At 47.1% G+C, this 288,358-nt stretch overlaps 1 long non-coding RNA gene across 2 annotated transcripts; it reads left to right on the top strand.

Moving 5' to 3' along the window:
- The first annotated feature begins 155,384 nt into the window (after window positions 1-155,384).
- On the top strand, window positions 155,385-269,046 carry LOC142293783 (uncharacterized). Of its 2 annotated transcripts, XR_012751293.1 has the most exons (4): window positions 155,385-155,471; window positions 198,351-198,440; window positions 217,762-217,925; window positions 268,726-269,046. It is a non-coding gene; the product is annotated as an uncharacterized LOC142293783 (long non-coding RNA). The 2 variants fall into 2 exon arrangements; XR_012751294.1 differs by lacking the exon at window positions 217,762-217,925.
- The last annotated feature ends 19,312 nt before the right edge of the window (window positions 269,047-288,358 follow it).

Below are 288,358 nucleotides of genomic sequence, written 5' to 3'. Positions count from 1 at the left end.
TCAAATGGTGCTCCTTCCTTCCAGACAAAAAGTACTGTACAGTCACATGGGGTATTGCCACGTTCTGTAAAAATTGTGTAAGACATTATGGGGCCTTTTTTATCTATTCCCCTTGTGAAAATTATAAATCTGGGGATAAAACAACTTTTTAGTAGTAAAAATAATTCTTTTTTTCTTCAGCGCCCAATAGTATTACATTTTGTGACTCACCTGTAGTGTCAATATGCTCACTGCACCCCTTAATTAATTCATTGAGGGGTGTAGTTTGTAAAATGTGGTCACTTGTGAGGGATTACTACTGTTTTGGCACCTCTGGGGCTCTGCCAATGTGACATAGCACCCACAAACAATTCCAACTAAATCTGCACTCAAATATGGCATTCCTTACCTTCATCACTTTTACTGTGCCTCAAAAGTAGGTTTTGACCACATGGAGTATTGGCAAACTCAGGAGAAATTGCATAGCAAATTGTATGGTGCATTATCTCCTCTTACCCTCTTACCCTTTGGTAAAAATGTATGTTTTCATTTTCACGGCTTAATGTTATAAAATTGTGAGGCACCCGGGGGTTTAAGGTGCTTACGAAACATCTAGATAAATTCATTGAGGGGTCTAGTTTAGAAAATGTGGTCATTTGTGGGGTTTTTCCTTTGTTTAGGCACCTCAGGGCCTCTCCAAATGCGACATGGTGCCCGCTAATGATTCCAGCCAATTTTGTGTTCAAAAAGTCAAATGGCACTCCTTCCAAGCCCTGCCCTGCGCCCAAACAGTAGTTTTCCACCACATATCTGATATTGATATACTCAGGAGAAATTGCACAACAAATGTTATGGTGCATGTTCCTCTGTCACCCTTGTGAAAATGCACATTTTGGGCTAAAGTAAAATGTTTGTGGGGAAAAAGTAATATTTTCCACATTGTTTTAGTACCTGTGTATGACCTAAAGGGTTAATAAACTTCTTGGATATGGTTTTAAGCAGTTTTTGGGATGTAGCTTTTAGAATGGTGTCACTTGACCCTCGAAGTCACTAAAATTGTGAAGTGGTCCCTAAAAAAATGTTTTTTTGTTTTTCTTTTTTTACTGAAAAATTGCTGATAAAGTTTGAACCCTTCTAACTTCCTAACAAAACAAAAAGATGTGATGTTCCAGAAACTGTGCTGATGTAAAGTAGACATGTGGGAAATGTTATTTAGTAACTATTTTGTGTGACAGAACTCTGTTTTAAGGGCATAAAAATTCAAAGATTGAAACTTTTCCGATATTTTTACAAATCAAAGCAAATAATATCCTAAATTTACCACTATCATGAAGTTGAACATTTATGAGCTGCTTATTAGGGCTGTCACTAGTCGCAGGGGCATTAGTTCTCTGACTAGGCAGCCCACTTAGCATGTTATCACACTTCTGTGAGCGTGATAACCTGCTTTACATTGCTCAGTGTCTTTGACACCAGGTATATATAAATCTGAGCTTCAGAGAGGTTCACTGCCCATGATCAGAATTTGCCACATTTCTGCTCAGGCGCACTACATCTCAATGAAACTGTGATGCGTACAGCCGGCTTCAGAGTAGTATGTATGATCGGAAGTGCGAACGATTCTGATCATTTGCAGTAAGCTGAAGCCTGGGTGCATATACCCGACGTCAGAGATGCTCAACACTGAGAGGTACAAAGCCATGCGCATGCACGGCTTTGTATAGAGATAAGTGGGCTGACTAGTTAGGAACTTACGCCCATTGTGCCTAGTCACAGATCTAATTAGAATATCATAAATAGTCTTTAGAAATACGTTGTCTAAAGATCTTTTTATGTATGCCACTATATGCTCTAGATATGCACCAAGAACTGCTCGTGGCTCTGGGTACATAGGGGATCTGATATTCTTATTGTGCCGTTTCTCCTGAGTATGCTGATACCTCATAAGTAGTGGAAATCAATTGTTTGGGCGCACTGCAGGGCTCAGAAGGGAAGAAGCGTTATTTGACTGCAACATTAGCTGGATTCATTAGGAGACGTCATGTTGTATTTGGAGAGCCCCTTGTGTGCCTAAACAGTGGTGCTTTCCCATAAGTGACCCCATTTTGGAGGCTAAACCCATCAAGAATTTTATCTGGATTGTTAATGAGCACCTTGAAACCCTAGGTGCTTCATGGAATTTTATAACGTTGAGGCTTGAAAATGAAAGAGTAAATTTTTAATCTAAAAAATGTTGCTTTTACCACAAACTTTCCAAATTCACTAGGGTAACAAGAAATAATGGACCATACAATTTGATTTTAAATTTTCCTGAGTTCGCGAATACCCCATATGTGGTCAATAAGTAGTTTTGAGGCACAGTACAAAGTGAAGAAGAGAAGGAGCGCCATATTGCAGTACTGATTTAGTTGGAATGATTTGCAAGTGCCATGTCACATTCGCAAAGCCCTTGAGATTCCAGGACAGCCGAAACCCCCCCACAGGTGACCCCATTTTACAAGCTGCACCCCTCAATGAATTAATCTATCGATGCAGTCAACATATTGACACTACAGGTGTCACAAAATTTTATACTTTTGGGCAGTGAACAAAATATAATTACATTTTTACCACTAAAATGTTGTTTTAACCCCAGATTTCCAATTTTCGCAAGGGAAATAGGTAAAAGAAAAAAGGCCGCATAATATGTTTCTCCTGAACGTGGCAATCCCCCATGTGTACAGTACTGTTTGGCTGTACCACGGGGCCTGGGAAGGAAAGAGCGCCATTTCGTTTTTGGATCACAGATTTGACTAGAATAGTAAGTGGACTCCATTTGCAGATCACCTAAGTGTCAGAACAAAAGAAATCCCCTCAAGTGACCAAATATTGGAAATTAGACCCCTCTGGGAATTCATCTATGAGTGTAGTGACGATTTAGTCTCTGGGAAATACCCATGGTGTCAAACACAGTGAATGTTATAGAATCAAAAATTGTAAATAAGTCCTTGTCGTGCCCTCAAATTGTGCCCAGCTGTGCTCCAGGGAACCTGCACCCCGTAAAGTAAGCAGGCTCTCCTTACTACAATAATGCCAAACATGTGGATGCTAACTGTGGTTTGGACACATTGTTGGGCCCAGAAGAGAGTGGGAGGGGGGCATTTTGGATTTGGGAGCACAGATTTTGCTGGATTTCTTTTTTTTAGGGGGAAGCAGCACCATTTTTTTCAGAGCCTTTGTGCTACCAGTAAAGTGCAGCCCCTATATTTCCATTAACTGATGACAGACCTGAGTGGGACTTGTGTTTTTGCGAGTTCAGGTGAATGCTATTTGGTGAAAATTTTGGTAGAGAACATTTTAGATCAGTTCACATTTATCTTCTGCTCTATGCTGAGCACTTACATTTGGGTTTCCATCTACATTTCTGAAATACGTGATTCAGGTGAAAACCTTGACAGATCCATTCACTAATGAGGCATCAAGGTTACTTCGGACTCTGTTTGGCCTCTGTTCAATGATATCTTTTCAAAGGTGAACAAAACTGTTAATGACCGCACTTTTTTTGCATGCCTAAAAAGAGGGACATCACAGGCCAGACATAAGATCAAAGTGACTTCCCCTGCCTCATTAAAGAGAATTTTCCATTGGGAATTTTGTCTGAATCACATTTTTCAAAGATTTAAGGTATGTGCTCACAATCCGCACACACTGTCTCCTGAACGCAGCATGTCATCTCCTGCAGAGGCGTAAGTATTCTCCTCGGAAGACCGCAGCTGCCTGTGTCCACAATCGGGGTTTGGGTCGCTGTGGACTTTCACTCTGTTTTCCCAGCTGAGTACAGTCATGTCTCTGCAAGCATAAATTGACCTGTGGCAAGGGAAGTTGCGCCGCATGTTAGTTTACGCTGCGGAGAAAAGAATCAGAGGGCATGGGATTTCAATAAATGCGTCTAAAATGCTGCTAACACTGATCGTGGGCACATACACTTACATGTAATCATGATGTAAGTGCTCAGCGTAGAGCGCACAATAAGTATAGGCTGTGCTGCACTGCAATCTTTTAGAGGTAGAATGAACACAACAAAAGCTGTTAAAGAATTGGATTTATATTATTTTTTTTTACGCCATTCACAGTGAGGTTTAAGTGATTAGGTGGCTTTAATCGTCTGGTCAGAAGGATTACAGCGATACCAGATTTATATTTTTTTAGGTTTGGCTACTATCACACAAAAAAAAATGCTTTTTTCAAAATATAGGGTTTTTTGCATCACCGGGTTTTAAAGGCTATTGTTTTTTTGCTTTTCTACCAACAGAGTCCTTTGAGGGCTTGTTTTTTGTGGGATGCATTACAGTTTTTATTGGTATCATTTTGCGCTACATTTTTTTTATTGCAATACAGGAATAGTTTTGTTTTTTTGTTCTCTTTTTTTGGTATGACAGTTTTATTCTTCGGGTCAGTACGATTACAGGGATATCACTTTTATATAGTTTTTTTTACGTTTTGCTGCTTTTCCACTATAAAAAGTATTTTACAAGAAAAAAAAATGTTTTTGCATTGATGTATTCTGAGAGCTATCGTTTTTTAAATTTTCACTGATGGAGCTGTATGGCGGCTTGTTTTTTGTGGCATAAGATGCCGTTTCTAGCGGTACAATTTTTATCTATGACTTTTTGATCACGTTTATGCCACTTTTTGTAAGACGTAGTTTTTGCTACCTGTTTTATTTATTTTTTTCCTGTGTTCACTGAAGGGCTTAACTAGTAGAACAATTCTATAAATGGGGTTGTTACGGAGCAAAGCCAAATGTATAGGTTTTTTTGTTTTGTTTTTTTACATAAGTTTACATATTTATTGGAATATTATTTCTTTTTTGTTCTTTAATTACAGATTTTTTATATATTTTTACAACTTTTTTAATTAGGTACACTAATTTTCAGTGATCTGATCACTGTTAAAATCACTGATACTTTCAGTGATGAAGCAGTGGATTGGATCTGTGAGTGCTGCACTTGCAGCTCTGACACTTCGCCTCACACACCATGCATCGGCGACCCGTGGCTCAGTAAACAGGGGTCGTCATGACGATCACCGCAGGTTAATATGGCAGCGATTGGATCCCTGTAATTGCATTACAAGGACCCGATTGCCAGGGAGAGGAAAGCAATCCCCCTTACTGCCTTCTGAATGCTTTGATCGCAGCATTTAGGGGGTTAATCTGCTAGGAGAGGCACAGGCACCGTTCTTGGCAGTGTGAACCGGGTCCCAGCTGTAACATAAGCGCAGGAACCCCCGCAATCGCCATGACGTACCTACAGTGAGGGAAATAATTATTTGATCCCTTGCTGATTTTGTAAGTTTGCCCACTGACAAAGACATGAACAGTCTAGAATTTTAAGGGTAGGTAATTTTAACAGTGAGAGATTGAATATCAAAAATAAAATTCAGAAAATCACATTGTATAAATTTAATTGTATTTTGCAGAGAGAAATAAGTATTTGATCCCTCTGGCAAACAATACAGTACTTGGTGGCAAAACCCTTATTGGCAAGCACATCAGTTAGGTGTTTTTTGTAGTTGATGATGAGGTTTGCGCACATTTCAGGAGGAATTTTGGTCCACTCCCCTTTGCAGATCATTTCTAAAACATTAAGATTTTGAGGCTGTCATTTGGCAACTCGGAGCTTCAGCTCCCTCCATAAGTTTTCAATGTCAGTCTGAAGACTGTCTAGGTCATTGCATGATCTTAATATGCTTCATTTTGAGACACTCCTTTGTTACCTTGGCTGTATGTTTTGGGTCACTGTTCTGCCTGAAGACCCATTTTTAATGTCTTGGCGGAGTGAAGGGGGCTGTCACTCAGGATTTTGCGATACATAGCTCCATCAATTGTCCTATTGTTGCAGTGAAGTGGTCCTGTGCCCTTAGGAGAGAAACACCCCCAAGACATAATGTTTCTGTCATGATCCAGGCCAGCTTTTCCCTGATGATGGTTACACCCAGCTCTGGCCTGGTTATGTCAGGGGTTAACTTCCCTTGCCTTTTTCCGGATCCCAGGACGCTATATATTGCCTCTCTACCTATGGTTCAGTGCCAGTGATATTTCTGCCTCGCTCTGATGAGTGTTCCCGATCTGTATTGCTTCCCTGCTACTGTGTCCTGCCTTGTACCCTCCCCTGTTCGTCTGCCTGTTCCGGTCCCTGATTTCCCGCTTCTGTCTGTTGTTTGTGCTTCCCTCTGCATACCTGATCTCCCGGCTTCCGACTCGGTTCTGTTTTCTGACTTGATATTGATCCTCCCTTTGCAGTGACTCGACTTTCCTGGCTAGACCCTGACTGTTTGACTACTCTATTGCCCCCTGGTGGCTTGCCTGTTAATTGCCTGCTGAAGTTACTCTGCTGTATTTCAGCTGTCTTTCCGTTAGTGTTCATTTGTCTCTTCTTCACTACTCTGCTGACACCTAGTGGGGAATACGCTGTACTGCGTCTTACTAGCCTTTGTACAGCGTGACAGTTTCCACCTCTATGCTTGAAAGTGGAGATGCTGTTCTTTGGGTCATAGGCAGCATTTCTCTTCCTCCAAACATGGTGAGTTGAGTTAAGGCCAAAGAGCTCAATTTTTATTTCATCTGACCACAGCACCTTCTCCCAATCACTCACAGAATCATCCAGGAGTTCATTGGCAAACTTCAGACGGGCCTGCACATGTGCCTTCTTGAGCAGTGGGACTTTGCGGCCACTGCAGGATTTTAAGCCATTACAGCGTAATGTGTTACCAATGGTTTTCTTGGTGACAGTGGTCCCAGCTGCCTTGAAATCATTAATAAGTTCCCTCGTGTAGTTTTAGGCTAATCTCTCACATTCCACATGATCCTGGATACTCCACAATGTTAGATTTTACATAGAGCCTCAGATCGATGTTGATCAAAAGTAATTTTGTATTTCTTCGATTTTTTTTTAACTAATGCACCAACAGATGTCTTCTCACCCAGCGTCTTATGGTTTTGTAGCCCATTCTAGCCCTGTGCAGGTCTATGATCTTGTCCCTGACAGCCTTAGAAAGCTCTTTATTCTTGCCCATGTTGTAGAGGTTAGAGTCTGAATGGTTAATTGAGTCTCTAGACAGGAGTATTTTATACAGGTGGCAATTTAAGATGCTGTCTTTAATGTAGGTAACAAGTTCATTAGGAGTGTCTAACTGGTCTAAAGGAGCCAGAACTTTTAATGGTTTGTAGGGGATCAAATACTTTTGTCTCTGCAAAATGGAAACAAATTTATATAATTTACACAATGTGATTTTCTGGATTTTATTTTTGATATTCTATCTCTCACTGTTAAAACTAACCTATCCTTAAAATTATAGACTGTTTATGTCTTTGTCAGTGGCCAAACTTACAAAATCAGCAGGGGATCAAATAATTATTTCACTCACTGTATACTGTATTTTTCGAACTATAAGACACACCGGACCATAAGACGCACCCTGGTTTTAGAGGAGGAAAATAGGAAAATAAAATTTTAAACAAAAAATGTGGTCATGACACACTGTTATGGGGCGAGGATCTGCTGCTGACACTGTTATGGGGGTAATGTCCCCAAATTCTCTACTAAGGTACCCCATTCTGGTAATGATCCTCCTGCCTTGTATATACAGTATATGGCCCTCAGACTGGCATAGCCCCCATCCTGCTATATACCGTCATCCTGGCATATGGCCGCATCCTGCTATATACCCCATCCTGGCATATGGACCCATCCTGCTATATAACCCATCCTGGCATATGGACCCATCCTGCTATATACTTCCATCCTGCTATATACTTCCATCCTGCTATATACTCCCATCCTGCTCATATACCCCCATCCTGCTCATATACCCCCATCCTGCTATATACCCCCATCCTGCTCATATAAACTCACCCTGCTCATAATATACCCCCATCCTGCTCATAATATACCCCATCCTGCTCATAATATACCCTCATCCTGCTCATAATATACCCCCATCCTGCTCATATACCCCCATCCTGCTCATAATATACCCTCATCCTGCTCATATACCCTCATCCTGCTCATAATATACCCCCATCCTGCTCATAATATACCCCCATCCTGCTCATAATATACCCTCATCCTGCTCATAATATACCCCCATCCTGCTCATAATATACCCCCATCCTGCTCATAATATACCCCCATCCTGCTCATATACCCCCATCCTCATAATATACCCCCATCCTGCTCATATACCCCCATCCTGCTCAAATAGTCCCATCCTGCTATATACCCCCCTACTGCTCATATACCACCATCCTGCTATATACCCCCATACTGCTATATACCCCATCCTGCTCATAATATACCCTCATCCTGCTCATAATATACCTTCATCCTGCTCATATACCCCCATCCTGCTCATATACCCCCATCCTGCTCATAATATACCCTCATCCTGCTCATAGTATGCCCCCATCCTGCTCATAATATGCCCCCATCCTGCTCATAATATGCCCCCATCCTGCTCATAATATACCCCCATCCTGCTCTTAATATACCCGCATCCTGCTCATATACCCCCATCCTGCTCAAATACTCCCATCCTGCTATATACCCCCATACTGCTCATATACCACCATCCTGCTATATACCCCCATACTGCTCATATACCACCATCCTGCTATATACCCCCATCCTGCTCATATACCCCCATCCTGCTCATAATAAACCCACATCCTGCTCATAATATACCCCCATCCTGCTCATAATATACCCTTATCCTGCTCATATACCCCCATCCTGCTCATAATATACCCTCATCCTGCTCATATACCCCCATCCTGCTCATAATATACCCCCATCCTGCTCATATACCCCCATTCTGCTCAAATACTCCCATCCTGCTATATACCCTCATACTGCTCATATACCACCATCCTGCTATATACCCCCATACTGCTATAAGCCCCCATCCTGCTCATATACCCCCATCCTGCTATATACCCCCATCCTGCTCATATACCCTCATCCTGCTCATAATATACTCTCATCCTGCTCATAATATACCCCCATCCTGCTCATATACCCCCATCCTGCTCATAATATACCCACATCCTGCTCATAATATACCCACATCCTGCTCATAATATACCCTCATCCTGCTCATAATATACCCCCATCCTGCTCATATACCCCCATCCTGCTCATATACCCCCATCCTGCTCATAATATACCCCCATCCTGCTCATAATATACCCCCATCCTGCTCATAATATACCCTCATCCTGCTCATAATATACCCCCATCCTGCTCATAATATACCCCCATCCTGCTCATAATATACCCCCATCTTGCTCATATACCCCCATCCTCATAATATACCCCCATCCTGCTCATATACCCCCATCCTGCTCAAATAGTCCCATCCTGCTATATACCCCCCTACTGCTCATATACCACCATCCTGCTATATACCCCCATACTGCTATATACCCCATCCTGCTCATAATATACCCTCATCCTGCTCATAATATACCTTCATCCTGCTCATATACCCCCATCCTGCTCATATACCCCCATCCTGCTCATAATATACCCTCATCCTGCTCATAGTATGCCCCCATCCTGCTCATAATATGCCCCCATCCTGCTCATAATATGCCCCCATCCTGCTCATAATATACCCCCATCCTGCTCATATACCCCCATCCTGCTCATAATATACCCGCATCCTGCTCATATACCCCCATCCTGCTCAAATACTCCCATCCTGCTATATACCCCCATACTGCTCATATACCACCATCCTGCTATATACCCCCATACTGCTCATATACCACCATCCTGCTATATACCCACATCCTGCTCATATACCCCCATCCTGCTCAAATACTCCCATCCTGCTATATACCCCCATACTGCTCATATACCACCATCCTGCTATATACCCCCATCCTGCTCATATACCCCCATCCTGCTCAAATACTCCCATCCTGCTATATACCCCCATACTGCTCATATACCACCATCCTGCTATATACCCCCATACTGCTCATATACCACCATCCTGCTATATACCCCCATCCTGCTCATATACCCCCATCCTGCTCATAATATACCCACATCCTGCTCATAATATACCCCCATCCTGCTCATAATATACCCTTATCCTGCTCATATACCCCCATCCTGCTCATAATATACCCCATCCTGCTCATAATATACCCTCATCCTGCTCATATACCCCCATCCTGCTCATAATATACCCCCATCCTGCTCATATACCCCCATACTGCTATAAGCCCCCATCCTGCTCATATACCCCCATCCTGCTATATACCCCCATCCTGCTCATATACCCCCATCCTGCCCATAATATACCCACATCCTGCTCATAATATACCCCCATCCTACTATATGCCCTCATCCTGGTATACGGCCCGCATCCTGTGGCACATAAAAAAAAATAAACGTTCATACTCACCTTACCTCACTCCCTGCAGCATCGCTCCTCCTCCCGTCTGTGTCAGCAGCAGGCCGCAGTGTGGATCCCTGCAGCACCGCGATGTCCTCCTGTATGTGCCGGCTGCGTGTGCGCACCGCTAGTCTCCACACAGCCGCCACCGACACAGACAGGAGGACATCGCAGTGCTGCAGGGATCATGGCCGGTGAGTGTACTTATTCACTGCCCCCCGCACTGATGATGATGCGCGGGGGGCAATGAATACAGCCGCACATGATCACTCCAGGCTGTAGTTGCTAGGGGTGATCAGGCAGGCTGTTTAACCCCTTCACGACCATGGACGGAAAGATCCGTCATGGTGCCCTGGGCCTTAACGACCAAGGACAGATCTTTCCGTCATGACGTAATCGCGGCACCGGAGCCCCAGGGGACTGCGTTCGGTTAACATTTAATAAATATTTTGTCAATACTTGAAATAATAATTACTACACTTAGTATAGTGCCTTGTATTTCTAAAGTGTATTACCAAATTAACATTAACATACTTCCTTTGCACGGGTAACCACCACCAGAACATATATATACAAATATTTATACATACATATCCCACTAGATGGTGTTTTTCCCTAATTTATAACAAATCAAATGAGATATCTTCCAGTGCCGGTGTAGAGGGAATTATGAATCCACAGAGAATGTCACCTCTTCAGCATCTCAAAACCCTCTTTTGCTTTTAGAGTTTTGCTGTTAACATTACATGCTGCCAGCACATAAAATAGTTGGCTGCATTTTCTCTGACACTGAAGGAATGACATTCCCCAACTCACAACTCACCAATTGTTCCAATCCTGTTCTTTTAGATAATTCTCTACCTGTTTTGTGATGGCTTCCATTCTGCTTTCTACTCAGGGGATATTATTTTATACACAAATATACAGGTACCTTAATTTTGATGATGGTTCTCATTCAGCTTGCTTTCATCTATTTAAATCAAAGACATCATTACAACAAGCATAGATTCCGGCATTGGTCCTGTAACAGTGATTCTATTTTTTATAATGAACTATTCTAGCATTTTTGTTTATTAATTAGTATAAGGCTTATTCTCATATCTATTATACAATTTATGTCTTGGCCAGTGGGAAGGGTTAACTGTGCAGTGGCTGAAGGGCCGTCTACAGATTTAACCATAATTATTTGCTTTCCTTGGGGGCTGCCTATTTCCCAGTCCCAGTATGTTGTTTTTATGATTGCAACCTATATCTGTTCTAACAAATGCTCCCTTTCTCTATACCTCCCGTTGTTGCCCTTTTCTTCTTATCCTGTAACAGTCTCGTTTATAGTGTCCCCTTTTTCCACATCCAAAACACAATCCCTTTTCTTTATACTCATCAAAATATGGCATCTTATCCATTCTACGCTCAGTCTGTAATCCTTCCACTGATCTTTTTACCGCATTATCAAATGCTCTTGAGTGTATGTTTACCATTACTCGACTTTGCACTGGACTTCTTTTTTCCATCCCACCTAGTCCCCCCCCTTTTTTGCAGAACATTCGTGCGTGCACCCTGTTTTTCTTTCTATGCCATGGGGGGTCTAGTTTCCAAAATGGGGTCACATGTGGGGGAGCTCCACTGTTTCGGCACCTCAGTGGGTCTCCAAACACAACATGGAATACGCTAATTATCCCAGACAATTTTGCGTTTGAAACGTCAAATGACGCTCCTTGCATTCTGAGCCCTGCTGTGCGCCAAAACATTTGATTTCCACCACATATGAGGTGTCTGTGTACTCAGGAGAAATTTGACAATACATTTTATGTTGCAATTTTTTCTGAGACCCTTGGGAAAAGAAAAGCTACCTTGTTGAAGTAACAATTTTGTGGTAAAAAAATTTTTTTTTATTTTCACGGCTCAACTCTATTAACTTTTGTGAAGCCCCCAGAGGTTCAAAGTGCTGAATAAACATCTAGATAAATTCCATGAGGGGTCTAGTTTCCAAAATGGGGTCACATGTGGGGGAGCTCCACTGTTTCAGCACCTCAGGGGCTCTCCAAACGCAACATGGTGCGGTTAACGATTCCAGCTAATTTTCTGTTCAAAAAGTCAAATGACATTCCTTCCCTTCCGAGTCCTGCCGTGCGCCCAAACAGTGTTTTTTCGCCACATATGAGGTATCTGCGTGCTCAGAAGAAATTGCTCAACAAATTTTGGGGGTTCATTTAATCCTGCTACCCTTGTGAATATGCAATATTAGAGGCTAAATTAACATTTTTGTTGCAAAAAGTAAAATGTTCATTTTTTCCTTCCACATTGCTTTAGTTACTGTGAAGCACCTGAAGGGTTAATAACCTTTTTGAATGTGGTTTTGAGTAGCCTGAAGGGTGCCGTTTTTGGTATGGTGTCACTTTTGGGTGTTTTGTGTCATGTAGACCTTTCAAAATCGCTTCAAATGTGATGTGGTCCCTAAAAAAAGTGGCTTTGTAAATTTTGTTGTAAAAATGAGAAATTGCTCATAAACTTTGAACCCCTATAACTTCCTTAATTTTTTTTTTTTTTTTCCCAAAATTGTTCTGATGTAAAGTAGATATGTGGGAAATGTCATTTATTAATTATTTTGTGTCATATGTCTCGTTGGTTTTAGAGCATAAAAATTAAAAATTTGAAAATTACAAAATTTTCAAAATTTTCGCGAAATTTCCGTTTTTTTCACAAAGAAATGCAAAAGATATCGGCCTAAATTTACCACTAACATGAAGCCCAATATGTCACAAAAAAACAATCTCAGAATCCGTTGAAGCCTTCCAGAGTTATAACCTCATAAAGTGACACTGGTCAAAATTGCAAAAAATGTCCTGGTCTTTAGGGTCAAAATAGGCTTGGGGCTGAAGGGGTTAATATGCACGCATTCCCCGCCCATCACCCCGCCCACCTGTCAGCGCCGGCTTCAGCGCTGAGAGATGATGGGCGGGATGATGGGCGTGTATATTAAATGAGCGGGTCCACATGGTCACGGTATGCGCTGCTACAGCCTGCTCATGCCACCGATGACCCGCAGCACCCTCATTCCCCGCAGCTCTACATTTAGATTATAAGACGCACCCCCCACTTTCCCCCAACATTTGGGGGGGGGAGTGCGTCTTATCGTCCAAAAAATACGGTACTTCTATGATGTATAAGTAGATCAAGGGGTTAAAGGCTTATTTTATCAAAACGAGGGGGAGATTTGTTTGGTACTATTTTGGTGTTAATAATATTTTTAGATTGCGTTCTATTCAGATTTTTCAGATGCAGAATGAACAAAACCCAGCAAAATTCAGTTATTATTTTTAGTTATTTATTTGCGCAGCTCATTGTGTGGTAAAAGTGATAAGACCAATTTATTCTTTCGGTCAATACGATTATATGCCCTATATGATTTTTATGCTTTACTACTTTTTCACGCTAAAAATATTTTTCAAAAATGTATTTGTTTTTTCATCGCCATATTCCGACAGCTGTAACTTTTTTTCCCAAATGAGTCATATTAGGGCTTGCTTTTTTGCAGAATGATTTGGCTGTTCGTTCATACCATTTTTTTAGATTTTTTTATATCACTTTTTGATTGCTTTTTGTTACATTTTTTGTGTGTCAGTATGCGCAAAAAGTGACATTTTTGGCATGGTTTTTACGGCATTCTCTGTAAGAAATAAATAATGTGACAGTTTGGGTTGTTCTGGATTCAGCGATATCAATTATGTGTACGTATTTTTGTTTTAACGCAAACGCTGCGTGTTTAGTGACGATATTGATGGATTTTTGCGGTTTGTGTGTTTTCTTTTTACACGCTTTATGAAACTTTTTTCTCTTTATTGACAGTCTAAATGTGGGACATAAATATTTTTTACTTTGATTGCTGGTCTTATGTATTGTAGTACTCATGTACTGCAGTGCATGAGACCTGTCAATTGTTCAATGATAGCCTCTTAAGCGGGCTTTACACGCTACGATCTCGCTAGCGAGATCGCAAGCGATGGTACCCGCCCCCGTCGGTTGAGCAACACGGGCATATCGCTGCCCGTGTCGCACAACCTCGCTTACCCCCGTCACACGGACTTACCTGCCCTGCGACGTCGCTCTGGCCGGCGACCCGCCTCCTTCCTAAGGCAGGCGGCCAATAGAAGCAGAGGGGCGGAGATGAGCGGGGCGTAAACATCCCGCCCACCCCTCCTTCCTTCCGCATAGCCGGTGGAGGCAGGTAAGGAGATGTTCCTCGCTCCTGGGTTGTCACAGACAGCGATGTGTTCTGCCGCAGGAACGAGGAACAACATCCCTAATGAGAGGTAAACGATTTTTTTGTTTTAGGACAACCTCTCCATGGCAAACGATTTTTGGCGCTTTTGCGATCATTTTAGGTCACACATAATTGTTACACGCTACGATATCGTTAATGACGCCGGATGTGCGTCACAAACAACGTGACCCCGACGATAAAACATTAACGATATCATAGCGTGTAAAGCCCGCTTTAGACTCTGCTTATAGCAGGTTCTAACAAGCCACTGTACCCTGGGGTACCATAGTAACCATAGTACCATTGGCACCCACGATTAAGATTGCTGGAGGCCGTTGGGATCAAAATGGGCTTTTTACCCCCTTTTTAACTGCTTGGATCCCACTGTCGTATTTGAAGGGTTAATCAGCGCCGATCAGTCAGGACCAATGCTGCAGGTTGTCAGTTGTCATATACAGCTGTCATCCACAGGATTTTTGGCTGCTGGGGGCACTATTTACTTACTATTTACCGCCATTTTGAAACTGCACTGAGGATTAAGGCTACTTAAAGTGAACCTGTCAGGTCAAAAAAAAACGTTCTGACCTACAAGCAGGAGCCTGTGTGAGCTAGTAACCCCTTCCTACCCATCCCTGTGTTGTTATATTGTGTAATATGAAAGTAATAAAATACGTTTTATTACTTTCATATATCCTATGTAAATGAGCAGGGGCTCTAGCCCCATGGGCGTCTCATCGTCCTGTGGGAGTCTACATGCTTTCCATGGTATGACGCCTCTCTGGGCGTGATACCATGGATTTATATGAGCGACGTCATTTCTGCAGCTTCAGAATCTCACGTGCGCGCGCTTCCATTCTCGCTGCCTTGTCATCCTGGCGCTTGCTTCTCGGCTTCTGATATGCACTGCACATGACCGGAACCGCAGGTGTCTTCTGAGCATGTGCAGTGTGTGTCAGAAGCCGACACCAAACACCAGGATGAGGCAGCGAGAATGATAAGCGCGCGCATGCTGGAGATTCTGAAGTAGCGACGGTTACGTCGCTGATGTAAATCCATGGTATCATGCCCACAGGGGCGGGATACCATGGAAAGCATGTAGACGCCCACAGGGCGATGAGACGCCCATGGGGCTAGAGCCCCTGCTCATTTACACAGGACATAAGAAAGTAATAAAACATTATTTTATTACTTTCATATTACACAATATTACAACACTGGGATGGGAAAGAAGGGGTTAGCAGCTCACACATGCTCCTGCTTGTAGGTCAGAACACTTTTTTGACCTGACAGGTTCCCTTTAACGGCTGTTGTTTTAATGTATATCGCAGTTCTTGAAGGGGTGGTTCACACATATTTTTTATTGTCTATATCGATATTATATTGAGAAACAATGTTTCTTTCAAATACCTTATGTTGGCAATAGTGCCTGTGAGAGGCGCTATTGCAGACCGCTGTTCCCCGCTCCGTGACCTCGGGGATCCAGTGACGTCACGTCAAGTTCCTGACATCGCGGCCGGCCGCAGTGTTCGTGAGTGATGGGCTGTGGGAGGTGTTTCACCGCTCGTCACAGCCCATCAGCTGCCTCCTCCTTCACAGCAAAGTGCTGCAAGCAGGAGACACACTGGGCTGTGACAAGCGGTGAAACACCGCCCACAGCTCAGTGAGTCAGGAAGACTGCGGCCGGCCGCAAGGATGTGACGTGTCCGGAACTTGACGTGACGTCACCGGATTCCCAAGGTCACGGAACCCGGGGTCAGGCGAGGGGAACAGCGATCCGCAATAGCGCCTCTCACAGGTACTATTGCCAACATAAGGTATTTGAGAGAAACATTGTTTCTCAATATAATATCTTTTTAGACAATAAAAAAATATGGGTGAACCACCCTTTTAAGGTGTTAAGAAAAGAAGAGGTTGGCACAATGTGCTGGATCCTTTTATTACTATGTTATATTGAGTTTACCTGTGGCTTTTCCCCTCCCAGTGTCATTAGCATTTTAAGGAACGTGGCAAGAAAAGCCTTTTGAACTAGCCTAATTATTTTGTATGTGTAAAATTACCAGACTTGTAAAGATCTGTTTGTACGAGTCAGTAGTATATCATTTATTGCAACCTCTTTCTTTTTCAGGTCACAGCGGAACTCTATGCTAAAGAATAACTTCCATCGTCTTCACAGTTCTCATTTTAATTGTTAATCATCAGGCTGCCTTGCTGTGACAGGGAATATATAGTAAATATATTACGTATGTATGTAGATATATGCACATATTTATATTTACAGATAGTATATCTGCTGTATATCAGACCTAAATTTTTGATTTCCTCATTATTGCTTGATGGGCTCATTCATTAATGGCTGCCCACTAGTTCATTTATAAAGAGAATACTGAATGCATTTGCCCTATATCCTGCAACCGTCTTAATTGACAGTCGGTTTCTTTGTGTAAGGCCAGAATCACACTTGCTAGTGCCTCGCGTGTAACTCGCGCGAGTCTCTCATGGTAGAACCCGGCATGGCAGCACACTCCCCTGACAGGATCGGGTCGGTTGCATGTATCTCTATGCAGCTCAGACGCTCCTGTATACATAGTGTGCGGCCATGCCGGGTTCTACCATGAGAGACTCGCGCGAGTTACACGCGAGGCACTAGCAAGTGTGATTCTGGCCTAAATAGGAGTGTCGCTGGGAAAGCCCAGCCTAGGGAGTGACTGGCGTTTCAATTGTGCAGCCAGGCTGTGATTGCTGCTGCCCGTGGCTTATGCAGCATAAATGAGGTAACAGGTTCCCTTTATGAGGCCCGTGCAGTCTGCATCCACCACTATATACAGCAACTACTGGAGCCAGGTTCTCCCACCATTACTCAGATTAGGACAAGCTTTAAGCAATTATATAATAGGATACTATATAATGTGAAACCCCCAGACCATTTAGCGTCATTTTTTCCACCACACTAGCCCTTTTTGTCTCTGCATTACATTTTCTTTAAACTCCATTCACATTCTGAACTTTTGTGTCCATAGACTCTTAACATGTATCCGTAAAAAACGGATGAAATAGGATGTCTTACTAGTTTCACCTGACCTATCAGCAGACGCATATGTGCCCTAATTACACCTCTCTACCCATCCCTGTGTTATAAAATTGTATAATATGAAAGTAATAAAAAAACGTTTTATTACCTTCATATTTCGTATGTAAATAGCAGGGAATGTGGACACAGGGTTGGCGGCTCGCCCTATGGACGTCTACATATTTCCGTGGTATCACGCCCCTATGGGCGTGATACCATGGAGCGACGTCAGAATATCCTGCGCGCATTGCAGCATGCTTCTCTTCCGGATTCTCCTTGTCATTTTCAGATGCGCACTTCGCATGCGCAGTGCGCGTCTGAAGCCAGCAATTGGAACACCCAGAAGAGAAGCCTGCTGCAATGCGCGCAGGATATTCTGATGTCGCTCCATGGTATCACGTGTAACAGCGTGTCCCTCCCCCACCTGTGCTCATGGTGTACTAGTCTGTCTCTCCTTGACTGTCCTGTATGTACTACTGGTGGGGGATTGTTTGTTCTTCTCAGCATGGGACTTCTCCAACCACAAATTGGTAAACAGAACAGAGCCAGGACATTCAAAGTCCATTCATGTATCAAATGTCCATTAGGAGGTGTGCCCACCTTAGGGGTTGATCCCAGGAGAGAAGAACAATGAGACCCATGTTAGTTCAGTTAGTTGGATCTCGGCTGGAGAAGGATTAGGATATATAGCCGAGGCTGAATCCTAGAGCCTGTGTATGGACTATGGGACATTGAGGATCAGCTGCCACGCTGCTGGATTTAGGGAACGCATCTGAGGACTGTTGCATTCTCCTTGGCGTCGGATTACCCCAGATCTGTTTTCTTTGTGTGGTCTCTAAAGAACCATTTGGATATTGGATGTTTTATGCTCCCTGCATCGTTAAATCTTGGATTGTTCATCGGTCTGGTGTCCCTTACTGCTCTGTCGCATACCCCGTCACAAACTGGTGGCAGCGGCGGGATCAGAGCAGAAAGAATGGAGGACAACGGCCCATCAACGTCTGAAACCAGAACCTCAGGATACAGGAACTGGATTATGTCGAACCTCAAAACAAAGGTCCGTGAATTAGTAGTTGGCTACAAAGGACTCTCCAAGGAGCAACTAATTGAGGCTTTGGAAAACGCTTTCTTGCAAAATGGCACCGAGGAACAATTTCCACAGCAAGGACAGGAAATACGGGAGCTGGAGTTAAATACCCAATGAAGTCAATGGGTTGTGTGGTATGAGGAGGAGATGGCACTGCTCGGAGATGAGGTCACCATTGAATAAAAGATGGATGCTATTCGCAGAGCTCAAGAGAGGGCATTGCTGGAGAGGAGGTTTGCTGTGGAAGTAGCTAGAGGCTCCAGACAAACTGTACCCACAGCACCCACTATGAGGGAATTCTCCAGAGTGTCCTGCAAGGACTTTAAGCCACTTAATGAAGCTGCAGTTGACATTGAGGGCTTCTTCCAGGACTTTGAGCATCAGTGCCCATTAATGGAAGTTCCAGAAAGAGAGCGAGTCAGACACCTGGTAGGCCTCTTGGAGGGTGGAGCTGCCGATGCCTATAGAGCTATGGAACCTCAGTGGAATTCTGAGTATGAAGAGATCAAACAGACCATTCTAGAACATTATGCCGTGACCCCAATTACTTATAGGACTCAGTTCCGTATGTTAGCCTGTGATGGGGAAGTGTCTTTCAAAATGTATGCCCACAGACTGAAACAAGTATGCCATCGCTGGCTGGAGGGAGAGGGGGCCTTAACTTGGGAGACCTTCCTCAAGGTCATCCTAAAAGAACAGTTTTATGCTAAGTGCCCTACTGAGATCCGGTAATGGGTGTGTGAGAGGAGACCAGAGACAGTGGAACAAGCTGCCGCTCTAGCTGATGAGGTACTCACTATCAAGCCTCAGTAGAAGAAGCTGCTACCAGAGGGAGCAAAAATGACCAGCTCCCCAACACCAGAGGTTCCTTGTCCTTCAGTGCCCAATGTTCCTCAACCTCCTAGATCACCACCTCATATGGATACCCGTGTGTATGTGCCTCCAGTTGTTTCTACCACATTTTCTGGAATGCGACAAGGAGAGACCGTAGAAGAGCGAAGATGTTATAGCTGTGGGCATCTGAAAGCCACATGCCCATCTATCCCGTGGAGTCATCCTCAAAATCGACAACCACCTCCAGCACTTGCACCTCCCTATCAGTCACCAAGGTCTCCTACCTACTTCTCCAGAAAGCAAACTGGAAGAAGTCAGACGCAGCGCAGATGTTATCAATGTGGGCAGCCTGGTCATCTGCAAGCTCACTGTCCAGGTGTTCAGAGGCAGAACAGCTGCAGACCACCTTTGCCTGTCCATTATCTACAGACAACCTCAGCAGGAGAAGAGCTGGATTCAGGCCCTGATGATTTCACAAGTGACTCTGATATGTTGACTTCCCTACCAGGAGTCTATGGAGTGCGAGCTACAGCCACCCGTTCTTATAATCTTCAGCATAAACATCTACAGGAGATCGTGCTGGATGGCCAAAAAGTTGTTGGCTTTTGTGACACTGGGGCTTTTCTCACCATAGCAGATCCCCAAGTACTTGAACCAGAAGCAATTCAAAAGGGACCAGGAATTGCCACTGAATTGGCTGGAGGTACTCAGAGATATATTGCAAGAGCCAGTGTAACCCTGGATTATGGCTTTGGGGAAAAACAATGCATAATCGGTGTGATAAGCGGCCTTCCTTGGAGATATACAATGCCAATTTGAGGGTGCAGGAAGCAGAGTTGAAGTGAAGGAGGATACAAACTAGGGCCGAACATTCAACCCTACATCTTCATCATACACTAAAGAACCTGGAGCCAACACCCAAAATGCAGACGGATTGTCCAGGCAAGAAGAGCCCTGAGTCAGGTCCGCCATGTTTACGTGCACTTTACAAGCGACCTGTTGAGGTCACTAGTCCATACACAAATTGAGATGGGAAGGGATTGTAACAGTGTGTCCCTCCCCCGCCTTTGCTCATGGTGTAATAGTCTGTCTCTCCTTGACTGTCCTATATGTACTACTGGTGGGGGATTGTTTGTTCTTCTCAGCATGAGACTTCTCCAACCACAACTTGGTAAACAGAACAGAGCCAGGACCTTCAAAGTCCATTCATGTATCAAATGTCCAGGGGAAGGTGTGCCCACCTTAGGGGCTGATCCTAGGAGAGAAGAACAATGAGACCCATGTTAGTTCAGTTAGTTGGCTCTCGACTGGAGAAGGATTAGGATCCATAGCTGAGGCTTAATCCTAGAGCCAGTTTATGGACTATGGGACATTGAGGATCAGCTGCCACGCTGCTGGATTTAGGGAACGCATCTGAGGACTGTTGCATTCTCCTTGGCGTTGGATTGCCCCAGATCTGTTTCCTTTGTGTGGACTCTAAAGAACCATTTGGATATTGGATGTTTTATGCTCCCTGCCTCATTAAATCTTCTTGGATTGTTCATCGGTCTGGTGTCCATTACTGCTCTGTCGCATACCCCGTCACATCACGCCCACAGGGGCGTGATACCACGGAAATATGCAGACGTCCATAGGGCAAGGCGCCGCCCGTGTGTCCACGTTCCCTGCTATTTACATACGAAATATAAAGGTAATAAGACGTTTTTTATCACTTTCATATTATACAATTTTATAACACAGGGATGGGTAGAGAGGTGTAATTAGGGCACATATGCGTCTGCTGATAGGTCAGAACGCATTTTCTAGGTGACGGGTTCCCTTTAATGGTCACGACTGATGACAATAGGACATGCTCCAAGTCTTCTGGACCAAAAACAAGGACCTGTTTATAAGACTGATGCGTATATGACTAAATTAAATCCTATGGGTTAGTGTCGCGGGTGGAGGGGCCGCGCTCGCTACGCTCGGGTCCGGGGCTGCTGCTGCTCGGTGGCTCGAGCGGTAGGCCGAGTGAAAAGGGGTATTTGGGTGGTTTTTGGGGAGATAGTTCGTGACGCCACCCACGGGTCGTTGTGATAGTGGGCACCACCGCTGCTGGTGACGGGTCTCCCAGGAGCGATGGCGGGGAGCAGCTAGGTGTTAACCCCTCCGTGGGTAGGGGTCGGTGATCCCAGGACCCGGTAGTGGTACGGGGAGGCAGTAGGGCCGGGATGCAGGGTTGCAGGGCAGTGCGGCGCGGTGCCGGATGGCACTGTTGCACTCACTCAGACACAGATTCACAGAGTCTCTGGTAAACCAAACGGCTGGATGGACGGGTCCCGCAGCCGGCTGCAGTGTCTTTGATCTTCCCGGACAGCTTGATGGTGGCTGTCTTTCCCTGCACCGCTGTGTATGTATCGACTCCGATGGTTTCCCACTGGTAGTCCGCTCCCCAACGTGTATATACCGAAGGAGCCCGTTTTGCCCGCAGGTGGTGGCCCTTGGATCTTTAGCCTATGGCGGTGGCTTTTTATCCTCACTGTGTGGACGGTTGCCTTCTGACAGGTCTTGGGTATGAAGGAACCCATGGGGTCCCGGTCACTATCGGATTTGACCTTTTCGGCGGCTCCTAGCCTGGTCGGGGTCTGATGGCCCTGCCTTTGTACTTGGTGCAGATCTGCTCCCCGGCTCGGTACCGGCAGGCCACCGCCCGTCCCCGGTCCTACGGTTCCGCTGACCTGCGCCAACTCCTGCAGAGAACCATCACCGTCTGCCGACCTTGCTGTACGTGCCTTGGCTCCAACCCAGACACCAACAGTTGTCCTCTCACTTTCACTGTCTACTACAATCTACTGTCTTTTTCCCGCCTCCAGGCCTGTGAACTCCTTGGTGGTTGGGGCCAACCACCTGGCTCCGCCCCACCTGGTGTGGACATCAAGCCTGGAGGACGGCAACAAGGATTTTGTTTGACTGTTGTTGCCTAACCAGGGGAGGGGGTGTGTGTGATGTTGTTTGTGACTACCTGGCTAGTCCAGGGCGCCACATTAGCATGCTGCTGGAGAAAACAACGAACAGCAATAGGAAGTTCCACACGGGTGTGTTAATATAGGAACAGTAATTAATTTTTTTTAACCATTTTCACTTATTTTGTGGGTAACAAATCTCAGCAAATGGGTGGGGAATAAAACTGGTGTGACAGAGGCAAGTGAAAAGCTTCCCCATGCCAAAAGCACTGCAGCCCTTATATTGATTCAGATGGCAGACTTGTCTTTGCAAGAGCAACATGCAGATATTCACAATTTGGGGGTGACATCTTGCTGACACATCCACTTTGCTGACACATCCACTTTAACAAGAGGTCTCTGTGATGAATTATCCTATAAATTGATATACTCTTCAGGAGAATTATGTCTTTGCAGCGAGAAAGATTCTGAGTAGTTTATTGGACACTTCTTACTATCTGACCTGTTTTGCGGGTACTTTTCCTAAGGGAAGAACCGGTGTCATCATATTGAAATAATGTTTCACTGCCTAGATTACTTATCGCTTCTCATATTTTCTGTCTAAAGTGTCTAGAGTACTCTATCCTAAATTTTGGCAATGATGTGATAAAACATATGGTACTATATACTGAATGGTTGTTATTTTTACCATGATCACGGTAAAATCATACATCTAAAGTCACACACAGAGATAAATCTTTGGCAGATCTGTGGTTGCAGTGAAATCTTGGACATATTGTTCCATTTGTGCACAGCCACAAACCTGGCACTGATTGTCCACAATTTCACTGCAACCACAGATCTGCCGCAGATTTATCTCTGTGTGTGACAGGGCCTTTATTGTATAGCAGTAAAAATGTCCATGTTCACACAACACAATTGTGCTATATTCCTTTGCCCCACATTTTTAATGTGGTACCCTTCATGTGCCAGTATGTAGAAGCATATATGTGGGAAAATATATCTTGGGATAACTATAATTCTGATGGAGTATGGAATGTATAGTATCTGGGATTTAGTGGGATACCTTTCTTGGATATGATGATCCTCTAGGGTGTTCCAAAATCATCGGTGATGCTAGGCATGTATATTACCAAATTGCTCACCTTGAATATAAATGATGATGTATTATGAGGGGGTACCCACTATAAGTACCGTGGGGAAAGGGGAAGTGTATGATAACTATTCTCTACATTATAATCTGACATTTGGTGTAGCTGATTAATTGACATAAGGCTGAGTGCTATTGATTTCAATTGTATTATAAACATTACCATCCAATGGAAACTGTGGGGCTAGTAGACATTAGGGCTATATGTCTCACAGAACTGCTGTGGCAGTATGACATGCCATAATGATTTTTACTCACATAGCTGGCCGCAACTATGAAGCTGTGCACACTCGGTGCTAGTATGAGTGTGATTCCTGCTGTGACCGCGCTGATCTGGTATGCTGGGAGCTGGCAAGGCGCCTGCCGCTGCTGCGCATGCACTGGTTGGCACGGTGGGTGGAATTGCACACACATGCGGGCATCGACTGCATAGGGGCCGGGTACGGCAATCTTGGCGGCCAGCTGGAAGGGAGATGGGTTACAGAGTGGGCCTGACAGGACTGCACATATACCAATTTGAGTCATGCAATTGGCCTTAAAACGTGACTCATCAGGCACCATTTTTAAATGCATCACCACGAACCAATAGCCACACTCCTTGAAAAGCAGTTGTTTCTGAAACGCGTATTGGGGAGGTAGATGTGTGACTTAGTCGCATAATGGGTAAATAGTCTTATTTAGTTTACCTTGTTCTTTGTCTGTCTTGTATATCTCTAGCTATTAGCATCAATTTACTGTGAAATGTAATTCAGTGGTACAAAGTGCAATATGTATTGACACCTTGTGAGAGGTTTAGTATACATACACTGGGGATGGGATGCCCTCCTGTGGGTGCAAATGTTCCATATTATGTTGTGCACTGACACATTGTTAATTGTGATAAACTATTGTACACACTTCTAACCATTGTCATTCATATGGACATATGACCATCAGACTGAATACTTATCTAATCAACTTACAATGTAAGATAATATGCCTTCGTGGCCTTATATGACTATGGTAAACTAAGTAAAATATATCTTTGTACCGTGTTAGCCAGTAGAGATAAAAAAATTTTGTTTAAAAGAACAGAGAGTCCTCAGTGGTTGATACCTTTTAAAGACCTGAGTAGTCTCGAAAGCTTGCAATTGTTACCATCTTTTCAGTTAGCCATTAAAAGGTATCCACTGAGGACTCTCTGTTCTTTTAAACAAAATTATTTTTTTATGGTAAACTATGCATTGACATGCTATTTGTGAAAAAATTATATGCACTTTCTTGATCATGGTCAACCATGTAGACAGTGTCACAGTCATCTCTTGTTGAGTTTTGTGACAGGCTCTGGTTTGGGCTCCCTTTCATACCATCTTAGACCATTCACATTAAAGGGAATGTGCCACCCCCCAAAATTTTTTTCAATAACTGAAACAATGTAAAGTATTCATTTTTTAAAGTTTTGTTTAAATATTATTATTTGTTTATAATTAAGCAAATACAAAAAAAAATTCAAAAAAGTTTGATATTTTCCACTCTTAAACACAGCTGCTGAAAACCTAGTGTACAACAGACTGCATTACAACTGCAGTAAAAGTGGTCTGAATCTGCTCTCCTGTGTGTGGTGTCACCTCCCCTCCCCTTCTGTGTGTTTGCACAAGGATAAGGGAGGGTGACGTTTAGGATCAGCTGTGTTGGTGACTGAAAAGTAATCCTGAACTGTGCAGTGTCAATGATGACAGCTGGCATAGTGCTCCACTGTATAATGTGCACTATATTACTGTGCTCCATATTTCTGTGCCCTCATATACTGTTCACCATATTACTGTGCCTCCATATACTGTGCACCTGCACCATATTACTGTACCTCATATACTCACTCTGCCCCCATATACTGTGCTCTATATTACAGTGCACCATATTACTGTGCACCCATATACTATTCACCAAATTACTGTTGCCCCATATACAGTGCACTACTGTGCCTCATACACTGTGCACCACATTACTGTGCCCCTATATTATTGTGCCCTCTTATACTGTGCACCATTTTACTATGCCCATATACTGCCCCCAATATAATCTGCAACATATTACTGTGCACCATATTACTTTGCCACATGTACTGTACACCATCATTTCTGTGTCCTCATATACTGTTCACCATATTACTGCACCTCCATATACTGTGCACCTGCCACATATTACTGTAAATCATATACTTACTCTACCCCCATGTACTGTGCACCATATTACTATGCCCCACATACTGTGCACGATATTACTGTGCTCGCATATACTGTGCACCATATTACTATGCACCCATATACTGTGAACCATATTACTGTGCCCCATGAACTTTGCACCATATTACTGTGCCTCCATATTCTGTGCACCCATATTACTGTGCCCCGATATAACTGCTACATATACTGTGTACCATATTACTGTGACCCCCTAAACTGTGCACCATACTACTGTGCCACTATATACTATGCACAATATTACTGTGCACCCATATACTATGCACCATATTATTGTGCCCCCATATACAGTGCACCATATTACTTTGCCCCATATACTGTGTGTGACGAGGTATGCGACAAAGCACCAGACACCAGACCGATGAACAATCCAGCAAGATTTAATGAGGCAGGGAACATAAAACATCCAATATCCAAATAGTTCTTTAGAGTCCACACAAAGGAAACAGATCCGGACAATCCAACGCCAAGGAAAATGCAACAACAGTCCTTACATGTGTAACTTAAATCCGATAGCGTGGCTGAGACAACACAATCCCACGTAGCAGCTGATCTTCAATGTCCCATAGTCCATACACAGGCTCTAGGATTCAGCCTTATTTATATATCCTAATCCTTCTCCAGCTGAGATCCAACTAACTGAACTAACATGGGTCTCATTGTTCTTCTCTCCTGGGATCAGCCCCTAAGGTGGGCACACCTCCCCCTGGACATTTGATCCATGAATGGACTTTGAATGTCCTGGCTCTATTCTGTTTACCAATTTGTGGTTGGAGAAGTCCCATGCTGAGAAGAACAAACAATCCCCCACCAGTAGTACATACAGGACAGTCAAGGAGAGACAGACTATTACACCATGAGCACAGGCGGAGGAGGGACACGTTGTTACGATCCCTTCCCCTCTCAATTAGTGTACGGACTAGTGACCTCAACAGGTTGCTTGTCAAGTACACCTAAACATGATGGGCTCCTCCTGTCTAGACAATCCGTCTGCATTTTGGGTGTTGGCTCCAGATTCTTTAGTGTATGATGAAGATGTAGGGTTGAATGTTTGGCCCTAGTTTGTATCCTCCTTCACTTCAACTCTGCTTCCTGCACCCACAAATTGGCATTGTATATCTCCCACATCATTGCCTAGGAGAATGTCTGCAGGAAGGCCGCTCATCACACAGATTATGCATTGTTTTGCCCCAAAGCCATAATCCAGGGTTACACTTGCTCTTGGAATATATCTCTTGAGTACCTCTAGCCAATTCAATGGCAATTCCTGGTCCTGGCCCCATATTACAATTCACGCGTATACTGTGCCCTCATATACTGTGCACAATATTACTGTGCACCATACTACTGTGCCCTCATATACTGTGCATAAAATTACTGTGCACCATATTACTGTGCCCCATATACTGTGCACCATATTACTGTGCCCCCATATACTGTGCCCCATATTACTGTGCCCCATATACTGTGCACCATATTACTGTGCCCCCATATACTGTGCACCATATTACTGTGCCCCATATACTGTTCCTACATATATTGTGCCCCCACAATATTACTGTGTCCCATCTACTGTGTACCATATTGCTGTGCCCCATATTACTATGTACCCATATACTGTGCACCATATTACTGTGCCCCCATATATGGTGCCACCATTTACTGTGCCCCATATACTTTGCACCATATTTCTGTGCCCTCATATACTGTTCATCATATTACTGTGCACATGCACCATATAACTATTTCATATACTCACTGTACCCCTATCTACTGTACACCATATTACTGTGCTCCATATTACAGTGCCTCATGTACTGTGCACCACATTACTGTGCCCATTTATCGTGCACCATATTACTGTGCCCCATATTACTGTGCCCCATATACTGTGCACCATATTACTGTGTCCCATATTTTGTGCACCATATTACTGTGCCCCATATACTGTGCTACATATTACAGTGTCCCATATACTTTGCTCCATGTTACTGTGCCGCATATGGTGTGCACCATATTACTGTGCCCTCATATACTGTACCCCCATAAGTGCCCCTATACACTGTGCACCATATTACTGTGCCCTCATATACTGTGCAACATATTAATGTGCCCCTATACTGTGCACCTGCAATATATTACTGTACATTTTATACTCACTGTGCACCATATTACTGTGCCCCATATACTGTCCCATATACTGTGCACCATATACTATGCACACATATACTGTGCACCATATTACTGTGCCCCCATATACGGTGACACCATTTACTGTGCCCCATATGCTTTGCACCATATTACTTTGCCCCCATATACGGTGCCATAATTTACTATACCCCATATGCTTTGCACCATATTACTGTGCCCCCATATACGGTGCCACCATTTACTGTACCCCATATACTGTGTACCATATTACTGTGCATTATATTACTAAGCACCCTATTACTGTGCCCCATATTACTGTGCACCCATCTTCTGTACACCATATTATTGTGCACCCATCTTCTGTACACCATATTACTGTGCCCTCATATACTGTGCACCATATTACTGTGCGTTTATACTGTGCACCACATTACTGTCCCCCTATATTATTGTGCCCTTATATACTGTGAACCATATTACTGTGCACCATTTTACTATTCCCCAATATAATCTGCAACATATTACTGTGCCCCCATATACAGTGCACCATTATACTGTGCTTCATGTACTCTGCACCACATTACTGCCCCCCTATATTATTGTGCCCTCATATACTGTGAACCATATTACTGTGCACCATTTTACTATTCCCCAATATAATCTGCAACATATTACTGTGCACATATTACTTTGCCCCATATACTGTGCACCATATCACTTTACACCCATATGTGCCCTGTGACAGGGTATGCGACAGAGCAGTAATGGACACCAGACCGATGAACAATCCAACAAGATTTAATTAGGCAGGGAACATAACACATCCAATATCCAAATGGTTCTTTAGAGTCCACACAAAGGAAACAGATCCGGGGCAATCCAACGCCAAGGAAAATGCAACAACAGTCCTTAGATGTGTTCCTTAAATCCGATAGCATGGCTGAGACAACACAATCCCACGTAGCAGCTGATCTTCAATGTCTCATAGTCCATACACAGGCTCTAGGATTCAGCCTCAGCTATATATCCTAATCCTCCAGCTGAGATCCAACTAACTGAACTAACATGGGTCTCATTGTTCTTCTCTCCTGGGATCAGCCCCTAAGGTGGGCACACCCCCCCTGGACATTTGATACATGAATGGACTTTGAATGTCCTGACTCTATTCTGTTTACCAAGTTGTGGTTGGAGAAGTCCCATGCTGAGAAGAACAAACAATCCCCCACCAGTAGTACATACAGGACAGTCAAGGAGAGACAGACTATTACACCATGAGACACAGGCGGGGGAGGGACACGCTGTTACACTGTGCACCATAATACTTTACACCCATATGTGCCCCTATATACTGCGCACCCATATACTGTGCACCACATTACTATGCCCTAAGATACTGCACCATATTACTGTTTCCCAATATACTGTTATTAGATATATTGTGCCCCGACGATGACTGTGCACCATATAACTGTGCCCCATATACTGTGCACCAGTACTGTGCCTCATATTACTGTACCCCATATACTGTGTACCATATTACTGTGCATCATATTACTAAGCTCCCTATTACTGTGCTTCATATTACTATGCACCCATATACTGTGCACCATATTACTGTGCCTCATATACTGTGCACCACATTATTGTCCCCCCCTATATTATTGTGCCCTCATTTACGTTGCACCATTTTACTATTCCCCAATATAATCTGCAACATATTACTGTGCCACTATATACTGTTACTACATATATTGTGCCCCCACGATATGACTGTGCACAATATCACTGTGTGCAATGTACTGTGCACCATTTCTGTGGTGCCTCCATATTACTGTACCCCATATACTGTGTACCATATTACTGTGCATCATATTACTAAGCCCCATATTACTGTGCCCCATATTACAATTCACGCGTATACTGTGCCCTCATATACTGTGCACAATATTACTGTGCACCATACTACTGTGCCCTCATATACTGTGCATAAAATTACTGTGCACCATATTACTGTGCCCCATATACTGTGGACCATATTACTGTGCCCCCATATACTGTGCACCATATTACTGTGCCCCATATACTGTTCCTACATATATTGTACCCCCACAATATTACTGTGTCCCATCTACTGTGTACCATATTGCTGTGCCCCATATTACTATGTACCCATATACTGTGCACCATTTACTGTGCCCCATATACTTTGCACCATATTTCTGTGCCCTCATATACTGTTCATCATATTACTGTGCACCTGCACCATATAACTACTTCATATACTCACTGTACCACTATCTACTATACACCATATTACTGTGCTCCATATTACATTGCCTCGTACTGTGCACCACATTACTGTGCCCATTAACCGTGCCCCATATTACTGTGCACCATATTACTGTGCCCCCATATACTGTGCACCATATTACTGTGCTGTGCCCCATATTTTGTGCACCATATTACTGTGCCCCATATACTGTGCTACATATTACAGTACCCCATATACTTTGCTCCATGTTAATGTTCCGCATATGGTGTGCACCATATTACTGTGCCCCCATATACTGTGCACCATATTACTGTGCCCCCATATACTGTGCACCATATTACTGTGCCCCATATACTGTTCCTACATATATTGTGCCCCCACAATATTACTGTGTCCCATCTACTGTGTACCATATTGCTGTGCCCCATATTACTATGCACCCATATACTGTGCACCATATTACTGTGCCCCCATATATGGTGCCACCATTTACTGTGCCCCATATACTTTGCACCATATTTCTGTGCCCTTATATACTGTTCATCATATTACTGTGCACCTGCACCATATAACTACTTCATATACTCACTGTACCCCTATATACTGTACACCATATTACTGTGCTCCATATTACAGTGCCTCATGTACTGTGCACCACATTACTGTGCCCATTTACCGTGCACCATATTACTGTGCCCCATATTACTGTGCCCCCATATACTGTGTACCATATTACTGTGCATCATATTACTAAGCCCCATATTATTGTGCCCCATATTACAATTCACGCGTATACTGTGCCCTCATATACTGTGCACAATATTACTGTGCACCATACTACTGTGCCCTCATATACTGTGCATAAAATTACTGTGCACCATATTACTGTGCCCCATATACTGTGGACCATATTACTGTGCCCCCATATACTGTGCACCATATTACTGTGCCCCATATACTGTTCCTACATATATTGTGCCCCCACAATATTACTGTGTCCCATCTACTGTGTACCATATTGCTGTGCCCCATATTACTATGCACCCATATACTGTGCACCATATTACTGTGCCCCCATATATGGTGCCACCATTTACTGTGCCCCATATACTTTGCACCATATTTCTGTGCCCTCATATACTGTTCATCATATTACTGTGCTCATGCACCATATAACTATTTCATATACTCACTGTACCCCTATATACTGTACACCATATTACTGTGCTCCATATTACAGTGCCTCATGTACTGTGCACCACATTACTGTGCCCATTTATCGTGCACCATATTACTGTGCCCCATATTACTGTGCCCCATATACTGTGCACCATATTACTGTGCCCCATATTTTGTGCACCATATTACTGTGCCCCATATACTGTGCTACATATTACAGTGTCCCATATACTTTGCTCCTTGTTAATGTGCCGCATATGGTGTGCACCATATTACTGTGCCCTCATATACTGTACCCCCATAAGTGCCCCTATACACTGTGCACCATATTACTGTGCCCTCATATACTGTGCAACATATTAATGTGCCCCTATACTGTGCACCTGCAATATATTACTGTACATTTTATACTCACTGTGCACCATATTACTGCACCCCATATACTGTGCACCTGCAATATATTACTGTACATTTTATACTGTGCAATATATTACTGTGCCCCATATACTGTCCCATATACTGTGCACCATATACTATGCACACATATACTGTGCACCATATTACTGTGCCCCCATATACGGTGACACCATTTACTGTGCCCCATATGCTTTGCACCATATTACTTTGCCCCCATATACGGTGCCATAATTTACTATACCCCATATGCTTTGCACCATATTACTGTGCCCCCATATACGGTGCCACCATTTACTGTACCCCATATACTGTGTACCATATTACTGTGCATTATATTACTAAGCACCCTATTACTGTGCCCCATATTACTGTGCACCCATCTTCTGTACACCATATTACTGTGCCCTCATATACTGTGCACCATATTACTGTGCGTTTATACTGTGCACCACATTACTGTCCCCCTATATTATTGTGCCCTCATATACTGTGAACCATATTACTGTGCACCATTTTACTATTCCCCAATATAATCTGCAACATATTACTGTGCCCCTATATACTGTTACTACATATATTGTGCCCCCACGATATGACTGTGCACCATATCACTGTGCCCCATATACTGTGCACCATTACTGTGCCTCCATATTACTGTAACCCATATACTGTGTACCATATTACTGTGCATCATATTACTAAGCACCTTATTACAGTGCCTGATATTATTGTGCACCCATATACTATGCACCATATTATTATGCCCCCATATACAGTGCACCATTTTACTGTGCTTCATATACTTTGCACCACAATACTGTCCCCCTATATTATTGTGCCCTCATATACTGTGCACCATATTACTGTGCACCATTTTACTATTCCCCAATATAATCTGCAACATATTACTGTGCACATATTACTTTGCCCCATATACTGTGCACCATATTACTTTACACCCATATGTGCCCTGTGACAGGGTATGCGACAGAGCAGTAATGGACACCAGACCGATGAACAATCCAACAAGATTTAATGAGGCAGGGAACATAAAACATCCAATATCCAAATGGTTCTTTAGAGTCCACACAAAGGAAACAGATCCGGGGCAATTCAACGCCAAGGAAAATGCAACAACAGTCCTTAGATGTGTTCCTTAAATCCGATAGCATGGCTGAGACAACACAATCCCACGTAGCAGCTGATCTTCAATGTCTCATAGTCCATACACAGGCTCTAGGATTCAGCCTCAGCTATATATCCTAATCCTCCAGCTGAGATCCAACTAACTGAACTAACATGGGTCTCATTGTTTTTCTCTCCTGGGATCAGCCCCTAAGGTGGGCACCCCCCCCCCCTGGACATTTGATACATGAATGGACTTTGAATGTCCTGGCTCTATTCTGTTTACCAAGTTGTGGTTGGAGAAGTCCCATGCTGAGAAGAACAAACAAATCCCCCACCAGTAGTACATATAGGACAGTCAAGGAGAGACAGACTATTACACCATGAGCACAGGCGGGGGAGGGACACGCTGTTACACTGTGCACCATAATACTTTACACCCATATGTGCCCCTATATACTGCGCACCCATATACTGTGCACCACATTACTATGCCCTAAGATACTGCACCATATTACTGTGTCCCAATATACTGTTACTACATATATTGTGCCCCGACGATGACTGTGCACCATATAACTTTGCCCCATATACTGTGCACCAGTACTGTGCCTCATATTACTGTACCCCATATACTGTGTACCATATTACTGTGCATCATATTACTAAGCTCCCTATTACTGTGCTTCATATTACTATGCACCCATATACTGTGCACCATATTACTGTGCCCTCATATACTGTGCACCATATTACTGTGCCTCATATACTGTGCACCACATTATTGTCCCCCCCTATATTATTGTGCCCTCATTTACGTTGCACCATTTTACTATTCCCCAATATAATCTGCAACATATTACTGTGCCACTATATACTGTTACTACATATATTGTGCCCCCACGATATGACTGTGCACAATATCACTGTGTCCAATGTACTGTGCACCATTTCTGTGGTGCCTCCATATTACTGTACCCCATATACTGTGTACCATATTACTGTGCATCATATTACTAAGCCCCATATTACTGTGCCCCATATTACAATTCACGCGTATACTGTGCCCTCACATACTGTGCACAATATTACTGTGCACCATACTACTGTGCCCCCATATACTGTGCACAAAATTACTGTGCACCATATTGCTTTGCCCCATATACTGTGCACCATATTACTTTACACCCATATTTGCCCTGTGACAGGGTATGCGACAGAGCAGTAATGGACACCAGACCGATGAACAATCCAACAAGATTTAATTAGGCAGGGAACATAAAACATCCAATATCCAAATGGTTCTTTAGAGTCCACACAAAGGAAACAGATCCGGGGCAATCCAACGCCAAGGAAAATGCAACAACAGTCCTTAGATGTGTTCCTTAAATCCGATAGCATGGCTGAGACAACACAATCCCACGTAGCAGCTGATCTTCAATGTCCCATAGTCCATACACAGGCTCTAGGATTCAGCCTCAGCTATATATCCTAATCCTCCAGCTGAGATCCAACTAACTGAACTAACATGGGTCTCATTGTTCTTCTCTCCTGGGATCAGCCCCTAAGGTGGGCACACCCCCCCCTGGACATTTGATACATGAATGGACTTTGAATGTCCTGGCTCTATTCTGTTTACCAAGTTGTGGTTGGAGAAGTCCCATGCTGAGAAGAACAAACAATCCCCCACCAGTAGTACATATAGGACAGTCAAGGAGAGACAGACTATTACACCATGAGCACAGGCGGGGGAGGGACACGCTGTTACACTGTGCACCATAATACTTTACACCCATATGTGCCCCTATATACTGCGCACCCATATACTGTGCACCACATTACTATGCCCTAAGATACTGCACCATATTACTGTGTCCCAATATACTGTTACTACATATATTGTGCCCCGACGATGACTGTGCACCGTATAACTGTGCCCCATATACTGTGCACCAGTACTGTGCCTCATATTACTGTACCCCATATACTGTGTACCATATTACTGTGCATCATATTACTAAGCTCCCTATTACTGTGCTTCATATTACTATGCCTCATATACTATGCACCATATTACTGTGCCCTCATATACTGTGCACCACATTATTGTCCCCCCTATATTATTGTGCCCTCATTTATGTTGCACCATTTTACTATTCCCCAATATAATCTGCAACATATTACTGTGACACTATATACTGTTACTACATATATTGTGCCCCCACGATATGACTGTGCACAATATCACTGTGTCCAATGTACTGTGCACCATCTCTGTGGTGCCTCCATATTACTGTACCCCATATACTGTGTACCATATTACTGTGCATCATATTACTAAGCACCATATTACTGTGCCCCATATTACAATTCACGCGTATACTGTGCCCTCATATACTGTGCACAATATTACTGTGCACCATACTACTGTGCCCCCATATACTGTGCACAAAATTACTGTGCACCATATTGCTTTGCCCCATATACTGTGCACCATATTACTGTGCCCCCATATACTGTGCACCATATTACTGTGCCCCATATACTGTTCCTACATATATTGTGCCCCCACAATATTACTGTGTCCCATCTACTGTGTACCATATTGCTGTGCCCCATATTACTATGCACCCATATACTGTGCTCCATATTACTGTGCCCCCATATATGGTGCCACCATTTACTGTGCCCCATATACTTTGCACCATATTTCTGTGCCCTCATATACTGTTCATCATATTACTGTGCACCTGCACCATATAACTACTTCATATACTCACTGTACCACTATCTACTATACACCATATTACTGTGCTCCATATTACATTGCCTCGTACTGTGCACCACATTACTGTGCCCATTAACCGTGCCCCATATTACTGTGCCCCATATACTGTGCACCATATTACTGTGCTGTGCCCCATATTTTGTGCACCATATTACTGTGCCCCATATAGTGTGCTACATATTACAGTACCCCATATAATTTGCTCCATGTTAATGTTCCGCATATGGTGTGCACCATATTACTGTGCCCCCATATACTGTGCACCATATTACTGTGCCCCATATACTGTTCCTACATATATTGTGCCCCCACAATATTACTGTGTCCCATCTACTGTGTACCATATTGCTGTGCCCCATATTACTATGCACCCATATACTGTGCACCATATTACTGTGCCCCCATATATGGTGCCACCATTTACTGTGCCCCATATACTTTGCACCATATTTCTGTGCCCTTATATACTGTTCATCATATTACTGTGCACCTGCACCATATAACTACTTCATATACTCACTGTACCCCTATATACTGTACACCATATTACTGTGCTCCATATTACAGTGCCTCATGTACTGTGCACCACATTACTGTGCCCATTTACCGTGCACCATATTACTGTGCCCCATATTACTGTGCCCCATATACTGTTCACCATATTACTGTGCTGTGCCCCATATTTTGTGCACCATATTACTGTGCCCCATATACTGTGCTACATATTACAGTGCCCCATATACTTTGCTCCATGTTAATGTTCCGCATATGGTGTGCACCATATTACTGTGCCCTCATATACTGTACCCCCATAAGTGCCCCTATACACTGTGCATCATATTACTGTGCCCTCATATGCTGTGCAACATATTAATGTGCACCTATACTGTGCACCTGCAATATATTACTGTACATTTTATACTCACTGTGCACCATATTACTGTGCCCCATATACTGTCCCATATACTGTGCACCATATACTATGCACACATATACTGTGCACCATATTACTGTGCCCGCATATACGGTGACACCATTTACTGTGCCCCATATGCTTTGCACCATATTACTTTGCCCCCATATATGGTGCCATCATTTACTATACCCCATATGCTTTGCACCATATTACTGTGCCCCCATATACGGTGCCACCATTTACTGTACCCCATATACTGTGTACCATATTACTGTGCATTATATTACTAAGCACCCTATTACTGTGCCCCATATTACTGTTCACCCATCTTCTGTACACCATATTACTGTGCCCTCATATACTGTGCACCATATTACTGTGCAATTATACTGTGCACCACATTACTGTCCCCCTATATTATTGTGCTCTCATATACTGTGAACCATATTACTGTGCACCATTTTACTATTCCCCAATATAATCTGCAACATATTACTGTGCCCTTATCTACTGTTACTACATATATTGTGTCCCCACGATATGACTGTGCACCATATCACTGTGCACCATTACTGTGCCTCCATATTACTGTACCCCATATACTGTGTACCATATTACTGTGCATCATATTACTAAACACCTTATTACTGTGCCCGATATTATTGTGCACCCATATACTATGCACCATATTATTGTGCCCCCATATACAGTGCACCATTTTACTGTGCTTCATATACTCTGCACCACAATACTGTCCCCCTATATTATTGTGCCCTCATATACTGTGCACCATATTACTGTGCACCATTTTACTATTCCCCAATATAATCTGCAACATATTACTGTGCACATATTACTTTGCCCCATATACTGTGCACCATATTACTTTACACCCATATTTGCCCTGTGACAGGGTATGCGACAGAGCAGTAATGGACACCAGACCGATGAACAATCCAACAAGATTTAATGAGGCAGGGAACATAAAACATCCAATATCCAAATGGTTCTTTAGAGTCCACACAAAGGAAACAGATCCGGGGCAATCCAACGCCAAGGAAAATGCAACAACAGTCCTTAGATGTATTCCTTAAATCCGATAGGGTGGCTGAGACAACACAATCCCACGTAGCAGCTGATCTTAAATGTCCCATAGTCCATACACAGGCTCTAGGATTCAGCCTCAGCTATATATCCTAATCCTCCAGCTGAGATCCAACTAACTGAACTAACATGGGTCTCATTGTTCTTCTCTCCTGGGATCAGCCCCTAAGGTGGGCACACCTCCCCCTGGACATTTGATACATGAATGGACTTTGAATGTCCTGGCTCTATTCTGTTTACCAAGTTGTGGTTGGAGAAGTCCCATGCTGAGAAGAACAAACAATCCCCCACCAGTATAGGACAGTCAAGGAGAGACAGACTATTACACCATGAGCACAGGCGGAGGAGGGACACGCTGTTACAATCCCTTCCCCTCTCAATTTGTATACGTTCTAGTGACCTCAACAGGTCGCTTGTCAAGTACACGTAAACATGGTGTACCTGACTCAGGGCTCCTCCTGTCTGGACAATCCGTCTGCATTTTGGGTGTTGGCTCCAGATTCTTTAGTGTATGATGAAGATGTAGGGTTGAATGTTCGGCCCCAGTTTGTATCCTCCTTCACTTCAACTCTGCTTCCTGCACCCACAAATTGGCATTGTATATCTCCCACATCATTGCCTAGGAGAATGTCTGCAGGAAGGCCGCTCATCACACCGATTATGCATTGTTTTGCCCCAAAGCCATAATCCAGGGTTACACTTGCTCTTGGAATAATATCTCTGAGTACCTCCAGCAATTCAATGGCAATTCCTGGTCCCTTTTGAATTGCTTCTGGTTGAATTTCTCTGGGATCTGCTATGGTGAGAAAAGCCCCAGTGTCACAAAAGCCAACAACTTTTTGGCCATCCAGCGCGACATCCTGTAGATGTTTATGCTGATAATCATAAGAACGGGTGGCTGTGGCTCACACTCCATAGGCTCCTGGTAGGGAAGTCAACATATCAGAGTCATTTGGCAAATCATCAGGGCCTGAATCCAGCTCTTCTGCTGAGGGTGTCTGTAGATAATGGACAGGCAAAGGTGGTCTACAGCTGTTCTGCCTCTGAACATCTGGACAGTGAGCTTGCAGATGACCAGGCTGCCGACATTGATTACATCTGCGCTGCGTCTCAATCCTTCCAGTTTGCCTTCTGGAAAATTAGGTAGGAGACCTTGGTGACTGATAGGGAGGTGCAGGTGCTGGAGGTGGTTGTCGATTTGGAGGGTGACTCCACGGGATAGATGGGCATGTGGCCCGCAGATGCCCACAGCTATAACATCTTCGCTCTTCTACGGTCTCTCCTCGTCGCATTCCAGAAAATGTGGTAGAAACAACTGGAGGCACATATACACGGGTATCCACATGAGGTGGTGATCTAGGAGGTTGAGGAACATTGGGCACTGAAGGACAAGGAACCTCTGGTGTTGGGGTGCTGGTCATTTTTTTCTCCCTCTGCTAGCAGCTTCTTCTACTGAGGCTTGATAGTGAGTACCTCATCAGCTAGAGCGGCAGCTTGTTCCACTGTCTCTGGTCTCCTCTCACGCACCCATTCACGGATCTCAGTAGGGCACTTGGCATAAAACTGTGCTTTTAGGATGACCTGGAGGAATGTCTCCCAAGTTAAGGCCCCCTCTCCCTCCAGCTAGCGATGGCATATTTGTTTCAGTCTATGGGCATACATTTTGAAAGACACTTCCCCTTCACAGGCTAACATACGGAACTGAGTCCTATAAGTATCTGGGGTCACGGCATAATGTTCTAGAATGGTCTGTTTGATCTCCCCATACTCACAATTCCACTGAGGGTCCATAGCTCTATAGGCATCGGCAGCTCCACCCTCCAAGAGGCCCACCAGGTGTCTGATTCGCTCTCTTTCTGGGACTTTCATTAATCGGCACTGATGCTCAAAGTCCTGGAAGAAGCCCTCAATGTCGCCTGCAGCTTCATTAAGTGGCTTAAAGTCCTTGCGGGACACTCTGGAGAATTTCCTCATAGTTGGTACTGTAGGTACAGTTTGTCTGGAGCCTCTAGCTGCTTCCACAGCAAACCTCCTCTCCAGCAATGCCCTCTCTTGAGCTCTGCGAATACCATCCATCTTATATTCAATGGTGACCTCATCTCCAAGCAGTGCCATCTCCTCCTCATACCACACAACCCATTGACTTTTTTGGGTATTTACCTCCAGCTCCCGTCTTTCCTGTCCTTGCTGTGGAAATTGTTCCTCGGTGCCATCTTGCAAGCAAGAGTTTTCCAAAGCCTCAATTAGTTGCTCCTTGGAGAGTGCTTTGTAGCCAACTCCTAATTCACGGGCCTTTGTTTTGAGGTTCGACATAGTCCAGTTCCTGTATCCTGAGGTTCTGGTTTCAGACGTTGATGGGCCGTTGTCCTCCATTCTTTCTGCTCTGATCCCGCCGCTGCCACCAGTTTGTGACGGGGTATGCGACAGAGCACTAATGGACACCAGACTGATGAACAATCCAACAAGATTTAAAGAGGCAGGGAACATAAAACATCCAATATCCAAATGGTTCTTTAGAGTCCACAGAAAGGAAACAGATCCGGACAATCCGACGCCAAGGAGAATGCAACAACAGTCCTTAGATGTGTTCCTTAAATCCGATAGCGTGGCTGAGACAACACAATCCCACGTAGCAGCTGATCTTCAATGTCCCATAGTCCATACACAGGCTCTAGGATTTAGCCTCCGCTATATATCCTAATCCTTCTCCAGCCGAGATCCAACTAACTGAACTAACATGGGTCTCATTGTTCTTCTCTCCTGGGATCAGCCCCTAAGGTGGGCATACCTGCCCCTGGACATTTGATACATGAATAGACTTTGAATGTCCTGGCTTTGTTCCGTTTACCAAGTTGTGGTTGGAGAAGTCCCATGCTGAGAAGAACAAACATTCCCCCACCAGTAGTACATACAGTACAGTCAAGGAGAGACAGACTATTACACCATGAGCACAGGCGGGGGAGGGACACGCTGTTACATTGTGCACCATAATACTTTACACCCATATGTGCCCCTATATACTGCGCACCCATATACTGTGCACCACCTTACTATGCCCTAAGATACTGCACCATATTACTGTGTCCCAATATACTGTTACTACATATATTGTGCCCCGACGATGACTGTGCACCATATAACTGTGCCCCATATACTGTGCACCATTACTGTGCCTCATATTACTGTACCCCATATACTGTGTACCATATTACTGTGCATCATATTACTAAGCTCCCTATTACTGTGCTTCATATTACTATGCACCCATATACTGTGCACCATATTACTGTGCCCTCATATACTGTGCACCGTATTACTGTGCCTCATATACTGTGCACCACATTATTGTCCCCCCCTATATTATTGTGCCCTCATTTACGTTGCACCATTTTACTATTCCCCAATATAATCTGCAACATATTACTGTGCCACTATATACTGTTACTACATATATTGTGCCCCCACGATATGACTGTGCACAATATCACTGTGTCCCATGTACTGTGTACCATTACTGTGGTGCCTCCATATTACTGTACCCTATATACTGTGTACCATATTACTGTGCATCATATTACTAAGCCCCATATTACTGTGCCCCATATTACAATTCACGCGTATACTGTGCCCTCATATACTGTGCACAATATTACTGTGCACCATACTATGCCCCCATATACTGTGCACAAAATTACTGTGCACCATATTACTTTGCCCCATATACTGTGCACCATATTACTGTGCCCCCATATACTGTGCACCATATTACTGTGCCCCATATACTGTTCCTACATATATTATGCCCCCACAATATTACTGTGTCCCATCTACTGTGTACCATATTGCTGTGCCCCATATTACTATGCACCCATATACTGTGCACCATATTACTGTGCCCCCATATACTGTGCACCATATTACTGTATCCCATATACTGTGCACAAAATTATTGTGCACCATATTACTTTGCCCCATATACTGTGCACCATATTACTGTGCCCCCATATACTGTGCACCATATTACTGTGCCCCATATACTGTTCCTACATATATTATGCCCCCACAATATTACTGTGTCCCATCTCCTGTGTACCATATTGCTGTGCCCCATATTACTATGCACCCATATACTGTGCACCATATTACTGTGCCACCATATATGGTGCCGCCATTTACTATGCCCCGTATACTTTGCACCATATTTCTGTGCCCTCATATACTGTTCATCATATTACTGTGCACCTGCACCATATAACGACTTCATATACTCACTGTACCCCTATATACTGTACACCATATTACTGTGCTCCATATTACAGTGCCTCATGTACTGTGCACCACATTACTGTGCCCATTTACCGTGCACCATATTACTGTGCCCCATATACTTTGCACCATATTACTGTGCCCCATATTTTGTGCACCATATTACTGTGCCCCATATACTGTGCTACATATTACAGTGCCCCATATACTTTGCTCCATGTTAATGTGCCGCATATGGTGTGCACCATATTACTATGCCCTCATATACTGTACCCCCATAAGTGCCCCTATACACTGTGCACCATATTACTGTGCCCTCATATACTGTGCAACATATTAATGTGCCCCTATACTGTGCACCTGCAATATATTACTGTACATTTTATACTCACTGTGCACCATATTACTGCACCCCATATACTGTGCACCTGCAATATATTACTGTACATTTTATACTCACTGTGCACCATATTACTGTGCCCCATATACTGTCCCATATACTCTGCACCATATACTATGCACACATATACTGTGCACCATATTACTGTGCCCCCATATACGGTGACACCATTTACTGTGCCCCATATGCTTTGCACCATATTACTTTGCCCCCATATACGGTGCCATCATTTACTATACCCCATATGCTTTGCACCATATTACTGTGCCCCCATATACGGTGCCACCATTTGCTGTACCCCATATACTGTGAACCATATTACTGTGCATTATATTACTAAACACCCTATTACTGTGCCCCATATTACTGTGCACCCATCCTCTGTACACCATATTACTGTGCCCTCATATACTGTGCACCATATTACTGTGCGTTTATACTGTGCACCACATTACTGTCCCCTTATATTATTGTGCCCTCATATACCGTGAACCATATTACTGTGCACCATTTTACTATTCCCCAATATAATCTGCAACATATTTCTGTGCCCCTATATATTGTTACTACATATATTGTGCCCCCACGATATGACTGTGCACCATATCACTGTGCCCCATATACTGTGCACCATTACTGTGCCTCCATATTACTGTACCCCATATACTGTGTACCATATTACTAAGCACCTTATTACTGTGCCCGATATTATTGTGCACCCATATACTATGCACCATATTATTGTGCCCCCATATACAGTTCACCATTTTACTGTGCTTCATATACTCTACACCACAATACTGTCCCCCTATATTATTGTGCCCTCATATACATTGCACCATATTACTGTGCACCATTTTACTATTCCCCAATATGATCTGCACCATATTAATGTGCACATATTACTTTGCCCCATATACTGTGCACCATATTACTTTACACCCATATGTGCCCTGTGACAGGGTATGCGACAGAGCAGTAATGGACACCAGACCGATGAACAATCCAACAAGATTTAATGAGGCAGGGAACATAAAACATCCAATATCCAAATGGTTCTTTAGATTCCACACAAAGGAAACAGATCCGGGGCAATCCGACACCAAGGAAAATGCAACAACAGTCCTTAGATGTGTTCCTTAAATCCGATAGCGTGGCTGCTACAACACAATCCCACGTAGCAGCTGATCTTCAATGTCCCATAGTCCATACACAGGCTCTTGGATTCAGCCTCAGCTATACATCCTAATCCTCCAGCTGAGATCCAACTAACTGAACTAACATGGGTCTCATTGTTCTTCTCTCCTGGGTTCAGCCCCTAAGGTGGGCACACCTCCCCCTGGACATTTGATACATGAATGGACTTTGAATGTCCTGGCTCTATTCTGTTTACCAAGTTGTGGTTGGAGAAGTCCCATGCTGAGAAGAACAAACAATCCCCCACCAGTAGTACATACAGGACAGTCAAGGACAGACAGACTATTACACCATGAGCACAGGCGGAGGAGGGACACGCTGTTACAATCCCTTCCCCTCTCAATTTGTATACGGAGTAGTGACCTCAACAGGTCGCTTGTCAAGTACACGTAAACATGGTGTACCTGACTCAGGGCTCCTCCTGTCTGGACAATCCTTCTGCATTTTGGGTGTTGGCTCCAGATTCTTTAGTGTATGATGAAGATGTAGGGTTGAATGTTCGGCCCCAGTTTGTATCCTCCTTCACTTCAACTCTGCTTCCTGCACCCACAAATTGGCATTGTATATCTCCCACATCATTGCCTAGGAGAATGTCTGCAGGAAGGCCGCTCATCACACCGATTATGTATTGTTTTGCCCCAAAGCCATAATCCAGGGTTACACTTGCTCTTGGAATATATCTCTGAGTACCTCCAGCCAATTCAATGGCAATTCCTGGTCCCTTTTGAATTGCTTCTGGTTGAATTTCTCTGGGATCTGCTATGGTGAGAAAAGCCCCAGTGTCACAAAAGCCAACAACTTTTTGGCCATCCAGCACGACCTCCTGTAGATGTTTATGCTGATAATCATAAGAACGGGTGGCTGTGGCTCACACTCCATAGACTCCTGGTAGGGAAGTCAACATATCAGAGTCACTTGGCAAATCATCAGGGCCTGAATCCAGCTCTTCTGCTGAGGGTGTCTGTAGATAATGGACAGGCAAAGGTGGTCTACAGCTGTTCTGCCTCTGAACACCTGGACAGTGAGTTGCAGATGACCAGGCTGCCCACATTGATTACATCTGCGCTGCGTCTCACTCCTTCCAGTTTGCCTTCTGGAGAAGTAGGTAGGAGACCTTGGTGACTGATAGGGAGGTGCAGGTGCTGGAGGTGGTTGTCGATTTGGAGGGTGACTCCATGGGATAGATGGGCATGTGGCCAGCAGATGCCCATAGCTATAACATCTTCGCTCTTCTACTTTGTCTCCTCGTCGCCTTCCAGAAAATGTGGTAGTAACAACTGGAGGCACATACACACGGGTATCCACATGAGGTGGTGATCTAGGAGGTTGAGGAACATTGGGCACTGAAGGACAAGGAACCTCTGGTGTTGGGGTGCTGGTCATTTTTTGCTCCCTCTGCTAGCAGCTTCTTCTACTGAGGCTTGATAGTGAGTACCTCATCAGCTAGAGCGGCAGCTTGTTCCACTGTCTCTGGTCTCCTCTCACGCACCCATTCACGGATCTCAGTAGGGCACTTGGCATAAAACTGTTCTTTTAGGATGACCTGGAGGAAGGTCTCCCAAGTTAATGCCCCTTCTCCCTCCAGCCAGCGATGGCATACTTGTTTCAGTCTATGGGCATACATTTTGAAAGACACTTCCCCTTCACAGGCTAACATACGGAACTGAGTCCTATAAGTATCTGGGGTCACGGCATAATGTTCTAGAATGATCTCTTTGATCTCCCCATACTCACAATTCCACTGAGGGTCCATAGCTCTATAGGCATCGGCAGCTCCACCCTCCAAGAGGCCCACCAGGTGTCTGACTCGCTCTCTTTCTGGGACTTCCATTAATCGGCACTGATGCTCAAAGTCCTGGAAGAAGCCCTCAATGTCGCCTGCAGCTTCATTAAGTGGCTTAAAGTCCTTGCGGGACACTGGAGAAATCCCTCATAGTGGGTGCTGTAGGTACAGTTTGTCTGGAGCCTCTAGCTGCTTCCACAGCAAACCTCCTCTCCAGCAATGCCCTCTCTTGAGCTCTGCGAATAGCATCCATCTTATATTCAATGGTGACCTCATCTCCAAGCAGTGCCATCTCCTCCTCATACCACACAACCCATTGACTTTTTTGGGTATTTACCTCCAGCTCCCGTCTTTCCTGTCCTTGCTATGGAAATTGTTCCTCGGTGCCATCTTGCAAGCAAGGGTTTTCCAAAGCCTCCATTAGTTGCTCCTTGGAGAGTCCTTTGTAGCCAACTCCTAATTCACGGGCCTTTGTTTTGAGATTCGACATAGTCCAGTTCCTGTATCCTGAGGTTCTGGTTTCAGACGTTGATGGGCCGTTGTCCTCCATTCTTTCTGCTCTGATCCCGCCGCTGCCACCAGTTTGTGACGGGGTATGCGACAGAGCACTAATGGACACCAGACTGATGAACAATCCAACAAGATTTAATGAGGCAGGGAACATAAAACATTCAATATCCAAATGGTTCTTTAGAGTCCACACAAAGGAAACAGATCCGGACAATCCGACGCCAAGGAAAATGCAACAACAGTCCTTAGATGTGTTCATTAAATCCGATAGCGTGGCTGAGACAACACAATCCCACGTAGCAGCTGATCTTCAATGTCCCATAGTCCATACACAGGCTCTAGGATTTAGCCTCCGCTATATATCCTAATCCTTCTCCAGCCGAGATCCAACTAACATGGGTCTCATTGTTCTTCTCTCCTGGGATCAGCCCCTAAGGTGGGCATACCTGCCCCTGGACATTTGATACATGAATGGACTTTCAATGTCCTGGCTTTGTTCTGTTTACCAAGTTGTGGTTGGAGAAGTCCCATGCTGAGAAGAACAAACATTCCCCCACCAGTAGTACATATAGGACAGTCAAGGAGAGACAGACTATTACACCATGAGCACAGGCGGGGGAGGGACACGCTGTTACACTGTGCACCATAATACTTTACACCCATTTGTGCCCCTATATACTGCCCACCCATATACTGTGCACCACATTACTATGCCCTAAGATACTGCACCATATTACTGTGTCCCAATATACTGTTACTACATATATTGTGCCCCGACGATGACTGTGCACCATATAACTGTGCCCCATATACTGTGCACCATTACTGTGCCTCATATTACTGTACCCCATATACTGTGTACCATATTACTGTGCATCATATTACTAAGCTCCCTATTACTGTGCTTCATATTACTATGCACCCATATACTGTGCACCATATTACTTTGCCCTCATATACTGTGCACCACATTATTGTCCTCCTATATTATTGTGCCCTCATTTACTTTGCACCATTTTACTATTCCCCAATATAATCTGCAACATATTACTGTGACACTATATACTGTTACTACATATATTGTGCCCCCACGATATGACTGTGCACAATATCACTGTGTCCCATGTACTGTGCACCATTACTGTGGTGCCTCCATATTACTGTACCCCATATACTGTGTACCATATTACTGTGCATCATATTACTAAGCACCATATTACTGTGCCCCATATTACAATACATCCGTATACTGTGCCCTCATATACTGTGCACAATATTACTGTGCACCATGGTACTGTGCCCCCATATACTGTGCACAATATTAATGTGCACCATATTACTTTGCTTCATATACTGTGCACCATATTACTGTGCACCATATTACTGTGCCCCATATACTGTTCCTACATATATTGTGCCCCCACAATATTACTGTGTCCCATCTACTGTGGACCATATTGCTGTGCCCCATATTACTATGCACCCATATACTGTGCACCATATTACTGTTCCCCCATATATGGTGCCACCATTTACTGTGCCCCATATACTTTGCACCATATTTCTGTGCCCTCATATACTGTTCATCATATTACTGTGCACCTGCACCATATAACTACTTCATATACTCACTGTACCCCTATATACTGTACACCATATTACTGTGCTCCATATTACATTGCCTCATGTACTGTGCACCACATTACTGTGCCCATTTACCGTGCACTATATTACTGTGCCCCATATACTGTGCACCATATTACTGTGCCCCATATTTTGTGCACCATATTACTGTGCCCCATATACTGTGCTGCATATTACAGTGCCCCATATACTTTGCTCCATGTTAATGTGCCGCATATCGTGTGCATCATATTACTGTGCCCTCATATACTGTACCCCCATAAGTGCCCCTATACACTGTGCACCATATTACTGTGCCCTTATATACTGTGAAACATATTAATGTGCCCCTATACTGTGCACCTGCAATATTACTGTACATTTTATACTCACTGTGCACCATATTACTGTGTCCCATATACTGTGCACCATATACTATGCACACATATACTTTGCTTCATATACTGTGCACCATATTACTGTGCCCCCATATACTGTGCACCATATTACTGTGCCCCATATACTGTTCCTACATATATTGTGCCCCCACAATATTACTGTGTCCCATCTACTGTGGACCATATTGCTGTGCCCCATATTACTATGCACCCATATACTGTGCACCATATTACTGTTCCCCCATATATGGTGCCACCATTTACTGTGCCCCATATACTTTGCACCATGTTTCTGTGCCCTCATATACTGTTCATCATATTACTGTGCACCTGCACCATATAACTACTTCATATACCCACTGTACCCCTATATACTGTACACCATATTACTGTGCTCCATATTACATTGCCTCATGTACTGTGCACCACATTACTGTGCCCATTTACCGTGCATTATATTACTGTGCCCCATATACTGTGCACCATATTACTGTGCCCCATATTTTGTGCACCATATTACTGTGTCCCATATACTGTGCACCATATACTATGCACACATATACTGTGCACCATATTACTGTGCCCCCATATACGGTGACACCATTTACTGTGCCCCATATACTTTGCACCATATTACTGTGCCCCCATATACGGTGCCACCATTTACTGTACCCCATATACTGTGTATCATATTACTGTGCATTATATGACTAAGCACCCTATTACTGTGCCCCATATTACTATGCACCCATCTTCTGTACACCATATTACTGTGCCCTCATATACTGTGCACCATATTACTGTGCGTTTATACTGTGCACCACATTACTGTCCCCCTATATTATTGTGCCCTTATATACTGTGAACCGTATTACTGTGCACCATTTTATTATTCCCCAATATAATCTGCAACATATTACTGTGCCCCTATATACTGTTACTACATATATTGTGCCCCCACGATATGACTGTGCCCCATATACTGTGCACCATAACTGTGCCTTCATATTACTGTACCCCATATACTGTGTATCATATTACTGTGCATCATATTACTAAGCACCTTATTACTATGCACCATATTATTGTGCCCCCATATACAGTGCACCATTTTACTGTGCTTCATATACTCTGCACCACAATGCTGTCCCCCTATATTATTGTGCCCTCATATACTGTGCACCATATTACTGTGCACCATTTTACTATTCCCCAATATAATCTGCAACATATTTCTGTGCACATATTACTTTGCCCCATATACTGTGCACCATATTACTTTACACCCATATGTGCCCTGTGACAGGGTATGCGAGAGAGCAGTAATGGACACCAGACCGATGAACAATCCAACAAGATTTAATGAGGCAGGGAACATAACACATCCAATATCCAAATGGTTCTTTAGAGTCCACAGAAAGGAAACAGATCCGGGGCAATCCGACGCCAAGGAAAATGCAACAACAGTCCTTAGATGTGTTCCTTAAATCCGATAGCGTGGCTGCGACAACACAATCCCACGTAGCAGCTGATTTTCAATGTCCCATAGTCCATACACAGGCTCTAGGATTCAGCCTCAGCTATATATCCTAATCCTTCTCTAGCCGAGATCCAACTAACTGAACTAACATGAGTCTCATTGTTCTTCTCTCCTGGGATCAGTCCATAAGGTGGGCACACCTCCCCCTGGACATTTGATACATGAATGGACTTTGAATGTCCTGGCTCTGTTCTGTTTACCAAGTTGTGGTTGGAGAAGTCCCATGCTGAGAAAAACAAACAGTCCCCCACCAGTAGTACATACAGGACAGTCAAGGAGAGACAGACTATTACACCATGAGCACAGGCGGAGGAGGGACACGCTGTTACAATCCCTTCCCCTCTCAATTTGTGTACGGACTAGTGACCTCAACAGGTCGCTTGTCAAGTACACGTAAACATGGTGGACCTGACTCAGGGCTCCTCCTGTCTGGACAATCCGTCTGCATTTTGGGTGTTGACTCCAGGTTCTTTAGTGTATGATGAAGATGTAGGGTTGAATGTTCGGCCCCAGTTTGTATCCTCCTTCACTTCAACTCTGCTTCCTGCACCCACAAATTGACATTGTATATCTCCCACATCATTGCCTAGGAGAATGTCTGCAGGAAGGCCGCTCATCACACAGATTATGCATTGTTTTGCCCCAAAGCCATAATCCAGGGTTACACTTGCTCTTGGAATATATCTCTGAGTACCTCCAGCCAATTCAATGGCAATTCCTAGTCCCTTTTGAATTGCTTCTGGTTGAATTACTCGGGGATCTGCTATGGTGAGAAAAGCCCCAGTGTCACAAAAGCCAACAACTTTTTGGCCATCCAGCACGACCTCCTGTAGATGTTAATGCTGATAATCATAAGAACGGGTGACTGTGGCTCGCACTCCATAGACTCCTGGTAGGGAAGTCAACATATCAGAGTCACTTGGCAAATCATCAGGGCCTGAATCCAGCTCTTCTGCTGAGAGTGTCTGTAGATAATGGACAGGCAAAGGTGGTCTGCAGCTGTTCTGCCTCCGAACACCTGGACAGTGAGCTTGCAGATGACCAGGCTGCCCACATTGATTACATCTTCGCTGCGTCTCACTCCTTCCAGTTTGCCTTCTGGAGATGTAGGTAGGAGACCTTGGTGACTGATAGGGAGGTGCAGGTGCTGGAGGTGGTTGTCGATTTGGAGGGTGACTCCACGGGATAGATGGGCATGTGGCCCGCAGATGCCCGGGATGCCCACAGCTATAACATCTTCGCTCTTCTTCTTTCTCTCCTCGTCGCATTCCAGAAAATGTGGTAGAAACAACTGGAGGCACATACACACGGGTATCCACATGAGGTGGTGATCTAGGAGGTTGAGGAACATTGGGCACTGAAGGACATGGAACCTCTGGTGTTGGGGTGCTGGTCATTTTTGCTCGCTCTGCTAGCAGCTTCTTCTACTGAGGCTTGATAGTGAGTACCTCATCAGCTAGAGTGGCAGCTTGTTCCACTGTCTCTGGTCTCCTCTCACGCACCCATTCACGGATCTCAGTAGGCATAAAACTGTTCTTTTAGGATGACCTGGAGGAAGGTCTCCCAAGTTAAGGCCCCCTCTCCCTCCAGCTAGCGATGGCATACTTGTTTCAGTCTATGGGCATACATTTTGAAAGACACTTCCCCTTCACAGGCTAACATACGGAACTGAGTCCTATAAGTATCTGGGGTCACGGCATAATGTTCTAGAATGGTCTGTTTGATCTCCCCATACTCACAATTTCACTGAGAGTCCATAGCTCTATAGGCATCGGCAGCTCCACCCTCCAAGAGGCCCACCAGGTGTCTGACTCGCTCTCTTTCTGGGACTTCCATTAATCGGCACTGATGCTCAAAGTCCTGGAAGAAGCCCTCAATGTCGCCTGCAGCTTCATTAAGTGGCTTAAAGTCCTTGCGGGACACTCTGGAGAATTCCCTCATAGGTTGCTGTGGGTACAGTTTGTCTGGAGCCTATAGCTGCTTCCACAGCAAACCTCCTCTCCAGCAATGCCCTCTCTTGATTTCTGGGAATAGCATCCATCATATATTCAATGGTGACCTCATCTCCAAGCAGTGCCATCTCCTCCTCATACCACACAACCCATTAACTTTTTTGGGTATTTACCTCCAGCTCCCGTCTTTCCTGTCCTTGCTGTGGAAATTTTTCCTTGGTGCCATCTTGCAAGCAAGCGTTTTCCAAAGCCTCAATTAATTGCTCCTTGGAGAGTCCTTTGTAGCCAACTCCTAATTTACGTGCCTTTGTTTTGAGGTTTGACATAGTCCAGTTCCTGTATCCTGAGGTTCTGGTTTCAGACGTTGATGGGCCGTTGTCCTCCATTCTTTCTGCTCTGAACTCACCGCTGCCACCAGTTTGTGACAGGTTATGCGACAGAGCATTAAGGGACACCAGACCGATGAACAATCCGAGAAGATTTAATGAGGCAGGGTACATAAAACATCCAATATCCAAATGGTTCTGTAGAGTCCACACAAAGGAAACAGATCTGGGGCAATTCGACGCCAAAAAGAATGCAACAGTCCTCAGATGCGTTCCCTAAATCCAGCAGCGTGGCAGCTGATCCTCAATGTCCCATAGTCCATACACAGGCTCTAGGATTCAGCCTCAGCTATATATCCTAATCCTTCTCCAGCCGAGATCCAACTAACTGAACTAACACGGGTCTCATTGTTCTTCTCTCCTGGGATCAGCCCCTAAGGTGGGCACACCTCCCCCTGGACATTTGATACATGAATGGACTTTGAATGTCCTGGCTCTATTCTGTTTACCAAGTTGTGGTTGGAGAAGTCCCATGCTGAGAAAAACAAACAATCCCCCACCAGTAGTACATACAGGACAGCCAAGGAGAGACAGACTATTACACCATGAGCACAGGCGGGGAAGGGACACGCTGTTACACCTAGCTCCAGTAGTTACTGTATATAGTCGTGGCTTTAGATGGCATGTGGATTCTTAATTTAGCAAGGAACAGCATCAACTTAACTTGCACTGTTGATTGTTGATGAATAAGCAATTGAGTCATGCTTTTTTTTTTGCAGTATATATTTGAAATTCTTGATTTTAACAAAAACTTTGCAGTTTACGTCTCAAATCAGAGACATGTATCTCTACTTTTATGAATGAACTAGCGGGCAAGCATTCGTGATTGAGCCAATGGGTGATTCTTGGGGAAATCAATATTTCAGGTCTGATATCTGTAGGTAACATTTATATAAATATATATATATATATATATATATATATATATACATATATATATATATATATATATATATATACATATATACGTGTGTGTGTGTGTGTGTGTGTGTGTGTGTGTGTGTGTGTATAAATACATATAATATATATATAATTTCCTGATTACAGTAAGGCATTCTGATGACCACCTATTTAATGTAAATAAAAATAATTTGTAAGATTAAAAGGAACTTGATCCGCTGTCAATTGAGAACTGAAGAACATTTTACCCATCATACTATCGTTCTGTGATAGTTTAAAAAAATGAAAATTGTACCATTAAAAACTTGTAAATACCTGTCCATTGTAAATACCTCTGTAAATACCTACCCTATTGTAAATTTCTACCCTTTGCTCCATCCCTTCCTCTGTTTACCAAATGACCCCTTCCCCTCTCCACTCCATTGTTTCTCTCCCCCTATTGTTAATGTTTACTTATTAAGTATTAGAAATAAAAGTTATTACTTCGTATATCCATTGTAAATACCTACCCTTTGTAAATACCTTTGTAAATACCTTTGTAAATACCTACTCTGTAAATACATTTGTAAATACCTACCCTTTGTATATACCTACTCTTTGTAAATACCTTTGTAAATACCTACTCTGTAAATACATTTGTAAATACCTACCCTTTGGATATACCTACTCTTTGTAAATATCTACCATTTGTAAATACCTAAACACCAATAGTTAGAGAAAGATACCCATATCACATCACAAAATAATTAATATTTCAATAAGTCTTGTATAGAGATCATAATATATGTGAGGGTATATTGGACCAATAGGACCATTCGCATTCAAAATAAATCACCAAAAAAGATTAGCCGAACAAAAGGTCATAAAAACAGTTTATATTAATGTCTATTAAAATATTGAACATAACATATATGTTTAAAAGGCACACTGTGACTGAAAAAAAGGGGGCGTCACAAAATTACATAATGTCACATAATATCATATAGTATCATACAGTGGTGTAGGTGAACTAACAGGAGGAGATAATGCAATCATATAGTGTATATAAAGTAAATACAAATATGCACATATAAGTCATATTCACACATACACATATGCATAAGAATAGAGGCAAAGAGCACTAAATTGAAGCTAAGGCAAGCCACAGGAGCACAAATACCTATCTCCGTAGTAGCCAGTGCAGTTCACCCAGACCACCGCAAAAGATTACATTTAATGCAGGAGGCAGTAATGAATGGAGGAAAATCCATCAACTGTCAAAGTACAAATCAGGGTACACATAATAGTGAAATATTTACCAAACTGATGATATAATGCTGCCTCCTGGTAAGAAAAAGGACGCCCACACCCCGACGCGCGCACGTTTCGTTGCCGTCTTCTTCAGAGGGTGGAGTCATCTATTTACACAGGAGTTTAAGTATACGTAAGTGACCAATAGATGAAGAGATGGTGAGCCTACGTAGTGGCCAGACATAGTGAGGTATCACGTGAGAAAGAGTGTCAGGACATGTCATAAGGAGGTCATCCAATCATATCAGTGTGGCGCTAAGGTGGGGATGGTTAATATGAGTAAATAAGTAACATATGCAAGCATCGTAGGCTTTATGATTAACGTACATAACAGTCCCAGCACGATATAATCATAATGGCCTACATAGCTGATTTTAGCCGCAATCTAACACGCCCACAAAGTGTCACATGACATGTAATAGTGTGTCATGCATGGGGCGGGAACGTACCTCGTAGCTATATAGCAATATAGTTTTAAGATTGGAATTGTGTATGGAGGAAAATTGTACATACGTTCAAAGTTTTATCAAGAGGTTTTAACCATATACCTTACACATTATAAATAAGAGCCATATAAAGCCGGTGTTATGGGCGGAGGGGTACGATCACACCTCCAAGCAATCACATCACTACTACACGCCCACAAAAATCACGCATTTGTAAATACCTACCCTATTGCAAATTTCTACTCTTTGCTCCATCCCTTTCCCTGTTTATTAAATGACCCCTTCCCCTCTCCCCTCCATTGTTCCTCTCCCCCTATTGTTAATGTTTACTTAAGTATTAGAAATAAAAGTTATTACATTGTATATCCATTTTAAATACCTTTGTAAATACCTACCCATTGTAAATACTTCTGTAAATACCTACTGCACGCTTTGTCATTACCTACCCTGTTGTAAATTTCCATCCTTGGCTCCATCCCTTCCTCTGTTTTTTCAAGGACCCCTTCCCCTCTCCCCTTCATTGTTTCTCTCCCCCCATTGTTAATCTATGTTAATCTAAGTATTAGAAATAAAAGTTATTACAAAATAAAGAGTTAAAAAAATAAATAAAAATCTTGACTTGCTGTTGATTTGTTTACTCTGCCTCCCAAAGTTTGAAGTAACAGATTTATCCTGAGCCGGCAGATTTCCGCAGCGCTCAGGCCAGCAGCCGCACTATGCTGGCTGTCAGCCCTTTAAACCCGCAGAGCACAGACCCGCAGAGTTCATTGCAGGCCAGGGTTCGTCTGTGGGCTTCATTAGCATGGGATGCGCTCCTGTCCAGCAGATGAAGATGAGCGGCTACTGATCCCCAGCGTACCTCAGTGCTGCATGTGCTCTGAGTGACCCATTATGTGTGTGCCCCGCAGGGTCTCCCAGTATGTCTATTTCCCTCCAATGGCCCCAGTAATATGTATGCTCACAGCATCCCCAGTAGGAGTAATGCCCAGCACTGGCCCCTGTAATGTGTATGCCCCCCACTGGCGCCAGTAATGTTTATGCCCCTCACTGGCCACAGTAACTTGTAAGTCCCCAGTAATGTATTTACTATGGCCACTATGTCTCCTGTGATGTATACACAGCAGTCTCAGTGTGCACTATGCAGCCTTGTCTGCTAGCAGTGACACTGCCAGGCCATCACAAGAACAGAATTAAACGCCCAGCGCCGATCCGGCAGCATCACTGCTAGCACACGGACTCAATGCACTCTGTGTGGCCATGTCTGTTAAAGTGATGGCCATCAAGTAGCGTGCCCTGCACAGCCAGATGCCTGCCGTAGAGGAGCTGGAAAGAAGACAAGGGGGGAAGGTGAGTGAGGTTTGTTGCCAGTTTCTCCATATTAAAAATAGCTCTAATGTGCCTGTGTGTGCATGTATGATCTGTATCTGTTTGTCAGTGTATGTGACTGTTTATATATTTGTTTACATGTATTTTTGTGAACTTGTCTTCAAATATGTACAGATACAGACATATGTACATATATCTGTGCTTGTCTGTGTGTGCATGAAGCCCACTGAGTCTTTCGCCCAGGGCCCACAAAAACCTGGAGCTGGCCTTGTCTAGAAGTACAAGCTGGGCACAATGTATGGGCACTACAATCTACTGGGCACTGCAATGGCAGATTTGCAATTTTCACTCAGCAACATCCATTGCTTCTTGTTTCTGGAAAAGACCCATGGATTAGTCACTACACATGTGGATAACATGGGGACACTTGAAGGGGGATTCTGCTCTTCTGGCATTTAGGTGCTCTGTATTTGGAGTCTGCAAACTTTTCTAGGAAAATCTGTGCTCCAAGGGTCAAATAGTGCTTCTTCCCCCCCATCACAAGTCATATGGCTAAGCAGTACTTTACAGCCACATATGGAGTATTGCCTTTCTCAGAAGAAATTGTTTGACTCATTTTGGTGGCATTGTTGTCCATTTTCCCATGTAAAATCTGGGGCTAAAATAATTTTTTTCTGGTAAAAGTGTAATTACATTTTCTTCATGACCCAATGGTATAAAATTCTGTGACACCCCTCTAGTGTCAATATGATCACTGCACCCCTGGATGAATTCATTGAGAGGTGTATTTTTTTAAAATAAGGTCACTTATGGGGGATTTCTGCTATTCTGACAGCTCAGAAGCTCTGCCCATGTGAAATATCACCTGCAAACCATAACCGCAAAATTGCGCTATAATAATCTGCTCCTTCCCTTCTGAGTTTTCCACTGAATCTTAGGCCCCCTTCACACGTCCGTGAAACACGTGCGTGTTTGGTCCGTTTCCGTATGTACCGGAGACACGGCCAAACGTGCACCAATGTTAATCTATGTTTGAGGGCACACGTGCGTTATTTCATAATGTCCGTGTCCGTGATCCATATGTTTCCGTTTTGCACGGAAGCATGTCCGTTTTCTGCACGGAACACGCACACTCGGGGACACCATGAAAGTCAATGGTTATGTGCGCACAATACGTGACACGGATGCATCTCTGTATGCTCCGTGTACGTTTTGTGCTTTTTTTTCTAGCGATGTCGGCCATTCTTTCTTTTCCTGTCTATGTCAGTCAATCTCCCTCAGTCCGTCGGTCGGTCTCTCTGTCTGTCTGTCGGTCTCTCTCTGTCTTGTCTGTCCCTCTCTCGCTGTCTGTCGGTCAGTCTCCCCCCTCTCTCATACTCACCGTTCCCTGATCACCGGCGCGGCGCTGCACGGCTGTTCTCTAAACTCCGGCGGCTTTCCCTCCTTTGAAAAAGCCGGCCGCTCATTAAACAATCTCGTATTCCCTGCTTTCCACGCCCACAGGTTCCTATGATTGGTTGCAGTTAGACACGCCCCCACGCTGATTGACAGCTGTCTCACTGCAACCAATCACAGCCGCCGGGGGGCGGGACTATACTGTGCAGTTAAAAAAATAATTAAAAAAAACCAACGTGCGGTCCCCCGTCATTTTAATACCAGCCAGATAAAGCCATACGGCTGAAGGCTGGTATTCTCAGGATGGGGAGCCCCTGTTATGGGGAGCCCCCCAGCCTAACAATATCAGTCAGCAGCCGCCCAGAATTGCCACATACATTATATGCGACAGTTCTGGGACTGTACCCAGCTCTTCCCGATTTGCCCTGGTGCGTTGGCAATCGGGGTAATAAGGAGTTAATGGCAGCCCATAGCTGCCACTAAATCCTAGATTAATCATGTCAGGCGTCTCCCCGAGATACCTTCCATGATTAATCTGTAGGTTACAGTTAAAAAACAGACACACCCGAAAAATCCTTTATTAGAAATAAAAAACACTAACAAATTCCCTCGTCACCAATTTATTAAACCCAACAAAGCCCTCCATGTCCGGCTTAATCCACGGACCTCCAGCGACGCATCCAGGTCTGCTGCATGAAGGTGACAGGAGCAGCAGAATACACCGCCGCACCTGTCAGCTCCACACAGCAAATGAGGTGAGTAGCGCGATCAGCTGAGCTGTCACTGAGGTTACCCGCGGCCACCAATGGATCCAGCGGTGGCCGCGGGTAACCTCAGTGACATGTCAGTTATTTCTCTCAGGCATAAATGGACAACCAACACGCACACACGGCTAGCATACGGCATTCACACAGATGGCACACGGACACAAAAAAAGGACACAAAAACGGAAAACGGACCCGAAAAATGGACGTAACACACGTGCGTGTTTTTTCATGGACGTGTGAAGGGGGCCTAAAATGTACAGCGATGCCTCGGTTTTCGTTGACTTCGGTTATCGTTGGTTTCGGTTTTTGTTGATTTTTTCCTTCAAATTTACTCAGTTTTTGTTGGTTGCTCGGATTACGTTTTTTTTTATCTGCATGATCACGTGATTACCCTCCTAATTTTGTAACAACAAAAGGTGACCCATGCATTGTCCTGCTCTATGTGGCATTGTGCGAGTATCACCCCGCTCGTCAGTTTCAATATGTATGTTAAAAATGTGAGATAAAATATATTTATTGTTTACATTAGTATTTTATATTCATTTCTTATTGTTTGTAGTATTAAACTCTGTTTATTCTCTCTAAAATGTTTTTTTGGTATGTATTTTGGAGTGTCTAAAGCAAATTAGTTGGATTCACATTGATTCCTATGAAAATAATTGCCTCGGTTTTCACTGATTTTGGATTTCACCAATTGTATTCGGACGGATTATCATTGAAAATTGAGGTATCACTGTAGTTCCCAATTACATGTATGGTATTGGCGCACTCAGGAGAAATTGCACAATGAACTGTGTAGTCCCATTTTTTCCAATTAGCCAGAAGAAAACTTAAAAACTTGGGACTAAAAAGATTTTAGTGGTAAAATATAATTATCTTTTTCACCACTCAATGGTATAAAATTATGTGAGGCACATGTGGTGCATTACATGAATTAATTGAGGGGTGTAGACAGTAAAATGTGGTCACTTATGGGGGAGTCTGTTTCTATAGAAGCTCAGGGACAATGTGACATGCCACCCTCCAACAATTACACCAAAATCTGCACTGCAATATGTCGCTCCTTCCTTCTGAGTAGTGATGAGTGAGCACTAAACTGCTTGAGTGCTCGTTACTTAAATCGAGCAGGGCCGATGCTCTGACGTGCTTGATTCAAGTTCTAAGTATAATGGAAGTCAATGTGGAACTCCAGCAAGTTTCCAGCAGGTCCCCCCCAAAGAGTGCTGGATGACAGGAAAATTGATTAAATGGATGGAAATAGCACTCAAATGGAATGGAAACAGCATGGAGAAGACGCCTGGACACATCTCTGACTCCCAGATCACTGTTGGTAAGTAAATGAATACATTTAATAAACGTCAGGACCCCCCTATTTTTTGATAACCAGCCAAGGTAAATCAGACAGATGCAGGCTGGTATTGTGAGGTTGGGAAGGTCCATGGTTATTTCGCCCTTCGCAGCCTAAATATACCAGCCTGCAGCCACCCAATCTAATGGATGAGCCAATTCTGGTGCTTCACCTCGATTTTTTCTGATTGCCCTGCTGCAGCAGCAATCGGGGTTATACTGTTTGAGATTGTCAGCTGTGAATTGTCAACTGCCATCAAGCCCAGGGGTTAGTAATGGAGAGATATCTTATCAGACACCCTCATTTCTTACCTAGTAAGTATAAAGTGAAAAAAACACAGTAAAAAAATGTTTATTTGAATATTGACTTCCCCACACTATCCATCATTCACCAATTTATAATTTAAAATAAAAAAAAACATGAAGCTCCAATGTAGTCTCTGATCTATTGGTTTCACGGCGTTCCTCAAATCGGTACTCCAACCTACAGATCCTCTGTCAGAGAATGAGGCTCAATAGATCAGTCCCGGTCAGCACCACACCTGGAATTTCTCATGTACGATGATGTCACTGATTTACTGATTTCAATGCGCATGAAAAATTCCAGGTCTGGCGCTAACCAGAAGGGACCTAGGGAGCCTTGTTCTCTGAACGAGGCTCTATCAGTTGGAGTACCAATTCGGGGGATGTTGTGGGACCAGTATATCATTGTCATGGTTGCCAGACAACCCTGTGGTATCCGGCTGCAGAAGTTCGACGCATTTGCTGCACTAAATGCTCCTTGATAGCCCATGCTTTCTTCTGTGGTGTTAATGGAGTTCTATGTATCTTCTCTGTTATTGTTAAATCTCTCCTTTTTAGGACCCTGCGCATATCTTTTCCTTTCAGCTGCTAATCATTATCCTCTCACTGTGTCTTTATATACCTGCATTTCCGCTTGGTTTGTTGCCGGTGATGGAGTTTTTCTACAGTCGGCTTGTAATCTTCGGGAAACACATTGTTAGTCGCTGTCACTCTCCAAAAGTCATCTTGGAGAAAAGTTGTCCGTCTGTATTCCCTTGTTTGTTTCCCCTGTGTGTTCTTTAGGCCTTCATGAGGTTGACTAGTGCTAATCCAGTCTGATCATTACCTAGGTCCCAGTTCAGTCAGCCAAGGTCCTGCTCGGCGCATAGGTGCGGAACCGATCTAGACCAGTCCTGCCGTCCTTCTATCTGCTGCAGCTTCAGCGCTGTCTCCAATCCTTCTATTCACATTGGCTGGAGATGGGACAGCCTGGATACCCTGTGTGTTTTACAGCTTGTCAGTGGTATACGGCTCAAGAGTCTGAAACCAGTGATTGTCTGCAGCGGTCACATGGGGCACCTGGGCTGTAATTTCTACAGCCACTGTAAATAGAAGCATTAGGGAATGGCACACTAGAACTGTCAGGTGGAAGAAAGATGAGGATTTATAGTTTATTAAAGCATTCTCCAGCAGATTCTGTAATAAAAAGAAAATTGTATTCACCTGCTGGATTCAGCGCAGGCCGTCCTGTGCTCTGTGCCAGCATTAATCATGTCACCGTTCTATGGAACACAGGACCGCTGCAGCTTGTGATGCCTGCAGTTCAGGTCACCTGAGCTCTGCAGCCGATCACAAACTGCAGCGGTCCTGTATCTGGTAGGACAGTGACATAATTAATGCTGCACAGACCATAGGACGGCCGCCGCAGAATCCAGGAAGTGACAGCAGGGGTGAATAATTATAGTTTTACAAAATGTAACCCCCATTAGATCCTTTTGCCAGGCTATTTTTTTTTTTTTTTGAATGACAATAGTAAGTAATACAGACATGTTTGTTTAAGCAGAAAGAAAAATGTTTGCTTGACAGAAATGCAACACATAGCCTAATAAATAATAAAAACAGGATCAGGTTTCGCTCATATCATTTTTAACTGCTATTTGTGAAGGACAAACGTATCCTGTCTATATATACTGTGAGGCAGTGACAGGGGTAATATTTAAAGACCGCTATGTGTCCCCCAGAATGTGTCTGGAAACCCTCTGAGTTTGCTATAGCTATTACTGGGAGTATAGCACAAAGGGTAACAGGGAGACAGATCCCTCCTCCCAGTCCAGGTTTTGTAGCAATCCTCATGTCTGGCATTTTCATTTAAAATCATGCAGAGCACAGCAGGGTGTGTCTCAGTTGAGAGCCAGGCTTGGTGAAGCTAACACATGCCGTGTGAGCTGGGCTGGCTCTGTGTGGAGTGAACACAGGCCAAGAGTGTGAGCCTAGGAGAACCTTACACAGATCCCTGCGGTTAACGGGGTCCTAAGGTAACAAGACATTTTGATGCAAAGAATTTGTCTATATGCGCCGGCTGTGATCCGGAAGAGACTTTGACAGTGGGAAATTGGATCTATTTATACTGCAACAATAAATACTGTTGGTGTGAACACGCTGCTGCCTCACTGCCTCACGTTTTTGCCCAAGCAACGCTGCTACCTCACAATATATATATATATATATATATATATATATATATATATATATATATATATATATATATATATATATATATACTACAGACCAAAAGCCCGGACACACCCTCCCACCCAAAGAGCCCTCCCCACCTTCACGACTCCGAAAACTGCAGACCCACACCGGAGGCACCAAAACCATGAAACACACGTGGAATGAAGCACCCAACAAAAAAATGTGAAATTCAAAATGTTTCGCACCCCCCTGAGCCTCAAGAGGCAGTCACCGGAAATGGCCCTCACTTCACAGGTGTGCCCTGTCAGGTTTAATAAGTGGGATTTCTTGCCTTATAAATGGGGTTGGGACCATCAGTTGTGTTGTGCAGAAGTCTGGTGGATAGACAGCTGATAGTCCTAATGAATAGACTGTTAGAATTTGTATTATGGCAAGAAAAAAGCAGCTAAATAAAGAAAAACGAGTGGCCATCATTACTTTAAGAAATGAAGGTCAGTGAGTCTGAAAAATTGGGAAAACTTTGAAAGTGTCCCCAAGTGCAGTGGCAAAACCCATCAAATGCTACAAAGAAACTGGCTCAAATGAGGACCGCCCGAGGAAAGGAAGACCAAGAGTCACCTCTGCTGCGGAGGATAGGTTTATCCGAGTCACCAGTCTCAGAAATCACAGGTTAACAGCAGCTCAGATTAGAGACTAGGTGAATGCCACTCAGAGTTCTAGCAGCAGACACATCTCTAGAACAACTGTTAAGAGGAGGCAACAAGCAGAAGAGAATTGTTTGGGCTAAAGAACACAAGGAATGGACATTAGACCAGTGGAAATCTGTGCTTTGGTCTGATGAGTCCAAATTTGAGATTTGTGCGACGCAGAAAAGGTGAACGGATGACCAGGCTATTTTTTAACAGTCAAACTAATCAAAAATTGTTGTAATAAGGGAGTTTATCAAAATTATAAAGCCTACAAAGATTAAACTCCACACATAATTATAATAAAATATGAAATCTTTATTAATCTTCAAGGGTTAAAAACAATTAAAAAAGAAGAAAATGACACAGAAAAACACCTAGGTCCTTGCGGTAGCAAAATCCAAAAATACAATAAAAAATCCAAGTATGACACAGAAGGATGCAGTACTTCGTTAAATCCACTAGATGGCAGTATAACAGGGGTTTAGAGTTCAAATAAGTTTACAGATAAATGAAGTCCGTACTGGGTATATCTCACTCCACATAGGAGTATGAGCAGCGGGACATCAATTCAAATGAGCAAAGTAAGAAGACAACCACAAACATAATAGGGATATTAGCAAAGGAGGCCATACAAGGATGTAGAAATATATAATTACCGCAGGGACGTCCCTTTGACGCGCGTTTCGCCGTCGCTTCCTCAGAAAGGGGTGTAGATGTTGAAGTAGCCAGTGTCTCTATTTAAATAAATGACAGCCAATCAGCTGTCAACTAATGGGGGCTGTGCCGTCGGAAATACATGTAACTAAGGCAACACATCCTGACGCGGTCAGAACCCATGTGCCCGCTGGAACTCCCCCCCCCCCCCCCCGATGACGCACCCAGAATACGGCACACAGATGGGAACCCCCGCCGGGTCACGGATATGAGAATTAAATAGATTTACATAAAATCATATTTTCGGACAAATAAGATGTATGCAGTATTATGCAAATAAATAAATAATACAATTTCAAGTGATAATAAACTCAAATTCTTTGAAAAATTAAATATAAAAAAGGAATGAAAAATATCAAAAAACTTTTATTAAATGAAGTGAAGAAAATGTCACAAGGACAAAAAGTGACATGTGCATATACAATTTTCAAAATTTGCAAAAACATATCTGCAAAACATTATAGTGAAATCCTCATTAAAAAACCCCACAAAATAACAATTACTAATAAAAATGTATGTGACATGAGAGAATTGAATATATTTTTGAGAAAAAGTGATAAGAAATATAAAAACCATATATATATAGAAAATTTATTTTTTTTATATATATAGAAAAAATTAATTAAAAAGAATATAATCATATATATAAACAATTTGGACAGTGATTCTTTTCTCTACAAAAAATTCTCTATAGAAAAATTCCATGAAAGTGCAAAATATGTTATAAACCAAAAAATTGGTTAAAAAACGTGAACCACACAAAAAACTGAAAAATGTGTATATCTCAGTGATACATTCTGTATAAGTGACAATAACTGCAGGTAAAAGTTTAACTTTTACCTGCAGTTATTGTCACTTATACAGAATGATTTTTTATTGTATTTTTGTACTTTGCTACCGCAAGGACCTAGGTGTTTTTCTGTGTCTTTTTCAATTGTTTTTAACCCTTGAAGATTAATAAAGATTTAATATTTTATTATAATTATGTGTGGAGTTTAATCTTTGTAGGCTTTATATATTTTTTAACAGTAGATGTATTATTTCAGACAACTACTTTAAAAGGAACCTGACAGCTGATACCCATGAGCCGTGGGCAGCCTGTACCTGACGACTGATAACCATGAGCTGTGGGCAGCCTGTACCAGGCAGTGGCTGTATGATCACAGCCAGGCATGTGTGACCCTAAAACACTGAGGAAATTCAGAGAAAAACATTATTAGATGTTGGGGACTGAGCCACATGAAATACTAGTCGGACAGATGTGATGTCTGATACACGCTGCTTGATCCACGGGTGACATGTATCCGCTGTCAGGATCCTTATCAGCAGTGCTCTATACCACAGGAGGGTGCAGAAGAGAAACAGAGGAAATACAACAAAATCAGCTGCACCATAGACATCATTAAAGATGGTCTCACTAATTTGCTTACTTATGAAATATGTGTTTATGAATGTAGTGTCATAATATACTTACCTACCTCCGCTCTCGCCAGTGTCCTGCGCTGTTCTGCTCTTCTTCTCAGGGAAGTCAACGCTCTCCAGTGTCCAGCACTGTACTGCTCCTCTTCTCACTGATGTCACGCCACTCTCCCTGGTGTCCAGCGCTGTTCTGCTCCACGTCCCCGCTCTCCAGTATTTCTTGGTCACACTGCTCTACAATGTAAGTCTATGGAGCGTCAGAAAGATGCTCTATAGGCTTTAATTGTAAAGGACTTCTGACTCAGAGTGTAGTGTGACACAAGATACTGGAGAGCGGTGACTGCACTCAGGAAAGTAGAAGAGCGGCATTAGGTGAGTATATAAATACACACACTACATTACATGCACAGACACACTCCATCAATAAAAGTGAGTAGGAGGCTTCTGTATATGACTGTATTCACCTAACTCTTCACATGCAACTTCACCTCATCCGGCCTTTCTCACACTTGTAATGGAGCTGAAATAATATTAATATTTATTATTATAGCGCCATCAATTCCATGGCGCACTACATGTGAAAGGCGTATACATAATAGGGACAAGTACAATAATCATAAAAAATACAAGACACAGACAGGTAGGTACAGAAGGAGAGAGGACCCTGCCCACGAGGGCTCACAGTCTACAAGGGATGGGTGAGGATACAGTAGGTTAGGGTAGAGTTGATTGTGCGGCGCTGTATCAGACTGAGGGTTACGGCAGGTTATAGGCTTATCGGAAGAGGTGGGTCTTCAGCTTCCTTTTGAAGCTTGTCAAGGTAGGCGAGAGTCTGATGTGTTGAGGCAGAGCATTCCAGAATATGGGGGAGGCACGGAAGAAATCTTGGATGCTATGGTGGGAAAAGGAGATGAGAGGGTAGTAGAGAAGGAGATCTTGTGAGGATCAAAGGTTACATGCAGGTAAGTACTGGGAGACTAGGTCAGATATGTAGGGAGGAAACAGATTGTGGATGGCTTTGTTGGTCATAGTTAGGGCATAATCTAACATATAAAGCTCAGTGTGTGTGTGTGTGTGTGTGTGTGTGTGTGTGTGTGTGTGTGTGTGTATGTATGTCCGCTAAAGGAATCCGCACCGTCACATGTACAATCACGAAATTTTGCACATACACTCCATGTGACTCAGGGAACGTCATAGACCAGTCATGGCGAACATTTTGCAGGCCGAGTGTCCAAACTGTAGCCCTAAACCCATTTTTTTTTCTGAAGTGCCAACCAATCCTATTATGTAAATAAATGATTGTAACCTTACCATTGCAGTTTTCTCTTCAGCAGGGGCATCACGCTCATTCGTGCTTACCACACATTGAAGCTGAGCCCCTGCCCTTTCCAGACACAGCAGCTGGATTGATCTTTCTGGAAAAAATTGCAGTATATTAGACAGAGATTTTAGCATGGAATGCAATCAGATTTCACCCTGTAATACACATCTACATTTCAAAGTCTGAACATCCTGAAATCCCATAAAGACGTACGAGTTGCTCCCCTCCCCTTCATTGTGTAGTTCTGTCCCCCTTCCTGGCCACTTCCTGGTAAACATATCCCCCATCCTTACTTATATTTCCTACATTCTGGTACATTTGTCCCCATCATGGCCCCATCCTGGTAAATGTACCCCATCCCAGCATATTCCCCATCCTGGTAAATGTACCCCATTCCTGGTAAATGTCCTCCATCCTGGTAAATGTACCCCATCATTGTAAATTTATCCCATCCTGGCATGTTCCCCCATGCTGTTAAATGATCCCATCCTGGTAAATGTACCCCATTCAGGCATGTTCCCTTATCCTGGTAAATGTCCTCTTTCCTGGTAAACGTACCCCATCCTGGTAAATGTACCCCATCCTGATAAATGTCACCCTTCCTGCTAAATGTTCCCCATCCTGGCATTTTTCCTCATCCTGGCATGTTCATGTACCCCCATCCTGGCATGTTTCCCCCCCATCCTGGTAAATGTATCCCCCATCCTGGTAAATGTATCCCCCCCATCCTGGTAAATGTACCCCTTCCTGGCATGTTCCCCTTCCTGCTAAATGTTCCCCATCCTGGCATGTTTCCCCCCATCCTTGCAGCCATGTTTCCCCCCATCCTTGCATGTTTCCCCCATCCTTGCAGTCATGTTTCCCCCATCCTTGCAGTCATGTTTCCCCCATCCTTGCAGTCATGTTTCCCCCATCCTTGCAGTAATGTTTCCCCATCTTTGCAGCCATGTTTCCCCCATCCTTGCAGCCATGTTTCCCCCATCCTTGCAGTCATGTTTCCCCCATACTTGCAGCCATGTTTCTCTCCATCTTTGCACGTTTCCCTCATCTTTGCACGTTTCCCCATCCTTGCAGCCATGTTTGCCTCGTGCTCTGTATGCCCCGTGCTCTGTTTGCCCCGTGCTCTGTTTGCCCCATGCACTGTTTGCTCCGTGCTCTGTTTGCCCCGTGCTCTGTTTGCCTTGTGCTCTGTTTGCCTTGTGCTCTGTTTGCCCCATGCTCTTTTTGTTTGCCCCTTGCTCTGTTTGCCCCATGCTCTGTTTGTTTGCCCCATGCTCTGTTTGTTTGCCCCGTGCTCTGTTTGTTTGCCCCGTGCTCTGTTTGTTTGCCCCGTGCTCTTGTTGTTTGCCTCGTGCTCTGTTTGCCTCGTGCTCTGTTTGCCCCGTGCTCTGTTTGCCCCGTGCTGTTTGCCCCGTGCTCTGTTTGCCTGCCCCGTGCTCTGTTTGTTTGCCCCGTGCTCAGTTTGTTTGCCTCGTGCTCTGTTTGTTTGCCCCGTGCTCTGGTTGCCCCATGCTCTGTTTGTTTGCCCCGTGCTCTGTTTGTTTGCCCCGTGCTCTGTTTGTTTGCCCCGTGCTCTGTTTGTTTGCCACGTGCTCTGTTTGATTGCCCCGTGCTCTGTTTGTTTGCCCCGTGCTCTGTTTGTTTGCCCCGTGCTGGCACTGTCCCCCCACATCTTGGCACAGCCGCACACAGCTTAAAAATAAAAATTAAAAAACTCACCTTCCAAACCCCGCTCCTCCGCTGCGCGCCGCTGGTTCATCAGTCAGTTTCTGCACCGCCACAAGACGCCGGCGTCGCCTACTGACGCTCCTCCGTCTCCTAGGCAACAGGCCTGCGGCCCAGGAGAGGAGGCGTGTCAGAAGGAGGAGAAAGGTCTCCTCTGCTAAACACAACTTTGAACTGCCGGTGCGACCACACCGATAGTTCAAAGTAGCATGAATTATTTATTTTCATTATATATTGAAAACTAAAAAAAGTTTCATTTTTTCCTTTTTTTTGTTTTCAATATATAAATAATGAAAATAAATTATTCATCCTTATATTAAAAAATTATTCTCGCTTCCAGAAACCTCCTTTTTCTTTATAACCCAATATTTTTAGTACTAGTTGGTTTAATACCCCTTGGGATATATCACATCCTTGGCTTCACAATATTTTTTAGTGATGCTTTTAATGTCTCAACCACAGTTTTTCACCTTCAAAATAATATTTGCTTTATACGTGTTTATTATCATTCATCATTGCTTATATTGATAGATGAAAAAAAAATAGCAATTCTTTCACATTTTTGTATATTTTTATTTTTTATTTTCATTACAGTAACATTAACTCTTCACACTCCAGCTCTTCACCAAACCCCCCCCTTTTTTTCTTTCTTTCGCTTCTCCTTTTTACTTCTCTCCCCTTTTTTTCTGCATGTTCCTGCTCTCTCCACGTGTCTCTTAATCATCGCATCGGAAATCTGACGTCATCTTTGTAAACGTGGCTACTTCAGTTGTATATATGTATCCCTTGTATGCAGCATGTGTTATGCTGTTCCTTTCTGGTTTTTGCCCTGAAGAAGAAGGCGGAGATGCCTTTGAAACGCGTTGACCTGTGAAAATAAAGAAAAGGAATTCACGATATACCTTAGATTTGTGGTTTTTAGCGCAGCATTTAACCCGATTTCTTTAAAACCATTTTATTTCTGTTGCACCATTAGGGCTGCGGCTGACCGCCTCTGCATTCATTTATTTTGTGCCTATAAGGAGTTGTGCCTGTCACAACTGTAGTAGGTGAGTACCTGACCTATTCCCTGCACTCAATTTATATCTGATAAACCCTATGTGTGCTTCCTTTCCACAGTTATTTCTGAGCCCTGGAAAGAGAGCCCTTTAAAGAGACAGCCCTTTAAAGAGACAGCCCTGGAAAGAGACAGCCCTGGAAAGAGACATAACAGGAAAGAGACATAGCGGGAAAGAGACAGAGCAGGAAAGAGACAGCCCTAGAAAGACAGCCCTACAAAGAGACAGACCTAGAAAGAGACAGACCTAGAAAGAGACAGACCTAGAAAGAGACAGACCTAGAAAGAGACAGCCCGGCAAAGAGACAGCCCGGCAAAGAGACAGACTTGGAAAGAGACAGACTTGGAAAGAGACAGACCTGGAAAGAGACAGACCGGGAAAGAGACAGACCAGGAAAGAGACAGACCTAGAAACAAACAGCCGGACAAAGAGACAGCGGGGCCAAAAGACAGCCGGACAAAGAAACAGATGGGCAAAGAGACAGACGGGCAATGAGAGAGAGACAGATACAGAGATTGAGACAGACTGATGCAAATACAGACAGAGAGATAGAAACAGGCAGACAAGGAAAGAGACAGACAGACAGCGACACAGAGACTGGGAGAGAGACAGGGAGACAATTACTATCCCGGGCAACACCCGGGTACTACAGCTAGTATGAGCAAATAGGTGAATACAAGGATGTGTACAGATAAATACACGTACAACATATACACATATGTGCATATGCAAATCAAAACATCCTGTTTGGAACTAGGGCACAAGTGCTGCCACTGAAGTGGTGTCTGTGGGGCCCAATTTTTGGAAAAAAGGGAGACTCCGCTTGGCGTAACCCTTGCTGTGTTTTTAAAAATGAGCCAAGATGAACAGATCTTTGATCAGCAAAGACTTTGCTAGACCTTCCCCGGTGTCATCCGGGCGACAGCTAAGGCTGGTGTATTTTGGAATGTGCTTGATGCAAATCAAAACATCCTGTTTGGAACTAGGGCACAACTGCTGCCACTGAAGTGGTGTCTGTGGGGCCCAATTTTTGGAAAAAAGGGAGACTCCGCATGGAGTAACCCTTGCTGTGTTTTGCATGATTTTAAAGGGGCATGCATGCCTATATCTGTGTCTCCTCCTCTTTTTCCTCGTCCAGCTGTTTAGTTTTCGCATGGGTATTTGTCATTGTCACTTTCCCATGTGTTTGTGTTGTCTTGTGAGTTTGGCACCTTTTGGACAACTTTGAGGGTGTTTTCAAGGTGTTTTTAGGTGTTTGTGATTGCCTCCCATTGTTTTCAATGGGGTTCGAGAGGTTCGTTGAACGGGGCACCGTTCGACGAACCAAACCGAACTCGAACTCTAGGGGGGTGGCTCATCTCTACTCAGAACAGATTTCCCCAAAGAAAATAGGCAGCCTCCCACATGTGCTGACTGTAAGCGAAGATGAAAAGATATACACAGTAAGAGCAAGATGGAGCAAAGAGAGGCCACTCTACTAAATACAAAAGACAGGATAGGGAACTCTTGCGGTCGGTATGAAAAAACGCTATCAAAACTTCCTACACGAAATGTGCAAAAAAGGAGGAGTAATCTAATAGTCGCACATCCACAATCCGTAAAAGACTCTGGCTAAATTGTAGGAAAAAACTAGCAATTACCCTACTGACTAAGGGCTGGTTCACACTAAGCGACAGCGACAATGAGGTCGCTGTTACGTCACCATTTTCTGTGACGTAACAGCGACCTTGTAAGTCGCTGTTATGATCGCTGCTTAGCTGTCAAACACAGCAGCCGAAGCAGCGATCATAACCGCGAGAGCAGGGAGCCGCGCACACTGCTTAGCGCTGGCTCCTTGCTCTCCTAGCTACAGTACACATCGGGTTAATTAACCCGATGTGTACTGCAGCTACATGTGCAGAGAGCAGGGAGCCGCGCACACTGCTTAGCGCTGGCTCCTTGCTCTCCTAGCTACAGTACACATCGGGTTAATTAACCCGATATGTACTGCAGCTACATGTGCAGAGAGCCGGAGCCAGCACTGGCAGCGTGAGAGCTGCGGAGGCTGGTAACTAAGGTAAATATCGGGTAACCACCTTGGTTACCCGATGTTTACCCTGGTTACAGCTTACCACAGCTGCCAGATGCTGGCTCCTGCTCCCTGCTCGCTTCATTTCGTCGCTCTCTCGCTGTCACACACAGCGATCTGTGTGTCACAGCGGGAGAGCGCCTTTGAAGAAAACGAACCAGGGCTGTGTGTCACGAGCAGCGATCTCACAGCAGGGGCCAGATCGCTGCTCAGTGTCACACACAGCGAGATCGCTAATGAGGTCACTGTTGCGTCACCAAAACCGTGCCGTAGCAGCGATTTCGGTAGCGATCTCGCTATGTGTGAAGCACCCCTTACCCTTGCTAAAATAAATAGCAAAGACTGACTAGGAAGATAAATCTTCCTTATCTAAAGGCACAAACAAAACAGAATACGATACAAAAAAACCTTCAGAGATAATTCACAGAAGCATAAGCAAATAACACACGAAAAGTATGAAGCAAAACCATGAACTTAGCTTAGCTTGGTTGCGGGGAAGCCAGAGGGACAAGAGACAGACTCCTATAGTTTCTGGAATTTCAGACAACTGGCAGAGATAAACAGCCAGCACACACCTATATCCAAAATCAAGGTTTGAGCTGCAAACCAGGTGTGTAGAACTGGGGAACAGAACCTAACCACTAACCTCAGTGACGACAAGAGGGAGTCCAAGAGTGGAACTCCACCAGACAGTATTCACAACAGGTTGGCTATCCTCCGTGCACACTTGTTGTGGTTGGATTCCCGTGGCCTAGAGCTACTTGGGAGTCCTTTCTCTTCAGTCTTGGTCCTACTGAAGGCAGCCTGGACTATTTAAGGGGTTCACTTCCAGATCCCCTCTTTGCTGCTGATGCTTCAGACTTTTTGGTTGGCGATAGACCCTGGAGATCTCGCCTGGCAGAGTTAACGGTTGACCATAAAGTGTCATGCTTTGCTAGGTTCTGCACCCCGCCTTGTGCTGAGTCCTGTGAGCCTTGGTTCCAGACTTCCAAAAGCATCCCTCGGTTCCTGGAGTCTTGCACTTCCACAGGTAACCTACGGTGCATGGAAGCCTGGTTCCATACTCTACAGTCACTCACTCTTTTTCAGCACTCCAATGTTGCTTCAGGTTTTTCTGTACTTTTCACTCTCTGCTCCTTCTCTCTCCTTACACTTTCCTCTACACCTCCACTCTCTGACTTCTTCTCCTCCTCTCCTCCTTCTTGCTTCTCTTCACTCTTCTCACCAACTCCAACTGACCACTGGCCCTTCCGCCTTGCTGGGTCTCTCCCTACAGATTAGGTGGCGACTATCCAATCAGTGCCCATCCCTTTTAACTGTTGCTAGGCAGTCTCCCAGTCTGGTGTTGGAGTTGTGTATGTGGCCTGAGGGTGCTGGTGTACTGGCTGGCACGGATATTCCGGGGTTTGGGTTTCCACTAATTTCCCTTTGTGGCACCTGGTACCTCAGGGGTGCCACACATCCATTCATCCTTGTAGCTGAAAAACCTGCTTCTGGTCTCTTTACTGTAATACAGAGGTCAAGATTATCAAATGTTCCTTTGTTTTTCAGTGGTAGAGCTGCTGCCTATGGACAACGAGTTCACGAGTTTGAGTCTCGGCCATCCCGATAAACCAGAGCAGATGCAAATTTCATTTAATTTATTCACTGCACTGAGGGGAGGAGGCAGGACAACAGATGTGAGCCGCAGGGCTGTGGGAGAGAGCCCTCAAATCGGGACAGTCCCGCATAATCCGTGTCGGTTGGGAGGTATGGCAATGGCTATCCCCGAAGTTTTGGACGGAGCATTAGCAAGTACAATTATGGGGAAACTCCTATGAGAGAGCCTGTGATTATCTCTAGCTAACAAATGTGTTTCCTGAATACACGTCTGGAGGCTAGCACTTCTTCCAAAACTTCGGGGATAGCCATTGCCATACCTCCCAACCAAGAGATCATGTATTTGGAGAGGAGCATTAGCAAGTACAATTATGGGGAAACTCCTATGAGAGAGCCTGTGATTATCTCTAGCTAACAAATGTGTTTTCTGAATACACGTCTGGAGGCTAGCACTTCTCTCCAAATACATAATAAATAGATTGGAATTTAATCCCTATAATCAAGATATGAAAATGAGTACATTCCCTCTATAGGTCCTAGGTACAGGTGGGACAGAGCTGGTACAATCTGTGGAATCAATAGTGGCATTACAAACAAACCAACAATTTTTAAACAACATATAAAACATATCAAATAACAAGAAGCAAGGGGTGCTACTGCACCTGGGTTGACAAATCCACAAAGAAATCACATAAAACAAGGGCCTAGGGTAAGCCCGGCTACTGGGGAGAAAAACAAAAATAAAACTTAAGCTAGAAATAAAAAAAAAAATTGAAAAGGGTACAAAAAATGAGAGTCACAGTAAGTTCCTCATCGGGTCCAGGTGACAATCAAGATCAAACCTGAGTCCAGTCAGCAGCAATTTTCTTCTGTGTGCTGCCAGATGGAAGGGAGGGACGCATGGTTACAAGATCTGGTGTGAGGTTCCATGTTTTAAACAGGGTGTCTGCCTCAGCGGGTGAGATACAGGTATAGGACTTATTATCTTTCTGAATTATCAACTTCACAGGAAAGCCCCATCTGTAAGATATATTAGAAGAGCTCAGAGCTTTAGTGTGGGGCAAACTCCCTCCTTGCTAAAGTGGCAGGAGAGAGGTCCAGATAGATTACAATACTACTAAAAGGTTATGGGAACGCCTGGTTCTGTCTTAGGACATGCAGGAAAGTCTCTTTAGTTTTAAAGAAGTGGAATCTGGCCAGAGTATCCCTCGGAGATCGAGTGTTAGCCCTTTCATTCTAGGCACCATATGTATGCGGTCCACCCTGAGATCCAACTCAGTAGCCTCAGGCAGCAGATGATGCAACAGGTTGTAAAAAAAAGGGTCCCAGACCGGGGTCGGCTATAGACTCAGGGATGCCTCTGATCCGGACATTATTCCTCTGCGACCTATCCTCTACGTCCCAGACTTTATTCCTCAGGAACTGCACCTCCTTTACCACATCATAGTGTGCTTCCATCAGATCATTGTGGGAAACCTTGTATTCCACCATCTTTGATTCTATATGATCAGTGCGCTCTCCCAGGGAGATTAACTCTGCTCTCAACTCTGCTATGGCAGCTTTAAAGTCCATATTAATGGGGGCACGGAAGGAGCTGAGGAGATCATACCTTACCAAAGGTAACAGAGAGGGGGGGGAGCCAGCACCGCCTGAGAATGGCATGCAAAAAAAAAATTTTTTTTAGTGTAAATTAGTGTAAATTCACAATTATTCCAACTGTACGATAATGCAAATTGAGATTTTTAGCAAATGATTGATCAATAATTTGAGCCACCACTGCCAACGTCAAGGCAAATCTCTATAGGGGTGTCCTACTCTATGTTTATATTTTCAATGTGCCATATGGCTAGCTAATTCAATTAAAAGCAGAACCATATTAAAGCAAACATATACCTGATTCATGTCAGAACCGCTCCAACGCTGCAAAGACAGACTAAACTGCGAATAAAGGCAGTCCACGTCCCAGCTTGTGCAGCTGTGTGCCGCACACACTGGGACAATGTCAGAACTAGCCTTCACAGTGCCCACCCAGCAGCCATGAATGAAGGCAGAACAGGCCCAAGCATATGGTGCTTAAATAACAATGCCTGTGGAAAAGGGCGTGGTAGCTGTGTGTGAACAGACACCAAATTATATATATCTATATAGAAACAGAAGGACTATGCAAACCAAAGTCAGGCATGCACAGCATGGTGGGGGTCAGCCACCAAACCAAAGTACAACAGAGAGAGAGGAGAAGCCAGCACTGCCTGAGAATACCATGCAAAAAAAAAATATTTTTTTTAGTGTAAATTCTGCTGGTGTGTGTGGCCTTACTGCATATGCTGGCACCTGGACACTGCCTTTATTCGCAGTTGTCTGTCTTTTCAACATGGGAGTGGATCTGAGATGTATATGTGTTGCTTTTATATGGCTCTGCTTATTAAAATATTTAGGAGGCCGTATGGCACACTGGTACATTATTTTATATAAAGTAGAACCCCCCTATTGAGATTTGCCGTGACGTGGCAGGGGTGGTTCAATTATTGATCAATTGTTTGCTAAAAATCTCATTTTGCCTTATAGTACAGTAGGAATGAATTTGTGAATTTTACACTTTTTATTTGTTGCATGCCATTCATAGGCAGTGCTGGCTCCCCCCTCTCTATACTGATTTACTGGTCTGGTGGCTGACACCCACCATGCCGTGCACGCCCAGTGTGGTTTGCAAATTCCTTTTGCTACTATCAAAATTAATGTTGGAGCCTGTTCACATTACCCTATTCCACAGGCATCATTAATTAAGCACCATTTACTTGGGCCTGCTCCGCCTTTATCCATGGCTGCTGGTCAGACACTGTGAGGGCTAGTTCTGACATTGTGCTGGTGTGTGTGGCCTTGCTGCATATGCTGGCACCTGGACTGCCTTTATTCGCAGTTGTCTGTCTTTTCAACATGGGAGCGGATCTGAGATGTCACAGGTATATGTGTTGCTTTTATATGGTTCTGCTTATTAAAATATTTAGGAGGCCGTATGGCACAATGATAAATTATTATATATAGAGTAGGACCCCCCTATTGAGACTTGCCGTGACGAGGCAGGGGTGGCTCAAATGATTGATCAATTGTTTGCTAAAAATCTCATTTTGCATTATAGTACAGTAGGAATGAATTTGTGAATTTTACACTTTTTATTTGTTGCATGCCATTCATAGGCAGTGCTGGCTCCCCCCCCCCCCTCTCTATACTGACTTACTAAAGGTAAGTGTTTGCTTTTCAACCATGCTTCCACAGAATTTAAAAAAAAAATAAAACTCATGAAATAGGCCTGGACAGAAATGATGGTACCCTTAACTTAATATTTTGTCGCACAACCTTTTGAGGCAATCACTGCAATCAAATGATTCCCGTAACTGTTAATGAGACTTCTGCACCTCTCGACAGGTATTTTGGCCCACTCCTCAAGAGCAAACTGCTCCAGTAGTCTCGTATTTGAAGGTTGCCTTTTGCAGATGGCATGTTTCAGCTCTTTCCAAAGATGGTCAATAGGATTTAGGTCAGGGCTCAAAAAAGGCCACTTCAGAATAGTCCAATGTTTTCCTCCTAGCTATCCTTGAGTGTTTTTAGCTATGTGTTTTGGGCGATTATCCTGTTGTAAGTGTAGCACCCATGGGGCAGGGGGTTAACTATTACTCGTCGCCGGGCCGGTGATGTCCGGGATGACATGGGTGGCTCTGCCCGGCTTCATGGCCCCTAGGTGTACAATAAAAGGAATGAATGAGGATGGGTGGTGGAGGATGTTGGGAGTAGTAGTTGTCTCATGACGCCACCTGTGGTATACAGCCATGGATTAGCCAACGCTGCGGTCACTGTCCGCTGGGGCAGGTGATGTCGGAGCTGGGATGGTTCAGCTTCCCACAGGTGAAGCTAGGCCCCAGGGAGGATGATGGAGGCAGTAGTGTCCATTAGCACCGAAGCGCAGGGCGCTGGCAATGAAGGGGACGGACACAGTAGTTTCTGTTCCAGGTCTTTACTCACTGTCCGTGGGTTGCCCACGAGGTGCCGGTCTCCGCCGTATTGGCCTCCAGCCAATCCTGGGTAAGTTAGAGGTAGCCACCAGTGTTTGAAAGTGTCCTTTCCTAAGGGATGCTCCGTCAAAAGTGAGGAACCTGGGCTGAGCTTCCCGCTCCAAGCCTCGGGCCCCGTGAAGAAAAGAGAGAAGAAAGTGGTGTCGTGTTGCCAGAACTGAAGTACCCGACTTGACTGAAGATTGTGTAAAGGTTGCTCCTATTTCTATCCCAAGTGGTGCCCGCCCCCCAGGTGGTTTTCCTAGTGACCGGGAAAGTCCCGTGCTTCGTGATGGCCACTCCCTATCTACACTAATACAGTTCCCAGTGAAAAGACACCTAAACTGTATGTAATGTGGAATTTGGAACACCAGTGATTAAACCCCTCCTTACCCGAGATGAATAATGTGCCTTAAGTGAAGTGCAGTACCCTGTAGCGACTGAAGCCGAACGGGCACCACACAAGACCTGCGACTGAGACCAAGCTATCTGACACTGGGCAGCAGATTTCTCTCTAGAATCCCTTGATATTCTTGAGATTTGATAGTATCTTGCATTCAAGAGATGCTGTGCCAGATGCAGAAAAGCAGCCCCAGAACACAACAGAGCTTCCACAATGTTTCACAGTAGGGACAGTGTTCTTGTTGACATGTAGTTTGGCAAATTCCATTATGGCTTTTTTATGATTTTTTTTCAACAATGATGTCCTCCTTCATCGTTTCCCATGAAGTCCACTTTGGCTCCAACAACAACAGATGGTGCGATCTGACACTGATGTTCCTTGAGCTTGGAGTTTACTTTTATTCTCTTTAGAAGTTTTTCTGGGCTCTGTGGTTACCATTCATATTATCCGTTTCTTAGATTTGTCATCAATTTTCCTCCTGCGACCACATCCAGAAAGGTTGGCTTCAGTCCCATGGATCTTAAATTTCTGAATAATATGTGCCACTGTAGTCACAGGAACATCAAGATGCTTGGCGATGGAAAATAACCTTTACCTTTAACATGCTTGTCTATAATTTTATTTCTAATCTCCTGAGACAACTCTTTCCTTTGCTTCCTCTGGTACAAGTTGAGTGTGATACACACCATGTCACCAAACAGCATAGTGAGTATCTGCAGCCCAATATACAGACCCACTGACTGATCACAAGATTGTAGACACCTCTAATGCTATTTAGTGGACATAACTTGATTTAACATGTCACATTATTTTCAGGAGTGCCATCATTTCTGTCCAGTAGAGAATAAATTGTGCTCACTGCTATAATCCTGGTGCTCGGGAAAAAAATAAGTCAATCAAGAGGGGTAATCCCGGCACACAGTGTATGAAAAAATGGTAAGTCCAGGTATGATATGCTTGAACAAAATTTCTTTATTTTTCACCAATTATTGTACTGCCCGCCCAACGTTTCGGCTCACGCAGGAGCCTTCATCAGGGGTCAAGAGCACTAAGAAAAAGAAATATGGTATACAAAGATAAACAAACAGAAACAGTATTTACAAAATGCATCATAACATTACATCAAAGAGATTATAAGGAAAATAACCTATTGGGGACTATGGAAAAAATATGAAACTATTGTCGTAGTGTAAGGGGTAACCTAAAAGGATCTAACCGCTAGAGAGGAAGAAAGAAAATCCTGTGAATATGAAGGGTGAAAAAAAGGGGAAGAGAACAAGGAAAAGAAGAAAAGGATAAAAAAGGTAAAAGAGAAGGAAGGGACATAAAGAGATATACTGAGAAGGAGAAGGAAACAGGGAAAGGAGAGAAACTGAAAAGTATGAAGTAGTCAAGAAGCAAAAGAATTACTGGAGAACATACCCGAGAAAATGGTTATGGTGAGGAATCATGTAGGTACAGCAGGACCTGTGAGCAAGAGGGAATTGTAGGGAAAAGAAGGGGAAAGAGGAGATGCATAAGATATCACATAGTGTAACTAGGGAGGTAAAAGTAGTAGGACCATGTTTGACTTACTTAGTGAAGTCAGCTAATGGGTTAATCCAACAGGAGGAAATGGTTGCTACCGATAAAGTAGACAAGGGAAACCCTAATGTGAGAACATATAATTAATACAGGTGAAAAAAGAGTTAAAAGGACAACAAGGAAAGGGCGGGCAAAAAGGGGGTTGTATATAGCGGTACATACCGAAAGGGGGGGTGACATATAATGTGAAGGTGCTCACACGGTAGTTTAGGATATAAGGTGAAAGCTGCCAAATGAGAACAGTGTCAGTAAAAGGTAGTATGTTATAAATAAAACAGAATGTAAGGATGAGGATACATACCAATGGGACATTGTCATATGTGTACTACGATTATCAATCATATGTAGTATGACAAATAGATTGTCAATATGACGTCAGTGATGCTAGGGAAAAAAAAGGAAATCATGACTATAATGGTATGTAAAGGGCAAAGAGAGAGAGGCAAGGAAAGGGTAAGAGCATACCTAGGAGCCTCTGGATAGGGGTGAGAGCACCAGGAAAAAGCCTGTAATGTATCAGGAAATAAAGTGAGTCACATGAAAAAAGAGATCAAAGTGGAGCAAAGTAAAGCATCATAGCGGAAATGTCTTACCTAGAGTGGCATGGTAGTATGATAACTACGTGGAGGGAGCCCAGGGACTGTGTAAGGAGTGAGCCTCTATATACAGGCACTTGAGTATCCATTGGTGGAGTGTGAGTCACCGCCATCAGGTGTGGGGGGGTGGTCACTGGGTGTGTGCATGACGCGCAGCCGACGCCCACCAATGGGCGGGGTGTAGGCGGTCGGTGCGTGCCAGGTGCCCCCCACACAGGAGTAGCAGTGTAAGTGTGCAGGCGTGTGCGTGACGCGCGGCACCCGCCACGCCCACCGTGGGCGGGACATCGGCGGGCGGCGCGCGCCAGGCACACACGGAGAGATATGTGTAAGAAGAGGTGACAGGTGGGCGTACGCGTGACGCGCGGCGGCCGCCACGCCCCCGTGGGCGGGGTATAGGCGGGGGACGCGCGCCAGGCAAACGCCCATACTGTGTGATTGTTCAAGGGTGATGACGCGATGATGACGTGCATGCGCATGCGCGTTGCACAGTACCCATTCCACGCTCCAGTGTATGGAGCGTAGATGGGCGGTATGGAACGGGCGCATGCGCCGTGCGAAGAGATAAGTGATGAACAGCGTTATCCGAAGTAACTCTTTGTGGTTGAGAGATCCTAGGTGAGACAGATAGGCAGCTGTGGAGCATGCTGGAGCGAAGACGGCCAGAGTGCATACTATAAGGCTTGTGGAGGGTGTTCTAGGATATCTAAAAAAGAGGGATAGAACATGTCATTAAAAACATAAGTAAAGTCACATACATGGGATTACATGAGTGATAAGATAAATAAGTACTAACATCTTTATCTCAAATAACATTATGAACTTGTGAGATATAGACTAGTGAGATATAAAGGATATGATAATAGTACCAAAGCATGATACAATATGTCATAAAGGAGACAATCAATACGAATTACAGGATAATGTGATCATATAGAATGTAAAAATACAGAGCTGTAGAGGATACAAGGACAAATGAATACCGTAACATCAAGGATAGGTATCATGGATACGTAAAGGACTCCTATAGAACCTCATAAAACATATAAAAAGCATAATGAGAAATAGTAATATCAGCAGACAATTTCATATTCCCTGTTGAGCCCCATGGGCTCCAGGGTTTTGAGTGTGTGGATCCAGAAGGCTTCTCGCAGTTTAAGTCTCTGGATCCGACTGCCACCTCTGCGAATGGGGGGGACATGTTCGATCACCTGGTACCGTAACTGGGCTATGGAATGGTTATGTGAGATAAAATGAAAAGGGATTGGTAGTAAGGTTTGTTTGCAGCGGATTGTGGATTTATGCTTGCTTATTCGGTCTCGGATATGTTGGGTCGTCTCCCCAACATACCCGAGACCGCAGGGGCACTTGATAAGATAAACGACATACGAAGAGTCGCATGTAAAAAGACCCTTAATGGGAAATTGCTGACCGGTATGAGGATGGGTAAAAGTATGCCCCTTAGTCACATTAGAGCATTGTGTACAGCCTAGACAGGGAAAAGTTCCATTCTTCTGTGTGGTCAGAGTGGGCTGAAGGTGAAGGGGTTTAGAGGAGCCGATGTCGACTCTTACCAGATGGTCTCTTAGATTTTTAGATTTCTTATGACAGAAGAGTGGAGGATGGCTGAATTCAGAAATAGATGGGTATGACCGGGAGAGTAAAGGCCAATGTTGGCGAATAATATTGCGAATGGGTGTCTTGAAAGGATGATATGTTGACACAAAAGGAATCCTCGTAGGCATAGGGGTTCTAGGAATGTTAGCAGTAGGTAACACCTTATGGTGGGATATATGTGGTGGATAACCACGTTCCTGAAATTTCAAGCTCATGTCAACATGGCGAGTGTTTCTGGTCTCCGGGTCGGATACAATGCGAGCGATCCTATGGTGTTGAGAAAGGGGTAGAGAATTCTTCATGTGTTTGGGATGGCTGCTAGTGTAGTGTAAGAGGCTATTACGGTCAGTGGGCTTGGTATATAAGTCAGTGATTATGTGACCATCTCTGTCCAGTGTTACAGTGGTGTCCAGGAAATTGATAGATCTAGGATCATGATGTAATGTAAAGGTGAGGGTAGGGATACATCCATTCAGAGAGTCAAAAAATGAGAGAAGTTCAGGGAGCTCACCGTGCCAGATGACAAATACGTCATCTATGTAACGTTTCCAAGTCAGTACGTGAGACTGAAATAGTGGAGAGTTGTAGACATGACGATCCTCGAACCAGGCCATAAAAATGTTGGCATAAGGGGGTGCCACATTCGACCCCATCGCAGTACCTTTCCGCTGGATGTAGTATTGGTCACCAAATAGGAAAAAGTTGTGTTCCAATACAATGCGTAAGAGGTCTTGGCAAAAAGTATGTTGCTGCTCAGAAAAAGGGCTGTATCGTTCGAGGAACCAGTTAACAGCCTCTATACCTAGGTGGTGGTCAATACTGGTATAGAGGCTGTTAACGTCCATAGTCACTAGTAGGCAGTCGGTGGGTAATGTCCCGAAGGTATGCACATGGGATAGAAATTCTGTGGTGTCCCTAAGATATGAGATAATGGAAGGAACCAGAGGGGACAGAATTTTATCAAGGGTGATGGCCAGAGGGGAAAGGATAGAATCGGTGGATGCAACAATGGGTCGTCCAGGGGGGCGGGTCAAATTTTTGTGGATCTTGGGTAAGATATAGAAGACTGGTGTGATGGGATTAGTCTTATGGAGATACTCAGCTAGCTTTTTGTCTATAGTGCCGATCTGTAGATGATAGTCAACTATGTTAGTGATGATACTACATATGTTAGAAGTAGGATCTCGTGAAATCGGGGCGTAAGTATTGGTATCACTAAGCTGGCGAGTAATCTCAGAGAGATAGTAGGCTTTATCCAAGACCACTATGGCCCCGCCCTTATCCGCAGGTTTGACAATAATATATGGATTGTTCTTGAGACTAGAGATTGCACGTGTCTCGTCAGGTGTGCAATTGTGTTTAAGGCGAAATGTGCCTCTGTGTATACTGTCCACAAGATGATTGATATCGTTAGAAACCAAGGAAATATATGTCTCCACTGGGTGATGATTTTTAGGTGGAGAAAAAGTACTGGGAATACGTAGACCCAAACCCTTCAGATGAAATGTGTCTGAGGACACGGGACTGCTAGTGTCCATGGGACTAGGTTGTAGATTGTCGAAGTGCACCTTAAGACGGAGGTTCCTAAAGAATCTCCTTGTCTCTTGGTCTAAGGTAAAGGAATCGAAGGGTGGAGTGGGACAGAACGATAAGCCCTTCTGGAGGACTGATGACTCGGTGGGGGACAGGGTGTATGAAGAAATGTTGAAGACCAGATTGGTCTTACCTGTGAGCGTGTCGTCACTGTTCTTGGGACGAATTCCCTTGCTCCGCCGCGTTTTCCTTTTTGCGGTCGTCGCTGACCTAAAAAAAGAGAAGAGTGAGCCTGATTTTGCTCGCTGTCCGAGCTGTTGGACGAGGTGTAATGTCCAGGGTAGGGTGAACACCCTGTCCCCCCCCATCACTTATCTCTTCGCACGGCGCATGCGCCCGTTCCATACCGCCCATCTACGCTCCATACACTGGAGCGTGGAATGGGTACTGTGCAACGCGCATGCGCATGCACGTCATCATCGCGTCATCACCCTTGAACAATCACACAGTATGGGCATTTGCCTGGCGCGCGTCCCCCGCCTATACCCCGCCCACGGGGGCGTGGCGGCCGCCGCGCGTCACGCGTACGCCCACCTGTCACCTCTTCTTACACATATCTCTCCGTGTGTGCCTGGCGCGCGCCGCCCGCCGATGTCCCGCCCACGGTGCGCGTGGCGGGTGCCGCGCGTCACGCACACGCCTGCACACTTACACTGCTACTCCTGTGTGGGGGCACCTGGCACGCACCGACCGCCTACACCCCGCCCATTGGTGGGCGTCGGCTGCGCGTCATGCACACACCCAGTGACCACCCCCCCACACCTGATGGCGGTGACTCACACTCCACCAATGGATACTCAAGTGCCTGTATATAGAGGCTCACTCCTTACACAGTCCCTGGGCTCCCTCCACGTAGTTATCATACTACCATGCCACTCTAGGTAAGACATTTCCGCTATGATGCTTTACTTTGCTCCACTTTGATCTCTTTTTTCATGTGACTCACTTTATTTCCTGATACATTACAGGCTTTTTCCTGGTGCTCTCACCCCTATCCAGAGGCTCCTAGGTATGCTCTTACCCTTTCCTTGCCTCTCTCTCTTTGCCCTTTACATACCATTATAGTCATGATTTCCTTTTTTTTCCCTAGCATCACTGACGTCATATTGACAATCTATTTGTCATACTACATATGATTGATAATCGTAGTACACATATGACAATGTCCCATTGGTATGTATCCTCATCCTTACATTCTGTTTTATTTATAACATACTACCTTTTACTGACACTGTTCTCATTTGGCAGCTTTCACCTTATATCCTAAACTACCGTGTGAGCCCCTTCACATTATATGTCACCCCCCCTTTCGGTATGTACCGCTATATACAACCCCCTTTTTGCCCCCCCTTTCCTTGTTGTCCTTTTAACTCTTTTTTCACCTGTATTAATTATATGTTCTCACATTAGGGTTTCCCTTGTCTACTTTATCGGTAGCAACCATTTCCTCCTGTTGGATTAACCCATTAGCTGACTTCACTAAGTAAGTCAAACATGGTCCTACTACTTTTACCTCCCTAGTTACACTATGTGATATCTTATGCATCTCCTCTTTCCCCTTCTTTTCCCTACAATTCCCTCTTGCTCACAGGTCCTGCTGTACCTACATGATTCCTCACCATAACCATTTTCTCGGGTATGTTCTCCAGTAATTCTTTTGCTTCTTGACTACTTCATACTTTTCAGTTTCTCTCCTTTCCCTGTTTCCTTCTCCTTCTCAGTATATCTCTTTATGTCCCTTCCTTCTCTTTTACCTTTTTTATCCTTTTCTTCTTTTCCTTGTTCTCTTCCCCTTTTTTTCACCCTTCATATTCACAGGATTTTCTTTCTTCCTCTCTAGCGGTTAGATCCTTTTAGGTTACCCCTTACACTACGACAATAGTTTCATATTTTTTCCATAGTCCCCAATAGGTTATTTTCCTTATAATCTCTTTGATGTAATGTTATGATGCATTTTGTAAATACTGTTTCTGTTTGTTTTTCTTTGTATACCATATTTCTTTTTCTTAGTGCTCTTGACCCCTGATGAAGGCTCCTGCGTGAGCCGAAACGTTGGGCGGGCAGTACAATAATTGGTGAAAAATAAAGAAATTTTGTTCAAGCATATCATACCTGGACTTACCATTTTTTCATACACTGTGTGCCGGGATTACCCCTCTTGATCATTTCTGTCCAGGCCTATTTCATGAGTTTTATCTTTTTAAAAATTCTGTGGAAGCATGGTTGACTTTGTCTGACTTTCATTTGTTCATTTTCATAGATGTAATATTACTTTTGTCAGAGTCAAGTTATTTCTGTGACCATTGGGGTTTTTTAATTCATTAAACGAGGGGTACCAACAATTTTGACTACGTGTGCATATATCTGAATCCCCTCAGTATACAGCACATTACATATATAAATCCTCTATGTACAGTATTCAGCACAGCACGTTATATATTAATCCCCTCAGTATACTGCGTATTATATATATATATATCAGTCCACTCAGTATACAACACATTGTATATCAATCCCATCAGTATACAGCACATTATATATATCAGCCCCCTCAGTATACAGCACGTTATATATTAACCCCCTCAGTAATAAAGCTACATATATATAATATGTATATATATGCGTGCGGGGTGCTGCATGCGTGACATCTATTGCAAAGTGCTAGTGTTGCTAAGTGCTGGGCAGTTATTTCAATGGCAGTTGACTAACATCCATCTCATCTCTCTTCACACAGGTACATCTATAACCCTGCATGCTGTATTTCCATGTGTCCTGCAGTATATCTCATCTGAACCCTCTATCCTGGTACATCTATAACCCTGCGTGCTGTAACTTTTGTTATGTCACCTTTACATTAAGTTTGATACTCACTGATGTATGACAAGTTTCCTCTTTGAAAATGTTATCTGTTGGTGGAAGGTGTGATTTGTGCAGGTTGGAGTCAGGCTGGATGTAAAATGTTCTATTCCCTTTGATTCACTAATTACTCCCTGGTGTGATTACCTTTTGTTAATTTCCCTTAACAAGCAGGCCTCCCACAATCTCCCTTACCTATTCCTCTTGCTTTCCCTATATATTTGGGGCTTTCATAAGGGGTGCACACGTGCGGGGTGCTGCATGAGTTCCATCTATTGCAAAGTGCCAGTGTTGCTAAGTGCTGGGCAGTTATTTCAATGGCAGTTAGTCAGGGCAGGAGGCAGCAGGTAAACTACTCTTTGACACCGTCTGTTTCAACCATGACTATTATTCCTATATCCATCATTCTATGTGCCTTTACTGTCCACTTTCACCGCCCTGTCCCCCCTCCATCACCACTGATCCAGATCAGTCCTTCTCTCCTCCCCTCTCCGATGTACAGCTCCCAGGCTCTTTTCACCTATTTAATAAATCTCAATTCCTCATGCTCCAGGGTACACAAAAAGCCATGCCACAAGTTCAAAAACCATCTGATCTTTCTCCTTCTACTCCTACTTCTTTCAGGTGATATCTCTCCTAATCCCGGGCCATTCCATGCTAACTTTACCCCCTCCCCCACCTCCCATAGAAACCCAGATAATCTTATTAACATTACTTCGAGATGTGAGCAAGTTGCACATTTGGAAGCCCAGATACTGGATCTAAATGAGCAGCTGGCAACTCTGAGATGCATTAGCAATATGGAAAGGAGTGTGCTGCTCACTGAGCAGCAGCTTGCTGGGTCAGATGTGGGGGAGGGTCGTAGTAGGGAGCGGCAGGACGGTGAGGTAGGTAGCTGGGTGACAGTTAGAAAGGGGGGTAAAGGGAAAAGTGCTAGGAAGGCTAGTCCTGAACTGACACACCCCAATAGGTTTGCAAACTTGGCAGATGAGGGGGATGTCATTACAGGGGTAGCATTGCTGCAGCAAGGCATGACCTCTGAACGCCAGAGGAGTGTCTGCTCCAGTAAGGGGGGGAATAGGAGTGCAGGGCAGGCAAGACAGGTACTGGTAGTGGGGGACTCAATTATTAGGGGGACAGATAGGGCAATCTGTCACAAGGACAGGGATCGCCGAACAGTGTGTTGTCTTCCTGGCGCTCGAGTTCGGCACATCGCTGATCGGGTTGACAGATTACTGGGAGGGGCTGGGGAGGACCCAGCAGTCATTGTACACATTGGCACAAATGACAAAGTTAGAGGTAGGTGGAAGGTCCTTAAAGATGATTTCAGGGAATTAGGTTGTAAGCTTAAAGCATGGACCTCAAAGGTGGTATTTTCGGAAATACTACCTGTGCCACAAGCCACACCAGAGAGGCAAAGAGAGATCAGGGAGGTTAACAGGTGGCTCAGGAATTGGTGTAGGAAAGAGGGTTTTGGGTTCCTGGAGAATTGGGCCGACTTTTCAGTTGGCTACAGATTCTATGCTAGAGATGGGCTGCATCTTAATGGGGAAGGTGCAGCTCTGCTGGGGCAGAAAATGGCTAGAAGGTTGGAGGAGTGTTTAAACTAGGAATGGGGGGCGAGGGTATTCATTTTATAGAAGGGGAATGTAGTGCAGATAGTGACCAGGGCACAAGTAATGAAATTGGGGGTGGTACGGGGGGAAGGGTTAGGACAGTTAATACAGTAAGCAGGAATACAGGTACAGAGTCATACGTAACGTGCATGTACACTAATGCTCGAAGCTTCACAAATAAGGTGGAGGAATTAGAATTAATATTGTTGGAAGAAAATTATGATATAGTGGGGATATCAGAGACATGGCTGGATGAGAGCTATGACTGGGCTGTTAATTTACAGGGTTATAGCCTATTCAGGAATGACCGTACAAATAAGCGAGGGGGAGGTGTGTGTCTATATGTAAAATCATCCTTAAAACCCATCCTGCATGACAACATATGTGAGGGTACTGAGAATGTAGAGTCCCTATGGGTGGAGATAAGGGGGAGGAGAATGAATAATAAAATACTGATAGGGGTGTGTTATAAGACGCCGAATATTATGGAAGAGATAGAGAATCTCCTCATAAAGCAAATTGATAAAGCAGCGAGTCTCGGAGAGGTAATTATTATGGGGGACTTTAACTATCCTGATATAAATTGGGGAACAGAAACTTGCAGTTCCAGCAAAGGAAATAGATTTTTGATAACAATGAAAGATAATTACCTTTCACAAATGGTACAGGACCCCACAAGAGGGGGAGCACTACTAGACCTTGTACTAACCAATAGGCCAGACCGCATATCAAATATACAAGTTGGGGGTTACTTGGGGAATAGTGATCACAAAATAATAAGTTTTCATGTATTCTTTAGTAAGATGTCTAGTAGAGGGGCTACAAGGACACTAAATTTCAGGAAAGCAAATTTTAAACGGTTGAGAGATGATCTTAGTGCAATAAGCTGGGATGATGTACTAAGTAATAAAAGTACACAAAGCAAATGGGAGACTTTTATGAGCATCCTGAATAGGGCTTGTGCAGAAAATATACCCTATGGGAACAAACATGCTAGAAATAGGAGGAAACCCCTATGGCTAAATAGAGCTGTAAGGGAAGCAATAAAAGAAAAACAGAAAGCCTTAAAAGAATTAAAGAGGGTAGGTAGTGATGAGGCATTATATAATTATAGAAAATTAAATAAAATATGTAAAAAGCAAATTAAGTTAGCTAAGTTTGAGACAGAGAGACTCATTGCAAGAGAAAGTAAAAATAATCCTAAAATATTCTTTAACTACATAAACAGTAAAAAACTGAAAAGCGATAGTGTTGGCCCCCTTAAAAATAGTCTTGGTGAAATGGTGGAAGGGGATGAGGGTAAAGCCAACCTGCTGAATGACTTTTGTTCTACGGTTTTTATACAAGAAAATGCCATGGCAGATGACATGACCAGTGATACCATAAATTCACCCTTGAATATTACCTGCTTAACCCAGCAGGAAGTACGCCGCCGCCTCGAAATCACTAAGGTTGACAAATCTCCGGGCCCGGATGGCATACACCCCAGAGTACTACAGGAATTGAGTTCTGTGATAGATAGACCATTATTTTTAATCTTCTCAGATTCCTTAATAACAGGGTCGGTACCGCAGGACTGGCGCATAGCAAATGTGGTGCCAATATTCAAAAAGGGGACAAAAACTGAGCCGGGAAATTATAGGCCGGTAAGTTTAACCTCTACGGTTGGTAAAATCCTTGAGGGTTTCTTGAGAGATGCTATACTGGAGTATCTCAAGAAAAATAACCTTATGACAGAGTATCAACATGGGTTTATGAGGGATCGATCCTGTCAAACAAATTTGATCAGCTTCTATGAAGAGGTAAGTTCAAGTCTGGACCAGGGAAATGCAGTGGATGTTGTGTATATGGACTTTTCAAAAGCTTTTGATACGGTGCCACACAAAAGGTTGGTACATAAAATGAGAATAATGGGGATAGGGGAAAATATGTGTAACTGGGTTAAAAACTGGCTCAGTGATAGGAAACAAAGGGTGGTTATTAATGGTACGTACTCGGACTGGGTCTCAGTTCATAGTGGGGTACCACAGGGGTCAGTATTGGGCCCGCTTCTTTTCAACATATTTATAAATGACCTTGTTGGGGGCATGCAGAGTAGAATTTCAATATTTGCAGATGATACTAAACTCTGCAGGGTAATCAATACAGAGGAGGATAATTTTATATTACAGGGAGATTTATGTAAATTGGAGGATTGGGCTGAGAAGTGGCAATTGAAGTTTAATGTAGATAAATGTAAGGTCATGCACTTGGGTAGAGGAAATAACATTTATGATTATGTACTTAATTGTAGAACACTGGGTAAAACAGACACAGAAAAAGACTTGGGTGTATGGGTGGATGGTAAACTTCACTTTAGTGGACAGTGTCAGGCAGCTGCTGCCAGGGCTAATAAAATAATGGGATGTATTAAAAGAGGTATAAGTGTTCATGAAAAAAATATAGTTCTACCTCTGTACAAGTCACTAGTGCGACCGCACTTAGAATACTGTGTACAATTCTGGTCACCGATATATAAGAAGGACATAGCTGAACTGGAGAGGGTGCAGAGAAGAGCGACCAAGATTATTAGAGGAATGGGTGGGCTGCAATACCAAGACAGGTTATTAAACTTGGGGTTATTTAGTTTGGAAAAACGAAGGCTTAGGGGGGATCTAATCACAATGTATAAATATATGAGGGGACAGTACAGAGACCTTTCCAAAGATCTTTTTACACCTAGGCCTGCGACTGGAACACGGGGGCATCCGCTACGTCTTGAGGAAAGAAGGTTTAATCATAATCACAGACGAGGATTCTTTACTGTACGAGCAGTGAGACTATGGAACTCTCTGCCGCATGATATTGTAATGAGTGATTCACTATTAACATTTAAGCAGAGCCTGGATGCCTTTCTTGAAAAATTTAATATTACCAGTTATGTATATTAGATTTTATGACAGGGTATTGATCCAGGGAACTAGTCTGATTCCCGGATGTGGAGTCAGGAAGGAAATTTTTCCCCATTGGAACTTGTTTGCCACATTGGGGTTTTTTTTGCTTTCCTCTGGATCAACATGTTAGGCTACGGGTTGAACTAGATGGACTTAGAGTCTCCCTTCAACCTTAAAAACTATGATACTATGATTACTTGTACACCCTCACTTCCCTCTTTTAACTGTGCTCTCTGGAATCCACGGTCCATATGTAACAAGCTTCCTTACATCCACAATCTCTTTCTCAATAACTCTCTTAACCTTCTAGCCCTCACTGAAACCTGGATTCAGGATTCTGACACTACTTCCCCTGCCGCCATTTCTCACGGTGGTCTATACTTTTCCCATTCACCAAGACCTGAAAACAGACATGGTGGTGGAGTCGGTTTACTCCTGTCCCCACAATGCACTTTCCAGGTCATCCCCCCAGCTCCATCACTCTCATTCCCATCCTTTGAGGTCCACACCATCAGGCTCTTCCATCCCCTCTCTCTGAGTGGCGGTCATATACCGTCCACCTGGCTCACCCACCCAGTTTCTTGACCACTTTTCAGCCTGGCTGCCGCACTTCATGTCCTCAGAATTACCAACCCTTATCCTAGGAGACTTTAACATCCCCATAAACAGCCCCTCCTCCCCATCTGCATCCCAGCTTCTATCTCTCACCACCTCCCTTGACCTCTCACAGCTCTCATCCACTGAGACACAAGAAGATGGTAACACCCTTGACCTGGTCTTTATTCGCCTCTGCTCAATCTCTGACTTTGACAACTCACCTCTTCCCCTCTCTGACCACAACATCCTCTCCTTCAAGCTTACAAACCCTCGCCCACCCCAGCACACTCCCACCTATAACACATTGAGAAACCTACAGGCCATTGACTCTCAAACACTTACAGACTCTCTACACTCAACACTGTCCCCTATCTCCTCACTTTCCTGTCCTGATCTGGCTGTAAAGCACTACAATGACACACTCAGGAGTACACTAGACCAAGTAGCTCTCCTCACCTTCAGAAAGCCAAAATACAGAGTAAAACAGCCCTGGTTCACATCCCAAACTCTATTTCTTCAGTGATGCTCCAGGAGTGGTGAACGCCTATGGAGGAAAACCTGCACACCAGAAAACTTCATCCACTACAAGTTCATGTTAAGGACCTACAACTCTTCCCTTCACCTCGCCAAACAGACCTACTTCACCACCCTTATCTCCTCACTAGCCAACAATCCAAAAAGTTCTTCGACACCTTTCACTCCCTCCTCAGTCCCAAAGTACAGACCCCAATCACAGACCTTCATGCTGATGATCTGGCCTTGTATTTCACAGAGAAAATAGAAAACATCCACAGAGAGATCAGCACCCAGCCACCAAGCGTTGTGAATCCCATCCAGCTCACTTTCCACATTTGACCCAGTCACAGAGGAGGAAGTCTCCAGGCTCCTATCCTCTTCTCGTCCTACCACTTGCCCTACTGATCCCTTCCCCTCACCTCTACTCCAGTCCCTCTCTCCGGTTGTCACCACTCACCTAACTAAAATCTTCTATCTCTCTCTCTCTTCTGGTATCTTCCCTTCCTCCCTCAAACACTCTATAATTACTCCATTATTAAAAAAAACCTTCTCGTGATCCGTCCTGCACAAGCAACTATAGACCAGTCTCCAATCACCCCTTCATCTTCAAACTCTTGGAGCGCCTGGTCTACTCTCGTCTCACCCGCTACCTCTCCACTCACTCTCTTCTAGATCCTTTACAGTCTGGCTTCCGCCCTTTACACTCAACAGAAACTGCCCTTGTCAAAGTGACCAATGACTTTTTGACAGCAAAACGTAATGGTGACCACTTTCTGCTTATCCTTCTTGACCTCTCTGCCGCCTTCGACACTGTCGACCACCATCTCCTTCTCTCTATGCTCCATTCTATCGGCCTAAAGGACACTGTTCTTTCCTGGTTCTCTTCCTATCTTTCTGGCCGTTCAGCTCTCTATCTGAAACTTAACCTTTCAAAAACTGAACTTCTTCTCTTTCCTCCGTCCTTCAACCTTCCTAAACCTGACATCTCCCTCTCTGTGTGTGACACTACAATAACTCCTAGGCAGCAAGCCCGCTGTCTGGGTGTTATACTTGACACTGATCTCTCCTTCACCCCCCCACATGCAATTTCTGGCCCGCACCTGCCGCTTGCACCTCAAGAACATCTCTAGAATCCACCCCTTTCTCACAATGGAAACGATAAAAACCCTCACTGTGGCCCTGATCCACTCTTGCCTTGACTACTGTAACTCTCTATTAATTGGGCTCCCCCTAACTATACTTTCCCCTCTACAGTCCATCCTTAATGCAGCAGCAAGGGTCACCTATCTGGCTAACCACTACTCGGATGCCTCTGGTCTGTGCCAGTCATTGCACTGGCTGCCCATATATCATAGGATCCAATTCAAACTGCTTGTTCTCACCCCAAAGCTCTCTACAGTGTGGCACCCCCCTACATCTCCACCCTCCTCTCTGTCTATCACCCCACCCGTTCTCTACGCTCTGCAAACGACTTTCGACTAACATCCACACTAATTCGAACCTCCCACTCCCGGATCCAAGACTTCTTTCGAGCTGCACCAATCCTCTGGAACGCTCTACCCCAAGAAGTTAGTACAAATCATAACTTACTCGGCTTCAGATACACCCTAAAGACGCATCTTTTTAGGGCAGCCTATCACACTCCCTAATCAGATTCGTTTCACATAGTCCCTCTACAACTTCTCACAACATAACCCTACGTCAAACTCCATGCCACCCAAATGCATCTCAAGGCTCTGGCCAACTGGTCCAGGAAACCATTATCCATCCCCCATCTCCGTGAGATGGCTGGATTATCATTGTAAATAAGCACTTGTACCTTGTCCCCCCTCATATCTCATTGTAGATTGTAAGCTCTCACGAGCAGGGTTGTTTCTCTTTTCTTTTCTTTTTTTTCCCTTCTAAACATTGTATTTTCCTTAACTGTTACTTGTTTGTATATTATCCTCCTGAATTGTAAAGCGCTGCGGGATATGTTGGCGCTATAGAAATAAAGATTATTATTATATATATACATATATATATATATATATATATATATATATATATATACTGTATATCAATCCTCTCCGTATACAGCACGTTATACATATCAGTCCACTCAGCATACAGCACATTATATATATCAATCCCGTCAGTAGACAGACAATTATATATATCAGTCACCTTAGTATACAGCACATTTTACATAGAAATATCTCAATCCTCTCAGTATACAGCACGTTATATACCAGTCCACTCAGCACTCAGTGTATATCACATTATATCAGTCCCCTCAGTATAATACAGCTCATTATACATAAGTCCCTAAGTATACAGCTCATTTTATATATATATATATATATATATATATATATATATATTGTTAGGGCCAGATGGACGGGCAGACCCAGGAGGTGGATCCACTGGGCCGAACACCTTACTGAAGGCAAGGAGTCCGGTAGCCGAAGCACTACAGGTAGCAGGACAGTCCGTGCAACAGAGTAGAATGGAGAAGTCCCTGGGACCACGGAGTCACTGATGGTAGTCCGGGTGACGGAGCTCAGGTTCGGAGGCCGAGGTTTTGTCAGGCAACCGATGGAGCGAGAGGACGGGTCACCACAGGGATCAGAGATGGAACGGACTGACGGGATGGCAGATAGTCAGCGTTCGGGGTTCGGGAGTCGGCAGGACCGGATGGCGAGGCAGGAGCAGCTCTAGAAGAGAGATAGGTGAGTATATCACAGAGACACACGGAGACCTGACTCCTAGCTTAGGAAACACGAAGAACAGGCCCCGCCCACTTGGACACTAAACCCCTTTATACCCTGTACCTGTGTGTTCAATTTCCTGTCAGTGGACGCTGGCCCTTTAAGAGAGGGTCAATGACCGCGCGCGCGCCCTAATGCGCATGCGCGAGGCCCGGGTGCCAGAAGCCAGGGCAGGGAGCGGTGAGCAGGACGCGGGAGAGCCGGGCTGGGGCTGAGTAGCCGACGGGCGCCGGGAGCGGGGACCAGGACGCCTGGGGACCGCAGGCAATGGAGGCTGGAGACCGGGGAGCGGCGGACGCCGGACAGAGGAGCCGGGGAGCGACGCAGGGAAGCCGGGGAGCGTGGCAGGTGAGCCGGGGAGCAGAGCAGGCGAGCCGGGGAGCAGAGCAGGGGACCCGGGGAGCGTGACAGTACCCCCCCCCCACGCACCCCTCCCCACAACCGGGACAGGAAGGCATGGATCAGAGGAGTACCCACATTCTCCCGGGGTTCCCAGGACCTATCCTCAGAACCATACCCCGCCCAGTCCACCAGGAAGAACTGTCGGCCCCGTACGGTTTTCATGGCCACGATATCCCTTACCGCATAGATGTCATCATCGGCAATAGGAGGAGGAGCCGGACTGGCAGCAGCGGAGAAGGGACCAAGGACAACCGGCTTGAGCAGGGAGACGTGGAAGGAGTTGGGTATCCTCATCGTGGCCGGGAGCTGCAGCTTGTAGGAGACCTCATTGATCTTGCTAAGGACTTTAAACGGCCCGATGTAGCGAGGACCCAGCTTGTAGGATGGTAGTTTCAATCGGACGTACTTGGAAGCAAGCCAGACGAGATCTCCTGGAGAGAAACACGGAGGATCCAGACGCCTCTTGTCTGCGTGTCTCTTCATCTGCAGGGAAGCACGTCCAAGAGACGCCTTGACAGAGTCCCAAATTGTTGCAAAGTCACGGGCTACAGCATCAGCAGCAGGAACATCCGAGGAAGAGGATACAGGTAATGGGACGGAAGGCTGAAGTCCGTAAACGACATGGAAGGGAGAGCTGGAGGAGGACTCACTGACATGGTGGTTATGGGAGAATTCAGCCCAAGGAAGAAGCGTGGACCAGTCGTCATGATGGGCGTTGACGTAGTGACGTAAGAAGGAGGTCAAGATCTGATTGACCCGTTCCACTTGGCCATTCGACTGAGGATGGTAGGCTGAAGAAAAGTCCAGAGTCACTCCCAGATGTTTGCAGAGAGCCCTCCAGAAGCGGGAGGTGAACTGAGTTCCTCTGTCAGACACAATGTGTGATGGAAAGCCATGCAAGCGGAAGATGTGTTGTATATAGGCGTCAGCGAGTTCCTGGGCAGAGGGCAGTCCAGCCATAGGGACGAAATGAGCCATTTTGGAGAACCGATCCACCACGACCCATATGACTGTGTGTCCGGAGGACAGTGGCAAGTCCGTAATAAAGTCCATCGCAATGTGTTGCCACGGAACTGAGGGTATAGGCAGAGGCAGAAGACGGCCATATGGCAGATGTTTAGGCGTCTTGTTCCTGGCACAAGAGGAGCAGGCTGAGACAAAAGAAGCGACATCCGTGCGAAGGGATGGCCACCAGTAATGACGTACGATCGTACTCCATGTTCTCTTCTGACCAGCATGACCGGCTGCTTTCGAGGCATGGCCCCAGTGCAACACTTTTTGCCTGTCAGTCTCAGAGACATAGGTCTTCCCGGGCGGTATCTGGGCCAGGGTGACAGGAGCCACCGGAATGATTTTACTAGGGCAGATGATGGGCTGGGAAGTCTCCTCCTCCTGCTCCATGGGCATGAATGACCTGGACAAGGCATCTGCGCGTACATTCTTGTCCGCGGGTCGGAAATGGAGCTAGAAATCGAACCTGGCAAAGAACAAGGACCACCTGGCTTGCCGTGGGTTCAGTCGCTGAGCAGACCGCAGGTATTCCAGGTTCTTGTGGTCCGTGTAAATGATAACGGGGTACACTGCTCCCTCCAGAAGGTAGCGCCATTCTTCCAGAGCCAGTTTGACTGCCAATAGCTCGCGGTCACCGATGGTGTAGTTGCGTTCAGGCACTGAGAAGCTCTTGGAGAAGAAACCGCAAGTAACCATCTTCCCGGAGGAGGACTTCTGCATGAGCACTGCTCCGGCTCCCGAGGAGGAGGCATCCACCTCCAAGGTGAACTGTCGGTTTAACTCCGGACGGTGGAGCACAGGGGAGGAAGCAAACGCCCGCTTCAGGGAGCCAAACGCGGCGTCGGCCGCAGGTGACCAGTCCTTTGGACTAGCCCCCTTCTTGGTCAAGGCGGAGAGAGGTGCAGTCAGAGCAGAGAAGTGAGGGATGAACTGACGGTAATAGTTTGCGAATCGCAGAAAGCGTTGGATTGCCTTCAGTCCAGAAGGAGGGGGCCAGTGGAGAATGGCAGAGACCTTCTCCGGATCCATCTGCAGGCCGGTATCGGAGATTACGTAACCCAGGAAGGGAAGAGAAGACTGCTCGAAGACACACTTCTCGTACTTGGCGTACAGACGATTCTCCTTCAGTCGTTGTAGTACCAGCTGCACGTTCTCTCTGTGGGTCTGGGGGTCCGGAGAAAAGACCAGGATGTCATCAAGATACACCACCACACAGACGTAGAGAAGGTCTCGGAACACGTCGTTCACCAATTCTTGAAAGACTGCTGGTGCGTTACACAGGCCGAATAGCATCACACAGTATTCATAGTGCCCATCGCGAGTATTGAACGCGGTCTTCCATTCGTCCCCTGAGCGGATGCGGACCAGGTTGTAGGCACCCCGAAGATCCAACTTGGTGAACACACGAGCTCCTCTAAGCCGATCAAACAATTCGGGGATGAGCGGCAGGGGGTACTTATTTTTCACGGTGATTTGGTTCAATCCCCGGTAGTCTATGCATGGGCGTAGGTCGCCCTCTTTCTTCTTGACGAAGAAGAAGCCTGCTCCAGCAGGAGAGGAGGATCTCCGAATGAATCCCCTTGCCAGGTTCTCTGTGATGTAGGTAGACATGGCCCTTGTTTCGGCAGAAGACAGCGGATATATCCGTCCTCGAGGTGGTGTAGTTCCCGGGAGCAGGTCGATGGCACAATCGTAAGGACGATGTGGCGGAAGTACCTCTGATTCCTTTTTGTCAAAGACGTCCGCGAAGGACCAATAGGCCGAGGGCAGTCCCGGTAGGGATTCTGGAACCGGAGGTCGTCGGATGGGTTGTATGGTCTTCAGACAGTTCTCGTGGCAGGAGGAGCCCCATCGGGTGATTTCACCAGTGCCCCAGCTGACTGACGGTTCGTGTGTCCGTAGCCAGGGGAGTCCCAGCAGGATTTGATGGGACATGTGTGGGAGGACGTAGAGAGCGATGTTCTCGGTGTGCAGGGCACCGATACGCAGTTCTACCGGCTTGGTGATCCACGAGATGGTGTCAGAGAGGGGTCTCCCATCCAGAGAGGCAATCACGAGGGGTTTGTCGAGTGGAGTAACAGGCACCTGGTACTTGTCCACCGTGGCCTGCTGGATGAAATTGCCTGCTGCCCCGGAATCGAGGTACGCCTCAGCCGTGAACCGCGTCTCTCCCGTTGTTACTTAAACAGTCCACGTAACCGGGTCTGAGAGAGTCCCAGCACCTAGGGTGGCCTCTCCTACCAACCCTAGGCTTTGGAGTTTCCCGGCCTCTCTGGACAGGAGCGTAGAAGGTGTGTGCCCTCTCCGCAGTAGAAGCAGAGGCCCTTGGCGAGCCGTTCTGCTCGGCGTTGTTCAGACTGCCGCAAACGGTCGATCTGCATGGGCTCGTGGACGGAGACACCAGATGCCGTTGACTGAAGAACGGCGGGCTTCTGCGGAGGAGAGGAATGCCGTATCGGACGTCTCTCACGGGGCACTTCCTTGGATCGTTCCTGAAAGCGAATGTCCACTCGAGTTGCTAGGGCAATCAGGGCATCCAGGGTGGACGGCACGTCACGACCAGCCAGCTCATCTTTGATACGACCCGAGAGGCCTTCCCAGAAGGCGGCGGTTAGAGCCTCATTGTTCCACCTGAGTTCCGAAGCCAAGGTGCGAAAACGGATGGCATATTGACCCACCGTCAGAGTCCCCTGACGTAACCGGAGGAGAGATGAGGCAGACGCGGCGGCGCGTCCGGGCTTGTCAAAGGTGCCACGAAATGTCTGCAGGAACTCCTGGATGTTAATGGTCACAGGGTCCTCCTTCTCCCACAAGGGGTTCATCCACGCCAGTGCCTCACCCTCCAGATGGGACATCATGAACGCGACCTTGGCTTGGTCGGAGGCAAACAAATGCGGCAGCTGCTTGAAATGGAGGGAGCATTGGTTTATGAATCCCCTGCAGGTCTTGGGATCTCCGGCGTACCGGGGTGGTGAGGCCAAACGAAGCCTGGAAGCATCCGAGGACGCAGCCACGGGAGCTGGGGCCGTGGATTGTCCAGTGGAAGCTCGAGATGCCGAAGATGTAACCGACGCTTGTAGCGTGTTCAGGTGGGCGTCCACAGAAGACATAAAGTTCAGCATGCGGGTCTGGGTCTCATGCTGGCGTTGGAGTTCCTCCTGCAAGGCCGCTAGTGCTTCGGCGGGATCCATGGCCTGTTCTTACTGTTAGGGCCAGATGGACGGGCAGACCCAGGAGGTGGATCCACTGGGCCGAACACCTTACTGAAGGCAAGGAGTCCGGTAGCCGGAGCACTACAGGTAGCAGGACAGTCCGTGCAACAGAGTAGAATGGAGAAGTCCCTGGGACCACGGAGTCACTGATGGTAGTCCGGGTGACGGAGCTCAGGTTCGGAGGCCGAGGTGTTGTCAGGCAGGGTCCGGAACCGATGGAGCGAGAGGACGGGTCACCACAGGGATCAGAGATGGAACGGACTGACGGGATGGCAGATAGTCAGCGTTCGGGGTTCGGGAGTCGGCAGGACCGGATGGCGAGGCAGAAGCAGCTCTAGAAGAGAGATAGGTGAGTATATCACAGAGACACAAGGAGACCTGACTCCTAGCTTAGGAAACACGAAGAACAGGCCCCGCCCACTTGGACACTAAACCCCTTTATACCCTGTACCTGTGTGTTCAATTTCCTGTCAGTGGACGCTGGCCCTTTAAGAGAGGGTCAATGACCGCGCGCGCGCCCTAATGCGCATGCGCAAGGCCCGGGTGCCAGAAGCCAGGGCAGGGAGCGGTGAGCAGGACGCGGGAGAGCCGGGCTGGGGCTGAGTAGCCGACGGGCGCCGGGAGCGGGGACCAGGACGCCTGGGGACCGCAGGCAATGGAGGCTGGAGACCGGGGAGCGGCGGACGCCGGACAGAGGAGCCGGGGAGCGACGCAGGGAAGCCGGGGAGCGTGGCAGGTGAGCCGGGGAGCAGAGCAGGTGAGCCGGGGAGCAGAGCAGGGGACCCGGGGAGCGTGACATATATATATATATATATATATATATATATATATATATATATATATATATATATATATATATATATATATATATATATATTGTGAGACTCATGTGGGATTAGTGGATGAAGGCAGGTATATCTCACCCCGGTATCGGTGCTATGTGACTTAAGGTCCAGTCACACTAAGCAACTTACCAGTGATCCCAACAACGATAGGGATCGCTGGTAAGTTGCTAGGAGGTTGCTGGTGAGATGTCACACTGCGACACTCCAGCGATCCCACCAGCAACCTGACCTGGCAGGGATCGCTGGAGCGTCGCTACACGAGTTGCTGGTGAGCTCACCAGCAACCAGTGACCAGCCCCCAGCGCCGCGTGGAAGATGCTGCGCTTGGTAACTAAGGTAAATATCGGGTAACCAACCCGATATTTACCTTGGTTACCAGTGCACGGAGCTACACGTGCAGAGAACAGGGAGCAGCGCACACTGAGCGCTGGCTCCCTGCTCTCCTAGTTACAGCACACATCGGGTTAATTACCCGATGTGTGCTGCAGCTAAATGTGCAGAGAGCAGGGAGCAGCGCACACTGCTTAGCGCTGGCTCCCTGCTCTCCTAGCTACAGCACACATCGGGTTAATTAACCCGATGTGTCCTGCAGCTACATGTGCACAGAGCAGGAGCCGGCACTGACAGTGAGAGCGGCGGAGGCTGGTAACAAAGGTAAATATCGGGTAACCAAGGACAGGGCTTCTTGGTTACCCGATGTTTACATTGGTTACCAGCCTCCGCAGAAGCCGGCTCCTGCTGCCTGCACATTTAGTTGTTGCTCTGTCGCTGTCACACACAGCGATCTGTGCTTCACAGCGGGACAGCAACAACTAAAAAATGGCCCAGGACATTCAGCAACAACCAACGACCTCACAGCAGGGGCCAGGCTGTTGCTGGATGTCACACACAGCAACATCGCTAGCAACGTCACAAAAGTTGTTCGTTAGCAGCGATGTTGCTAGCGATGTTGCTTAGTGTGACGGGGCCTTTAGCCTGGTCAGGATCACCTGGCTGCTAATGGATTAATGGGAGGTGAAGGACTGATGTAAAAGGAGTCTGAGAAGTTGGGGGAGGGTCTCCATCTGGGCAACACAGTAAGCCTGTCTGTGTAGGAGACACTTGTGAGTTGGTGCAGTGCTTGATGTCTGTATGGCTTAGCTGGAAGGGAGAAGCCCGAGCGCATTAACATTATATATATATATATATATATATATATATATATATGTATATATATATACATATATACAGTGCCTATAAGTAGTATTCAACCCCCTGCAGATTTAGCAGGTTTACACATTCGGAATTAACTTGGCATTGTGACATTTGGACTGTAGATCAGCCTGGAAGTGTGAAATGCACTGCAGCAAAAAAGAATGTTATTTCTTTTTTTATTTTTTTTTTAAATTGTGAAAAGTTTATTCAGAGGGTCATTTATTATTCAACCCCTCAAACCACAAGAATTCTGTTTGGTTCCCCTAAAGTATTAAGAAGTATTTCAGGCACAAAGAACAATGAGCTTCACATGTTTGTATTAATTATCTCTTTTTCCATCCTTTTCTGACTAATTAAGACCCTCCCCAAACTTGTGAACAGCACTCATACTTGGTCAACATGGGAAAGACAAAGGAGCCTTCCAAGGCCATCAGAGACAAGATCGTGGAGGGTCACAAGGCTAGCAAGGGGTACAAAACCCTTTCCAAGGAGTTGAGCCTACCTGTCTCCACTGTTGGGAGCATCATCCGGAAGTGGAAGGCTTATGGAACTACTGTTAGCCTTCCACGGCCTGGACAGCCTTTGAAAGTTTCCACTCGTGCCGAGGCCAGGCTTGTCCGAAGAGTCAAGGCTAACCCAAGGACAACAAGGAAGGAGCTCCAGGAAGATCTCATGGCAGTGGGGACATTGGTTTCAGTCAATACCATAAGTAACGTACTCCACCGCAATGGTCTCCGTTCCAGACGAGCCCGTAAGGTATCTTTACTTTCAAAGCGTCATGTCAAGGCTCGTCTACAGTTTGCTCATGATCACTTGGAGGACTCTGAGACAGACTGATTCAAGGTTCTCTGGTCTGATGAGACCAAGATCAAGATCTTTGATGCCAACCACACACGTGACGTTTGGAGACTGGATGGCACTGCATACGACCCCAAGAATACCATCCCTACAGTCAAGCATGGTGGTGGCAGCATCATGCTGTGGGGCTGTTTCTCAGCCAAGGGGCCTGGCCATCTGGTCCGCATCCATGGGAAGATGGATAGCACGGCCTACCTGGAGATTTTGGCCAAGAACCTCCGCTCCTCCATCAAGGATCTTAAGATGGGTCGTCATTTTATCTTCCAACAAGACAACGACCCAAAGCACACAGCCAAGAAAACCAAGGCCTGGTTCAAGAGGGAAAAAATCAAGGTGTTGCAGTGGCCTAGTCAGTCTCCTGACCTTAACCCAATTGAAAACTTGTGGAAGGAGCTCAAGATTAAAGTCCACATGAGACACCCAAAGAACCTAGATAACTTGGAGAAGATTTGCATGGAGGAGTGGGCCAAGATAACTCCAGAGACCTGTGCCGGCCTGATCAGGTCTTATAAAAGACGATTATTAGCTGTAATTGCAAACAAGGGTTATTCCACAAAATATTAAACCTAGGGCTTGAATAATAATTGACCCACACTTTTATGTTGAAAATTATTAAAATTTAACTGAGCAACATAACTTGTTGGTTTGTAAGATTTATGCATCTGTTAATAAATCCTGCTCTTGTTTGAAGTTTGCAGGCTCTAACTTATTTGCATCTTATCAAACCTGCTAAATCTGCAGGGGGTTGAATACTACTTGTAGGCACTGTATATAGCTCTGGCAAAAATTAAGAGACCTATGTAAAATTTTCAGTTTTTCTGATTTTTCTCTTTATAAGTATATTTTTGAGTAAAATGTAAGTTGTTCTTTTATTCTATAAACTACTGACAACATGTCTCTGAATTTCCAAGCAATACATTTTGTATTTCTTTTCTGAAAATGAGAAATGGTCAAAATAACAAAAAAGTCCAATACTTTCAGACCTCAAGTAATGCAAAGAAAAAAGTTCATAATCATTTAGACAGGCCATGATAGGGTTTTGATGTGGTGGTCCTTCATCCACACATTGGTTGACCTAGCTGTGTGGCATGGCTGGTGCATTGTCCTGCTGGAGAAACCAGTCCTCAATTGGGGGACATTGCCTGAGCAGAAGGAAGCAACTGTGTTTCCAGTATAACCTTGTATGTGGCTTGATTCATATGTCCTTCGCAAAGTTTAATCTGCCCAATTCCAGCCTTTCAGAAGCATCCCCAGATCATCACCGATCCTCCACCAAATTTCACAGTGGTTGCAAGACATTGTGGCTTGTATGACACGCCCAGCCCCAGGGCCTTAGGCGATACTCGGTACCGAGCCAGACTAGTCCAGGGATGTCAGCAGTGGTGAGGCCAGACTCCGTGACCCTGGCGGTGTCTTTTCCAATAAAGGGGAGGATGATGGCAGTTATATTTACAATAGAGTAAAGTTCGTGACGCCACCTGTGGTTTTGCGGCTATGTGGGCCACCCATGCACTGCAGTACGTCAGACAGCTAGGTCAATCAATATGTGGATGAAGGACCACCACATCAAAACCCTGTCATGGCCAGCCCAATCTCCAGACCTGAACCTCACTGAAAACCTCTGGAATGTAATCAAGAGGAAGATGGATAGTCACAAGCCATCAAACAAAGAAGAACTGCTTACATTTTTGCACCAGGAGTGGCACAAGGTCACCCAAAAGTAATGTGAAAGACTGGTGGAAAGCATGCCAAGACGCATGAAAGCTGTGATTAAAAATCATGGTTATTCCACAAAATATTGATTTCTGAACTCTTCCTGAGTTAAAATATTATTAGTATTGTTGTTTTGAAATGATTATGAACTTGTGGCGCCCCAGCGGTCTGGTTGCCACAGTAGTGTTATCCCACAAGGGTCAATACTGGCGGTTGCCTGGACTTGCTGTGAAGTGGTTAGTAACTTTTAGTACTATAACTGTGGAAAAACTGTGGGCTGTGGGTACGTTGGTTATAACTAATACTGTCTCTAACTATGTGAGCAAGGCCTTGGTTGTACCACAATAACGTGATGGACTTGACACATAGATAAGTGATCACATTTGGCAATGTTTTGAAGTTGGGTACATTACCATCAAACAGTATCAATAGGAAATTTCAGTGTGTGGTTACTTATAATCCACTGTATTACATCCTTGTTGTTATGATCAAAATACTGTGATCCTCTTGTATGTATGTCATGTTGTAAACTGTCCACTATTACTGTTATTGACCTAATCCAGCAGTTCAGGTAAACCCCTTGAGGACTTACTTGCTGTATTAATTTTAATGCAATTATAATAAAGATTATTTTTATTTAAAAGGATTTATACCACATTTTCTTTGTGTATAAAATTGTATCGGGGTGTTCTGGCACTTTCAATGAGGTTGAGGAGTGACCTAAATTAAAAGGGTCAATACTAAGCCTGGAAGCAAGAGGGGGGAGTCCCTTGGCCACTAATTACCTACAAACAATGCAGTTCCTACTCAGGTCAGCAGGGGGAGTTCTGACCTGGGGGAGGAGTAGTGAGGTAGTGAGTGGAACTGGTTAGAATCAGCCAGGTCTGGTCAGAGTGAGTTTTCCAGTCAGAGAGAAAAGTGACAGTTGAAAGTTGACAGGAGTCCAGTCCAGTCAGGAGTTGAAAGCAGACGGCTGAGGAGAGAGGAGCTTGAGTGAGGAACTGGAGTAGTGCGGACATGCGAGCTGGGATCTGGGGCTAAGATAGCTCAGCCCAGAAAAGCAAGGTCTGCAGAGGGGCACAGGAGGAAGATTCTGGGGAGAGCAGAGCTGAACCGGCTCGCCTCAGAAGAAAACGCTAAAAATCGAACATAGGAGTCCGTGGTTGCCAGGGTGCTTGAGTCCCGGTAACCGAATCCGAAGGGCAGGAGGACTGCAGGTCATCTGGCCCCAAAACAACCCGAAGGTAGAACCGCACTTTAGCCCGGTGTTGTCTCCAGCAGAGTGGCATCAGTGAAGGCCCGCGCAGCCTACCATACGGGAATGGGAAGTACCAAAGTCCCAGCAGAGAGGGCCTCCATCGAGCTAACGCAGCGGGGTCTTGTAGAAGAGAAGAAAGCATAGGGAGAAGGCCTCAATACTCACCTGGCCAGTGAGATACCCCCCAACTGCTTCCAGGCTAACCGGATCGCTACCGCCATCTGTACCGGTCTCCCAGGACTTCACTGCACTGCACTGCAGAGTAAAAGGAAGGAGGTAAAGAAACTACTGTGTTGGTCTGTTATTATCATCCGTATCCTGACCCCTGACCCTGAAGTCCACCAGGCTTCCAAAATAGACTTTGATACTGTGCCCCGGGGTCCCGCTCCACCTGTGGGGAGCAAGAGATCACCTCAGCTGCGCCATCACCAACTGCCCCAGGGAACTTGAAGCGCAGCCGCGGCCTCATAGCCGCATAATACCATAGGTGGCGTCACGAATCTTATATAAACTTTATTACCGTCTTCCCCAATACCGCCACATTAATTGACTCTGCCAGGGTCACGGAGTCGGGCCCCGCCACTGCTGACTACCGTGGACTAGTCCGGCCCAACACGGAGTCACCTAAGGCCCTGGGACGGGCGAGTCACTGGCGTCACGAACAGGATCATCGTGCCCGGTACCACCCGGTACTGTATGCCTCAGAACTGTATTTAATAGACTGTGTTTTACTGTTGGTGGAAACTGACGCCGCAATTAAAACTGCCGGACACAGGAAGAAAGGGGGTGTGCCAGAAAAAGAGCGCAAAGAAAGCCCACCATCAGAGCGACGGTTAGTTAACCCTGCGCTACCCGGAAGAGAGACCTAGAAGAGAAACGCAGAGCCTGGTAAGATCCACTAAGGGGTGAAGAAGATGTCCAGCCCAGGTGGAGATGAGGCTGCCGCTACAGCCCCAGCCGTAGCGCCCGTAATGCCGCTCACAATGCCATACCTCCCGGGAGCGGCCTGGTTACCACAATACTCAGGGGAGCGCATACTCTGAGCGACTTTAGAGAAAGGCTGCAAAGGCTATTTGAAGTAAAAGCAAAAGCCAGAAAGTGGGCATAATAATAGGACTGGCGCAGCCCAGCGTGAAGTAAAGTCCTGGTCTGACACTGATAAAGGGACAGTAACACATATACTGGCCAGGTTAAAGGACATTTTTGACACCCGCACGGCGGCAGAAATTAAAATGAAATTCTTTGGGTGCAAACAAAGGGCACAAAACCATATAAGGGACTATACCTAAAGGCCGCTTTACACGCTACAATATTGCTAGTAATTGCTTAAAGGCATCTGCTGTATTTGAAGTTGATTTAAAACTGATTTGTATATTGTCCATGGGTATAGTTCCCAACTTAGTTAGTCCAGTTTTATTTCTTGGCACCCAAGATCCTCCTTTAAATGCCAAATACTGCAGATTTTTACTTGTTCCACTCATATTCCCTTGCCACCAATGGAGATTTACCCATCCTACTATTGGTATGAGTACAGTCATATTCCATAACCGAGAATTCCAGTGTCATTGTTTGCTAAGGTATTAGAACAACTGTTCCATGTTAAAATATCCTCCATGTAACAGGGACACCTAGAAAAGGAATGCTTGTAGCTATTATAGGATAATGGGTGCAAATCCAGAAACCCGCATGTTGACTATTGTTCAATGCTTCAGAGATCACTTGATGATGTATTAAAAATCGATTGGCCATTGGTTCCTCTTGATATAGGCTTGTCCATCCCGTTGTCATGGGAAATAGCATGACCCATATTCACCACATTTCACACTTCATTTTCTAGATTGACCAAAAATTCTGCACCAAGGATTCCATAAACTGTTTTTTACTTCTGTAATCAAGAGGCACAAGCATTATTCCCGCAAAAAGCATTTTTTTCTTGGGGAACATACTCCCACTTCTCAACCCCAGGTCTCATTACTAATAGAAAAATAAATCAGGATCACAGTAAAAACACCAAATGAAAAATAGCAGCAGAGAAATAGATATTACAATCCATCAAATAGTAGTGATGGGCAGTAGTAATCACATCGTTATTAAGACAAGTGTCCCAAATAGGAGTATAAGGAAACTAAGCACATAAGTACAAAAAGAGTAGAATATCCCTTAGATCCGCTGACATAGCGTGTAACTTACCCATACGTACGTTTCACATTTAAATCTGTGGCTATGCCGCCGTGGTGTTCGCTTCATCAGGGGGAGGTATATAATCCATGCACTGTGCATGGGTCTAAATAATCCCCCGTGAAGTGGTATAACGAATCACAGGTTCTGCCTGTCAATATGGTCGGCGCATGCGTACGTCGCCGTAACTCGCTGGGCGGGCAACCAGACCGTCAATCTAAACCCGCGCATGTGCGGGAGCAAAGATGCTTGACCCTAGCTCCCGAGCATGCGCAGCTCATTACTAATAAAGTACAATCCTTCCTTACTGCAATGACCTCAGCCTCAGAAGGCGGTCCTTGAACATTTTGGATTCAGATTTTGGCACCTACATTTGTGATATTTGAGCACCCAAAATCCTTGTTTCCTCTAAGGGTTAATTTAGCAGGAGCGCTTCCTTCCTCAACCTGGTCTAAAGATACAGATATCAGCAGCATCTGTGCCATTAGCTGATCCTTTTCAATGATCAAAGGCTCTTCTCCCATATTGATCATTATTACCTTAATTTCACCCTGATAATCTGCCTCAATTACTCCACCCATCACCATTGCTCCTTTTAAGGCAAAACTAGATCTTGTAGCTATCTATATATATATAATTGCCTTATTCTGTCTGTCTGTCTGTCTGTCTGTCTTGCTCCAAAATTATGTTGTTACAGTGACAACCGTCGCATTGGCCGCTTGCCTCGCCTCGGCTCCGCCCCCCTCACGGATTGGCCGCTCGCTCCGGCCCCCTGCACGCATTGGACGCTCGCCCTGGCCTCGCCACCCACACGCATTCCCCAAACCCACACGGAGCCCCGACTCCCAAGTGACTGCTGCACCCCCGTAAGCCCACACCGGCAAGACAAAGTGGAGAAAAGCCGGATGTGTGAAACCACTAGCTTACCCCGGCTCCCCGCACACGTGTGCCGGAGCCGACGTAGGCTAGTAACCATGGTACATATCGGGTAATTATAGAAACCGCTTTCCTTAGTTACCCGATGTGTAACATGGTTACTTGCTTACCCCGGCTCCCGACAAACGTCAGCACTGTCGCTTTGAATAGTTACTTACCTTTTCTCCACTTTGTCAGATCCGGCGTGCTCCCACGCACTGTGTACACTACAGTGGCCGCGCGACAAGCTCCGACCACGTGTTGTCATGTGACCGGAGCATGTGACCAGGAAGTTGCGGCGCGGCCACTGTACTGTACACAGTGTATGGCTGCTTTCAGACGTCCGTATTTAATCAGGTACCAGTCACACGCATGGTTTTGATCATACGTGTGACATCCGTGTTTGTATGCGTGTGACAGGTACCAGAGAAAACACGTGTCTGTGAAATAAAAATATTTTTCATATTTACCTGCTTTCTTTGGCTTTGCTGCCTCCCGCTCCTGACCGCCTATCACACACACACACACACACACACAATGAGCACATATACACACATAGCAGACACACATGGATACACCGGCACATACACACATAGCGCACATGCATGTATACACACATAGCGCACATGCATGTACACACACACACATTGAGCACACACACACTGAGCACACACACACACACTGAGCACACACACATAGCAGACAGACACACACAGACACACATGGATACACCGAGCGCATGCACACATAGCGCACATGCATGTATACACACACACACACTGAGCACATATACACACATAGCAGACACAGATGGATACGAGTGCATACACAGAGCGCACATGCATGTACACACACACACACACTGAGCGCACACACACATAGCAGACAGACACACACACATAGCAGACACACATGGATACACCGAGCGCATACACACATAGCGCACATGCATGTATGCACACACACTCACACTCAGAACATATACACACATAGCAGACACACATGGATACACCGGCGCATACACACATAGCGCACATGCATGTACACACACACTCTGCTGTATACTGACCCAGCGATGCGGTCCCCGGCACTGAAGTCCCCGTGATCCTCCGGCTTCCAGCTCCACAGGGCACTGAATATTCAGTGAGTATAATGAGCGGCGATAAGGAGCGGGAGGCAGCAGAGCCGGAGACAGCATCGCTGGAGAGAAGTAAATATAGAAAATATTTTTATTAAAAAGACCCATATTTTCTCCGGTATGTTTTACACTGATGTCACACGGATCACATCAGTGTGTGATGCGTGTGACATCCGTGCTGTGTAAACACGGACGTGTGAGGCACATCATAGAATAACATGGGTACGTGTGACATCCGTGTTAAAAACGGATGTCACACGTACCTAAAACACGGACGTCTGAAACCAGCCTACGGCAGCGCGCTGGATCCGAGAAAGTGGAGAAAAGCCGGATGTGTGAAACCACTAGCTTACCCTGGCTCTTGGCACACATGTGCCGGAGCCGTCGTAGGCTGGTAACCATGATACACATCGGGTAACTATAGAAACCGCTTTGCTTAGTTACCCAATGTGTAACATGGTTACTAGCTTACCCCGGCTCTCGGCACACGTGTGCCAGAGCCGGCATACGCTGTTAACCAGCGTATACTTCAGGTAACTATGAAAACCGCTTTGCATAGTTACCCGATGTGTACAATAGTTACTAGCTTACCCCGACTCCCTGCCCATTCAGATCGTTGGTCTCCAACTGTCAAACACGCCGATGTGTGCTGCACAGCAGGAGACCAACCAGCAGACATTGAACCATCATTATTCAAGACTTACTGATTATATTATTATTCAATCTGCTAACCTACATACACATTCTAGACTACCCGATACGTTAGAATCGGGCCACCTTCTAGTTTGCCCATAATGGCCTTTTGGAATCTAACATCATAAACCTGTGGGAATGACCCCCACCTTACCTGGTGTTATTAACACAACCTTAGTAGAATGAAGATCCAACCCAGCAGACAAAGGGGTAGATATTTCTGGTACTACGGCTTTTTCATCAAATTTCCAATATATAATGTAATCTACCATGTTTGATTCATAATTGAAGGAAAAACAGAACGAGTTTTTAAGGTGCAAAAATCAAATACATTTATTGGAAAACAAGTGATGAGAATCCATAAAACCATCAATAATTAAAAGATGTTACAAATTCCCTGGACGGCAGGTGACATGGTAAAGGGTTAATGATGATCCTTGCAGAGTGCCACCATTGCATATTAGTACAAATTTTATAGACATAGTGTACACTTACATATGTTGCAGCACACAATCTAGGATACAGCATAAAACACCCATGCTAGGGCTGATAACATAGAAGAATAGTTTTTTACATTGTTAATAAACATGCATGAACCAGCCCGTAATTCCCATATACACACCACCAACCAGGAAAAGATACCTCAGAAACGCCCTACGTACGTTTCAATTATTGGGGTCACCAATCTTCATCAGGGGATATGTACATGGGAATTACGATGCTCAAATACGACAGCCCCTGTGCATGAGGCCTGATAGTCTGATTAGGCCTGATAGTCGCTGTCCGACCCTATCTTTTACATTGTGTCTGCTCCCTGCTGTGATCTCACACTGCAGCACTGGGAGAAGACCGCCGCTTTATGCTGCACTTTCCCCCTGTCACCCAATGCTTGCTCAGTGCTAGTCTAGCTGTGACAGAAGGAGTTGACAAGACACCAGGCTCACAGGAGTGGAGATCGGAGATGGAGTGACTACTGGTGACGAGCAGCAGTGATCCCCCCCTACCTGCAGCTCGTGTGCTGTGGAAGTCGCCCTCCCTCTTGCTTGTCGCCTAATTGATCATGGTTTGTTGTGGAAGTCGATCACCCCTCTTGCTTGTGCTCACCTCGGGCCTCCGCTTCGGGCAGCTTCTCACTGCTCTGTGCTGTGAACGCTGACAGGAGATACAGCCAAGACATTAGGCTGACAGGAGAGGCTGCACTTGGCTGCTCATGGTGATTGCGGCACGACATCTGTAGTGCAGTGCCAGGCTCACGCTGCAGATCACCCCTCCTCACCACATCTCACCTCGGACCTCCAATTCCGGCCGGCAGCTTCTCTTGTCAGCCTGGTGTCTCAGCAGTTTCTCCTCTCAGCACTCAGAGCACAGTGTATCGGGAGAAAGAAATATGGGAGCACAGGAATATCAGGGCACAGTATATTGGGCACAAGAATATGGGGCTCAGAAATATGGGGGCACAGGAATATCGAGCCAGAGGAATATGGGGGCACAGTATATGGAGGTTAAAGTAATATGCGGGCACAGAAATATGGGGCACAGGAATATTGTTGTACATGAATATCGGGGCACAGAAATATTGGGATACAGTATATTGGGACACAGGAATATGGAAGTACAGAAATATGGGGTCACAGGAATATGCGGTCACAGGAATATCGGGGCACAGTATATGGGAGCACAGTATTTGGGGCAAAGTACATGATGTACAAAAATATGAGGCACAGGAATATTGAGGCACAGGAATATCGGGGCTCAGGAATATTGAGGCACAGGAATATGGAGGCACAGGAATATGGGGGCATAGAAAAATTGAGGTACAGAAATATGAGGGCACAGAAATATGGGGGCACAGATATATGGGGCACAGAAATATGGGGGCACAGACATGGGGGCACAGACATATGGGGCATAGAAATATGGGGTCACAGGAATGCCGAGGCACAGGAATATTGGGGCAGAGTATATTGGGCACAGGAATATTGGGGCACAGCATTATTGCGAGAAGAAATATGGGCTCACAGGAACATAGAGGCACAAGAATATGGGCGCACAGAAATATCGAGGCATAGGAATATAGGGGCACAGGAATATCAGGACAAAGGAACATCAGGGCACAGTAATATAATGGCAGAGCATATGAGGCATAGTATAGAGTGGGGCACAGTATACAGTAGGACACTATGCCAGCTGTCCTTGGTAACACTTTAGAAACATTAGGATCACTTTGCTGTCACCAACAAAATGGCTGTGCACTGTGTCACTAATAGAGATGAGCGAACCGGTCGTGGTTCGGCTCGAGCTTGGTTCGCCGAACGGAGGTTGCGTTCGAGTTCAGTTCGGCGAACTGGTTCGGCGAACCACTCGAACCCCATAGGAAACAATGGGAGGCAATCACAAACACATAAAAACACCTAGAAAACACCCTCAAAGGTGTCCAAAAGGTGACAAACAACTCACAACACAACACAAACACATGGGAAAGTGACAAGAACAAATTCTCATGCGAAAACAAAACAGCGTTACGAGGAAAAAGAGGACGAGACACAGATATAGGCATGGCATGCCCTTCTAAAATCATGTAAATACCACAATGTGACTCCAAGCGGAGTCTCCCTTTTTTCCAAAAATTGGGCCACACAGACACCCCTTCAGTGGCAGCACTTGTGCCCCAGTTATACACTTCACAGGTAGATTTGCATCAAGCACCTTTAAAAATACGCCATCCTTAACCGTCCCCAGGATGACACCGGGGTAGGTAGTAAAGTCTTTGCTGATCCCAGATCTGTTCATCTTGGATCATTTTTAGAAATACTGCAAGCAAGGGTTACTCCAAGCGGAGTCTCCCTTTTTTCCAAAAATTGGGCCACACAGACACCCCTTCAGTGGCAGCACTTGTGCCCCAGTTGTACACTTCACAGGTAGATTTGCATCAAGCACATTCCAAATACACAAGCATTTACTCTCCCCAGGATGACACAGGAGTAGTAAAGTCCTTGCGGATCCATGACTTGTTCATTTTGATGAACGTTAGTCTGTCCACATTGTCACTGGACAGACGTGTGCGCTTATCTGTCAGCACACACCCAGCAGCACTGAAGACACGTTCTGAGACAACGCTGACAGCTGGACATGACAATATCTCCAAGGCGTAAGTGGAGAGCTCAGGCCATTTTTCAAGATTTGAAGCCCAAAATGAGAAAAGCTCCATTTGCAAAGTCATGGCATCGATGTTCATTTGGAGATACTCCTGTATCATCCTCTTCAGCCATTGACTATGTGTCAGACTTCTTGTCTCTGCTTGCCTTGCAAAGGATGGTCTAAAAAAATTATGAAACAATTCAATAAAATTGCTGTTACCAGCACCAGATACGGTGCTGCTGGTACGGTTAGACTGTTGATGACGAGACCATCCAATGTTTGTCAAGTTACAACTGGGAGATTCACTCCGTGCACCACGGTTGTTTGGTGGAAAAGCCGAGCTAAGATCGAGTAACAGCTTCTGCTGATACTCCTGCATACGTGCGTCCCTTTCTATGGCTGGAATTATGTCACAAAATTTGGACTTGTACCGGGGATCTAATTGTGTAGCAAGCCAGTAGTCATCATCACTTCTAATTTTGACAATACGAGGGTCATGTTGGAGGTAGTGCAGCAAGAAGGCGCTCATGTGTCTTGCACAGCCATGCGGACCAAGTCCACGCTGTGTTTGTGGTATAGAGGTGCTAACTGTTCTTTCTTCCTCTGACATCTCCCCCCAACCTCTTTCAACTGAAATTTGACCAAGGTCTCCCTCATCCGCTGAGTCTTCCATGTCCATGGACAGTTCATCCTCCATTTCTTCATGTTCTCCTGCACCTTCCTCAACATTTTGCCTGCTACCATGTGCCCTTGTTGATCCCTGTCCCCCATGGTCCCATGCCTGCCGCATTGGTGATGATGAACGTCTGGACCTTGGTGATGTTGTTGTCCCTTGCGCATATGAATCCTTTTGTACTTCCTCCCCTTCCTGTTGTCCCACCCACTGACTCCGAATAGTGTTTAGCGTGTGCTCCAGCATGTAAATGACTGGAATTGTCATGCTGATAATGGCATTGTCAGCGCTAAACATATTCGTCGCCATGACGAAACTGTGCAGAAGGGTGCATAGGTCCTTGATCTGAGACCACTCCATGAGGGTGATCTTCCCCACCTCTGCATCTCGTTGGCCCAGGCTATACGTCATGACGTATTGCACCAGTGCTTGGCGGTGCTGCCACAGTCGCTGCAACATGTGAAGAGTAGAATTCCAGCGTGTCGGCACATCGCATTTCAGGCGATGAACCGGCAGGCCAAAAGACTTCTGGAGTGATGCAAGTCGCTCAGCTGCGGCGGTGGAATGGCGGAAGTGAGCAGACAGTTTTCTTGCCCTGTTCAGAAGGCCATCTAGGCCGGTATAGGGTGTTAAAAATTACTGGACAACAAGGTTCAACACGTGAGCCATACAAGGTACGTGTGTCACCTTGCCCAGGCGAAGGGCCGCACCCAGGTTTGCAGCATTGTCGCACATGGCCTTACCAGGCTGCAGGTTGAGTGGAGACAACCATTTACCAAACTCAGTCTCCAGAGCTGCCCACAACTCAGCCGCTGTGTGACTCTTATTTCCAAGACATTTCAAGATAAAGACCGCCTGATGCCCTTGCGCTCTGGTGCCAGCATAGTAATGAGTTGTGCGTGATTCCTTGTGCGCAGTTACAACGCTGGTGGCCTGACCAGGCAGGCTTGGGGCGGAGATGGAGGACCCAGACGAGGTTGAGGAGGCAGAAGCAGTGGAGGAACTTGGACAGACAGAGGATTGACGCACAAGTCGTGGGGACGGCAAGACTTGTGCAGCAGACCCTTCACCATCTATCACCATAGTTACCCAGTGCCCAGTCAGCGACATGTAACGTCCCTGTCCATGCTTACTGGTCCAAGTATCGGTGGTGAAATGCACCCGTTCACACACAGAGTTTCTCAAGGAAGCGGTGATGTTGTGTGCGACATGCTGGTGTAGCGCAGGCACACCTTTCTTAGAGAAGTAGTTGCGACTGGGCATCTGGTACTGGGGCACAGCGACGGACATAAGGTCTCAAAAATCCTGTGTCCACCAGGCGGAAAGGCAGCGTTTCGGTAGCCAAGAACTTACAGAGGGATAAAGTCAACCTCTTAGCTTTGTCATGGGTCGCAGGAAATGGCCTTTTATTCGTCCACATCTGAGGGACAGAGATCTGGCTGCTGTGTGGAGACGGTGGTGAGTAGGGTGTCCCTGGAAAAATGCAGGTTTGTGAGGAAAGTGCAGGCGTAGACATGATGTTGCCTTCATCCAACGTTGGTGCTATCGATGTCTGAGAGAGCTGTACACACGCACTTGTTTCCCCTTCCAAACCAACTGACGACCTACCAAGCAAACTGCCTGTTGCGGTTACAGTTGTGGAAGGTGTGCGTGGAAAACTAGGTGTGACAGCTGTCCCCACAGTCCTAGAAGATGCAGAGCGCGCGGATGCACTGGAAGGGGCAGGGGGTGGATGGTCCACTCCGCTAGGCCGCATTGCAGCATGGTGAGCTTCCCACTGGGACATATGATATTTATTCATGTGACGATTCATGGAAGTTGTCAAACTGCTGAGGTTTTTGCCTCTACTTACAGATTCCCGACAAATTTTACAGATCACATGATTTAGGCGATCCTTTGCAAGGTCAAAAAAGGACCAGGCTAGGCAAGGCTTAGAGGACATGCGACCTGCTGAGCCACCCGGACTAGTGCTCAGAGGCAGAGTGGTGGCTGAGGATGCAGTTGTAGACGTGCTACCAGTACTCCTCCTCTGTCCAGGAAGGCGCAAGGTAACTTCGTCGTCAGTTGCATCCTCCTCCACCGCCTCTGTTGACCTCCTCGAGTGCCTGACTGTGGGTTGACAGTAGGTGGAATCTAGAACTTCCTCATCAAGCGTTGTGTTTGCACTCCCCTCAGCCTCAGACCTAGCCTCCTCCTGCCCTGACCGAATATTTAAGTTGTCATCCCAATCTGGTATCTGCGTCTCATCGTCATCAGTATGTTCCTCATTGTCTCTACCAACAGGTGTTACAGTTTGTGAATAAGGGTCAACATTATCCTCAGAAACTTGGTCATCACGGCCTGAATCTGAGTCACAAAGGTTCTGGGCATCACTGCAGACCATTTCCTGGTCTGTACTCACTGTAGCTTGGGAGCAGACCTCTGACCACGGACAAAGACTTTTTTTCCTTTTCCAACACGCCTGTTCCCCTTTCCACCATCATCTGTCATTTTGCCACTCATTTTGATAGCGACAAGATTGGCAACTTAAAATGTGGTAGTAAAAATTGAGAGGTGGTGTAGATTGCAGAAGTGGTCTAGCTTTATTGACAGCTGAAGAAACAACACTGACTATCCCTGACAATGCAACTATGGCCCTTAAAGTTTCAGCAGTGTTTGCTATTATAATAGCTTAGTAAAAATGAGCAGGAGGGTGGAATGCAGAGGTGCTGGAAATTGCTTGGCACCAGTGGGACACTAATGGAGTACAGCAGCCACTTTTTGGATGCCACTAAGTTTCAGCAGTGTTTGCTATTATAATAGCTTAGTAAAAATGAGCAGGAGGGTGGAATGCAGAGGTGCTGGAAATTGCTTGGCACAAGTGGGACACTAATGGAGTCCAACAGCCACTTTTTGGATGCCACTAAGTTTCAGCACTGTTTGCTATTATAATAGCTTAGTAAAAATGAGCAGGAGGGTGGAATGCAGAGGTGGTGGGATTTGCTGGGCACAAGTGGCACAATAATGGAGTACAGCAGCCACTCTTTGGATGGCACTAACTGGCAGCACTCTTTTCAATTAAAATGGTTTTGCAAAAATGTGCAGGAGGGTAGAATGCAGAGGTGGTGGGACTTGCTTGGCACAAGTGGCACAATAATGGAGTACAGCAGCCACTCTTTGGATGGCACTGACTGGCAGCACTCTTTTCAATTAAAATGGCTTTGCAAAAATGTGCAGGAGGGTACAGTGGCCGGGTTGTGGGTCAGTGTAGAGGAAAGGAAGACTCACTTTCTATCCCTCCTAATGGTGAAATGCAGCAAGGAATTCCCTGAGCTTAGGTACACAGACGCTGTTATCTGAAGCTGTATGCAGCGTTTCCACGGAGCTGACTGTCACCTATGGCTCTGAGCCTGAGGAAATTACCCTGAAAAGGGCTGAAATAAACTTCTGTCCCTAATCTGTAGAGCGCTGTGTGTATAGCGTACACAGCAGGACCGGCAACAGGAGCTGCGTGAGCGGTGACTGTCACCCAGACGCAGAAGGCAGATAATGGCGTCCTGAGGGAAAATGGCCGTATTTATAATGCAAGGACATGGACATGGACAGCCTGTTACACATGCCCTTGCTTGTCTGGCAAAAAGTCCACTGACATGTGGCCCGCCCCACTACACGCGCGCTTAGAAAAAAAAAAAAAAAATGGCGATTGCCATTATCCCAGCAGCACTGATCTAAATGCACAGCCCCCGCACATTATACGCTGAAATTTGATAATAGTGTGAATCACAGAGTGACTCACACTATTACAGTGAAAAGCCAGCTAGTAATTAGGTTGGCTTTTTGCTGATAGAACCGTTCTCGAATGTAACTCGAGCTGCCGAACTTTTTGCAAAAAGCTCGAGTTCTAGTTCTATCTAGAACACCCCCCAAAATCACTCGAACCGCGAACTGGCGCACCACGAACCGCGCTCAACTCTAGTCACTAAGCTTCATCTTCCCTTATCCTTTTGGAAACATCTAGAATGGGAGGGGGAGCTGTGACTAGAGTTGAGCGATGTTCGAGGTTCGCCAATTTCTTGTTCGAGTGATTTCGGGGGTGCTCGAGATCGAACTCGAACGCGAGCTTTTTGCTAAAATCTCGACAGCTCAAGTTACGTTCGAGAACGGTTCGATCAGCAAAAAGCCTAGCTAGTTACTAGCTGGCTTTTCACTGTAATAGTGTGAGTCACTCTGATTCACACTGTTATCAAATTTCAGCGTATAGTATGCGGGGGGGCGCGTTTAGATCAGTGCTGCTGGGATAATGGCGATCACCATTTTTATTTTTTTATTTTTTTCCCTAAGTGCGCGTGCAGTGGGGCGGGCCAGCATGTCAGCCAATCACAGACACACACACACACAGCTAAGTGGTCTTTTTTGCCAGGCAAGCAAGGGCATATGTCATAGTCTGTGAATGTCACATGTCCTTGCATTATAAATACGGCCATTTTCTCTCACGGCGCCATTATCTGCTTTCTGCGTGTAGGTGACAGTCACCGCTCACGCAGCTCCTGTCGCCGCTCCGGCTGTGTACGCTATACACACAGCTCTCTACAGATTATGGACAATAGTTTATTTCAGCCCTTTTCAGGGCTGATTTCCTCGGGCTCAGAGCCATAGGTGACAGGCAGGTCCGTGGAAACGCTGTATACAGCTTCAGATAACAGTGTCTGTGTACCTAAGCTCAGGGAATTCCTTGCTGCATTTCACTATTAGGAAGGATAGAAAGTGAGGCTTCCTTTCCTGTCCACTGACCCAGAGAACCCGGCCACTGTACCCACCTGCCCACTTTTGCCACACTATTTTTATAGCAAACAGTGCTGAAACTTAGTGGCATCCAAAAAGTGGCTGCTATACTCCATTGTTGTCCCACTGGTGCCAAGCAATTTCCAGCACCTCTGCATTCTACCCTCATGCACATGTTGCTACTCTATTTTTATAGCAAACAGTGCTGAAAATTAGTGGCATCCACAAAGTGTCTGCTATACTAATTTTGTGTCCCACTTGTGCCAAGCAAGTTCCAGCACCTCTGCATTCTACCCTCATGCACATTTTGATATGCTATTTTTATAGCAAACAGTGCTGAAAATTAGTGCCATCCAAAAAGTGTCTGTTATACTAATTTTGTGTCCCACCTGTGCCAAGCAAGTCCCATCACCTCTGCATTCAACCCTCATGCACATTTTGCAACGCTATTTTTATAGCAAACAGTGCTGATAATTAGTGGCAACCAAAAAGTGTCTGCTATACTAATTTAGTGTCCCACTGGTGCCAAGCAAGTTCCAGCACCTCTGCATTCTACCCTCATGCACATTTTGCTACGCTATTTTTATAGCAAACAGTGCTGAACATAAGTGGCATCCAAAAAGTGTCTGCTATACTAATTTTGTGTGCCACTTGTGCCAAGCAAGTCCCATCACCTCTGCATTCAACCCTCATGCACATTTTGATACGCTATTTTTATAGCAAACAGTGCTGAAAATTAGTAGCATCCACAAAGTGTCTGCTATACTAATTGTGTGTGCCACTTGTGCCAAGCAAGTCCCATCACCTCTGCATTCAACCCTCATGCACATTTTGATACGCTATTTTTATAGCAAACAGTGCTGAAAATTAGTGGCATCCACAAAGTGTCTGCTATACTAATTTAGTGTCCCACTGGTGCCAAGCAAGTCCCACCACCTCTGCATTCTACCCTCATGCACATTTTGCTACGCTATTTTTATAGCAAACTCAGGGAATTCCTTGCTGCATTTCATCATTAGGAGGGATAGAAAGTGAGGCTTCCTTTACTGTCCTGGTACACACAGAACACGGCCACTGTACCCACCTGCCCACTTTTGCCACGCTATTTAATTTTCCAAAAGAGCTGACAATTTTTCTGCCATCTTAAAATTGTCTGGAATACTAAGTTAGTGTTTCTTTGCTGCCAAGCAAGGTACAACACATGTGCATTCTACACTCCTTTCCATTTCTGGAGCGCAATTATTAACTGCAGGTAGTCCAGCCAATCTGTGACGAAGGTGCAGGCGTGGATATAATGTTGCCTTCATCCAATGGTGGTTCTCTCGATATCTGACAGCTCAACAATACCATCTGTTTCCACTTCCAAAACAAGTGACAACCTGCCAATCACACTCCCGCTTACGGGTAAAGGGGTGGAAGTTCAGCGTGAAAAAGCATGTGTGACTGCTGTCCCCACAGTCACAAAGGATGAAGAGCACGCAGATGCACTTGATGGGGCAGGCGGTGGTTGCACAGCCCCGCTAGGATGCATTGTAGCACAGTGAAATTCCCATTGCGACTTATGCTTTATTTTAAGTCTTTTACTTGGTGGGCTCCCCAGTATGCAGCCATACCACGCAACAGGAAAAGGACTCTAGGCAGTTGGGTTGATAAATGATTGTTTAACTTTCACAAAACAAACAATAAGAACCATGCATAAAATTGAAATAATAGAACAATCTATTCAGTTGCCTACTACCTGCTAATCCCTCTTCGTAGCAGCAGTAATTGTGTTTGTGCGTGTGTGTGTGTGTGTGCGAACACGACTTACCAGTGACGCATCACAAGAGCTTCAAAGTTATCTACCTAAACATAGACAAAACACATTACCCCCCCCTGAATACCCTTGTTAGCTGAAGCCTCACAGAAAAGGCAGATGATAACAGTGTGAATGCAAACCACACAGCTCTGCAACACAGTCATGGAAATCTTGAAAAGCAACAGTCAATGCAAACATGTCCCTCTATGATTTAAACTGTACGTGACAATTTGACAGTGCAGAGGCAGCAAGTCTTATTGTCTATATGGTCGGCCTACCCAGAACAGATATGTGTTTTGCTAATAAAACAAAGTGTTGCGTGCACGCGTTACTATCTGGGCACAGCCTACCATACCCGGGTACTGTGATGTCCAGTTGCCATAAATACAGACTTTACGCTCCTCTCACGGTAAACAGTATAGACATCACCGGAAGAATGTTGGTCTGTGGCACAGGATGCTGCTCACTGGCGTTACGGTCCTCCTCACCAAACTCCAATACGACTCCCCTCCTGTTACGGGGGGCTGTCTGATAATAAAACCCAAAGGAATATCAGACAGTCAGGGTCCACTGTGCAAAGACTCTGCTGCAGACTATGGCAGAGGATAAGGGGTATATAAGTGTGCCACTGTAAATAGTAATAGCACAAGTGCAGAGTGCAATACCTCTGTTAAACTCACAGAGGAATATAATTAGGAAATAAAGCAATTCCTCCCTTACTTGGAGGGTGTGTGGTATGGTCTCTGTTAATGGTCACAGAGACAAAAGCAGTGAGTGTGAAATGGCACCTACCTAGGTCCGTTCCTCTAGCGGTGCCAGGAGACGGACAGCAGCGTAAGACGCACAAAGCTCCTACCTGCGTTCGCTCCACTGGTGTGCGAGGACACAACCCACTAGATATGGCACCTGCCTGGGTCCGCTCCACTAGTGGTGCAAAAGAGACGGACAGCAGCATAAGCCGCACAAAGCTCCTACCTATGTTTGCTCCCCTAGCGTGCGAGGATACAAACAACTGCCAGACGCAGTATAAGGAACGTTACCCTAGCGGCAATGTCCACCTACGAGTAGAATCACAAGGCCCAGCCGGACCATGTGCCTCAGGCACCTGCCTATGTCCGCTCCACTAAGATGTAAGGATACGGACCGCAGCCGAAGCTGTAAGGTATAAGAACGCTACCCTGCCGGTAGCGCTCACCTAGCATAGACAGAGAGATGCCTAGAGGGACGTGCACAGAGCGTCCACTCTCATGCATGAACCAAGAGGACTGAGCGCAGTGCGGCGTGCATCAGGGTCTTTTATAGACTCTGTGCCTCATCCAAGATGGAGGACACCAGAGCCAATCTGCTGCCAATCGACAGGAATGACGTCACGCTGGCCTATCACCGAGCAAAGCGTCACAAGCACATGACCAGCGACCAATCGGCATAGAAGGTGTCAGAGACATGTGACCACATGTCACAAGCACATGACCAGCGGCCAATCAGCTTAGAAGGTGTCAGAGACATGTGACCTCGTGTCAGCGATGATGTCACCCGCACATGTGCAATGGCTCCAAGATAGGACTTAGTCTCCAGCACTTGCACATGTGCAGTAGCACGAAATCCGAACATTGTCTCCAATGCTCGCACATGTGCAGTAGCAAGAAATCTGGACATAGTCTCCAGTGCCACAGCAACCGTAACAGTACCTTCCCCTCAAGGGCCCCCCTCCCGGCGACGCAGGTAATCGGCAACTAAGTCAGGAGCATGGACAGCCTCCTCAGGCTCCCAATCTATCAAGAAAAACCTGCGCCCTCTATCCATCTTAGAACCAACTATGGCTCGTACCTCATAGCTAGAGCGAGAGGAATCAGAGGCAGGAGAGTGCACTTCACGAGCGTGAGGTAAAATAGCCGGCTTTAGCAGTGAGACATGGAATTTGTCATGGATCCTAAGATGGACGGGTAACTTCAATTGGTAGACTACAGGATTTACCTGTCGAAGAACCTCATAAGGACCCAGGAAGCGAGGAGCAAATTTGACAGAGCTCACTCTAAGTTTCACGTGTTTTGCAGAGAGCCACACAAAGTCCCCCGGAGAAAAGACAGGAGCCGGGATGACGAAACCGATCGGACACCGTCTTCATACAGTCCTTAGCTGCTTGGATCGACTCTTGAGTCCGATTCCAAACCTCTCTGGCATTAGTTGCCCAGTCGGCCACAAGAGGAGGAGGTGCAGCAGCGGGAAACGGTACCGGTACCCTAGGGTGTTGCCCATTATTGAGTACGAACGGTGTCTGCCCAGTGGCCTCAGCCAGCGAATTGTTAAGGGCAAATTCTGCCCAGGGTAGGAGGGAGGACCAGTTATCGTGGTTCTCAGCAACAAAGTGTCGAAGGTATATAATAATGGATTGATTGGTACGCTCAACCAAACCATTGGTCTCCGGATGGTATGCCGAAGAGACATTCAACTCAATTTGCAGAAGGCTACAAAGATCTCGCCAGAAACGGGAAGCAAATTGCGGGCCTCTATCACAAATGATACGATCTGGCATCCCGTGAAGCCTAAAGACATGCTTGAGGAATAGTTTGGCTAGTACCCTAGAAGATGGGATTCTCGATAACGGTACGAGATGAACCATCCGGGAGAAATGGTCCGTAATGAACCACACAAATCTATGTCCCTGTGAACACGGAAGATCACCCACAAAGTCCATGCCTACCACCTCCCATGGTCTATCTGGCACTGGTAAAGGATGCAAGAGCCCAGCCGGTCTCTGCTGTAATGGGCGGTTGCGAGCACACGAGTAGCAGGAACCGACATATCTCTTGACGTGGCTGGCTAAGTGTGGCCACCAATACCACCTCTCGAGTAACTCTCGTGTCCGTCTAATACCAAAATGCCCACCTACCTTTGAGGTGTGGGCCCACGACAGTATATCATTCTGTCGATCCAGCGGAACAAAGGTCTTGCCCGGTGGGATTTGGTCTAACGTCACAGGGGAGAGCGTATGAAAAACCCTGGAGGGAAGGATAAGACGAGGTTCGTCAATCTCTTCCTGGGTAGAAACCACAGAGCGAGACAGGGCGTCTGCCTTGTTATTCTTACTCCCCGACAGATAGTTGATGGAGAAGTGAAAGCGGGAGAAAAACAAGGACCAGCGGGCTTGGCGAGGATTCAGACGCTGAGCGGTTTGTAAGTACGTCAGATTCTTATGGTCTGTATAGACCTGGAAAGGATGTTTCGCTCCTTCTAGCAAGTGACGCCACTCCTCCAAGGCTAATCTCAGGGCGAGCAGTTCCCTATCCACAATGGTATAGTTTCTCACTGCCGGTGAAAAGGCTTTAGCAAAGAAGAAACACGGCCTTTTTCTACCTACACCGTTCTTTTGATACAAGACCACACCAGCACCCACTAAAGAGGCATCAACCTCCAAGAGGAAGGGCTTATTCTCATCGGGTCTTTGAAGAACAGGAGCAGTTGAAAAGTGTCTTTTTACTGCCTCAAAAGCCTGGGATGTCTCAGTAGACCAGACTTTTGGATTAGCACCTTTCTTAGTCAAGGCCACCAAAGGGGCCACTAAAGTGGAGAAATGGGGTATTAACTGCCGGTAATAATTTATGAATCCTAAGAAGCGTTGCACCGTCTTCAAGGAATGAGGTTCGGACCATTCCAGGACAGCAGAGAGCTTCGCAGGATCCATAGCCAGACCCTCTTGTGAGATAATGTAACCCAAAAAAATCAAGGATGACTGCTCGAATACACACTTTTCAAGTTTAGCAAACAATGAGTGCTCCCTTAAACGGGAAAGGACACGAACAACATCCTGACGATAAGTCTCCAGATCAGAAGAAAAAAATCAGGATGTCGTCCAGATACACCACGACGGAGGATAACAGTAAATCCCTGAACACATCGTTTACGAAGTCCTGAAATACTGCGGGTGCATTACATAAACCAAAAGGCATGACGAGGTATTCATAGTGACCGTCTCGGGTGTTAAAAGCGGTCTTCCATTCGTCACCCTCTCGAATTCGTACCAAGTTATACGCACCCCGCAGATCCAACTTCGTAAAAACCTGAGCTCCCCTCAGTCTGTCAAAGAGCTCTGAAATTAAAGGTAACGGGTATTTGTTCTTTATTGTGATTGCGTTGAGACCCCTGTAATCTATGCAGGGACGCAAATCACCCTCTTTCTTCCGAACAAAGAAAAACCCAGCTCCCGCGGGAGAGACAAACTTACGAATGAACCCCATCTCTAAACTCTCTCTTATATAGGTCGACATGGCCTCCGACTCAGGTATTGACAGGGGGTAAACCCTGCCCTTAGGTGGAACCGAACCTGGGATAAGGTCTATGGCGCAGTCATACGGCCTATGGGGTGGAAGAACCTCAGCACCCTGTTTGGAGAACACGTCAGCGAAATCCAAATAGGGTGTAGGTATGGGAGAGAGATCAGTTGATGCAACTGCAACGACCTTAGGTGGTAAGGGAAGACATCGGGACTGACATTTCGAACCCCAACTAATAATGCTGTCGGACTCCTAGTCAATTAGAGGAGCATGGGTCCGAAGCCATGGGAGACCCAGAAGAACGTCGTCTATACCCTCAGGCAAAACAAGAAAAGAAATCTCCTCTATGTGATCCTGAGACAGGGAAAGGCGCAAGGGAACTGTCCTCAATGTAATGGAGTCAGACAACATAGTCCCATTAACAACACGGACAGGAATGGGCGCCTCTAACATGATAGAGGGAATATTGTGTCTCTTCACAAATTCTGAGGACACAAAAGTCCCATCAGCTCCGGAATCCACAAAAGCCATAATAGGCCATGTATTCTCAGAGAATGAGAGCTGACCTGAGATACTACACTTAGAGGGTGCAGAAGACGTCTCTAGTAACCCCCCTCTAATGGTTACTAGGTCTGGGAGTTTCTCTGACGGCTAGGACACTTGTTGGCATAGTGCCCAGCCTGACGACATACGTAACATATAGGAGGACCAGACTTGCGTAGTCTGGAGGACGTATGACCTAACTCCATAGGAGTGGGAGATGTCTCAGATGCTGAGGAAGATGGTAGTGGGCCCTCAACAACTGGAATAGCCCAATGCTTAGGGCGTGAGGAAGAGACCTCGAGCCTACGTTCCTTATGGCGTACGGCGATCCTTGTTGCTACAGTGATTAAGTCCTCCAGAGAAGCAGGGACCTCACGAGTAGCAAGGGAATCCCTGACATAGCCTGCCAACCCTCTCCAGAAGATAGGAATCAACACCTTTTCTGGCCAATCTAGTTCTGCCACCAGAGTTCTAAAAGCAATGGCATACGAACTAGCGGATAACGAACCCTGAGATAGATCTAACAGTCTCAGGGCCGCATCATGGGTAACCTGCGGACCCATGAATACCGCTTTAAGAGCTTCAAGAAAGTCTTGATGTCTCAGAGTAACCACATCAGAGCGCTCCCATAGGGGAGTCGCCCATTCTAAGGCTTTGTCCTGAAGTAAGGATATGATAAAGCCTACTCTGGACCTCTCCGTAGAGAAGCGAGAAGAGTTGACCTCTAGGTGTATCTGATACTGACTAATGAAACCACGACATGATCTGGCATCGCCAGAATATCTATTTGGCAGAGCAAGTCGAGGATCATGTGCAGATGTCACCATGGTCTGAGGTTTATCCTCAATAGTCTTGAGCCGCGACTCAAGTACTTGTATGTAACGGTGTAACTGCTGATATTCTGCCATAACTGCCAGACCCTTGGCTCAGTCCTAATGTTACGGGGGGCTGTCTGATAATAAAATCCAAAGGAATATCAGACAGTCAGGGTCCACCGTGCAAAGACTCTGCTGCAGACTATGGCAGAGGATAAGGGGTATATAAGTGTGCCACTATAAATAGTAATAGCACAAGTGCAGAGTGCAATACCTCTGTTAAACTCACAGAGGAATATAATTAGGAAATAAAGCAATTCCTCCCTTACTTGGAGGGTGTGTGGTATGGTCTCTGTTAATAGTCGTTAATAGTCACAGAGACAAAAGCAGTGAGTGTGAAATGGCATCTACCTAGGTCTGTTCCTCTAGCGGTGCCAGGAGACGGACAGCAGCGTAAGCCGCACAAAGCTCCTACCTGCGTTCGCTCCACTAGTGTGCGAGGACACGAACCACTAGATATGGCACCTGCCTGGGTCCGCTCCACTAGTGGTGCAAAAGAGATGTACAGCAGCATAAGCCGCACAAAGCTCCTACCTATGTTCGCTCCACTAGTGTGCGAGGACACGAACCACTAGATATGGCACCTGCCTGGGTCCGCTCCACTAGTGGTGCAAAAGAGACGGACAGCAGCATAAGCCGCACAAAGCTCCTACCTATGTTCGCTCCCCTAGTGTGCGAGGATACGAACAACTGCCAGACGCGGTATAAGGAACGTTACCCTAGCGGCAACGTCCACCTACGAGTAGAATCACAAGGCTCAGCCGGACCATGTGCCTCAGGCACCTGCCTATGTCCGCTCCACTAAGATGTAAGGATACAGACCGCAGCCGAAGCTGTAAGGTATAAGAACGCTACCCTGCCGGTAGCGCTCACCTAGCATAGACAGAGAGATGCCTAGAGGGACGTGCACAGAGCGTCTACTCTCATGCATGAACCAAGAGGACTGAGCGCCATGCGGCGTGCGCCAGGGTCTTTTATAGACTCTGTGCCTCATCCAAGATGGAGGACACCAGAGCCAATCCGCTGCCAGAACGACAGGAATGACGTCACGCTGGCCTATCACTGAGCAAAGCGTCATAAGCACATGACCAGCGACCAATCGGCATAGAAGGTGTCAGAGACATGTGACCACATGTCTCAAGCACATGACCAGCGGCCAATCAGCTTAGAAGGTGTCAGAGACATGTGACCTCGTGTCAGCGATGATGTCACCCGCCCATGTGCAATAGCTCCAAGATAGGACTTAGTCTCCAGCGCTTGCACATGTGCAGTAGCACAAAATCCGAACATAGTCTCCAGTGCTCGCACATGTGCAGTAGCAAGACATCTGGACATAGTCTCCAGTGCCACAGCAACCGTAACACCTCCCAATTGAACTAAGTGTTTCCGCGGTGGCTTCTTGCTGTAACACACACATTTAGCTTTTCCTTCTGTTCATAGACAGCATCTGTGGCGCCCCTGACCTGGTCAGGCACCACTGAGTACTGCACCCATGCTGGGGGCAGTACAATACAGGTAATCCAGAAGGCTGACCGAGGTGTGACTACACAGGCGCATAGTAATCAGGTCTCACACATCTACCTTTGAGAGGACCCCTGGGGAATCCAGGAGGGGGAGTGGCCTCCATGTCCACTCAAGGGGTGTGGTAGAGAGCCTGGTTGCTAGGTTGCGTAGGCAAGAACAGGAGAGGAGGAAGTAGTGAGCCAGTTAGTAAGTGCAGCTCAGGGAGAGCAGACGTGAGGAGCAGACCCTGCAGGCTGTTACAAGCTGACAGCATACGTGCAGTGATTATCGATGGGGGAGATCGGTCACCTGGTAGTGCCACCCGAAATCCACCCAAGGCTAGAGAGAGCAAAGGGGTGGCAGAGTAAGGGGACTGCCAGAGAGGTACCAGGCCCGCAAGGGTAACAGGTTCCAGTGCAGAGATAGATTCACCTTTCTTCTGCCAAACCTGCCGGTGGGGGCACTTCAGACCCACACCATACCACCACAGAGTCCGGAGCCACATAGGAAAGAGAGGGCCCATAGTTCACAGGAGGCAAGCAGCTGGAGTGACCTGGGCCAGGCTACAAGCAAACGGGCCAAAACGAGGGGCGAACAGGCAGCAGCAACTTCCCTGGGTGACCCCCATAGGGACTTCAAGTCGGGGTCACCACAAAAACACAAAGGGCTAAGGAAGGCGAGTTGGTAGTCACCCTCATCAGCCAGCCGGAAGGATACCTGGTTCCATCCTGGTTCATCCCAGCTACGCCCGGGTTACTCACCCTGCCACCTATTGTGAGTAAAACCCCTGAAAGACATTATGCTTCTGTGTTTGAGTCATTCTGCGCCTTGTGGTTCCACACACTTATACAGGGCCCTGGGGCTTGCCTCACTCTCGGGAGGCCACTACAACTGACTGCCCCCACCATCAGCCCCAGGCACCCCTTAATCTACAGTGGCGGTCACCCTGACCGCAATACCGAGAGTGGTGTCACGAAAATCCTAAAAGAAGGTTACCTACCTGTGACCAGACTGTTCCTCCACGTGGAGTCCCTGAAGGTAATGCACCGACACAACACCTGTGGGACTTCACAACTGGCGTCACGAACAGGATAAGGACTAGACCTGTACAGACAGGTGACCATGTGCCTGGGCGGTCCGCTTGAAAAATTGGAAGCGCCGCCATATTGCCACCATGAAAAGCGCGCCAAAGAACAACAGGAGCCCGCGCTAGAAGAAGTTACCGCCCACGAAGAGGTGTAGCTAGTTACAGAGAGAGATCCCCTGCAGCGTACTGACCTCGGGTGTGATGGAAAGAGCTCTGACCTTACCCGGAGGCGAAGTACAAGGCTGGTGGAAGAAGGAGAAAGCGAAAGTCTGCTATTAAAGGAAAAGCTGCAAGAGGAAGCCACAAGCCTGCTGCTGAGAGAAGATCGTGCAGAGAGGATGGCGTTCACACGCAGCGATCCAGAGCTGGGCTCCGCTGCCTGGTGGGACTGAAAGCTGGACCAGTGGTGTGAAAAGCTGGAAGCTCGAGTGATGGAGCAGATCCAGGAAGGACGTGCAGAACTCCGAGAGATGGCTGGAGTCGCCTGGGCCCGCAAGAAGTGGACGGAGAGGCAAGCAACACGCGGAGCAGCGACTGCCCGGACACCGGAGATGCCGCCGAGGGGTGAGTCAACTGATACCCCTGCCTGCGCGAGTGCCCGACCCCCGCTGCTATGCCCGCGGTCCCCGGAGAGATGCCCGGTGCAGTGATGCCAACCCAGGCCGCAGCCACGCCAGGTGCGGCCCGCCAAGCCCAGGCCGCTGCCAGGCCCGGCCCGCCAAGGTCCTGCCACAGCAGCGACGCTCATCCACGCCGCAGGAGTGACGCTGACCCGGACCGCCGCCATGCTAGGCCTGGCCCGCCAAGACCAGGCCGCCGCCATGCTGGGTGCGGCCCGCCAAGACCAGGCCGCCGCCATGCTGGGCGTGGCCCGACAAGACCAGGCCGCCACCACGCAGGGTGCGGCCCGCCAAGACAAGGCCACATGGTCATCTACCCCGGCCTGTAAGGCCAGAGCAGACGCCGCTCCCCAGCCCAAAGAATTGGACCTCCCGTCCCCACCGGGTGAGGACCCCGAATACCTGAGGCTCAAGGTGGATCTGGAGGCTCATTTCCCAAAGGAGATGGTGGACCGGTATCTGCTCCCTCCGCGTTCCCACAAGAAGACTCCAGTAACATCCACGATAAAAAGTCCACCGCCCTGGCCTGCTGATGAGGACCCATCCCCAGCGCTACAATGGGAGGAGTGCTCAAGAGCACTAAGGGGGAGGAAAGGCCCAGAGCCAGAGATGCTGCCATACTCCCGCTGGGATAACGAGAGCCCAACACCCTCTGCTGATGATGAGCTGACAGTACTGGCCCCAAGCATGTATGTAACCTGGGAGCCTGCTGTATAGAAGAGCCCACTTGCCAAGAGGACATCCAGGAAGAAACTTACAGATGATGATGACAGGTGCCACAGCCCTACAGGCCCAAGCCCTGGTGAGGAGGAATCCATGTAAAGAAGTAAAGCAAGAAATAAAGAGTTACAGTTTTGACCAGTTTGCAACGTTTACAGAAAAAGTTTTAAGTGATGTGCCCACATGAACTTATGTGAGAAACTACCCTTTGCACTTTGAAAACAAGGACCATAGGCTATGAACTGGCTATAGCCACAAACTTTTGCAGTGTACATAGTTACCCCAGAGGTACAACCACCAGAGCCAGCCTGTTTAGGGGCCTGGCTCGCCTGTGACCAGGGAGCACGCCTGTTTATAAGGCCTGGCTCTCCACCACAAAGAGGGTACCTGGTCAACACCAACTGTGGAGGCCGCCTCTACATCCTGCCAGAAGAGGCTGAAGGTGTGGCTCCACCAGGCCAGGTATACTCTGAAACCACCAGACCAAGAAAGCCACCTCTACATCCTACCAGAAGTGGCTGAAGGCGCGGCTCAATGAGAGAGGAAGATTGGAGGAAAGGTCTGGGGAAGCGGATGGCCCAGACCTGGTCGCCATAAGGACCGGTGACCTGCCTCCTGAGAGGGTTTTGGGTAGGTTAAAGGACTTGTGGGTGGAGGGTGGTGATGTATGGTACCTGGTGGTTTTAAAATGTTTTAAATGTTTTACTGTTTTATGCATTTTAAAATGTTGTCTTGCAGCCCGAGGACGAGCTGGTGATAACTAAGAGGGAATGTGGCACGCTGCCTCAACACGTCAGATTATCTTCTACACCCGCAAGTTTCAAACAGAACCTGAAAAATCATTTGTTCAGAAATGACTATAACCTTCAATGACACCACCACCGTGCGTAGCTGCCGCCCAACTTACACCACACCTACTGTCTCCTCCCCAAAATACTTTACAATGTAATCCCGCAAGCGCTGGGCCCTCTTCCCTCTGTACCAGTCTGTCTATTGTTACTTGTATATGTATTGTGTATGTAACCTCCTTCTCATGTACAGCACCATGGAATCAATGGTGCTCTATAAATAAATAATAATAACAATAATAATAATAACTTCTTTGTCTGTACTCACTGTAGCTTTTGAGCAGACCTCTTATTCACAGGCTATAGTGTGACTGAACAGTTCTGCAGACTCAACCATCTCTGTTACCCCATACTCAGCAGGGCTGGTGGAAACTTGAGAGCTGTTATGAAGCAAGTGCAATTGGGTTGACACCACAGTGGAATGGAGTATTTGTGATATTGAACTTGAGGTGGAAGAGAGGCCACTTTATGGCGCACTTGAGATCCATTGAAGAAGCTGCTGTTTTGGTGCCTCATCTACATTTGTTAGCGATGGTCGTGTCCGTGAAAAAATGATCATATCAGATTATCCACGGGAAGAAGTACACCTGTTATTTTGGCTGTTATTTGTTGTTACGAATCGGTGCCGCCGTAAACGCAAGCAACCTGCTGCAGTTCCAGTTGCGCCAAGGCGTCAGCTGCCATTTAGGGCTGTGCCTCGGGTTGTCCAGCTGGCTGCTTTTTCCTCCACGTCTAAGTGTGGAGAGGCGGCTAGTGCGCATGCGTGTGCCAATTTACCCCAGCCGCAGCCTAACTCCAGTATTTCGCCTACTAAGTATGCTCAGCCTGACTGTGCCATTCCTGAGGATAAGTCTTCATTTCGTGCTACAGCGCATGCTCATTTGGACTGTGCCTGAGTCATTCTGTGACCTGTGGTTCCATACACTTACACAAGGCCCTGGGGCTTGTCTCACTCTCGGGAGGCCACTACAACTAACTGCACCCAACATCAGCCCCAGGTGTCCCCTTACACTGCAGTGGCGGCCCCCACTGACCGCAATACCGAGAGTGGCATCACGAAACTACATAAAAAGAAGCAACCTACCTGTGACCAGACTGTTCCTCCACATGGAGTCCCTGAAGGTAATGCACCGACACAACACCTGTGGGGCTTCACCCTTAGTGCGAAAAGCCTCTTTGCACAGGTACTTGCACTCCGTGCCGGGTCTAAGTCCTGTGTTGTGCCTAGACAGCATGCTGAAGCGGATAGTCTTTTTTCCGAGACTGTATTTCATGCTACTGAGCATGCTCAGGCACTTACTGCATCAGAGGCTAGGTCCGGTAATGAACTCTTTGGACCTGCCCCTGATGTGGGGGGCCCATATAGACCACAGGGCATCAGGTGTCCTGACGATGTGGCCAGGCCACTCCCAACTGGCTTGCAGAGGCCCGACCCTATGACTTGTCACCTCATTATTGTTGGTCAGACGATGACTGGTGAGGTGTTTGGGTCGTGGCAGCCATGAGGTCATCATTGAAGTGGCAGATCCGAATAGGACGCTAGTTATGCCACTCATGACGTGTCACTCTGCTTTTGTCTCCAGGAGGTGCATTGTGGTCCACCCTGGTTTGAGGCGTACCCAGGTTATAAAAGGGGCTGGAGCCAACAAGGAGGTGCACAGTCTTCTATTATGCTCTGAAAGAGCACACCTCCATGTGTTGAACCCATTGCGGCTTTAGGCCAGAGGTAGGGAGGGATAGGGCGTCGATGCAGGCCGCCACCACAGTTGGTAACGCAGAACGGTTAAGACCAGCTCCTGTCATACCAGTCCTGCTAGTGCAGCCCAGTGGCATTAACAGGCCTGTTGCTGCTGATGCGCCTGCTGTCCACAGGTGTGGCCCTTACGCACACGGACAGCGTACCCAATGGCTCCTGTGTTGTTAACAGGGAGTTCCTGGGCTGGGTGGGCGTGTGGACCCTGTGATGCTAACAGGGCTCCCAGTCTCCAGATCCGAGTGTCGTCTAACTCGGTTCAGGCTACTATTTGTTTCAGAGCCACCCAGCTCTGTATCCTCCACCTAACCTTCCAGTTGCCAGCCTCTCCTTTTCCATCTGGGAGCACGGTGGACACCGACTGGTGATGGGGATATATACCTTTCTCTTTCTTTTCTTCTTAATTTTTTTATATAGCGGTAACATAGTATATACCACCTTATCGAAATCTGCCATTCCCACCATAACAGATGTTGTTTCTTCAGCAAATGTTACTGTTGCTTAACCACCAAACCCACGGACACAAACTTTTTTCTCCTTTTCAACACACCTGTTCCCCTTTCCACCAGCATCTGTCCTTTTTCAACTCATTTTGTATAGGACCAAAAGTGCAACTCTGCGGGGACACCGTACTCAACGCCTTCTCAGCACAGCAGCCAGCCCTCGGTCCCTCAGATGTGAACAAGTAAAAGACCATTTCCTCCTATCCATGACAAAGCGTTGAGATTCACTCTGTGCAGCACAGGTGTTTAGTGGAAAAGCAGATCTAAGATTGCGTACCACCTTCTGCTGATACTCCTGCATACGTACGTCCCTTTCTATGGCAGGAATTATTTCGCAAAATTTTGTGTTGTACCAGGGATCTAACAGTGTGGCAACCCAGTAGTCAGCATTCCTTCGAATTCGTACAATCCGAGGGTCATGTTGTAGGTAGTCCAGCAAGAAGGCGCTCATGTGTCTTGTACATCCAGGAGGACCAAGTCCTTGCTATGTTGGTGGAAGCGAGGTGAGAATCATGCTTCCTTCCTCTGACCTCTCCCCCCAACCTCGAACAACAGAAATGTGATCAAGGTCTCCCTCATCTGCTGAGTCTTCCATGCCCATCGCCAGTTTCTTCCTGGGCTCCTGCACCTTCCTCAACAGTTGGGTGAAAATCGTGCCTCATTCCTCTGCCCTCTCCCCCCAACCTTGCAAAACCGAAATGTGAGCAAGCTCTCACTCATCTGCTGAGTCTTCCATGCCCATCGCCAGTTCGTCATCCATTTCTTCATGGGCTCCTGCACCTTCATCAACAGTTTTGCTGATACTATGCGCCCTTGTTAATCCCTCTGCCACACCGTCCCATGACTGCCGCCTAGGTGCCGCTGACCGTCTGGACCTTGTAGATCTTGTTATCCCTTCCGCATATGACTCCTCCTGTACTTCCTCCCCTTCCTCTTGTCCCAACACCTGACTCCGAATAATGCTTACAGTGTGCTCCATCATGTAGATGACCAGAATTGTCACGCTGAGAATGGCATCGCCAGTGCTAAACATCTTTGTCGATATTTGTAAACTGTGTAGAAGGGTGCATAGGTCCTTGATCTAAAAATACTCCAACAGCGTGATCTGCACCACCTCTGGATTAAGTTAGCCCAGGGTATACGTCATAACGTATTTCAGCAGGGCTCGGCGGTGCTGCCACAGACGCTGCAACATGTGCAGATTCAAATTCCTGCGTGCCGGCACATCGCATTTCAGGCATTGAACCGCCAGACCAAAAGACTTCTGGAGCGATGAAAGTTGTTGAGCTGCTGGGTGCGAACGATGGAAGTGAGCACATAGCGAGCGTGCCCGCTTCACAAGGCCATGTAGGCCAGGATGGTGGTTTAAAAATGGCTGGAGAATCAGATTCAACATGTGAGCCATACAAGGCATGTGTCACATTGCCCTGACGAAGGAACGCAGCCAGGTTTGCATCATTGCCGCACACGGCTGTTAAGTCACCACCGCAGTCTGCTCCATCAATTTGTACTCCGGTCGCCAGGTGACAACGTGTTCCTTTCGTGCATAGTGCTGATTATGGGAGAGGAGTCGATGCCAGCGGCGCAGGTGGACGCAGGTTATGGTCATGTGACGCCCTGGACCCCAGGGGTCACAGGTCATTACACAACACCATACACCCCCCCTTCCCTGGACAGGTCACACCAGTCACACATGAAACCCTTGTTGCCACCCTCCAGGGTTGATGTCCACACCAGGTGGGGCGGAGCCAGGTGGTTGGCCCCGCCCACCGAGGAGTTCACTGGCTGGAGGCGGGAAAAACACAGTAGTCAGTCCAGTTGTGGGCAGGAGTGAGTGAGGAGTGAAAACTGTTGGTGTCTGGGTTGGAGCCCAGGCACTTCCAGCAAGGTCGGCAGACGGTGGTGGCCATCTGCAGGAGTTAGCGAAGGTCAGCGGAACTGTAGGACCGGGGTCGGGCGGTGGCCCACCGGTACCGAACCGGGGAGCCGATTGGAGCCAAGCACCCGACTAGGCTTAAAGCCAACCTCTAGTCAAATTCTCTGATTGCGGTCTGGACCTCAGGGGTTCATTCCCACCCAAGTCCCGATTGAAGGCAACAGCCCAACCGTTCCGGATAAGCGCCACCGCCAAGGGCCAGAGATCCAAAGGGCCAGCGTCTGTGGGCAAAAGGGCTCCTCCGGCACGTGTACGTCGGGGAGCGGACTCCCGGTGCTCAGGCTCAGACACTAAACACAGGTGCAGGGAAACGACAGCCACCATCAACCCATCCAGGGAGAACACCACAGCTGGCTGCGGGCCCCGTCCATCCAGCCATTTGGTTTACCAGAGACTCTGTCAATCTGTGTCTGAGTGAGTACACCAGTGCCATCCGGCACCGCGCCGCGCTGCACCGCAACTCTGCACCCCATCCTACGGGAATCCAACACTCTGCCCCCCTCCCTTACCGGGCCCCGGGACCAACCGCCCCTACCCACGGAGGGGTCAACACCTAGCTGCTCCCTGCCATCGCTCCCGGGAATCCCGTCACCAGCAGCGGTGGTGCCCACCATCACCACAACCCGTGGGTGGTGTCACGAACTCTATACAAATCCCCCAAATTCCTCCCCTTTTTCACTCGTGGGTGAGGAGCGCTGTCCCACTCGAGCCACCGAGGAGAAGGCACCGGATCCGAGCGCGATCTCTCTGAGCAGCCCCCGCGACGGGGAAGCTGGCCCCCGCCCCCGACAACTTGGCGTCACGAACAGGATTGAAGCAGTCTACTTACCGGTAGACGTGCGCCTTGTGATCCCCGTCAGTGGCGTCCTGCTGAAAAATCTGAAGATCCGCCATTTTGGGCGCGAAGATTTCCCGCTCGAGTCATCTTCCCGAGCAGTCAAGGGTCGAAAAGTGAAGCCCCACCCCCGAAAAGGTGAAGTGTTGTAAAAAGACCAAGGGGGGCGGGAGAAGATTAGGCCCCATGTGATCCTGGGGATAAGAAGCGGGGATGCCAGGACTCTGTAACCGCCGCCTTGTTCCTTGAACCCATGCGTGCAACATGTCTGCCCCGCTTGGAAGGCCCGAACCCTCGGAGCCTGCGCTCGGGACAGCGGCCTGGCTGAGAGCCCAGACAGCCTTGCTGTGTCGCCGCCACCAAGCCGAGGTGTGCCGCCTGATGGGCCAACGGACAGCCGTGGTGGGGGAGCAGGCGGCGGCCGCGCGGATGTACCAGGTGGAGACCACTTTTGCGGAGCCGGTAGGTGACCCACGCCCCTTTGTCCCTGAGGGACCGGCCGCTGCGGCTGAGGAACCGGGTCTGCCCCTGGCCCCCATCTGGCCTCCCCCGTCGCCGCCCGTGCCGGCCGCCTGTGCTTCCTCGCTCGGCCCACTGCCATTCCCATCAGCAGCGGAGTCTGTGGCCTTGGCTCAGGAGGATTCGGATGCCGCCAAGGCCGTAGGCCCGGAAGAGGGTACGGCAATGACCCCCGGTGTGGTAGCTGGCGGTGAGCGGCCCACAACCGAACGAAGGGCGGGACCCGGCCCGCAGAGTCCCATCGTTAGCCACGCCAAGAGGAGTAGCAGTGATTCGGGGCCCGACACAGAGCCTCTCGGAAGACGATGAGATCCCCAGCCTGTTCGACGTGGAGGCCACATGCATCCCGCGGTGCGGGAATGATGGGTACCGAATGGCCCTTTCCCACCGGGCCTGCTACGTGCTAAAGATGCTTGAGGGCGAGGGAGAGTCTACCTCGGAGGATGAAGCACCTCACCCCAGCACAGAGGATGAATGAGGCAGCGGATCCCCGCTGTCAAAGGACTGTCCCGTTGGGACCCTACAGCAAGTCCCCGTTGGGATCTACAGTTATTTTGTGGCAGCGCTGAGCTGTTGAAGCGCCCGTCCCTGTTGGGACTGATGTTTCCCCTGTTGTCCCCACTCCCAAAGAACACGGCCGAGAACTTGCAGGCCACCCAAAAACTATTGGGTTTGTAAATATTCTGCCCCAATTGCCCTTCCCGCTACTGCCAGTCTCCGGAGAGGCTGGTTGGAGGAAGGACCCGCAGCAGAGCAGGCTGGGGCCCGGTCACCACCAGGACCAGTGACCATCCTCCGGGTCAGGGGTCCCCTTGGACGTGGGGCCCCTGAATGACTGCCGGGTGCGAGACACCGTACCCGTTTCCGCTTGGGTGGCCTGGGCCAGGTTCCTGTTTCCGGACTAGGGAAAAGGGGTGCTGCCCATTTCTTAGGGGCAGCATCAAGGTCTAGATTGCTTGGGTGGAGAAGCGGAAGGACATGGACCCGTTACCTGTTATTAATAAAAATGTTCCGTTTGTAACAGTTTAAGAATGTGCCTCCCGTAAGGGAAGAAATCAAAAGAATGCTTAATGTTTTATGTTTTGTTCCCGTATTTTTTTATATCTTTCAGAAAAATAAAAACGGTGGTGGACGGGCAGCCCGCGGACGGTCTGCATTAAACCAAGGGGGAATGTGAAGCCCTGGACCCCAGGGGTCTCAGGTCATTACACAATACCATACACCCCCCCTTCCCTGGACAGATCACACCAGTCACACATGAAACCCTTGTTGCCATCCTCCAGGGTTGATGTCCACACCAGGTGGGGCGGAGCCAGGCGGTTGGCCCTGCCTACTGAGGAGTTCACAGGCTGGAGGCGGGAAAAACAAAGTAGTAAGTCCAGTTGTGGGCAGGAGTGAGTGAGGAGTGAAAACTGATGGTGTCTGGGTTGGAGCCCAGGCACATCCAGCAAGGTCGGCAGATGGTGGTGGCCGTCTGCAGGAGTTGGCGAAGGTCAGCGGAATCGTAGGACCGGGGTCGGGCGGTGGCCCACCGCTACCGAACCGGGGAACCGATTGGAGCCAAGCACCAGGCAGGGTACTCAGACCCCGACTAAGCTTAAAGCCAACCTCTAGTCAAATTCTCTGATTGCGGTCTGGACCTCAGGGGTTCATTCCCACCCAAGTCCCGATTGAAGGCAACAGCCCTACCGTTCCAGATAAGCACCACCGCCAAGGGCCAGAGATCCAAAGGGCCAGCGTCTGCGGGTAAAAGGGCTCCTCCGGCACGTGTACGTCAGGGAGCAGACTCCCGGTGCTCAGGCATTGGAGTCAAGACACAAAACACAAGTGCAGGGAAACGACAGCCACCATGAACCCATCCAGGGAGAACACCGCAGCCGGCTGCGGGCCCCATCCATCCAGCCGTTTGGTTTACCAGAGACTCTGTCAATCTGTGTCTGAGTGAGTACACCAGTGCCATCCGGCACCACGCCGCGCTACACCACAACCCTGCACCCCATCCTACGGGAATCCAACACTCTGCTCCCCTCCCCTACCGGGCCCCGGGACCAACCGCCCCTACCCACGGAGGGGTCAACACCTAGCTGCTCCCCGCCATCGCTCCCGGGAATCCCGTCACCAGCAGCGGTGGTGCCCGCCATCACCACAACCCGTGGGTGGTGTCACGAACTCTATACAAATCCCCCAAATTCCTCCCCTTTTTCACTTGTGGGCGAGGAGCGCTGTTCAAGCCCCGGGTCCGGCCCCACTCGAGCCACCGAGGAGAAGGCACCGGATCCGAGCGCAATCTCCCCGAGCAGCCCCCGCGACGGGAAAGCTGGCACCCGCCCCCGACACTCACCCGCTGGGCTGCGTTACCTTGACAGATACAGAACCACTGGCTGAATGTAGGTGGTGGGTGTCTCACAGATGAAGTACCATCATTCAGCTAAAAAACAATGGGAAGACACCACACCCCTTTTTTAGGCCCATCCTGTCTGCTGACCACTGCCAGACATAGCTATGAACCTCTGGTTACTGTTACCCCCAGTTCTGTTTTGTGATTTTGTGTGCTTGTTTCCTGACTACTTTTCCTGCCTGCTGTTTATGTACCTCGTTGGCCGATCCACATTTCACCTCTGCTTGTTTTCTGATTAAGTCCTTGGCATCCCATTCTGTTCCTCTTCCTCAATTAATGTTTTGACCCTGCCTGACTACTATTCTCTGGAACTGCAGCCTTCCACAGGTATTGATCAACTTGGGCCCTGTGTAATTCCAAATCCCTATATAGAGGTTAAAGGGTTTCAGGGTTCTGGGGGTCCTGCTTGGTGAGTGGCTTCCCTCTAGCCTATCCTTTACAGCCCGTCTGAGTGTGTGGATCAAGGAAGGCGTTACACCATGCTCTCTGCAGGAGGCCATGTAGGCCAGGATAGTGCTTTAAAAATTGCTGGACAACCAGGTTCAACACGTGAGCCACACAAGGCACGTGTGTCACATTGTCATGGCGAAGGGCCGCACCCAGGTTTGCATCATTGTCGCACCCGGCCTTCCCTGGCTGCTGGTTGAGTGGAGACAACCATTGATGAAACTCACTCTCACTCTCCAGAGTTTACCGTCCCCAACTCCTCAGCGGTGTGACTCACAATTCACAGACATTTCAAAGAAAAGAGTCGACCACCTCATGCTGTTGAGCTCTGCTGCCAGCATAGTAAGGAGGTGTGTGGGATTCCTTGGGCGCAGTTACAAGGAAGGGTGGCCTGACCACACAGGGTTTGGGCTGAGGTGCAGGAACAACACGAGGTTGATGAGGAAGAAGCAGTGGAGGAACTTGTACATACAGAGGAAGGATGGAAGCACACAACTCATGGGGACGGCAAGACTTGTACAGCAGACCCTTCTCCATCTCTCACCATAGTTACCCAATGCCCAGTCAGCGACATGTAACTCCCCAGTCCATGCTTACTGGTCCAAGTATCTGTGGTGAAATGCACCCTGTCACACACAGAGTTTCTCAAGGAAGCGGTGATGTTGTGTGGGACCTGCTGTGGTAGCGCGGGCACGCCTTTCTTGGAGAAGGAGTGGCGACTGGGCATCGGCTCTTGGGGCACTGCGATGGGCATAAGGTCTCGAAAATCCTCGGTCTCAAAAGGGTGTAAAAGCAGCCTTTCTGTAGCCAACAAGTTGCAGATGCTGAAACTCAACCTCTTAGGTATGTCATGCCCTTCGAAAATCATGTAAAACACAGGGGGGGGACACCAACCACAGTCTCACTCGTTTCCACTAACTGGGCCACACACACCCCACTTGAGTGGCATCAGTTGACCCCCATTTTCAAAATGAAAAAGATGCTTTGCATGAAGTACTCTCAAAAATACACGTGCCTTTCGCCTCCCCTGGATGACCCGGGGGAAGAAAAGTCCTCTGTGAGGCATTACTTGTTCATCTTGGTTCTTTTAAACACAGCGAGGGGACTCCAACCACAGTCTCCCTCGTTTCCACTAATTGGGCCACACACACCCCACTTGACTGGCATCAGTTGACCCCCATTTTCAAAATGAAAAAGATGCTTTGCATGAAGCACTCTCAAAAATACACGTGCCTTTCGCCTCTCCTGGATGACCCAGGGGAAGAAAAGTCCTCTGTGAGGCATGACTTATTCATCTTGGTTCTTTTAAACACAGCGAGGGGACTCCAACCACAGTCTTCCTCGTTTCCACTAATTGGGCCACACACACCCCACTTGACTGGCATCAGTTGCCCCCCATTTTAGAGCTTACAAAGATGCTTTGCATGAAGCACTCTCAAAAATACACCAGCCTTTCGGCTGACACAGCGGAAGAAAAGTCCTCTGTGTTCCATGACTTCCTCATCTTGGTGAACGTTAGTCTGTCCACATTGTCAGTGGACAGATGCGTGTGCTTATGTCAGCAGACCCCCAGCAGCACTGAAGACACGTTCCAAGAGAACGCTGGCTGCGAGACACGACAAGATCCCCAAGGTGTACGTGGCGAGCTCAGGCAATTTATCCAGATTGGAAGCCTAAAATGAGCAAGGCTCAAGTTGCACAGTAATGGCATCGATGTTCCCTTGCATATACTCATATATCTGTGTCTCCTCCTCTTTTTACTCGTCCAGCTGTTTTGTTTTCGCATGAGTATATGTCCTTGTCACTTTCCCATGTGTTTGTGTTGTGTTGGGATTTGGTTGTCACCTTTTGGACACCTTTTAGGGTGTTTTCCAGGTGTTTTTAGGTGTTTGTGATTGCCTCCCATTGTTTTCAATGGGGTTTGAGAGGTTCGTCGAATGGTTTGTCGAACGGCTCGTCGAACCGAGCACTGTTCGACAAACCGAACTCGAACTCTAGGGGGGTGGCTCATCTCTAGCTGTGACATCACACTCAGGAGAGCAGGTTCTTCCCACTTTTACTGCAGTTGTAATGTGAGCTACTTCAACAGCTGCTGTATTTTCTGGTGGCCAGTAGATGGCAGCACTTTATAAGTTTACTCAAGCTGCTGTATTTTCTGGTGTCCAGTAGATGGTAGCACTTTAGAAGTTTTCTCAAGCTGCTGTGTTTTCTAATGGCCAGGAGATGGCGATATACATTTGCTCAACCTGCTGTATTTTCTGGTGACCAGGAGATGGCAGCAATGTATTAGTATGTTGATGTTACTATGTTTTTTTGGTGGCCAGGAGATGGCAGCACTGTATACATTTGCTTAAACTGTTGTATTATCTGGAAGCCATGAGATGGCAACACTATACACGTTTGCTCAACCTGCTGTATTTTCTGGTGGCCAGGAGTTGGCCGCAATTTATAGGTTTACTCAAGCTGCTTTGTTTTCTGGTGACCAAGAGATGGCAGCAGTGCATAGGTTTGCTGAAGGTGCTGTGTTTTCTGGTGGCCAGGAGATGGCAGCAGTGTATACTTTTTCCCAAGCTGCTATAGTTTTGTGGTGGCCAGGAGAAAGCAGCATTGCATACGTTTGCTCAGGCTGCTGTATTTTCTGGTGGCCAGGAGAAGGCAGCAGTGTATAGGTTTGTTCATGCTGCTCTATTTTCTGGTGGCCAGTAGATGACAGCACTTTATATATTTGCTCAAGCTGCTGTATTTTGTGGAGGCCAGGAGATGTCAGCATTGTATACGTTTGCTCAAAGTGTTGTGTTTCCAAGTAGAAGAGGTGGCAGCAGTGTATACGTTTGCTCAAGCTGCTGTACTTTTTAGTGGCCAGGAGATGGCAGCACTGTATAACTTTGCTCAACCTGCAGTATTTTCTAGTGGCCAGAAGATGGCTACACTGTATAGGTTTGATTAAGTTGCTGTGTTTTCTTGTAACCACGAGATGGCAGCACTTTATAGGTTTGCTCAAGCTGCTGTTGTTTTTGGTGATCGGGATATGGCAGCACTGTTTAGGTTTGCTCAATCTGCTGTGTTTTCTAGTGGCCAGAAGATGGCAGCACTGTATAAGTTTGCTCATGCTGCTTTATTTCTGATGGCCAGGAGGTGGCAGCATTGTATGTTTGCTCAAGCTGCTGTATTCTCTGGTGACCAGGAGATGGCAGCACTGTATTAGTTTGTTGATGTTACTGTGTTTTTTGGTGCCAGGAGATGGAACACTATTTACATTTGCAGAAGTGCTGTATTTTCTGGTGGCCACGAGATGGCAGCAGTGTATAAGTTTGCTCAAGCTGCTGTATTTTCTGGTGACCAGTAAATGGCAGCACTTTTTTTTTTGAACCATAAATTTTATTGATTTTTAACAATAAAAATTGAACATACATGTAATGAGTTATTTTGTCCAGTCGGTTATCCTTAATAGTAAAGATTATCCATTCCCAGTTATTCATTGCTAACAATCGATCTGTCAACATATAATATCAAACCCCAATGATTCTCCTGCCACTTCAGCACCAGATGGACATGAGCACCAGCATTCCCCTTCTCCTATTCTCACCTGGAATCGGAGTAATCTAGCCACTTCCCCCATGTTACTTCGAACTTGAACCCTCTATTATTTTTAATTGCAATCATCCGCTCCATGCTACAATTGTGTTGCATCTTGGCCCTTATTTCTTGAGCAGTCGGAACCTGCGGTGTTTTCCATTTACTCGCAATACACATTCTTACCACTGTCAGAAATTGTACGGTTATTATTACATCATTGTAATCCATGTCTTCCAGGCCTATAGACAACAGAGCTTTTTCGGGGCCCAGCTCCATATTATATCCCAGTATTGAACTTAAGCACTGTTGTGTCTCTGTCCAAACTGGTTGTATCATCCCACACTCCCACCAGATGTGAAGCAATGAACCCGACTGGTTGTTACACCTCCAATATTTATCTGAGTTCTGAGGATATATTTACTTTAGCCTTACTGGCATGTAATACCACCTATATAGGAGTTTCCTTGATATCTAATATAATGGGACATTTTTTTGTGTATTTGAAACGAATACTCCTATTGTTCTTCCAGGAATTGAGTTTGCAAATCTTTTTCCCATTTCTTCACATATGGTAAGGAGTGCGGGTTTTGTGTGTCACTCAGGGCTTCATGCGCCCTTGATATCCCCCCTTTGTGTCTTTGTTAACCTCAAAGAAATTTTCATATGATGATACCAACTCCTGTTGTTTTGTTTTCACATTTGACAATAAGTGTCTAATTTGGAGGTATTTGTAAAAGTCTCTCTTATTTACCCCAAATGTGCTAACAAGGTCACCAAATGGTCTAATCTCCAAGTTACTCATGATGTCTCCTACCATGGTTATCCCTTTTGAAATCCAATCCCCATATTCATATTTTGGATCATTTTACCAATAATGGTTATCGGGAGCTTATGTGTTCTTGTGGGGAGTAGTCTCTGCCCCACCTTCTGTGATAACCAAATGTTTGCTCCCACTCGTATTGTGGGGTAACCTGGTGATTGCTTTTTTTTGGCTAAACGGAGATACCACATATATGAGGCCATAGAAGAATGTCCCACCAGTTGTGTTTCCAATTTTACCCAGGCTTTTGGGGAGTTCCCATCCCACCAGTATCTCAGTTGATCTAGCATAATAGCTCGGTAGTATGCACGTACACACGGGCATCCTAGCCCCCCTGACCTTATTGGCATGAACAGGAATTTTGCCGATAATCTCGCTTTTTGTCGGTTCCATATGAAACTCATTAGAGCTGACTGGAGCTTATTGAGGGTGTGCAGTGGTATTTGAATAGGTAGGTTGCGAAAGTAATATAGGATTTGGGGTAATAACATCATTTTTACTACTGATATCCGGCCTAACCAGGATATCATTGCCTTGGGGTATGCTTGTATTTCCTTATTTATATTTTGCAATAGATTTGCATAGTTTATATTTCCCAGGTTTTTGATCGGATAAGTTAATTGAATCCCTAGGTATGGGATTTTGTCTGCTTTCCAAGTCAGTGGATACTGTTCCATTAGTTTCTGTTTTGTGGCCTGTGGGATACCCATATCAAGGATTAAGCATTTACTCAGATTAATTTTATAGTAGCTAACTTGCCCAAATTGGGTAATTATTCTAAATATATCAGGTAGGGAGACCTCAGGGTTTGTGACATATAGTATGACGTCATCTGCAAATAGGCCTATCTTGCTCTCCAAGGCTCCCACACTGATCCTGGAGATTTCTCTCTCCTTCCTTATGGCCTGAGCAAATGGTTCCATCAATAGAACGAATATCAGGGGGGAGAGAGGGCACCCCTGCCTCGTTCCATTTGTTATATTAAATCCTGAGGACAAATACCCATTTGAATATACCTGGGCCGAGGGCCTAGAGTATAATGCCATGATGGAGGATAGGATCGATCCCTCAAAACCAAAGCCTGGAAGCGTCCTTTCCATGAATCCCCAGTGGATTCTGTCAAACGCCTTCTCCGCATCCAAAGATAGGAGCAGAGAAGGCGTTCGACTCACCTCCACCTCAGCGATCAGGTCAATAAGGCATCGGGTTCCGTCACTGGTCTGTCTATTTTTGACAAATCCAACTTGGTCCCAGTGAATTAGCTCAGGGAGGATGTGTAGGAGCCTTAGGGACAATGCTTTAGCATATAATTTGACGTCCGTATTTAATAACGAGATTGGCCGAAAATTTGCTAGAGTGTCTGGGTCCTTTCCAGGTTTGGGCAGGGTAATAATATGAGCATTCAGCATTTCTACAGGAAAGGAACTGTTCTTGGTGGCCTCATTGAACACTCTTACCAAGTATGGTGAGACTGAGTTTTTATACTTTTTATAGTAGTCATTTGGAATGCCATCTGGTCCCAGGGCCTTGTGTAATTTCAGGGTATCTATAGCTCTATGAATTTCCAATGTTGTAATTGCCTGGGATAGCGTTTCCTTTTGTGTAATTGATAGTTTTGGTAGATTTACGGATTCTAAGAATGTCATTATTTCTGCGTCATTTGGTTGGTGGGTCCATTTGTCTCCTTTTAAGTTGTATAAGGTTTCATAATATTTAGCAAATTCGTTTGCAATTTGCTGAGGGTCCATTATTTTTTCCTTGTTGGGGCCGATTAAATATGGGATACGGGATTTTGCTGCACATATTTTCACCTGTTTAGCCAACAATTCCCCCGATTTATTTCCTTGCCAATAATACTTCATTTTGAGTTTTTTGAGGGCCTGCTCGTATGTGTGTAGATTAAGCTCATGTAGCTGTTTATGTAGATCTGAGATCTCCGCTACTCTAGTGGGTGAGTAGGATTGTTTATGCAATCTATGTAAATTCCCCAGCTTGGTTTAGATATCATTTACTACCGTTTGTGTAGTTTTTTTGTAATGTGAGGCCTGTTTTATAAAATGCCCTATCATGACAGCCTTGTGTGCACACCATAGGGTTGTGTCCGATACTTCTCTATTGTCATTTTGTGCAAAATAATCTTGGATGGTTTGCTGCGTTTGTGGTGCGTAAGTAGGGTGGTTCAAGATATAAGTATTGAGCCTCCATATTGGAGATTTATCTATTTCATGCTTCTCCTCTATTTCCAGTGTGATGGGAGCGTGGTCACTCCAAGTGATATTTCCTATTTTTGCGGCTAACACTCGTGGAATTACTGTTTTATCAACTAGAAAGAAATCAATTCTTCTGTAGGTATTGTGCGGGTGTGAGAGAAACGTGTAATCTCTTGTGGATGGATTCTTTAATCCTCAAACGTCATATAATTCATGTGTGAAACAGTTTTGTAAGTGGGCTAGGGTTAAGTGTTTTTGATCTAGATGTGGAATCCATGTTTGGCCACAGTGCTACATTGAAATCCCCTACTAGTATTAGAGGGCCCTTTTTAACTTTGTTGGCTTTTACTATTGTTTTCCTAATGTGTGTATATTGTCCTTTATTAGGGGCATATACAGTTACTAGCGTGTATGGGATATTGTTAATTAAACATTGTAATATAATATATCGTCCATGAGGATCTATAATTTGGTTTGTTTGAGAAAAAGCAACCAAATCCCTTATTGCAATTGCCACCCCTCCTTTCTTCCGATCAGCTGGTGCCAGTAGCACATGCGGGAATCTTTTATGTTTTAATCTACTTGTATCTCCACTGTTTAAGTGAGTCTCCTGTACACACAATATGTCTGCATTGTTCTTCAATGCTTCTTTACATAATGTTGATGTCTTGTATGGGGAATTTAGACCTTTGGCGTTAATAGATATGAATTTAACCCCTAACTAAATGTTTTGTCTTGTTTGCTAAATGTCTCTGCTGTGTATATTTTGTCCCTTTTCTCTTATGTGAACTGATGGGGCACACTGTTACACTCTCAATTTCATACTCATCTACATTACTGATGCCCACGTCCATCGTATGACCACGTCGCTTCATACCCCCCTCTTTCTTTCCCGCAATTCCGACTGGAAGTTTCTTCAGCTGTAAATAAGAAAAACAAACACAAACACAAGTAACTGTTGCACAAGTAACCTTGCTTTCAAGAGCAAAAACATAGGGTGCCCTTATGGGCTTCCCATATCGGGTATCAGGAGCCAAACTTAGACCTATCAAACAAAATTTGGCCTGGGCTCTGACATATTCCCCAGGAGTAGACCAGGAAAAAGAAAAATGCCTGTTCAAAAGAGAAACAGAAAAATAAAACAAAGACAATAAAAAAGGAAAAAAAATTTAGGAAAAATTTCAGGTAAATTCTCAGTGTAGAGAAAAGAAAAAAAGGGAGAAAAAAACAGAAAACCAAGATCTCCAAGAAATCCAGGAAAATGGTCCATGTCCAAGTCCAGATATCGTATGGGGTCCATGCCATAAGTGACCCCCAGCTTCTTCAGACCCGAATTTCCTTCCCAAAGAGGGGCCTTACTGCTCTCAGTCTGTTTATCGAAATGGCAAATCCCAAAGAACTCTTCTGTAAAGGATCAATTAGAGAGGGGAGCCAGCACGATCTGAAATTGGCATGCATCATATAAAAAGTGAAAATTCACAGATTTATTCCAACTGTACTACAATAAAAAAATGAGATTTTTAGCAAATAATTGATTGTGTGGGGTCTTCTCCACATGCTGGGACCTGGGCTGGTCTCTATCCACAAGTGCCTTTTTTGCAACATGGAAGCGGCTATATACAGGTTGCAGGTATGTGTGCTCCATTATGGTTCTGCTTTTAACTTTATCTAGGAGGCCGCATGGCACATGAAATACAGAATATAGAGTAGGACCCCCCTATTGAGATTTGCCGTGACGTTGGCAGGGGTGGCTCAAAAAATTGATCAATTATTTGCTAAAAATCTCATTTTTTTATTATAGTACAGTTGGAATAAATTTGTGAATTTTCACTTTTTATATGATGCATGCCAATTTCAGATCGTGCTGGTTATCTTTTTTTCAAAGGATCAATTAGCAGAGTTTAGTTCCGGTTTTTCAATCTCTGTTCCTGGCGGCTTAAACACTTTCTCTACATGCAGAATTCATGCTTTGGACCAATCCTTCGCGATTTGTCGTGGTAGTGGGTTTCTTTCCAGGCCTTCCCTGGCTGTAGGGGGTAGATTCCACTCCTTGCAGAGTCGTAAGGATTGTTCCGGGCTGCTTGCCACATGCTTGTGCCTATCATTAGTTATTATGAGCTTTACTGGGAAACCCCATGTGTATAGGATGTGTATAGGATCCCTTAGTATCCCTGTGCATGATGAGAATGCCTTTCTGCGTGTTAAAGTGAATGCCGATAAGTCTGCATATATGGATATATCTTTAAAACGATCAGGCAGAGATGGCGGGTGTCGAGCTGCCTCTATAGACACAACTGAATCCACCACCTCATTGTGCGCCGTTATTAGCTCCGCCATCTTATCTTCTATGTGAGACGTGCGTTCTCCTATGGCATTAATGTCCCTTTGCACAGATCTAAGCATATTTTGCATATCTTTTTTAAATGTGGACATTATTTCAGACATAAGCTGTCTCATAGTATGCTCATTGAGTGGCTCTGCAGCTGTAACATTTGTATTGCGATGCCTGTACTCTGTAGTGCTGCTGGTATCTTTCAGGCCTCTTCCAGGAGAGGAAGCCTGGGGCTGGATTACTGGGTCCTACCCCTGGTCCCTCCCCTCCTGGCCCATGTGCTCCCTGAGTGTATCCCAGTCCTGTTCTTCTTCCCTACGGTTACAGGGGCTGCTCCCTCCATGTTTCCCTTCTGCTGTCCCCTGCATGATGTCTCCTACCTCTCCCAGCCCGCATGGAGTTATGGATTTCAGCGCTGCCATGCCGTGTTTGTACTTTCCGGCACCATTTTGAGTGCCCTCTGCTGCAGGGTAAAACTGGGTGAGTTTGATGGGGCTTTTCCTTCCTTTGCCCCTGCCGCTCCGCTGCTCTTTCATGGCTCCTCACTCCTCACTTCTTCCGCTGACAATCTGGTCTGGAGCTGCTGCTAAATAACGCTGTGTGCCGCTGTATAGGGTCAGTATGCACCAGAGACTCACTACTGTGCTTCCTTCTCCATGTGCTGCTGGCCACGCCCCCGACAGCACTTTATAAGTTTACTCAAGCTGCTGTATTTTCTGGTGGCCAGTAGATGGCAGCACTTTATAAGTTTACTTAAGCTGCTGTATTTTCTGGTGGCCAGTAGATGGCAGCACTTTATAAGTTTACTCAAGCTGCTGTATTTTCTGGTGGCCAGTAGATGGCAGCACTTTATAAGTTTACTTAAGCTGCTGTATTTTCTGGTGGCCAGTAGATGGCAGCACTTTATAAGTTTGCTCAAGCTGCTGTATTTTCTGGTGGCCAGTAGATGGCAGCACTTTATAAGTTTTCTCAAGCTGCTGTGTTTTCTAATGGCCAGGAGATGGCGATATACATTTGCTCAACCTGCTTTATTTTCTGGTGACCAGGAGATGGCAGCAATGTATTAGTATGTTGATGTTACTATGTTTTTTGGTGGCCAGGAGATGGCAGCACTGTATACATTTGCTTAAACTGTTGTATTATCTGGAAGCCATGAGATGGCAACACTCTACACGTTTGCTCAACCTGCTGTATTTTCTGGTGGCCACGAGATGGCAGCACTTTATCTGTTTGCTCAAGCTGCTGCGTTTTCTGGTGACCACAAGATGGCAGCATTTTATGGGTTTGCTGAAGCTGCTGTGTTTTCTGGTGACTAGGAGATGGCAGCAGTATATGTGTGCTCAAGATGCTGTATTTTCTGGTGACCAGGAGATGGCAGCACTGCATAGGTTTGGTTAAGCTGCTGTGATTTCTGGTGGCCAGGAGATGGCAGCAGTGTATAGGTTTTCCCAAGCTGCTGTAGTTTATTGGTGGCCAGGAGAAAGCAGCATTGTATACGTTTCCTCAGGCTGCTGTATTTTCTGGTGGCCACGAGATGGCAACACTGTATAGGTTTGATTAAGCTGCTGTGTTTTCTTGTAGCCACGAGATGACAGCACTTTATAGGTTTGCTCAAGCTGCTGTTGTTTTTGGTGATCGGGATATGGCAGCACTGTTTAGGTTTGCTCAAGCTGCTGTGTTTTCTGGTGGCCAGGAGATGTCAGCACTGTATAAGTTTGCTCATGCTGCTTTATTTCTGATGGCCAGGAGGTGGCAGCATTGTACATGTTTGCGCAAGCTGCTGTATTCTTTGGTGGCCAGTAGATGGCAGCACTTTATAAGTTTTCTCAAGCTGCTGTGTTTTCTAATGGCCAGGAGATGGCGATATACATTTGCCCAACCTGCTGTATTTTCTGGTGACCAGGAGATGGCAGCAATGTATTAGTATGTTGATGCTACTATGTTTTTTGGTGGCCAGGAGATGGCAGCACTGTATACATTTGCTTAAACTGTTGTATTATCTGGAAACCACGAGATGGCAACACTATACACGTTTGCTCCACCTGCTGTATTCTCTGGTGGCCACGAGATCGCAGCAGTAAATAGGTTTGTTCAAGCTGCTGTATTTTTTTCTTCTGGCCAGGAGATGGCAGCACTGCATAGGTGTACTCAAGCTGCTTTGTTTTCTGGTGACGTAGAGATGGCAGCAGTGCATAGGTTTGCTGAAGGTGCTGTGTTTTCTGGTGAGCAGGAGATGGCAGCAGTGTATACGTTTCCTCAGACTGCTGTGATTTCTGGTGGCCAGGAGATGGCAGCAGTGTATACGTTTCCTCAGACTGCTATATTTTCTGGTAGCCAGGAGATGGCAGCACTGTATAGGTTTTCCCAAGCTGCTATAGTTTTGTGGTGGCCAGGAGAAAGCAGCAGTGTATACGTTTGCTCAGGCTGCTCTATTTTCTGGTGGCGAGGAGATGGCAGCACTTTATAGATTTGCTCAGGCTGCTGTATTTTGTGTGGTCAGGAGATGTCAGCATTGTATACGTTTGCTCAAAGTGTTGTGTTTCCTAGTAGCAAAGGTGGCAGCAGTGTATACGTTTGCTCAAGCTGCTGTACTTTTTAGTGGCCAGGAGACGGCAGCACTGTATAACTTTGCTCAACCTGCTGTATTTTCTGGTGGCCAGGAGACGGCAGCACTGTATAAGTTTCCTCAAGATGGCAACACTGTATAGGTTTGCTCAAGGTGTTGTATTTTCTGTTGGCCATGAGATGGCAGCACTGTATAGGTTTGATTAAGGCTGCTTTCACACATCCGGTTTTTGCAGTGCGGCACAATACGGCACTCTGCAGAAAAAACGCAACCGTTTTTTTTTACCGCCGGTTGCGTTTTTTCCCGCATAAACTTGCATTAGCGCCGCATTGTGACGCATGGCCTTGCGTTGCGTCCGGTTTTTGCCGGATGCAGCATATTCAGCCCATGGGGTGGCCGGATGGAACGTTGCCTGACACGTTTTTTTGTGCAGCGAAAAAGCCGGATCCAGCGCGATGCGGCGCAATTTACAATGCAAGCCTATGGATGCCGGATGCGGCCTCCTACGGCAGAAACCGCATCCGGCCGCCGGATGCGTTTTTTTGCACTGCGCATGCTCAGTATCAAGCCGCATCCGTCAAAAAATGGACGGGCGGCATGGGAAAAACTTATGCAACAGATCAGTTTTTTTCGCCGCATCCGTTGCATAGGTTTTTGAGCCGGATTGAGCCGCACTGCTAAAACCGGATGTGTGAAAGCAGCCTAAGCTGCTGTATTTTCTGGTGATTGGGATATGGCAGCACTGTATAGGTTTGCTCAAGCTGCTGTGTTTTCTGGTGGCCACGAGATAGCAGCAGTGCATAGGTTTGCTCAAAGTGTTCTGTTTTCTGGTGGCCAGGAGATGTCAGCACTGTATGTTTGCTCATGCTGCTTTATTTCTGATGGCCAGGAGGTGGCAGCATTGTACACGTTTTCTCAACCTGCTGTGTTTTCTAGTGGCCAGAAGATGGCAGCAGTGTATACGTTTACTCAAGCTGCTGTATATTCTTGTGACCAGTAGATGGCAGGACTGTATAGGTTTGCTCAAGCCACTGTATTTTCTGGTGGCCACAAGATGGCAGCACTATATAGGTTTGCTCAAGCTGCTGTATATTCTGGTGACCAGGAGACGGCTGCAGTGTAAAGGTTTGCTCAAGCTGTGTTTTACATTTTACTGTCAAAGACTATTTTTGTTTTTGTGGTCCACTTACAGTCAGTACATTTCACATGGTTTTATTTAATATAGGTGGTGCCTAGCCCCTTCTTTTTCTTGGTCAAAAGACCATAGTTACTGTATTCAGCCATGTCAGTTACTTAGAGAACTATACAAATGAAAAGCTCCAATACAAGTATGTGCAGTGTAATTACATGACAATCTAGGAGGGATTCTACTTTACCTAACACACCCCTTGCAAGATAATTAACATTATTAAAACACACCACTGAATTCGACTTGGGTCAAATGGCCACAGCAGCCTTTTATTAACAATTACATAAGAAATCAGGCGGGCCCCGACAATGCCGCCCCCCAATAAAATTACAAAAATTATACATAGAACATCTGATAGGTCCTTCTCAGAGGCAAAACCTAGAACCTTATTCACATCCCCTGGCCGCAACACACAAGCCCAGGGGTGAGGTATTAACATCTCATCGGTAATACCCCAAATTTGCAGGACCTACCTCCACAAGTTACCACAACCTGTACCAGAAACCACTATTCCCCAACATTGACTTCCTACCAACAAATACAACTGAACCAGCCTCTGAAGCGGTGCGATCCCCTGCCACAGTGACAATTACACTACATAACATCTTTATTTATTAAACCCTATATCTTCAGTTTTGTTTGTTTTTAACATACTTTCCCCTATTTAGTTTTCTTTTTTGTTTTTTGTTTTTTTAATTCTATATAGATACACACAAAAAGGGCAGGTGGGTGGGAAACTGGGTCCCGGAGATCACATCTGTGCCACCCCCGTGGAATAAGCAGAGCTGCTCAGTTCCGGGTTCACTGTGGCTCGAGGGTCTCCGGACCCGGGGTCGTGCGGCAACTCAAATGAAAGGGGGTATTTACAGGGGAGTTGATGTATAGTTCGTGATGCCACCCGTGATGTACGGTAATTTGGGGAGTACCGCCGCTGCCGTTGCGAGTACCCGGGGTGATGGAGTGGGGCAGCCAGGTGTCGTAGCCCTCCACGCGTAGGGGGGAATGCCCCGGGACTCGGTATGGGGTGCCGTGGGATGCAGGTGTCACTCTCGTACTCACTCAGTTCATAAGCAGACACCGACAACCGGGTAAACCAATTCCCTGGGTACCGCTGCTGCTGAGGTGAGCTCATCTAGGTCCCGTCCCCTATAGTGTTGCCTGGTGATCCGTGACCTGCCTCCTGGCACTAAGTTTAACTTCAACGTGGTGGCCCAGTAATATGGAACTTGCCGGGCCCCGCTCCCCACTGTGGCTAAGTGTGGGAGCTTGCTCTCAGGGCTCACGCTTGGGATTTTCTGGACCATTTTGGATTGGAAAGTTCTGTCCCCCTCGTTATGCTAATGCCCCGATTCTAGAGCGGGCGGGAACAGATCATAAAGGCTCCGTTCTCCTCAGGTGAATTGTCAGGTTGCCTGAAGCTACTTCCCGACCTAGGGTCCGTGTACTCCGTCATGCCTTCGGTCCCGGACCGGTGACAGTGCTAGGCTGCCGGCTGTCCTCCTCGACAGGTCCAGGCACCTTGCCACAATCCCCTGTGACCAGGGGTCCGACTCCTCTAGGCCTAGACCACCATCGGCAACCTAGACAGCTTCTCTAGGAGCCACTGCTCCTGACCGCCTCTCTCTCCCTCGGACTACTCCTCTCTCACACTGACTACCCTCCTCACCTCCCCTCCCTGACCCCCAGGTGGCCGACTCTATTCCACTCAAGCCGTCCACTGGTGTGCTTGGTGGGTGTAGTGCAGGGTGTATCTAGGATTTGATTTGCTGTTTGAGGTAACACTATTTAGATAGGGACCCAGAACCAAGAGGTAGGTAGAATACTGCACGGAAGGGCAGCTTGTGCAGTACCCTGTGATGACTTCATAGTCCAGGGGCGTCACACATCCACTTTACCCCCTTTATAACCACCCCATTAACCCAACCGCCTTAAACTCCCCCACCAGTCAGGTCCCCTGTACAACCCATTACCACTTCTTATGAATTGTTTAACCCCTTCACTCCCACCCTCCATATTGTCATGGGCCTTTCCGCCCTATAGTGCTCCCTGCCCTTCCTCTTGCTTTTATTGGCATAAATATCTGTATTGTTATGATAAGTCATTTCAATCACTTTCTATGTTTACTGGGTAATTTTGGGAATTTTGCTATATTTTCACTATTATTTCATATGCATGTTATAGTATTAATTTCTTTTACCGGTGTGTGCACCGGACAAGGATCCTATGTAAAGGTCAGCATTACTATGTTAAACACATCATGATTGAGGGTAAGTGTGGACCTGAACGGTGTAGATGTGGGCGCTATCATAACGCCATACTACTTTTCTTCTGATGTCTTATACAGTTAGGTCCAGAAATATTTGGACAGTGACACAATTTTCGCGAGTTGGGCTCTGCATGCCACCACATTGGATTTGAAATGAAACCTCTACAACAGAATTCAAGTGCAGATTGTAACGTTTAATTTGAAGGTTTGAACAAAAATATCTGATAGAAATTGTAGGAATTGTACACATTTCTTTACAAATACTCCACATTTTAGGAGGTCAAAAGTAATTGGACAAATAAACCAAACCCAAACAAAATATTCTTATTTTCAATATTTTGTTGCGAATCCTTTGGAGACAATCACTGCCTTAAGTCTGGAACCCATGGACATCACCAAACGCTGGGTTTCCTCCTTCTTAATGCTTTGCCAGGCCTTTACAGCCGCAGCCTTCAGGTCTTGCTTGTTTGTGGGTCTTTCCGTCTTAAGTCTGGATTTGAGCAAGTGAAATGCATGCTCAATTGGGTTAAGATCTGGTGATTGACTTGGCCATTGCAGAATGTTCCACTTTTTTGCAATCATGAACTCCTGGGTAGCTTTGGCTGTATGCTTGGGGTCATTGTCCATTTGTACTATGAAGCGCTGTCCGATCAACTTTGCGGCATTTGGCTGAATCTGGGCTGAAAGTATATCCCGGTACACTTCAGAATTCATCCGGCTACTCTTGTCTGCTGTTATGTCATCAATAAACACAAGTGACCCAGTGCCATTGAAAGCCATTCATGCCCATGCCATCACGTTGCCTCCACCATGTTTTACAGAGGATGTGGTGTGCCTTGGATCATGTGCCGTTCCCTTTCTTCTCCAAACTTTTTTCTTCCCATCATTCTGGTACAGGTTGATCTTTGTCTCATCTGTCCATAGAATACTTTTCCAGAACTGAGCTGGCTTCATGAGGTGTTTTTCAGCAAATTTAACTCTGGCCTGTCTATTTTTGGAATTGATGAATGGTTTGCATCTAGATGTGAACCCTTTGTATTTACTTTCATGGAGTCTTCTCTTTACTGTTGACTTAGAGACAGATACACCTACTTCACTGAGAGTGCTCTGGACTTCAGTTGATGTTGTGAACGGGTTCTTCTTCACCAAAGAAAGTATGCGGCGATCATCCACCACTGTTGTCATCTGTGGACGCCCAGGCCTTTTTGAGTTCCCAAGCTCACCAGTCAATTCCTTATTTCTCAGAATGTACCCGACTGTTGATTTTGCTACTCCAAGCATGTCTGCTATCTCTCTAATGGATTTTTTCTTTTTTTTCAGCCTCAGGGTGTTCTGCTTCACCTCAATTGAGAGTTCCTTAGACCGCATGTTGTCTGGTCACAGCAACAGCTTCCAAATGCAAAACCACACACCTGTAATCAACCCAGACCTTTTAACTACTTCATTGATTACAGGTTAATGAGGGAGACGCCTTCAGAGTTAATTGCAGCCCTTAGAGTCCCTTGTCCAATTACTTTTGGTCCCTTTAAAAAGAGGAGGCTATGCATTACAGAGCTATGATTCCTAAACCCTTTCTCCGATTTGGATGTGAAAACTCTCATATTGCAGCTGGGAGTGTGCACTTTCAGCCCATATTATATATAGAATTGTATTTCTGAACATGTTTTTGTAAACAGCTAAAATAACAAAACTTGTGTCACTGTCCAAATATTTCTGGACCTAACTGTATATGAATTTACTTCATTATAAGAAGAACCTGTTCGTTGAGCTGGATTTTCTCCTTCTTTGTTAGCTATTCATCCAGGCAGAGCCTATACCTGAGCTGTGAACGGAAGGGGTTTCCAATTACAACAATGGATTAGTTGGAGTTCACAATATAATATCTTATGTTCTGCAGTCAAACTATGATATATTCCAGTCATATTTTATCCTGTATATTATATTTCATGGCTATAGTCACAGTATATCGTGTACCAGTAGACATGAAAGTGTCAGTTCAAAGCACAATGGTCAGATAGTCACGTCAATAATGCGTGCCCTGCAAGCCTCCTCCTACTTGCCGTCATCTCTGCCTCCTCCTATGATTTATTACCCTTGCAAGATGTTATCTTTGTAGCAGGACATTGTACCTGGCAACAAGTGAAAGGAAGAGCAGAGTATACCGCCAGGTATGAGGCACTTCACAAGGCTCCAGGACAGCAGCCAGTGAGTATTGATATAACCCCTGAACCAGGGTCTCGCAAAGTAATTTGCTTAACTCTATATACCAGTCATGTATTCTCCTGTATACTGTATGTACTATGTTATTTACAGACATCAGATGGTATATACAGGATAATATGGGACTGATATAATATCTGATGTTTGTAGTCACAGTATATCATATACCAGTAATGTATTATCCTGTATACTGTATGTAATATACTATTTACAGACATCAGATGTATATTCAGGATGATATGTGATTGGCCTAATATCAGATGTCTATAGTAACAGTATATGATATACCAGTCATGTATTATCCTATATATTGTATGTGCTGTAATGTGTGCACATACATTAGATGTTATATAAAGTGAAATATGTCGCTGGAATAATATCGGATGTCTATCATAACAGTATATCACATACCAGTCATTTATTCTCCTATATGTTGGATGTGCTTTACTATGTGCATAGCCATGCTATGGTATATGCAGGATAATATGTGACTGGTATAATATCTGATGTCATAGTGTAATATACACTGTCACATACTGTATACTTCATATAACATTAGATGTCTGTAGTCACAACATACATGTCATATGACTGTTGCATATTCTCCATTACCCTGTATATACTATATTATACTATGTGTACAGACATCCGATGATTTATGCAGGATAATATGTTACCGATTTATCATATTCTTTTTGTTGTGGTGTACAATTGTATATTTGTGACTTGATTGAGCGAGTATGTTTGAAAAACACATACACGGAAAAAAATGTAAATAACTAGTAGCCCTAGGCTTATTTGTGACCGCCAGAGATGAGGGAGCATGCTCGGCACTGCTCACTACTCAATCAAACTTCAGGGTACTTGGGTACTCGCAGAGCTCGGTCGAGTATCGCGAGTGCTCAGATGTTTCTGCCATGAAATAATGACCACAACGCACAGGTTTGCTTCACTGCAGAATGTGTGCAGGTGGCGAGCCCCTTGGGGTCTGAGTTTACCCATCACCGGGCTGCGGTTCTTCTCCTGGGACACCGCGGTTGCCTTGCCCTGTATCGTGACCCTGGCGGTGTCAATAAAGATGAAGGGATGGGGATGATGGGGGTAGTTGTTTGTGATGCCTCCTGTGGTGTCCGGCTATAATGGAAGCTGCCGCTGTGGAGGGTCTCTCTCTATTGGGGCGGGTGGTAACACAGCTCGGGTGTTGCAGCTCTCCACAGGTAGAGCTAGGTCCCAGGAAGGATTTTTCTTTCCATTCTTTCCTTGCTACATACTATGCACTCGTTCACCTTTTGTATTAATAAAGACTTTTATATTTTATTATTATCTCTTGTGGTCCTTGTGCTTTGTGTAATCCCTATAGTTCACCATCTCCTACTGGTTTAGGGTCTTACACACTTTTAGGTTTTTTATTTTCAGATATTGTGTCTCAAAAGAAATGCTCTATTATGACAGGCGGTATGTGGGAGGAGAGTCAACTGGCCAATCATTTACTTCCATCATACTCGTTACTTGAGTTGAGCACTTTCAGAGCATCTGACCTGCTTGACTCAAGTAACGAGCACCCGAGCATTATAGTGTTTGCCCATCTCTAGTAACCACCTTTACTCTGGGAAAACACTTTTTATTAGGAATGTAGTAACACACAGCATAACATGCCGTACTGCACTTTTAAAAATGTTTTTCCTTAAAGATGAGCATACGTGAGCATAAGATGTGCTTCCACTACAATCTATGGCTCTACAGAGCAATACATTTCAATTTCTTTTTTGTGGTTTTCACATGTACGGAACTAGACTAGACTAGTGTCAGCCATTTCTCTCAGTAGTGCATTGAGTGAAGCAGATGAGACGCTAGTTGGTACTGTATGTGACCACAACTATGCAAACTGCATACTCATAATCATGTGACCGCTCGAGCTGGGAATACACTGGAATCATGACAGTGTGCAAATCATTGGCAGTCTGCTAAAGCTCATTTGGGTTTGGTTCAGGTTCCATATCTATGTAGTAGGCTTTTTTCTTTTATTACTTCTATGTAGTTAGCTTTGTTCTAGTACCATATCTGTGTAGTGAGAGTCAGATCTTTGGAGAAGAATTTCTTTATAGAGTCTGATGTGTTGAGTCTCCTCTATGGTGAGTGTTATACAGTAGTCAATTACTAGATTTATAATTAGGTCCAGAAATAGTACAATATAAGTAAACAGCAGATAAATGCATCTAAAGCCTGCTTTACACCTTTCAATTCTGCATACGATATCGAATGCGATGTGACATGCCCCCATCGTATGTGCGACACGTTCAATTTGTTGACCGTGTCGCACAAACGATTATTTGCTGTCACACGTACTTCCCCTTCCATACGACTTCGATGTGGGCGGCGAACATCCACTTCCTGGAGTGGGAGGGACGTTCGGCTTCACCGCGACGTCATGCAGCAGCCGGCCAATAGAAGCGGAGGGGCGGAGATGAGCAGGACTTAAACATCCCGCCCACCTCCTTCCTTCCGCAGGAGCCGCGTGACGCAGGTAAGATCTGTTGATCGTTCCTGTGGTGTCACACACTGCGATGTGTGCTGCCTCGGGAACATTGAACAACCCGACGTTCAATTTTTAGCAAATGAACGACGTGTATGCGATGACCGGTTTTACGTTCAATCGCAATCGCACGTAGCTGGCACACGCAACTACGTCACTAACGATGCCGGATGTGCATCACTTACGACGTGACCCCGCCGACACATCATTAGTTATGTTGTAGCGTGTAAAGCCCGCTTAAAATAAGATGTTAAACTCCTGCTGTGAATTCTCCATATGTAATATACGATAGATGATCTGCCTAAATGTGATTGATGTCCAGCTAGTGAAAGTGCTCCAATATGCCTGTTATCCAGACTCCAAACAGCAAAGAAAGGAGAGTAAAACGTATTTGCCTGTTGACTGTCGATTTCCTAGTTTGTAGGTTATGTGGGCGTTTGTGATCTATGGATGATGGGTGTAAGAGAAAACTGCGCAGCATGACGTCACTTACTAAGGAATAATCCATAATCCAGGATACAATCTCCAAAGCGTTTCAAAGGAAGCATCTTTCTTCATCAGGGAGTTTAACTGCTATGGATCCAGTGGATTTATATAGGCAGACTTTGCTTCAGGTAATTATGGGATCAGTAGTACACCACATATTTACAACCATTTAGCTCAGGGGTCAGGAACCTTTTTGGCTAAGAGAGCCGTAAACGCCACATATTTTGAAATATAATTCCGCGAGAGCCGTACAATATGTTTTTAAAGGGCCATTGACAGATCAATCGCTCCAATGTTCACTTAGTACAGCAAGGAATGCTCCTCCCTGCTGTATAAAGCCACAACTGGACTGAAACAATGGTACTACACTCTGCTACAAACAGACACACACAACTCTGCTACAAACAGACAAACACACACAACTCTGCTACAAACAGACAAACACACACAACTCTGCTACAAACAGACAAACACACACAACTCTTCTACATACAGACAAACACACACAACTCTGCTACATACAGACAAACACACACAACTCTGCTACAAACAGACAAACACACACAACTCTACTACATACAGACAAACACACACAACTCTGCTACATACAGACAAACACACACACACAACTCTGCTACATACCGACAAACACACACAACTCTGCTACATACAAACACACACAACTCTGCTACATACAGACAAACACACACAACTCTGCTACATACAGACAAACACACACAACTCTGCTACATACAGACAAACACATACAACTCTGCTACATACAGACAAACACATACAACTCTGCTACATACAGACAAACACACACAACTCTGCTACATACAGACAAACACACACACAACTCTGCTACATACAGACAAACACATACAACTCTGCTACATACAGACAAACACACACAACTCTGCTACATGCAGACAAACACACACAACTCTGCTACATACAGACAAACACATACAACTCTGCTACATACAGACAAACACATACAACTCTGCTACATACAGACAAACACATACAACTCTGCTACATACAGACAAACACATACAACTCTGCTACATACAGACAAACACATACAACTCTGCTACATACAGACAAATACACACAACTCTGCTGCTCTGTGGGGCCTGCACCCGCGGCTCGGCGGGTACAGCACCCGTGGCATCGGCGGGGCCAGCACCTGCGGAATCGGCGGGGGGGGATTGGCAGGGCATACATCTGGGGGGTTAGAAGCAGCTCACCGGGGCCCATAATGGGGAGGCGGGGAGGGCATTTACCCGATTAGGTCACGGTGGAGAGGGGGCCCACACAGCGCCGGACAGAAGCTCGCCTCCTTCATCTGTGGGACTGAGAAGGCGGTAGCTCCGCCCACAGATGAAATTCAAAACAGGATGTCTGCGCGCCTTAAAGTGACGGCGCCGCAGATTGCTGCCGAGGACTGCGGTCCCCGGAACTCGGCCGGGGGCAGCAGAACTATAAAGGCGAGTGGGCCCCGGCCAAGGGACAGGAGAACTGACGAGGCCGAGTGGGCCCCCCGGCTCTCCAGGGCCCCGGCATTTGCCCATAGACAGGTAGGAGCCCTGTCTGCGAGCCAGATACGGCCATCAAAAGAGCCATATCTGGCTCGCGAGCCATAGGTTCCCGACCCCTGATTTAGCTAATGAATGCAAATAGCTTTATTTCACTATTTAATTCTCCTGGTTTTAAGGTATTCAGTTGAAATATTAATTTACTTTCTATTCTGGACATTAAGTGTAGATTAGGGTGACCGGATCTCATAGGGGGGGGGAGGGAAATGTCGGAATCTTGTTCGTCTGGACCCCACAAAACAATTCCCCTTATCAGATATTGAGATAGCCAAAATTTGAGCTCGATCAAACGACGTTAACCCGTGCCACTCGTTGCTCAAAGTTTGAAAAAATCCAAATTTTTGGCCAAAAAGTTGACATATGGAGCCATAACTAGACTTGAGCGCGGTTCGTGGTTCTCCAGTTCGCGGTTCGAGTGATTTTGGGGGCTGTTCTAGATCGAACTAGAACTCAAGCTTTTTGCTAAAGCTCGATAGTTCTAGTTACATTCGAGAACGGTTCTAGCAGCAAAAATCCAAGCTAATTACTAGCTAGCTTTCCGCTGTAATAGTGTAAGTCACTCTGTGACTCACACTATTATGAAATTTCAGCGTGTAGTGTGCGGGAACAGCGCATTCAGATCACTGCTGCTGGGATAATGGCGATCGCCATTTTTTTTTTTTTTCCTTGTCTTCCTTCCCTAAGCGCGCGCGTGTAGTGGGGCGTGCCAGCATGTCAGCCAATCCCAGACACACACACAGCTAAGTGGACTTTTAGCCAGAGAAGCAACGGCATGTGTGATAGGATGTCCATGTCACATGTCCCTGCATTATAAAAACGGGTATCTGCCCGTCAGGACGCCATTATCTGCCTTCTGCGTCTGGATGTCAGTCACCGCTGGCATAGCTCCTGTCTCCGATACTGCTGTGTACGCTCTACACACAGCGCTATACAGAATAGGGATAGAAGTTTCTTTTAGCCCTTGTAAGGGCTAATAACAGCAGGCTCAGAGCCATAGGTGACAGTCAGGTCCGTGGAAACAGATTTTAACAGCTACAGAAGATAACAGCGTCTGTGTAGCTGAAGTCAGGGACTTCCTCGCTGCATTTCCCCATTAGGAGGGATATAAAGTGAGGCTTCCTTTCCTCTACACAGACCCACCAACCCTGCCACTGTACCCTCATGCCCTTTGCACACTCAAGCTCATTGTTACTAAGCCATTATACTAGCAAACACTGAGGAAACTTAGTGGCATCCTAAAAGTGTCTGTTGGACTTCCATTATTGTCCCACTGGTGAAAATATTTGCAGTACCACTGCATTGCACACTCAAACTCATTTTTTACTAAGCTATTATACTAGCAAACACTGAGGAAACTTAGGTTGAACTTCCATTAGTGTCCCACTAGTGCAAATCTATTTGCAGCACCTCTGCATTGCACACTCAAGCTCATTGTTACTAAGCCATTATACTACCAAACACTGAGGAAACTTAGTGGCATCCTAAAAGTGGCTGTTGGACTTCCATTATTGTCCCACTGGTGCAAATCTGTTTGCAGCACCTCTGCATTGCACACTCAAGCTCATTGTTACTAAGCCATTATACTAGCAAACACTGAGGAAACTTAGTGGCATCCTAAAAGTGGCTGTTGGACTTCCATTAGTGTACCACTAGTGCAAATCTATTTGCAGCACCTCTGCATTGCACACTCAAGCTCATTGTTACTAAGCCATTATACTAGCAAACACTGAGTAAACTTAGTGGCATCCTAAAAGTGGCTGTTGGACTTCCATTAGTGTCCCACTAGTGCAAATCTATTTGCAGAACCTCTGCATTGCACACTCAAGCTCATTGTTACTAAGCCATTATACTACCAAACACTGAGGATACTTAGTGGCATCCTAAAAGTGGCTGTTGGACTTCATTATTGTCCCACTGGTGCAAAGCTATTTGCAGCACCACTGCATTGCACACTCAAGTTCATTGTTACTAAGCTATTATACTAGCAAACACTGAGGAAACTTAGTGGCATCCTAAAAGTGGCAGTTGGACTTCCATTAGTGTCCCACTAGTGCAAATCTATTTGCAGCACCTCTACATTGCACACTCAAGCTCATTGTTACTAAGCCATTATACTAGCAAACACTGAGGATACTTAGTGGCATCCTAAAAGTGGCTGTTGGACTTCATTATTGTCCCACTGGTGCAAAGATATTTGCGGCACCTCTGCATTGCACACTGAAACTCATTGTTACTAAACCATTCTAATAGCAAACTATGCTGCCAGTTTAAGGGCTGTAGTTGCATTGTCAGGGATAGTTATTGTTGTTTATTCTGCTGTTAATAAAGATAGACCACCGCTGCAATCTACACCACCTCTCAATTTTTACTACCACATTTTAAGTGCACAATCTTGTCGCAATCAAAATGAGTGACAAAATGACAGATGCTGGTGGAAAGGGAAGAGGCGTGTTGGAAAAGGAAAAAAAGGATTTGTCCGTGGGGAAGGTGGCAAAGCTCCATTACCATCTGATGAAGATAGACCATCTTCCAGCAAAAGTAAGATGTCTACTACTTACAGTGGACAATCCGATGTGCTCCCTTTTTTACGGACACGAACAACTGGAACAAAGGTTGATGATGGCCAAAAAAAGAAAATGCTTGAATGGATCTCAAGTGGTCCAACAAGTGCCCTCTCCGCCACCTCAACTACCGCATCCAAAAAACACCAGTCCTCTGAGTTGTCATCCCAATCACACTTGCTTTCTTCCAGCTCTGAAGTCTCCATCCGCCCTGCACAGTATGGTGGAACTAAGATGGCTGAGTCTGCAGAGCTGTTCAGTCACACTATAGCCTGGGAATCAGAGGTGTGCTCCCGAGCTACAGTGAGTACAGACCAGGAAATGGTCTGCAGTGATGCCCAGAACCTTTGTGACTCTGATTCAGGCTGTGAGGACCAAGTTTCTGAGCATAATGTTGACCCTTATTCACAAACTGTAACACCTGTTGTTATAGACAATGAGGAACATACTGATGATGATGAGACGCAGATACCAGATTGGGATGACAACTTAAATATTCGTTCACGTCAGGAAGAGGCTCGGTCTGAGGGTGAGGGGAGTGCAAACACAACGCTTGATGAGAAAGTTCTAGATCCCACCTACTGTCAACTCACAGTCAGGCACTCGAGGAGGTCAACAGAGGCGGTGGAGGAGGATGCTACTGACGACGAAGTTACCTTGCGCCTTCCTGGACAGAGGAGTAGTACTGGTAGCACATCTACAACTGCATCCTCAGCCACCACTCTGCCTCTGAGCACTAGTCGGGGGGGCTCAGCAGGTCACATGCCCTCTAAGCCTTGCCTAGCCTGGTCCTTTTTTGACATAGCAAAAGATCGCCCAAATTATGTGATCTGTAAAATTTGTCGTGATTCTGTTAGTAGAGGGCAAAACCTCAGCAGTTTGACAACTTCTTCCATGAATCGTCACATGAATAAATATCATATGTCCCAGTGGGAAGCTCACCGTGCTGCAATGCAGCCTAGCGGAGCGAACCATCCACCGCCTGCCCCTTCTAGTTTATCCACGCGCTCTTCATCTTCTAGGACTGTGGGGACAGCTGTCACACCTGGTTTTCCACGCACAACTTCCACCACTGTAACCGCAACAGGCAGTTTGCTTGGTAGGTCATCAGTTGGTTTGGAAGGGGAAACAAGTGCGTGTGTACAGCTCTCTCAGACATCGATAGCACCAATGTTGGATGAAGGCAACATCATGTCTACGCCTGCACTTTCCTCACAAAATTGCACTTTTCCAGGGACACCCTACTCAACACCGTCTACACACAGCAGCCAGATCTCTGTCCCTCAGATGTGAACAAATAAAAGGCCATTTCCTGCGACCCATGACAAAGCTAAGAGGTTGACTTTATCCCTCTGTAAGCTCTTGGCTACCAAAATGCTGCCTTTCCGCCTGGTGGACACACAGGATTTTAGAGACCTTATGTCTGTCGCTGTGCCCCAGTACCAGATGCACAGTCGCCACTACTTCTCTAAGAAAGGTGTGCCTGCGTGCGCTACACCAGCATGTCGCACACAACATCACCGCTTCCTTGAGAAACTCTGTGTGTGAACGGGTGCATTTCACTACCAATACTTGGACCAGTAAGCATGGACAGGGACGTTACATGTCGCTGACTGGGCACTGGGTAACTATGGTGATAGATGGTGAAGGGTCTGCTGCACAAGTCTTGCCGTCCCCACGACTTGTGTGTCAATCCTCTGTCTGTCCAAGTTCCGCCACTGCTTCTGCCTCCTCCACCTCGTCTGGGTCCTCCACCTCCGCCCCAAGCCTGCCTGATCAGGCCACCAGCGTTCTAACTGCGCAGAAGGAATCACGCACCCCTCATTACTATGCTGGCAGCAGAGCGCAACGGCATCAGGCGGTCTTTAGCTTGAAATGTCTTGGAAACAAGAGTCACACAGCGGCTGAGTTGTGGGCAGCTCTGGAGACTCAGTTTGGTAAATGGTTGTCTCCACTCAACCTGCAGCCTGGTAAGGCCATGTGCGACAATGCTGCAAACCTGGGTGCGGCCCTTCGCCTGGGCATGGTGACACACGTGCCTTGTATGGCTCACGTGTTGAACCTTGTTGTCCAGCAATTTTTAACACACTATCCCGGCCTAGATGGCCTTCTGACCAGGGCACGAAAACTGTCTGCTCACTTCCGCCGTTCAACCACCGCTGCTCAGCGACTTGCATCGCTCCAGAAGTCTTTCGGCCTGCCGGTTCATCGCCTGAAATGCGATGTGCCGACACGCTGGAATTCGACTCTCCACATGTTACAGCGACTGTGGCAGCACCGTCAAGCCCTGGTGCAATACGTCATGACGTATAGCCTGGGCCAACGAGATGCAGAGGTGGGAAAGATCATCCTGATGGAGTGGTCTCAGATCAAGGACCTATGCACCCTTCTGCACAGTTTCGACATGGCGACGAATATGTTTAGCGCTGACTGTTACGAGGGAGACCCGGGGAAGCGTGCCAAGATGGGAAATGGACAGCTTCCGCCGGTCAAGGTCCACTGTGCGGTGTAAGGGACCGCTGCTATGGTCAGGAAAGAGTGAGCGGGTTGCTACTAGTGATCGTCTGGAATGTCACAGACGATCTATGTACACCAGTCCGCCCTAACCCGTGAGGGTTGTATGGCTCGGGGCTTATCGATCGGTGTACGTGTTGCACGGGGACGCACAGAGGTGCCTATGCACGTGTGCCAGCGGGAGTCACAAGATATGGCACGAGGGTAGCACAGAGGTGCCCACGCACGTGTGCTTTCAATAACCAGGTGAGTCCGGTGGAGACTCGAGGAGCTCACCTGGGACAGGGACACGGCCTGTCGAAGGAGATACTGCCGGAGCAGCAAGGCAGGAACACGGCCTGCAAACCAGGTGCTGCCTAAGCAGCAAGGGCCAAGCCCCCAAAAGACAATAATGCCTGAGCAGTGGCGTGGCAACATGCTGCCAGACATTCAAACATAGAAGGACGGTCGCGCACCGCCATGATGGCAGGGGGAGCTTTTAAGGAGGTGTAGCTCCACCCAAGGGCGGGCGCGAGACGGGCGTGACCCAATCAGGGTTCGTGACGTCCTGGCCCAGCCAGTCAGGATTCAGCACATCACCAGCCTCGTCATGGGGCCGTGTGATATCAGTGAGCGAATCAGAAGACGTCACGTGGAGCACATGCTCATCCTCCTGCCTCTGTGTCATAAAGGCGGGATCCTCAGTTTCACAATGTGCAGAGACATGGGAAGTCTTGCTGCTTCCCTGAGCATCTATTCTTTGCACACTGCGCAACCTCCCAGAGCCTCCGTGATGCTGAGCAGGAGAGCTTGTGGCAGGCAAGGGATGGGAGACCGCTCCATTCCTTGCAAGGGGAGAACCACTAGGTGTCACCCTTCTGCTGTGTCTCTGAGGAGGCAACTCCTGCAGACTGCGCAGTCTCCCAGACCTTTGGCGCTGCTGAGCAGGAGGGCTCGTGGCAGACAAGGAATGGGGGACCACCTCATTCCTTGCAACAAGAGAGGCACGATGTGTAACAGCTGACAATGCCATTATCAGCATGACAATTCCAGTCATTTATATGCTGGAGCACACGCTAAACATTATTCGGAGTCAGGGGGTGGGACAACAGGAAGGGGAGGAACTACAGGAGGATTCATATGTGCAAGAGAGAACAACATCACCAGGTCCAGACGTTCATCATCACCAACGCGGCAGGCATGGGTCCATGGGGGACAGGGATCAGCAAGGGCGCATGGTAGCAGGCAAAATGTTGAGGAAGGTGCAGGAGAACATGAAGAAATGGAGGTCGAACTGTCCATGGACATGGCAGACTCAGCGGATGAGGGAGACCTTGGTCAAATTTCTGTTGAAAGAGGTTGGGGGGAGATGTCAGAGGAAGAACGAACAGTTAGCACCTCTATGCCACAAACACAGCGTGGACTTGGTCCGCATGGCTGCGCAAGACACATGAGCGCCTTCTTGCTGCACTACCTCCAACATGACCCTCGTATTGTCAAAATTAGAAGTGATGATGACTACTGGCTTGCCACACTATTAGATCCCCGGTACAAGTCCAAATTTTGTGACCTAATTCCAGCCATAGAAAGGGACGCACGTATGCAGGAGTATCAGCAAAAGCTGTTACTCGATCATAGCTCGGCTTTTCCACCAAACAACCGTGGTGCAGGGAGTGAATCTCCCAGTTGTAACTTGACAAACATGGGACGGTCTCGTCATCTTCAACAGTCTACTCATACCAGCAGCACCGTATCTGGTGCTGGTAACAGCAATTTTATTGAATCTTTTCATAATTTTTTTAGACCATCCTTTGCAAGGCCACCAGAGACAACAAGTCTGACACATAGTCAACAGATGGAGAGGATGATACAGGAGTATCTCCAAATGAACATCGATGCCATGACTTTGCAAATGGAGCCTTGCTCATTTTGGGCTTCAAATGTTAAAAAATGGCCAGAGCTCTCCACTTACGCCTTGGAGATTTTCTCGTGTCCAGCTGCCAGCGTTGTCTCTGAACGTGTCTTCAGTGCTGCTGGGTGTGTGCTGACAGATAAGCGCACGCGTCTGTCCAGTGACAATGTGGACAGACTAACATTCATCAAAATAAACAAGTCATGGATCCACAAGGAATTTACTACCCCTGTGTCATCCTGGGGAGAGTAAATGCTTTTGGATTTTGAATGTGCTTGATGCAAATCTACCTGTGAAGTGTACAACTGGGGCACAAGTGCTGCCACTGAAGGGGTGGATGTGTGTGTGGCCCAATTTTTGGAAAAAAGGGAGTCTCCGCTTGGAGTAACCCTTGCTTACATTGTTTTTAAAAAGGAGCCAAGATGAACAGAGCTGGGATCAGGAAAGACTTAGCTACCTACCCCGGTGTCATCCTGGGGATAGTTAAGTATGGCGTATTTTTTAATGTGCTTGATGCAAATCTAGCTGTGAAGTGTACAACTGGGGCACAAGTGCTGCCACTGAAGGGGTGGGTGTCTGTGTGGCCCAATTTTTGGAAAAAAGGGAGACTCAGCTTGGAGTAACCCTTGCTTGCTGTGTTTTTTAAAAGGAGCCAAGATGAACAATTCATGGTTCAGCAAAGACTTTGCTACCTACCCCGGTGTCATCCTGGGGACGGTTAAGTATGGCGTATTTTTAAATGTGCTTGATGCAAATCTACCTGTGAAGTGTACAACCGGGGCACAAGTGCTGCCACTGAAGGGGTGTCTGTGTGGCCCAATTTTTGAAAAAAAGGGAGACTCCGCTTGGATTAACCCTTGCTTGCTGAGTTTCTAAAAATGATCCAAGATGAACAGATCTGGGATCAGCAAAGACTTTGCTACCTACCCCGGTGTCATTCCTGGGGACGGTTAAGGCTGGCATATTTTTAATTGTGCTTGATTCAAATCTACCTGTAAAGTGTACAACTGGGGCACAAGTGCTGCCACTGAAGGGTTGGGTGTCTGTGTGGCCCAATTTTTGGAAAAAGGGAGACTCCGCTTGGAGTAACCCTTGCTTGCTGTGTTTTTTAAAAAGAGCCAAGATGAACAATTCATGGTTCAGCAAAGACTTTGCTACCTACCCCGGTGTCATTCCTGGGGACTGTTAAGGCTGGCGTATTTTTGAATGTGCTTGATGCAAATCTACCTGTCCAGTTTGCAACTGGGGCACAAGTGCTGCTACTGAAGTGGTGTCTGTGGGGCCCAATTTTTGGAAAAAAGGGAGACTCTGCTTGGAGTCCCCTTGCGGTGTTATACATGATTTTAGAAGGGCATGCCATGCCTATATCTGTTTCTCGTCCTCTTTTTCCTCGTAACGCTGTTTTGTTTTCGCATGAGAATTTGTTCTTGTCACTTTCATATGTGTTTGTGTTGTGTTGTGAGTTGTTTGTCACCTTTTGGACACCTTTGAGGGTGTTTTCTAGGTGTTTTTATGTGTTTGTGATTGCCTCCCATTGTTTCCTATGCGGTTCGAGTGGTTCGCCGAACCGATCTCGAACGAGACCTCCGTTCGGCGAACCGAACTCGAGCTGAACCACGGCCGGTTCGCTCATCTCTAGCCATAACTCCAGAACGGTAAATAATAAAAACACGCTTAATATCTCAAAAGAAAGCTAATGTTGTTCTTCAAAATTTATATCTTACACACAGGGTGCATGTAATTTCTATTTTAGGGATGGTGATTTTACTTCAGCGTACAACCGACCTTTTATTTTTTCAGTTTAGTTTCAGATAGACAAAGGAAAATACGACACAGGTGTCAGTGACAATCTAATACAAAAGCAGCTAACTCCAGAAGTAATTGCAAATGTTACTGCTGAATTTGAGACCAAATTAACTGAGAGCCACCCCAGAGATGACTACAAGGAGCTGTTGCAGTTGGTTCTCGTATTTGTAGGATCACTAGACGGAAATGTTGTGGGTTTTAGAACTCCAGGAGCCATTCATCACGCTAGGTGGATGGCAAAGGCTATTTACTGCTTAAAAATGTTCATTTTTCGTCATCAATTTAAGATGTCTAAAGAAGAAGAAAGTTCTGTGCGTGCCATTTCTGTTTTCCTAGTTAAAATTTATTGTAAAGCTTGGTTCAAGCTCCAAAAGCTCATCTTGCGCCAAAGCAAGATTTAGGTATTTTGCATAGTCTGTTAGACTATAAAGAATGTGACAACGACATTGCAGAAATAGCCCTGACCAAATTTTCGAACCATTTGTGGTATTTGAATGCAGAGTTGGTGGGATTATCGTTTTTTGATCCCACCATTACAGACGATGAAAAGTTGTTAATGGCTAATAAATTGCTCAGTAGTACAGATGAACCATCAGAGCACGCTAAGGTTGTAAATCCAATAGTTAAGAAAGAAAAATTAAAAGAGGTAGTTGATGGATGATTGGTAAATATACTTACCAAAGAAACATTTACATTCTTTGACCGATTTAATATAAAAACAGATTTCCTAAGACAAAATCCAAACACCTGGCCTCAAAATAATGAAAGAAAAGAAGAATTTTCCAGCAACTCCGGGAGGATAATGAAATAAAATCGATTTCTTTATTTAATGTTTAAAATCTTCCATCAATACAAAGGCAAAGATGTGTGGAGGTAATGAGACAGAGGAGCAATTCCTACGCGTTTCAACCTGTAAAGGTGTTAATCATGGAATGCGCAGAGAAAGTCTCCAACATGGTATTTAAAGTCTGTGCACATCAAAACAGGTTGAATTAATTGGATGAAACACACACCCAGTACACTTGGTGTAGGTAGCACAGACATGAATACAAAATACAGAGACAACTGCACTTAAAATTTGCAGAGAAACAGAAAATTGGAAAATACAGTGCAAATAAATACAGTGAAAAAATAAAAAATGAGAATGTACAATGAATACTGGTAAAAACAAATATGACCAAAGAAGCCAAATTTGAAAAAACTTATTATTAGGACAAATTTTCAAGTAAAATGCTTGAAATGGATTCTTTACTGTACGAGCGGTGAGACTATGGAACTCTCTGCCACATGATGTTGTAATGAGTGATTCACTACTAACATTTAAGCAGAGCCTGGACGCCTTTCTTGAAAAATGTAATATTACCAGTTATGTATATTAGATTTTATGACAGGGTATTGATCCAGGGAACTAGTCTGATTGCCGGATGTGGAGTCAGGAAGGAAATTTTTTCCCCATTGGAACTTGTTTGGCACATTGGGGTTTTTTTGCCTTCCTCTGGATCAACATGTTAGGCTACAGGTTGAACTAGATGGACTTAGAGTCTCCCTTCAACCTTAAAAACTATGATACTATGATACTATGAAACTATGCATACTGATGAGAGTTTGCAATAACGGTACTATTGTAGACAAAAATTAGTTTAATAAATGTCAAGTAAAGAGTGAACTCTCTCCATATCTCTATAATGCAAAGTTGTATGTTGGATGTAGCTTGGAAGTGTGAAAAAAAAAAAAGGGGGGGAGGGGAAAGGAAATAGCTCTCAAAACCAACTTCCAATAACATATCAATGTGTATAGCAATGTTGTTGCTTGCATAGAAATATGAAAAACAAATAATCAGAAATTGACCACATCATGGAGTGAACACGATAAGATAGATCATTAGGTGTATTGCATGACAAGATCTCTCCTCATGTTCATACCATGCGGAATTCTAGTGCCCAGTTTGAATATCCAGAAAGACTCTCTATTGAGAATCTTTCTTTTGAGATCCCCTCCTCTAATAGGTCTGTATACTTTTTCTATACCGGTGAATACAAGGGAATCCAGACACCTATTGTGAACAGTAGTAAAGTGTCTGGAAACAGCAGATACATTCACCACGGTTGTATTGAGTGTATCCGACATATGTCTACGTATTCTTTGTTTGAGGGACAACTTGTGCAACCCACATATTGTATATGGCAAGCAGTACATTCTATTAAATATATCACATTGGGGGTATTACAGTTTATAAAACTATTGATGTTATAAGAAAGACCCGTATAAGTGGACGTGAATGATTTACAATTTTTTGCATGTTTACACGAAATGCAGAAGTTGTGCCCGCAACCAAAAAAACCCGTACAAGACAACCAATTTTTGGAAGTAACATTGTCTTTTTTGCTAACAACCAAACTGGGAGATAATATATTAGCAAGATTGGGAGCTCTTTTGGCCACAAAATTAATTTTATTTTTATTGAGAATATGATTCAGTGAATCATCACTTTGCAAAATGGGCAAATGTTTTTGTACTATTTTTACTATATCATGAAATTGTGGAGAGAAATTCGTTGTGAAAGTCACCTTATTATTAAATTTGGCTTTATTTTTATTTTTATTATTATTCCTGAAAAGATCAGATCTATCAATCTTATTCACTACAGTTTGTGCCCGATCTAGGCACCATATTGGATAGCCTCTATGTTTTAGCTTTGCCAAAACTTTATTAGATTCCGCTTGGAGGAGATCAGGACGGGAGCAGTTACGTTTCAGTCTGATCAACTCACCAAGCGGAATGTTTTTAATAATGTGCGGGGAATGGCACGAAGTGGCTGATAAGATAGAATTGGAATCCGTCTCCTTATGATAGGGAAGAATCTCCACTGTGCTGCCATTGCCGATCAAAGTAACATCCAAATAATTTGTGCTAATAGAATGTGTCTGAAAAGTAAATTTAAGATTGAAAGAATTTTGATTGAGATGATTGATGAAGGAATGTGCTGTAGCAACATCCCCCTTCCATATAAACAATAAGTCGTCGATGTAACGTGTGTAAAAAACTATATGATCTGAAAAATTATTATCATCATTGAAGATGTAAAATTCCTCAAAAATGGCAACAACGATGTTAGCAAGGGAGGGAGAGAATTTCCCTCCCATGCTAACGCCGCATTTCTGTAGAAAAAACTCCCCATCAAAAGAAAAATAATTGTGGGTTAGTAAAAAATTAATAGCAGTGATGATGAAATTCTGTATATAAATGGGGTATGAGCTGTGTTTCCTGAGAAATAGTTGCAAGTAATCAGTAGCTACATGATGTGGAATGGAAGGATAAAGGCTGACGATATCACAAGTCAACCACATATAGTTGCTATGCCAGGATATAGAATTCAGATTATTAATCAAAGATTTAGTATCCCTCAGGAAACCTGGCAAATCTCTAACCAAAGGTTGTAAGAAATGGTCTAACCAGGCACCAAGTTTTTCACCAAGGGAACCAATGCCGAATATAATAGGCCTAAATGGGGGTGGAAAAATGCCTTTATGCAGTTTGGGGAGGGCATGATATACAGGAATGATGGGATAATCCACCTTAAGATAGTCATACATTTTTTGTGAAAAAATGCCCCCCTCAAAACCTGCTTAAAGCATTTTATCAATTTTTGTCTTATAGAAATTGGTTGGATCCCCCTGTAGATGTAAATAGGTATTGTCATCAGATAAAATAGCAACAACAACCCCCCCCCCTTTTCAGCTTCCCTAATGATCAATCCAGTGTTGGACTGTAAATCTTGTAAAGCCAAAGCTTATTGAGGGTTAAGACTGTTATTTTTAATACTTGTGATTCTATCTAAGGCAACCAAATCCTCCTCAATGTGTTCCTGAAAAATGTCCAATATAGATGGCCTGGACTGGATGGGATAAACAGGGGGTTAGTAGTCATGAACCTGTCTGGGAAAAATTCATAGCTTCTAGATTCAGATTCTAGTTGCCGTAGATCAGAAAGTTTTTTCAACTCACGAAACTCAGGAATCACATTAGAATCAAACGTATCAAGATCTGGGGAAAGACTAGAATTCTCTTGTGGACCTTCACTATTGCTGAAGTGGCACTTCAGAGTTAAGTTTCTGGCCAATTTATTTATGTCCAGCAGCGTGTTAAAAAGATTAAATTTGTTCGTGGGACAAAAACTAAGTCCTTTAGATAAAACTGATAAGTGATGCTGTGAAAGAATTTGAGCTGAAAGATTCCAGACTGGACAAGTTAGTATCTCCGCTTCCTGCGGTCCGGATACCTGGTATTTCCGATGTTTCCGCCCTCCTCTCCTAGTGCGTTTTTTGAAGTATGATTTTTCTTTTTCTTGTGTTTTTTGTTAAGTGGGGCAGGTGTTATAGCTTCTTCAGATGAGGAGTCAGAGGAATCATCCACCGAGTAACTTGTGGTGGCTGAGGAAACGCTGGTATCGCCAAAACTGACTTTTCTATTATAGTTTTTCTGAAAAAAATGTCTGTTTTTATTCTGTGATCTTAAAATAGAATTTTGATGCTGTGAATTCCTCCAGGTGTAAACCTTATCATTCTGGTAGTCCATGATGTCTCTGTCAAAGTTGCGTTTTTTCCTTTCTGCGATTTTGTCATCTAGGATGTTCAGATTATCACTGAGTGTAGTGAATTCCGAAAAATCTTTGAATTTGTCCAAAGTAATTTCAGTCTCTACGATGCAGTTTTTAACTGTTTCTAACTCTTGTTCCTCATGTTTAATAATAAGCTCCATTAACTGAATAGAGCATTTGGAGAGGATGGTATTCCAATCTGATAAAACATTTTCAGAAAATGTGGAAAACGACGGAGATTTAGTGATCCTCAAACCGCGAGGTATCATGTTTTTGTCTACATATGAACGTAGTGAGGTGGAATTCCACCACAATCTTGCTTCTTTGGATTTATTTTTTTCCAATGATCTGTATAGCTGTAGTAGCTCCTCATTGTCTTTAACAGTAGCCTCTGTAGAAGTAACCCCATTGCAAAAATTGAAGATGGAATTAAATTTAGTCCTCCTGTGCAGAGGTAGATCCATATGGAGTGGAATATAAACAGGTTTAATAGACCATATAATTGAAGAAAGGTTAAAGGGGGAGCATGAAAAAAGTCAATAGCAATGTCAAAAAAAGGAGAAATTCAGCTCACCCCTCTTCACTCCTGATCTTACCTCCGGTGCACGGAAACACCCTGACCCGGGTGGAAATCACATGAAAGAAAAGAAGAATTTTCCAGCAACTCCGGGAGGATAATGAAATAAAATCGATTTCTTTATTTAATGTTTAAAATCTTCCATCAATACAAAGGCAAAGATGTGTGGAGGCAATGAGACAGAGGAGCAAAATCCAAACACCTGGCCTCAAAATAATGACTTCCAGGAAGGATTGAAAATTGTCAAAACATTAAAAGTAGTTAATGATATGGCTGAGCGTGGTGTTAAATTAATAACCGACTTTAACGACCTTCTGACAAAAGATGAAGAACAAAAGCAATATGTCCTGCAAGTTATAAGCAAATGCCGAGCATTATATTCTGACGTTTCAAAAACTACTTTAACAAAAGCTCTAGAATAGATTAGATAACTATGTAAAATTATCAACTCATGTAGGTACTACGTCTGTATCTTCTCTGTGTCTGTTTTGTATGTATTATATACCTCATTTTTATATTTTAAAATAAAAAATGTCATTTAACTTATCAGTATTACTTGTTTTTTTGTTATATTTCTACTTTAAACTCAAAAATATACCAAAAAAAAACAAAATTTATCACTTAACAAAATATACGAAGTATGCTCCTAGTGGTACCAGGTCACGTTCTTGGGGCTAAAAGCTGTTGTAACTCAGTTTGACTTAAAATAACAACAATTATGTATAAAATATAAATTTTGAAGAACAACATTAGCTTTCTTTTGAGATATTAAGCGTGTTTTTATTATTTACCATTCTGGAGTTATGACTCCATATGTCAGCTTTTTGGCCAAAAATTTGGATTTTTTTCAAACTTTGAGCGACGAGCAGCACGGGTTAACGTCGTTTGATCGAGCTCAAATTTTGGCTATCTCAATATCTGGGAAAGGGGAATCGTTTTGTGGGGTCCAGACGGACAAAATTCCGACATCGATTTTTTGCGGTCACCCTAGTGTAGATAAATACCAACTCTCCAGTCAGTGGCGTAACTAGAGTTTGATGGACCCCGGTGCAAAGTTTGGACCTGTGCCCCTCCCCCAACCGTACACAGACACTCTGGATATGGAATAATGATGCCGACACTCGGGGTAAGAAATAATGATGCCGACACTTGGGGTATGGGATACTTACACTGACACTCGGGGTACGGGATAGTGTCGCTGACACTTGGCTGTTTCCCTCAGCAACCATGTTTGCCATGATCTGAAATCTCTCTTTCTATCAGCACCCAGCTTTCCTATGTTCTGATATCCATATTGTCCTCAGCATGCACCTTCCCCATGCTCTGCAATACGCCTTTCCCTCTACCCAGCTTTCCCATTATATCAGAGCATGGGAAAGCTGGGTGCTGAGGAAAGAATGTATAGCAGAGTGTCGCGGACGGGTGCCGCCTAAGCTGCGGCAAAGGGGCTGCTTGAGGCCACTCGGATCCGGGATCGTGTCTGGGGCTTGAGTGATGACCGGAACCGTGACTCGTGCAACCGCCGGTCCTCGCAACAGTGAAAAGGGCGTATTTACAGGGGAGTTAGTTTTTGTCTGTGACGCCACTCGTGGGTTGCGGTGATGGGATGGTGGCACCGCCGCTGCCTCTTGGGGCCAGTGTCCGCGACCAATGGTGTTGGGCAGCAAGGTGGTATCCCCTCCAGGGGGAGGGGAGGTGTAGTCCCGGGGCCCAGGTGTAGGTAGAGAGCAGTGCTATGACGCCGTCGGCAGGTTGGACCGGGTGACACCGGTGTACTCACAATTAGGAATAATCCACACAGAGTCTGTACTGTAAACCAAGGCCGGATGCCGGTTGCCGTTGGAGAGGTGTGCTGGTCCCGCACACGGGTTAGCAAGGTAGGGACCCTTCCTCCTGCACTTGTGTCTTTCTGTGTGTTGATTAAACCCGCTTGGAATGGGAGAAATCCGCTCCCCTGCAGCTTTGTATGCAGAGGGAGCCGTTGCCCGCAAACTCTGACCCGTGGGATTTTAATGGGTTCTTGGCGGACACCCTATCCCCCTGCGTTGGGCTGCTGGTTTTCTCTCTCTGGGCTTCTCTCTTCGGAAACAAGGCCTGGTACCTTGTCCCACTGATCAATTAACAAGGGGCCTGAAGCTTGCCTCGTCCTAGGGTCCAGGTACCCCACCTGGGCACGACCTCCGGACCAGATTCCCGTTGTCGGTATCGGCGGGCTACAACCCTGCCCCGGTCCACTTCAGGTCTCCCGCGACCGGATCTCCGTCGCCTGTGGCCCTACACTGCCATCTACCACCTAGTAGGTTTTCCCGTGGTCCAATGGCTCCAACTCTGACCACACTGACCTTCAGCCCCACTGTCAGACTTCTCACTGTTTGTCTGATGTTTTCCTCTGTCTAGACTTTACTAACTGTTCCCCGCGCCTGTCACCTCAAGACCCCTAAGTGGGCGTTCCCTTCTGCCTGGTCCCGCCCACTGGTGTGTCCTGGCTGTCATGGGGGGGGCGACTAGGCTTTGTGGCTGGTGTTCCTGTGTGTGGGATGTGGTGTTAATTCCCAAGGAGGAGGCAATTCCTGTACCTGTGGTGGGGGTACAGTCATGTGTGACTATCTGGTTTTCCCAGGGCGTCACAAGAGCATGGGAAAATTGAGTGCTGAAGGATAGAGCCTATCCCATGCTTTTTTACGTGCAGATTTTCTGCAAATAAAAAGCAACATGGGCACATGGCCTAAAGGTATAGTCTGCAATGGATATAATAGCCATGAAAAACTACTCATTTTGAATAGATGTACGCTACCAAATAGGAATAGTGTTAATGTATCGCCCCAGCGCCAGCAGCCGGGCTGTTGCTCGAAACCGAATCTGCGGTGGCTCGAGGGGTCTCCGGACCCGGGAGGGGAGGGGCCGCTCGGACACTCGAAATAAAAGGGATTTAAAAGGCATTATGTTAGAGTTCGTGACGCCACCCACGGTGTGTAGTAAGGTGTAATACCACCGCTGCTGTGGAGATCGCCCGGTGGCGATGGTATGGCAGCTAGGTGTTTAACCCCTCCGTGGGTAGGGGAAAAGTGCCCCGGGGCTTGGTGATGGTGAGACGGGAGCCCCGTTGGGGAGGAAAGGGTCACTGCGTACTCACTCAGTCCAATAATGCTGACACCGACAACTTGTAAACCGGAATTCTTAGCACCGCTGTAGCAGGAAGGGAGCAGGCTGGGATCCTGTGCCCGATGGTGTTGCTTGTTAGCCTGTGACCTTTTCCTTGGCACTTTCTTTAGTGTAAAACTAGTCGGGTCCCGCTCACCCGTATGGCTAATGGAGTGAGCTTGCTCTCAGGGTTCACGCTTGGGATTTTCTGGACTGTGTATTGGGAAAGTCCTATCCCCCTCGATGCACTAGAACCCCTATTTTGGAGTGGGTGAAGAACGAATCATGAAGTCTTCGCACTCGTCGAGTAAATTACCAGGACACTTGAAACTACTTCCCGGCACAGGGTTCACGTACCCCACCGTGCCCTGGCCCCTGCCCGGAGATGGCTCAAGGCCGCCGGCTGCCCTGCTCGCCAGTTCCGTGTCCCTTGACACGATCCCCTGTGACCGGGGTTCCAGCTCCTACCAGGCCCAGACCACCTAGTAACTGAGGAGCCCAGCTCCTAATCTCCTCCAACTAACTTGTGACCTCTCCTCTCGAGAGTCACAACTCGACTGACTTACTCCTGACACTCTTGACCCTCCCTTACCAACCCCCCAAGTGGGCGGCCCTATTCCCTTCAAGCTACCCATTGGTGTGTCTGGTGTTTGTGATGCAGTGTTTCTAGGATTTTTGATTGGCTTGTTCTTAGCAACACCAAAGGCCAGGGACCCGTAACCAAGGAGGAGATGGACACCATGCAGAAGGGCAGATTGTACAATGTCCTGTGACGTCCTGATAGGCCAGGGCGTCACATTAACTTATTCCATCTGTCTATCTCTTCTGTCCACCAAATGATTATAGATGAGGTTGTATAAAGACATGGCCTCTCTCCCAATTTTAACTCCTAGATGTCAGGTAATGCGTTGCTACTTACACCTTGATCTCACTCCCACCCCACCGCTTGTATGACTTAGGAAAAGCAGTTGACTCTTTTCTATATTTAATGTATAACCAGAAAAAATCCAAAATATTTCAACGTTTCTAGTACTTTTTGAAGTTGTTTCTCTGGATCAGAGATAAATAATGGCATGTCATCTTTGAGTCATGTTAGGGGTGCTTCACACACAGCGAGCTCGCTGCCGAGATCGCTGCTGAGTCACGCTTTTTGTGACGCAGCAGTGACCTCATTAGCGATCTCGCTGTGTGTGACACTGAGCAGCGATCTGGCCCCTGCTGCGAGATCGCTGCTCGTTACACACAGCCCTGGTTCGTTTTCTTCAAAGCCGCTCTCCTGCTGTGACACACAGATCGCTGTGTGTGACAGCAAGAGAGCGACAAATGAAGCGAGCAGGGAGCAGGAGCCGGCGTCTGACAGCTGAGGTAAGCTGTATCCAAGATAAACATCGGGTAACCAAGGTGGTTACCCGATATTTACCTTAGTTACCAGCCTCCGCAGCTCTCACGCTGCCTGTGCTGCCGGCTCCGGCTCTCTGCACATGTAGCTGCTGTACACATCGGGTTAATTAACCCGATGTGTACAGCAGCTAGGAGAGCAAGGAGCCAGCGCTCAGTGTGCGCGGCTCCCTGCTCTCTGCACATGTAGCTGCATTACACATCGGGTTAATTAACCCGATGTGTACTGTAGCTAGGAGAGCAAGGAGCCAGCGCTTAGTGTGCGCGGCTCCCTGCTCCCTGCTCACACTGGTAACTAATGTAAACATCGGGTAACCATACCCGATGTTTACCTTAGTTACCAGTCTCCGCAGCTTCCAGACGGCGGCTCCGTGCAAGCGCAACGTCGCTTGCACGTCGCTGCTGGCTGGGGGCTGGTCACTGGTCGCTGGTGAGATCTGCCTGTTTGACAGCTCACCAGCGACCATGTAGCGATGCAGCAGCGATCCTGACCAGGTCAGATCGCTGGTCGGATCGCTGCTGCATCGCTAAGTGTGAAGGTACCCTTAGTTTCATTTCTTTAGATCCCACTTTAATCCCTGAGTAACAATTTGATATTATCAAGTGTTGTGCTAACGGCTCTAATGCTAGGTTGAACAGTAAAGGTGATAACGGACAACCTTGTTGAGTGCCCTTTTTCAATGCTATAGGATCTGATAATATTTGATAATATTACTCATATCCTGGTGTGTAAATTGTAGCTAACGGACTGGCATAAATGGCTGTCAAGTAATTCCTGAATATACCTATTATCCCAATTAATTGATTGAGATGAATAATGAGTCCTGCGTCATCCACATGATGAACCGTGATCTGCGCAGTACCCTCATAGGCCCGCGTAGGCAGACTCTGCAGTGCCTTACTGCGGGCTCAGCATAGAACATCACTGCGCAAGCAGCGTGCTGCCTCATTGCAATTCTGATTACGTCGTTCAGGAGAAGCTGGACGTGAGACAGGCGGGGAGGTGAGTGAGGCTGCTGCCGGCTTCTACATATTAGAAATATCTCTAATGTGTCTGTGTATACATGTATGATGTGTATATCTATGTATGTCAGTGTAAATGACTGTGTATGTATTTATGTCTATTTATATGTATTTGACTCGCCCGCCCCAGGGCCTTAGGTAACTCGGTGTCGGGCCGGACTAGTCCGGGGTAGTCAGTGGTGGGGCCCGATTCCATGACCCACCCTGGCGGAGTCAATAAAAATGTTGTAGCAGATGGGGAAATGATGATGAGAGTCTTAGTTTAATTAAATTCGTGACACCACCTGTGGTAATTTGCAGCTATGGAGCCACAGCTGCTGGAAGGGACCTCCGGGACTGATGATATGGCAGCTGAGGTGTTTCTTGCTCTCCACAGGTAGAGCGGGTACCCCGGGGCAACCTTTGGTGCTTGGTAAAGTCTATTGTGTTTGTTAACGAGGTGCAGGATAAACCAGACGACACAGGGGTTGCAGTTAAGATGTTTACTCACTGTTCAGTCTCAGTGCTGCAGTTGACCGGTTACCCACGGAATGCCAGGAACCGCTGTCAGGGACCTCTGCCAATCCCGAATAGGTCAAGGGTCAGTCCCGGTTCACCTCTCTATGTGTCCTTTCTCTGGCTGTCTCCCAGTGCTCAACTGTTTTTGGATTGTCTTGCGCCACCACCACAGGGCCTGTACAAAGGTGGCTGACCTTAGTCATATCTTGCTCACCTTCACCGGTGATCTGTGGCAGGTTGTGGCCCTGGGCGCCTGCAACGATCTCCCAGGCCTTCGGTTTTACTTTAAGGAAAAGTCTTTCTTCCCTCAGTCTAGGGACTGTCCCTGATTTTGCAGCCTGATCCCTCCACCCGATCTCCGATCTTTCTAGTGGAACAGGTCTCGGGACAATTGCCCTTCCGTTACCCTGGAATCTCTTCTGTCGGTGTCACCTGGGCCTAGCAAGACCCCAGGATTTCCACCAGGAACCTCTTTCACTCCTTCCCTTCTGGAACTGATTTGTTCCTCTACTCACTCTCTCTGACTGCTCCCACACTCCCCCTGGCTAAGACCCACCCACACCATTGGGACTAATGAATGGGACTCAGAGCCCCATGAGCTAATCATCTATGGGGGTTACTGCCACTATCCCTAACCCGGTGCATGCCTACCAAATGGTGTGTGCAGGTTTTATCTGTGAACCGGTAGTTGACCCCATTCTTTCCCGGGATGGGATACCACACCTCTGGCTGAGGTGCAATATCTCTGTGGCGACAGAAGCCTCAGGGGCGCCACATATTTTTCTGAATTTCTCTTTAAATATGTACTTTTACGTATGCCTGTATGTGTACGTATGCCTGTATGTGTATGTATCTGTGTATGTGCGTGTCTACGTGTGGATGGGGCCCACTGAGCCTTTTTCACCCAGGGCCCACAAAATCCTGGAGCTGGCCCTGTGTCGTGTACATAGGACTGCAGGTGACAACTACTACATTATCTGTACTCAGAGTTATGACTGAGTAATCTATTGTGTTACATAGGACTGCAGGGGACATCTACTACATTATCTGTACTCAGAGATATTACTGTGTCATCTGTGGTATTACATAGGACTTCATTATCTGTACTCAGAAGGTTATCTGTGGTATTATATAAGAATGCAGGTGATATCTACTACATTACCTATACTCAGAGAGATCACTGTGTTATTTGTTGTGCTACATAATAAGACTGCAGGAGACATCTACTACACTATCTGTACTCAGAGATATCACTATGTTATCTGTGGTGATACATATGACTGCAGGTAACATCTCCTACATGACCTGTATTTAGAGATATCAGTGTGGTATCTGTGATGTTACATAGGACTGCAGGTAACATCTCCTACATTACTTATTTATCTGTGGTGCTACATACACTGTGTGCAGAATTATTAGGCAAATGAGTATTTTGATCACATGATACTTTTTATACATGTTGTCCTACTCCAAGCTGTATAGACTAGAGAGCCAACTACCAATTAAGTAAATCAGGTTATGTGCATCTCTGTAATAAGGAGGGGTGTGGTGTAATGACATCAACACTCTACTTTCTTTCCTTTGGCAAAATGGGTCTGAAGAGAGATTTGACGGGCTCTGAAAAATCCAAAATTGTGAGATGTCTTGCATAGGGATGCAGCAGTCTTGAAATTGCCAAACTTTTGAAGCGTGATCACCGAACAATCAAGCATTTCATGGCAAATCGCCAACAGGGTCGCAAGAAGCGTGTTGGGCAAAAAAGGCACAAAATAACTGCCCATGAATTGTGGAAAATCAAGCGTGAAGCTGCCAAGATGCCATATGCCACCAGTTTGACATTTCAGAGCTGCAACGTTACTGGAGTATCAAAAAACACAAGGTGTGCCATAATCAGGGACATGGCCAAGGTAAGGAAGGCTGAAAAATTACCACCTTTGAACAAGAAACATAAGATAAAATGTCAAGACTGGGCCAAGAAATATCTTAAGACTGATTTTTCAAAGGTTTTATGAACTGATGAAATGAGAGTGACTGTTGATGGGCCAGATGGATGGGCCAGAGGCTGGATCAGTAAAGGGCAGAGAGCTCCACTCCGACTCAGACGCCAGGAAGGTGGAGGTGGGGTACTGGTATGGGCTGGTATCATCAAAGATGAACTTGTGGGACCTTTTAGGGTTGAGGATGGAGTGAAGCTCAACTCCCAGACCTACTGCCATTTTCTGGAAGACAACTTCTTCGAGCAGTGGTACAGGAAGAAGTCAGTATCGTTCAAGAAAAATACGATTTTCATGCAGGACAATGCTCCATCACATGCATCTGTGACGCCCTGGGCAAGCCAGGGGTCACAGGTCACAACATCACATGCACCCCCACATTCCCTGCAGGTACACCTAGCTAACTAAAATCCTTGTTGCCTTCCTCCAGGGGCTGATGTCCACACCAGGGGGTGGGCCAGGCGGTTGGCTCCGCCCACTGAGGAGTACACAGCCCTGGAGGCGGGAGGAACCAGGCAGATAGAGTTTGGAGGAAGAAGTGGAAAGTTCAGTTTAGGAGTGTGAAGTAGAAGGAAGTGAAGTGGTAAAGGAGGACAGTAAGAGTGGTGACAGAAAAGGAACAGTTAAGCAAGCCTGAAGTTGGTCCGGGTGTGTGCCCCGGACTGAGACAGCAAGGTCAGCAGACGGCGGTGATAGTCTGCAGGGGGACTGCTTGGAGGTTGCTGGAAGGACCGTGGACGGGTGGTGACCCGGCGGTACCGGAGCAGTATACGAAGAACAGTCAGCACCAGGGCAGGGGCCTTTCGGATCCCGGCAAGGCTAGGAGTCGCCATAATTTGCCAAATCCATCAGTGAAGGGGACCTCTGTCTCCTAACAACCAAGTCCCGATTGAAGGCAACAGTCCGACCATTAAGGGGAGACACCGCCACCGCCAAGGCACCAGTTTCCCAGGGCCAGCGCCTGCGGGCAAGAGAGAGGCTCCTCCGGCACATATCCAAGCCGGGGAGCGGGTAACCGGTGGGGACCCATCGCTACCAAAGAGACTTTACATAGGTGCAGGGAAGAGACCGTCACCGCTAACTGCAGGGAACCGCAGCACCGTAACCGTCCGAGGGACCCATCCAACCAGCCGTTTGTTTACCAAGAACTGTGTCGTGTTTACTGGCTGAGTGAGTACCTCCGTGCCGTGCGGCACAGCGCTGCCCCTGCGCCCCTGCACCTCCACAGGCCCCATACCCGCCTGTCCACCATACCAACCCCATCACTGGGTCCCAGGAGCACCACAACCCCTACCCACGGAGGGGCACATCAACAACTGGCTGCTCCATACCATCACTCCCGAGCTCCCCATACAGAGCAGCGGTGGTGTTAACAAATCACCACAACCGTGGGTGGCGTCACGGACAATAAACTATCCCAAAACCCAATCCCCTTTTCACTCACGGGCGAGGAGCGCCGCTCGAGTCCCCGGGATCCGGCCCATCGCTCGAGCTACTGAGCAGCTGCAGCAGCCGCAGCGGCAGCCGGACCCGAGCAGTGGGAGAGCGCGGCGTCCCCTCCTCTGCCCGCGACAACTTGGCGTCACGAACAGGATCTTACCGCTCTGCCGTTGGGTAGAGGTGCGACTTGTGACCGCCGGAGGTATCCGGCCAGAAAATTTCAGAAGTCGCCATCTTTGGCGCGAAAAGTTCCCGCTCGAGCGTCTTCTCGAGTAGTAGAGGCGCGAAGGCCAAAACCCCGCCCCGATAGAGGAGGGGCCGGAAAGAGGCTAAAGGGGACGAAATGGCGACTGGTCGCATGTAGCCGCAGCTATAAAAGCAGAGACGCCAGGACTCTGCAGCAATACTGGGTTCCTGGAGGGCACGATTGCCAAGATGTACAACCCAACTCCCAACGAGGAAGCTCCCGCGCCAGGCACGGCGACGTGGTTGAGGGACCGGACCGTCCCGCTGAGTAACCGTCTGCAGGCCCACATGCAACTCCTCCTGGAGGAGTGGGAGACCGACATGGCGGACATGGTGGCTGCTATGCGGAGACGCGAGGTGGAAGAGGATTTGGAGGAGTGGGTAAGAGACCCACGCCCCTGTATTCCCGAGGGATCGGCCATTGAAGCTGAGGGGCCCGGCCTGCCTCCGCTCACCCTGCCTCTCGCCCCGCTACCCGCGTTAGCTGCCGCCGCTCCGCCACTAGGCCCGCTACCTGCCCAACCGGTAGCGATACCCTGCCAGTCCGCCCAGGCGGACCAACCGGCTGCAGACACTCAGGACGTCCCCGAATCGTCCCTGGGGGAACCACTAGAACCGCAGCCCTGTAATGCAAATGTGCCAGAAGCCCCGGCAGTGATTGTGCCAGACCCCGAGCCCGGGACCGTAGCATGGATGAAGGCCCGGGTGATTGCGTTCCACCAACGCCAACAGGATCAGATCTTCCGGATGATGGAGCAGTGGACCAACGAGGTGGAGATGCTGATTGCAACTGCCCCGATGTACGGAGGGGGAACAGATGTAGCAGAACCGACTGGTGACCCACGTCCCTATGTCCTACCAGGACCGGCTGCTGCGGCTGAGGGGCCCGGCCTAGTCTCGACCTCTGCATCACCCTTGCCGTTACTTCTGGGGCGCCTCAGTGTAAACTCGTCTGACCTGCTGCCCCGTGCTGCTGCAGAGGGATCTGATGTGCTGGATGCTGGAGGCCAGGAGGCTGCGGCCGCTGGCGGTAACCCGCCTGGCGCAGGAACAAGAGATAATGACTCCGGCCCTAGCCCCGGGTCCGCTGCTGAGTTTGAAGAGGCAAGTGAGCATTCCCGCTATGTAGGAGACCCCGTGGTTTTCCATACCCCGCGTACCGGTGGAAATGGGTACCGGGTATCCCTGTCACAGCAGGCATGTCAGTGCATGTTTGATATGCTGGTTGCAGAGGGTGGGTCCGCCTCAGCAGAAGAGTATGAGTAATGGCAGCGGAGCACCGCTGCACCTTCCCCGTTGGGACCACCAGTGTGTTTGTTTGAAAGTTCTGCTGATAATGATAAGTAAATAGAACCGTGAAGTTCACCTGATTCAACCGTGATTTGGAAACCGGCCGTTGCCGGCACCGTTGTCCCCGTGGGGACCGCTTGAAAGTTTGCATAGAGAACTTTCTATGGACAAGCCCGTGAACTTGCAGGGCAACCACAAACGTTAAGTGGCTTGTAAATAAGTTGTGTTACCGTTACCGTTTCCGCAATTACCGCCTCCGGAGAGGCAGGTTGGAGGGAGGGCCCGCAGTGGAGCAGGCTGGGGCCCAGCCACCACAGGAACCGGTGGCTACCCTCTGGAGGGGAAGGACAGATCCCGCTCGGGTAACTGGTTCAGGACTGGGGTCAAGGGGTGCTGCCTGGGTTTTAGGGGCAGCATCAGGGCCAGGTTACTTGGGTGGGAGAGAGCGGAGACCGTAACCGTTAACCGTTTTAATAATTGCAACGTTTAAGAACTGAACCTCCCGATGTGGGATGATGTCATAATTTGTATATATGTTACCGTTTTACCTTTTATATATTTTCAGAAAACAAAAGGAAAATAAAACCGGTGTTGGACGGGCAGCCCGAGGACGGTCTGCGTTTTGCTAAGGGGGAATGTGACGCCCTGGGCAAGCCAGGGGTCACAGGTCACAACATCACATGCACCCCCACATTCCCTGCAGCTACACCTAGCTAACTAAAATCCTTGTTGCCTTCCTCCAGGGGCTGATGTCCACACCAGGGGGTGGGCCAGGCGGTTGGCTCCGCCCATCGAGGAGTACACAGCCCTGGAGGCGGGAGGAACCAGGCAGATAGAGTTTGGAGGAAGAAGTGGAAAGTTCAGTTTAGGAGTGTGAAGTAGAAGGAAGTGAAGTGGTAAAGGAGGACAGTAAGAGTGGTGACAGAAAAGGAACAGTTAAGCAAGCCTGAAGTTGGTCCGGGTGTGTGCCCCGGACTGAGACAGCAAGGTCAGCAGACGGCGGTGATAGTCTGCAGGGGGACTGCTTGGAGGTTGCTGGAAGGATCGCGGACGGGTGGTGACCCGGCGGTACCGGAGCAGTATACGAAGAACAGTCAGCACCAGGGCAGGGGCCTTTCGGATCCCGGCAAGGCTAGGAGTCGCCATAATTTGCCAAATCCGTCAGTGAAGGGGACCTCTGTCTCCTAACAACCAAGTCCCGATTGAAGGCAACAGTCCGACCATTAAGGGGAGACACCGCCACCGCCAAGGCACCAGTTTCCCAGGGCCAGCACCTGCGGGCAAGAGAGAGGCTCCTCCGGTACATATCCAAGCCGGGGAGCGGGTAACCGGTGGGGACCCATCGCTACCAAAGAGACTTTACATAGGTGCAGGGAAGAGACCGTCACCGCTAACTGCAGGGAACCGCAGCACTGTAACCGTCCGAGGGACCCATCCAACCAGCCGTTTGTTTACCAAGAACTGTGTCGTGTTTACTGGCTGAGTGAGTACCTCCATGCCGTGCGGCACAGCGCTGCCCCTGCGCCCCTGCACCTCCACAGGCCCCATACCCGCCTGTCCACCATACCAACCCCATCACTGGGTCCCGGGAGCACCACAACCCCTACCCACGGAGGGGCACATCAACAACTGGCTGCTCCATACCATCACTCCCGGGCTCCCCATACAGAGCAGCGGTGGTGTTAACAAATCACCACAACCGTGGGTGGCGTCACGGACAATAAACTATCCCAAAACCCAATCCCCTTTTCACTCACGGGCGAGGAGTGCCGCTCGAGTCCTCGGGATCCGGCTCATCGCTCGAGCCACCGAGCAGCTGCAGCAGCCGCAGCGGCAGCTGGACCCGAGCAGTGGGAGAGCGCGGCGTCCCCTCCTCCGCCCGCAACACATCGAACTACTCCACAGCATGGCTGGCCAGTAAAGGTCTAAAAGATGAAAAAACAATGACATGGCCCCCTTGTTCACCTGATCTGAACACCATAGAGAACCTGTGGTCCCTCATAAAATGTAAGATCTACAGGGAGGGAAAACAGTACACCTCTCGGAACAGTGTCTGGGAGGCTGTGGTGGCAGCTGCACACAATGTTGATTGTTAACAGATCAAGCAACTGACAGAATCTATGGATGGTAGGCTGTTGAGTGTCATAAAGGAAGGTGGCTATATTGGTAACTAGTTTTTGGGGGTTTTGTTTTTGCATGTCAGAAATGTTTATGTCTAAATTTTGTGCTGTTATATTGGTTTACCTAGTGAAAATAAACAAGTGAAATGGGAATATATCTGGTTTTTATTAAGTTGCCTAAATATTCTGCACAGTAATAGTTACCTGCAAAAACAGATATCCTCCTAAGATAGAAAAATCTAAAAAAAAACACTCCAACTTCCAAAAATATTAAGCTTTAATATTTATGAGTCTTTGGGGTTGATTGAGAACATAGTTGTTGATCAATAATAAAAAAATTCACTAAAATAGAACTTGCCTAATAATTCTGCACACGGTATAGGACTGGAAGTAACGTCTCCTACATTATGTGTTGTCAGAGTGTTATATTGTTTGTTATATTTTTTGTTTGGCCAGGGTGGTTGGCTGGAAAAAAAAGTCTCAGGGCTTGGGTCCCTGATCTATTCTGACCCAACAACACCCCTGGCTTTGGATAATAAATACTGATGTAAAATACTAACCAAAATACTGTTAAAAGTCATTACATTTGTTTTTTATTTTGTTTTTTTCACATAGTATAGAAATACATATGTCTGAATGAGGCCTATATATATATATATATATATATATATATATATATATATATATATACGAGGGGCTGCTTATAAGTCTTTGGCTTTGTGATCTTTTTTTGTTTCTATGGTAACGAATGTTACATCACGTGAAAGCCGTATGTGTCTAATATATGTTTTCAAAAATTTTGCATTTGTTGCTTATGGCAACAGTGTTCTATGCATGCGGGAAAACAAAATGGGGTAGTCTTATGCGATATTCACAGCAACTGAGTGCAGAGCAGTGATAAAATTCTTGTTTCTGCAAGGAAAGTCCACAAAGGATATTAATGGTGATATGTCGCAGACATCGGGTATCAATGCCCCTCATATTCCACAGTAAAGAATTGGGTTGCCAAATTTAAAACGGATTATTTCAGCACCAATGATGAGGAACGTCCTGGACGACTGAGAGCGGTTGTTGTTCCAGACATCGTCGATGCTGTGCACAACCTTGTACTGGAGAATCGACGAATTTCAGCTAAAGCAATAGCAGACATCATGGGGATTTCCTGTGAACATGTTTGCGTCATTATTAGAGTTGAGCGTGGTTCGCGGTTCGAGGTTCTCCAGTTCGCGGCTCGAGTGATTTTGGGGCTGTTCTAGATCGAACTAGAAATCGAGCTTTTTTGCTAAAGCTCGATAGTTCTAGATACGTTTGAGAACGGTTCTAGCAGCAAAAAAAACAGCTAATTCCTAGCTGGCTTTCCCCTGTAATAGTGTAAGTCACTCTGTGACTCACACTATTATGACATTTCAGTGTATAGTGTACGGGAACAGCGCATTCAGATCACTGCTGTTTGGATAATGGCGATCACCATTTTTTTTTTTTTCCCTTGTCTTCCTTCCCTAAGCGCGCGCGTGTAGTGGGGCGGGCCAGCATGTCAGCCAATCCCAGACACACACACAGCTAAGTGGACTTTTAGCCAGAGAAGCAATGGAATGTGTGATAGGATGTCCATGTCACATGACCCTACATTATAAAACCGGACATTTTCCTCCAGGACGCCATTATCTGCCTTCTGCGTCCTTGGTGTCAGACATCACTGGCGCAGCTCCTATCGCAGATACTGCTGTATACGCTCCATACACAGCGCTGGACAGCTTAGGGATAGCACTTTCTATCAGTCCTTTTAAGGACCGGCAGGGTCAGAGCCATAGGTGACAGAGTTTAAAACAGAGTTTAACAGCTACACAAGATGACAGCGTCTGTGTTTGCTAAGGTCAGGGATTTCCTCGCTGCATTTCCCCATTAGGAGGGATAGAAAAGCAGGCTTCCTTTCCTCTACCCAGAGACCCACAACCCTGCCACTGTACCCTCCTGCCCTTTGCACACTCCAACTCATTGTTACTAAGCCATTATACTAGCAAATACTGAGTGAACCTAGTGGCATCCTAAACGTGGCTGTTGGACTGCTGTATTGCCCCAGTAGTGCAAAAATATTTGCAGCACGTCTGCCTGCATTGCACACTAAAACTCATTGTTACTAAGCCATTATACTAGCAAACACTGAGTGAACTTAGTGGCATCCTAAACGTGGCTGTTGGACTGCTGTATTGCCCCAGTAGTGCAAAGATATTTGCAGCACGTCTGCCTGCATTGCACACTCCAACTCATTGTTACTAAGCCATTATACTAGCAAACACTGAGTGAACTTAGTGGCATCCTAAACGTGGCTATTGGACTATTGTATAGTCCCACTAGTGCAAAGATGTTTGCAGCACGTCTGCCTGCATTGCACACTCCAACTCATTGTTACTAAGCCATTATACTAGCAAACACTGAGTGAACTTAGTGGCATCCTAAACGTGGCTGTTGGACTTCTGTATCGTCCCACGAGTGCAAAGATATTTGCAGCACCTCTGCCTGCATTGCACACTCAAACTCATTGTTACTAAGCCATTATACTAGCAAACACTGAGTGAACTTAGTGGCATCCTAAACGTGGATATTGGACTTCTGTATAGTCCCACTAGTGCAAAGATATTGGCAGCACGTCTGCCTGCATTGCACACTAAAACTCATTGTTACTAAGCCATTATACTAGCAAACACTGAGTGAACTTAGTTGCATCCTAAACGTGGCTATTGGACTTCTGTATAGTCTCACTAGTGCAAAGATATTTGCAGCACCTCTGCCTGCATTGCACACTCAAACTCATTGTTACTAAGCCATTATACTAGCAAACACTGAGTGAACTTAGTGGCATCCTAAACGTGGCTGTTCGACTTCTGTATTGTCCCACTAGTGCAAAGATATTTGCAGCACGTCTGCCTGCATTGCACACTAAAACTCATTGTTACTAAGCCATTATACTAGCAAACACTGAGTGAACCTAGTGGCATCCTAAACGTGGCTGTTGGACTGCTGTATTGCTCCAGTAGTGCAAAAATATTTGCAGCACGTCTGCCTGCATTGCACACTAAAACTCATTGTTACTAAGCCATTATACTAGCAAACACTGAGTGAACTTAGTGGCATCCTAAACGTGGCTGTTGGACTGCTGTATTGCCCCAGTAGTGCAAAGATATTTGCAGCACGTCTGCCTGCATTGCACACTCCAACTCATTGTTACTAAGCCATTATACTAGCAAACACTGAGTGAACTTAGTGGCATCCTAAACGTGGTTGTTGGACTTCTGTATTGTCCCACTAGTGCAAAGATATTTGAAGCACGTCTGCCTGCATTGCACACTAAAACTCATTGTTACTAAGCCATTATACTAGCAAACACTGAGTGAACTTAGTGGCATCCTAAACCTGGCTGTTGGACTTCTGTATCGTCCCACAAGTGCAAAGATATTTGCAGCACCTCTGCCTGCATTGCACACTCATACTCATTGTTACTAAGCCATTATACTAGCAAACACTGAGTGAACTTAGTGGCATCATAAAAGTGGCTGTTGGACTTCTGTATCGTCCCATTAGTGCAAAGATATTTGCAGCACGTCTGCCTGCATTGCACACTCAAACTCATTGTTACTAAGCCTTTATACTAGCAAAAACTGAGTGAACTTAGTGGCATCCTAAACGTGGCTGTTAGACTTCTGTATCGTCCCACAAGTGCAAAGATATTTGCAGCACCTCTGCCTGCATTGCACACTCAAACTCATTGTTACTAAGCCATTATACTAGCAAACACTGAGTGAACTTAGTGGCATCCTAAACGTGGCTGTTGGACTTCTGTATCGTCCCACAAGTGCAAAGATATTTGCAGCACCTCTGCATGCATTGCACCCTCAAACTCATTGTTACTAAGCCATTATACTAGCAAACACTGAGTGAACTTAGTGGCATCGTAAAAGTGGCTGTTGGACTTCTGTATCGTCCCACTAGTGCAAAGATATTTGCAGCACCTCTGCCTGCATTGCACACTCAAACTCATTGTTACTAAGCCATTATACTAGCAAACACTGAGTGAACTTAGTGGCATCCTAAACGTGGCTATTGGACTTCTGTATAGTCCCACTAGTGCAAAGATATTTGCAGCACGTCTGCCTGCATTGCACACTCCAACTCATTGTTACTAAGCCATTATACTAGCAAACACTGAGTGAACTTAGTGGCATCCTAAACGTGGCTGTTGGACTTCTGTATCGTCCCACAAGTGCAAAGATATTTGCAGCACCTCTGCCTGCATTGCACACTCAAACTCATTGTTACTAAGCCATTATACTAGCAAACACTGAGTGAACTTAGTGGCATCCTAAACGTGGCTGTTGGACTTCTGTATCGTCCCACAAGTGCAAAGATATTTGCAACACGTCTGCCTGCATTGCACACTCAAACTCATTATAACTAAGCCATTATACTAGCAATTTATGCTGCCAGTTTAAGGGCCGTAGTTGCATTGTCAGGGATGATTATTCTTTATTATTCTGCTGTTAATAAAGCTAGACCACCGCTGCAATCTACACCACCTCTCAATTTTTACTACCACATTTTAAGTGCACAATCTTGTCGCAATCAACATGAGTGGCAAAATGACAGATGCTGGTGGAAAGGGAAAGAGGCGTGTTGGAAAAGGAAAAAAAGGGTTTGTCCGTGGGGAAGGTGGCAAAGCTCCATTAACATCTGCTGAAGATAGACCATCTACCAGCAAAAGTAAGATGTCTACTACTTACCGTGGACAATCTGATGTGCTCCCTTTTTTACGGACACGAACAACTGGAACAAAGTTAGATGATGGCCAAAAAAGGAAAATGCTTGACTGGATCTCAAGTGGTCCAACAAGTGCCCTCTCAGCCACCTCAACTACCGCATCCAAAAAACACCAGTCCTCTGAGTTGTCATCCCAATCAACTTGCTTTCTCCCAGCTCTGAAGTCTCCATCAGCCCTGCACAGTATGGTGGAAGTGAGTCTGCAGAGCTGTTTAGTCACACTATAGCCTGGGAATCAGAGGTCTGCTCCCAAGCTACAGTGAGTACAGACCAGGAAATGGTCTGCAGTGATGCCCAGAACCTTTGTGACTCTGATTCAGGCCGTGAGGACCAAGTTTCTGAGCATAATGTTGACCCTTTGTCACAAACTGTAACACCTGTGGTTATAGACAATGAGGAACATACTGATGATGATGAGACGCCGATACCAGATTGGGATGACAACTTAAATATTCGGTCAGGGCAAGAAGAGGCTCGGTCTGAGGGTGAGGGGAGTGCAAACACAACAATTGATGAGGAAGTTCTAGATCCCACCTACTGTCAACCCACAGTCAGGCACTCGAGGAGGTCAACAGAGGCGGTGGAGGAGGATGCAACCGACGACGAAGTTACCTTGCGCCTTCCTGGACAGAGTCGGAGCACTGGTAGCATGTCTACAACTGCATCATCAGCCACCACTCTGCCTCTGAGCACTAGTCGGGGGGGCTCAGCAGGTCGCATGCCCTCTAAGCCTTGCCTAGCCTGGTCCTTTTTTGACATAGAAAAAGATCGCCCAAATTATGTGATGTGTAAAATTTGTCGTGATTCTGTTAGTAGAGGTCAAAACCTCAGCAGTTTGACAACTTCTTCCATGAATCGTCACATGAATAAATATCATAGGTCCCAGTGGGAAGCTCACCGTGCTGCAATGCGGCCTAGCAGAGCGAACCATCCAGGGCCTGCCCCTTCCAGTGCATCCGCGCGCTCTTCATCTTCTAGGACTGTGGGGACAGCTGTCACACCTGGTTTTCCACGCACAACTTCCACCACTGTAACCGCAACAGGCAGTTTGCTTGGTAGGTCGTCAGTTGGTTTGGAAGGGGAAACAAGTGCGTGTATACAGCTCTCTCAGACATCGATAGCACCAACGTTGGATGAAGGCAACATCATGTCTCCGACTGCACTTTCCTCACAAACCTGCATTTTTCCAGGGACACCCTACTCAACACCGTCTACACACAGCAGCCAGATCTCTGTCCCTCAGATGTGGACAAATAAAAGGCCATTTCCTGCGACTCATGACAAAGCTAAGAGGTTGACTTTATCCCTCTGTAAGCTCTTGGCTACCGAAATGCTGCCTTTCCGCCTGGTGGACACACAGGATTTTGGAGACCTTATGTCTGTCGCTGTGCCCCAGTACCAGATGCCCAGTCACCACTACTTCTCTAAGAAAAGTGTGCCCGCGCTACACCAGCATGTCGCACACAACATCACCGCTTCCTTGAGAAACTCTGTGTGTGAACGGGTGCATTTTACCACCGATACTTGGACCAGTAAGCATGGACAGGGACGTTACATGTCGCTGACTGGGCACTGGGTAACTATGGTGATAGATGGTGAAGGGTCTGCTGCACAAGTCTTGCCGTCCCCACGATTTGTGTGTCAATCCTCTGTCTGTCCAAGTTCCGCCACTGCTTCTGCCTCCTCCACCTCGTCTGGGTCCTCCACCTCCGCCCCAAGCCTGCCTGGTCAGGCCACCAGCGTTCTCACTGCGCAGAAGGAATCACGCACCCCTCATTACTATGCTGGCAGCAGAGCTCAACGGCATCAGGCGGTCTTTAGCTTGACATGTCTTGGGAATAAGAGTCACACAGCTGAGGAGTTGTGGTCAGCTCTGCGGTCCGAGTTTAATAAATGGTTGTCTCCACTCAACCTGCAGCCTGGTAAGGCCATGTGCGACAATGCTGCAAACCTGGATGCGGCCCTTCGCCTGGGCAAGGTGACACGTACCTTGTATGGCTCACGTGTTGAACCTTGTTGTCCAGCAATTTTTAACACACTATCCCGGCCTAGATGCCTTCTGACCAGGGCACGAAAACTGTCTGCTCACTTCCGCCATTCAAGCGCCGCAGCTGAGCGACTTGCATCGCTCCAGAAGTCTTTCGGCCTGCCGGTTCATCGCCTGAAATGCGATGTGCCGACACGCTGGAATTCGACTCTCCACATGTTACAGCGACTGTGGCAGCACCGCCGAGCCCTGGTGCAATACATCATGACGTATAGCCTGGGCCAACGAGATGCAGAGGTGGGGCAGATCACCCTGATGGAGTGGTCTCAGATCAAGGACCTATGCACCCTTCTGCACAGTTTTGACATGGCGACGAATATGTTTAGCGCTGACAATGCCATTATCAGCATGACAATTCCAGTCATTTACATGCTGGAGCACACGCTAAACACTATTCGGAGTCAGGGGGTGGGACAACAGGAAAGGGAGGAACTACAGGAGGATTCATATGCGCAAGACATAACAACATCTCCAAGGTCCAGACGTTCATCATCACCAACGCGGCAGGCATGGGATCATGGGGGACAGGGATCAACAAGGGCGCATGGTAGCAGGCGAAATGTTGAGGAAGGTGCAGGAGAACATGAAGAAATGGAGGACGAACTGTCCATGGACAGGGAAGACTCAGCGGATGAGGGAGACCTTGGTCAAATTTCAGTTGAAAGAGGTTGGGGGGAGATGTCAGAGGAAGAAAGAACGGTTAGCACCTCTATGCCACAAACACAGCGTGGACTTGGTCCGCATGGCTGCGCAAGACACATGAGTGCTTTCTTGCTGCACTACCTCCAACATGACCCTCGTATTGTCAAAATTAGAAGTGATGATGACTACTGGCTTGCCACACTATTAGATCCCCGGTACAAGTCCAAATTTTGTGACATAATTCCAGCCATAGAAAGGGACGCACGTATGCAGGAGTATCAGCAGAAGCTGTTTCTCGATCTTAGCTCGGCTTTTCCACCAAACAACCGTGCAGGTGCAGGGAGTGAATCTCCCAGGAGTATCTCCAAATGAACATCGATGCCATGACTTTGCAAATGGAGCCTTGCTCATTTTGGGCTTCAAATCTTGAAAAATGTCCAGAGCTCTCCACTTAAGCCTTGGAGATTTTGTCGTGTCCAGCTGCCAGCGTTGTCTCTGAACGTGTCTTCAGTGCTGCTGGGTGTGTGCTGACAGATAAGCGCACGCGTCTGTCCAGTGACAATGTGGACAGACTAACGTTCATCAAAATGAAAAAGTCATGGATCCACAAGGAATTTACTACCCCTGTGTCATCCTGGGGAGAGTAAATGCTTGTGGATTTGGAATGTGCTTGATGCAAATCAAAACATCCTGTTTGAACTTGGGCACAAGTGCTGCCACTGATGGGGTGTCTGTGTGGCCCAATTTTTTGAAAAAAGGGAGACTCCGCTTGGAGTAACCCTTGCTTACATTGTTTTTAAAAGGAGCCAAGATGAACAAGTCATGGTTCAGCAAAGACTTTGCTACCTACCCCGTTGTCATCCTGGGGACAGTTAAGAATGGCGTATTTTTGAATGTGCTTGATGCAAATCTAGCTGTGAAGTGTACAACTAGGGCACAAGTGCTGCCACTGAATGGGTGGGTGTGTGTGGGGCACAATTTTTGGAAAAAAAGGGAGACTCCGCTTGGAGTAACCCTTGATTGCTGTGTTTTTTTAAAAGGAGCCAAGATGAACAAGTCATGGTTTAGCAAAGACTTTGCTACCTACCCCGGTGTCATCCTGGGGACGGTTAATAATGGCGTATTTTTGAATGTGCTTGATGCAAATCTAGCTGTGAAATGTACAACTGGGGCACAAGTGCTGCCACTGAAGGGGTGGGTGTCTGTGTGGCCCAATTTTTTGAAAAAAGGGAGACTCCGCTTGGAGTAACCCTTGCTTACATTGTTTTTAAAAGGAGCCAAGATGAAAAAGTCATGGTTCAGCAAAGACTTTGCTACCTACCCCGTTGTCATCCTGGGGACGGTTAAGAATGGCGTATTTTTGAATGTGCTTGATGCAAATCTAGCTGTGAAGTGTACAACTGGGGCACAAGTGCTGCCACTGAATGGGTGGGTGTGTGTGGGGCACAATTTTTGGAAAAAAAGGGAGACTCCGCTTGGAGTAACCCTTACTTACATTGTTTTTAAAAATGATCCAAGATGAACAGAGCTGGGATCAGGAAAGGTTTTGCTACCTACCCCGGTGTCATCCTGGGGACGGTTAAGAATGGCGTATTTTTGAATGTGCTTGATGCAAATCAAAACATCCTGTTTGCAACTAGGGCACAAGTGCTGCCACTGATGGGGTGTCTGTGTGGCCCAATTTTTTTAAAAAAGGGAAACTCCGCTTGGAGTAACCCTTGCTTGCTGTGTTTTTTAAAAATGATCCAAGATGAACAGAGCTGGGATCAGGAAAGACTTTGCTACCTACCCCGGAGTCATCCTGGGGACGGTTAAGAATGGCGTATTTTTGAATGTGCTTGATGCAAATCTAGCTGTGAAGTGTACAACTAGGGCACAAGTGCTGCCACTGAATGGGTGGGTGTGTGTGGGGCACAATTTTTGGAAAAAAAGGGAGACTCCGCTTGGAGTAACCCTTACTTACATTGTTTTTAAAAATGATCCAAGATGAACAGAGCTGGGATCAGGAAAGACTTTGCTACCTACCCCGGTGTCATCCTGGGGACGGTTAAGAATGGCGTATTTTTGAATGTGCTTGATGCAAATCAAAACATCCTGTTTGCAACTAGGGCACAAGTGCTGCCACTGATGGGGTGTCTGTGTGGCCCAATTTTTTGAAAAAAGGGAGACTCCGCTTGGAGTAACCCTTGCTTACATTGTTTTTAAAAGGAGCCAAGATGAACAAGTCATGGTTCAGCAAAGACTATGCTACCTACCCCGTTGTCATCCTGGGGACGGTTAAGAATGGCGTATTTTTGAATGTGCTTGATGCAAATCTAGCTGTGAAGTGTACAACTGGGGCACAAGTGCTGCCACTGAAGGGGTGGGTGTCTGTGTGGCCCAATTTTTGGAAAAAAGGGAGACTCCGCTTGGAGTCACCTTGCGGTGTTTTACATGATTTTAGAAGGGTGTGCCATGCCTATATCTGTGTCTCGTCCTCTTTTTCCTCATTACGCTCTTTTGTTTTCACATGAAAATTTGTTCTTGTCACTTTCCCATGTGTTTGTGTTGTGTTGTGAGTTGTTTATCACCTTTTGGACACCTTTGAGGGTGTTTTCTAGGTGTTTTTATGTGTTTGTGATTGCCTGCCATTGTTTCCTATGCAGTTCGAGTTCGGTTCGTCGAACGTTCGACGAACCGAGCTCGAACGGGACCTCTGTTCGGCGAACCGACCTCGAGCCGACGCGTTCGCTCATCTCTAGTCATTATCCATGAACATTTGGACATGAGGAAGCTATCTGCAAAGGTGGTCCCCAAATGTTTGACAACAGATCAGAGAAGCATGCGAGTGAAAATCTCCTGGTTCATTTGTCAGCGTTTCCGGACTGATAAGAACTTCTTAGATTCACTAGTCACTATGGATGAAACCTGGATTTATTTGTATGACCCTGAAAACAAGGAGCAGTCAAGAGTAGAGGCACAGTGGTTCTCCTTGTCCAAAGAAGTCCAGTGTGCAAAAATCAGCCACTAAGGTGATGGCGTCTGTGTTCTGGGATAAGGAGGGTGTGCTGCTAGTGGACTACCTTCATAAAGGTTCGATCATCAATGCAAGGCATTAAATTGAACTTTTGGACCAAATGAAGGCAGCTTTGGAGGCCAAAAGGTGTGGCAAGCTGTCCAAAGGAATCTTGTTCCTGCAAGACAACGCCTCCTCTCACACTGTACAAATGACCCTGGCAAAAGTGTCAGAGCTGGGCTTCCAGCTGGTTGACCACCCACCTTATTCACCTGATCGAGCTCCCTCCAACTATCCTCTACTTCCAAACCTGAAGAAACACTTCAAGGGTAGCAAATTTCACACCATTTCTGATGCCTCGACTGCTAAGGATGCCTGGTTTGAGGCACAATCAAAATCCTTCTTTTTGCTAGGCTTACAGAACTTGGAATACCGACCGATGTAAGAAGTACGCTGACATCAGTGGAGAGTATGTGGAATAAATGTACAGTTTCATCATCTTATCTCGCTTCTTTCTGGATAAAGCCAAAGACTTATTGGCGCAGCCCCTCGTGTGTGTGTGTGTGTGTGTGTATCTATATATATAGATATATATATTTATATAGATAGGAAATTATATATTTTGCAAACCTGATAATCATTTCCTTTTTTAGCACTAAAAGGGTAGTTTCTCCTGTGTTTGAGGCGAGAACCTTGCTAAGACTGAAGAGTCACTTTCATTCTGACTTCTGACAATGTCTGATGTAAGTAACCTACTTTTCATATTATGTGTATTTCTGCATGTCTCTACATTTTCTCTATATAAACGGATAAGCAAGGGCAACAATGTTTTGAACTTTTGACTTTCCTTGTTTCACATCCAAAACAGCTTTGAGTGTGAGACAATCATCTTGGCTATCTTATACATAAATTTGACTTAACTATTCAGCATCTAATAATTAGTTATGCAGTTATGCAAATTCTTGTCATGTCACTGCATTGTTACTGTTTTGCTCCTAAAAATCTAAATTACAATTTTTATTATTTTGTTACTATTTGGTAAATCTACCTTTGTCTTTCAACACTGCCTGAATCCTTCTGATGCCAAGTCTCTTCTACACTTTCTCATTGGTGCATACTGGCTGACTCACTTGGGTATGTCTACAGCTTTTTCTTCAACTCTACCTACAAGTGTTTGATTGGATTGAGGTCTGGGGACTGTGGGGCCAATTCAGCACCTCTACTTGTCATTGAACCATGTTTTCACTAATCTGGAAGTACGTTTTGGGTCGTTGTCCTGCTGGAACACTATGTTGTCCTTTTCATACCCATAGTACTGACGTGTACGAAGTACCTCATCTTGTAGGATACTCACACATAGATCTACATTGAGACCACCATCGAACCTGGTCAAGTATTGATCCATTAGCCCTTTTTTCCCTTCTTTCTGACGGACCCATTTGCACCCATCAGAGTTTAGTCTACTGACTTTCGTCTCATCGCTCCAAATCATCACTTCCAATCCTCTGCTATCAACGTTTTGTAAACCGTCAAGAGAAAAATATTCCAGCTCACCATGCCATAAAATCTGGAAGGGTTCTCGTGTCAGAAAGTCAGCAGAAACTTCAATAGAAAAGGAGATTGTCCAGCAACGATGCTTCAAAGGTAAAAATTTCAGTTTTATTGTGGACATTATACCAATGGCTAAGACCGCTCGCTTGGTTGAAAAGCGTCTTGTATAACCCTAAGACGCGTTTCGACCGAGCGAGCAGTCTTAGCCATTGGCATAATGTCCACAATAAAACTGAATTTTTTACCTTGGAAGCACCGTTGCCGGACAATCTTATTTTCGATCAACTTTTTGTAATATTTTGTAAACTCAAGCTGACGCGCCTTATGACGATATTAAAGTCAAAGCTTTTTCACCTTTTTTCGGCCACCATTCCAGACTTGTGCATCATGCATGGTGCTTACATGTACGTCTGTGATTTCACTATTATGAAGCATCCAAGCCACATCCACTGCTGTGTTTGTCGCAGCAGAACTGATAGACCTTGTGATGAACCAACTTGTTGACTCCAGTATTTTGCCTGGACATCCACCCCTTGGCTTTTGAATGGATCGATGGACTTCATTTTATATTCTTCCATCTGTCATGGCACTCACATGATGCAGTTTGTCAATTTTCTAGGACAAAAGACCACTATCGTTGATCTGGATAAAGCTGTTTCTCTCTTCTTGAGAAATCTTCATGGTTTCTCTTCTATTCAAACAAGTGACATTTTGCTTGGAAATTAATCTAATAACACATTTTGCTATTGGGAAATGTGAGAGTATGTTGTAATTTGTAGCATACAGGAAGAAAAACCATTTTCAAACACAAAGAGCAAAACAGTAACAATGCAGTGACATGACAATAATCTGCATAACTAATCATACGCTAAATAGTTGAAAGTTAAATTTATGTATGAGATAGCCTAGATGATTGTCTATAAAATGATGGTAGTCTCACATTCAAATCTGTAGTGGATGGTGAGATATGGAGACTAATGCGGGCTTTACACGAGACGAGCTATCGTGCGATGCATCGTCGGGGTCACGGTTTTCGTGACGCACATCCGGCATCGTTCATGACGTCGTCTCGTGTGACACCTCCGAGCGATGCAGAATCGCTCACAAATCGTGAGTCGTGTACTCGTCGCTAAGTTTTAAAAAATTGTTTATTTAACATGGCGCCGGTTGTTCATCATACCCGGGGTAGCACACATTGCTCCGTGTGACACCCCGATAACGATAAACACAGCTTACCTGCATCCCGCGGCACCCGCCGGCTATGCAGAAGGAAGGAGGTGGGCGGGATATTTACGTCCCGCTCATCTCTGCCCCTCCACTTCTATTGGTCGGCGGCTGTGTGACATCGCTGTGACGCCGAACGTCCCTCTCCCTTCAGGAAGAGGATGTTCGCCGCCCACAGCGAGGTCGCTCAGCAGGTAAGTACGTGTGACGGTGGTTTAACGACTTTGTGCGACACGGGCAGCAATTTGCCCGTGACGCACAAACGACGGGGGCGGGTATGATCGCTCATGCAATCGCACGATAGCTCGTAACGTGTAAAGCCCGCATAACAGTCAAAAGTACAAAACATACCCTTTTGCTAGTCCAGTGTATAAATATAGTATCTACTATTGTAATAGTGTACTACATCTTGCTCTATTGCAAAGGGAAGTTTGTGGTTTCCACTAAACCTCATTATTGACTGTGAGGGCCCTTTAACATGTGAAGGATCCGAGGCTCGGATAGAGTTCTGATACTGGTAAAACAATTTGGTATGTGTTTTAATGTGGTTGGCAAGAGGTGCAATTCATAGAGCTTGGTAAGTTACGTTTTTTTTTTGTGCATACTGTAGCTGGTGAAATGAAAATTGCTTTGTTTGTACGAGGAGTAAAATAAAGCTGGTTTAGGCCAGTTTAAAAGGCTATTCTTTGAACTGCTTATTTTTCATGAAGCACAGTGAATGCATATTTATTGTTAATATACAGTCTAAGCACAACATGCAGTTTCTTTCTTGTACCTTTTTATGTGTTCTATCTGCCCCTTAGTTCATCCAGCCAGCTTCACATAGGTTAATGGGCGGTACTATTCTTATCTGCAAAAACCTACATTTCCCAGTAGCACTTACTTTTTCTCAGTGCTGCAGACCCCTCCCCCTTTCCCTGTGCACCTGACCTGACTAGCCCTACTACTCTGAGATATCATCAAACTATCTCGTATAAGCGTAGAATTCACTTAGAGCTTATGTGCACCTTCTGTCCTGTACAGTACATTGTCTGACTGATTTTATGCCATCTACATCAGTATAATGACTCACCCCAGGCCTACGGGGTACTTAGTTCCGGGCCTGGTTATGTTGGGACAGTTTACTGGGTGGCCTTTGCCCGGTTCCGTGTCCCTTTGGGTCACTTTAAAACGCTGTTATTTACAGGGGAATTGTAATAAAAGTTTTTATCAAGACGCCACTTGCGGGTTGCGGCTATTTTAGTGGAGCCGCCGCTGCACAGTTCTCACTACTGGGGCTGGTGTTAGTGGCAGCCTGGAGGTTGGGCCCTCCGCAAGTAGAGCCAAGCCCCAGGGGATAGATGATGTTGTTCGGCGCAGAAAGAAGGCAGGCCACACAAGAGATTGTAATGTAACTGGTATCTTTACTCACGAGTTTGTAAAGGCTGGCAACCCGGTGAAGGCTGGTCCTCACCACTGGTCCCCTTAGTTCCAGTGCCGGTGTGGTGACCTGGTGGCTGTCTTCGCCTGCACCCATCTCTGGTTGGTGGGTCCCCGTGGCTTGGAGCGTCTGGGGGTCCCCTCCTGGTATTCTCTCAGTCTAAGGCGGACTTTGCACGTTGCAACATCGCAAGCCGATGCTGCGATGTCACACGCGATAGTCCCCGCCCCCGTCGCAGGTACGATATCTTGTGATAGTTGGCGTAGCAATGATTATCGCTACGCCAGCTTCACATGCACTCACCTGCCCTGCGACCGTCGCTCTGGCCGGCGACCCGCTGTTAGGGCCAGGTGGATGGGCAGACCCGGGAGGTGGATCCACTGGGCCGAACTCCTTGATGAAGGTAAGGGGTTCGGTAGCCGGAGCACTATAGGTAGCAGGACAGTCCGCGCACAAGAGCACAATGGAGAAGTCCCTGGGACCACGGGGTCACTGATGGTAGTCCGGGTGACGGAGCTCAGGTTCGGAAGCCGGGATGATGTCAGGCGGGGTCCGGAACCGTTGGAGCGAGATGACGGGTCACCGCAGGGAACAGAGATGGAACGGACTGTCAGGATGGCAGATAGGCAGCGTTCGGGGTTCGGGATTCGGCAGGACCGGATGGCAATGCAGGATCGGCTCTAGAAGAGAGAGAGGTAAGTATCTCACAGGAACACAAGGAGACCTGACTCCTAGCTTGGGAAACTCGAAGAACAGGCCCCGCCCCCTTGGACATTAAACCCCTTTATACCCTGTACCTGTGTGCTTCATTTCCTGTCAGTGGACACTGGCCCTTTAAGAAAGGGTCAGTGACCGCGCGCGCGCCCTAATGCGCATGCGCGCGGCCCGGGTGCCAGAAGCCAGGGCAGGAAGCTGAGAGGAGGAAGCAGCAGAGCCGGGCTGGGGCTGGGAAGCCGACGGGCGCCGGGAGCGGGGACCAGGAGGCCTGGGAAGCGCGGGCAATGGAGGCTGGAGAGCGGGGAGCGTGGCAGGTGAGCCGGGGAGCGGAGCAGAGGACCCGGGGAGTGTGACAGTACCCCCCCCCCACGCTCCCCTCCCCGCAACCGGGACAGGAAGGCACGGATCAGAGGAGTGCCCACATTCTCCCTGGGCTCCCAGGACCTATCCTCAGGACCATACCCTGCCCAGTCCACCAGGAAGAACTGTCGACCCCGTACGGTCTTCATGGCCACGATATCCCTTACCGCATAGATGTCGTCATCAGCAAAAGGAGGAGGAGCCGGACTGGCAGCAGCGGAGAAGGGACCAAGGACAACCGGCTTGAGCAGAGAGACATGGAAGGAGTTGGGTATCCTCATCGTGGCCGGGAGCTGCAGTTTGTAGGAGACCTCATTGATCTTGCCGAGGACTTTAAATGGTCCGATGTAGCGAGGTCCCAGCTTGTAGGATGGCAACTTCAATCGGACGTACTTGGACGCAAGCCAGACGAGATCTCCGGGGGAGAAACACGGAGGATCCAGACGTCTCTTGTCTGCGTGTCTCTTCATCCGCAGGGATGCACGTGCAAGGGACGCCTTAACTGAGTCCCAAATGGTTGTAAAGTCACGGACTACCGCATCAGCAGCAGGGATATCCGAGGAAGAGGATACAGGCAATGGGACAGAAGGCTGAAGTCCGTAGACGACATGGAAGGGAGAACTGGAGGAGGACTCACTGACGTGGTGATTATGGGAGAATTCAGCCCAAGGAAGAAGCGTGGACCAATCGTCATGATGGGTGTTGACGTAGTGACGTAAGAAAGAGGTCAATATCTGATTGACCCGTTCCACTTGGCCGTTCGACTGAGGATGGTAGGCAGAAGAAAAGTCCAGAGTTACTCCCAGATGTTTACAGAGAGCCCTCCAGAAGCGGGAGGTGAACTGAGTTCCTCTGTCGGACACAATGTGTGATGGAAAGCCATGCAAGCGGAAGATGTGATGTATATAGGCGTCCGCGAGTTCCTGGGCAGAGGGCAGTCCAGCCATAGGGACGAAATGGGCCATTTTAGAGAACCGATCCACCACGACCCATATGACTGTGTGTCCGGAGGACAATGGCAAGTCCGTAATAAAGTCCATCGCAATGTGTTGCCAGGGAACTGAGGGTATAGGGAGAGGCAGAAGACGACCATATGGCAGGTGTTTGGGCATCTTGTTCCTGGCACAAGAGGAGCAGGCAGAGACAAAAGAGGCGACGTCCGTGCGAAGGGATGGCCACCAGTAATGACGTACAATCGCACTCCAAGTTCTCTTCTGACCAGCATGACCGGCTGTTTTCGAGGCATGGCCCCAGTGTAACACTTTTTGCCTGTCAGTCTCAGAGACATAGGTCTTCCCGGGCGGTATCTGGGCCAGGGTGACAGGAGCCACCGGAATAATCTTACTTGGACAGATGATGGGTTGGGATGTCTCCTCCTCCTGCTCCATGGGCATGAAAGACCTAGACAAGGCATCAGCGCGTACATTCTTGTTCGCGGGTCGGAAATGGAGCTGGAAATCGAACCGGGCAAAGAACAAGGACCACCTGGCTTGCCGTGGGTTCAGTCGCTGAGCAGACCGCAGGTATTCCAGGTTCTTGTGGTCCGTGTAAATAATAACGGGGTACACTGCTCCTTCCAGAAGATAGCGCCATTCCTCCAGAGCCAGTTTGACTGCCAATAGCTCTCGGTCACCGATGGTGTAATTGCGTTCAGGCGCTGAGAAGCTCTTGGAGAAGAAATCGCAAGTCACCATCTTCCCGGAGGAGGTCTTCTGCATGAGCACTGCTCCGGCTCCCGAGGAGGAGGCATCCACCTCCAAGGTGAACTGGCGGTTTAACTCCGGACGGTGGAGTACAGGAGAGGAGGCAAAGGCCCGCTTTAGAGAGCCAAACGCGGCGTCGGCCGCAGGTGACCAGTCCTTTGGATTATCCCCCTTCTTGGTCAAGGCGTAGAGAGGAGCAGTCAGAGCAGAGAAGTGAGGGATGAACTGGCGGTAGTAGTTGGCGAATCCCAGAAAGCGTTGGATTGCCTTCAGTCCAGAAGGAGGCGGCCAGTTGAGAATGGAAGAGACCTTCTTTGGATCCATCTGCAGTCCGGTATCGGTGATGAGGTAACCCAGGAAGGGGAGAGAAGACTGTTCGAAGACACACTTCTCGTACTTGGCGTACAGACGATTCTCTCTCAATCTTTGTAGAACCAGTTGCACGTTCTCTCGGTGGGTCTGGAGGTCCGGAGAGAAGACAAGGATGTCATCCAGATATACCACCACACAGACGTAGAGAAGGTCCCGGAACACGTCGTTCACTAATTCTTGGAAGACTGCTGGTGCGTTACACAGGCCGAAGGGGATCACACAGTATTCATAGTGCCCATCGCGAGTGTTGAACGCGGTTTTCCATTCGTCCCCCGAGCGGATACGGACCAGGTTGTAGGCACCCCGAAGATCCAACTTGGTGAACACACGTGCTCCTCTGAGCCGATCAAACAATTCGGGGATGAGCGGCAGGGGGTACTTGTTTTTTACGGTGATTTGGTTCAATCCCCGGTAGTCTATGCATGGGCGTAAGTCGCCCTCTTTCTTCTTCACGAAGAAGAAGCCTGCTCCAGCAGGAGAGGAGGATCTCCGAATGAATCCCCTTGCCAGGCTCTCTGTGATGTAGGTAGACATGGCCCTTGTTTCGGCTGGAGACAGTGGATATATCCGTCCTCGAGGTGGTGTAGTTCCCGGGAGCAGGTCAATGGCACAATCGTAAGGACGATGTGGCGGAAGCACCTCTGACTCCTTCTTATCAAAGACGTCCGCGAAGGACCAATAGGCTGAGGGCAGTCCCGGTAGGGACTCTGGAACCGGAGGTCGCCGGATGGCTTGTATGGTCTTCAGACAGTTCTCATGGCAAGAAGAACCCCATCGAGTGATTTCACCAGTGCCCCAGCTGACTGAAGGTTCGTGTGTCCGTAACCAAGGAAGGCCCAGCAGGATTTGATGTGACATGTGTGGGAGGACGTAGAGAGCGATGTTCTCGGTGTGCAGAGCACCGATACGCAGTTCAACCGGCCTGGTGATCCAGGAGATGGTGTCAGAGAGGGGTCTCCCATCCACAGAGGCAATCACTAGGGGTTTGGCGAGTGGAGTAACAGGCACCTGGTACTTGTCCACCGTGGCCTGCTGGATGAAATTGCCTGCTGCCCCAGAATCGAGGTACGCCTTAGCCGTGAACCGCGTCTCTCCCGTTGTCACTTGCACAGTCCATGTAACCGGGTCTGAGAGAGTCCCAGCACCTAGGGTGGCCTCTCCTACCAACCCTAGGCTTTGGAGTTTCCCGGCCTCTCTGGACAGGAGCGTAGCAGGTGTGTGCCCTCTCCGCAGTAGAAGCAGAGACCCTTGGCGAGCCGCTCTGCTCGACGTTGTTCAGACTGTCGCACACGGTCGATCTGCATGGGCTCATGGACGGAGACACCAGATGCCGTTGACTGGAGTACGGCGGGCTTCTGCGGAGGAGAGGAATGCCGTACCGGACGTCTCTCACGGGACACCTCTTTGGACCGCTCCTGAAAGCGAATGTCCACTCGAGTCGCTAGGGTAATCAGGGCGTCCAGGGTGGATGGTACGTCACGACCAGCCAGCTCATCTTTGATTCGACCCGAGAGTCCTTCCCAGAAGGCGGCGGTTAGGGCCTCGTTATTCCACCCGAGTTCCGAAGCCAAGGTGCGGAAACGGATGGCGTATTGACCCACCGTCAGAGTTCCCTGACGTAACCGGAGAAGAGATGAAGCAGACGCGGAGGCGCGTCCGGGCTCGTCAAAGGTGCCGCGAAAGGCCTACAGGAACTCCTGGAGGTTCTTGGTCATAGGGTCCTCCTTCTCCCACAAGGGGTTCATCCACGCCAGTGCCTCGCCCTCTAGGTGAGACATTATGAAGGCGACCTTGGCTTGGTCGGAGGCAAACAAATGCGGCAGCTGCGTGAAATGGAGGGAGCATTGGTTTATAAACCCCCTGCAGGTCTTGGGATCTCCGGCGTACCGGGGTGGTGAGGCCAAACGAAGTCTGGAAGCATCCGAGGAGGCTGCCACGGGAGCTGGGGCCGTGGATTGACTAGTGGAGGCCCGAGGCGCTGAAGATGTGACCGATGTTTGTAGCGTGTTCAAGCGGGCGTCCACGGAAGTCATAAAGTTCAGCATGCGGGTCTGGACTTCACGCTGGCGTTGGAGTTCCTCATGCAAGGCCGCTAGTGCTTCGGCGGGATCCATGGCCTGTTCTTACTGTTAGGGCCAGGTGGATGGGCAGACCCGGGAGGTGGATCCACTGGGCCGAACTCCTTGATGAAGGTAAGGGGTTCGGTAGCCGGAGCACTATAGGTAGCAGGACAGTCCGCGCACAAGAGCACAATGGAGAAGTCCCTGGGACCACGGGGTCACTGATGGTAGTCCGGGTGACGGAGCTCAGGTTCGGAAGCCGGGATGATGTCAGGCGGGGTCCGGAACCGTTGGAGCGAGATGACGGGTCACCGCAGGGAACAGAGATGGAACGGACTGTCAGGATGGCAGATAGGCAGCGTTCGGGATTCGGCAGGACCGGATGGCAATGCAGGATCGGCTCCAGAAGAGAGAGAGGTAAGTATCTCACAGGAACACAAGGAGACCTGACTCCTAGCTTGGGAAACACGAAGAACAGGCCCCGCCCCCTTGGACATTAAACCCCTTTATACCCTGTACCTGTGTGCTTCATTTCCTGTCAGTGGACACTGGCCCTTTAAGAAAGGGTCAGTGACCGCGCGCGCGCCCTAATGCGCATGCGCGCGGCCCGGGTGCCAGAAGCCAGGGCAGGAAGCTGAGAGGAGGAAGCAGCAGAGCCGGGCTGGGGCTGGGAAGCCGACGGGCGCCGGGAGCGGGGACCAGGAGGCCTGGGAAGCGCGGGCAATGGAGGCTGGAGAGCGGGAAGCGTGGCAGGTGAGCCGGGGAGCGTAGCAGAGGACCCGGGGAGCGTGACACCCGCCTCCTTCCTAAGGGGGCGGGTCGTGCGGCGTCACAGCGACGTCACACGGCAGGTGGCCAATGGCGGCGGAGGGGCGGAGATGAGCAGGATGTAAACATCCCGCCCACCTCCTTCCTTCCGTATAGCCGCTGGCGGCAGGTAAGGAGATGTTCCTCGCTCCTGCAGCTTCACACACAGCGATGTGTGCTGCCGCAGGAACGAGGAACTACATCGTACCTGTCGCGGCACCGGCATTATGGAAATGTCGGAGCCTGCACCGATGATACGATAACAACGCTTTTGCGCTCGTTCATCGTATCATCTAGGATTTACACACTACGACATCGCAAGTGATGCCGGATGTGCGTCACTTTCGATTTGACCCCACCGACATCGCACCTGCGATGTCGTAGTGTGCAAAGCCGCCCTTAGTCCGTATGACAGATAGATTGAACCCTGTGGGGTCGGTTTTTCTGGTCCTGTTCCCCGGTTCTCCCATTGCTACTGTGTCTCGAACTTTACAGTCAGTGAGGTCCTTGATGGTCAATTTCAAATTCAAGTGATTTTGGGCGGTGTTTGAGTCGTTCGACGAACTCGAACGATTTGCTTCAAGTTCGGCCGTTCGAGTTACCCTTCAATAACAGTTCGATCACCAAAAGCGTAGCTAGTTACAAACTGGCTTTTCACTGTAATACTGTCAGTCACTGTTACTAATGATATTATCAAAATTCAGCGTATAATGTGCGGGGGCGACGGGGTTTAGATCAGTGCTGCTGAGTGCTGAAAGAATGGCGATCGCCATTTTTTTTTCCTAACCGCGCATACAGTAGAGCGGGCCATGCTGTCAGCCAATCACAGACACACACACACACACAGCAAAGTGGATTTTTGCCAAACAAGCAAGGGCATGTGCCATTGGCTGTGCATGTCACTTGTCTTTGCCCTATAAGACCTGGCCATTTTTCCCATCGCCGCCATTATCTCTCTGCTGCGGGTGTGTGACAGTCACCACTCCCGCTGCTGCTGCTGCTGTGTGCGCTATACACTTATACAGTGCAAGCTACACATCGGTTAAGGGATTAGGGACTACTTGTAATTTCAGCCCTTTTCAGGGCTACATTACAGCAGTTCATAGCCATTTTTGCTAGACAGGTCTGTGCCAGCGCTGTGCAAGGGTTTATCACAGCGTATGCCTAAATCAGCTCAGGCAGTTCCTTGTGGCATAGTTACATTGTCTGGGATAGTAATGGAGGGTTCCTCTGCTGACAAGAAAGCTAACTCACCTCTGCATTGTACACCATCTCTCCATTTTTGCTACGGCATTTTAAGTGCAAGAAGTGCAGGCAGTTCCTTGGGGCATAGTTTCATTGTCTGGGATAGTCAGTGAGGGTTCCTCTGCTGACAAAAAAGCTATACCACCTCTGCATTTTACACCACCTCTCCATTTTGCTACGCCATTTTAAGTGCAAAAAGTGCAGGCAGTTTTAGTGGCATAGTTTCATTGTCTGGGATAGTTAGTAGGTGAGGGTTCCTCTGCTGACAAGAAAGCTAGACCACCTCTGCATACTACACCACTTCTCCATTTTTGCTATGCCATTTTAAGTCCAAAAAGTGCAGGCAGTTCCTTGGGGCATAGTTTCATTGTCTGGGATAGTAAGTGAGGGTTCCTCTGCTGACAAGAAAGCTATACCACCTCTGCATTGTACACCACCTCCCCATTTTTGCCTCGCCATTTTAAGTGCAAAAAGTGCAGGCAGTTCCTTGGGGCATATTATCATTGTCTGGGATAGTCAGTGACATTCCTCTGCTGACAACAAAGCTACACTACCTCTGCATTCTACACCACCTCTCCATTTCTGCTACGCAATTTTAAGTGCAACAAACAATGTCCAATTTGTTCACAAACAAAATGAGTGGCAAAAGGACAGATGCTGGTGGAAAGGGGAACAGGCAAGTTGGAAAGGGAAAAATAGTTTGTGTCTGTGGGGTAGGTGGTAAAGCAACAGTAACATCTGCTGAAGAAAGACCATCTTCCAACAAAAGTAAGATGTCTATTACTTTCCATGGACAATCTGATATGATCCCTTTGTTACGGAAACGACCATTGCTACCAAAGGTAGATAAGGCACAAAAACAGCAGATGCTTGAATGGATCTCAAGTGCTCCATCAAGTGGCCTCTCCTCCACCTCTATTTCAACATCCCAAAGACTCCAGTCCTCTGAGTTGTCACCCCAATCACACTTGCTTTCTACCAGCTCTTAAGTCTCCACCCTCCCTGCAGAGTATGGGGTAACAGAGATGGTTGCGTCTGCAGAGCTGTTCAGTCACACTATAGCCTGGGAATCAGAGGTCTGCTCCAAAGCTACAGTGAGTCCAGACAAGGAAATGATCGGCGGTGATGCCCAGAAGCTTTGTGAGTCAGATTCAGGCCCAGATGAAGAAGGTTCTGAGCATAATGTAGACCCTCATTCCGAAACTGTAACTCCTCTTGTTGGCGACAATGAGGAACATGCTGATGACGATGAGACTCAGATACCTGATTGGAATGACAACTTAACTATTCGGTTAGGGCAGGAAGAGGTTGGCTCTGAGGACGAGGGGAGTGCAAACATACAGGGTGATGATGAGGTTGTAGATCCCACTTACTGTCAACCCACAGTCAGGAACTTGATGAGGTCAGCAGAGGCGGTGGAGGAGGATGCGACTGACGACTAGGTTAGCTTGCCCCTTCCTGGACACAGACGGAGCACTGGAAGCACGTCAACAACTGCATCCTCAGCCACAACTCTGCCTGTGAGCACAAGTCGGGGTGGCTCTGCAGGTCGCATGGGCTCTAACCCTTGCCTAGACTGGTCCTTTTTTGACATCGCAAAGGATCTCCCAACTCATGTCATTTGTAAGATTTGTTGCCAATCTCTAAGTAGAGGCCAAAACCTTAATAGTTTGACTACTTCGTCTATAAACCGTCACATGGATATGAAGCATAAGTCACAGTGGGAAGCTCACTGTGCTACAATGCGGCCTAGCGGAGCGGGCCAACCAACGTCTGCCCCTTCAAGTTCATCCGCGCGCTCTTCATCCTCTATGACTGTGGGGACAGCAGTCACACATGCTTTTGGACGCAGACCTTCCACCTCTTTAACCGCAACAGGCAGTGTGATTGGCAGGTCGTCAGTTGTTTTGAAAGGGGAAACAGCTGCTGGTGTTGAGCTATCTCAGACATCGAGAGCACCACCTTTGGATGAAGGCAACATTATGTCTCCGCCTGCACTTTCCTCACAGACCAGCAGTTTTCCAGGGACACCCTACTCAACGCCGTCTCAGCACAGCAGCCAGCCCTCGGTCCCCCAGATGTGGACAAGTAAAAGACCATTTCATTCTAGCCATGACAAAGCTAAGAGGTTGAATTTCACCATCTGCAAGCTGTTGGCTACAGAAATGCTGCCTTCCGCGTGGTGGATACAGAAGCTTTTCGAGACCTTATGTCCATCACAGTGCCCCAGTACCAGATGCCCAGTCTCCACTACTTCTCCAAGAAAGGTGTGCCTGCGCTACACCAGCACGTCACACACAACATCACCACTTCCTTGAGAGAGTCTGTGTGTGAACGGGAGCATTTCACCACAGATACTTGGACCAGTAAGCATGGACAGGGGCATTACATGTCGCTGACTGGGCACTGGGTAACTATGGTGAGAGATGGAGAAGGGTCTGCTGTACAAGTCTTGCCGTCCCCACGAGCTGTGCGTCAATCCTCTGTATGTAGAAGTTCCTCAACTGCTTCTGCCTCTTCCACCTCGTCTGGGTCCTTCACCTCCGCCCAAAGCCTGTCTGGTCAGGCCACCCGCGTTGTAACTGCGCACAAGGAATCCCGCACACCTCCTTACTATGCTGGCAGCAGAGCTCAACGGCATCAGGTGGTCTTTAAATGTCTGGGAAATATGAGTCACACAACTGACCAGTTGTGGTCAGCTCTGGAGACCGAGTTTCGTCAATGGTTGTCTTCACTCAACCTGCAGCCAGGAAAGGCCGTGTGCGACAATGCTGCAAACCTGGGTGCGGCCCTTCGCCGGGGCAAGGTAACACACGTGCCTTGTATGGCTCACGTGTTGAACCTTGTTGTCCAGCTATTTTTAACCCACTATCCCGGCCTAGATGGGCTTCTGCACAGGGCACGGTCACTATGTGCTCACTTCCGGTGTTCACACGCCGCAGCTGAACAACTTGCATCGCTCCAGAAGTCTTTCGGCCTGCCGATTCACCGCCTAAAATGCGATGTGTCGACATGCTGGAATTCGACTCTCCACATGTTGCAGCGACTGTGGCAGCACCGCCGAGCCCTAGTGCAATACGTAATGACGTATACCCTGGGCCAACGAGATCCAGAGGTGGGGCAGATCACGCTGCTGGAGTGGTCTCAGATCAAGGATCTATGCACCCTTCTGCACAGTTTCAACATGGCGACGAAGATGTTTAGCGCTGACAATGCCATTATCTGCATGACAATTGCAGTCATTTACATGCTGGAGCACACTCTAAAGAGTATTCGGAGTCAGGTGGTGGGACAAGAGGAAGGGGAGGAAGTACAGGAGGATTCATATGCGGAAGGGATACCAAGATCTACGAGGTCCAGACGGTCAGCATCACTAAGGCGGCATGCATGGGATGGTGGGGGAGAGGGATCAACAAGGGCGCATGATAGCATCCAAACTGTTGAGGAAGGTGCAGGAGCCCAGGAAGAAACTGGCGATGGGCATGGAAGACTCAGCAGATGAGGGAGACCTTGATCACATTTCTGTTGTTCGAGGTTGGGGGGAGAGGTCAGAGGAAGGAAGCATGATTCTCACCTCGCTTCCACCAACATAGCAAGGATTTGGTCCTCCTGGATGCACAAGTCACATGAGCGCCTTCTTGCTGCACTACCTACAACATGACCCTCGGATTGTCAGAATTGGAAGTAATGCTGATGTACCGCCCCGCAGTCTCGGCTGCGACCCGGGGGTCACGTCGCTCTGGAAGGGTGTAGTGGCGGCGCACGCAGGGGTGGTGGGGTGGTGGTATGGTAAAGTTCGTGATGCCACCCACGGGTTGTGGTGATGGTGGACACCACCGCTGCGGTAAAGGTACGGGGACTCCCGTGAGTGGTGTAGGGGTGCAGCTAGGTGTTGACCCCTCCGTGGATAGGGGATGTTGGTCCTGGGGCCCAGTTGGTGATGGGCCGGGGTGCGGGGGGCAAGGTGGCGGTGCAGCACGGTGCGGTGCCCGAGGGCACTGGTGTTCTCACGATTAAACCACACAGAGTCACTAGTAAACCAAACGGGGTGACGAACAGGGCCCACAGCCGGCTGCAGCTTCTCCAGATAGGTTGGTAATGTCCGCCTTTCTCCTGCACCTGTTTGTGATCTTGGCTACCGTGCCTGGGCACTGGTAGCCCGCTCCCCGGCGTGTATGTGTCGTAGGAGCCCGTTTGCCCACAGACGCTGGCCCTTGGATCTCTGGCCTCTTGCGGTGGCTCCTATCTGGACGGGTTAGGCTGTTGCCTTCGATCGGGACTTAGGTGGGAATGAACCCCTGAGGTCCAGACTGCAATCAGTTGATTTGACTATGGTGGTGGCTTATAGCCTAGTTCGGGGTCTGAGTACCCTGCCTGGTGCTCCGGTATCCAGTTAGCTCCCCGGTTCGGTTCCGGCGGGCCACTACCCTGTCCCGGTCCCTTACGGTTCCGCTGGTCGTATTCCCGGTCTCTTGCAGGCGGCCACTATCGTCTGCCTGCCTGACTGATCTGGGGTCCCAGGCTCCTACCCAGGCCCCAAGCATAACTCACTCCTCTCTCCTTGCTCCCAAAACTCTATCCGCTCGTGTTTTTCCTGCCTCAGGCCAGCAGACTCCTCGGAGGGCATGTCTATCCACCTGACTCCGCCCACCTGGTGTGCCTGTCTGACTGTGAGGGAGGCAATCAGGTCTTTTGGTTGACTGGTGGTACCTAACTGGGGTAGGGGTGTATGTGGTGAGTGTAATGACCTGTAACCCCTGGGGTGACCAGGGCGTCACACTGACTACTGGGTTGCCACACTCTTAGATCCCCGGTACAAGTCAAAATTTGCTGAAGTAATTCCAGCCATAGAAAGGGACGCACGTATGCATGAGTATCAGCAGAAGTTGTTATGCAATCTTAGCTCGGCTTTTCCACTAAACACCAGTGGTGCACAGAGTGAATCTCACAGTCTAACTTGCCAACCATGGGACTGTCGAGTCATCATCAGTCAAACCGTACCAGCAACACCGTATCTGGTGGTAATAGCAATTTTATGGAATCGTTTCATGAATTTTTTAGACCATTCTTTGCAAGACCACAAGACACAAGAAGTCTGACACATAGTCAACGGCTGGAGAGGATGATACAGGAGTATCTCCAAGTGAATATTGATGCCATGACTCTGCAACTGGAGCCTTGCTCATTTTGGGCTTCCAATCTGGAAAAATGGCCTCAGCTCGCCACTTACGCCTTGGAGATCTTGTCGTGTCCCGCAGCCAGCGTTCTCTCGGAACGTGTCTTCACAGTGCTGCTGTGTGTGTGCTGACAGATAAGCACATGCGTCTGTCCAGTGACAATGTGGACAGACTAATGTGACGCCCTGACCTAGCCAGATAGTCACAGACACAACACCACACACACCTCCTTCCCTGGACAGGTCACACCAGTCACACATGCAAATCCTTGTTGCCACCCTCCAGGGTTGATGCCCACACCAGGTGGGGCGGAGCCAGGTGGTTGGCCCTGCCCACCGAGGAGTTCAGGTCTGGAGGCGGGAAAACACAACAGTGCAGTCTAGAGCAGTCTAGAGAGTGCAGTCGGACAGTAAGGAGGGAGAATTTTGGTGTCTGGGTTGGAGCTCCAGGGTTGATGTCCACACCAGGTGGGGCGGAGCCAGGCGGTTGGCCCTGCCTACTGAGGAGTTCACAGGCTGGAGGCGGGAAAAACACAGTAGTAAGTCCAGTTGTGGGCAGGAGTGAGTGAGGAGTGAAAACTGATGGTGTCTGGGTTGGAGCCCAGGCACATCCAGCAAGGTCGGCAGATGGTGGTGGCCGTCTGCAGGAGTTGGCGAAGGTCAGCGGAACCGTAGGACCAGGGTCGGGCGGTGGCCCGCCGGTACCGAACCGGGGAGCCGATTGGAGCCAAGCACCAGGCAGGGTACTTAGACCCCGACTAGGCTTAAAGCCAACCTCTAGTCAAATTTGCTGATTGCGGTCTGAACCTCATGGGTTCATTCCCAACCAAGTCCCGATTGAAGGCAACAGCCCAACCATTCCGGATAAGCGCCACCGCCAAGGGCAAGAGATCCAAAGGGCCAGCATCTGCGGGCAAACGGGCTCCTCCGGCACGTGTACATCGAGAGACTCCCGGTGCCAAGGCATTGGAGTCAAGAAACAACACACAGGTGCAGGGAAACGACAGCCACCATCAACCCATCCAGGGAAAATAACGTAGCCGGCTGCGGGCCCCGTCCATCCAGTCATTTGGTTTACCAAAGACTCTGTCAATCTGTGTCTGAGTGAGTACACCCGTGCCATCCGGCACCGCGCTGCGCTGCACCGCAACCCTGCACCCTGCGAACCCCATCTTCCGGGAATCCATCCTCCCACCGGGCCCCGGGACCAACAGCCCCTACCCACGGAGGGGTCAACACCAAGCTGCTCCCCGCCATCGCTCCCGGGAATCCCGTCACCAGCAGCGGTGGTGCCCACCGTCACCACAACCCGTGGGTGGCGTCACGAACACTCTATCCTTCCCAAAAAAATCCGACTTCCTTCCCCTTTTCACTCTTTTTCGAGGAGTGCTGCTCGGGCCCCGGGTCCGACCCGCTCGAGCCACCGAGGAGAAGGCACCGGATCCGTGCGCGATCTCCCCGAGCAGACCCCGCGACGGGAAAGCTGGCCCCCACCCTCGACACTAACGTTCATCAAGATGAACAAGTCATGGATCCGCAAGGACTTTTCTACCCCTGTGTCATCCTGGGGAGACTAAAGGCTTGTAGATTTTTGATTGTGCTTTATGAAAATCAACATGTCAAGTTTACAACTGGGGGACAAGTGATGCCACTTAAGTGGTGTCTGTGGCCCAATTTTTGGAAAAAAGGGAGACTCAGGTTGGAATCCCCTTGCTGTGTTTAAAATGATCCAAGATGAGGGGGGGGATGGGAGGGATAGTGTTTATAAGTAATGTTTGTAACAAGTTATGAAGGAATGCTGAAGGGGGGTAGCGGAGACTGAATAATAGAAATATACACTGACGAAGAAGGGGAAGGAGCAAATTTGATGACCGTGACAAATATTTGATCGATAAATTGTAGAGACTATGTTATTTGATATTTTGATTTGTTGACCCTTATTTTCTTCATTCTGTACCCTATTTTACCATTACAAGAAAAGAAATAAAAATTTAGTTTAAAAAATATGATCCAAGATGAAGAAGTCATGGATCCGCAAGGACTTTTCTACCCCTGTGTCATCATGGGGACATGAAAGGCTTGTGGATTTTGAGTGTGCTTCATGCAAATCAACTTGTGAAGTTTGCAACTGGGGGACAATTGATGCCACTTAAGTGGTGTCTGTGGCCCAATTTTTGGAAAAAAGGGAGACTCAGGTTGGAGTCCCCTTGCTGTGTGTTACATGATTTTAGAAGGGCATGACATGCCTATATCTGTGTCTCCTCCTCCTTTTACTCGTCCAGCTCTTTTCTTTTCGCATGAGTATATGTACTTGTCACTTTTCCATGTGTTTGTGGTGTTTTGTGAGTTGTTTGTCACCTTTTGGACACCTTAGATTGGTGTTTTCTATGTGTTTGTATGTGTTTGTGTTTGCCTGCTATTGTCTTCAATGGGGTTCGAAGGTGTTCGTCGAACACACCCGCCGTTCGACGAACTGAACTCGAACACTAGTGGCGGTGGCTCATCTCTAGTCTGGAGCGTTTGCCTGACCTAGCACTCTGTACCCCGCTGGTGCGATGGTTCCGGGAGTACTCCACCGTACCCCACCGCCAACCACATGCCTGGGCCCTCAGGTCCCCGTTACACTCTCCTGTCAGTGCGGTTATGTCCGTCTCCTCTCACTTCCACTTACTGACTCTAACAGACTGTGTATCCCTCCCCCCTGCTTGTCGTCTAGTGGACTGGATCAGCTCCACCCCTAGGTGGCCATCCAACCCTAGCCTGTCACCACTCTTTGGGAATGGGGAAAAACAGGGATTAAATTGAATGTGTTGCTGTTACTGGCAATGATCTTCCGGGTCCCTGGGGGTAGGCCCTGCATCCTGGATAGGATGCAGTTTCCTGTAGCTCCTGATGACTTCTGGGGCGCTGCAATGCCAGTGCGGTTTAACATCATGATCTCTTTCTAGCAGAGCACAACTGTCCTGAACTTCGGCACAACAACAGTTCAAAGTTATGTGCTTTGCTTATTGCAGATAAATGAGTGATGAGAAACTGTGAATGCTGATCCAATGATTACTATGACACATTATGATCCTGAGTCTTATGTATCAAAACAGTGGCATTTGGGATTTCAGATCTCTGAACTCTCAGCAGAAGGCAACAAATTCAGCTCAACTAATCAAAGCCCCTGTATAGAGACCCTCATACTGCCGAATATCTCTGTCCTCGATATATAAAGCATATGCTGTAGTATAGCTCTCTTTTTTGTCCTCTCTATATGCAGCCAATACTGCTGTATATTTCTCCTTTGTATTGTCTGTGTATACAGCCCCATCCTGCAGTACATTGTTTCTCTTAATTACTAGAATACAGGCACACTGCTGTTTCCTGGTATAAGCTCTACACTGAATGAAGATCAGCCTCTTTTTGTGATATCTCTTACAATAGGAGGTCTATTCTAGACACAGCAGTGCTATGTTGGCAGGATGCTAGCTGAGAGAGATACTGCACTGTGCATGACCAATCAGGAGAACTGGAATTACAGGACAGTTCCAATGGCAACTGGAGAGCCATCCTTAGAAGGGTCAACCTGGAGAGTCATCCTAAGAAAGGTGATATGTGCAAAATGGAGCGGATTTATAAACTATTGTTATTATTATTATTATTATTGCAGCACCATTTATTTCATTGCACTTTTCATGTGAAAGGTGGTATATATAATAAAAATAAATACAATAATAATGACCAGTACAAGACTCAGACCGGTACAGGAGGAGAGAGGACCCTGCCCACGAAGGCTCACAGTCTGCAAGGTATGGGTGAGAATACAGTAGGTGAGGGTAGAGCTAGTCACGTATATGGTATAGTGGAATGAGGCTTAATACAGTTTGTAGGCTTGTCAGAAAAGGAAGATCTCTGTGTTCCTTCTAAGGCTATGTGCCCACGGGAGCCTGTTTGTGCGGATTTTTCTGGATTTTCCAGATAAATCCGCAGGTTTTAGCATGTACAGGCACTCCCCATGTTATCCTATGGGACATGGGGAGTGCTGTGTCCACGCTGCGGAAAGTGCGGCTGCCGAACATGCTGCGGATGTCCGCATTCCACAGGTATAATTGCATGTCAATTATTCATGCGGAATTACCTGCGGATGTCCCGGACCTCCGCTATGGAGATGAGAGGCTGAGACGTCCGCAGGTAAGCCGCGTGAATGTCCGCATGTTTCCTGCAGCTATTCCCCTGTAACCTAGCAGCTAAAAATAAGCTGCGGACTCCGGCAAGCAGCTGCGGGAAATATGCACTCGTACCTGCGGATACATCCGCAGGTACGAGCACCCGTGGGCACATAGCCTAAAGGTTTCCACGGTAGGCAAGAGTCTAATATGTTGGGGTAGAGAGATCCAGAGTATGGGTGATGCATGGGAAAAATCTTGTATGCAATTGTGGCAGGAGGAGGAGATAAGAGGGGAGTAGAGAAAGAAGTTGTGTGAAGATTGGAGATTCAAAAACAAGATCCGCAGCACTCTGCGGTGTGAGAAGTTTTAATTTTGCTTCATACAAACAGGTGAGAAAGCATAGGGGAGGTGAGGAAGGGAGCACAGAGGACGACGGTACTGTTTCGCACCTCTAGGGGTGCTTTCACGGGTCCACACTGAAACGTGAATGATAGCCTCTTAAATAGGGTATGTTAGAATTCACGTGTTACAAGTTAAAAACAATTAAAAACATTTACAGAGTGGTAAACAATAGGACTGGTATGAAAGGACAGTTTATCACAATGGATTTGCTGATCATTAATCCTCTATTGTAATCGGGTCATTTTTAAGTCTTTAGGCCCCGTCACACTAAGCAACATCGCTAGCAACATCGCTGCTAACGAACAACTTTTGTGACGTAGCAGCGATGTTGCTAGCGATGTTGCTGTGTGTGACATCCAGCAACAACCTGGCCCCTGCTGTGAGGTCGTTGGTTGTTGCTGAATGTCCTGGGCCATTTTTTAGTTGTTGCTGTCCCGCTGTGAAGCACAGATCGCTGTGTGTGACAGCGAGACAGCAACAACTAAATGTGCAGGCAGCAGGAGCCAGCTTCTGCGGAGGCTGGTAACCAATGTAAACATCGGGTAACCAAGAAGCCCTGTTCTTGGTTACCCGATAGTTACCTTTGTTACCAGCCTCCGCCGCTCTCACTGTCAGTGCCGGCTCCTGCTCTGTGCACATGTAGCTGCAGGACACATCGGGTTAATTAACTCGATGTGTGCTGTAACTAGGAGAGCAGGGAGCCAGCGCTAAGCAATGTGCGCTGCTCCCTGCTCTCTGCACGTGTAGCTGCGTGCGCTGGTAACCAAGGTAAATATCGGGTTGGTTACCCGATATTTACCTTAGTTACCAAGCGCAGCATCTTCCACGCGGCGCTGGGGGCTGGTCACTGGTTGCTGGTGAGCTCACCAGCAACTCGTGTAGCGACGCTCCAGCGATCCCTGCCAGGTCAGGTTGCTGGTGGGATCGCTGGAGCGTCGCATTGTGACATCTCACCAGCAACCTCCTAGCAACTTACCAGCGATCCCTATCGTTGTTGGGATCGCTGGTAAGTTGCTTAGTGTGACTGGACCTTTACTCTACGTTGCCACATAGACCATAAGGTTTTATTCTCACTATATTTAAAAAGTTTTCTATGGAATTCATAGCATTATTAACCCTTTGCGGGGATATATTAAACTTCAATACCAGTTTGTTATATATATTATCTGTTCCATAGAATTTGTAGCATTATTAACCCTTTATATCGATATATTAAACTACAATGCCAACTTATTATGATAATTTAGTCACTGTAGCAAATCATAAAAAAGTCACAGAAAAATGACCAGATCATTTTTATCATCTTTCTTTACGTTGCCACATAGACCATTAGGTTTTGTTCTCACTATATCTAAAAAGTTTTTTTTCTATGGAATTTATAGCATTATTAACCGTTTGTGGGGATATATAAACTTAAATACCAGTTTGTTGTATATATTTTCTTTCCCATAGAATTTATAGCATTGTTAACCCTTATGGGGGTATATTCAACTACAATGCCAACTTAATATATTAATTTAGTCACTGTGGCAAATCATAAAAAAATCATATAAAAAATGACCAGATCGTTTTGTCATTAAAACCGAGTGGACCTAGGGCTTTTGTATCCATAAGCCAACGTGCCTCTCTTCTAAGTAGATGTTTATGCGTGTCGTCTCCTGCTGGAGAGGGGGGGATTTTTTTCTATGCCCGCAAACTGCAATAACCTCTGATTTCCATTATGGACCTCCTGCATGTGAGTAATAAGGCGGGTTGCGCCTTTACCTGAACCTATGAAATGAAGGTGTTCTCTGAATCTGGTAAAAAGTGGTCGGATGGTTTATCCTATATAGAAAAACCCACATGTGCAGAATAATACGTATACTACCCATTTGGTGCGGCAAGTGATTAGATCTTTAATAGTGTACCAACCTTCTCCGATTTTTAGGATTAGCTATTTACACTGGTTGCTGAACCCACTCCTGAAAGAAACACCCTCTTACATACGAGGCTAGTATGGAGTGGGGCAGCTAGATGACGTTGCCCTCCACGGGTAGGGGTAGGCCCCGGGACTTTAGATGGTGATGTGGGGACGCAGTGCAGGGGTCAGTCAGGTACTCACTCAGCAATGAAGCAAACGTTGACAAAAGGGTAAACCAAGTCTCTGAACGCCGTTGCCTCTCAAGGGGAGCTCGCCCAGGTCCCATTCCCTGCAGTACTGCTGGTGGTCCATAACCTGCCTCCTGGGACAAAAGTTTTAGATTGTCCGTTGTGGCCCGGTAGCTTGCAGCCGTCCAGGCCCCGCTCCCCACTATGGCCAAGTGAGGGAGCTCACGCATGGGATTTCAGTGGGCTGCTTACTAGGAAAACCATATCCCCCTCATTTCACTAGTGCCCTCGATCTCTGAGCTGGTGGGAACAGTCCATAAAGACCCTGTCCTCCTCAGGTTGCCAGGTCGCCTGAAGCTTCTCCCCGACCTAGGGTCCGTGTACCCCGACGTGCCTTCGGTCCCGGACCGGCGACAAGACCAGGCTGCTGACTGTCCTCCTTGATGGGTCCCAGGCACCTAGCCTCAATCCCCTGCGACCGGGGGTCCAACTCCTCTAGGCCCAGACCACCGTCTGCGACCTAGTTTACTTCTCCCCTGGGAGCTACAACTCCCAGCTTCCTCAGAGCTCCTCACAGCTCGAGGGCTACCACTGAACTCAACTTGACACCTCCCACCTTCCTGCCTGACCCCTAGGAGGGCGGCCCTATTCCTGCTTAAGCAGCCCACTGGTGTGCCTGACAGGTGTAGTGCAAAGTGTATCTAGGATTTGTGAATGCTGGTGGAGGCAGTACTGCAGGATGGAGACCCAGAACCATGGGGGGTTAAATACTGCACAGGGAGGGCAGTTTGTGCAGCACCCTGTGACAACCTGAATAGTCCAATGTGTCATACGCCCGTGCCAGGGCCTGGGGGTTTTACTCATTACGGGCCACGGGTCTGTTTCTGGGATGCTGTGGTGGCCATGTCTGGCTCCGTGACCCCGGCTGCGTCAAATAAAGATCGCGGTTGTCGATGGTGGGGATTATTTACAGGGGAGATGTCGTGACGCCACCTGTGGTGTGCGGCAAGATAGGTGCCGACGCTGCAGTTCAGTTTCTCCCTGGGGTCGGTGGTGACACAGAAGAGATGGAATAGCTGTCCACAGGTAGAGCTGGGCTCCAGGGCTGTTGGGAGTAGTAGTCTGTAATGGCGGGGCGCAAGGCCGGAGGCGCAGGGAATAACCGGAGAACACAGGGGTGCAGTCAAGATTTTTACTCACAGTTCAGAGTTCCAGGTTAGTACGTCCAGACAAATGGTGCCTTTGGAGTGCGGGATCCTGCTGTGATGGGCTCCAGCCGATCCCGTATAGTTCAGAGGCAGAACTCGGTACACCTTTCTGTGTCCCTTTCCTGGTTGTCTTGCTGCGCTGACCTCTACCGCCTGACCCACGCCTACACACACAGAGCCCCGAGCCGGTGTCCGCGAGCCCTCTCGGGTGGCGTGAAGCTCTATCTCTTTCACCCTATGTGGTCACCTTTTCACTCGTTGTGTGTGAATTTGGCTTCAGCACTTGAAGTAACCTCCGTCTCTGGTTAGCTAGCTGAGTCTTGAAGTTCTCCACTAGTTGAGGGGCCGATCCCCTACTGCGGCCAAGTCCCTCCACTCAGGTACGTTGTATGTGGAATGAGGCCACATGGTCACTTCCATGGGCTCTAGAAACCTTTCTGTCGGGCGCCTGGGCTGAGCTGCAGCAGCTCCAGACCACAGGTCTTCTCTCCTTCACTACTCCTATAGGATTGGCTCACTTCCTACAGTGTACTCCCACTAACTAGACTCCACCCCCCAGCCTGGCCTTGGACTCACCAGGCCCTTACCAAGGTCTAATGAGGTGTTGCTGAGTGAGAGTGTCTGTGTTTTGTGTATACCGGATTGTGACCCCCCCCTCCGTGCCCAGGAATGGGATACTACACCTCTGACTGAGATGCAATACCTCTGTGGCGACTAAAGCCTCAGGGGCGCCACAGAGGCATAGGAGAAAAGTGATATGGGGTGATAGTTAGACACCGAGAGTTGGTTAAGGGAGGGCTTTTTAAGGATGGGTGTGAACGAGGCATGTTTTATGCATGAGAGGAAGAAAGATACCACTTGTTAGTGATAGGTTGGAGAGATGGGTTAGGGTTGGCATGAAGACTGAGCTTGGGTATGAGGTGAGATGGGAGCGGGTCAAGTGTACAGGTGGTGAAGATGTGATCTGGAGCATGGAGAGTAAAGTGTATCTTCTGTCATGGTGGAGAAGCTGGTTTTGGAGGGAAAGGGCTGAATATTTATGAGGAGGGGCTGTGGGGACTGTTGGCCAAAGCTTGCTCTGATGTTAAAGAAATTAAAATATAATCACTTGCGCTGGTGGAAATAAAATGTGCACTAATAAGCATATGTTTATACGTTTTGTGAGACTGTGACCGGGGTTATCTATGACGGCCGGTATGTCTCGCCCAGGTTGTGCTCACTCCATGATAGAAAGTAAATCCACTATAGGGTTAATGCTGTTTCCCTACAGGCTTAAGGAAGGGTTAAAAGGAAACAGGAACGAGGGCAGGTGTGCCGGGTGTGGGGGAAGTGACCAGAACTTCCTGAGCCCTCTGCTGGAGAGGCACATGTATTTTGTTATGGACTTTTTGTTTGGACATTAAACACCGTGTGCTGTGAACCTTGATGCCTGGATCCCGTGTCTTCTGCTGCGCAGCCGACCGCGCTACCTCACATATGGTGGAGAATGCGGGCATGACAGCCGGTGAGGTGTAGCATCCATCCCTGGTGACCCAGCTGCGCATGTCCTGGATTCGAGCGGCTATACTACAGCCCAAACCCGGCGACGCCATGGAGGACATACTAAAGCATTTGGCTCAGGCTAATGCACAGCAGCAACAGGCTAATGCACAGCAGCTACAAACCAATGCACACCTGCTCCAATCCTTGCAAGTGCAGGAAAAAAAACTCCAAGAACAGTTGGATCAGGCCAATGCACGTCAGCAGCAATCCTTGCAAGTGCAGGTCAAAATGCACCAAGAACAGATGGAGCAGGCCAATGCACGTCAGCAGCAATCCTTGCAAGTGCAGGACAAAAGGCACCAAGAACAGATGGAGCAGGCCAATGCACGTCAGCAGCAAGCCTTACAATTGCAGGAAAAAAGGCACCAAGAACAGATGGTTCTCCTGGCCAAGTCGATCCGTGCCGGACCGGCAGCAACAACCCCGGGACCGGGTGACGACGGCAGCGTCCGGAAAGCGGTGAGACAAGCGTTGCAAAAGATGACCCCGGGTGATGATGTGGAAGCGTTCCTGGCGGTGTTTGAGCGGGTGGCCGAGCGGGAAAAGCTGCCGACCCCGCAGTGGGCTGAGGTATTGTCGCCCTATCTGACGGGGGAACCCCAAAAAGCGTACCTGGACCTCGGTACCGAGGACGCCATTGACTATGTGACCCTGAAAGCCGAAATACTGGCTCGGTTGGGGGTGAATACCTATGTACGGGCTCAGCGGGTAAATCAGTGGTTCTATGAGGAAGCCAAACCCGTACGCTCCCAGGCCTATGACTTATTACATCTTGTAAAAAAGTGGTTGCAGCCTGACACTCTGAGCCCGGCGCAAATGGTGGAAAGGGTAGTAGTGGATCGTTTTGTGCGCACTTTACCCGTCACCGTTCAACGGTGGGTAGGACAGGGTGACCCGAGTACCCTGGACCAATTAGTGTCCCTGGTAGAGCGGCATGTGGCTACGCAGGACTTGATACGGGACACTGAGACTTTGCGTACCGCCCGTCGGTCCGGCCCCTCCAAGCCTAGGGCCAAGGACCCACCGCCGACACCGGTACAGGAGTCCGCTACCATCCTGGCTGAGGCCGCGCCCGCCGTTCCTGAGGTCCGGAAGGCCCTGTACCCTAAACGACAACTTGTCAAGGGGGTTTCCTTCCCTATTAGATGTTGGCGGTGCCAGCGGGTGGGACATATGGAAGCCCAGTGTCCACTCACCACGGAGCCCATGGATTGTGGGGTTACCCGGCGGGGTTCAATGTATGCTCAGGTGGTGTGTACCGCTGACCTGGTCTCCCCAGAGACAGAGCCCCACTTGTGCCAAATACAGGTGAATGGATGTCCGGTTACAGGATTGTTGGATTCCGGAAGCTTAGTGACCCTTGTGCGATCCACCTTGAGAGCTAAAGTAAAGGCCACAGGACGCACTGTGGGGGTGGTTTGCATACATGGGGACCGCCACGACTATCCCACGGGGATTGTCACCATCACAGCACCTTGCGGTCAGGTGCAACATGAGGTGGGACTTCTTAACACTCTTCCTTATGACGTGATCCTAGGAAGGGATCTGCCCTATTTTTGGACTTTATGGAGGGGACCCCCTAAGTCCCCTCAGATATTGGTCGGTCCGGGACCTGAGCCCTACAATCCTGAATCCGGGACACCTGCCGTAGGGGTCACGATGATAGGGACAGAGTGTGAACCCGATAGGTCACCCCTAGAGGTATTGGCAGGAGAGGCTGAGACGGTCGAGCCCATCCCGGAGTTGGAGGCGTCCCCGGATACGTTTGGGACAGCCCAACTCCAGGACCCTACGTTAATACATGCCCGGAGTCGGGTGACAGTAGTTGACGGGGTGGCACAGCTGCCCAGTGCCCAGGTAAGGTACCCCCATTTCGCTCTTAAGCAGGATTTACTCTACCGGGTAGATGAAATACGGGGCGTAGGGGTAGAACAGTTGGTGGTGCCCCAGCCGCATCGCCGGCGGGTCCTCGACTTGGCTCATAAACACCTGATGAGTGGCCACCTAGGGGTCAAGAAAACGCAGGAGCGAATATTGCAAAGGTTCTATTGGCCCGGGGTCTTTGGGGAGGTAAAACGGTTCTGCGAAACCTGCCCGGAGTGTCAGCTTACTGCACCCCTGACCCATTTTCGCAGTCCGTTGGTACCGTTACCCATTATAGAAGTCCCTTTTGAACGGATAGGGATGGATCTGGTGGGGCCCCTCGTAAAGTCCGCTCGAGGGCACCAACACATCCTAGTGATCGTTGACTATGCCACCCGGTATCCCGAGGCGATACCTCTCAGACATACTGCAGCAAAGCTTATAGCTCGGGAGTTGTTTGCTGTGTTCTGCCGGGTGGGATTGCCCAAGGAGATCCTTACGGATCAGGGGACCCCATTCATGTCTAAAGTGACCAAAGAGCTATGCCGGCTACTCCAGATCAAGCAGTTGCGTACGTCTGTGTATCATCCGCAAACGGACGGTTTAGTCGAGCGTTTCAATAAAACCCTGAAAACCATGCTAAGAAGGGTGATTTCAAAAGACGGGAAAGACTGGGATATGATGCTTCCCTATTTGATGTTTGCCATACGAGAGGTGCCACAGGCATCCACGGGGTTTTCGCCTTTTGAATTGTTATACGGGCGACATCCCCGGGGATTGTTGGACCTGGCAAAGGAAACATGGGAACAAGAGCCCACCCCCCATAAAAGTGTGATTGAACACATTTTGGGTATGCAGAACCGCATAAGCGCGGTCATGCCAATTGTGAAGGAGCACTTACAGGAGGCTCAGGCCGCGCAAAGCGGCCGCTACAATAGACAAGCCACCGTGCGGACCTTTAAACCCGGGGATCGGGTGTTGGTATTGATCCCCACGGCGGAGAGCAAATTCCTGGCTCAGTGGCAAGGCCCCTACGAGATAAAGGAAAGAGTAGGGGTGGTTAACTATAAAGTATTGCAGCCCGGTAGGCGGAAACCTGAACAAATATACCATGTCAACCTATTAAAACCTTGGCAGGAACGGGAAAGCCTGATGGCTGTTTTTTCCCCACCTCCCTCCTCTTCGGGTCGTTCACATCCGGCTCCAGCGACCTCCGGAGAGGACGAACCGGAAGTAAGGATTGGAGAAGCCCTCACCAAGCAACAGAGGCGAGAGGCCAGACGGTTGGTTCAGCAGAACCCCGATGTCTTCTCCGAGCTGCCCGGTAGGACCAGTCTGATACGACATGATATTGTCACCGAGCCCCACCTGAAGGTACGCCTGAAGTCATACCGGGTGCCGGAGGCTCGACGACAAGCCATATCGGAGGAAGTAAAGACAATGTTACGCCTGGGGGTCATCGAAAAATCCCGGAGTGAATGGGCTAGTCCGATTGTCCTAATACCAAAACCCGATGGCTCCTTAAGGTTCTGCAATGACTTTAGGAGATTGAACGAAATATCCAAGTTCGATCTCTACCCCATGCCCCGGGTGGATGAGCTGATTGATAGGCTGGGACAGGCGCGATATTTTACCACGCTCGACCTGACCAAAGGGTACTGGCAGGTGCCACTAACGGAGTCCGCCAAGGAGAAAACAGCTTTTGTTACGCCGGAGGGTCTCTTCCACTATGTTGTCTTGCCTTTTGGGTTACATGGCGCTCCGGCCACGTTCCAGAGGTTGATGGACTTAGTGCTGGAACCCCACCAGGCGTATGCATCAGCGTACCTGGATGACATCATTATTTACAGCTCCGATTGGCAGACCCACTTGGAACAGGTACAAGCGGTGGTGGACGCGCTTCGAACAGCCGGATTGACAGCCAATCCCAAGAAATGTGCATTGGGACTCACGGAAGCCCGCTACTTGGGCTACGTGATAGGCCAAGGAGTGATTAAGCCCCAAATTAACAAGGTTGAGGCGATCCAGAAGTGGCCTAGACCCCTGACCACGAAGCAGGTTAGGGCCTTCCTGGGTATCGTGGGGTACTACAGGAGGTTTGTAAAGGATTTTGCGGGACTATCAGCCCCCTTGACGGACCTTCTCAAAGGCAAGAAGTCCGTCATGGTGCGGTGGACTCCGCAGGCCGAGGACTCCTTCCGGGCCCTGAAGGGGGTCCTGTGCGGACGGCCCGTTCTGGTCAACCCTGATTTCCGGAAGGAGTTCATAGTACAGACTGACGCCTCGGAGGTCGGCCTGGGGGCAGTGCTGTCTCAGGTGGTTCAGGGGGAGGAACACCCCGTCACCTTCTTGAGTAGGAAGCTCACCCCTCCCGAGCGGAATTATAGCGTAGTGGAGAAGGAGTGCCTGGCGATCAAGTGGGCCTTGGAGTCCCTACGCTATTACCTGCTGGGACGGCAGTTTCGCTTGGTGACGGATCACTCTCCACTGGTCTGGATGAGGTCCGCCAAGGAACGGAATGCCCGGGTTACCCGGTGGTTCCTTTCTCTGCGGAACTTCCGGTTTACGGTTGAACACCGGGCCGGTAGGTTGCAGGGCAACGCCGATGCCTTGTCCCGCGGCCCGTGCTTGATGGCTGGAGTTCAACCCCGCACGCTTGAACTGAGGGGGGGGGTATGTGAGACTGTGACCGGGGTTATCTATGACGGCCGGTATGTCTCGCCCAGGTTGTGCTCACTCCATGATAGAAAGTAAATCCACTATAGGGTTAATGCTGTTTCCCTACAGGCTTAAGGAAGGGTTAAAAGGAAACAGGAACGAGGGCAGGTGTGCCGGGTGTGGGGGAAGTGACCAGAACTTCCTGAGCCCTCTGCTGGAGAGGCACATGTATTTTGTTATGGACTTTTTGTTTGGACATTAAACACCGTGTGCTGTGAACCTTGATGCCTGGATCCCGTGTCTTCTGCTGCGCAGCCGACCGCGCTACCTCACAGTTTATATTAGTGGTAAATCTAATAAATAAAAAAATGTATCCATCTGTAAAATCCATCCGGAAGAAAGAAAGGCAGCAACCACCGTACTTCAGTGTTCAGAGTTTACTCTTGAATGCAGGTCCTGCCGAAGCACATTTGTGCGAAACGGCGTGCCGTCGTCCTCATCCCACTGCCTCTCCCCATCTACCCCCACTCCTGATGTATCTCAACTGCGTTCAAGATTAAACTCTGAACACTGAAGTATGGTGGTTGCTTCCTTTCTTTCTTCCGGATGGATTCTACAGATGGACTTATCTTATAAGGATTGTGCACCCATACAGACTTTAGTCTATTCCAAAAAGGTACATAAATAGCGACCACTGAGGATTTCCAGCAGTGCCCAGTGTTTCTCCTGCAGTTGGCTCATAAATATAAAAATTGATTACTAAATTGCATTTTATCAATAAATGTACGAAGCAGGATTTGTCACTGGCATAAAATAATTGAGCCTCATGTATGAGTGTGTCTTGTTTACCTTATAGGAGGACCCTAATGTTTATTGATTAACAGGAGAACATAGCTACATAAGCTGGTATATTTAACCCCATAGCGACGGCCTAACGTCTCAAGACGTCGGAAAAACAGGGTACTTATTCTGTTCCGACGTCTTGAGACGTCAGGCCGGAAAAAGCTTGTAGCGCCCCCCAGTGACGAAAAATCTCGGGGGTTTCAGCTACCGGAGGTAGCTGAGACCCCCAAGATTATGAATCGGGGTGTTTTTTTTGGACCCCGTTAATGCGATCGCCGGTATACACCGTATACCGGCGACAACATTAAAAAAAAAAAAATGGCCGGTAAAATTGATTTATTTCTCATCTGACGTGATCAAACATGTCAGATGAGAAATAAATATAATCCTCTAGTGCCCCCAAAGCCCCCGGTACCGGAGAGTCCCCCCACCACCCCTACCCCCCCTCCGGAAAATCCAAGATGGCGCCGACGCGCGCTGAAAACTCCCGCCGCCGCCGCCTCTGCATTCATTTCCCTCCGATCTGAAATGATCAAACATTTCAGATCGGAGGGAAATGTCCTCCCCCTGACCCCTCCTCCGGTACACCGGAGCTCTCTGGTCCCCGGAGCCCCCTCCGGTTCTCCAGAGCCGCCTCCCCCCTCCCCCCTCCCCCCTCCGGAGCGTGGAAAATGGCGGCCGCATTCATCCTACTCTTTCTGCCGCATGTGACACGTCACATGCGGCAGAAAGTTGTCCCCAGGTCCCCCCGTCACCCTCCGTCACCCCCCCCAGCCCCCGGTCATACGTTACCTGTCTGCTGGTGCTCCGGCCCCGCGATCACGCCGCCTCCTTCTCTTGAATGCTGGCGGCGCATGCGCAGACAGCGGCTGTCAGCTGGATCCCTGCAAGCAGGGATCCTGCTGACGTCGCTGATGCACAGGCTCCACTGTGGACCGGGGGAGGGTGAGTGCAGTGATCTGCAGCCACACTCCTCACATGGAGAGGCTGCTGTTCCAGAAAATGGGGGGTACGTTCTGTGAGCGTGCCCCTCATATTCTGGAATGAGGTTACTGCAGGTCACTCTGCCCTAGGTTGGACCGGGGCAGTGTGAGTGCAGTATTCTCAGATTACTGCACCCACACTGCTCATGGAGAGCTTGCTCTTCCAGAAAATGGGGGATACGTTCCCTGAACGTGCCCCCCATATTCTAGAAGATCCAGAGACGGCGTGGGACCTCAAAAATGGATTACAGCGACCGAAATTTATTTATTTACAATAAATTGGTAAAAGAGGAATGTTTCGGGGAGTTTTTTTTCAAATAAATTTTTTTTTTTGTCTTTATTTTTTTCTATTTCTTGACTGGGTTAGTGATGTCGGGTATCTGTTCAGATGCCGTGACATCACTAACCCCAGGGCTTGATGCCAGGTGACATTACAGCTGGTATCAACCCCATATATTACCCCATCTGCCACCGCACCAGGGCGCGGGATGAGCTGGAGCGAAGCGCCAGGATTGGCGCATCTAATGGATGCGCCACTTCTGGGGCGGCTGCGGCCTGCTATTTTTAGGCTGGGAAGAGTCCAATAACCATGGCTCTTCCCACCCTGAGAATACCAGACCCCAGCTGTCTGCTTCACCTTGGCTGGTGATCTAATTTGGGGGGACCCCACGTTTTTTTTTTTTTTTTAAAAAACGCCTGGGGAGCCCTCCAAATTGATCACCAGCCAAGGTGAAGCTGTCAGCTGTGGTTTGCAGGCTACAGCTGTCTGCTTTACCCTAGCTGGCTATCAAAAATAGGGGGGAACCCACGTCGTTTATTTTAATTAATTTTTTGGGGGGCTAAATACAAGGCTAGGCACCCTTTAGTGCCACATGAAAGGCACTAAAGGGCGCCAGCTTAGAATATTCAGGGGGTGGGACGTTATATTTGTTTGACATCTATCCATTCATCCATTGTAGCATTTTAGGCTGTGCGCCCACAATCGGGATTTGCAGCGTTTTGGGCGCAGAGTGTTTTCCCTGCGTCCATAACGCTGCATTGTGCAGTAGAAGCACAGTGGAAGGATTTTTAGAAATCCCATGCCCAATGTGCTTGCCCAATGTACTTCTCTTCTCCGCAGCATAAACCGACCTGTGGCGCAGCTTCCCGAGCCTCAGCATGTCAATTTATGCTGCGGAGATGAGTGTTCTCTGCAGGTAGCATAGAGCTCCACAGCGGCCTGAACCCAAATCGTGGGCATGGGCAGCTGCGTTCTCCCGTGGACAACACTCACATCTCTGCAGGAGGCTGACACTGTGTACTAGACGCCGTGTCGCTGGATCATGGCCACATAGCCTAAAAGTGAGACATTTGTTGCTACAGCAACATTTTTGTGAAGTACCTGTGGATTCAAAATGCTACTATACTCCTGAATAAAATCCAGTTTCCAAAATGGAGTCACTTGTGGGGGGTTTCGAATGTATAGGTACCCAAGGGGCCCTGCAAATGTGACATGGTGCGCGCAATTTATCTCAACTTTTCCAGAATTCAAATGGTGCTCCTTCCATTCCAAGCCCTCCCATTTATCCAAACAGAGGTTTTTGGCCACATGTGGGGTATCCCTGTGCTCATAAGACATTGGATAACAACCTGTTGGGTCCACGGTTTGTTGTTGTCTCTTGAAAAAGTGAGAAATTTGATGCTGAAGCAACATTTTTGTGAAAAAAATGAAAATTTTCAATATGGCAACCTAAGCTTATCAAAATCTGTGAAGTATTCGTGGATTCAAACTGCTCACTATACACCTAGATAAAAGCCTTGAGGTGTCTTGTTTCCAGAATGGAGTCACTTGTGGGGGACAGCCACTGTTTAGGCACCTCAGGGGCTCTCCAAATGCAACCTGGCGTCCGCTATTGATTCCAGCCAATTTTGCAGTCAAATGGCACTCCTTCCCTTCCGAGCCCTGCTGTGCACCCAAACAGTTGATTTCCACCACATATAAGGTATCGCCAAACTCAGGAGAAATTGCACAATAAATGTTATGCTGAATATTTTCCTTTTACTCTTGTAAAAAAAAAAGCTACCTGGTTGAAATAACAATTTTGTGGTAAAATTTTATTTTTTTTTTTTCATGGCTCAACGTTATAAAATTCTGTGAAGCACCTGGGGGTTCAGGGTACTCACCAAACATCTAGATAAATTCCTTGAGGGGCCTAGTTTCCAAAATGGGGTCACTTGTGCGGGGTTTCTGCTGTTTAGGTACCTTAGGGGTCCTCCAAATGTGACATGATGCCCGCAATCTTTTTCAGCCAAATTTCCTTTCCAAAATTCAAATATTGCTCCTTTCGTTCCAAGCCCTCCCATTTGTCCAAACAAAGGTTTCAGACCACATGTGAGGTATCACCGCACTCATAAAAAAGTGGTTAACAAACCTTGAGGTCAAATTTTTGGAATTACCTCTTGAAAAAGTGAGAAAATTGATGCTAAAGCAACATTTTTGAGAAAATTATTAAAATTTTCAATATGACAACGTAACGTTAACAAAATCTGTGAAGTACCTGTGGATCTAAAATGCTCCCTATACCCCTAGATAGAATCCTTGAGGGGTCTAGTTTCCAAAATGGTGTCACTTGTGAGGGATTTCTTCTGTTTAGGTACCTTAGCGGACCTGTAAATGCAACATGGTGCCCGCAATCTATTTCAGCCAAATTTGCTTTCCAAAATTCAAATATTGCTCCTTCTGTTCCGAGCCCTCCCATTTGTCCAAACAGAGGTTTCTGATCACATGTGGGGTATTGGCGCGTTCATAAGAAAGTGGGGAACAAGTTTTGGGGTCCATTTTGTTGTGTTATTTCTTCTAAAAGTGAATAAATTTGGGTTAGAGCAACATTTTTAGGTAAAATTTAATTTTTGCTTTTTTTTCATTCCACATTGCTTTTGTTCATGTGAAGCACCTGAAGGGTTAATAAACTTCTTGAACGTGGTTTTGAGTACTTTGGGGGGTGCAGTTTTTAGAATGGTGTCACTTTTGGGTATTTTCTATCATCTAGGCCTCTCAAAGTCACTTCAAATGTGATGTGGTCCCTAAAAAAATGGTTTTGTAAATTTTGATGTAAAAATGAGAAATCGCTGATAAACTTTGAACCCCTCTAACTTCCTAACAAAAAAAAATTTTGTTTCCAAAATTGGTCTGATGTAAAGTAGATAAGTGGGAAATGTTATTTATTAACTATTTTGTGTCACAGAAATCTCTGGTTTAACGGTATAAAAATTCAAAAGTTGAAAATTGCAAAATTTTCAAAATTTTTGCCAATATTCAATTTTTTTCATAAATAAACGCAAAAAATATTGTCCTAAATTTGGTACTAACATGAAGTCCAATATGTGACGAAAAAACAATCTCAGAATCACCGGGATCCGTTGAAGCGTTCTAGAGTTAACATCCAAAAAAAATGTTTTCTTTAAAAAGAAAGCGGTAAGACGCTTTCTTTTTAAAGAAAAAAATTTTTTTGGATGTCATTCTGATGATTGGTGTTTTAACAATTTTTCAATAAAATGAATTTTTAATTCACATCTATCTCGGACGTGTTGCTGGATCAGGAAAGGAATTTCCACTACTTGCGGCCCGTCTTTATTTGCCGGTGAGCCCCTGACTGGCCAGCACGGTTGTGGCATGTTTTGCCCTCTTTTCATAACATACGGGAAAGGGTTAATGTTCTTGTTTAATAATCATCCTTCCCCCTTTTAGTTACGCCTACCTGTTGCAGATGTGCCCCCCCCCGGATCTGGATGTGCATTTTTCCTCCCCCCTCCCCTCCTTGGCTGTATATATAGCTGTGCTCGAGGCTCTTTCAGCCTCTTTGATCCTGGGTCAAGAGCTTCCCACCCTCCCTCCCATCTAATGTTGGTTTGTTTAATGGTTAATGGAGTTTATGAAAGTTGCAGCTGATGGAATCGAATCTGGGTAACATGTGTTGGGAGTCCAGCGGCATATCCCCATCACTTCCGGTGGTCAACTTTAAGAGCTGCGACGTTACCCTTCCAAAGTTGGTGGTGAGAAAAGATGAGAGTGGTTTTAATTTTGATACTCTCCAATAAACGTTTATTTTGGAATTCTGTTTATGGTCTTTCTTTGTGCTGGGAAAAGGGGCAATCATTTAATGGTGTGGGCAGTCTCTGCACCGTCCAAGGAACCCTTGTCTGCAAGAGGGAGAAGGGACTGAGAACATGAGTGTAAATCAAGGTGTTTGAGATTTCTGAGACAGTGTGCAAGTTTGTAGGGTGGGGATTGTGCTATTGGAGAGAAGAGGAAAGAGAATGTAAGGAGGTTATGGTCAGACAAGGATAGAGGTGAGTTAGAGTGCCTAGATAGGGAAAAGAGGGGAGTGAAGATGCGGTCCAGTGTGTGACCATCTTTGTGGGTGCCTGCAGAGGACCATTAAGTGAGGCCAAAGGAGAAAGTGAGTGTTAGAAGGCTAGAGACAGCTGAGTGGAAAGTGTCAGTGGGGATGTTGAAGTCACCCATGATGGTAGTGGGGATTAGAGATGAGCGATGTTCGAGGTTTACCAATTTTATGTTCGAGTGATTTTGGGGGGTGTTTGAGTCGTTCGACGAACTCGAACGATTTGCTAAAAGTTCGGCAATTCGAGTTACGTTCGAAAATGGTTCAATCACCAAAAGCGTGGCTTTTCACAGTAATTATGTGTGCACCTTTCGTATCTGCATGCGTCCTGCGTCCCCAGCACAATCCCTCTTTCTTTCCTACTCACTGATCACGGGCGTCTCGCTGCATGGCTGTCACAAATCTCCAGCGGCATTTCCTTTTTTGAAAATGGCTGCCGCTTCATTATTCAATTAGTTATTCTGTGCTTTCCCCGCCCACCGGCGCCCATGATTGGTTGCAGTCAGACACGCCCCCATGTTAATCATGGCAGGCGTCTCCCCGAGATACCTTCCATGATTAAACTGTAAGTGAAAGTAAAGAAACACAAACAGCGAAAAATCCTTTATTTGAAATAAAAGACAAAAAACGCCTCATTTACCTCTTTATTAATCCTCAAACAACAATCCAGGTCCGAAGTAATCCACACAACACTGTCAGCTCTGCTACATGAAGATGACAGGGAGCGCTCTGCGTCCTCTCCACGTAGCACCTGAAGTGAGCCGCGCTGTCACTGGACTTCACTCTGCAATGCAGACGTCAAGATTACCAAATCTGCCTATGTTTCTCATTAGAGACAGTGGCTCAAAGGTTAGAGCTCTCGCCTAAGAAGCATTAGTTCACAAGTTCAAGTCCTGGCCGTCCTGGTAAAAAAATTAATTTATTTTAAATTATAATTATTATTTATTTATAATTATAATTTAATTTAATTATGCACTGAGGGGAGGAGCCAGACATCAGCTGTGAGCCGCGGGACACACCTCTAAAATCGGAGCAGTTCACGGAATGAGGCTGCATTGCTCTCTCCTCTCTCTCTTTCTCTCTCTTGCTCTCTCTCTCTTTCTCTCTCTCTCTTTCTCGCTCTCTTTTTCTCTCTTTCTCTCTCTCTCTCCCGCTCTCTCTCCTCTTTCTCTCTCTTTTTCTCTCTCTCTCCCTCCCTCCCTCTCTCTCCTCTCTCTCTCTTTTTCTCTCTCTCTCCCTCCCTCTCTCTCCTCTCTCTCCTCTCTCTTTCTCTCTCTGTCGCTCTCTCCTCTCTCTCTCTCTTTTTCTCTCTCTTTTTCTCAGTCTCTCTTTTTCTCTTTTTCCCTCTCTCTCCCTCTTTCTCTCTTCTCTCTCTCTTTTTCTCTCTCTTTCTCTTTCTCTCTTTTTTTCTCTCTTTCTCTTTCTCCCTCTCTCTTCTCTCTTTTTCTCTCTCTCTTTTTCTCTCTCTCTTTTTCCCTCTCTCTCTTTCTCTCTTTTGCTCTCTCTCTTTCTCTCTCTCTCTCTCTTTGTCTCTCTTTCTCTCTCCTCTCTCTCTTTTTCTCTCTCTTTTTCTCTCTCTCTTTTTCTCAGTCTCTCTTTTTCCCTCTCTCTCCCTCTCCCTCTCTCTCCCTCTTTCTCTCTTTCTCTCTCTCTTTCTCTCTCTCTCTTTCTCTCTCTTGTTTTCTCTTTTCCTCTCTTTCTCTCTCTCTCCCTCTCCTCTCTCTTTTTCTCTCTCTTTTTTTCTCTTTTTCTCTCTCTCTCTTTTTCTCTTTTTCTCAGTCTCTCTTTTTCCCTCTCTCTCCCTCTCTCTCTTTTTCTCTCTCTCTCTTTCTCTCTTTCTCTCTCTCTTTTTCGCTCTTTTTCTCTCTCTCTCTTTTTCTCAGTCTCTCTTTTTCTCAGTCTCTCTTTTCCCCTCTCTCTCTTCCTCTCTCTCTCTTTTGCTCTCTCTCTTTCTATCTCTCTCTCTCTCTTTCTCTCTCTTCTCTCTCTCTTCTCTCTCTCTCTTCTCTTTTCTCTCTTTTCTTTCACTCTTTTCTCTCTCTTCTCTCTCTTCTTTCTCTCTCTCAGACCTGACGATGATCAGCTGATGCGGTCACCTGACGGAATCAGCTGACACTATAAGTAGAGCGGTGAGGCCAGATTTTTACCGCCCGCCCGGCTCTACTATCAGCTGATGCTGTCGGACAGGAGTCTGCACAGAAGTGTGTAGTTTTTTATGGCTTCTTTGCACTGATGCATCAGCTGATTGTTTAAACGGCTTTTTTACAATCAGCTGCTGTGTCATGTGATTCAGGCCCTTGAACCTGACACATCATCTGATCGCTTTGCCTTCCAGCAAACAGATCAGATGATATTGGATCCGGCTTAGATGGCGCGGGAACCTGGACCCAGGATTACTGCGGAGGGGGTTCTTTATTTCAATAAAGATGGAGTCACTAATTGTGTTGTGTTTTATTTCTAATAATATTTTTCTGTGTTGTGTTTTTTTTTATCTGTACTAGAAATTCATGGTGGCCATGTCTAATATCGGCGTGACACCATGAATTTCGGGTTTAGGGCCAGTTGATTATATACAGCTAGCCCTAACCGCATTGTTACCCAGTGAGCCACCCGTCACCAGGGCAGCTGAAGAGTTGGATACAGCACCAGAAGATGGCGCTTCAATGAAAGCGCCATTTTCTGGGCACGGCTGCGGACTGCAATTCGCAGCAGGGGTGCCCAGAAAGCTTGGGCACCCTGAGCTGCAGATTTTAATCCCCAGCTGCCTAGTTGTACCTGGCTGGACACAAAAATTGGGCGAAACCCACGTCATTTTTTTTTTAATTATTTCATGAAATTCATGAAATAAATAAAAAAAAAAAAGGGCTTCCCTATATTTTTGGTTCTCAGCCGGATACAAATAGGCAGCTGGGGGTTGGGGGCAGCCCATAGCTGCCTGCTGTTCCTGGCTAGCATACAAAAACATGGCGAAGCCCACGTAATTTTTTTAGGGGGCAAAAAACTCCTGCATACAGTCCTGGATGGAGTATGCTGAGCCTTGTAGTTCTGCATCTGTTGTCTGCTGTCTGTCTGTATGGAGGAGATCAGACAGCAGCTGCAGAACTACAAGGATCAGCATGCTCCATTCACTAGTGTATGCAGGAGAGCAGACAGCAGCTGCAGAACTACAAGGCTCAGCATACTCCATCCAGGACTGTATGCAGGAGTTTTTTGCCCCCAAAAAATGACGTGGGCTTTGCCATATTTTTGTATGCTAGCCAGGTACAGCAGGCAGGTACGGCTGCCCCCAACCCCCAGTTGCCTATTTGTACCCGGCTGGGAACTAAAAAAAGAGGGAAGCCCTTTTTTTAATTATAGTCAAGATTACAACATTGCACTCTCAAAAAAAGGAAAAAGAACAAGGTTTATTCTTTGCAAATTCTTGTATTTTTATTTATATTGAAATGTGACAGGGGAACGTTTCGGCCCAATAAGGCCTTTCTCACGCCTAGTCACTTCAAGTAGGAGATTTGGCTTATGTAGAGCAGATTCTGCTAGATGCCGGGATAAGTGAAATAGAGGAGGTCCACCAAAATATAGCAAGGTTGAGTTCACTGTAAACAATTTCTGTTTTGTTGCTTATAAAGGGTTTATGCGTCCTAGGAGCTTTAAAAGGATATAGCATATGTGGCGCCTTAGGTCTCTTGAGAATAAAGGAATTAGTTTCTAGTGTGATTCTAGCTATATAGCAGAAAGAATTTCCATCTGTGGCTTGTATATCAGATGTTACAATGCTGTGGTGGACTGAGCCCTCTTGTTGCCTCCTTCCCAGGATGTGGCCAAATGCCTTTGGCCACATCCTGGGAAGGAGGCAACAAGAGGGCTCAGTCCACCACAGCATTGTAACATCTGATATACAAGCCACAGATGGAAATTCTTTCTGCTATATAGCTAGAATCACACTAGAAACTAATTCCTTTATTCTCAAGAGACCTAAGGCGCCACATATGCTATATCCTTTTAAAGCTCCTAGGACGCATAAACCCTTTATAAGCAACAAAACAGAAATTGTTTACAGTGAACTCAACCTTGCTATATTTTGGTGGACCTCCTTTATTTCACTTATCCCGGCATCTAGCAGAATCTGCTCTACATAAGCCAAATCTCCTACTTGAAGTGACTAGGCGTGAGAAAGGCCTTATTGGGCCGAAACGTTCCCCTGTCACATTTCAATATAAATAAAAATACAAGAATTTGCAAAGAATAAACCTTGTTCTTTTTCCTTTTTTTGAGAGTGCAATGTTGTAATCTTGACTGTAATACTGGACTTTGGTCCTCACATTTGCACCTCAACCTCCTTGACTGGCCGTGTGCACACCATACTTCTCCCAAACTTTTTTTAATTATTTCATGAATTTATGAAATAATTAAAAAAAAAAAATCGACATAGGCTTCGTCCCATTTTTGTGTCCAGGCAGGTACAACTAGGCAGCTTGGGATTGGAATCCACAGCACAGCTTGGCACGAGCTTTCTAGGCCCCTCTGCTGCGAATTGCAGTCTGCAGCCGCCTCAGAAAATGGCGTTCATAGAAGCGCCATCATCTTGCGATGTATCCAACTCTTCCAGCAGCCCTGAAGCCGGGTGGCTTGCTGGGTAATAATGGGTTAATACTAGCTTTGTTTTACTAGCTAGAATTAAGCCAGAGATTCTTAATGTCAGGCAAGTTTGACCCGGCCATTAAGAATCTCCAATAAAGGGTTAAAAAAAAGACACCACACAGAGAAAAAATACTTTAATAGAAATAAATACACAGACACACTTAAAGACTCCATGTTTATTACTCCCTGTCAGCCCTCCACGATCCTGGTCTTCTGTCTTCTTTCTCCTTCAACCCATGCAGCTCTGCTACATCAGACAGTACTGCATTGGAGGAAGAACGCTGCTGCTCCGTGCAGTCTAATCACTCAGTGAGTGAGCAGAGGCTGCGGGCTGTAAGCGGTGATGTCACCGCTGCCACCGTTACTATAACAACGGCAATCTCCGATCACGTGTTTCCCGGTGCCGCTATTCACCGGCTGGGGCATCTAGTCTCTGCATGTGAGCTTACTCTGTAAAGAGCACTGACATGCAGGAACGGGGAAGCCGACCATGTGCCAAAGCATTTCGCCGGTACATGATGCTGGAACGATCACCGCGTACCGGAGAGATGCACTGACAGGACCTAGCATGACGTCTAGCCTTGTGACCAGTCTGTAGCCAATGAGATAATAGACATGTGACTGGTCACATGCTTTTTTTGTTGTCACGGAAGGTCCTATCATCAGTGCTGGTTACCGGGAGGATGCAGCGATTATCGGAAGGAAAAGCGGCGGAAGACAGAGTGCAGGACGCGTCGCAGGGACCTGTAAGTGTTATGGCAATGTTTATTAACTGTATGTGTACATGTATAATGTGTTTTTATGTGTTTGTGTTTGCCTCCCATTGTTTTCAATGGGGTTCGAATGATTCGTCGAACGTTCGTCGAACGGAGCCTCCGTTCGACGAACCGAACTCGAACGCTAGGCGGGTGGCTCATCTCTAGTGGGGATGTCAATGGAAAGGAAATGAAATAGCCAGTTGGTGAACCGGTCAAAAAATGTGGTGGCTGGTCCTGGAGGATGATAAATGATAGCCAGTTGGAGGTTAGAGGGGGAGTAGATGCAGACAGAATGCACCTAAAAAGAAAGTAGCGTAATGGAAGGTGGCAGTGGAATTGGGGTGAAGGAGCAGTTATCTGATTGGAGAAAACCAACTCCTCCACTATGCTTGTTGCTGGGGCATGAGATGTGAGAAAGATGGAAACCCCCACATGTAAGTGCAGCAGGAGACGCTGTATCAAAGGGGGTGAGCAAGGTTTTGCTGATGCCAAGGAAGGAAAGTTTGTTAGCGATGAAAAGGTCATGGATGTCTGAAACTCTGTTGCAGACAGAACAAGCGTTCCATTGGGACCATCAGTTGTGTTGTGCAGAAGTTTGGTGGATACACAGCTGATAGTCCTACTGAATAGAATGTTAGAATTTGTATTATCATATATAAATATAACACTGCAATCTCAATGGGCAAGAATGAATAAAGATATAACTCTTTTTCTCAATGCTAATAGATTTTTAATAGAGAAGGCAAGATAACAATTGAAAGACATGTGACACTTGCGACAATTTTGTGACAATAACGTTTCGGTCCTCCAGGACCTTGATCACATTAGTCGCTGGGAAAAATGAAAAACACAGAGATCAGTATACACATCAATTTGCACAAACACTTCATGGAAAATACATTTTGTCATTATATACATATTTACATTAATATATACATGGTAAGTCCTTTGCATAAGGGCATATAGATAATCACAATATTTACAGTAAAAGGCATAAGGTTGTCAACAGCACGGAAGAAATTGAAGATTATAAGAGAGAAGAGTAGGGAGAGTGGGAGGAGTAGAGTAGAAAGAGAATGGTAGTCTCACCTAAATTACTATGAAAAAAAGTGTTTTTTGGGGGTTCCTTTAATGATTAACAGACAGTAGCCTCCTTACTCATAGGCATATGTATAAAGACGTTCGTCCTAATGTGAGAAGACAGTTTAGTTAACATGAAATGTTAAAGTTAATATATGGTTATATTTTTGCCTCTATTAAGACCAAGCAATAGTCCTCAACTATAGAAATGAGGTCAGTCTGGTGGAGACAAGGTAACCGCATTCCTTATCAAGGAAAAAGAATAATTACCAGAAATCCAAAAAAATGGCAATACGGTGAGGTCTTTCCTGTTCCCTCCACAGTGGAGTTCTAAGGTAGATATATAAGAGACTCAATATGTAGAAGTGAAGATCTATCTTTATAAAAAATGTTAATAGTATTTACCAGGGTAGGAATAGCCTGTCTTTCCTGGGCAGTTAGGGAAAATTAATCTGTATCAGACAATATGATGATAAGGAAGTATGTAAGTAAATCTTACAGTAGACATATGAAAATAGATAATATATATATGTGTATATACACAGGAGATACTTGCTGCCTGTATAGAAGTACAGGAAGATCCGCATGTGTCTTATGAGTGGGCTCTATAAGAAAAAGAATCTGTTAAATGAAAAGCATTAAGGATAAGGAGATTGCTAACAGAGTCACTGGCCATAAAATGAGTTTGTGCTCCTAGACCCTCCGGGGTTAATGCTGTATTTGTCTTTTGTATACACTGTGGGGGGTAGTAAAAACAGAGATAAGGAACTACAGGGACCTGTGCGGTCTCCACATAGTCAAAGTTGTACTTGCCATTAAAGCTGAATTGCAGTCTGTATCCCCAGGAGCTGTGGCCATGTGTAACTTAAGGTGGCTTTACACACTGCAACATCGCAAACGACATCGCTGTAACGTCACCGGTTTTGTGACGTAATAGCGACCTCCCCAGCGACATTGCAGTGTGTGAAACACATCAGCGACCTGGCCCCTGCTGTGAAGTTGCTGATCGCTACAAATCGATCAGGACCATTCTTTGGTCCTTTGTTTCCTGCTGTGCAGCATGATCGCTAGAAAGTCTCAGTGTGTAAAGGGGACTTAAATGTGCAGGCAGCAGGAGCCGGCTTCTGCGGACACTGGTAACCACGGTAAACATCGGGTAACCAAGAAGCCCTGTCCTTGGTTACCCGATATTTACCTTCGTTACCAGCCTCCGCCGCTCTCACTGTCAGTGCCGGCTCCTGCTCCTTGCACGTGTAGCAGAGTACACATCGGGTAATTAACCCCATGTGTGCTGTAACTAGGAGAGCAGGGAGCCAGCGCTAAGCAATGTGCGCTGCTCCCTGCACGTGTAGCTGCGTGCGCTGGTAACCAAGGTAAATATCGGGTTGGTTACCCGATATTTACCTTAGTTACCAAGCACAGCATCGCTTCAGTGCGGCGCTGCTGGCTGGGGGCTGGTCACTGGTTGCTGGTGACAGCTCACCAGCAACCCGTGTAGCGATGCTCCAGCGATCCCTGCCAGGTCAGGTTGCTGGTGGGATCGCTGGAGCATCTGACTGTGTGACCTCTCACCAGCAACCTCCTAGCAACTTACCAGCGATCCCTATCAGGTTGTATCGTTGTTGGGATCGCTGGTAAGTTGTTTAGTGTAAAGGGGCCTTAACCCTCTGGATCTTGCTGTTTAAATAGCCTGTGTTAAAGGGAACCTGTCAGCAGAAATTTGTCTTTCAACCTAAATGTTTCCCCCTCTGCAGCTCCTGGGCTGCATTCTAGCAAGATTTCTATACTTTTTGTGCCCCCTTTTAAACCAAAATAAATACTTTATAAAGTTATACTTTTTGGTATGAAAATCTTGTAAATTCTCCATGGGGGCGTGCCATCTGGTGTCCGTTGCTATCCCTTATGCCGTCCCCCCACGCTCCAAATCATCCCTCAGGACGCCGCCCACTGCGCCCGAGGTCCCGTGCACGCCAGGACAGCTGGTGACGTGGTCGCAGTATGGGCGGCGCTGTGATTGCATCGCAAGTGCCCGCCCATACTCTTGTGGCCGTGCTCTCCCCTCTGTACGTCGTTCAGATCCTCTCCGCTTCTCCTGTGGTGGCCTGCTCCGCTCCTCCCATCTATTTCCTGCTGCAGGGTACGATGGGAAGGAGGTGACGTCTGGTCATTTGGCCGGCGCAGAACGCTGGAGGAAGAGGGGAAAGTGCGGTCACGAGGTTATGGGCGGCACTTGCTGATGACACTCACAGCACCGCCCATAACCTCGTGCCTGCGCAAAACGTCACCAGCGGTCACATGTGCACGCAGTGCACAGTCCCGCTACAGTCGCACAGCGCAAGGGGCGGCGTCCTGAGGTTTGAAATTCAGCGTTCGGGGGCGGTGTAAATCGGCAGGAGGACAGTAACGGACACCAGGCAGCCCGCCCCGATGGATAATTTACGAAATTTACATACGAAAAGGTACAACTTTATAAAGTGTTTATTTTGGTATAAAAGGGGCCAGAAAAACTAGGGAAACCTTGCTAGAATGCAGCCCAGGAGCTGCAGAGGGGAAAACATTTAATGCCTTTAATGGCGTCTGGAGCTCGGCAGAGACGCCAGCACATGCGCAGTGGTGGCAGAAGCTGTGTGTGCTGCCGTAATGCACATAGTATAGGAGCTTAAGGATTGTGGAGTAATGTAATGATTGTAGTAAAAGGGAATTTGAGCTATTGTAATTATGTTTAGGTGAGAAACCAAGCCAAGAAGAGTTTAAACAAGAAAAGAAATCAATGTAGATGTATAGAAATCATACTTCTATAAACATAAATATAGATAGTATTGTTATATAATACTTTCTGAAACAGTCATATTTAATAGATCATGCATAATTTTGAGCAGAACATGTAAAATATTCGTTTTGAGCAAATGGAAATATTTAATGAGTATTTTTGAAGCATATTTCTGTTTCTCAATGAAGATATAAGTATGAAAGAAAATAAATAACATAATGGAAAAAATAAAAAAATAATAAATGAAAAGATATAGTAGGTGACAAAGCAAGGGTCCCAACTGTTAGAGGTACCTGTAATGTTTAAGCGCATATTAGTATGTACATTGTAGAATTATTCTTACCAAACTGGAAGTGGAGGGGAAGATGGGATGGGAGGAGGGAGTAGAATAAAGGTAGGGTGTCATTTCTGTGGGACAAAGAAAAAATAGATTAGAACCAGTTAATTTCTCTGTTGAGACCCCTTGGATGCAACGTCTGCAGCGTATATATACAGTAGCTCTCACATTCTTTAAGCAACTGGACATGATTGCCTCCCCGTCTTGGTCGTTCCACCCTTTCGATTATCTGGAATCGAAGTTGTGATGCATTGTGGCCCGCTTCTTGAAAATGTTGTGGAACCGGTAACCAGTTATGTTTCAACCGGATTGTAGATTTGTGGCTAGCCATGCGGTCTCTTACATGCTGGACGGTCTCTCCAACATATAAGAGGCCCCACGGACATTTAACAATATACACCACATAGTTGCTGTCACAAGTATAATATCCTTTGATCAGGTAGGATTTACCCGATCTGGGGTGGGTGAAGCAGTCCCCTCTAATCACATTTGAACAGCGCAATTGAGGCATGGAAAAGTTCCTGATTGCTGAGTCCTAAGGAAAGTCTGGATTGATTGTCTCTTACTGCTGCCCACGTCTGCTTTGACTAATACATTTTTAATATTTTTCGGTCTTTTTTTACAGAGGAGTGGTGGTTCCTCAAACTCATTTATGGATGGGTAGGACAGTTTGAGGATCGGCCAGTGTTTTTTGATTATGCTGTAAATTTTTGGCATAGACGGATGGTGTTCATGGATAAAGGGGATCCTGTTCTGGTTCCTTACTGAGAGGATTTCTGGTGGGTTGTGGATCAGGTCCCTTTCCTTTTGTAATAGACTCTCTGGGTAAGCTCGTTTCCTAAATTTATCTGACATCTCTTCTAATCTAATTGGTAACATATTTTTATCCGAGACTATTCTTTGTACCCTTTTGAATTGGGATCTCGGAAGGCTGTCTTTAGTTGATTTAGGATGGCAACTGTTGTATAAAAGCAGACAATTCCGATCAGTAGGTTTCTGGTAAAGATCTGAAATTAATTTTGCGTCCCTCTTTCTGATTACAGAATCCAAGAAATTAATTTCCTTATTGCTGTAAGTAAGAGTGAATTTGAGTTGGGGTCTTAGTGAGTTTATATAGGCATAGAATTGGGTAAGGCTTTTCTGGTCACCTGTCCAAATGCAGAAGACGTCGTCTATGTATCTTAGCCATAGACGACTATAAGTTTGAAAATCTCTAGAAGAATAGATGTAGTCGTTCTCGAATCTGTCCATATACAGATTCGCATAGGCCGGGGCCATATTTGACCCCATTGCGGTCCCACGGCACTGTCTATAGTACGTGCCCTCAAAAAGAAAGAATTTTTCTGATAGTACGAGATGTAGGAGGTGGAGACAAAAATCCACTGCATTCTGGCTGAGAGGGGTATTCTCAAGTGCTTTGCTAACTGCGTCAACTCCTAAATCATGTCGGATAGCTGTATATAAGCTCTCTACATCGAGGGTGACCAAAATATGGTCATTCAATATAGAGTCCAGATTGTGGATCTTAGACAGAAAATCGTTGGTGTCCAGTATAAAGGATCTAGTGTGTTTCACCAATGGGGTCAAAATCTTTTCCAAATATACTGAGAGGGGTGACAGGACAGAGTCAGTTGATGCTACAATTGGATGTCCCAGAGGATTATCCAGTCTCTTATGAACTTTAGGCAGGACATAAAAGACAGGCGTCACCGGGTGTGGATTTGTAAGGAAAGATTTAGCTTTTTCATCAATGGTATTGTTTCAACGCACCTTTCTAACAGTCCCAGTATTTTGTGTTTAATCATGAAAGTGGGATCTGAATTTATTTTTTCATAGGTGGTGGTGTCTGAGATCTGTCTATTTATTTCAAATAAATATTCCTTAGTGTTTAGGATAACAATACCTCCCCCCTTGTCTGCTGGTTTGATTGTAAGATTTTTGTTGCCTTTTAGAGACGTCAGGGCCTGTCTTTCCGTTTCTGTGATATTTCTACATGTGGGATAAAAGCCCAAAGCGTGTTCATGTAAATTGCTCTTAATATCCCTGTCTACTAGTTGGATAAATGCTTCGGCTGCGTGATATGTCTTAGGGGGCAAAAAGGCACTCTTATTGCGTAACCCTAATGATTGGATCCCAATCTCAGAGGTAGGGAGACTACGGTTCGTACTGGGGATCTCCGTAGTTTCAGAGAAGTGCGCTTTTATATAAGAATATAAGAATTTGTATTATAGCAAGAGAAAAGCAGCTAAGTAAAGAAAAACGAGTGGCCATCATTACTTTAAGAAATGAAGGTCAGTCAGTCTGAAAAATTGGGAAAACTTTGAAAGTGTCCCCAAGTGCAGTGGCAAAAACCATCAAATGCTACAAAGAAACTGGCTCACATGAGGACTGCCCCAGGAAAGGAAGACCAAGAGTCACCACTGCTGTGGAGGATAAGTTTATCCGAGTTACCAGCCTCAGAAATGGCAGGTTAACAGCAGCTCAGATTAGAGACCAGGTCAATGCCACAGAGTTCTAGCAGCAGACACATCTCTAGAACAACTGTTAAGAGGAGACTTTGTGCAGCAGGCCTTCATGGTAAATAGCTTCTAGGAAACCACTGCTAAGGACAGGCAACAAGCAGAAGAGACTTGTTTGGGCTAAAGAACACAAGGAATGGACATTAGACCAGTGGAAATCTGTGCTTTGGTCTTATGAGTCCAAATTTGAGATCTTTGGATCCAACCATCGTGTCTTTGTGCGACGCAGAAAAGGTGAATGGATGAACTCTACATGCCTGGTTCCCACCGTGAAGCATGGAGGAGGAGGTATGATGGTGCTTTGCTGGTGATACTGTTGGGAATTTATTCAAAATTGAAGGCATACTGAACCAGCATGGCTACCACAGCATCTTGCAGCGACATGCTATTCCATCCGGTTTGCGTTTAGTTGGACCATCATATATTTTTCAACAGGACATTGAACCCAAACACACCAACAGGCTGTGTAAGGGCTATTTAACTAAGAAGGAGAGTGATGGGGTGCTACGCCAGATGACCTGGCCTCCACAGTCACCAGACCTCAACCCTATCGAGATGGTTTGGGGTGAGCTGGACCGCAGAGTGAAGGCAAAAGGGCCAACAAGTGCTAAGCATCTCTGGGAACTCCTTCAAGACTGTTGGAAGACCATTTCCGGTAACTACCTCTTGAAGCTCATCAAAAGAATGTCAAGAGTGTGCAAAGTAGTAATCAAAGCAAAAGGTGGCTACTTTGAAGAACCTAGAATATAAGACATATTTTCAGTTGGTTCACACTTTTTTGTTAAGTATTTCATTCCACATGTGTTAATTCATAGTTTTGATGCCTTCAGAGCTTGAGCCGAGGGCCATTGGCATATCACATCTGATATTCTTGGGACTAGGACTCATGGGCTTGTTAACTCTTATCCAGAGGCAGAGGCTCTACCATTGAGTCATTCCTTGTACTGAGAGGACTAGGAGGATTTAGTAATCTTAACCTGTGTTTCAAGCAGAGAAACTAGATGCAAATTATTCAGCTACACACATATACCTGAACATATATATATATATATATATATATATATATATATATATATATATATGTGTGTGTGTTTATAAAGACAGTACAGACCAAAAGTTTGGACACATCTTCTCATTCAAGGAGTTTTCTTTATTTTCATGACTCTGAAAATTGTAGATTCACATTGAAGGCATCAAAACTATGAACATGAACATTTGTTAAGTATTTCATTCCGCATGTGTTAATTCATAATTTTTCTTCTATTAAAATTACTAAAGAGAATAATAAAAAAATTAGAATAATGTAATTTTTATTGCGCTTTTTAAAAAAAATAATAAAAATCACAAATTAGCAAATAACATGGACATATTTGGTGTCCTTCTAATCATAACGACCCACACAACACAGCGATCAGATTATTTATGGGGATTGGTAAATGGTGTAAAAACATGAGGTGATTGAACATTTTTCTCTACTAAACCCTTAATAAAAATGTAATTAAAATGTAACGCTGCGTTTTTATGCAGTTGTCCGCACCACACAATGCAATCTTCTCTGATTATTGCGTATTTTCTCCGTGTTATGCGCTTTCCCAGATATTTGCTACATGTTTGTTGCAGATGTTTATCCGTTTTTTATTACATTTTGATATGATAGAAAAGCTTTGATTCAGCATTTAAAAATGCAACATTTTTTTTTTTTTGTTTGCTTGCAATTTTTTCAGGCTCCATAAACAATCCTATAGAGAAAAAAAAACACCAAAACTGCACAGTTCAGCGGCGTCTTTAAGATGCTCAGCAGGCGGAGATTGCATGACATCACATTCACTTTGTCTGAACACTAAAGCGGGCTTTACACGCTACGGCATCGCAAGCAATTGCTAGTGATATGGAGCGTGTAAGCACCCGCCCCGTCGTGTGTGCGATATCGTGTGATCGCTGCCGCAGCAGCATCACATGCACTTACCTGGTCGGCGCCGGCGCTGTGACTGCTGAACAATCCCTCCCTCAAGGGGGACGGACGTTCGGCATCACAGCGACGTCACCGCAAGGTCACTAAGTGGCCGGCCAATCAAAGCGGAGGGGCGGAGATGAGCGGGATGTAACATCCCGCCCACCTCCTTCCTTCCTCATTGTGGCCGGCGGCAGGTAAGGAGACGTTCCTCACTCCTGCGGTGTCACATACAGCGATATGTGCTGCCGCATGAGCGATGAACCACCTGGATAATCAACCATTACCGATTTTTGGTTTTGGGACGACCTCTCCATGGTGAACGATTTTCACCATTTTTGAGGTCGCTTAAGGTTGCTGGTAAGTGTCACACGCTGCGATATCGTTAATGACGCCGGATGTGCGTCACTAACAACGTGACCCCGACAATAACACATTAACGATATTGTAGCGTGTAAAGCCCCCTTTAGTCCATGTTCATATGTAGCTTAAATGTTGCATTTTTTTCTGCTGCTTTTTTTTTTTACATATATATTCTGCTGTGTTTAATTGTCCAAGCAAAGTGGATGTGATTCCATGAAAATACAGCGCTGAACTCTGCAGTTTTGGTGTTTTTTTCTCTATGTGGAGCCAAAAAAAACATGTAAAAAACTGCAGTTACTTTTTTGGTGCAGAATCAAAGCTTTTCTGTACTATAAAAACATTTAAAACTGCAGCTTCACATCTGCACCAAAAACACATGAAATAATGGGGAAAAGTCATTAAAAATGCAGCAAAAATGCAATAATCAGGGAATATTATTATTGTGTAGTTTGGTGCAGACAGCAGCAGAAAACAAAAAACACAGTATTTCTGCAATGTGTATACATGGCCTTACAGACAAAAAAGCAACATGTCATATAGTGAAGCTACATAAAAATGAGAAAGTTCTGGCAGATACGACTATGAGTGAATGAACAGTCCAAGGTGTCTGCTGAACATCCCTCACTGCCAAATGGGTGTGATTTGGGGTGCGGCAAGAGGCGAGGTAAAAATTTGTCACGACACACTACGTGTCGCAAGCTTTATCCCTCTTTCTGTTCTTCAAAGGTTGGGAGTAGAGATGAGCAAACCAGCCGCGGTTCGGCTCGAGTTCGGTTCGTCGAACGGAGGTCTCGTTCGAGTTCAGTGCGGCGAACGTTCGACGAACCGAACTCGAACCAATAGGATATAATGGGAGGCAATCACAAACACATAAAAACGCATTATAAATGTACACATACAGTTAATAAACATTGCCATAACACTTACCGGTCCCCGCGATCCCTCCTGCACTCTGTCTCCTGCTGCTATTCCATCCGATGATCGCTGAATCCTCCCGGTGACCAGCACTGCCAGCAGTGATGCAAGACCTATCGTGACGTCAAAATAGCCATGTGACCAGTCACGTGGCTATTATCTCATTGGCTACAGACTGGTCACATGACTATGACGCGTCATGTAGGACCTGTCATTGCACTCTCCGGTACACGGTGCACATTTGTGTATCGCCGTGTACCGGCGACATGCTCTAGCACACGGTCGACTCCCCGTTCCGTTAGGGACCGGCTGACACAGCTGGTCATTAACGGAGATCACCGTTGCCATAGCAACGCAGTTAGCGGTGACGTCACCGCTAACCGCGGCTCCGGGAATCACATGATCGGAGCCCTGTTGCTATGGTAACGCGTCTGTCACCGCCAGCAGCACTGATCTCTCACGGAGTAAAGGCTGCACGCTGCTTCCTGTGCAGAGCTGCATTTGTTGAACGAGAAAGACAAAAGACCATGGATCGTGGAGGGCTGACAGGGGGTAATCAAGATGGAGTCTCTAATGTGTCTGTGTATTTATTTCTATTAAAGTATTTTTTCTCTGTGTGGTGTCTTTTTTTTAACCCTTTATTGGAGATTCTTAATGGCCGGGTCAAACGTGCCTGACATTAAGAATCTCTGGCTCAATACTAGCTAGTAAAACAAAGCTAGTATTAACTCATTATTACCCAACAAGCCACCCGGCTTCAGGGCTGTTGGAAGAGTTGGATACAGCGCGAGATGATGGCGCTTCTATGAAAGCGCCATTTTCTGGGGCGGCTGCGGACTGCAATTTGCAGCAGAGGCACCCAGAAACCTCGGGCTAACCTGTGCTGCGGATTACAATCCCCAGCTGCCTAGTTGTACCCGGCTGGACACAAAAATGGGGCGAAGCCCACGTCATTTGTTTTTTAATTATTTCATGAAATAAGTGAAATAATTAAAAAAAACGGGCTTCCCTATATTTTTGGTTCCCAGCCGGGTACAAATAGGCAACTGGGGGTTGGAGGCAGCCCGTGGCTGCCTGCTGTACCTGGCTAGCATACAAAAATATGGCGAAGCCCACGTCATTTTTTTGGTGGGCAAAAAAATTCTGCATACAGTCCTGGATGGAGTATGCTGAGCCTTGTAGTTCTGCAGCTGCTGTCTGCTCTTCTCCATACAGACAGACAGCAGCTGCAGAACTACAAGGCTCAGCCATCTCCATCCAGGACTGTATGTAGAAGTTTTTTGCCCCCTGAAAAAATTATGTGGGCTTCGCCATATTTTTGTATGCTAGCCAGGTACAGCAGGCAGGTACGGCTGCCCCCAACCCCCAGTTGCCTATTTGTACCTGGCTGGGAACCAAAAATAAAGGGAAGCCCTTTTTTTATTATTTCATGAATTTCATGAAATAATTAGAAAACAAATGACGTAGGCTTCGCCCCATTTTTGTGTCCAGCCAGGTACAACTAGGCAGCTGGGGATTGGAATCCGCAGCACAGGTTGGCCTGAGCTTTCTGGGCCCCACTGCTGCGAATTGCAGTCTGCAGCCGCCTCAGAAAATGGCACTTTCATAGAAGCGCCATCTTCTGGCGCTGTATCCAACTCTTCCAGCACCTGCCTGCTATACCTGGCTAGCATACAAAAATATGGCGAAGCTCACGTCCTTTTTTTGTAGTTTTTTGGCAAAAAAAATGCTTCCCTGGATTTTCCATTGCCAGTGAAGGTAACACCAAGCAGTGGGGGTTACCAGCCAGTAGCTGCTTGGATTACCCTTAGCTAGCAATACAAAAAATGCAGCGGGAGCCCATATATATTTTTTTTAATTATTTATTTAAATAACTAAAAACAAAATGGGCTTCCCTGTATTTTGATTGCTGGACATCACAGTGCTGTAAAAATAAATCTTTAAAAAAAATGACGTAGCGTTCCGCGGTATTTTTGATTCTCAGCGCAGATAAAGCAGACAGCTATGGGTTGCCACCCCCATCTGCCTGCCGTTACCTTGCTTGGCAATCAAAATACAGGGAAGCCCATTAATTTTTTCTATTTAAAAAATAGTTAAAAAAAAATGACGTTGGGTCCCCCCATTTTTGATAGCCAGCTAGGGTAAAGCAGACGGCTGTAGCCTGAAAACCACAGCTGGCAGCTTTACCGTGGTTGGGGATCCAATGTGGAGGTCCCCCCAGGCTCTTTTTTTATAATTATTTTATAAATATTAATAATTACACAAAAAAAGTAGGGTCCCCCCCAAATTGGATCACCAGCCAAGATAAAGCGGACAGCTGTGGTCTGGTATTCTCAGGGTGGGAAGGTCCATAGTTATTGGGCCTTCACAGCCTAAAAATAGCAGGCCACAGGCACCCCAGACGTGGCGCATCCACTAGATGCGCCAATCCTGGCGCTTCACCCCAGCTCATCCCGTGCCCTGGTGCAGTGGCAAACGGGATAATAAATCGGGTTGATACTAGCTGTAAGGTCACCTGACATCAAGCCCAGCAGTTTGTGATGTCATGGCGTCTATTAGATACCCAACATCATAAACTGTCAGTACTAACAAAAAAAAATCGACAAAAGAAATTTATTTGAAAAACAGTCCCCAAAACATTTCCTCTTTCACCAATTTATTGTAAGAAAAAAAATAAAGGGGTCCCACGACGACTCTGGACTGTCTAGAATATGGGGGGAAGACACTCAGAGAACGTATCCCCCATTTTCTAGGAGTGCAGACCCTTCATGTGAGGAGTGTGGGTGCAATGAATCTGCACTCACTCTCCCCGGGTCCACAGCAGCAGAGTCCATGTCGTAATGGTTGCTACCAAAGCTGCAATGCCCTGCTCATGAGGTAAGGGCATGCCTAATCAGAACTATTCTACATTTCCAAATATTGGTATTTGCTGATATTATTGCTATTCCACCTACTATATATTGGGGATAGGATCTTGGAGATGGAATACCCCTTTAAGTCCAGTTATCCAGTTGAATGAATACTTAACAACAGAGCTCGCTATTTAGATGTGTTTTCTTGTGGCGTATAACGGACTCTCATGTTTGGTAGTCGTTCAGCAGGGAAACTATAAAAGCAAATCCCTCCATTTGGAAATGTAGTATACAGCTCTCCTGATCAATTATGTTCCTTACCTCATGAGCAGGGCATTGCAGTAATAATAATAATTTATTCATTTATATAGCGTTATTAATTCCATAGCGCTGTATGTCTTTGGAGTGTGGGAGGAAACCGGAGTACCCAGAGGAAACCCACACAAACACGGGGAGAACATACAAAAGCCTTCCAGATGGTGTCCTTGGTGTGAATTGAACCCAGGACCTCAGCGCTGCAAGACTGCAGTGCTAGCCACTGAGCCACCGTGCCGCCCATTTAGCTTACAGATGCATAACCACCACTCACTGTGTCTGAACACAGGAAGCTGAGCTGACAGGCGCTCTGTGCATGCGGCAGCGTCTATTGTGAAGGAGAGGGCCGTGGGGGGATCAACGCTGCACAGGTACCGTGGGACACCGGGGAACACCGGTGGGGTTATAGGGGGTGACCTGGCAGGGCCTGGGGAGGAGTTTTCTATCGCATGTGTCATGGCACATGCGACAGAAATCAGAGGAGTAGGGTGAATGCGGCCGGCGCGCTGCTGTGCGTGCGGCCATCTTGGATTTCTGGGAGGGCATCAGGGGGGGCACTTTGGCGACACCGGGGGACCGGAGGGGACCGGGGAGGAGATTTATCATGTTTGTTCATGCCAGATGGGAGATAAATAATTTTTTACCGGCACTGTCATTTACTGTAACGTGATCATCGGTGTACGGTGTATACCTGTGATCACGTGAGCGGGGACCGGAAAAACCGTCCTGAATCATGATCTCCAGGGTCTCAGCTAGCCCTGAAACCCCGGAGATTTTCTGACGCTGGGGGGCGTTATTCACTTATTTCTGCCTGCTGTTTAAAAACGGCAGATCAGAATAAGGCTACATTAACACGACCGATCCATTTTTGCATTCTGCAAAAAACAGTCCGTTTTTTTCACGGGTGCATCCGTGTGGCATCCGTTTCCGTTCCGTAGACGGTCCGTATGTCATCTGTTTGTCATCCATGTGCCTTCCGTTTTTTTTGTGTACTGCAAAAAAACTGAAGGAGGGTAAATGCATAAATTTACCCAGGATCCATAGCTTCATCCTACATGAGGCGGTCACATGTTCACTCCAGTGCCATTTTCTACTGCTTTTCACAGCGTAGAGCGCTCTGGTGATTTTCTTGTGCTTGTGCACTTCATATCAGTCTTTTCTGTCATTATAATGGCAGAAAGACACAATGTCCCACTCTCCTGCATTTTGTAATTTTGCACCCTTTGGTGCCTTTCATGTGGCATTAAGGGGTGCTTGGCTTTGTATTTAGCCAAAAAAATGAAAAAAAAAATGACGTAGGGTTCCCCCTATTTTTGTAGCCAGCTAGGGTAAAGCAGACGGCTGCAGCCTGCAGACCACAGCTGGCAACCTCACCTTGGCTGGTAATCCAAAACTGAGGGCACCCCACGCTGTTATTTTAAATTAAATAAATAATTAAAAAAAACAAAACACGTAGGGGTACCCCCATAATTGGATCACCAGCCAAGGCAAAGCAGACAGCTGGGGTCTGATATTCTCAGATTAGGGAGGTCCATGGTTATTGGACTCTCCCCAGCCTAAAAATAGCAGGCCGCAGCCGCCCCAGAAGTGGCACATCCATTAGATGTGCCAATCCTGGTGCTTCGCCCCAGCTCATCCCGCGCCCTGGTGCGGTGGCAAATGGGGTAATATATGGGGTTAATACCAGATGTGTAATGTTACCTGGCATCAAGCCCTGGGGTTGGTGAGGTCAGGCGTCAATCAGATACCCTACATCACCAACCCAGTCAGTAATAAAAAAAAATAGACGACAAACACATTTTTATTTGAAAAAACACTCCCCAATACATTTCCTCTTTAACCAATTTATTAGAAAGAAAAACAAATCCAGGTCTGGTGTAATCCAAGGGGTTGCCATGACGATCCACACTGTCCCAGTCTATGCAGTGACCTGAGCTAACATCAATGGGTCAGCCCAGGTCACTGCAGGGCATGACAAGTGCTGCTGTCAGCGAGGTACATTATCTGCGCTGATCTCCTGCACTGCTGACAGCACCTGTCACTGAGTTCAATGACCTTCACAGCCAAGTATTGCGAGAGGCCCGTGACGTCACCGCTAGTCAGTCTCGGGTCGGAAGCGAGAGAAGGTGATGTGACAAGCGGCGGCCATGGAGGACAGTGACAGCCCTGAGGTCGGGACTTCATCACCGCAGGTAAGCCGAGCGGGACCATGTGTGCAGAGTGCCAGGAGGATGTCAGTGTCGTGGACTGCATGGCTGGGGACGTGTGTGTGTGTGTGTATGTATGTGTACATGCCGCGTGCAGGAGGGGGCGGAGTGAGCTGAGCGGGGAAGTGTGGGCTTCCTGCACGTAACTAGGATAAACATCGGGTTACTAACCAAAGCGCTTTGCTTGGATGTCCGATGTTTATCTTGGTTACCAGCTTCTGGCAGGCTGCCAGCGATGGCTCCTGCACACTGTAGCTGTAAAAAGCCCTGCTTTTTGCTGCTAGAACCGTTCTCGAACGTATCTAGAACTCTCGGGCTTAAGCAAAAAGCTTGAGTTCTAGTTCGATCTAGAACAGCCCCCAAAATCACTCGAGCCGCGAACTGGAGAACCTCAAACCGCGAACCGCGCTCAACTCTAGTTGGGAGGGATGCAGTAACCAAGACATAGTTTAAATGCTTGTACCTGCAGATTACCAATAAATCTGCAAGTAAATACTATTTTTGAAGGTGACAGATTTTCTTCAAGAGGTTAGTGCACATAATTTTAAAGGGATGTCAAAAAAAGGATATTAACATGCAGATATGGGGTTAATCTGCAAATTAATAGCATTCTTAGACTGGCTGGTTACCGCACTTAGGGTACGCTCACACGAGCGTTGAAATCGGATTGTGTGTGCCGCCCCTACAGCGGATAGAACCGCTCGGATCTGGGGGTGGTGATTACTCGTGGCTCAAGGGTCTCCGGACCCGGGGGCTAGGGGCCACACTCAAATGTAGAAGGCGTGTATTTACAGGGGAAAAGGTATAGTTCGTGATGTCACACATGGTGTGCGGTAACTGGGAGTACCGCCACTGCCGTTGGGAGTACCTGGGGTGATAGAGTGGGGCAGCAAGATGACGTTACTCTCCACGGGTAGGGGTAGGCCCTGGGACTCCGGATGGTGATGCAGGGATGCAGTGCAGGGGTCAGTCGGGTACTCACTCAGCAGTGAAGCAGACGCTGACAACAGGGTAAAGCAAGTCTCTGACTGCCGCTGCTCCTGAGGGGAGCTTGTCTGGGTCCCGTCCCCTGCAGCACTGCCTGGTGGGCTATAACCTGCCTCCTGGCGCCAATTTGGATTGTCTGTTGTGGCCCGGTAGCTTGGAGCTTTCCAGGCCCCGCTCCCCACTGTGGCTAAGTGAAGGAGCCTGCTCTCAGGAGCTCACGCTTGGGATTTCAGTGGGCCGCTTGCTAGGAAAGCCCTATCCCCCTCGTTGCGTTAGTGCCCCCGATCTCTGAGCTTCGTGGGAACAGTCCATAAAGGCCCTGTCCTCCACAGGTTAATTGCCGGGTCGCCTGAAGCTTCTCACTGACCTAGGGTCCGTGTACCCCGACGTGCCTTCGGTCCCGGACCGATGCTAGGACCAGGCTGCTGACCATCCTCCTTGATGGGTTCCAAGCACCTAGCCTTAATCCCCTGTGACGGGGGTCCGACTGCTCTAGGTCCCTATCACCGTCTGTGACTTAGTCTGCTTCTCCCCTGGGATCTACAACTCCCAGCTTCCTCAGAGCTTCACACAGCTCGAGGGTCACCACTGAACTGACTTGACATCTCCCATCTCCCTGCCTGACCCCTAGGTGGGCGGCCCTATTCCTGCTTAAGCAGCCCACTGGTGTGCCTGACAGGGTGTGGTGCAAGGTGTATCTGGGATTTGTGAATGCTGATGGAGGCAGGGGGGTTTGAGTCCTGCATGGGAAGAGCAGATTGTGCAGAACCCTGTGACGACCCGAATAGTCCAGGGCGTCACAAGTGCAATGCGAGAAAATCTCGCATTCCACTCTGACCAATGCTAGTCAATGAGGGCGAGCAGTTACTCAGCTTTTCTCGCATCCAGATTGTGGATGCGAGAAAAGTAGCAGCATGCTGCGATTTTCTGTGAAAGCCGTATCACTTGAATGGGTACGAGAGAAACATCGGACTGCACTCAGATGTTATCCCAGTGCAGTGTGATATACGCACAGTCTGACAATGGAGGAGATGGGGAGATTAACCCCTCCCTCTCCTCCCCAACGCCTGCCCTCAGCTTCACAGCTGTGACCCGATTGCAAAATCGGGTCACAGTCACATGAAACTCGGCTCACGCTCGCAGCAGGTCATTAGCATATCACATCCAATGTTCTCGCATCGGATGCCATACTCTCGTGTGAGTCCAGCCTTAGGCCCCCTTCACACGTACGTGTCTCCGGTATGTGCTAGGTCCGTGCCCGCATGTACCGAAGACACGGGCACACGTAAACACATTAAAATCAATGGGTTTATGTGCACGCACGAGACATGAGCCCATGTGCTCCACACGGATACATGTCCGTTTTTCTCCGGCAGCACGGGTGTCACACGGCCCGCACCCGTACCACACGGATGTAGTGTGGATGCGGTCCTGTGTGAAACGCGCCGGAGAAACACACATCTCAGAGAAAAAAATAACAAAACTTTACTCACCTTCTCCAGCCCTCCTGTCTCTGCCGCTGCTGTCACTTGCTGCCGGCCGCCGCTCATTATGCTCATTTAATATTCACTTCACTGCGGCGGAAGCGGCAGCAGCAGGGAGTTGGCAGGGCTGGAGACTGAAGATCAGCACCACAGACAGCGACGCCAGGGACAGGTGAGTGGAAAGTTCCCGTTCTCCATGTGTTATCACGGATAACACACTGAGAACACATGTAGTGCCATAAACACGTCACACGGAGGGGAAACGCACCTTTGACACGTCCATGAAACGTGCGTGATTTTCACGGACGTGTGAAGGGAGCCTTAGGCCTGTTTCACACGTCAGTGATTCTGGTACGTATGTGTTTTTTTTTCTACGTACCAGAATCACTGACTTATGCAGACCCATTATAATCAATGGGTCTGCTCACACATCAGTGATTTTTCACTGACCTTGTCTCCATGCAGCGTACCCACGTGTCCGTGATTGCCGCACGGAGACACTTCCATTTTTTTATGGCATCACTGATGTCCCACGGACCACGCAGTGGTGTGATCCGTGAAACACGTGCCAGAAAAAAACGTGCATATAAAATAAAAATAATTTTTACTCACCCGGCTTCAGCGGCGCTGTCTGCAGCCTGTTCTGCCTGCTGCTTCTCAGCCGGCTCATTACTGTCATGCATATTCATGAATGCACGACACAGCCGACCCGGAAGCAGCTGCTGTGGGGGTCAGCGCTGGCCGGATGCTGCACCGTGGGAGCGTTCAGCACCATGGAGAGCGGGAGCGCGCACAGGTGAGTTAATCTCTATGTGCAATCACGGACCACGGAGAACGGAGCCCGGATTGCACTTAGACAACCCACGTGTGCCGTGAATCACGGCACACGGAGGGACATGTGCGTGTTTTACACGTCAGTGAAGAACGTCTGTGTTTTTCACTGACGTGTGAAACGGGTCTTAAAGAGAGGAATGTACTTGTAATTCTTTCCGGCAGTCTCGGGTTTCAGTCATAGAGGCACAAGTAGTTTCAGTCACCCCTCGGTACATGGTAAGTGCCCCGGCACTGATAGACATCCAGCTCTGTACTGATGCAAAGGAGGTCTCATTTAAATTGAACACATCACATTAATAACCAAGACTTGCCTTTGGTAGAGAATGTCTTAGGAAAAATGATAATTTCTTCCCCAGGTATCACTCCCCTCCTTCTACACCCCTTCAATGTAATATTTAGTCACAGATATAATCTCTCTTTTCACCTAAAAACGTCCACTATTTTGTCTGCTCTATATAGTTGGCACCATGAGCCAAAGGTGGATCCAGGATTTGGTGATGGATTGGGTAGGCATTGAAATGAAGCAGATATATCCAAAAATAATAGCCTCATACACTGTTTCTTCAAAGATATCATCACACACAAAGCCTCCCCAGACTAAAATAATTCTAGTTGAAGGGCTTGATTTATTAAAGTGTATTCACCTGGCAAGAAACACTTTGTGAAGTTTTTTTGCGCAAATATTCCCTCAGTCTTAGCTAGCTTCACCAAAGTGAGCAAAGCTTATGCAGGAAGAATCGTGGAGAAATCCACCTATCAATCTCAAAAAATTGATGGCAGGAATGTACTCTCAATATCTGAGGTACACCTTACTTCAGTGATGCCTATATTAAATTGACATTAAAAATTCTGGTCTTATTGAACTGTGCAGATAATGTTGTAAAAAATCATAATACACTACACACTGTACTTACTGTGCCAAGAAGAAATGCTCAGAGAATAGTATGGTGCTTTGAAAGGGACTCAACCAATTTTGTTATAATAAATATACAGCAGAACAGAGTGCAATAGAAGAAATTTATGAGAAATATGATGGTTGTTATCAGGTATAATGTGCTGCTCCTTTTTCTCCTGCTATGTAGGAGGTCAGACTCTGTTTGCTCAGCAATAGCAGCATCGGATATAGCCTTTATATTTCTCTGTGTGGATATCTGTTCACTGCTGACATCACAGTGCATTGATGTCAAATGCAGTATATAGAAAAAGGGAAGGTTTTTCAGATGAGAAGTGACCTACAGAAGGAGGCTAAGGAAATGAGGGGTAGAGATTCAGCACAGCGGAGGCAGCTAGCTGATATTGTTGACATTGTTAAGGAGACAGAGTACCCCTATTATCTTAATGAAGGGACATGCACAAGTAAAATGCACTTAATGAATTAAGAGGCGCACACCACTTAATGAATTAGCACATCATCAGAAGTGTTATTCCGGTCAGAGACTAAAGTATATCTCTGGCGTAAATGTAACTGATGCCATTTTGAAGGGATCTGGGATCAGAAGGACATAATGTATTGTTGATCACAGATCTGCTTTAGTGTCATTGTTTACACTGATATGGAGCATAATTAGTTCCATCCGGTACTGAAGGAATTAAGGTGAATTTCTATCCTGCAGAGATCTAGCAGATAGTTGTAATCTCAGCTGCAGCCACTCCCTTGATGGGAAGCCCCTGTCCGAGGCTATCCAGTTCGTTGACGAGCAAGTTGTCCTTTGGGTGGGAATGCTGCATGTGGAGAAGATCGCTTTCCACGTGTTACTGGGAATGTCGCATCCACTGTTACTGGGCCTGCTGTGGCTTCAGAAACATAAACCGGTGTTGGACTGGAGAGATACTCAGGTGGGGTTACTCCTGCCATGAAAGTTGTCTCATTTCCGTGCAACCTGCTTGGTCGCGTGTGAGACCCTCTAATCTTCCAGGGCTGCTGTCTGCCTACTGGGCCTACGCCTACATCTTTGACAAAAAAGAGGCTGAGATCTTGCCGTGACACAGGCCATATGACTGTCCTATTTATCTCCTTTCCAGTTCAACTCACCTTGTGGTCGTATCTACCCTCTGTCTCAGGCTGAGGCCCAAGCCATATCCAAATACATTAAGGAGAATTTGGTAAAGGGAATCATCCAAAAGTGCTCCTCACTGGCTGGAGCTGGATTCTGCTTTGTAAAAAAAAAAGGATGGATCTCTTCAGCCATGTATTAACTACAGAGGTCTCAACCAAATTACAGTCAAGAATAAATACCCGCTGCCGCTAATACCGGAATTTTTCGACTAGCTATGAGGTTCCAGAATTTTCTCCAACTCAACCTCTGTGGTGTGTACACCCTAATCTGGATACGGTCGGGTGAGGAATGGAAGACGGCCTTCAATATGTGTGACGGCCACTATGGGGTGGGAATTCCAAGGTGTGGACTCCAGAAATGGAAGACGCATTTGTCACCCTCAAGCAGGCCTTCTCTTCAGCTCTGGTACTGCATAGACCAGAGATTAGTAAGCAGTTCATCCTTGAAGTACATGCTTTGTCCTCTGGTGCCAGTGCAGCCCTCATGCAGAAGTCTGCTGCGGGTAAGATGGTAACTTGTGGATTCTTTTCCAGGGCCTTCTCTCCTGCCGAGTACAACTACTTGATTGGCGAACAAGACCTGTTAGCAATCATCTGCAACAACCACAAAAACTTGGCCTACCTTCAGTCGGCTCAGAGGTTTAATCTGCGCCAAGCATGGTGGTCATTGTACTACACGTGCTTTGTCTTCATTGTGCTTTTCTGTCCGGCTGAGAACATCAAGGCCAAGGTGCTTGGTCTTGGACGTTTCTATCAGCCGATCAAGAGAAGGTGCTTCAGCATTTTATCGAGCCTTCCAGGATGTTGCCGATGGCTCCTATAGACTTGTAGAAAAATAGTTTAGTCAGAGGCAAACGAGTCAGCTCACCACTTTCCACAGCGAGCGAAGTCATGAAAGATGCTTGTGAAATCCAATGACTATAAGAAAAAAGAAGGCATCCAACGATGTAAAAACCATACAAATTTTATTCCAATAATATTAATTAAAACCATAGGAAGATGGCACTCAAAAAAAAGCAAACATTTTTCGGACAATGGCGTCCTTAATCATCGCATACCAAACAGCACATGCACTTAAGGGGGCTTTACACGGTAGCGATATCGCTAGCAATTTGTAGCGATAGCGAGTGTGTAAGTACCCGCCCCCATCGCGCATGCGATTGTTTGTGATCGCTGCCGTAGCGAACAATATCGCTACGGCAGCGTCACACATACTTACCTGGTCGGCGGCGTTGCTGTGACTGCCGAACAATCCCTCCTTCAAGGGGGAGGGACGTTCGGCATCACAGCGACGTCACCGCAACGTCACTAAGCGGCCGGCCAATCAAAGCGGAGGGGCGGAGATGAGCAGGACGTAACATCCCACCCACCTTCTTTCTTCCTCATTGTGGCCGGCGGTAGGTAAGGAGACGTTCCTCGCTCCTGCGGTGTCACACATAGCGATGTGTCCTGCCGCATGAGCGATGAACCACCTGGATAAACAACCCTTACCGATTTTTGAGTTTGGGACGACCTCTCCATGGTGAATGATTTTCACCATTTTTGAGGTCGCTTAAGGTCGCTGGTCAGTGTCACACGCTGCGATATCGTTAATGACGCCGGATGTGCGTCACTAACAACTTGACCCCGACGACAAAACATTAACGATATCGTAGCGTGTAAAGCCCCCTTTAGTGTCTTATCTCACATCCTGTTAAGGGTGCTTTACACGCTACAATAAATCTTACGATGTGTCGGCGGGGTCACGTCGTAAGTGACGCTCATTCGGCATCGTAAGTATGATTGTAGTGTGTAAAACCTCCGTGCAATTGCGATTAAACGAAAATCCGTTCATCGCATACACATTGTTCATTCCTCAAAGATTGAACGTGCGGTTGTACAATGTTCCCGAGGCAGCACACATCGCAGTGTGTGACACCCTGGGAACATTGAACGACAGCTTACCTGCGTCCACGGCTCCCGCCGACAATGCGGAAGGAAGGAGGTGGGCGGGATGTTTACGTCCCGCTCATCTCCGCCTCTCCGCTTCTATTGGCCGGCTGCCGCGTGACGTCGCTGTGGCGCCGAACATCCCTCCCACTCCAGGAAGTGGATGTTCGCCGCCCACATTGAGGTCGTATGGATGGGTAAGTACATGTGACGGGGGTTAATTGTTTGTGCGGCACATTCAACAAATTGAACGTGCCGCACATACAATGGGGGCGGTTACGATTGCATACGATATCGTATGCGAAATCATAACATGTAAAGCAGGCTTTACTCCCACTCGACAGACAAGCCAATCACTGCAAATCACTGAAAAAAATTCACCAATTAGTCATAGTGATAGATTAAATCATACCTACAATTCAGGCCATCAGGTATTCTAGTCTGTAACAAGAAAATCCACCAAGATTCTCTGTTCAACAGGATCCGTCTCCGATCACCACCCCTAGGGGGCATGCAAACTTTCTCAATCCCCGTCACTTTACATGAATCAATATTACTGTTATGTACCATGGAAAGTTGACGGGAGGCTGAGGAACCTATAGACTTGTCCCTCCCTGTAAGACGTTCTTTGCAGAAGCATCAATGAAGCGAGTTCTTCAATGGGGTCATTGCTCCAAGCTGGCAAGTCACGCTTCAGCTGATCTTTCAGCATTATTGGTGGCCAACACTGAAACAAGATGTTCTGGAGTTTGTTTTGGCCTCTCCCTCATGTGCCCTCAACAAAACTCCAAAGAAATTTCCTGCTGGGTGGTCCTTGGCAGCATATTTTGATGGACTATATCACTGCCCTGCCATAGTCCTCTGGTTGCACCACCATCTGAGTGGTAGAAGACAAGTTTTTTTAAAATGGCCCATTTCACGGCACTGACTGGGCAAGCACTACATCCAGCGTATCTTCAGGCTGCAGGGTCTTCCGCTTAACATCATGTGCAACAGAGGTGTCCAGTTTATGTCCTGCTTGTGGAGGGCCACCTGCAAGCTACTGTATGTCACCTTGGACTTCTCAGATGGGAACTTGGCAAACGTGGCTCAATCTGCGCTTCTGTAAATGAGACCAAGTCCTCCCTGTTGCACTCCTCTATCCATATGAAGAGGCATCCGGACAAGATACGCCTTAATTCTCCTTTTTTCTGGCCCGGAGACAAGGTATGGCTCTTTTTTGGATACATGTGTTAGGGTGAACTCTTAATCAGAGATCACTAGTTGCCTACTGCCTGGTCTAATTGGTGTGGATCGAGTGCATGCTTGAAAAATGAGATCAGACACAGTCGGATATTCATCTTTCCTCAACAGAAGTCAGCCCATGCTCTGCTTTATTACAACTGAGCTTGCTCTGATATAACCTTGCAAAGGGGCATGGTCAGCCCCACAGTGAGCATACTTGGATGTGTCCATTGGTCAGTGGGTTGAACAATGTGTTAGTCCATGAGCTGATTGGTGGGCGTCATTGTAGGCAGGTCTATGACGTCATCGGATGGATCCATGGTGATGGGAGTGACGTCATCTGGTGGATCCATGCTGATGGTAGGGTCTGTGATGTCATCGGGGGCCATCGTGGCTTCCTCTTAAGAGTGACTGGCTTATGTATAGAGAATTAATTTCATTGAACACACTTCTCACAGTGCTCTATGTTCAGAGGTTAATTAAGTATTTCATCTTATGGCTCTCCTCAACAGTCCCCCCTAAATACTTTATTAACCTTCTGACCCTACTATGGTCCTCTAACAAATCAGCTCTAAGGCTATGTGCGCACAGTGCGTTTTTCGCGGCGTTTTTGCGCGTTTTTCGGGTGCGTTTTTGGCCTCAAAACTGCAGGACTTTGCTTCCCCAGCAAAGTCTATGAGTTTTCATTTTTGCTGTCCGCACACATCTGTTTTTTTTCAGCTGCGTTTTTGTGGTGCCACAAAAACGCAGCATGTCAATTATTCCCGCGTTTTTCACTGCGCTTTTCATCCATTGAGTTCAATGGGATGTTGAAAGACGCAATCAGAAACGCAAATAGCTGCGTTTTGGTGCGTTTTTAAGACCAAAAACGCAGCTATAAACGCAGGAGGTGGGTAGTAAAGTGACGTGTACAGGAAGAGGATTCCTTCTGTCAGTAAACACAGAAGCGTGAATCCTCCCGGTACAGTCACCGCCGCTTCCACCTCCCGTCCTGTGCATGTATGCTGCCGTGCGGCGCCATGTCTGGGCGGGAGGTGGAAGCGGCTGCGAAAACAAAAGTTAACAGTAGAAAAAAAAAAAAAAGTTATACTCACCTGTCTGCAGACTCCCGGTGCCATGCCCGCTCCCATCTCCTCTCACGGTATCGCCACCCCCGCTCCGGCTGTGTGCAGACGGCCGGGAAACCTCCGATGGATGCAGGACCTGGCGATGGATCACCTGATGCAGTCACCTGACGCATCAGCTGATCGTAAGTATCGCGGTGACGCGGGCGCCCGGCCGGTATCAGCGGATGCGTCAGGAGACTTCATCAGCTGATTACCGGCAGCTGCTGCAGCGATCGGACGGGATCAGACTCCCGCCCCATCGCTCCAAGAGCTGCCGGTAATCAGCACATAAGTGAGTATTATTATTATTTTTTTTTTTTGCACCGATGCATCTGCTGATTGTATAAACGGCTTTTATACAATCAGCTGATGTGTGATGGGATTCAGGCACTTGATCCTGACACATAATCTGATCGCTTTGCCTTCCAGCAAACCGATCAGATGATATTGGATCCGGATTGGACGGCGCGGGACCCTTGACCCAGGATTACTGCGGAGGGGGGGTTCTTTATTTCAATAAAGATGGAGTCACTAATTGTGTTGTGTTTTATTTCTAATAAAAATATTTTTCTGTGTGTTGTGTTTTTTTTTTATCTTTACTAGAAATTCATGGTGGCCATGTCTAATATTGGCGTGACACCATGAATTTCGGGCTTAGGGCTAGCTGATAATATACAGCTAGCCCTAACTCCATTATTACCCGGCTAGCCACCCGGCATCAGGGCAGCCGGAAGAGTTGGATACAGCGCCAGAAGATGGCGCTTCTATGAAAGCGCCATTTTCTGGGGTGGCTGCGGGACTGCAATTCACAGCGGGGGGTGCCCAGAAAGCATGGGCACCCTGCACTGTGGATTCCAATCCCCAGCTGCCTAGTTGTACCCGGCTGGACTCAAAAATGGGGCGAAGCTCACGTCATTTTTTTTTTTAAATTATTTCATGAAATTCATGAAATAATTTTAAAAAAAAGGGCTTCCCTATATTTTTGGTTCCCAGCCGGGTACAAATAGGCAGCTGGGGGTTGGGGGCAGCCCGTACCTGCCTGCTGTACCCGGCTAGCATACAAAAATATGGCGAAGCCCACGTCATTTTTTTTTTTTGGGGGGGCAAAGAAATCCTGCATACAGTCCTGGAAGGAGGATGCTGAGCCTTGTAGTTCGACAGCTGCTGTCTGCTCTCCTGCATACACTATTGGAAGGAGGATGCTGAGCCTTGTAGTTCGACAGCTGCTGTCTGCTGTCCTGCATACACTATTGGATCGAGGATGCTGAGCCTTGTAGTTCTGCAGCTGTCTGCTCTTCTGCATACACTAGTGGAGAATGAAGAACACATTGAAGAAGGAAATGACATCAGACCTTTTTTTTTTTGTTCACTGATAAAAAACGCATAAGGACGCAGTGAGCAAAAACGCAGCAAAACGCAGCAAAAAAAACGCACCAAATCGCGGCAAAACGCGTGCGTTTTTTGCCGCGTTTTTTCGACGCAGGTGCGTTTTTGTGCGTTTTTAGCGGCCAAAAACGCACAAAAACGCAGCGTCAAAAAAACGCAGCGTGTGCACATAGCCTTACACGCACTCTACAGTCTCTGCTTCTCTCCCAGAATCCACAGGTGAAGTGGTCCACGACTTCGTACCCGGTGACCTGGTGTACGTGAAGAAGTTTGTCCGCAGAGACTGCCTACAGCCCCGATTTGACGGTCCTTACACTGTAATCTTGGTGACTCCCACGGCGGTGAAACTTGAGGGAAAGAACACCTGGATACACGCCTCTCACTGCAAAAGGGACAAGACTGGAAATGGCACCCGTCATTAGCCTCATAATGATAAGCCTACTAGGGGCGCCTTTGATATTGCCCCTAGAGGGAAAGGTTACCACCTTCTGGGTAACTACGTCTGTATCCGTACAAACCTACAAATTTGATTTTTGTGATGTAGTTGAATGCAAAGGTCGTGGCCTCACTACCAAGAAGTGGTATGAGACAGCGACCAGGGGAGAATTTTACATATGTGTGACCTGCCCCGCTAATGAAAATTGCTACTACTGGTCCGATGTAGGGTGGAATACGGGAAATGACTGGGGATATAAACCCCAGGAGGGGAGGGACCGGAAGGACAAAAATGAGAGATCCCTACTTACCCGAATGACCATAACCAAAGCAAAGGTTTACCCCTGGGGAAGGTGCCATGCCGAAAGAAATTGCTTTCCCTTGTATATAAATATAGAGAACCCGTCATCGGGAGACCTGGGAAAGTATGTTTTGGGTTTACACATGGGAGCCATCAATTATGATGTTGGTCAGTTTGAATTTAAAGATGTAAAGGATAAACCCACTCAAACTCCGCCCACTGTTATCCATAACCCGCGTGAGAAACTACAGGCTGCAGTAAACGAAGTAATCCCCATTCCAGGCCTCAGTTGGGAGGAAGTATTCTCCATAGAGACTCAAGCCAACCCCAGGAAAAATGTATTGATAGAATGGGTGAGGTATAATGTGAGAGTTCAAAACATCTCTGTGGGATGTATTGCTTGTGCTGCTGCCAACACACACCTATATACGCATGCTCTCCACCTCCCTGACGACAATACCACCACATGCCTAATGAGTATGTTGAAAGGATCCGAGGTAACAGAGTGTCCAGACTACGCCCCACTAATACATAAGAAACTTAGAACCCGAGTACCTGGAGGAGTAATAATCATAGCAGACAATTACACTTGTTACAATAGGAGTGACACAGGTACCCAAGTAGGGACATTCAAGCCAGGGTTCTGTAAATCCGACCATGCAGTGAACACTGATCTACTCCACAACCACACACATTATATGTATGACATCTATTGGTTATGTGGAGACGATAAGCTCAGGTCCAGACTACCCTCCTCCTGGTCCGGCCAATGTACTCTGGTAAAGCTGGCCATGAAGTCCCGGATCCTACCCTGGGATCCTGAACCCCCTGCAGACAGGCGTAGAAAAAGAAGCACTGAACAACTTCATCTGGGGTATGAGGAAGACCCCAAAGTCTATATTGATGCCATTGGAGTGCCAAGGGGGGTTCCTGATCAGTTTAAGGCTCAGAACCAGATTGCAGCAGGTTTTGCCTCCATTATCCCACAGGTACAGATCAATAAGAATGTCGACTGGATTAATTATGTGTATTACAGTGAGCAAAGATTTGTCAACTATAGTCGAGATGCCTTCCAGGGTATAGTGGAGGAATTAGGCCCTCACACCAAGATGACCCTGCAGAATAGACTTACGCTTGACATGATCCTGGCCGAAAAAGGAGGGGTCTGTGGAATGATTGGGGAAGAATGTTGTACCTATATCCCACAAAATTCAGGTATAAACGGTAAGACTACAGTGGCCCTTCGGAAGATCAATAAATTGGCGGACGAGCTTAAGAGCAACGCCGGAGTAGACACCTCCTTTTTCTCAGGTTGGTTGGGAGGCCTGAAGGGATTCCTACAACAGCTTTGTCTAGTTATAATTGGTATTGTGGCTTTCGGAATGATTATTCTATGCTGCGTTATTCCCCTTTATAAAAGGATAGCTACCAAAGCCGCCCCAACAGGCGTCTTCCTCTCCGGGGAAGTCGGCTCCCTCATAGCTGAGGTCGAGGAAATGGAACAATACACAGAGCTCAACAAATCCAATCTCACCCCCTATCATAATTTGAAGGATTTAGTTTAGGGAAAGATGGGATAACTCCATGCATTATCTGATAGTGTAGTGTTCGGTTCGTGTGGGGTACTCTACCAGGGAGTTATCCTGACGCGGACGAATGAAAAAGCCCAATTCATCTCCTTTCCCCATGCATGGACAGTCTCAAAGGATGATTTTCAGGGAAAAACTTTGTGTTTAGGGGGGATTGTGAAGGAAAAATATACTTTTTATATTCATGCTTTTATATGCTTTATGCTTTCATACGCTTTGTGTTTATTTCTGCAGAAACATAAGTTTTTCCACTGAAGCTATTTCAACATGGAAACTAGACCAACAGTCAACTGACTATTTTGACACAGAAACTTTGCTAACGGCCGACATCCTGTTTACTGGAAACTACGTGACATACTAGAAGAATAATTCCATTTATAGAAGAATGATTGGACCAATGACGAACGACCGGAATTAGACATATATGACTTTAACCCCTCCCTGCTGTTCCTTTTTCTTTCCTCCTCCACGCCTATACATTTATGTATATAAGATTGTGTTCAGGAAATAAAGGGCAGTGTTGCTGAGTGCTGACGCCCACGTGCACTGGGATTGAACCAGATTCCTTGTCTGACTCTTTCTTATATTGGTACCACACGCTATTAGACTAATTCGGAGTGACGGTGGACGAGGGTATTGTCGTAACGACCCCGACACAGGTAGAACACAATCTAATACTCTACCTGTAATCCACTCCCATATTTCCCATGTACAGGTAGAACACAATCTAATACTCTACCTGTAATCCACTCCCATATTTCCCATGTAGCGGTAGAACACCATATAATACTCTTCCTTTAATCCACTCCCATATTTCCCATGTACCGGTAGAACACCATCTAATACTCTACCTATAATCCACTCCCATATTTCCCATGTACAGGTAGAACACAATCTAATACTCTACCTATAATCCACTCCCATATTTCCCATATACCGGTAGAGCACCATATAATACTCTACCTATAATCCTCTCCCATATTTCCCATGTACCGGTAGAACACAATCTAATACTCTACCTATAATCCTCTCCCATATTTCCCATGTACCAGTAGAACACCATATAATACTCTTCCTTTAATCCTCTCCTATATTTCCCATGTACCGGTAGAACACCATATAATACTGTTGCTTTAATCCTCTCCCATATTTCGCATGTACTGGTAGAACACCATATAATACTTTTCCTATAATCCACTCCCATATTTCCCATGTACCGGTATAACACAATCTAATACTCTACCTATAATCCACTCCCATATTTCCCATGTACCAGTAGAACACCATATAATACTCTTCCTTTAATCCTGTCCCATATTTCCCATGTACCGGTAGAACACCATATAATACTCTTCCTTTAATCCACTCCCATATTTCCCATGTAACGGTAGAACACCATATAACACTACCTATAATCCACTCCCATATTTCCCATGGACCGGTAGAACACCATCTAATACTCTACCTGTAATCCACTCCTATATTTCCCATGTATCGGTAGAACACCATCTAATATCCTACCTATAATCCACTCCCATATTTCCCATGTACCGGTAGAACACCATCTAATACTCTACCTATAATCCACTCCCATATTTCCCATGTATCAGTAGAACACCATCTAATACCCTACCTATAATCCACTCCCATATTTCCCATGTACCGGTATAACACAATCTAATACTCTACCTATAATCCACTCCCATATTTCCCATGTACCGGTAGAACACCATATAATACTCTTCCTTTAATCCTGTCCCATATTTCCCATGTACCGGTAGAACACCATATAATACTCTTCCTTTAATCCACTCCCATATTTCCCATGTAACGGTAGAACACCATATAACACTACCTATAATCCACTCCCATATTTCCCATGGACCGGTAGAACACCATCTAATACTCTACCTGTAATCCACTCCTATATTTCCCATGTATCGGTAGAACACCATCTAATATCCTACCTATAATCCACTCCCATATTTCCCATGTACCGGTAGAACACCATCTAATACTCTACCTATAATCCACTCCCATATTTCCCATGTATCGGTAGAACACCATCTAATACCCTACCTATAATCCACTCCCATATTTCCCATGTACCGGTAGAACACTATATAATACTTTTCCTATAATCCACTCCCATATTTCGCATGTACTGGTAGAACACCATATAATACTTTTCCTATAATCCACTCCCATATTTCCCATGTACCGGTATAACACAATCTAATACTCTACCTATAATCCACTCCCATATTTCCCATGTACCAGTAGAACACCATATAATACTCTTCCTTTAATCCTGTCCCATATTTCCCATGTACCGGTAGAACACCATATAATACTCTTCCTTTAATCCACTCCCATATTTCCCATGTAACGGTAGAACACCATATAACACTACCTATAATCCACTCCCATATTTCCCATGGACCGGTAGAACACCATCTAATACTCTACCTGTAATCCACTCCTATATTTCCCATGTATCGGTAGAACACCATCTAATATCCTACCTATAATCCACTCCCATATTTCCCATGTACCGGTAGAACACCATCTAATACTCTACCTATAATCCACTCCCATATTTCCCATGTATCGGTAGAACACCATCTAATACCCTACCTATAATCCACTCCCATATTTCCCATGTACCGGTAGAACACAATCTAATACTCTACCTATAATCCACTCCCATATTTCCCATGTACCGGTAGAACACCATATAATACTCTTCCTTTAATCCTGTCCCATATTTCCCATGTACCGGTAGAACACCATATAATACTCTTCCTTTAATCCACTCCCATATTTCCCATGTAACGGTAGAACACCATATAACACTACCTATAATCCACTCCCATATTTCCCATGGACCGGTAGAACACCATCTAATACTCTACCTGTAATCCACTCCTATATTTCCCATGTATCGGTAGAACACCATCTAATATCCTACCTATAATCCACTCCCATATTTCCCATGTACCGGTAGAACACCATCTAATACTCTACCTATAATCCACTCCCATATTTCCCATGTATCGGTAGAACACCATCTAATACCCTACCTATAATCCACTCCCATATTTCCCATGTACCGGTAGAACACCATTTAATACTCTACCTATAATTCAGTCCCATATTTCCCATGTATCGGTAGAACACCATCTAATACTCTACCTATAATCCACTCCCATATTTCCCATGTACCGGTAGAACACCATCTAATACTCTACCTATAATCCACTCCCATATTTCCCATGTACCGGTAGATCACAATCTAAGGGTGGCTTTACACGCTGCGACATCGCTAGCCGATTCTAGCGATAGCGAGCCTGATAGCACCCGCCCCTATCGTTATAACGATATGTGAAGATCACTGTCGTAGCGAACATTATCGCTACGGCAGCGTCACACGTACTTACCTGCTCGGCGACGTCGCTGTGACCGGCGAACCACCTCCTTTCTAAGGGGACGATTCGCTCGGCGTCACAGCGACGTCACTAAGCGGCCGCCCAATCAAAGCGGAGGGGTGGAGATGAGCGGGACGAACATCCCGCCCACCTTCTTCCTTCCTCATTGCTGGCGTGTGGCAGGTAAGGAGAGGTTCCTCGCTCCTGCGGCGTCACATGTAGCGATATGTGCTTCCGCAGGGACGAGGATCAACTTCGCCCAAGCGACAGCAGGGATAATTGGGAGAGGACCATGTCAACGAGGAGCGATTTTTGGACGTTTTTGCAACGATCCAAAATCGCTCCTAGGAGTCACACACAACGATATCGCTACAGCGGCCAGATGTGCGTCACAAAATCCGTGACCCCAACGAGATCGCTGTAGCAATCTCGTAGCGTGTAAAGCCCGCTTAATACTCTACCTATAATCCACTCCCATATTTCCCATGTACCGGTAGATCACAATTTAATACTGTACCTATAATCCACTCCCATATTTCCCATGTGTTTTTGTTGGTTTCTGACGTGCTATGTGACAGGTTTCTTCCTTATTCCTTCTCGTTGTTAGATACGGACACTGTGCTATAGCTGTCAGCTGCTTGGAGGCGCCATAACACAGAGACATGGAGAAACACAGCCGTGTGGAAGGAGTCTTCTTATTGTGGCCTCTCAGCTGAGTCACTGCAGGACAGTCCTGAGACTCTTTGATGACCTGTCCATGCTGGCGTACTCTCTTCAGTACGGTCTAGGAAACCAGGTCAGTTGGATCAAGGTTCACTGAACCGCTGCTTACAATCCCATAAGTCTCACATATTCTGCTCCCCCCTAATATTGGACTGTTCAAAACATAATATAAATCTTACCACTGACAGCCAAAGCCAATGTTCTTATCTGTTCAGAGGGTTCTTAACCCCGTCAGGTACCATGAAATAAAATCACTAGTTGTACCAATCTGCATGGGGTCACATTGACCAGACAAGTGTGACGCCCTGGGCAAGCCAGGGGTCACAGGTCACAACAACACACACCCCACATTCCCTGCAGGTACACCAGCTAACCCCAAAATCCTTGTTACCTTCCTCCAGGGGCTGTTGTCCACACCAGGGGGTGGGCCAGGCGGTTGGCTCCGCCCACCGAGGAGTTCACAGCCCTGGAGGCAGGAAGAACCAGGCAGTGCAGTTTAGGAAGTGAAAGTAGAAGGAAGTGAAGTGGTAGTGGAGCAAAGGAGAGGAGCTTGTAAGAGGAGTAAAGAGGTGGAAAGAAACAGTAGTAAAGCCTGAAGTTGGTCCGGGTGTGTGCCCCGGACTGTGACAGCAAGGTCAGCAGACGGCGGTGATAGTCTGCAGGGGGAGAGTGGGGAGGTGCACAGCGCTGCCCCTGCACCTCCACAGGCCCCATACCCGCCTGTCCACCATCCCAACCCCATCACTGGGCCCCGGGAGCACCACAACCCCTACCCACGGAGGGGCACATCAACAACTGGCTGCTCCATACCATCACTCCCGGGCTCCCCATACAGAGCAGCGGTGGTGTTAACAAATCACCACAACCGTGGGTGGCGTCACGGACAATAGACTATCCCAAAACACCCAATCCCCTTTTCACTCACGGGCGAGGAGCGCCGCTCGAGTCCCCGGGATCCGGCCCATCGCTCGAGCCACCGAGCAGCGGCCGCAGCAGCCGTGGTGCCAGCCGGACCAGACCAGCAGCAGGGAGAGCGCGGCGTCCCCTCCTCCGCCCGCGACAACTTGGCGTCACGAACAGGATCTTACCGCTCTGCCGTTGGGTAGAGGTGCGCCTTGTGACCGCCGGAGGTATCCGGCCGGAAAATTTCAGAAGTCGCCATCTTTGGCGCGAAAAGTTCCCGCTCGAGCGTCTTCTCGAGTAGTAGAGGCGCGAAGGCCAAAACTCCGCCCCGATAGAGGAGGGGCCGGAAAGAAGCTAAGGGGGACGCGGATGGAGAAATGGCGGCGTCCTCGAATTGGAGTGCGGGAATACCCGCCACCGGAGTACCTAAGCTTTGGGGGAAACGAGGCGGAGTAGCGTTTGAGGACTGCGGCCCGGGTGAACACCCCGCCGGGACCGCTGCGTGGCTGGAGCGGGAGTTGGGCCGGTTCTGCGTGAAGGTGAGGGCGCAGAGCCTGCAGCAGTTGATGGACTGGAAGGCAGAGATGCGCAGGATGGTTGCCGTAGTGGGGGCCCGTGAGCAAGGGGCGGCTGCGGCCGTGCCGCGTCGCGACCAGTCCACCCAAATCCCAGAACCAGCCCTGATTGAGTGGGAGACGGACGTCAGCGCCGCGGCCGGGGGGCCGGAGAGAATGGCGTTGATGGAGGAAGAGGTCCCAAGTGTGCTGCTTCCGCCGCCGTACCTAACGGCTGTCAGTGGGTCGGGGTTGAACTGCCGATGGAAGGAGAACCCCATGTACCGTTCGGTCCCTGAGTGGGCCGACCCCCTGCGGTGGTAGCCACATCAAGGTCAGCGGAGCACCGTTGCACCGTCCCCGTTGGGACCACCAGTCTGAGGATGTTAAAGTGTGTTTGTTTGTAAAGAATGATAAGAAAATGATTATCGTGAAAGTCACCTGATTCAACCGTGATTTGGAAACCGGCCGTGCTGGCACCGTTGTCCCCGTGGGGACTGTTTAAAAAGGTTGCATGGAGAACTTTCCATGGACAAGCCCGTGAACTTGCAGGGCAACCACAGACGCTAGTGGCTTGTAAATAAAAATCTTTTGTTGCAGCTGACCGTTACCGCCTCCGGAGAGGCAGGTTGGAGGGAGGGCCCGCAGCAGAGCAGGCTGGGGCCCAGCCACCACAGGAACCGGTGGCTACCCTCTGGAGGGGAAGGACAGATCCCGCTCGGGTGACTTGGTGCAGGACTTGGGTCAAGGGGTGCTGCCTGGGTTTTAGGGGCAGCATCAGGGCCAGGTTACTTGGGTGGGAGAGAGCGGCAGCCGCAACCGTTTAAAACCGTAACGTTTAAGCAATGAACCTCCCGCTGTGGGATGATGCCATAATTTGTAAATATGTTACCGTTTTACCGTTTTTCTATTTTCAGAAAACAAAAAGGAAAATAAAACCGGTGTTGGACGGGCAGCCCGAGGACGGTCTGCGTTTTGCTAAGGGGGAATGTGACGCCCTGGGCAAGCCAGGGGTCACAGGTCACAACAACACACACACCCCACATTCCCTGCAGGTACACCAGCTAACCCCAATATTCTTGTTGCCTTCCTCCAGGGGCTGTTGTCCACACCAGGGGGTGGGCCAGGCGGTTGGCTCCGCCCACCGAGGAGTTCACAGCCCTGGAGGCAGGAAGAACCAGGCAGTGCAGTTTAGGAAGTGAAAGTAGAAGGAAGTGAAGTGGTAGTGGAGCAAAGGAGAGGAGCTTGTAAGAGGAGTAAAGAGGTGGAAAGAAACAGTAGTAAAGCCTGAAGTTGGTCCGGGTGTGTGCCCCGGACTGTGACAGCAAGGTCAGCAGACGGCGGTGATAGTCTGCAGGGGGACTGCTCGGAGGTTGCTGGAAGGACCGCGGACGGGTGGTGACCCGGCGGTCTGGAGCAGTATACGAAGAACAGTCAGCACCAGGGCAGGGGCTTTTCGGATCCCAGCAAGGCTAGGAATCGCCATAATTTGCCAAACCCGTCAGTGAAGGGGACGCCTGTCTCCTAACAACCAAGTCCCGATTGAAGGCAACAGTCCGACCATTGAGGGGAGACACCGCCACCGCCAAGGCACCAGTTTCCCAGGGCCAGCGCCTGCGGGCAAGAGAGAGGCTCCTCCGGCCCAGATTGAAGCCGGGGAGCGAGTAACCGGTGGGGACCCATCGCTACCAAATAGACATTCCATAGGTGCAGGGAAGAGACCGTCACCGATAACTGCAGGGAACCGCAGCACCGTGAACCGTCCGAGGGACCCGTCCAACCAGCCGTTTGTTTACCGAGAACTGTGTCGTGGTTACTGGCTGAGTGAGTACCTCCGTGCCGTGCGGCACAGCGCTGCCCCTGCGCCCCTGCACCTCCACAGGCCCCATACCCGCCTGTCCACCATCCCAACCCCATCACTGGGCCCCGGGAGCACCACAACCCCTACCCACGGAGGGGCACATCAACAACTGGCTGCTCCATACCATCACTCCCGGGCTCCCCATACAGAGCAGCGGTGGTGTTAACAAATCACCACAACCGTGGGTGGCGTCACGGACAATAGACTATCCCAAAACACCCAATCCCCTTTTCACTCACGAGCGAGGAGCGCCGCTCGAGTCCCCGGGATCCGGCCCATCGCTCGAGCCACCGAGCAGCGGCCGCAGCAGCCGCGGTGCCAGCCAGACCCGAGCAGCAGCAGGGAGAGCGCGGCGTCCCCTCATCCGCCCGCGACACAAGGGTTAAGAAAGATGTCTTTATTGAAACCAGCATGATTTAGCGTCTTCCTCCATAAAGCCCAACATCCAGCGGAAATCATCCTTCAGTACTACAGTATTTTTATTGGACAAGGAGCCATGCGACCATAGGGGAAACAGTCAGGGTCACTTTATTAACCCTTTCCAATACGGCAATTTTTCATTTTTGCGCTTTAATTTTTTCCTCCTTTTAAGAACCATAATATTTTCTCTAGTCCCTTCCACGACAGCATAGGAGGTTGGCTCTCCATGCCCTAATTAGGACAGGAAGCACAAGAGGTTAAAAGGACCCTCCCACCTCCCATAGCCAGTGTCTTTCCTGTCCCCATGGGGCATGGAGAGGTTTTATTTTTTCTCCTATGCTGTGGTGGCCGGCGAACTGCAGTATATGTGTATATTTGGTTTTTTTTTTCCTTTTCCCCTACCTTAGCTGGGCAGTATCGGTCGGGCCTTCGCCGCTCCTCCCATACTGTTCCCTCACTCTGTGAGGGACCGCTGCTCCAGCCTTCCGGAGCTCCTCTGGGGTGATGAGGGCTGTGTAGCTCCCCGGCCGGCGTCCTCCCTGAGCCGCCAGCCGCCTCCTGTATGCACGCTGCAGTACGAGCCGGAAGTGCTGCCGCGGGCGGGACTTCCAGTCTCGCGACCTTCCGGTATGGGCACTTCCGGTCGCGGAGGCAGCGTGACGGATACGCCGTCGCTTCCACGGCCTGTCAGGGACCTGATGCGGGAGGCGGGGAACGTTCCCTGTCACTGGGGGGGGCAGGCCCTTCTGCATAAAGGCCACCCTGAAGACTTCAGAATCATGGTAAGGACTTCTACTGTGCTCCCTGACATGTCTTCCCCTGCATCTGCATCTGCAGAGCCCAGTGTTCCCCCTGCCGCAGTAAGTAAGGAGGGGGGTGGTCCCTTATGCATGGTCTCAGGCTGGTATTTATGGCTCCTTCTGGTCTGTGTTTTCCAGGAGGACAAGCCTGCTAAGAAATCTGACAAATGTGACAAGTCAGAGAAGTCTGAGAAGTCAGAGAAGTCAGAGAAGTCTGAGAAGTCTGAGAAGTCTGAGAAGCCTGATAAGCCTGACAAGCCTGACTGCTATGAAAGGACTGAAAAGATTAAAAAGTGTCCAGTCTGTATAAAAAAGCTCCCTGCAGTCTGGGATAAGAAGCTTTGCCAACAGTGTACGGACCAGATTGTTAGGGCTGAACAACCGTCCCTGGTTGACGAGCTGCGGTCCATGATGAAACAGGAGATTCAGGCCTCACTAGCCTCCCTCCCTGCTCCTGGCCCTTCTCCCCCAAAGAAAAGGAAACTCCAGTCAGCCCCGTCTGATCATGAGGATGCTGATTCCGCCTCGGAGGGTCCCGATGAAGGTTTTTCCTCCGGGAGGTCTGACCAGTCCTTCCTTTTCCCCTCAGAAGATTTGGGGGATCTTATTGGGGCGGTTAGCAGCACTATGGGGTTAGAGGACGTACAGGTTCTTCCCTCAGTCCAGGATGAAATGTTCGCTGGCCTGAAAACCGTCAAACAATTAGGGTTTCCTGTTAATGCCAATATTATGGATATTGTCTCTAAGGAATGGGAATTTCCTGAGAAGCGTTTCCGGGGTGACCCCAGGCGCCGATTTCCCCTGGAGGCTTCTGGGTTGCATTGGGAGGTCCCCAAAGTGGATGTGCAGGTGGCCAGGGTCGCTAAACAAACGGCGCTCCCCTTTGAAGATACTTCCCAGCTTAGAGATCAGATGGATAGGAAGGTCGAGGGCCTCATGAAGCGATCCTGGGAGGCATCGTCTTCTACCATTCAGGCCAATATTGCCTCCACTTGTGTCTCCCGGTCCCTACTTAGGTGGCTCGACCAGTTGGAGGCTCATATTTCCCAGGGTACCCCTCGGGATGAGTTGCTAGAATCCCTTCCCTTACTTAGGAAAGCTACCAGTTTTATGGCGGATACCTCGCTGGAGTCGGTCCGCCTGGCTGCCAGGACCTCGGTCTTGTCTAACTCTGCCAGACGTGCCATCTGGCTTAAGGCCTGGAGTGGAGACTCCACCTCCAAAATGAGACTTTGCTCCCTTCCGTTTAAAGGGGATTTGGTGTTTGGGCCTGCCCTGGATGACATTCTGGACAAGGCGAATGATCGTAAGGCCTTGCCGGATCCTAAACCCTCCAGGAAGCGGTCCTTTCGTCCCTCGATGCCTCCGGCCTCCCAGTCCAAGGGGAAAGGGAAGTCAGGCTGGTGGAGCTACCCTAAGGGAAGAGGGAGAAACATTCTCATCCCTTCCCATCAACAAGGTCCTCAGCAGGACAAACCATGACTCGGCTCGGGTAGGGGGACGACTCTCGGCCTTTCTTCCCCAGTGGCGGTCCATCCCCACCTGCCAATGGGTCCTGAAGATCGTCTCAGAGGGTCTATTAATAGAATTCATCTCCCCCCCTCTACCGGGTCTCCGAGTCACGGCTCTGGCATCGCAGGGTTCGCAGGCCCTCCTGTACTCGAAGATTCAGGAGCTAATGCACTCGGGGGTCGTTTCCCCAGTCCCGAGTCGGGAAGGAGGGGTAGGCCACTACTTCCGTCTCTTCCTTGTCAAAAAGCCGTCTGGTGATGTCCGGATTATCATCAATCTGAAGCGTCTCAACCGGCAGGTCAGATACCGGCGTTTCAAGATGGAGTCTGTGAAATCGTCTATCCCGCTGATAGGTCTGCGCCACCATATGGCCTCAATAGACCTGAAGGACGCCTACTTCCATGTGCCCATCCATCCGTGTCACAGGCAATAACCCAAGTTTGCGGTTCTGCACGGGGAGGAGGTGCTTCATTTCCAATTCAACGTGCTTCCCTTCGGGATCTCCTCGGCTCCAAGGATCTTTTCAAAGATCATGGCAGAGGTGGTCGCCTTCATACGATTGCAAGGTGTCTGTCTGGTTCCATATTTGGACGACTTTCTTCTCGTGGCTCCCTCCGCTCAGACCCTCCGGTGCCATGTGGAGAAGTCATTAAGCATTCTTCGTTCCTTGGGCTGGATCCCCAATCTCAAGAAGCCCCAGCTGCAACCCTCCTCCACTCTGCGGTTTCTCGGGGTGCTGCTGGACTCCGACAGACAGGCATCCTTTCTCCCGAGAGACCACAGGTTGACCCTGCTAACCAAAATCTCAACGCTTCGCCGACAGGCTCGCCCGACCCTTCGAGCGGCTATGTCGGCTCTGGGTTCTATGACGTCCTGCATTCCCTCAGTCATATGGGCTCAGGCCCACTCTCGCTGTCTACAGGATCATATCCTGGCGCATTGGGACAGACTCCCTTCCTCCCTGAACAAACGGTTTCGCCTCTCAGGGACCGTCTCCTCATCCCTTCTCTGGTGGCTGCGTCCCAACAACCTGAAGGTGGGGGTTGCCTGGACTCGGACGCCCCTGGTTACACTAACAACCGATGCCAGCCTGCGGGGATGGGGTGCTATGGTGGCAAACTCCCCATTTCAGGGGGTCTGGAGTCCTTATGTCAGCTCCCAATCCTCCAACTACCGGGAACTCAGGGCGGTCAGGGAAGCTCTCCTTGCTGCTCAGGATCTCGTCCGGGACACTCACGTCCTGGTCTACTCAGACAATGTCACCACAGTGGCACATCTCCGCCATCAGGGCAGTACAAGATCGGGCGCCCTGAAGTCTGTGTCCTCCCGGATCTTCCACTGGGCAGAACGGTCCCTGCTATCCCTTTTTGCAGTCCATATAAAGGGATCCCTAAACCTTCAAGCAGATTTCCTGAGTCGTCAGGATGTTCACCCAGGGGAGTGGAGTCTGGACCAAGCGGTGTTCTGCTCTCTGGTGGCAAGGTGGGGTACTCCAGAGGTGGACCTCTTTGCTTCAGCAGGAAATCGCAAGGTCGCAACATTTTTCTCCCTGAACCCTCGGGACAATGCGTTGGGGGTGGACGCCTTCTGCCACAATTGGTCCTTTCGCCTCGCCTACGCCTTCCCACCAATTCCTCTTCTCGCACGAACCCTGAGGAAGATCAGAGACGACGGAGCCGCAACTATCCTGGTAGCTCCTCTGTGGCCTCGGCGGAGTTGGTACAGCCTGATCCTGACTCTCGGGATCGACGGACCGGTCCTCCTGGGTTCAGACCCCAGTTTACTGTCTCAGGGTCAGATATTCCATCCGGACCCCCAGAAACTCAAGTTGGCTGCTTGGCTTCTGAGGCCCGGGCACTGAAGGCCCAAGGACTTTCTGACAAGGTCGTGGCTACTCTACAGAGCAACCGTAAACCGGTGACTAATAGTATTTACAATAAAATCTGGATGAGATTTTCCTCCTGGTGTGGTTCTCGGCCTCCTGACCCGCTCCGGCCTAACATTGCGCAGATTCTCGACTTCCTCCAGAGTGGATTGGACTTAGGCCTTCGGCCCAGCACCCTGAAGGTGCAGGTCTCGGCACTCAGTGCAGTCTTTGACACGGCTCTAGCAGATCATCGCTGGATCCGCCGTTTCTTCGTGTCTGCTAGTAGGCTCTGTCCGCGGCAGAGGGTCCTGACACCTCGCTGGGATCTCAATGTGGTCCTTACCGGACTGTCTCAGTCGCCCTTTGAGCCTCTGTCCTCCTGTAGCATCCGTTCTCTTTCTCACAAGACTGCCTTTCTAGTGGCTATTACGTCCGCTTGGAGAGTCGGGGAACTTCAAGCATTGTCTATTCGGGAGCCTTACCTGACCGTCAGAGATGACAGCATTGTCTTTCAGCTGGACCCTTCCTTCCTTCCCAAAGTGGTTTCGGATTTTCACCGTTCTCAGTCCATCGTCCTGCCTTCCTTCTGTCAGCATCCTAGGACTCCGGGGGAGGAAGTGTTCCATTCTTTGGACGTTCGTCGGATGGTGTTGCGCTACCTAGATATTACTGCACCTTGGCGTATTGATCATAACCTATTTATACAGCCCTTTGGTCAAAATAAGGGCAGGAAGGTGGCTAAGAGTACCATCGCCAACTGGATTGTGCGGGCCATTAGAGACGCCTACCTCGCTCAGCATCTGTCTCCGCCTACCGGATTTACGGCGCACTCCACCAGGACTACCTCTGTCTCCTGGGCTGAACGGGCAGGGGCTTCTCCTGAGCAGATCTGCAAGGCGGCTAAGTGGTCTTCCCTCCATACTTTCACGAAGCATTATCGTTTGGATCTGGATTCCAACAGGGATTTGGCTTTTGGCAGGAAGGTCCTGCAGGCTGTGGTCCCCCCCTAGGTATCAATTCGTTGGTATTCCTCCTATGCTGTCGTGGAAAGGACTAGAGAAATAAGAATTATTCTTACCGTTAATTCGGTTTCTAGAACCTTCCACGGCAGCACGTAATTCCCTCCCTTATCCTCGAGATTCCTGGATGTGTTTGTACTTCTCATATGCTATGGGTTCCGAGTTAACGGTAAGAATAATTCTTATTTCATCAACAGACGTATGATTGCTTGTTTTTTGCTGGAGGAGTTTTACCATTTAATGTGCTATTGTTTTTTGTTTAGGTTTTTTTTTTTTTTTTTTTAGCTCTTTGTATTTACAGTGTTCATTGTATGGTAAAAAGGACTTGTCAACATGATTCTCCAGGTCAGTACGATTGGAGCACTTCAGAATATATATATAGGAAAGAAAAGGGTCGGCACTATGAGAAGTAAAATCTTCAAATTTTATTAAGAATCCAGTAAAAGTATTCCACCGCAGAGGACAAGTAACATCTTACATGTTTCAAATGCACACTCTTAGCGCTCTTAGTCATAGGCACAGCCATACCAAATATTTGTTAAAAAAGAAAGTATGTATGTATGTATATCTATCTCTGTGTCTGTCTCTCTATCTCTGTATGTCTGTCTCTTTCCCCTGCTGTCTCTATCTGTCTCTCTCTGTCTGTCTCTTTCCCCGTCTGTCTCTATCTATCTGTCTCGATCTCTCTCTCTGTCTCTCTCTCCGTCTCCCCACCGACATCTTATTACCTCACACATAAGCTTATTATACTAACACTGTCCTTTGTTCCTATAGCAAACAATCACAGCTCCTATTAGTAACCTGTAGTTCCAGGCTCCATTCACTTTAATGGAGGCAGGTTTTTGGAAAGTAACTGTAAAGCGCGGGGTTAAATTTTCCTGACAAAACAGTCTACGACGTTCCCTGGGTTATATGAGGAGTGTGTGCAAAATTCCGTGATTGTAAATGCGACGGTGCGTATTCCTTTCGCATACATATATATACATACATACAGTTAGGTCCAGAAATATTTGGACAGTGACACAATTTTCGCGAGTTGGGCTCTGCATGCCACCACATTGGATTTGAAATGAAACCTCTACAACAGAATTCAAGTGCAGATTGTAACGTTTATTTTGAAGGTTTGAACAAAAATATCTGATAGAAATTGTAGGAATTGTACACATTTCTTTACAAACACTCCACATTTTAGGAGGTCAAAAGTAATTGGACAAATAAACCAAATCCAAACAAAATATTTTTATTTTCAATATTTTGTTGCGAATCCTTTGGAGGCAATCACTACCTTAAGTCTGGAACCCATGGACATCACCAAACGCTGGGTTTCCTCCTTCTTAATGCTTTGCCAGGCCTTTACAGCCGCAGCCTTCAGGTCTTGCTTGTTTGTGGGTCTTTCCGTCTTAAGTCTGGATTTGAGCAAGTGAAATGCATGCTCAATTGGGTTAAGATCTGGTGATTGACTTGGCCATTACAGAATGTTCCACTTTTTTGCACTCATGAACTCCTGGGTAGCTTTGGCTGTATGCTTGGGGTCATTGTCCATCTGTACTATGAAGCGCCGTCCGATCAACTTTGCGGCATTTGGCTGAATCTGGGCTGAAAGTATTTCCCTGTACACTTCAGAATTCATCCGGCTACTCTTGTCTGCTGTTATGTCATCAATAAACACAAGTGACCCAGTGCCATTGAAAGCCATGCATGCCCATGCCATCACGTTGCCTCCACCATGTTTTACAGAGGATGTGGTGTGCGTTGGATCATGTGCCGTTCCCTTTCTTCTCCAAACTTTTTTCTTCCCATCATTCTGGTACAGGTTGATCTTTGTCTCATCTGTCCATAGAATACTTTTCCAGAACTGAGCTGGCTTCATGAGGTGTTTTTCAGCAAATTTAACTCTGGCCTGTCTATCTTTGGAATTGATGAATGGTTTGCATCTAGATGTGAACCCTTTGTATTTACTTTCATGGAGTCTTCTCTTTACTGTTGACTTAGAGACAGATACACCTACTTCACTGAGAGTGTTCTGGACCTCAGTTGATGTTGTGAACGGGTTCTTCTTCACCAAAGAAAGTATGCGGCGATCATCCACCACTGTTGTCATCCGTGGACGCCCAGGCCTTTTTGAGTTTCCAAGCTCACCAGTCAATTCCTTTTTTCTCAGAATGTACCCAACTGTTGATTTTGCTACTCCAAGCATGTCTGCTATCTCTCTGATGGATTTTTTTTCTTTTTTTTCAGCCTCAGGATGTTCTGCTTCACCTCAATTGAGAGTTCCTTAGACCGCATGTTGTCTGGTCACAGCAACAGCTTCCAAATGCAAAACCACACACCTGTAATCAACCCCAGACCTTTTAACTACTTCATTGATTACAGATTAACGAGGGAGACGCCTTCAGAGTTAATTGCAGCCCTTAGAGTCACTTGTCCAATTACTTTTGGTCCCTTGAAAAAGAGGAGGCTATGCATTACAGAGCTATGATTCCTAAACCCTTTCTCCGATTTGGATGTGAAAACTCTCATATTGCAGCTGGGAGTGTGCACTTTCAGCCCATATTATATATATAATTGTATTTCTGAACATGTTTTTGTAAACAGCTAAAATAACAAAACTTGTGTCACTGTCCAAATATTTCTGGACCTAACTGTACATACATACATACATACATACACTCAGCTTTATATATTAGATATATATATATATATATATATATATATATATATGTGTGTGTATATATTTCCTAATTTCTAATGTGCTAATGTTTTTATAATATTTATTAATATACTTTTTTTTTCTACTTTTCACTATATTTAATAGTTCCGTTTGGGGGCTTGTGCTATACACATCAGTGCTGTATGTAGCAGAAATCATGGTCTCCTTTTGAACGCCATCCACTGGCTGGTTTTCACAACGGTACTGTCATTACAACCTATCAGCGTCCCATGATCGCTCCCCTGCCACATGTTAAATGCCGCTGACAGAGGTTGACAGTGTTATTTAACAGTTTTAGGCCCTGTGCGCACTTGCCTGTTTTTTACGCGGATTTCCTGCGGTTTTGCTGTTTCGCTGCATGTTATGTTCATAACATCTCTGCAGTGATTCACCAGCAAAACCTATGGGGAAAAAAAATGCTGTGCGCACTATGCAAATTTTGACAGCTGCATGATTTGTCACTTCTTTTCCGAACGTCGCTGCGGCATTTCATTCCATTGACTGCAATGTAATCGTGAAATCCCGCAGGGAGTAACGCAGGCAGCAAATTCTGTGCGTTTTCCTGCATTATTCCCTGCGGTATTTCACGGTTTCGGGGCATAATGTTCATCGCTGCCTGCGGTTTGCAGGGAAGTGATGTCATTATGACAGGAAGAGGAAGCGGAGCAGAGAGTAAACACACACACACACACGCATCGCACTCACACACATCTCACTCATACACAGACATAATGAATACACATACAAATCAAACGGACATGTAGAAAAAAAAACACGTGGGCTCCGCCGTATTTTTACCGTCTAGCCGAGGTAAGCACACAGCGGCGGCCCGGTATTCTCAGGCGCGGGGGGGCAGGGTTAATGTCCCCCCCCTCCGAGAATATCAGCCCACAGCTGCCCCGGGACTGTCGCATCCATTATGCGGCAGTCCCGGAGTGTCCCCGGCTCTTCCTGTTGCCAGGATGCGGTGGCAATCCAGGGTAATATAAGGAGTTAATGGCGGCGGATCGCCGCCACTAAGTCCAGGCTTGATCATGGCAGCGTCTATGTGACAGCTGATATGATCAACCCGTAAGTAAAGTGAATAAACACAAACACCAAACAATCCTTTATTTTAAATAAAACACAAAAAAGCCCCTGTTTCTGGCTCTCCACCACAAACAGGGTACCTGGTCAGCACCAACTGTGGAGGCCGCCTCTACATCCTGCCAGAAGAGGCTGAAGGCGCGGCTCCACCAGGCCAGGTATACCCTGAAACCACCAGACCATGAAAGCCGCCTCTACATCCTGCCAGAAGTGGCTGAAGGCGCGGCCAACGAGAGAGGGTTTAGGGTGGGTTAACGGACTTGTGGGTGGAGGGTGGTGATGTATGGTACCTGGTGGTTTTAAAACGTTTTACCATGTTTTACTGTTTTATGCATTTTAAAATGTTGTCTTGCAGCCCGAGGACGTGCTGGTGATAACTAAGGGGGAATGTGGCGCCCCTGACCTGGTCAGGCACCACTGAGTACTGCACCCATACTGGGGACAGTACAACACAGGTAATCCAGAAGGCTGACCGAGGTGTGACTACACAGGCGCATAGTGATCAGGTCTCACACATGTACCTTTGAGAGGACCCCTGGGGATCCCAGGAGGGGGCGAAGCCTCCACCTCCACCCGAGGGGTGGAGGGGGCGAAGCCTCCATCTCCACTCGAGGGGTGTGGTAGAGAGCCTGGTTGCTAGGTGGCGTAGGCAGGCACAAAAGGGAAAAGAGAAAAGAGGAGCAGTCTGAAGCAGAGTGTGGAGGAGTGAGGAGCATGGAAGTGGAGCTCAGACAGGAGCAGCAGTGCAGGTCCCACGAGTGAGCCGGTTTAGTGTGCAGCTCAGGGAAAGCAGACGTGAGGAGCAGACCCTGGAGCTGTGGCAGTCTAACAGCGTCCGCGCAGTGACTACCGACGGGGGAGAACGGTCACCTGGGAGTGCTACCCGAAATCCACACACAGCTAAAGAGAGAGCAACGGAGTGGAGAGTAAGGAGACTGTCAGGGAGAACCAGGCCCAAACGGGTAGCAGGTCCCAGTGCAGGGATAGATTCACCTTTCCTTTGCCAAACCTGCATGAGGGGGCACTTTACACCCCCAAGACAACACTACAGAGTCCGCAGCCACGTAGCCACAGTTAGGGCCCATAGTTCACAGGAGGCAAGCAGCCGGAGTGTCCTGGTCCAGGCTACAAGCAAACGGGCCAAAAAGAAGGGGAGAGAGGCGCCAGCAACTTCCCTGGGTGACCCCCATAGGGACCTAAAAGTCGGGGTTACCCCAAAACGTAAAGGGCTAAGGAAGGCGAGTCGGTAGCCACCCTCATCAGTCAGCCTGAAGGACACCTGGTTCCAGCCTGGTTCATCCCAGCTACGCCCGGGTTACTCACCCTGCCACCTTCCGTGAGTAAAACCCCTGAAAGACATCCTGCTTGTGTTGAGTTATTCTGCGCCTTGTGGTTCCACACACCTACACAGGGTCCTGGGGCTTGCCTCACTCTCAGGAGGCTATTACAACTGACTGCACCCACCATCAGCCCCAGGCGTCCCTTAATCTGCAGTGGCGGTCCCCACTGACCGCAATTCTGAGAGTGGCGTCACGACAATCCTAGATAGAAGATTTCCTACCTGTGACAGGATCCAGCTGCGTGGAGTCCCTGAAGGTAATGCATCGACACAATACTTGCGGGGCTTCACATCTGGCGTCACGAACAGAATAAGGACTAGACCTGTTCAGACAGGTGACCATGTGCCTGGGCGGTCCGCTTGGAAAATTGGAAGCGCCGCCATATTGCCACCATGAAAAGCGCGCTGAAAAACAACAGCAGCCCGCGCTGGGAGAAGTTACCGCCCACGAAGAGGTGTGGCTACCCAGAGATCCCCTGCAGAGTCCTGACCTCGCAAGTGATGAGAGCGGAGGCGTTCAGAGACGTCGGGACAGAAAGGGAGCCAGAAGCCTGCTGCTGGGAAAGGAGTTGCAGGAAGTGAAGGAATTGGCACTTCGGCTGCAAGAAGAAGTCAGAAGTCTGCTGCTGAGAGAAGACCTGGAGAGCAGCGACGACGCGGTGAAGATGGCGTCTGAAGATAGGAGCCCAGAGCCGGGTTCCGCTGCCTGGTGGGCCCGGGAGCTTGCCCAGTTCAGCGACCGACTGGAGGCGAGGATCGTGCAGCAGATCAGAGAGGGACGCACGGAGCTTCTGGAGATGGCTGCGGCGGTTCAGGCCTACGAGGGGAGAGCCACGCGACGAGTGCCAGACCGAGTGGCGACGACTCAGACCCCGATGATGCCACCGATGGGTGAGTCCAGTGTTGCCCCTGCCAGCGCGAGTGCCCCGACCCCTGCTGCCACGCCCGCGGTCCCTGAAGAGGCACCCGGCGCGGCGACGCTGAATCAGGCCGCAGCCACGCCAGGTGCGGCCCGCCAAGCCCAGGCCGCCGCAACGATGCCCTGCCCGGCCCGCAAAGATCCGGCTGCCGCCGCGACCCTCATCCACGCCGCAGGTGTGACGCTGACCCAGGCCGCCGCCATGCTAGGCCCGGCCCACCAAGACCCCACCGCCGCAGCGACGCTCGTCCGCGCCGCAAGTGAGGTGCTGAACCAGGCCGCAGCCACGTCAGGTGCGGCCCGCCAAGGACCAGCTGCAGCTGCGACGCCAATCCAGGCCGCAGAAGCGCCCAGCCCGGCCCGCACAGATCCCATCGCAGCTGCGACGCCAATCCAGGCCGCTGCCACGCCAGGCTCGGCCCGCCAAGACCAGGCCGCTGCCACGCCAGGCTCGGCACGACAAGACAAGACTGTACAAGTATTTACCCCGGCCTGCAAGGCCAGAGCAGACACCGCTCCCCAGTCTAAGGAAGTCCCTGCTAGGAAGTCCCTGCTGGGGGAGGACCCCGAATACTGGAAGCTGAAGGCTGACCTAGAGGCCCAGTTCCCACAGGAGATGGTGGACCGGTATCTGCTCCCTCCGCACACCCCCAGGAAGATTCCGGCAATATCCACGCCAAAAAGTCCACTGCCCTGGCCGGCTGATGAACACCCATCCCCAGCGCT

This window comes from Anomaloglossus baeobatrachus, chromosome 1 (genome assembly GCF_048569485.1).
Source record: "Anomaloglossus baeobatrachus isolate aAnoBae1 chromosome 1, aAnoBae1.hap1, whole genome shotgun sequence".
Taxonomy (NCBI): Eukaryota; Metazoa; Chordata; class Amphibia; order Anura; family Aromobatidae; genus Anomaloglossus; species Anomaloglossus baeobatrachus.
The sequence above is the reverse complement of the archived record's forward strand: the minus strand, read 5'-3'. Positions and strand labels throughout refer to the sequence as shown.